The sequence below is a fragment of the Pipistrellus kuhlii genome, unplaced genomic scaffold (assembly GCF_014108245.1).
Source record: "Pipistrellus kuhlii isolate mPipKuh1 unplaced genomic scaffold, mPipKuh1.p scaffold_m20_p_61, whole genome shotgun sequence".
Lineage (NCBI taxonomy): Eukaryota > Metazoa > Chordata > Mammalia > Chiroptera > Vespertilionidae > Pipistrellus > Pipistrellus kuhlii.
In genome coordinates this window covers 1,010,944-1,265,570 of record NW_023425564.1, presented here as the reverse complement: position 1 = coordinate 1,265,570, position 254,627 = coordinate 1,010,944, and the positions used below count along the sequence as shown (strand labels likewise).

The 254,627-nt window shown below is 53.7% G+C and overlaps 3 protein-coding genes across 26 annotated transcripts; 2 read left to right on the top strand and 1 right to left on the bottom strand.

The window, feature by feature from the left end:
• Positions 1-68,574: 68,574 nt before the first annotated feature.
• On the top strand, positions 68,575-74,365 carry CKS2 (CDC28 protein kinase regulatory subunit 2). Its single transcript, XM_036420097.2, has 3 exons — positions 68,575-68,771; positions 72,362-72,489; positions 74,034-74,365. Exons 1-3 carry the CDS (start codon positions 68,713-68,715, stop codon positions 74,084-74,086), a joined length of 240 nt encoding a protein of 79 aa, XP_036275990.1. The 5' UTR covers positions 68,575-68,712; the 3' UTR covers positions 74,087-74,365.
• A 2,575-nt stretch (positions 74,366-76,940) lies between these two features.
• Positions 76,941-120,516, top strand: SECISBP2 (SECIS binding protein 2). Of its 23 annotated transcripts, none has more exons than XM_045575015.1 (17): positions 76,941-77,077; positions 78,136-78,272; positions 83,071-83,317; positions 84,074-84,203; positions 85,356-85,585; positions 89,451-89,532; positions 91,043-91,251; positions 93,221-93,343; positions 94,517-94,612; positions 95,846-95,975; positions 100,394-100,560; positions 101,205-101,340; positions 102,523-102,715; positions 103,473-103,693; positions 111,084-111,238; positions 111,502-111,655; positions 120,356-120,516. In XM_045575015.1, exons 1-17 carry the CDS (start codon positions 77,042-77,044, stop codon positions 120,412-120,414), a joined length of 2,505 nt encoding a protein of 834 aa, XP_045430971.1. In that variant the 5' UTR covers positions 76,941-77,041; the 3' UTR covers positions 120,415-120,516. The 23 variants fall into 23 exon arrangements, with proteins under 23 accessions (XP_045430971.1, XP_045430976.1, XP_045430975.1 ...); XM_045575020.1 differs by lacking the exon at positions 120,356-120,516 and adding an exon at positions 112,173-112,998 and having other exon boundaries at positions 84,074-84,197; positions 91,160-91,251; XM_045575019.1 differs by lacking the exon at positions 120,356-120,516 and adding an exon at positions 112,173-112,998 and having other exon boundaries at positions 84,074-84,197; positions 91,157-91,251.
• Positions 120,517-124,954: 4,438 nt separating this feature from the next.
• SEMA4D (semaphorin 4D) lies at positions 124,955-208,935 on the bottom strand. Of its 2 annotated transcripts, XM_036420073.2 has the most exons (19): positions 208,872-208,935; positions 157,531-157,593; positions 150,928-151,264; positions 149,576-149,721; positions 147,115-147,177; positions 145,648-145,746; positions 145,265-145,358; positions 144,770-144,883; positions 143,714-143,865; positions 142,912-143,087; positions 142,685-142,841; positions 140,972-141,194; positions 140,233-140,348; positions 137,861-138,033; positions 137,746-137,789; positions 134,735-134,941; positions 127,687-127,896; positions 125,855-125,952; positions 124,955-125,286 (listed from the first exon to the last, which is right to left on the bottom strand). In XM_036420073.2, exons 3-19 carry the CDS (start codon positions 151,025-151,027, stop codon positions 125,260-125,262), a joined length of 2,199 nt encoding a protein of 732 aa, XP_036275966.1. In that variant the 5' UTR covers positions 151,028-151,264; positions 157,531-157,593; positions 208,872-208,935; the 3' UTR covers positions 124,955-125,259. The 2 variants fall into 2 exon arrangements, with proteins under 2 accessions (XP_036275966.1, XP_036275965.1); XM_036420072.2 differs by lacking the exons at positions 124,955-125,286; positions 125,855-125,952; positions 127,687-127,896; positions 134,735-134,941 and adding an exon at positions 135,377-137,161 and having other exon boundaries at positions 208,872-208,929.
• Positions 208,936-254,627: the final 45,692 nt, after the last annotated feature.

Below are 254,627 nucleotides of genomic sequence, written 5' to 3'. Positions count from 1 at the left end.
GAGGGCATGCAGCTGCTCCCACAGATCACCGGAAAAGGCCTCTTCTCAGGACCACCCTGCACAGGCCTCCTTCCTCTCAGGGAGCAGGGAGTGGGGAGCCCCGGAGGAGCTGCGGGCTCACACCCTCCACGCTGTCCCCACGGGCCCCGCCCTCCTCCCCAGGCATCCACAGCGCGCCCGGCACAGTGCTGCCCGCTCCCTGGCCAGGCTCCCAGGGCCTCGGTGCAGGCACATGAATTCACCTCTCACACTACCAGGTCACTCTGAGTCCTCTCATCCCACGACTAGACAAGTGACACAGGATGCCCGAGGCTGCAGAGATCCGTGGGCAGCTGTCACCAGTGCCCCGGGTGGGCGCTGCGGGCGCGGGAGCGCAGGGAGCAGGCCGCCGGGCGCAGGCCCAGAGGACGGCTCTCATCTTTCCCTTCCCCTGGCTGCATAGCAACAGCCAGTGCACACCCCACAGATGGCTGGGAAGGCCATCACAGCCCCCCGAAAATCTACAGCGGAAATGCTCTGTCATCCCCAAACCCTGATCTTTAGACAAAAACAGCAAACTGTGAATGAAATGCTGTTTGTGTGAATGAAGGGCCAGCGAAGGAGCCAGCGTTTCTGTGAATGGAGCCGGCCTTGCAGCCCAGCCAGGCAATCCCTGGCTCCGGGGCCTCCGCCAATGAGCGGCCGCCGCGGTGACTCATTCAGCAAAGGCTGCTCAATGGTGGAAGGTTCCATTTCAATCAAAGGCGGGATCTTTCATCCAAACGCAGCGTGGGGAGGGAAAGAGAAAAAGACAGCCAGCCTGGTCACAAAGGTGCAGGGAAGAAGTGCCTCTGTCACACGGAGAGGAAAAACTGGTCTTTCAAGGAAAATAAAACCCCCCGGGGGGGGGGGGGCGGTAGCTACAACCAGGACTGCCCTCCTGGAGGTGAGCGGTGCCCCCAGACTTGCATTCAGCCATTCATTACCGTCGCGAGCAGCCGTGAATGTGCCATCCAGTTCGGCGTTTATTATGAATGCACAGAGCGGGCACATTCAGAGCCTCGGCGCCTCGCCTGGATCCTTTTTGTGAAAGGAATATAGAGCGCGCCTGCACGTCAGACTCCGAGAAGAAAGAAACCCAAAGCTAGACATTAACCCTTCAGCCAACCGGAGCCCTTCCTTTTATTGTGGTGAGGCAGATGGAAGGAATTGGCCATTTTTAAATATATATAGCAATGTAAATGTACTAAATGTAAAAAGAGCCCTCCCCCCACAGGTAAGATATGTACACATATAATACCTTAATGGAAAAAATGGAAAAAAATAAATGGAAAAAGGTATGTCATCCAAGAGGGTGATTAATAGTCCAAGAGCACATAGCACAGTGAAACCCCACTTCTCAGGAAGAACCCCCAAAGGCAGCTCAGCACCAAAATCGTCCCCACCAGCCCAGCCAGGAGCCGGCCCCTCCCTCCCGGGACAGCCCGGGGCCTCCCTGAGCTGTGCCTGCTTGTTTAGACACCGTCCCCAAGCCTGTCTGTCTGCTCCTGTCAGCCTGAGAGTGCAGATGGAGCATAGGTGAACACGCCCAGGCGACACAAAGAAAACATAAAAAGGAAACCATTATTGTCAGCCTTGAGGCTCAAGAAAGCCAGGCTGCCTGGGTCAGTTACACAGCCTTCCAGACCGTTGCAGTTTCTCTCTCTTTTTTTTTTTTAAATATATTTTATTGATATTTTACAGAGAGGAAGAGAGAGGGATAGAGAGTTAGAATCATCGATGAGAGAGAATCATCGATCAGCTGCCTCTTGCACACCCCCAACTGGGGATGTGCCCACAACCAAGGTACATGCCCTTGACCGGAATCAAACCCGGCACCTTTCAGTCTGCAAACCGAAGCTCTATCCACTGAGCCAAACGGGTTTCGGCCAGTTTCTCCTTTTAAATCTATTAATTTAAAAGCATATTAATGCCTGCCCAGCATGGCCCAGTGGTTGAGTGTTGACCTATGAACCAGGAGGTCACGGTTTGATTCCCAATCAGGGCACATGCCCGGTTGTGGACTTTATCCCCAGTGTGGGGCAGGCAGGAGGCAGCCCATCAATAATTCTCATCATTGCCGAGACCGATTTGGCTCAGTGGATAGCGTGTCAGCCTGTGGACTGAAGGGTCCCGGGTTCGATTCCGGTCAAGGGCATGTACCTTGGTTGCAGGCACATCCCCAGTAGAGGGTGTGCAAGAGGCAGCTGATCGATGATTCTGTCTCATCGATGTTTCTAACTCTCTATCCCTCTCTCTTCCTCTCTGTAAAAAATTAATAAAATATATATATTAAAAAAAATTCTCATCATTAATGTTTCTCTCCCTTTTCCTCTCTGAAATCAACAATAAAAATTTTTAAAGACATTTAAAAAGTATATTGGTTTTTTATTTCTACCTTAACCACACAGTTAGTGTTTAAAATGCTTTAGGTCAGAGGTCCCGATGAGTCCCCCAGGTAGGTCAATGGTAGGTAGGGCTGCTTTCCTCTGGAGGCCCTGGGGGAATCCCGAGCTTGGCTTTTTCCCCCTTCCGGAGGCCACCGATGCTTGCCTGATGGATCATGAGCCAGACCCTGGGGAAGATGCTTTACCCCCAGAGGACTTCATTCTAGCAAGACAGGTGGAAAGTCTAAAATCAGCACCATAACACAGTGCAGTGCTGTGGGGACGTCTTAGTGTGAGACACAGCACTGCCCAGAGCGGAGTGTGCTGAGCCGGGCCTAGGGCCGTCGGGGTGGCTGCAGTGGAGTTCTGAGGAATTGCTAGGGACTCCCCACAGAGGAGGGGCGACCCAGGAGGAGAAGCTGTGTGGGGAACAACTCAAGGCTGGGCCAGCTCAGTGTTTCCAGGAACCCCGTGTGGGTTGTTGATTTGAGGAGATATTAGGAAGCCAGCCACTAGAAGACCCAGCTAGGAGGGCCCAAGATTAACACATAACTAACTCCCTTGAGATGCCTGTGGAGGCCCGCAAGGGCTGGAGAGTGTTTGCATTTTATGTTAGATGCCTTGACGGTGATCGGGGCAGCTGTGGGGAGCTGAGAGGGCAGTACATAATAGTACAGTGGAAAATGACGAGCTCTAGAAAGAAGGCACAGGTGGAGGGACGAGAGCGAGGGGATGGGATCAAGATGCAGCGAGAAGGCAAAATGATCTGAATGACAGGGATGGAGGAGGGACTGTGGGCAGGCTGGCTTGTCTGGAGATAGAGCTGGGATAGAGTTTAGGGTGTAAGATGTTTTTTAGGGACCAACCTCCATGGAAGGTGGGAGGAGGCCATGGGACAGGGGTAAGGAGAAGTGGGGCTGTATGAAGCCGCCTGTGCCTCAGCCTGGTGAGGAGACTCCCACATGCCCTGGGACCTGAAGGGCCCCCTTTCTCTTTTGCTCCTCTCTCCTCATTCATTCAGCTGCCCGAGGAGCAGAGCCTCCAGCCAAGTGGCATCTGCCTGAGCTCCCAAGGAGTGAACAGTGGAAACCACCGGCACATCACACCCTGGCAGGTGGCCTGCTGTGGGGTCTGGGCAGGGCCCTCTTCATGTCCTGGGAGAGGAATGAAGAGCAAAGGCCAGGCGTCTGACTTGGACAGTGAGCTGAGTGAGGCTCTCCCCTGAGGGTGAAAGCACAGGCAGCCAGAGGGAAGGTGAAGGTGAGGGTGAGGCTGAAAGCCTCTGAGTGCTGGGCGCTGTCATGATGACGTGTGTGCTGAGGAGCATCAGGGCCAGAGGTTGAAATTTGAAGGCCCTGGGTGTGCAGGTGAAGTTGAGCTCTTTGGTAACCAGTGTAAACTTAGGAAGGAAGATCAATAAGAAGGAATTTGAGGAAACTTCCCAGATGGGAGCTCAGGAATAGTTAGGATTAGGAGAATACATACAGAAACCGGTTTGGTGGATGTCATGTTTTCAATCTGCTCGTGCTGCCATAACAAAAACACCACAGGCTGGGGCAGCGTTAGCAGCATTTATTTCTCACATTTCAGGAGGCTAGAAGGTCATGGTCAAGGTTAGTCTGTTGTGAACCCACTTCCTGGTCCTCAGATGCTGTCCTCAACCTTGTTCTCACACTGCAGAGGATGAGGAAGATCTCTGTCCTCGTGACTACTCACCTCCCAAAGGCCCATCTCCGAAGGGGCTGGGTTTCAGCGTATGAACTTCAGAGATACAAACACGGGTTTCAAGAGAGAATCGGTGATGGTTAGCAAGAGCAGCAGGGGCCATTGTAACTCTCTGTTTGATTACACTTAGGCGCCACACAATGTCATCTTCTTTATATCCCATGACCTATGAGATACAGTTTATATCCTACTCTGCGCAGAGAGAAACCGAAGGTCAGAAGGTTTACAAAACATGCCAGGACCATCCAACATCAGGTGCTGGCCAGGCCACGTGATTCACATCCTCACCCATTCAGAGAGCTTGAGGAAGTGCGTGCTGAGAGTCACTGCTGGATGTGGTGGTTACCCATCATTGGGCATTTCACAGGAATAATAAAGAGGTCAGAGGATGGTGCCAACTGAACAACAACAGCAAAAACTCACAAGTAAATGAATGAAAAATGTCATACTTTTTAGAAGATTGAATAAAACAAAAGGGAAGACGGAGAGCAATGGCTGGAAGTGCAGCAGAAAATAGAGCAGGTGATGGAAGTTAGGGGTGTGTTTAGAGCAAGGGAGTAGAACAACGTGGGAGAATTGGAGACGCAGGAAGAAGGGAGTGAGGGTCAAGTGTGGGTGGAGCTCTGCCCTAGAGCGATGTTGGGGAGAGAGAGGAATTAAGGAGGAGATCATTTGGGATTGAGTAGGAGACAGGTGGTTCTAAGGAAGAGACCTTAATGAGATGGAGTTAAGGGAGTCCGAAGGACGGTGACACACCAAGCATTCCTTAGAACCATTGACCGTTCCACACTTAGGGCTGAAAGAACAGGCAAGCAGTTGAGTCTCTGAAGCTGTGGAATTGCAGCTGGGATTTTAGGGGGGGGGGGGGGGGACCTACCAGGGGAGCTGTAGTTTTGGAGAAATAAAGTTACAGACTGAGGTGGAGGCAATGATGGAGAGGGAACAAGGAAGAAACACTCAATCTCTCTCTGTCCCCACTCCCAGAGGCCCAGGATTCTATGATGAGGAGAAGGGGGCAGCCGCCCAGACACACCACAGGCTAGGCAGGCCTGGGGGTAGGGCTGGGGGTGGAAGAGGGAAGGGGGCGAGGAGTGTCAGACCAAGGCTGCAATAGTGAGTATGCCTGATTTTCTCTGTAAAATAAGAACAAAGGCTGTACTTAAAAAGTGAGAGGTGTCTATTGTGACAGAAAAGACCACATGCTAACCTGACAAGCTCAGGGAAGGCCTGCGTGTAGGCTTGCAACCCCAGAGACCTAACATAACCACAAAAGGTGGTTTGAAAATTAAATATCTAACAGGTTATAGTAGATAGTCATGTCCCAGATATTTCACCTGACAAAGATCACTTTGATCTTTTTACTGAGCCCATTTGCCTTCCTGTATCTAAGATAACATATCTGTGAGATGCCTGGGTAACTTGTAACTGCCTTTTTAACCCCGGCCCCTCAGGGCACAACAAATGGCCTTGAAACATTCCCTCATTGTTATTGTTATCAAGTTAATTATCAACTGTTAATCATGTTAGAGTACACGTGTCAAACACAAGGCCCTCGGGCCAAATCCCCCGCCAGGCCTTGCAATGTGGCCCGCACCGCGCTGTCATCACTGCACTCCGCTGCGTTTCCATCACAATGACAGTTTATGACTGTTCAGTAAACCATTCGGCCTGCGATTTAGGCTGGATTTTAGATTTTGGCCCCTTCTCTGATTGAGTTCGACACCCCTATGTTAGAGTATCCTGTATCTATCTTTTTTTAAAATAAATCTTTATTGTTTATATTATTACAAAAGTTCATTTTTGCCTCTCCACCAGGTTCCCACCCCACCCTCTGCCCTTTCCCCACCCCCCTCATTGTCCTCATCCATAGGTGCACAGTTTATGTTCAGTCTCTTCCTATACCCCACTCTCCCCTTTTCCCCAAGAATCGTCAGTCCACTCCCCTTCTATGCCTCTGATTCTATTATATTCACCAGTTAATATTGTTCATAAGATTTTTTTTTAATTCCCTTGGTTTTTAGATTCACGTGTTGATAGTTACATATTTGTTGTTCATAGTTTTTATCTTTATTTAATTTCTCTTCTAAAAGAACCCCTTTCAGCAATTCATATAATTCTGGTTTGGTGGTGATAAATTCCTTTAGCTTTTTTTTATTAGTGAAGCTCTTTATCTGGCCTTCAATTCTGAGAGATAGCTTTGCTGGGTAGATTATTTTTGGCTGTAGGTTCTTGCTATTCATTAACTTGAATATTTCTTGCCATTCTTGTCTGGCCTGTATGGTTTCTGTTGAGAAATCAGCTGACAATCGTATGGGTGCTCCTTTATAGGTAACTACCTGCTTTGCTCTTGCTGCTTTTAATATTCTCTCTTTGTCTTTTGCTCTTGGAATTTTAATAATGATGTGTCTCGGTGTGGTCCTCTTTGGATTCCTTTTGTTTGGAGTTCTGTGTGCTTCCTGGACTTGTAAGTCTAATTCTTTCACCAGGTGGGGGAAGTTTTCTGTCACTATTTCTTTCAGTATGTTTTTGATATCTTGCTCTCTCTCATCTTCTGGGACCCCCATAATTCTGATGTTGGTTCGCTTGAAGTTATCCCAGAGGTTTCTTAAATCATCTTCAACTTTCTGGATTCTCTTGACTTCTTGCTTCTGTGGAGGAGTATCTTCTGGCTCTTTATGTTCCAAATCTTTGACTTGATTCTTGCAATCTTCCATTTTGTTTTTAGGACTCTGTATAATATTTTTTAATTCAGACAATGTATTCTTTATTTCTTGTTGATCCCTTATTAGTTCTTGTTGATCCCTTATTAGTTCTTGTTGATCCCTTATTAGTTCTTGTTGATCCCTTTTCATCTCCTCATAGGTCTTATCGACCTTTTCTAGGAAATTCTTAAAAAACCTTATAAGCGTGGTTTTGAACTCTATATCCAGTCTCTTCTTTTCCTCCATTTCTTTTGTTTGTGATCTAATTCCTTGTCTTGGGATTTTCACAGCTTCTCTGAGTTGGTAGGGTGACTTTGTGTGCTAAGGTGTCCTATATGGTTCAGTGAGTCAGCCTCCCAGTTACCTGAGGTGGGCAGTCTTGGTGTAGCCCTTTGTGGGATGGGTGGGCAGTCTTGTTGTTAAGCCTTGCTTGTTGTTGGTATCACTGGGAAGTGTTGATCTCCAAGCCAATTGGCTATGAGGATCAGAAGTGTCTCAGCTAGGAGGGTTTCTGTATTCTGCTTGGATGGGCGGAGTCTCGGGGTGGCACAGACAAGCTTTGTTGAATCCCGCACAATTGGTTGTAGGCTCGCGAACCTCTTTGGTATAGGCACAGACAAGCTTTAGATTCCTGTCTGCCCCTCCCTAGGAGAGTCCTATTGGCAGTGAACGAGGAAGCTAGCCACTGGAAGGGCCTCTATGCTCTGCTTGGATGGGGCGTAGTCTCAGGTGGTGCAGACAAGCTTTATTCAGCCCCTCCCTATGAGGGCCTGGTTTCTGAGTCCCGCAGTAATGGCCGCTGGCTTCACACACCTCCAAGAGATCTCTGCCCACTGCCTGACAGACTGGCCTTTGTCAGCTCAATAGGGTGGTTTTGTTTTCCTCCGGAACAAGAAAGCCAGCTGTGCATTAGCTGTCTGCCCTCTCTGCGCGCAGGGAGTAAGCCGGTAGTGAACTCAGCCCGCCCTCTCCACACTCCGCAAGCCAGCCAGCAGCGAACTCTGCGGCCGCTTTTTCGCGCGCGCGCACAGTTTTCCATACCTTCACAGTTCCTGAGGTTCAGCGTGCCTTCTCTCTCCTTCCCAGATGCTAGAGCCTCCCTTCAGCCAGCCGTCCGGCGCTTCAGGGTTATGTTTCCCCCATTTTTCAGTTCTAAATTCAAACTTGTTGTGGTAGGCTGCATTCGGGTGTCTGCCCTATGCCGCCATCTTGGTTGTCCCCAACCTTTCCCTGTATTTATCTCTGTAAAAGAAGCTCATGTCCATTATTTCACCTTTTACCCTATCCCAGAGGTTTCCCCACTTCACTCTGTCCCACCTCCCTAATCTATCACCAATGACTTTCATGTAACTCACTTACGTCCCTTTCCTTTGATTGCAATGTATAAATATAGAAACGTAGCCTGCCATTCTCCAGAGCATTATCTCAGTCCGTTGAGGTTCTGCTTCCCGGCATATGTCGACAGTTTGGCTCAAATAAACTCACAAAAATCCTTTCAGTTTTCAATGGTTTTTTTTTTCATTAACATTATGAAAGGAAGGAACTCAAGTTGAAGGTGTACATTTAGAATGACTGCCGAGGGGAACAGAGAATACTGCTAACAAGTGAGGAACAGTGAAAGCATCACTGCAGAGTGTTGTGAAGGCATTTTGTGATTCCTTCTAAAAGTGCCTGTCTGCCTATGTACTAGCTGGAAGAAAGCAAATTGTTAGGTGGAAGGTTCTTTCAAGGATGCAAACAGGAGAGAGGGAGAAGAGAGGGCAGGCTAATAGGAGTGGGTAGAGGAAGGACAGAGATGGAAGTGGCTCCTGAAGAAAGATCAAGAGAGACACTGTGGTCTTGAGGTCCTAGGGAGGTGGCAGCAGGAATCCTCAGGGATGCACATCTGAGGGAAGTGGATTGAGCACCTGGTCCCTGTAGTGCCACAGACACACAGAAGGCTGGGAAAGATTGGGGTCATCCTGGGAAGAGGCTGGGAATAAAACGGAGCTAATTTTGCAAGACAGTGTTGGAAGAGGTAGGATGACTGAACACTGGGGGCAGAGAGAATGAGGGCACAGGAGGTTTGGAAGGAAGAAGCATGAACCACTCATAGAACATCTGGGAGGAGTTGGGGCCAGACCTAGAAAGGGTCCCAAGACCAGGGTGACAGATTTTCTTCTGCAGAGAATCCCAGGTGTTTATCACCCAGCCTCCACCCCCAGGTGTAGAAATGTCTGTGGTATAAGAAGACCCTGTAAAAGGCCACCCAGTGGTAGGAAACCTGGGGACCGAAACCTGCATGGCCCAGGGCTTCAGCACCAAGGACAGCTCTTGTTGACTGATTCCTCAGAGGCCAGCCTCAAGAAAAGCTCCTCTCCACAGAGCTGTATTTGTAAGACTCAAATGTTGTCACTCCATCCAGACAACTCAACTTGCCATGCCCACGTGGGCCCACTCATTCTTGGTAATTGCTTGGCAGGCAATGCCTGTGCTGAGCTCTTCCTGTGGCCCAAGCCAATCCTCAGGACCGTACCCTGCAGGTCCTATAGTTATGGCACTTTACAGATCAGCACACCGGGCTGTGAGAGGCTTTGTGCCTTTCCAAGGTGACCCAACTAGCAGGTGGCAGAGCAGGGACACACCACAGCCAGCCTGACTCCAGAACCCCACCAAAAACAGCCACACAAAGGGGAACCGGATTCCAGCCCTGCCTCTCAGAACACCATTGCCATGACTGCCAGTGGCAGGCTCAGCACAGGAAAGACCCACAGCACATCACCTGTTGCACACATATAAAGGGACAAAGTGACCGCGGGGGCAGCCATTGGCTTGTTGGCCTTGGTGGGAAAGGGTGTGATGTCAGTCCACTCTGACAACAGACACACTGGGAGCAGAGTGCTAGGAAAACAGTTCCCCTTTCAAAAGAAGACTTTTCAAGGACAAACCTCAGAAACAGGTGGAGAACCACAAGGATTTACACTCTAAGAACTCACATGGGAAGCTATGCACACTGAAATAGTTACTCGGGGAAAGTATGTGAGAACCTTGTTTCCTCTGTAAAATACATGACTGTTTTTCCTGAAGAACTAACTCATTTAGGAAACATTAGTGAATTCTGCATTCCTGTCAATTCCTTGACCATACGCATGTCTAGTTTTATGTAGGAACAATTTTATGTTCCTTGTTTTCCTCTAAAGGACCTATTTTTAGACATTTATTTTATTTTATTTTATTTTATTGGTTCATTAAATATTTTATTGGTTTATTAAATGCTTTCTATATACATGACCCTGTTTTTTTTAATAAATCTTTATTGTTTATATTATTACAAAAGTTCCTCATCTTTTTCCCCTCTATTGCTCCCCTCTACCAGGTTCCCACCCCACCCTCTGTCCTTTCCCCACCCCCCATTGTTTTCATCCATAGGTGCATGGTTTATGTTCAGTCTCTTCCCGCACCCCCCACTCCTCTTTTCCCTGAGAATCATCAGTCCACTCCCCTTCCATACCTCTGATTCTATTATATTCAACAGTTAATATTATTCATCAGGTTTTTTAATTCCCTTGGTTTTTAGATTCACTTGTTGATAGTTACATATTTGTTGTTCATAATTTTTATCTTTATTTTCTTCCTCTTCCTAAAGAACCCCCTTCAGCAATTCATATAATTCTGGTTTGGCAGTGATGAACTCCTTTAGTTTTTTTTATTTGTGAATCTCTTTATCTGGCCTTTGATTCTGAGTGATAACTTTGCTGGGTAGAGTATTTTGGGCTGTAGGTTCTTGTTAGTCATCACCTTGAATATTTCTTGCCATTCCCGTCTGGCCTGCATGGTTTCTGTTGAGAAATCAGCTGACAATCGTATGGGTGCTCCTTTATAGGTAACTACCTGCTTTGCTCTTGCTGCTTTTAATATTCTCTCTTTGTCTTTTGCTCTTGGAATTTTAATAATGATGTGTCTTGGTGTGGTCCTCTTTGGGTTCCTTTTGTTTGGGGTTCTGTGTGCTTCCTGGACTTGTAAGTTTATTTCTTTCACCAGGTGGGGGAAGTTTTCTTTCACTATTTCTTTCAATATGTTTTTGGTATCTTGCTCTCTCTCATCTTCTGGGACCCCCATAATTCTGATGTTAGTTCGCTTGAATTTGTCCCAGAGGTTTCTTACACTATCTTCAACTTTCTGGATTCTGTTCTCTTCTTGCCTCTGTGGAGGAGTGTCCTATGGCTCTTTGTGTTCCAAATCTTTGACTTGATTCTTGCGATCTTCCATTCTGTTTTTAGGATTCTGTATAATATTTTTTATTTCAGACAATGTATTCTTTATTTCTAGTTGATCCCTTTTCATATCCTCATAGGTCTCATTTATTTTATCGGCCTTTTCTAGGAAATTCTTGAAAAACCTTATAATCGTGGTTTTAACTCTATATCCAGTCCCTTTTTGTCCTCCATTTCTTTCGTTTGTGATCTGTTTCCTTGTCTCGGCATTTTTGCTGCTTCTCTGAGTTGGTAGGGTGGCTTTGTGTGTTAAGGTGTCCTATATGGTTCAGTGGGTCAGCCTCCCAATTACCTGAGGTGGACACTCTTGGTGCACCCCTTTGTGGACTGTGTGTACAGTCTTTTGTAGTTAAGTCTTAATTGTTGTTGGTATCACTGGGAGGAACTGACCTCCAGGCCAATTGGCTGTGAGGATCAGCTGTGTCTATGCTGGAAGACATCCTTATTTAAAAGCTTCTGTGCTCAGCTTGGATGGGGCAGAGTTTCAGGGTGGAGCCTACAGCCTTGGCTTCCTGTCAGCTCCGCCCTATGAGGTTCCTGAGTCTCAGTGTTCCTTAGTGTCCTTTGGTACTCGCTTCAAGCACCTCTGAGAGAAAGGTCCGGAGCTTTTGTCTCCTTCCCGCTAGGGCAATCCAGCAGCACAGTCAACAGTCAGTCCTCTTCACGCAATGTGTGAGACTCCGGGGCTCTGTCTTTCGCTGCTCCCCTGAGTTTCCACGTTACAGCCTAGAATCCCTCTGTATGAGCCTGGGACCCCAGGGTCTTGACAGAACTGGGGTTCAGTGCAGTCGGAACTGGGGTTCAGCACAGCCTGGAGCTTTTATCTCCTTCCTACTAGGGAACGCCAACCAGGCACTCAGCTACCCCTCCTCTCAGGCTCCGTCCTCTCTCCACGTGTGCATCGTGTCTCTGTACCTTAGGCTTTTACAGCTCCTCTGATTTTTCTTCTGGTTTTCTCTTTCCTTCTAGTTGTAGAATTTCCAGTCAGTCAACTTTCCTGTAGTTCTGAATAATGTCCACTTTATATTTTAGTTATATTTTTTGAAATTGTTGTGTGAGGCTGCAGTTAAGTGTTTACCTATGCCGCCATCTTGGTTTCCTCCGCATCTTTGTCTTCTGACTGGGAGTTTTTACTCCAGTTTTAAAATGCATAGAGCAAGTAGAGGAATGCATTGCAGAGAGAGGGAGGTCCGTGTGACAGAGTTGTCGCCTCTGGAAGGAGCTGTTCAGGCAGCCTGGAGGTCGCTCCCCCAAGCCAGCCTTTCTTACCTGGCATGTGCTGCAGTGCAGGTGTGGGTCCCGCTACCTCCCCAGCAGGATTGTATTGGAAGGTGGGAAGTAGTTGGGGTTAGACAAGGTCACAGGCTGCTCCATCAGCAGGTTAGTGCCCTGGTGTAATTCCTCTCTCTTCATGTGAGGACACAGCCTCCAGCCACCTCAAGCCTGGGAGAGCCCTGGCCAGTCCCCCGTATGCTGGCCTCTGGAATGGGAATAAGAAAGGAATGTCTGATGAAGCAGGCTGCTGTCAGAGCTGAGACAGTCCTGGGAAGGAGTTGGGGTGGAGCAGAAGGGGGGGGGGTGAGGGGTACCCTCTGCCCCGCAGGCTGGCCCCGCATCATGGCTGCCCATGTCCTCATCACCCAGCCTCTTGGCTTGTACCATATGCTCAGCACAGGCCTCCTGGGCAGACTTTGCAGTGAGTGTTGTGTGTAGAGGGGATTAGAGCAGCTGGCTGCCACCTGGTCCCTCCTGCCCAAGCATCTTTGTCTTCTGACTGGGGCAGTTTGGAGGCTGGGACTCAGCAGAATGGCTCCAGCTCCTTCGTGGGCTGGGCCAGCGGTGCATAGGTTTTCTTTTTTAAAAATTCTCTCCTGAGGATATGTTTTCCATTGATTTTCAGAGTGAAGAGAGAGAGAAAAAACAACAACGTGAGACAGACACATCAACTGGTTGCTTCCCACACACACCCCGGCTATGTGTGGAAACAACCAAGGTCTGTGCCCTTGATCAAAGACTGTGCCCTTGACCAAGAATAAACTCGGGAGCCTCTGGTCTGAAGGCCAAGGCTCTAACCACTGAGCAACCAGCCATGGTGGTGCCTAGGGATTTGATCCTCATTTTGGCCTAGGACAGTCACCATGCTGCCAGTGAGGAGGTCCTCCATCCTGCAGACCAGGATCTGAAAAAGGAATCAGGAAACTTGGGCCACCTTGAGGAATTGCTACTTACAATAATAAGACTAATCTCAAACAAACGGAACATTCAATAACAATAGGGTTGATGGAAGATTCTGGATTCCAATCAGGATTCTGATGAAATGTTACAATCTGTTTGCCAGAATATGATTTTGGGGACATTCAAAGGGAAACCTTAAAAATATTTTGATTTACTTCCTTTGGGATTTTCTAAATATTTAATGTTTGAAGCCTTTCATATTATTGATTCAAAATGATGTTTATTTCCAACAACTTACATTTGGTTGTGTTTGCCATTTATAAACATCCACAGAACCAGCCCCACGTGCCATTCAGAATGTTGGTATGTGCTAGTATTGTTTTTTTCTTATATTTCTAGCATTTAAGTCACAGGAGGATGGTGAGGAGGCCCTAAGAGGAAGGCTGCTGTAGCCAAAGGGCATGAAATCTCAGAGGCGAGACTGATCCAAGATGGCTGCACCCAGGTGAACACCTAGCCGCAGCCGCACACAACGATTTCAATAAAATACAACTAAAATATAAAACGGACATTGCCCAGAACTACAGGAAGGTTGACTGACTGGAAATTCTACAGTGAGAAGCAAGGAGAAAACCAGAAGGAGGTGCGGAGGAGCTGGAAAAGCCAAGGTACGGAGACGCAGAGCGTGGAGAGGACGGAGCCGGAGAGGAGGGAGGCCGAGTGCCTGGTGGGCGTTCCCTAGCGGAAAGGAGATAAAACTCCAACTGTGTTGGGCCCCCGACTGCTCTGATCCCCAGTTTTAAGCCAGACCCCGGGGACCCAGGCTCATCCATAGGGAGCCAGGCTGTAAAGCGGAACCCCGGGGAAGTGGCGAAAGGAGGTCCCGGCGGTGTGCACACTGCGCGCAGAGAAGGGACGGTCAGCTGTGCCGTGGGATTGCCCTGACGGGAAGGAGACTGGGGCTCCAGACTGCTCTGAATGCCACCTCCAACTCCACTTCCAACTGAACTGAACCCCAATACCAGGCTCATTGTGGGAGAGCATAGACTGTTTGGCAGCAGGCGAAAATCGAGGGCACCTTTCTCTCAGAGTTGCTGGCAGCGAGCACTGAAGGACCCGCATAGGGCGGGGCTGACGGAAGCCAAAGCTGCAGGCTCCACCCTGAAACCCCATCCCATCTGTAACTGCGAAATTCGACAACAAAATAGATCACAAACAAAAGAAGTGGAGGACAAAAAGCATCTGGATATAGAGTTCAAATCTACGCTTATAAGGTTTTTCAAGAATTTCCTAGAAAAGATGGATAAGGCCTATGAGGATATGAAAAGAGATCAACTAGAATTAATAAGGAGTCATCGAGAAATGATAAGGAATCAACAAGAAATAAAGAATACATTGTCTGAAATAAAAAATATTTTACAAAGTCCTAAAAACAGAAGGGAAGATCACAAGAATCAAGTCAAAGATTTGGAACATAAAAAGCCAGAAGACACTCCTCCACAGAAGCTAGAAGGCAAGAGAATCCAGAAAATTGAAGATAATGTAAGAAACCTCTGGGATAACTTCAAGCGAACCAACATCAGAATTATTGGGGTTCCAGAAGATGAGAGAGAGCAAGATACTGAAAACATACTGAAAGAAATAGTGACAGAAAACTTCCCCCACCTGGTGAAAGAATTAGACTTACAAGTCCAGGAAGTGCACAGAACTCCAAACAAAAGGAATCCAAAGAGGACCACACCGAGACACATCATTATTAAAATTCCAAGAGCAAAAGACAAAGAGAGAATATTAAAAGAAGCAAAAGCAAAGAAGGTAGTAATCTATAAAGGAGCACCTATACGATTGTCAGCTGACTTCTCAACAGAAACCATGCAGGCCAGAAGGGAATGGCAAGAAATATTCAAGGTGATGAATAGCAAGAACCTACAGCCAAAAATAATCTACCCAGCAAAGCTATCACTCAGAATCAAAGGCCAGATAAAGAGCTTCACTAATAAAAAAAAGCTAAAGAAGTTCATCACTGCCAAACCAGAATTATATGAATTGCTGAAGGGGGTTCTTTCAGAAGAGAAAGTAAACAAAGATAAAAATTATGAACAACAAATATGTAACTATCAACACGTGAATCTAAAAACCAAGGAAATTAAAAAAAATCTGATGAACAATATTAACTATTGAATATAATAGAATCAGAGGTATGGAAGGGGAGTGGACTGACGATTCTTGGGGAAAAGGGGAGAGGGGGGCGTTGGAAGAGACTGAACATAAACTGTGCACCTATGGATGAGGACAATGGGGAGAGGGGAAAGGGCAGAGGGTGGGGTGGGAACCTGGTGGAGGAGAGCAATGGTGCGGGGGGAAAAAGGAACATTTGTAATAACATGAACAATAAAAACTTATTTAAAAAAAAAAAAAAAGAAAAGAAAAAAAAGAAATCTCAGAGGCGATCCCAGGAAGTAGCTACACTTCTCCTCCTACCGGCCGGCCGCTGACAGTTTCTACCGAAGCCCCCGTGAGGATGTGGAGAAAAGCGGCCCTAAATTAAATCTCAATGTCCCAGCCAGCCCGGCCGCTCAGGCTAACAGCATCTCAAAGTGCAGATAACATGCCAATGCTCCTGGGTCCCCCTTAGCAACAGGGTTGTCATGGGAACACATTGTAACTGGTTGAGAGGAAGCAAGCAAGAGCAGAGTTTGCAGGAATTTCTCATTGAAATAATTACAGTAGTTCTCAGTATGCTTAAGAAATGAATGCTCCATGACTGTTTTTTCTTAATTTCCCTTTTCAAAGCATGTTTTTGACAGTCTTGCATCCAAAGAGCATAGCTCAAATGCTTACTATTTTAAATCTAGACCTTATTGCCATTTTACAAAGCCATTTTTGGGAAACGCTTGGTGACCCATTATTCCTTCTGGAACCCAGAGTGTCGCATGCATTTAAGTGTTTGTCCTGATAGGAAAGTCCCTAAGGGCCTGGTGCTGTGCAGGAGGGGCAGGAGGGATGTGTGTGCATTAAAGATTTGACATGATTTCGTGTTAACTTAATGACCATGCGCCATTCATGCTTTTGTTCAAAATTATGAATGCTAAACAGTCCCTTTCCGGCCCTATCAGTCCTGTAGTTAGTCCTGAGCCTCCCGAATGTCTGGCCACGTGGGCAGCTCCGGAGCTGGAGGATCGACTCGGTTTCCAGTTGGGAAGCATCAGTGCGGCTCTGACTCAGAGTGGAAAGAACACTGACAGGGGAGTGAGCAGGTGCTCCCGGAGGTGCTTGGTGGGGAGGACCTCCCTCCATAAGAAGTAGCCTTCGTCTGGAATGGGTGCTCCTCGGTGATTCTATAAAAGCACAAAGACAAATACAAGGTTCCCGGAACTCTCCCTCCGAGAGCAGTGGTCCTGCGCTCCGCCTGTATTCGTCTGTATTCTCAGCGCGCCTTGTGCTCAGTGATCCCAGTCAGGGCAGGATCTGGGGACGCGCATCCAACATACAAAGCAGAAGAGCGTTCTGCGCAAAGAGGACCGAAGCCCGACCAGCAGCCCCTCGGGTCCTGCTGGGAGGCCCCCCCTCACTCGTGAAGGATGGTGCTCGTGGGAAGGAAACCGAGGTGCTCCCCGGGAACCGCCGCGTTGAAGTCCACGCGGCTGTCCACTGCAGGCAATTTCCCTCCGGCTCTGAGTGGAGAGCCCACACATGCCATTCTAGTTCACTGTCATCTTTTCATCTACTTTGATGTAAAAACGTCCAGGTCCTCTCGGGCACAGGACTTTAGAATCAATACATTATGTGAAGACAGTGATGAGTAAAACATCTAGAACTGTGACTCCAATTACAGCATCCTTTTCCCGCCATGCCTGGCGTGGAGCTCTGTTCACTGCAGGGACCCAGCCCGCGCAGCGGGTGACAAACAGTGTGTGCTAAGTGATGCCAGGATCCTTCTTGCCATGTGATTCCAAAGAACTTTCCAATTACATTTTTGTGTGTATGGGTTCTTTTTTGATTTTTTTTTTAATCCTCACCCGAGGATATGTTTTTATTGACTTTTTTAGAGAGAGGGTAAGGGAAAGAGAAAGAGAGAAACAGCGATGAGAGGGAGAAACATCGATTGGTTGCTTCCTGTATGCACCCTGACCAGGGATCAAACCCTCAACCTAGGTGCGTACCCTGACTAGGAATCCTGCAGCCTTTCGGTGTATTAAATGCGACTCTCCAACCAACTGAGCCACCTGGCCAGGGCTGTGCTCTACGTTTTTTTGGGTTTGTTTTTTTTTCTTTTCTTGTGTGTTCTTATTTTTTAAATTTATTTACTTTTTAACCATTTTTTACGGAGAGAACATTTAACAAACTTAACAAATAGATCCTCTTAACAAACTTCAAGTGTATAAGATTGTTAGCTATGGTCACAAGGATGTGCAATAGATCTCAGAAGTTGCTTGTCCTGCAAAACTGAAACTCTGTGCTTTCGCCAACATCACTCCCAGCCCTCGGCAACCACCTTTCCTGTTTTTATTTCCAATTCCATGGAGAAGTGCGGCTGTCCTTCTGTGCCCGCCTTATTTCACTTAGCGTGATGTCCTCCTGCCTCCTCCATGCTGTCATATGGTAGGCTCTCCTCCCTTTCAAAGGCTGAGTCATGTGTGTATGGGGAAGCCTGTGTGGCTTGGAATCGCCACCATTAGTGTCTGTCTCAGCCCTGGGCCACACGCAGGAGGAACTCGAGGAACTGGGCAAGCTTGCAGAGGCTGAGGTTCACACAGCAGCACCCGCCGTGAGGAAGGAGGAGTGAGGCCATGCTGCCAGCACTTGCAGAGGGGGCTAGGTCAGGGCCATCGGCCTCAACACGTCCTCTAGGCACACAGCCTCCATGTTCTGGAAAGTGACAGGTAGTCCACACTTCAGAAAGGAGAGCAAGAGTGAAACGTTTTTAAGGGACTACTCTCTTTGATGAAAATCATCTCTCGGAAGCCCTAGCCAGTTTGGCTCAGGGGATAGAGCATCGGCCTGTGGACTGAAGGGTCCCAGGTTCAATTCCAGTCAAGGGCACATGCCCAGGTTGCAGGCTTGATCCCCAGCAAGGGGCGTGCAGGAGGCAGTCAATCAATAGTTCTCTCTCACCATTGATGTTTCTACCTCTCTCTCCCTCTCCCTTCCTCTCTGAAATCAATAAAAATATATTTTAAGAAAAAGAAAAATCATCTCATGGAAGTAACTTGGGACTTGTGAGCAAATGGAGGTCTAACCTCCCCGGAGCAAGAGGAGAGAGGCCGCATGGAGAAGACTCGGTTCCCTTCCCAGAGGGCCATGTTGCAGTGGCCTGGGCCCCGGGCGGCCAGCCGCCCCTGGTTCTGCTCAGCGACCCCAGGGCGCTCAGCCCACGTTGGCAAAGAACCGGAAATGGAAGAGGGCTTCTCTCTCCTTACCGCAGGCTCTTCATGAAGGAAAGAGCAGCAGTCCTACCGTCCTCAGTTTACATCTAAAACCGGGGCCAGGAGCAGTTAAAAGGGAAGAGGAAGGTAGGGATGAGATGCCTGGTCTCCGGGAGGCCCAGGGAAGCAGGCCGTCCTGCCTGTGTTAGGGGCGTGGGCGTGGGCGTGGGGTGAAGACAGATGCCGGTTTGTGTGTTTGCCATTGCTTGGCAGTTTACAAGGCACTTCCTAATCATTGCTCTCACTTATAAAAAGGGTTTGTAGCCGAAACCGGTTTGGCTCAGTGGACAGAGCGTCGGCTTGGGGACTGAAGTGTCCCGGGTTCGATTGCGGTCAAGGGCATGTACCTCGGTTGTGGGTATATCCCCAATAGGGGGTGTGCAAGAGGCAGCTGATCGATGACTCTCTCTCATCGATGTTTCTAACTCTCTATCTCTCTTCCTTCCTCTCTGTACAAAAATCAATAAAATATATATTTTTTAAAAAGGGTTTGCAGGACAGGAATTACAATTCCTGTTTTATGACGAGAGAACCAACGTTTGGGATGGGGAGGGGACTGTGAGGAGTCCCCCTGGGAGTGGTGGGTGGGCCCTCGGAGGCAGTCAATGTTTAACCATCAGCTTCCAGGAAAACAAACCAACCGGGTCGACAGCGTATGTGGTTTCTGTGTTGTCAATGCTCTGCAGGGCCAATGTCAAGCTAATTCACATGAGGCTCACAAAAACCACTGGCCATTTGACACTCGGCTCTTGTGAGCTGGTAGCAGCGAACTCCAGCGGACACCCCAGGTCTCTCTCTCTTTAGCCTGAATGCCTCCTCACTGCCTGGGGAAGTTAGAGGTAAGGACTGGCCCCTGATGAGCAGTGGGCAGAGCGTGCAGCATGCAGGCAATGCTGCGTTAAACAGTGCAGCCTGGGCTGCTGTCTGCGGCCTTTGGATGCTGACTCCCACTTCCACTCTGAGGTCAGAGCTGATTCATCTCAGAAGGGTGCTTCAGCCAGGGCTGCCCACCACAGTTTGGCATGCAACTGGCTCTTGTTGGAGACTGCTGGCTTCCGTTGGCCCAGCTGTATTTTTCACATTTCTGCAGCCTCGGGGGTGAGGGAGCAGGCCTGGTGCGGATTTCCTGACTGCATTGAGCGTCTGTCCCTTAGTGCTCAGGGCTGCGGGGGAGCATGTTGCCAGGGCGACGCTGACTCACAGGAGGCAGTGGGAGTCCTGCAGCACCTGAGCTGGACTGGCTGCCTGTCCTGGGTGGTCCTTTGTGAGGATAGGTGAAGTCACCCAGTCAGCCTTGTTAGGGGTTTGAAAGCAGAGCAAAGACCAGGGGACAGACTTTAACGGGGACAGACTTTAGTGGGGACAGAGGAGAGAGGAACTGAGTCCTGAGGGGAAGGATGCTGTGTTGAGGGGGCCCTCTCAGCCTCTATGTCATCCACCTTGAAAAGAAAACTGGAATTAGCCACTATGGGCTATGCCACCTCACAGAATCCTCACAACCCACACAACCGCCATGACCCAAGGCCCTGAGTAAACATATTACTGAGGCCAAGGAGCTGGGTAAATGAGGGACGGCTGGTGAGTGGGGTCACGCTGTGAAGTTAGGCCTCTCTGGGCTGACTGATGCCCCCACAGGGACACCTCTCAGTCCTCCATCTCTCAGAGAGGCCAGCGTTCGTAACGGACTGGAAGCTCCAGGTCTGGCCCCACCACACATGTGCCAGATCCACCCCGTTCTGTATGTATGTGGTGTATTTGGTTATGGTGTGTGGTATGTGTGGGGCTAATGCGGAGCAGTGTGCACGTTCCCAGCTGCCCATGTTCGACAACTCAGCCACCGCCCACAGATGGCTGGGGTCCCAGCACCCTGTGTCCAGAGATCATGTCACTAGGCCATACATGCACCCAGCACTCACCATACACATATAGACACACACAAATACCAGCCATACACCCCACAACACACACCACATACCACACACATGCACACCACATACCACACATACCCCCACACATACCACACACCATAACCAAATACACCACATACATACAGATACACATTACACATACATACAACACACAACACACATATATACCACACAGAAACACACTCAGACCACACACAAGCCATAAGGTATGGAAGCAAGATGCCTCCCACTTTGGCTCTGACTCCTCCAGAAGTAGTGAGGGGCTTTCCCAGCTACATACCCAGAGAAGATGGTGATTGGTCTGGTGTGGGTGACAGCCAGACCCCAAGCCAATCACTGTGGCCCAGGGCGGACAGTCTATTACCTGGGGCTGGGCCAGTGCACACAAACCCCATAGCTGCAATGGGGTGATTACACACTGGCCAAGGACTCCCTCAAAGTGACACTGAGCATGTTACTGCTCAGCCTTCTCTAGGACAGTCTTCCTGATGCGTAGATCCCTATTCTCACATTCACTGGATGCTCTTACTAGGTTTGTTTCCAGGAGCTTACTTCTATAAGTTCATTGGCTCACCATATTTTCAGCACAGAAAATAGAACTTTTTTTTATTTCCCCCCCAAAAGACCATTTAATGGAAGAAACTGTTTCAGGCATGAATACTGGGATCATCTACTGTTTGTCCTTTCTGTTTAAGGATGCAAGTCTCTTTAAAGAGTTAACCCTTGCCTGCCGGTGTGGCTTAATGATTGAGCATCAACGTATAGACCAGGCAGTCACAGTTGGAATCCTGGTTAGGGCATATGCCTGGGTTAAAGGCTCCATGCCCAGTCAGGGGAGTGCAGGAGGCAGTCAATTTACGATTCTCTCTCATCAATGATGTTCTATCTCTCTCTCCCTCTCCCTTCCTCTCTGAAATCAATATATATGTGTGTGTATATATCCTATATAATAAAAGCCTAATATGATAAGTGGCTGGTCATTCCGTCATCCTTTCAACCAATCGAAGCATAATATGCTAATGGTATGCTAAGGTTGCTCAAACACTCACTATGATGTTCACTGACCACCAGGGGGCAGATGCAGAGGGTAGGTTAGCTTGTTTCTGGGGTCCAGCCAATCAGGACTGAGTGAGATGGGCTGGACATACCCTAGAGTAGGGGTGTTGAACTCAATCAGAGAAGGGGCCAAAATCTAAAATCCAGCCTAAATCGCGGGCCGAATGGTTTACTGAACAGTCAGAAACTGTCATTGTGATGGAAACGCAGCAGAGTGCAATGATGACAGCGCGGTGCGGGCCACATTGCAAGGCCTGGCGGGACGGATTTGGCCCGCGGGCCTTGTGTTTGACACATGTGCCCTAGAGCCTTCCTGCAGTCCCTCCCTGGCTGGCCAACCTCCTATGTCCCTCCCCAGCCCCAATCATGCACTGATGGGGTCCCTCAGCCTGTCCTGTGCCCTCTGGCAATCCAGGACCTCTTGGGGGATGTTGGAGAGTGGGTTTCAGCCATATCCCACAGGAGAGGTCGAGGGACCCCTCTGGTGCATGAATTCATGCACCAGGCCCCTCTAGTGTGTGTGTGTGTGTGTGTGTGTGTGTGTGTGTATGTGTATAAATTAAAAAGTTAACCTTCAACTGAGCCTGTTTTTTGCATCTAAGATAACATGCTTTTGGAATGTCAGAGCAACCCCCTCCAGACCCCTCAGGGCACAAGTTCCCACCAGAGTGTCCCTCATTGTTCTCTTATTCCCAGCATACCATCTCTAAGTGCTGTAAATGTTAACTATTAACTACCCCAATGTAAAAGAAGTGTTTGTCTCTTAATTTTACTCTTTATCCAATCTCAGAAATTTCCTCACTTTGCTTTCTCCTGCCTCCCTAATCTACCACTAATGAATTTCAGTAACCCTCCTTATGCCTCCTCCTCTGATTGTAAATCCTATCTAATAAGAGTAATATGTAGGGAGGGTAAGGAATGGTGGGGGTATGGGGGAGAGATCAACCAAAGAATCTTATATGCATGCATATAATCCTAATCAATGGACACAGACAACAGGGGGATGGGGCATGAATGGAAGGTAGGGGGTAATAAGGACACATATGTAATGCCTTAATCAATAAAGAAATTTTAAAAAAGGAGTAATATGCAAATTGACCACCACTTCAACACACAAGATGGCATGGGACACAAGATGGCTGCCACAAGATGGCCAGCAACAGAGGGCAGTTATAGGCAATAAGGCCAGCAGGGGAGAGCAGTTGGGAGGGAACAGGCCTGCAGGGGAGAATAGTTAGGGGATTCCAAGCCGACAGGGGCGGGCAGTTTGGAGGGACCAGGCCTGCAGTGGAGGGCAGTTGGGGGGGGGGGGGGGAGGCAGGCCTACAGGGGAGGGCAGTTGGAGGAAACAAGGCCGACAGGGGAGAGCAGTTAAGGGAGTCTAGGCCACAGGGGAGGGCAATTAGGGATGACTGGACCAGCAGGGGAGGGCAGTTGGGAAGGACCAGACCTGCAGAGAAGGGCAGTTGAGAGCAACCAGGCCTGCAGGGAAGACAGGGGCAACCAGGCTGGCAGGGGAGGGCAGTTAGGGGCAATCGGGTCAGGAGGGGAGCAGTTTAGGCATCAATTAGGCTGGCAGGGGAGTGGTTAGGGGGTGATCAGGCTGGCAGGAAGAAGCAGTTAGGGGCAATCAGGCAGGCAGGCAGTCGAGCAGTTGGGAGCCAGGAGTCCTGGATTGTGAGAGGGATGTCCGACTTCCCATTTAAACGGGCAGTCGGACATCCCTTGAGGGGTCCCAGATTGGAGAGGGTACAGGCTGGGCTGAGGGACACCCCCACCCCATGCACAAATTTTAAGCACCTGGCCTCTAGTATAAAATAAGGTGCAAAACTTCAATTCTCTGGAGCATTTTCTCAATCTGATTCGGCCAGGTCTCTGATGACGAATCTATGCCACTTGCCCACACACCCAGCTCTCCAGACGCGCTCTGACTGGTTGTTATGGAAATGGAGCCATCCAGGTCAGTTACATGTGGAGCGGACAGACAACCTGTGAACAGTCCCTAGGGCAGATCTGTGCCCAGGTGCTCCGAGGGTGGGTGCATGTGGCTGCAGGGATTGCTCTGACGGTTGTCCTAGGAAACGCTGGCACCATACCGTTCCTGCGTTGTACACTGCGTGGATTCTTGGCATGTGAACAGTCGACGCGTAAAGAAATGAGGAGATTGCGTTACAGAACGGCCTTTGTGCTGAGCTCATCTCGTGCGGGGATACTAAGAAGCGTCATCTTTCCCTCGGGATTTTGAACCACAAAGGGGGAGGTTGGTGGGAGAGGAGAAGAGTAAGCCGGGATGGGGCCCGGAGAGAAAGAAGGGGGGCCGCCCTGCCACGCGGGGCCTTGGTCTGACCCTTGCCTCCCGATCCCGCTGGGGTTCTGGTCCCCACCACACCTCAGCCCTGGGGACCTGTGCTGGCTTGTTCGCCTGGGGCTCTCAGAAGGAATGTGTCAGGAAACAGGGAGCACATCACCCACCAGCCCAGCCCGACAGACAGCCGCACCCGTCCATGTTCCTTTGCGTGTGCAATGCTAGGGACCCTTTGAAAATGCACGTCCTGCCCATGTTTATAAAAGACACATGGCAGCCACAACAGGTTTGATATAAAACAAACGCAACTTTATTTTGCTTTCCTGTTGCATCCTCTAAAATATGCTCAGTGGGGGAGGCCTGAAATATGCTCAAGGAGGCCTGAAACTTGCCCAGATTAAAAAAAAAAAAAAGCCCTGGCTGGTGTGGCTCAGTGGATAGAGCATGGGCCTGTGGACTGAAGGGTCCCAGGTTCGATTCTGGTCCAGGGCACATGCCTGAATTGCAGGCTCAATCCCCCATAGTAATGGGGGTGCATGAGACAGCCAATCAGTGACTCTCTCTCATCGTTGATGTTTCTATCTCTCCCTCTCCCTTCCTCTCTCAAATCAATATAAATATAAAGAAATCTACATCATTCAAAGGGATGATTCTCACATGGTAGCTCCATGGTCTCCGGAGCTGGCTGGGGAAACTCCACCAGGCCTCCTCTTTCTTGATCACCCCCTTACCCACACTGCTTGGGCTCAGGGACAGGAAGGAAAGGAATACCCAGCGTCCTCACCTGACAGGATCTCACAGAAAGATCTGCCCTCTCTGGGATGGGCAGACAGATGCAGCTCTTCTCTCACAAGCATCTTCGCAGTTCCTTCTGCTGCAGGTCCCACACCGCTGCCCACAGCAGCCTCCCGCGTCAGCTGCCCCTTCACCTGGGCAGGCTGTTCCAGTTACTATTGCTGCATGACAAAGTGACATAAAATAACAACCACCTTTTTCTTTTTCTTTTCTTATATTTTATTAATTTTTTACAGAGAGGAAAAGAGAGGGACAGAGAGTTAGAAACATCGATGAGAGAGAATCATCGATCAGCTGCCTCTTGCACACCCCCCAGTGGGGATGTGCCTGCAACAGAGGTACATGCCCTTGACCGGAATCGAACCTGGGACCTTTCAGTCCACAGGCCAACATTCTATCCACTGAGCCAAACCAGTTTCGGCAACAGCCACCTTTTTCTTATATGATTTTGTAAAATGAGCAAAATATTAAAACTGATACTTCTCCAAAGAAAATATGGCAGTGGAGGGGCCCAAGTCCTTCTGATGGAGGCCCAAGGGGAAAAAATTAACGTGGCAAATAAGCATGTAATTAGATGTTCAGTGTTATTTACCATTAGGGCCATACCTGGTCCCATTCCATCCCAGCTCCATTTGGGGCGCATGCGGGAGGCAGCCAATCAATGTGTCCCTCTCATCTCTCTCTCTCTCCCTCTCATCTCTCTCTCTCTCTCTCTCTCTCTCTCTCTCTCTCTCTCCTACTCTATCTCGATCCTCCTCTCTCTCGATCTCTCTCTCTTTCTCTCTCTCTCTCTCTACCTCAATCTCTCCTCTCTCCTCTCTCATCTCCTCTCTCTCTCCTCTCCCTCCCTCTCTCTCTCTCCTCTCCACATCGCCCTCCCTCTCTCTCTCCGCCATTCCATACTCTCTCCTCCCGCTCTCTCGCCTCCCTCCCCTCAGTCATCCCTCTCTCTCTCTCCTTCGCTCTCCCTCATCCCACACTCCTCTCCTCTCCTCCTCTGACCCTCTCTCATCCATACCTCGTCTCGCTCCCAAATCACTCTCTCTCTCTCCATCCTCTCCTCCTCTCTCTCTCATCTATCCCGTCTCTCTCATCCCTCTCTTTCTCTCTCTCTCTCTCTCTCTCTCTCTCTCTCTCTCCCTCTCATCTCTCTCTCTCTCTCTCTCTCTCTCTCTCTCTCTCTCTCTCTCTCCCTCTCTCTCTCCCCTCTCCCCCCCTCCCTTCCACTCTCTAAAAATCAATGAAAAAAAATCTTCAGGTGAGGATTAACAAAAAAAATAAAAAAATAAAAACACCTACAGTGAGGTGTGTGTACACACCTATTTGAAACCCCACAGTTTAAGAGTGAGCACACAGTGTGGGGAGGGGTGGAGAGGGGCATTCACACGCTGCTGGAGTGAGGACAGCTACCACCTCTGGGATGAGCTGGGCACACAGGATGCAGACATTCCACCGCAGGTACTCAGGTGAGAGAAACGAGAGCAGATGAGTGTCCCCTGACCTGCCATGCCGTGGTCAAGAAGCAGGTGTTGTAAGGCCATCCCTGGGCCTGGCATGTGCTCAGTTTTCATAACTCTTCTCCATGTGCTAGCAATGGCACAGCTGCAATAGAACTTAGCGCGGAAGTTGGACAGCCGTAGGCCCGGGGCAGGCACCGGCCTGTTTTTTGTAAGTAAAAGCCATTGGAAAACAGCCCTGTCCCTCACTTCTGTGTTGTCTGTTTCGTGCTACAAGAGCAGAGTTGTGTGGTCAGCACTGAGATTGCATGGCCCACAGAACCCGCAATACTTACTGTCTGGCCCTTGTTGGGGAGGAACAAACTTTCCTCTGCCCTCAGGTTCCTCTGGCTGGCCCAGTAATCAAACAGGCATGAGCCCGTTTAGCAAGGAAAATTAACCAGATTTAATAGGTACATGTGTATGGGAACCCTGCATACATGAGGGAGTCAGACCCCACATGTGGGAGAGGTTCAGAGATAGGGAGGGAACATGGGGGTATAAGATGTCCTGAGCCACAGAGGAGGTGAGGGGCCTTGGGGTTTCAAAGGTTCCTTGCAGGATGATAAGAAGAGCAAATGTTTCATAAAAATAAATTTTGATCAGAAGAAATTATCTGATAATCTCTTAAAGACAAGGCCTCTCATTCAAATTAAATAGTTAAATTGGGGGGGGGGCGGTTAGCTCAAAACAATCTGCATACCATCCAGGCACATCTTGGGTAAGGTGACCAGATTTTAACATTGGTAAAGCGGGACACCATTGACGGCGAAAGGGGGACGGGGAGGGGGATGTGGGGGTCTTAATTAAAAATTTGGTCTATATGGAGCAACAAAAATTTTCATAGAATGCAAAAATAGTATTGTAATATATTTTTTTAAATTTCAACATAAGTACAATTTACAAATATAATAAATAAATAAAAATTATGCATAGTATTATTTTATTTGGCATATTTCTCATTTGAGTGAATTCTAACAATTGATCAACAATGCGAACTTTGATAAGCAGTTCTCAATAATCAGTTCTCAACAATTATTTGTTATTATTAAAGTTTAACATTATAAAATTAACAAAAATAATATAAAACTCATATCCTGGCTAAATAGCCACATGGCCACCGAAAACCGTATATTCCCTTCCCGTTCTCGCGCTGTTCCCTAGCTTGTCGTGCATTCCTTCCAAAAATTGGGACTTTTTAAAAACGCCGCAGGACAAATTGTTAAAAATCGGGACTGTCCTGCTAAAAGTGGGACGTCTGGTCACCTTAATCTTGGGGTGACTCATTCTAAACCCCACACCCTCTATTGAAGTTTGCAAACTCCTTGGCCAAGCAGAAAACAGCATGGGCTCTGACATCCAAAAAGCTCAGATCCAGCTCTGCCTCTTGTAAGCTGAGTAGTCCTCAGCCGAGTATTCAATTCCTCTCAGCCTCAGTTTCCTCATGTTCTGAATTAGCAGGAGTCTGTCATGTAAAGCATTTAGAATGCTGCTTAATACACAGTAAGCATTCCACAGATGTCAGGAGTGTTAAAAAACAAAAACTCAACTGGATAAATTTAAATATCCATTATGGAAGAGTTTTATAGGCAGAAGAAGGTAGAACTAGCCAGTTATTAGCAAAGAGTGGATTGTCCCAGGCAAAACACCTTCTTATGGAGGTGCAGTGGGGGTATCAGGTGCATTGCCTCCCTAGTGCTGCCCTGGTAATTCTATTGTAGATCGACTGGTCAAGGTTTACATCCCTGGGAGAGGCCGAAGCTGCAACTAGGTTAGGTATGAAGTCTTAGTTTGATGTGGGGCTAAACACAAGTGACTCCATCCACTTTGAACCTGTTGTTTCTTTTCTAACAGTAGTTATTAGTTTGCATTGGATCCTAAGAATGTACCTTATTTCCTGCTTTTAATTTCCTTCTTCAAATATTTCACATCTTTACTAAATATTTTCTGACCAATCTATTCATTTCTAGAAGAGATGAGTAGGTTTCTATTTGCATACATTGAAGAAGAGTTCTTAGGTCACACTATTTTAAGATTGCTATATCTTTATCAAGTAACTAGAGGCCCAGTGCACTAAATTCGTGCACTCATGGGTGGTGGGGGGTAGAGGGAAGCCTCAGCCCATCCTGGGCCCTCTCACAGTCCAGGAGCCCTCGGGGGATGTTTGACTGACGGCTTAGGCTCGGAGGGAGCAGGCCTAAGCTGGCAGTTGGACATCCTTAATGCTGCTATGGAGTTGGAAGGGGTTCCTGATGCTGTGGCAGCTGCGCTCTCCAGCCATGAGCCCAGCTTCTGGCTGAGCTAGGCTCCCACTATGGGAGCGCACTGACTACCAGGGGGCAGCTCCTGTGCTGAGCGTCTGCCCTCTGGTGGTCAGTGCGCATCATAGCGACAGGTCATTCTGCTGTCTGGTCAATTTGCATATTAGCCTTTTAGAATCTTATTATCAGAAATGTATACTCCTATATCATCTTAATTTTAGTTACTATTAGTTAAGCTGTGTACCACACCTCTGTCAACATGTCTTAGTTATCATGTTGTAGGTGTCTCTCCTTTCTTAAAACTTTATTGTTTTTCTTATTCTCAATGAAAATTTGTCTTTTATTAGATGTATTTAATGTTTTCCTATTTATTGTGATTACTGATCTATTTGGTTATTGTGAGAGTGAAACAGTGATCTTTTCTGTCAAAGAAAGGAGCTTGCCACCTTCTTAGGTCCTGACATTTTGCTCTGACCTCCGAACTCTCAGGGGCTGCTCTTCTGTTCCTCCTCCTTATTATATTCCCCTTTGTGAGTGTGAGGACAAGAACCACTTATTTTTCCTTCCACAATGTATGAGAAGCACCTGGTAATCAAATCCTAAGACTGTTAGCTGCTCTGATTCAAACAGCCCCTCTGTTCAAGCTTCAAGACAAGATAAGCTGCCGGTACTTTCCAGGCTACATACCTCTCCTCCCTGAGGATTTAATGTGGGGGAATCAGGGCAGGAAAGTTTCCAGTTCCCTTTCAAACCCGAGCTGTCGCCCTTTTGAATTCTTTGCAACTTTTGCCCTAAGAATGTTTTACAGGCTCTGGAAAAACACTGATAAGACACCTCCCTAAGACATCTGCTGGACTGTCTCCTAAGGAAACCTTTGGCGCGGCAGTCGCCAGCCGGTGGCCTGAGAACCACTGGTGGTCCATGAGGTCCAAAAGGTTGGCAGCCATCTCCTAAAGAACTGACAAAGACAACCACTCTGATGTCTGCTTACTTTCTATCCCAAAATCCTCCTCCCTTCCTTGTCACCTAGCAACAGCAGCCAAGGCTTTAAAAGGGGGAGCTATTTTTGTTTCTTAACCTTGCATTGATTAGCAATGCATTGGCCCTTTCCCTTTGGGGAAAATGAAATAAACTCCCTCTCTGCATCTCTTCTTTTAGTTGTGAATTCTTTCACAGCCGGTGTCACTGGCCAAAACCCTAAACCCTTTATCCATCATTCTTCCATTCTTCCAGTCTTAGCTGGAGAAAAGCAGAGAGAGACAATAGCAGAGAACAGAATTGGAAGTAGAGGGAACAAGAACAGAAAAGTTGTCAGAGAAACTTAAGGCTTAGAAAGTGATAGATTAAATAGAGAAGGTAGACTGGAGACTGGGTGGCAGGACACACACAGGTTTTATTGGAGGGAAGAGTCCCCTGCCGGCTGCTTCCACGGAGAGGAGCGGAAGAGAACTAGCGCCAGTGTACAAGCACCTTTAAGGATAGGGGGCGGGGCTTAGGGCACTCAGCACACACTAATTGGTGATTAGGGACCTAAGGTCTTATGAATCATGGGCTTAGGGTACTTGGCAGGTGCTGATTAGTGGTTCAGAGCTCAGGAATGTCTGGCCACAAATGGGGTTTACATCTGTCCATCAACTGGAGAAAGGGAGGATCTATCATAAAGAAACTTTAAAATGACCATTCCAAGCAGAGTTCTTGTGGTGTAATGAAAATATGTATTTGGCCTTTGTCTCTGGTTTCTGGCAGAACTCCTAAAACTTTTGTTATTCCTGAGGCAGAGCAGTAACCTTTGTTATTCATAAGGGGCTCCTTTTGAGCATTCCTGAGTTTATGTTAATAAGGTGACAGGGTGGAGTCTCAGGCCAGCTTCAAAATAGAGCCGGTGACCCCAAAACTAACCATGTGATTAGAAAGTGGGACCTTCCCCAGACCTCCTGAGATGGGGGCGGGGTGGGGGGCAGCTGGAGATTGGGTTGTAAAAACTCTTGAAGATTGCTGAGCTTCTGGGGTAGTGAACACATCGGTGTAAGGGGAGGGTGGTGTCCCAGAAGAGGACACAGAAGCTCCATACACCCCACCCAGCCTGGCCCCGAGTGGCTCTTCCATTTGCTGTTTCGAGTTGTATGCTTTACAATAAGTCAAGATCTGTAAGTAAAGAGTTCTCCTGAAGTCTATGAATCATACTAGTGAATCATCAAACCTGAGGACAGGATATGGGAATCTCTGATTATAGCTGCTTGGTCAGAATGTAACTGGACAACCAAGGGGTCTGTGCTGCCCGGCACCACTTGAGCCAGTTAAGCAGAGACAGGGTTGTATCATATCAGTATATGAGCGTTTATTCCAATAATGTCAGCAGTTTGGGAGAGCAGCAGATCATCCACAAAAATCTGCTCTGCAGCCCCCCATAAGCCACCTGCTTAAATCAGATAGGACAAGGATTACATGGGGAATATGGATCACTGGCATGGGAAGTATGCAATGCAGGCTGGGGAGGGACTCCATTGATTGGGCAACAAGGTTGTTAATCTTTCCATATTTGGCAGCTCTTGAATGAGAATGAACTGCATTCAAGGCTGATTGCCAGGTCCCGGGGGTGTACAACTCCCAGCCAAGCCAGAATGTTCTTTCTTTAATCAGAACAAGGCAATCACAGTAGAGCATGATTAATATCTATCTCTCTATCTATCTATATCTACAGTATATCTATCTATATCTATCTATCTAAAAGGCTAAGTGACCAATCGTACTCCATCTTACTGGTAAACCAGCCGACTGGCCAGTACATATGACACACACTGGCATTTTAAAAATAAATGTTGATGCTTGCATGTGTGATACATATAAAGCTCTCGCTGGCATGAATCACAAGCAACACCAGAATGTATCTGAAGACCAACTATTGGCACAACATACCTGATAGATCCTCGCTTCCCCCAACTGATGGACGGAGAATGACATAAACTCCACCTGCAGTCTGAACATTCCTGAGCACCTAACCAGGCACCTTATCTGGACTGACATTGAATCACCAATCAGCACCTGTCAAATACCCTAAGCCCCCGATTCCTAAGTCCCTAGGTCCCTAATCATGTTTCTTACATAAAACCACCAATCAGCGTGTGCTGAGTGCCCTCAAAAGGTGTGTTCACTCCGGCATGAGTGCTCTTTCCCCTCTGGAAGGCAGCCGGCAGGTCCTTCTCCTCCAGTAAAGCCTGTGTCCTAATCCCGGTCTCCTGCCTCTGTCTCATCTTTCAATACCTCTGAAGCCAAAAGAAAGCAATATCATCAACAGAATATTATTTATTTATTAATCAACTTATATATCATTTTCATATATATTTTACTATTTTCTTTCATCTCTAACACTTTTATTATAGAGGAAGGGCAAATAGTGATATTAAAATATTTTGTATTTTAATTTTATAATACTATAATATATATACTATTTTAACATGTAATTTTTTGCATTAATGTAATTACTGCATGAATCTTTGTTCTACTTAATTTCCTTTCAATGTGCACAAATTTGTGCACCAGGCCACTAGTTTGTTATGATTATAGCTCATCCCCAGTATTCTATTTTTGTCCCTAACAAGAACATAGGTGACAACCTGGGACATGGAACAGATATTGTTACTGGGAAACCCCCGGTTGGGCTTGGGCTGCCTGTCTCTGTACATTAACAAAGGCAGGGTTGAATCTTATTGGGCGTTTATTGAGAAAGGCAGCCAACCAAGAAGACAGGACGCTTACAAGCATTCAAATCCTGCCTTCCAGCAAGAGTCTGGGGACAGGTTTATCAAGGGGAAGGGGTGAGGAATGCAGCTACGTGCAGGCGGTGGGGGGTCGGGGGAGTCTGCAGATGTCAGCTATTATAATTACTCATCAGGAAATGAGATGATGTTTTGACTCCTGGTGGGTCAGCCTGACCCTGCCTGTGGGTTCTGCTTGCTGGATTCACAGCTGAGTCACCTCCCCGATCATTTCGCACAGACCTTTGAAAAGAAAACTAAGAAAAACTTAACTCCCTATCCATACCTATACAACTTAACCCCCTATTCATATAAGTATGTGTTCTAAGATTTAAAATAATATGATTACTTTTCTGATTAATTCGGGTACCCATCTATTAGGTTATAAGTCCCCCCATCAGTGTCTGAAGTGGGGACAGTCGAGTGCTGGCCTCACTTCTGATACTGGTGGTCCCTGAGGTCCGAAAGGTTGGCGACCATTGGCCTGGGACTGAGCCCTTAGCCTACGGGGTCTACATTATCTCCAATCCAGTGTCAGAATTGAATTAAATTGCAGGACACCCAGCTGGTGTTGGAGAACTGGTTAGTGTCCCCAAAAAAATCCATATTTGGTGTCAGAAAAAAAATCATTGCTTCCGGAGAGGAAAATGGGAGCGACAGACCTGCAGAACTGTCTGTATGGCTTCACCACACCTCAGAGGACCAGAGGACCGAGCTGCCTGAGCCACCCCAAGGCAAGGAGAGGCCGGAGCAGAGAGCTGAGCGCTCCGAGCAGCCTCTTGTTGTAGGTGGAAGGAATGCACAGGTGTTAGATAAGGCGACCAGACATCCCGCTTTTGGCGGGACAGTCCCGATTTTTAACAATTTGTCCCTCGTCCCATGGCGTTTTAAAAAAGTCCTGATGTTTGGAAAGAATGCACGATAGGCTAGGGAATGGCAGGAGAAAGGGAAGGGAATATACGGTTTTCGGCGGCCATGTGGCTATTTAGCCAGGATATGAGTTTTATATTATTTTTGTTAATTTTATAATGTTAAACTTTAATAATAACAAATAATTGTTGAGAACTGCTTATCAAAGTTCGCATTGTTGATTAGTTGTTAGAATTCGACCACCATTGTTTGGACTTATTGAACAATGGCATTTTTTGGGATTGGCAATGACAAAAACATTTTGTAACTGTCTCTCAGACGATACACACATTGTACTGTGTTCTAGTAAGCTAGTTAAACAAGTGATGTCATTACCAATCAGCTATTCAGATAATTTAGGTAAGTAATTTATTTATTTATTTCATAAATACATAAATTTTCTTGAATTTAGCAGACAGCACTCGTATTGTTTATAGTTTATAGTGGTGGCAAAAAGTCTAACACCAGCCTTGAAAGTGACACTTATGACTATACATAATTTTTATTTATTTATTATATTTGTAAATTGTACTTATGTTGAAATTTTTAAAAATATATTACTATACTATTTTTGCATTCTATGAATATTTTTGTTGCTCCATATAGATCAAATTTTTTTAAATCAAGAGCCCTCTCTCTCCCCTCCAGGCCCCCCACTCCCGTCAATGGGGGGTTAAAATCTGGTCACCTTAGTGTTAGACCCCAAGTATCAGCAACTTTAGTATTTGGGTTCTGGTTAGGAAAGAATTCAGAGGAAGATCCAAACTATAAGAGAACATTTATTCAAAAATCAGATGTGGAAAAAGTAATTTCTAGAAGAAAAGGGCTTAGGAAACAAGTTACAGAGGTAAAGGAAGAGCCCTTGGAGCTTGGGAGGAAGTTAATGATAAGGTGTCTGGGGCAAGGACGGGAGAGGGAAGGAAAGGCCGGTGTGCTCCTGGGGGAGAGAGTGCAGCTGGGTGCTCAGTCCTCAGGGTTTAAGGGTGATTTTAGTGGAGGCACTGGAGAAGGTCTCAGTGGAATAGTCAGCAGCTTCCCAGGTGTGTCCTTTCAGGGCTGTGGTCTCCACTGATTGGTTGGTGGGCAGCACCTGGGCCAGGGGTCATTAGTCAGAGCAGCTGGTCCTGAGGGCAGCCATGGAGTCACTGGTTGGGTTTGGCTGCTTTTCTGGGCCTGGAGCTGAGACTCAACTGAGGCCTAGATGCTGTCTCTGTGGAGGAAAGGTCAGGGGTGACACTGGGTGACCAGCCATATGCCAGGGGAGGAAAGACCGCCCTACAATGTCCCTTGCTGGGCACCGGGGCTTTACACCCTGGTGACCTTCTGTAACGGCCCAACGTCCTTGCTCTGCTATGTCTAACTGCCTACCACACGACCAGCATGTGTGACCAATGCTGTCCACTTCCTCACAAGCACCTGATGGTACAGAAGTCTCTGTGCAGAACAGACACTAGTGATGTGCAGGGTTTCTCCTATTTGTTGATGAGGTTTTCCTTCTGAGAAAGATCTTTCACCAGGATTTTAAAATCAGATGATCTAACTCTGGCTGGTTTGGCTCAGTGGAAAGAGCATCAACTTGTGGTCTGAAGGGTCCCAGATTCGATTCTGGCCTGGATTGTGGCCTCGGTCCCCAGAGGGGTGTGTGCAGGAGGCAGCCGATCAATGATTCTCTCTCATCATTGATGTTTCTATCTCTCTCTCCCTCTCCCTTCCTCTCTAAAAATCAATAAACTATTTTTTTAAAAATCAGATCATCTAAACTTTGATTGACTTAGTTATAAGAATATCTTTCAGTTATATAAAATTTATCTATTAAATAGGATAGGTTTTCCATTAATAAACACATAAAAAACAGACAAAATATAATACATTCATAAACATATATGTATTTTAAGTTACTCACATTACACAACTACTTACAAGCAAAGAGAGTATATTTTTCTGTTGCAAGTGACAGGAAAGAATTCAAAACTAGTTAAAAATCAAAGATCCCTGAAACAAAAGATAGATATAGAGACAGTAAAGCAACAAGCAGACTGTCAAATTACAGTGGGGAGGGGAGGGAGATCTGGGGGAGATAATAGATCAACCGAAAGACTTGTATACATACATATAAGTACAACCAATGGACATAAAACTCTGGGGAGGGAGGGTATTCATGGGAGGGACGGGGGCAAAAAAAATCAATAAAATATATTAAAATAAATAAATAAAAATAAAATTTTAAAAAATTTAAAAAATTTAAAAAATAGAGAATAAAATTCATGGACTAAAAGAAAAAAAAAATCAAAGATTCCACTAAATGGGGACATGCCATGTTAATGGGCTGGAAGGTTCTTTGTGGGGGAGGGAAATACTTTACCCTCAAGGCTCTTTCAGCTGGCCTAATCAAATAGATGTGAGACAGATTGGCAAGAGAAATTAACCAAATTAATTCATGTGTGGAAATCCCACATACATGAGAGAATCAGACTCCATATGCGTGAAAGGTTCAGGTAAAATCTATACCAATAAAAGGATAATATGCTAATTAGACCAGATGTCTTCCGATGATCTTCCAGACATCCTCCTGACAAAGCTGGGCCTGGGCTAAGCTGCCCGCCCATGGTTCCAGACGCCAGCGGCTTGGGCCACGGCCTGGGGGAGGAGAAGTCGCCCGCCCACGGTTCCAGGGATCGGGACTACACCTGCAGTTGGATATCCTGAGTGGTCCTGGATTAGAAGGGGTGTAGGCCGGGCTGAGGGACGCCCCCCATTCCATGCATCGGGCCTCTAGTGGGTACATAAGACGCTCTGAGCTAGAGATGAGGTAATATTCAGGGAGAGCACATATTCAGTAGTTGTTCGTCCTTCCATATAAGGAGGCCAAAAAAGGTTATCTTTGATAACATCTATGTGGGCAAGGCTCCTAACTCTAGTTCTTCCTTGTAGTTAAGGTGTAACCAATGGGTCTGTGCTGCCTGTCACTACTTGAGCCAATTAAGCAGAGAGGACGGAATCATATATGAGCGTTTATTACAAAGATGCGACAGTATGAGAGAGCAGCAGGTCCTCCACAAATTCTGCTCTGCAGCCCCCATAAGCCAGCTGCTTCCATAGGGTAGGACAAGGATCACTTGGGGAAGTAGGGATTACAGGCCTAGGGAAGTAGGAGGCTGGGGTGGGACTCCGTTGTTGGGGCAACAAGGCCATTAATCTTTCTTTTCATGAGGATAGGCAGTTCCTGAATGAGAATGCTTCCAGGCTGACTCCCTGGGCCTGCGGGCATCCAACTCCCAGCCGGGTCAGATAGTCCTTTCTTTAACCAACATGAGGCAGTCCTGGTTAACAGAGCCTGGTTAATATTCTCCACAACCAGAGCTAGTCCCTGAAAGGGCAGGGCGGGGCGAGGATGAGCTCCCAACTCCGCCCCGTAGGGCGGAGTTATCCCTAGCCCTCAAAACCCCTGGACCGGGAGAAATTCGCTCTCTTCCGCCATGCTGCCGGCATGAGTGGGGGAGCACATGCTAGCATGGTGAAGGCTCTCTTGCTTATTGCATCGGACTTGGCTCCCTGGTGGTCCTTGGGGATCACGAAGTCTGGGCATAACAGATGGGGGCTCGTCCGGGATCCCCGGGACCATTAGGGAAAACCCGATCCGGAGAGTCTGACTGGCCGCGGTAGGTGTGTGCGCGCTCTGGAGGGACATAAAACCCCTCATGGAATTGGTGCCCGAAGACGCCTGGTGGACGCACCGTGAAGGCTACGGGCAGGAGGATCAGAAGACGTTCTGACCTCCCGGGAGGGCCCGAGAGGGACCCTCATATGGGGAGAGGAATGGCGTGAGCCGTTGCCTCACCTGCGGAAAGTGAGCCTTTCCCAGGTCTGAGTTTGGTATCTGTGGGCGACATGGTGCCCCAGGATGGAGCCGGCGAAGTGTGGCCGGCGTGGTGGTGCGGGGCCCCCTGGCGGCGTTGGGTCGGAGGGGGGGCTCCCGCGGGGCTCAGTCTGCGCGTTGGAGCGCGGCTGGGCAGTGGTGGCCTCGCTCGGGGAGCAGGCACCTGGGTTAATTTGCTGGCTGCCTGGGAAGTGGAGCCGGGAAGCCGCTGGGGCGACCCGCGCTTTCTCCTCGGGGGCTGCCTGAGTAGTGTGGCTGGGGTGGCCAAAGCAGCCTCGCCCCAGGGGCCTGGGCCATAGGGGCCTGGGCCAGCGTAGAGACATTGGTCCCTGGAGACATCAGGTACCGGAGAAGAGCTCAAGGGCAAATCTCTGTGCTCAGTAAAGAGAAAAGGCCAGTTCAAAACGAGTGCGCATAGTTTTGGGCTGTGCTTAAAAACACTTTTCTGGGTACAGAATAAGTTTTAAAAGTGGTGGAGATAAATTAAAACTGGTTTCCCAAGTCATTGTAAGCAGCTCTTGAAATTCCCCGCCATGAGGCGGAAATTAGATGGTAATGGCTGAGAGTCTTCAGGTAAAGAATGTGTTCATTTGCATTTGTATGCTGCTCCAGCTTCAGGGAGTGGCAGGTAATTGGTGGTGAAGCAGCCCACAATGGTTAGTCTTCCTTGTCATTGGTATCAGCTAAGCAGAGTCATATAGCTACTTAAGTATGAATTGTGATTGACCTATGATTTTCTGACATTGTCTTAAATCCTAGTAAACTGCCTCTGGTGTGGAGAGGTCTAGGGGAGGCCGGAGAGCGCAAGACTATTAGCTCTCCTACAAAGAGATTATTCAGTGCTTTGTTTGAACTTCAGAAAAAAATTTTGAGATCTGAAAAAACTGTATGATTAGATCTGTTGCTGAAACTTTACCCTAAATAAGCAGAATGTATTAGAAATGTAATGTTATTAATCTAAGAAATGCCAAATTTATTTGACTTGCCAGCTTTAAAAGTTCAAAGTATAAGTTGAATTAGGAAAAGTTAATTGCAGTAACTAGATGCCTAGAATATGGCAGGCTAAACTGTATTATATATGTTAAGAATAAGCAGTAATGATCAAAGATCTCAAGGATTGATTTATTCTCATTTGTCAGATGAAAAAGTATGTAATGCTTACACTTAAAAAAATTATTTTAAGTCAGTGATGCAGTATTTTTTTTAAAGTCAGTTTTTCTAAAGTAATGTTTAATGTAACATATGAAACTTTTATATTTGATTTGTTTTGTTTTGCTTTTCTCATATGCCATTGTTGTTGAATTTGGGCTTGTACCTGCATCTTGTATTTTGTTTAAACTTTGGGAATAATTTTTGGTTTCAGTCATGTGTATCTACTTTATAGATTTAAGTAGACTTCATCACAAAGGTTTATAATTTATTTAGAATTGTGTTAAAACAATGTGAAAACAATTATTTGTATGATTAACCCCCCGAGACTGCTTGGACAATTTTCACCGATGTTCTGCAGTGGGGAGTAGAGGGGCTTAGAAATGTAGATAAATCTATATCTGTAGGGAAAATGTGGCATTTTACATTTCAGGTGGCTGTTAGAGGCCTGGGAACCTGCTCCCTCCTCCCTTGCCTTTTAAAATTTGAGGCATGGTTATGTATTTTTGGAAGATAAGATTTTTATAGAAATTATAAAGAGTATGTCCTGACAGGTTAGCTAGGAGAGGCAAGCCTTTTAGTTTCCTGATGGGCATGGGGGCACCCTATTTAGTCTTGAGAGAGCCAATAGGACCCGTACATCAGCCCAGGAAGCCACCGGACAAACTGCCTGTTTTCCTTGGACATCAAGAAGGACTGTGGTCCTCGGAAGGAACACGTACTGGGGGAATGCAGCTGTTGAACTGGTCCAAAGTGGAACAACGGATCTTTGAGGAGCTAAAGAAGGCTCTCATCTCAGCAGCTGCCCTAGCCTTGCCGGACGACGCGGAGCCCTTCCACCTCTACGTGAGTGAGGTAAGAGACATTGCCAAAGGGGTTCTCACTCAGACTCTAGGTCCCTGGAAGAGACCTGTTGCCTATCTGTCTAAGAGACTGGACCCTGTGGCAGCCACAGCATTGTTGGTGAAGGAGGCAGATAAGTGGACTCTGGACCAGGAGCTAACCTGGATGGGCCAGGCTTTTCTCCTGGACCAGCCCTGTGTCCAGATTCAGAAAACTCTGGCCATCAACCCTGCCAGCCTGCTTCCAGATGATGATGATGGAACCCATTCATGACTGCACAGAGGTAACAGACGACAAGGTACTGTTCACGGATGGGAGCAGTTATGTTCAGGATGGGACCTGATATGCAGGGGCAGTGGTAGTCACCTTGGACCACACCATTTGGGCACAGTTCCAGAACTTTTGGCCTTAATCCAGGCCCTTTGATAGAGACACTGTGCCATCCACAAAGAAAAGAGGGGTACCAACTGCAGCCAGAAGGAATTGGCTGACCAGAAGCAAGCCACTGAAGGACCAGATGGTTGATGGACCCTCCAGATGACAAGACTGTTGGTCCCAGAGGCTCTAGATCAGAGTTGCCCGGTGACACCAGGTTAAGTGTCACCAAGACTTCTGAACTTCTGTGAGGCAGAGTTGCTAGAAGTACTGTCTGTGCACAGGTAAATGCTAAGCAAGGTAAGGGGATCTCCCCTGGGAATTCAGGTCCCAGGGAACCTCCCCAGGAGAGCATTGGTAGGTGGATTTCAGAGATTAAACCACCAGCATTAAGGTCTAGTTTTTATAGACACTTCAGATTAGGTTGAGGTATACCCCACTATCAGATAACAGCCCTCCCCTTGGTAGCTAAGGTATCTCATAGCTCTAGCCTTAGGACAGGCGAGACTCTTGAAAAGGGGGTTTAACTAAATGTGTCTTAGATTCGGTGAAAATTGGACCAACCCCCTGTCCTTTGCCCTCTTGAGGGCCAGGTGTACCCCTTATTGGGACAAGTTTCCCCTTTTTGGGAGGGGATCGTGTATGGTAACCATTTCCTTGCTCAAGTCCTTACAGGCTCTGCAGTTTGCTTGTTCCAGATGCACTGCCAGTGCCCACCGCAGATCCTGTAGCCCGGGAACTCAATGTGGATAAAGAAATTTGCTGCCCAAGGACTCAAAGGGATGCTGCACTGTTATCCTGAGCACGCCCACTGCTGTTGAAGTAGATGGCACCCAGACCTGACTACATGACTCCCAGCTCCTGCATGGCCTGGATCCTGGCAACTACAGGCCAGGAGGAGAACTGATGCCTGCAGGAGGGGAACTGGGCTTCAGTGAGGACAATACTGATGGGAACTGTAGTACTAAGGGTCTTGATAACTGTATTTGTTGTTTATGCTGAAAGGAAGTAGGCTGCTGAGTCAATGATTTGACTAGGCACATTAGACAAGGGGGGAATGAAAGGGCAGGGCGGGGCGAGGATGAGCTCCCAACTCCTCCCCGAGTTATCCCTAGCCCTCAAAACGCCTGGACCGGGAGAAATTCGCTCTCTTCCGCCATGCTGCCGGCATGAGTGGGGGAGCACATGCTAGCATGGTGAAGGCTCTCTTGCTTATTGCATCGGACTTGGCTCCCTGGTGGTCCTTGGGGATCACGAAGTCTGGGCATAACAGTCCCCAATATTCTATTTTTGCCCCTAACATAACTGCTAACTCATATGCTTGGATTTATACTTGTAACCCTAAAATTACTTACTTAGATCCAGATTAGTCTTTTGTGTTGCAGAGCGAACACAAGTACAGACCACTGGAGTCCAGACCGAATTAAAATGTAGGGAGCCTTTTCATAACCGGCCACTGAGAGCTCTCTCCACCCAGCACTGAGAGCAGCCCCGATCCTTTGGGGCCGACAGTACTTATACCCATTCACTACCTCCAGTTTTTGTAGAGCAAACAATTTAAAACAATTTAAACAAGTTTTTCTTAGATAAAGTCGATATGTCATTTATATGGGGTCCTGGCGCCTGGTGGAGTAAGTAACTGCATCCTGTTATCAGGAAAGTTGACAATTGTTAGGTTAAGGCTGGGGGGAAGCCCAGAGCCTATACAAGCATCTGCAAGGTGGATGGTGACAAAGATAGCTGGCTAGCTGGCACCTTCCTAGGGGCTTCCTAGACCCCTGGCCCAAGGCAGGAATTCCACACCTCTCATGCCCTCCGCCCTCCCCTCCGTAAACAGCTGTATGAAAGAAGTACCTATGGCCCCTTTTGGCACGACCTTCCCTGGCCCACCCTCAGACCAGCGAGCTTCGCCCGGGAGCACAGATTAAAACCTCCCCCCCTTTATAATGGCCTGGACTCCGTGTCTTGCTTCTGTGTCGCAAACCTCTCAGATGGAACCTTACATCTTGGTGCCAAAACCTGGGAATGGGGCGAGTGCCCTGTGGGACCTTTCAGGGCCTGGGGTGCCCCTGTGCCTCAGGAACCCTCAGGTTTCTCTCCAGCTCGGCAGCATCAGAGTCAGTGGGTGAGTCTCAGTCCCTATTGATTCCTCGGGTCATCCTTCCGGCATCTCTGTCCATAAACCGCGTCAGAGATAGCCTCCGGGCACAGACCCTCGGTCTCCCAGGGAGACTGAGTCAGGGGTGGAGGTGAAGATGCTCTTACCTGTGACAGTCGGCCAGTCTGCCCAAGAGATAAGGACTCTGGAGACAGACCAGGCCAGGGGGGGAAAGTTAAAAAAAATAAAGTCAGTGGTAACTCAGTGCCGGGAATTCCTTTGTATTATAGTAAGATATGCAGACCTCCCTCCAGACCTGGCTAGGAGACTGGCGTCATCAAAACAGCAGCATCCCGCACTCCTGTTTGGAGTCAGAACAGACATTCTGCTTGAGGCAAAACAGGCCACGTTGTGTAAACTACCTGAGAAATAGCTCAGGACAGCCAGGTCTTTGTCCTGAGGGCCAGTCTGGGAGTGACAGACCAACAGTGGGAGGGGTGGGGAAAAAGAGGTATAAGAGGAGGGACTGCCCCTCCGTCGGGGCTCTCACCTGGGTGTTTGCCTGCTGCTGCATCAGCCAAGGTTTGAGCCCGGATTCGAATCTGTAATAAACTCTAGCATGCTTAATCAAATTGGCTCCAGTGGTCCATCTCTTGGGGACTCGCTTCGTAACATTAGCCACCTTGGCTCTCCGGCCTTTTGGCCTAATTCCGGACTCCCTGCTGTCCCTCGGGTTTCCAGTCCGTGGCCTTGCCTCAAAGATTGGGACGCCAATCCTTGGGCCTCTGCTACTGACCCTACGTGTCAAAATGGGCAACCAAAAGACCCAATTAGGTCCAAAGACCCCACTGGGGTGTCTCGTCACCAACCTGACTAAGCTAGGCCTGTCCCAGGATCTGCGTCCTAAACGCCTCATTTACTTCTGTAACGTGGCATGGCCTCAGTATGAATTGGACAGCGGGTCAAAATGGCCTGAACCTGGGACTTTTGATTTTAACATTCTGACTGACCTCAACAATTTCTCCTGAGCTGGGAAGTGGCTGGAGGTTCCATATGTCCAGGCCTTTTTATATCTGTGCTCCTGTCCCTCCCTCTGCTCCTCCTGTTCCACTGCCCAGGTTTTCTTAGCTCATGAGAAACTCCCCTGCCTACCGACATCCCTTCACTTTCTGCCTTATCTGAACCCCCTGAGAATCTTTCCTCCCATCAGACTCGCCTGCCTCCTTGCGCGCCCCCCCCCCGCCCCCCCGCCTCCTTGCCCGCCTCCCTACTGCTCCTTCTGCCCTGTCTCATTCTACCCCACAGTCAGTTCCCTCCCTTCCCGCATCCTCACTCCCAGACCTCACTCTGCCGCCCCCTCCCCCAGAGCCTTCTTCTTTACCTGCCGACCTTCCCCTTCCCCCACCCCTGCCTGCTTCCCCAGTCAGCAGGCACACCCGCTATTTGAAATTTTTCTTGCTTCTTGAGATAGGTCTGTATGCTATAAACTTCCTCTCAGGACTGCTTTTGCTGTGTACCATTGATTGTGGGTTGTTCTGTGTTCATTTTCATTTGTTTCCAGGTAATTTTTTTTTATTTCTTCCTTGATCTTATTGTTAATCCATTCATTGTTTAATAACATGCTATCTAGCCTCCATGTGTTTGAATGTTTTCTAGTTTGTTTTTATTGTAGTTGATATCTAGTTTCATACCATTATGTTCAGAGAAAATGTCTGATATAATTTCAGTCCTTTTGAATTTTTAAGACTTATTTTTTGTTTTAACATGTGGTCTATCTTTAATAATTTTCCATATGCAATACATTAAGGTCATACACCATGACCAAGTGGGATTTATTCTGGGGATGCAAGGCTGGTACAAATTAATCAATGCGATACATCATATAAAAAAAGAAGGAGAAAAATCACAAGATCTCATCAATAGATCCAGAAAAAGTATTAAACAAAATCTAGCATCCATTTATGAGAAAAACTCTCAGCAGAGTGGGATTAGAGAAATCATATCTAAACATAATATAGAATTTCAGAAGAATGTACATTCTGCTGTTTGGGGATGAAATGTTCTATAAATATCAATTAAATTCATCTGAAATAATGTGTCATTTAAGGTCACTGTATCCTTAGTGATTTTTTGTCTGGAGGATCCATCCATTGATGACTCTAAGATATTAAAATCCCGTACTATGACTACATTGCTGTCAATCTCTCCCTTAATTTTCACCAAGATTTTCTTTATATTGTTAGGTGCTCCTATGTTTTTCTGTATCTGCGGAAGATGGTGAAATAGTCTTAACTATGTGGTGATATAGTCATGTGATTACATGTAGCTGCAAGGGACACTGGGAAATGTAGTTTTTCTTTTGAGCTGCATAAGTCTACTTAAACTTATACTATCAGGGGAGAACAGATTGTGAATAATAACAAACCCAGACTTTGTATTCCACCTTGTAACTTCCCAATGTTTAAGATACAAAGATAACAGATTTTAAATACTGGTAATGATTTAGATGATCTCTCTTGATTCATTTCAACATTTTCAAAATGTTTCTATACTTTATGTCATCAAGAGTAAATTCTAAATAAGTTCCTGTATTTCATTTATCTCTATTTAACATCCTCCAAGATTAAAAATGTTATTTATAAAATAAATAATATTATAAACTAAATGCTGTTGCTGAATTTACTAATTTTCAAGATATATATATATATATATAAATTAAGAATGTTTAATACAATACTTAATACAGCATCATACTGTTGGCAGTAATTCATGATAATTCTAAATGGTAGGCTTTTTGAAATGTGTTTATTTTAGCCTTAATTCTGCTCCAAATTTCTACACCATTAAGATGCTTTCCTCTCAGTAGCTCCATCTGCTAATTGAAATTTAGTTTTAAGAAACCATAGTAACACAGGTTTTATCATAACACAGAAGGGAGGAATTAAGTCCAGATTCGTTGGGCCAAATCAAGCCTTCTGTAAAACACAAAGGCAGTGTAATTATTGGGAGAGATATTTCTCAGAGCCCCGTTCAGACATGTTCTGATTGGTGGACTACCACTGAAAAACAATAACAAGGTAGCTTATACGATGCGTTTTTTAACTTGAGTAAAGTGGATTAAGTTAATCCTACTCTTTTATTTGATATGTAATTAGCATCAGTCTGTGGGAGAAACTGTTCATTTTATCCTCCTCACCTCTTCAGAATCCCTCGCCTCTTCATTTCCTGCTGCCTTCCCCAAACTGGTGCCCTCTCCCCCCGTGAGCGTGTCCTGTGGTGGTGCTGGTTTCTGTGTGGGTGTTTCAGGTCACATAAGTTGTTCTGTACTTTTGAAACAGGACACAATGGGTCTGAGGCCATCTGTCACTACTTGAGCCAAATTAAGCAGAGGCAGGGTGGAATCATATGAGCGTTTATTCCAAAGTCCCGGCAGTGTGGGAGAGCAGCGGGTCACCCTGGAAACTGCTCTGACCCCTCGCCAGTGGGCTGTTATATCACAGGAGGGAGCAGATAGCTGTGTGCAGCTGTGAGCTGCAAGTGTCACAGGGAAAGGGGAGGGAGGGTCTGCCGTCCTGCCTCTGGAGCTCAAGTCCAATAACGAGGTGGCTAATCCATGATGCCACACACAGCCCAGCCTGTTCCCGGGAGCGGAGAATGGTCAGCGTCCTGAGGCAAACTCCAGGAGGAGGTCAGGGTCCCGGCACAGCCACCAAATCAAAGAATGTCCTGTCCTTGGTCTGCTCTCAGAATGCATTTCTTTTCTGAGTCATGGACCCACCAAGGCATCTTATCTTTCCACAGCCTTGTTCCTCCCTCAGGGTCCCAGGGTCTGTGGGGAAACCTCTCCTCCGTAGTCAGTGAGTGAGCATCATTAGGCAGCTGTGGCTCTGTTCTCCTTTCCTCCGTTTTCCCACCGTGCTTTAACCCTATCAGTGTGTTTCTGAGCACGCACCTGCCGCTTTAGTCATCTTCCCCAAGATCAACATGTTAGCTGCGCCTGCTCCCTGCCCCAGCCCATCACAACGGGCACCGAGGAATCGTGTTCCCGGCCAGACCATGGGAGTCCCGGGCACACATCTGAAGTGGGTCTCAGGGAAAAGCCAACCACATCCTTCCTCCCAGTGCCATCCATCGGCATCCCAGCAGGAAGCAGGCAAAGTTTTCCTCTCAGGCCATTGGGAACAGACTGTGGGAAGATGCAGGCGACCACACACACTAATGACGGTGGTGCTGTGACCACCCGGGGCCCATGGTTCCAGGGGAGGGAGTCTTGTGGAGGGGGGGCCACCTTCACAGGAGCCTGGCCCCCAGCAGAGAGACAGCGGCCTGAAGACCGCCTCCCACCCGCATAGCTCCCCATTGGGGAGCCCACCCCAGGGCAGAGGCAGAGGGCAGGTCCCTGATGCACCTGTGGGCACACACATAGAGGGCAGTGCCCCTGGGGAGCCGGTGAGAGGTGAGGGCACGGTGAGCTCCAGGCTGTCACAGACCCTGTCTCTCTAGTTCATTCACCAAAGACCAGAGGCACGCCAGTGGGCAGTGGGAGCTGCGCCCCAAACGGAGATGTGTGTGCTGTGGGTCCCCATCGGGCACGGGCAGCCCCACGGCCGGGAGACGCTCAGTGTGATTCTGAGGAACATTTGTGAACTGTGTAAAACGTTGTCTGATGTCTGGGTGTGATGGGTGTCTGCCACAGATCTGTGTCCATAGTTCCGAAGGGTTGTGTGTTTGTGTTTAAAATAATAATAATAATAATAATAATAGTGGGGCTCCACTTTATGTGAAATCAGAATCTCTGAGGCGAGGCCTGGCATGGGTGCATGTGAGTGGGTTGTGTGTGTACACAGGTGCATATGTTTGCTTGTGTGTGTGTGTTCATTTTTATTTTATTTTAATTTGTGTGTGTTCATTTATAAATCTCAAAAATAAAATTATGCTATTTCTGGAAGTGCTCAGTGGTACCGAATCGTCAGAGGTCACCTGCAGAACAACAGGGATGGAGGACGGAGGCCTGGCAGCCCAGTGCCAGGAGCTCTCTGCCCTCCCCAGCCTCTCCACCCAGCGCCCAATGAAGAGGGAGGTGCGGCCGCACGGTGAAGTCCAGCCCCTCTGCGGCCAGCTGCCACTCCCCAGAGGAGCCCGGGGAGCCCCCGCAGGGACGCTGTTCACCAACATGTCCCCAGAGGCCCCCCTGCAGGGCACTGTCCCCGCTCCCCCGCCAGCGCCCCCGCCGTGGAGCCAACAGTCCAGATGCAACACTGAAATGTGTTACTTACACGGTCTTAATGAGTTTTCTATTGGACTCACTGAATTACAGCTAAACCAAACTGCATTTAAAACAAACTTCCTTTTAAAACCCCTGAGTCAAGGTTCTTCCCTGCAAGCGGGGCCTGTTCAAGTCCATCAGGTGTCCAGTTCCCGGTCCCGAACCTGGGGCTGACCTCCACGCAGTGTGATAAGGCACGGACCTGCATTGCCCGGTGAGGCCGTTCGAGCCTGGAGTCCCTAGGAGAGCCTCCCCCAGGGGCTCCAGGAGGAAGGGATGCTGTGGCCTGGGCAGAGCCCGCACCTGGCTCTGGAGGGAGGAAGAGGGGAGTCACAGAAGGCGGGCGGTCTCTGGGAGCCGAGGAGGCCAGGAAACGGGTCTCCGGAGAGCTCCGGCAGGGCTGCAGCCGCTCACGCGCTGTTTAGCCTGTGGGACGCAGGCAGGATTCTGACATGCGTGGTAAGAGAAGTTGGTATTTGTTAAGCCACGCCGCTTGCAGTGCTTGTCACAGCAGCCACAGGAACTACACAGCATGGGGCCAGCGCCTGCACGGGCTCTCACGGCCCTAACCTCAGGAACAGCTAAATGTTATTTTTTCCGAGAACAGGCACGAGAAAGAGGTGACGAGGGCAGTGCCGGAGAGCATGCTGGTGGCGGTGGAGTGCTGCGGCACACAGACTGAGTCACCAAGTCCCCCCACACACCACCTCCTCAGGGACCTTGGGTGGCTCTGGGTGAGCCCATTGCTGGGTCCTCTCTCCTAAGTTCCAATGACCAGTCAATACACCTCCAATCCTGCCATTCCTTTGGCCTCTTCCTGGGGCCTAGAAAGCCCTTCCAGAAGAGCCTCCCTCCCCCTCCAAGGGTGAGCCCGTTAACCCCACACTGCTGTCTCCTGCAGGACCCTCTGCTCTGATAACCTAGAGAGCGAGGACCGTTCCACCAGCCGCTCTGTCCTGCTCCCGGGGCCTCTGAGAGGTCCAAGCTGGGGATGAGCCCCAGCCCCCGGGTCCCCCATCCTCAGCCCCAACCTCAGGAAGCTGAGATGTCCCTCCCACCCTGGATGGTGGGAGTGGAGGGGCTGACTCAACATTAGCACTCCAAAAAAAGGATTGTCTTCACAAACTCCCCTGTCCTGCTCCTCGTCCACCTGCATGTCTTTGATTTGTCTGAGGGGTCCAAGAGGGAGTTCTCACATCCATGTGCTTCATCAATTCTAAACACAGGGGTCTGCCATCTATTGTGTCTAGGTGTCTGCTTTCACATCCTTGTAGATGAGTGGCCTGATCAAAAATATATCAATACAACGTCATTTAAAATACTCCCCAAAGATAAGAGATCAACCAAAGGACTTGTATGCATGCATATAAGCATAACCAATGGATGAAAAACTCTGGGGAGGGAGGGTATGTATGGGGGGAAGGGGCAATGGTAAGATATGTACACATATAATACCTTAATAAAAAAAATCAATGGGAAAAATAAAAAATAAAAATAAAATACTCCCCAATCCTGCAGCAGAAGCTGTACTGCCTCCACAGAAGGCTCTAGTTTGAGCCAGTTCAATGTGCGCTTCGTGCACCTAGTCCTGCAGATCACATCATCGTCCTGCAAGAATTCAAAATCCTGCCTATAAAATGGTGTCTTTTACCTCAGAGATGGTAGGTCATCTGGGGTTCAGCCATATTTCTGGAAGCTGTTCCCAAGACCCCACACCTAATTTTCCCTTCCCTCTGTGCTACATGGTTTATTGCAAAACAGGAAGTGGTAAAATTAAGATCAACAAGATGAGGACATAAACTCTTGCTATTTCTATTTAACAATACCGCAGGTCTCAGCCGGAACAGTAGGGCAAATAAAGAAGGCAACCCAACTGGAAAGAAAGAAGCAAAATTATGTCTCGTTCCAGATGACATGATCTTCTAATGGAAAATACTAAGAAATCCACACACTCAAAAGAAGCATTAACGTTCAGCAAGGTTGCAGGATACAAGATAAATATAACAACTAGGCTACATGCTTTACACTAGAAATGAAAAGGTCAACAATAAAATGAAGAAACCTGTTACAGCCTTAGCCAGTTTGGCTAAGTGGATAGAGTGTTGGCCTGCGGACTGAAGGGTCCCGGGTTCCATTCCGGTCAAGGGCACATACTTCAGTTGCAGGCTCCAGGGCAAGTGTAGGAGGCAACCAATCAATGTTTCTCTTACATCAATATTTCTGTCTTTCCCTCTCTCTTCCACTCCCTCTAAAAATCAATGGAAAAATACCCTCAGGAGAGGATTTAAAAAAAAAAAAAAAGGAAAAGAAATTTGTTATTTGTTATATAATGATAGCATAAGAAGAATAAATACTTAGAAGTAAGTTAAACAAAAGAATATAAGACTTGTATACTAAACTACAAAACACCAGAAGACAACAACCAGAAAGTGAGAACAAACCAAATATCAATAAATTGATGAATGGATACATACAAGGGGTATATCTCCACAGCCATAAAAAGGAAGAAGCAGGCCACATATTTTATGATTTCATTTATGTAAAGGGTTCAGAAAAGGCAAATTCACATAGACAGAAAGTAGTTTATTCTATGAAAGAATCATGAATATGCTTAAAAATTAAATTCAAGAATATTTAGAGACTTCCCCCCCCAAAATGATGATAATATTGAAAAATGGAGTGCTGGTTAAATTGTGGTTTATTCATATTACTGAAATTTTTTGTATCCATTAAAAATGATACAAAAGAATATTTAATACAGAAGAATATTTAACATCCTGAAAGTTTTTAAGTGTAAACACACAGATTATAAAATAATAGGTTTGATATAAGTGGTATGTGTGTGTGTATGTGTGTATGTGTGGTTGGACAAATGTAAACCAACACTGAAATACAGGTAATGTTTATTTTCTATTTTTGCTTATTTTTACTTTCTATGTCTTACAATGAGACTAGAGGCCTAGTGCACAGCCTGCACCCTCTCACAATCTGGGAGATCCCTCTCGCAATCCAGGACCACTGGCTCCTAACTGCTCACCTGCCTGCCTCATCGCCCCTAACCACTCTGCCTGCTTGCCTGATGCCCCTAACTGCTTGCCTGCCTGACTGCTCACCCTTAACCGCCTCTGCCTAGGCCCCCACTGCTATGGCTTCCTCCGGAATGATGTCCCGAAGGTCGTTTTGCTGTCTGGTCTAATTAGCATATTATGCTTTTATTGCTATAGAGTAGTGGTTCTCAACCTTTCTAATGCCACGACCCGTTAATACAGTTCCTCATGTTGTGGTGATCCCCAACCATAAAATTATTTTTGTTGCTACTTTATATCTGTAATTTTGCTACTGTTAATAAATTGTAATGTAAAATCTTTTTCCCGATGGTCTTAGGCTCTACAGCAGCAGTTCTCAGCCTGTGGGTCCGATAGGAGGCTGATTGGGAGCAGTGCTGGGTGGGAAAGAGCCTGTGGGCAGTCGGCTGGCCAGCCCCTTTCAGGGAAGGGGGGGGCCAGTCAAGGGCAGGGCCATCCAGGGGGAGGGGCTGCGGGTGGCTTGTGGGGGGCAATCGGGACCTTGCCCTGGCTGGTTGGCTACTGCAGTGCATGTCATAGCTACCGGTCATTCTGGTCGCTTTGCTTTTATATATATAGATAAATAAACCAGTCACAAAAGTTCAAATATTGTAAGATTCCATTTATATGAGGTACTTAGAGTAGTCATATTTATAGAGACTGAGAGTGGAAGAGTGGTTCCCAGGGGCTGGGGAGGAGGAAATAGGGAACTATTGTTTAATGGACACAAAATTTCAGTTTGGGAAGCTGAAAAAGTTCTGGAAGTGGAGGATGGTGATGGTTACACAGCACTGCAAATGTCCTTAAAGCACACAACTGTGTATGACATCAAATTTACCATTTTAACCATTTTTAAGTCATGTTAAAATGGTAAATTTGATGTCAGGAACAAAAGGACCACAGGAAACAGGAGCAGACAGAGCTCGGAAGCGTTCACTCCTGGTGCCAGTGGGACTCGCCCCTCCTCTGTCCCCCTGCAGACACTGAGCCAGGGAAAACGTATCAGCACATCTGCAAGTTGGCACTACCTGGACCCTTCTCGGTAACCATGGTAACTCCTGATGTGTGGGCAAAAATGAAACAAAGAGGCATTAACTTTTAATGCCGGTATCGCTAGTTTAATCAATCTTTGCTTGAGCACCAGACATTTTTACGAGAGAGAGAGAGAGAGAGAGAGAGAGAGAGAGAGAGAGAGAGAGAGAGAGAGAGAGAGAGAGGGGCAGGGAGCGAGGGGCCACTCCTGACTTCTCCTTTCAAAGCGGTATGTTGTTTTGTGATCAATGAGATTAATTCCTTTTTTCCTTTTGCTTCAACACTCTTACCTTCATTTTCATTCTTTTGTTTTAAGTTTTATACGCACCCAGTTAACAGGAACATACAAATGAAAAGACTTTTCCTTTCACCAAGCATGCAGTTGTATTTGCACTATACTGCCAAATATATGTAATATTCCAAAATTAGGCATTCCTTCTCTTGGGTTCTTTGGTGGGTGCAGCCACCCGTGAAGCACTGACACAGGTGACAGTTACAAAGTGCAGCGTTCCCGCAGTCGGTGTGACGTGAGACTCCGGGCCAGGATGGACTGACTCCCAGGAAGGATGCGTCCGAGTCCCTCGCAGGTGGATTAGGGAAGGTGTCTTATGTCCTACTTTCCGGCCGTAAGCTGTCTATTTCATCTGCTGGTTAAAAAGGTGAGAAGAGCCTACATTTCTGGGCAGCACTTTTCGTGGCCCACCCCCTGGCTGCTCTGCCTCTGAGCTTCCAGTCTGCTCCCGCTGGCCCGGCCCTCCCACCCGCTGCCAGGAAGCCTGCGGTTCTCTCGCTGAGCAGCTGGGGCTGGCAATGGGCGCCGGAGTATTTACACCAGGAGGTGGGCCACGACGCGGTGGCTTCCCCGCCCAGAGCCCAGAGCCGGTAGGTCGGTAGGTCTGTCGCCAGCATTTCCTGGGCACGCCGCCTGCAAACCCTCAGCCACAGGCAAAGGCGCTCTGAAGGCTCCGCTGCACGGAAGGGGCAGCACGCCCCCTCGTGGCCGTTGCCAGGATTGCAGAGGTAAAGAGGCTTCACCCCGAAACACATTGAAGATTGAGCAGGTGAGTGTTGATGGCTTAGCTCAGGCCCCTGCCCCTGAGCACACGTTCCTCAACCCACCCAAGGGCGCTACTTCACTGTCTGCTCAAGAGCCGGAAATACCTCCTCAGGAGGAGCAGGCTTTTGTTTTGTGTCAGTGTCCAAGGCCTGCATTCTTTCTTTAGAAGAACATGCCTTTTCTGTGGATTGCTATAGGCCTGTCTCAGGCAAAGTGTGGTCTCAAAAGTTGTCTGTGTCCCTTGGCCGTCCCATGAACCCAGGTGAGAAATGGAACTGGTCGAGGCTGCCTAGTAAAACATAAATCCCGCCAGGTCACCCGTAGTTCCCCATAGTTTGGAAAATAAACCCAAACTTCCCAAATCCCACAGCCCTGGCTTCCAAGGTCCCCGTTCTCTGCTCTGCCCTCCTGGCTGCCCCAGTCCGTGATGCGGGGGTCAGCCCAAGGCGGCTGTCAGTGGAGCCTTCTCTGGTCCTGCTCTAACCCTCCCGTCCACCTCTGGTTTTCCTCTGGCCGCCTCTCTCTCTCCCCGAAGCACCCACTGTTTCTGTTCCCCATCTCACTGCCCAGGAGGCGGAATCTGGACCGAGGCCCTGGTCTGTCTCACTTCCGGCCCCCACGCAGGACCCTGACCTGAATCACTGGGAGAGGTGATAGATGTCCACAGACTCGGCTTTCCACGGGGTGTGGGGACCACCCTGGCACAGCTGGCCAGAGGCCGGCTATGATTTATCGCTGAAAGGCCCTGTCCCGGGGGCTCTCAGCTCTAGCCACCCTATAACTGAGTTATATACTTAGCTAGAATTGTCTTCTGGAATAATTATGAAAAGTAACTTAAATATGACACTAAAATATTTTTATAAAAAAGCTTCCTTTAAAAATAAACTTGCAGATTATCCTTCAACATTCTGTGAAACGCTATTTGAATTAGAATGAGCCTTATTTTAGCTTAACACTTAAAATATACATATAACTTTTTTAAAATATATATTTTATTGATTTTTTACAGAGAGAAGGGAGAGGGATAGAGAGCTAGAAACATTGATGAGAAGAAACATCAACTAGCTGCCTCCTGCACACCTCCTACTGGGGATGTGCCCGCAACCAATGTACATGCCCTTGACTGGAATCGAGCCCAGGACCCTTCAGTCTGCAGACTGATGCTCTATCCACTGAGCCAAAGCAATTTTGGCTATACATATAACTTTCATAAAAAATAAAAAGGATCACATTGCACTTTGTGGGGAGTGCTTTTAATTCTTAGTCATTGTAGGACCATGTGTTACAAACACTGCACATATGACTCATTAGCAGGGTTAGAAAGTCCTGCTTGAAGCCACTCTGATTCCTACATTACATCTTCCTGTAAGAGCACAAACCATTGACTTTTCATTTCTTTTTTATTTTTGTGTATTTGACTTATCATGAACTTATTTTTTTACTTTTTTATTGACTTCATTGGTGTGCCATTGGTTAATAAAATTATATAGGTTTCAAGTATATAATTCTATAATACATCATCTGAATATTGTATTGTGTGTTCACCACCCCAAGTTATATACATACCATATTTTCCGGCGTATAAGACGACACCCTAATTTTACAGTTAAAACATAGGTTTAGGCCTATATTCGCTGTATAAGACTACCCCCCCACTTCCGAGGCAACACCAGTTCTTTTTTAATTAAATTTTTAATGAATGATATTTTTCGGACATACTGTAATATACCGTACATTGGTACGAAAATGGAAGGTCTCTTCACAAATGGCAATGCCATGAACTTGACCGAGAAACAAGAAATCCAAAAGAGAACATTAACAATGATGGCAGCATCTGGAAAGAAAATTACATGAAAAACTTGCAGAAAAAGCTTGTTTGTGACTGACTGGGATGATAAGAGGTTTTTCTAGGCAGAGGAGCATTGTGAGCTTAAAATCCTTCAAAATCCTCATCATGTTCTTCTGACATCATAAGTTCATCAATGACCTCTTGTGGTACATTTGTAAGACAGTCATCATATGGATCAAATTCCGAATCAGATGGTGTGGCTTCAGCTTCGGCTTCCCCTTCATTTTGCCACAAGAAGTCATCCTCCATACCGTCCAAAGAATTTGATATGCCACACTTCTTGAAAGACCTGATTACTGTTTCTTCGGTAATATCATTCCAGGCTTTTATGACAAAGTTACACAAAACATCCAATTGTGGCGCACGCATGTTTCCTCCTTTTGTGAATAACTTTTCGCTGCTAACCATCCACTCATTCCACTGTTCTCTAATGCGACCTTTAAATGGCTTGTTTAGGCACACATCCAGTGGCTGTACCGATGATGTCAATCCTCCAGGAATAACTGCCGCATCTGTGTTTATTCTTGCCAGCCTGTTCTTTGTGATGGTAGTTAAAGGAGCCCTGAACATATCCCACACCAGTAGGCTACGTTCTTGATAAAGTCCACCTGGTCGCCTACTCCATACATTATCAAGCCATAGCTTTACCCCTTCTTCATCCATCCATCCTTTTTCATTCACATGTACAAAAATTCCAACAGGGAACTTGATTTTCGGCATTGTTTTTCTTTTAAAAATAATCATTGGTCTTAGTTTGGCACCATCAGCTGTACATGCTAGTTCCACTGTAAAACTGGACTTCTCATGTCCTGTTGTTTTAATTAACACTGTTTTTGCACCTTTTGGATTAACAGGTTTATTTCCAACCATATCGAAATTCATAGGAGTTTCATCCATATTTCCGATCTGACTTAATGCATAGCCATGTTTCTTGCGCTGTTGTATTACATATTGATGGAAAAGACTTATTTTGCCGTCAAGATCTGAAGGTAATTTTTGTGCAATTTTGGTCTTTTGCCTCAGTACCAGATTGTGCCTTTCCAAGAACCTAGTACTCCAGGACACAGTGGCCTTAAATCCTTTGCTGTTATCTGGGTTAGATTTGGCCCACTGAAGTGCAAACATACGTATTTTGTTTCGTGTCACTACATAACCATCTTGACGATGCTCAAGAACTATATCTGCTACATGCTTTTTGAGTTCTGACCAATAAGGGGTGCCTCTTCTTAATGCACACTTACTCCTTGGCATACTCTTTAATGCATCTTCATTTGCTTTCCAGTCTCGGACCATCTTTTCTGTTACTCCATATTGTCTTGCCGCAGCACAGTTATTGTGTTCCTTGGCAAAGTTTACAAGTTTCAGTTTGAAACTGGCTTCAAATTTCCTTCTTCTTGCTGGAGCCATGATGGGTTCTTTTCTACCAGCCATTTGTTGTACACCCACTAATCTTTTAGGCCGGGGTTATACAGTACTGTAGCTTCAGCTACACACAGAATGTTCTATTACGGTACCTTTTAACTCACTGTATGTGTCCTGATACAGCAGCTTTGGCTACACAGAACGTTCCTGTGCTGCAACTGTATGTACCACGGTGAGCCAATCACAACAAGCAAAGGTTCAAAGGTTATAATAGACCGCCTCTCTGACTCTGGCCAATCTGAGCAGGCTTTTTACTAGAACACAGTGTAGCTTCGGGTACAGAACATGCATAATTTGCATGCATAAAAAGCCTGCTTGGATTGGCTGAGTTAGAGAGGTGGTCCGAGCAGCCTTGCAGTGATTGGTGGGGGATCGAGTTGGAAAATTCGTTTAGCAGCATATCCAGACGTTTTTCGGGATATACTCAGCGAATAAGACGACCCCCGATTTTCGGTTGACTTTTTTTCGTTTCAAAAGTCGTCTTATACGCCAGAAAATATGGTAAACACACTGAGCGGCCAGATTATTATGACTATGTAGGCAAACTAGCCATACACTGCATCATATGGGATATGGAAGCCAAAGGCCTGTTCAAACACCTTTGCTGTCTGCAGTTACCAAGATAAAACATCTCCAGTTCGCACAGGAACACAAGGATTGGACAGCTGAGCATTGGAAAAAAGTCATGTGGTCCAATGAATCACGTTTCCAGTTGCATCATGCAGATGGCAGAGTGAGAATTTCGCGGAAAAAGCATGAAAGCATGCATCCCACATGCATGAGTACAACCCTTCAAGCTGGTAGGGACAGTGTTATGGTTTGAGACATGTTTTCTTGGCATGATTTGGGCCCTTTAATTCGTGTGGAACAACGTCTGAATAGCACAACACACCTAAGTATCGTTGCTGATTAAGTTCATCCTATTATGTTGATGGCGTATCCCAATGGAGATGGCTTCTTCCAACAAAACAATGCTCCATGCCTCGGTGCTCGTACTGTGCAGGAGTGGTTTCAAGAACATGAGGGAGACTTTCCCTTGCTTAGGTGGCCCCACAATCACCAGATCTCTATCCAATGGAGCATTTGTGGGACTAAGTTAAAAGAGCCATCAGACAGCAGGTTCCACAACCATCACATCTCACAGAACTGGCATCAGATTCCTCGCATCACCTTTCAGCATCTCGTGGAGTCAGTGCCAAGAAGAATCGCCACAGTACTGAAGGCAAAAGGTGGCCCAACGAAGTACTGGCCACTCAGTGTGTGTGTGTGTGTGTGTGTGTTTGTGTGTCCACACAAACATACATATATCCACCCATCCCTCAGAGACCTATCCCCTGGATAATCTGCAAACACCTCTTCCCCGCCCCAAGCAGAAGGGAGTAGGGACCTGACTAATGGGCACAAGGTCAGGACCTCTGGTGGAGAAAGATAACATCTCAACCTCAGGTAAGTTTCAGCTCTGAGCCCTGAGAGGAAGGCCCTCCTGGTTACTTTCCCATGAAACCAGAGAGACACCAGAACAGGGACAGAGCCCAGAGCTGTCCTCAGACCTGAAGAAATGACCTCTTAGCCTCCCCTGGCCTCTGATTAACCGCTACTGGTGTGACCTCAAACCCCTGACCCACGGTGTCTTGTGATTTTGCCCTGTGTACTGTGTAACCTACATGTCATCAGGGAGTTCAGGCTTTTGAGCATTAGCTTCCCCTTCTCCTGGGTGGTGCCATTCATAATAGAAAAATATTTACGATGTTTCACACTGGAATTCTGAGTGCTATTTGGTTCTAGTAGTGTGGGAGGACGAACTGTTCAGTAACTACCTCCTGTCTGTCAATTCCAAGACCAGCCTGAGGCTTGCTAGGAAGTCTTGAGTGTAAGTCTGTGGAGTCAGCGGGGCATTTCTCACAGACCCCGAAACCGGAAGGCGCTTAAGAATGCTAGCTCCTGCCGAAACCCGTGTGGCTCAGCGGGAGAGCGTCCGTCTGCGGACTGAAAGGTCCCCGGTTTGATTCCGGTCAAGGGCATGTACATTGGTTGCGGGCACATCCCCGGTGGGGGGTTTGCAAGAGGCAGCTGGTCAGTGTTTCTCTCTCATTGATGTTTCTAGCTCTCCCTCTCTCCTCCTCTCTAAAAAAATCAATAAAATATATTAAAAAAAAAAAAAAAAGAAAAAAAAAGAGAAAAGAAAAGAAAAGAATGCTTGCTCCTGGGCTCTGCTGGCTCAGACCCCAGTGGGCCTGGGAACCTGCGTCTGGAACAATCCTCTGTTGCCTCGGGCACACACTAGCGTAACTCATTCTCAGTCCCTCCCCCCAAAGACATTTTCCCAGGCAAACTGCCCTCCTGGGCATGCCCCTGGGAGGCCTCTGCCTCGTTCTTCTCTGTGGAAGATTGGGAATAAAGTGCCTCCCAGGCCTCATCTCCTGAAAAGCAGTTTTAAGCAGCAGAGCCTGGGTCCTTCCTGTCCTCGGTGGCTTCTCCCGCACAGCCGCTGGGGAGCCCTGGGCAGGGGTGGTGACCCAAGAACCAAGTGTGAATTGCCCTCCAGGCGACAGTCAGGCCCAAAGCCCCCAGCGTCCCTCCCACCAGTTTCCGGGTACACGTGTTTTAGGAATAAAGCTTCCCTGGCACTCAGAGAGTAAAGCATTAAAACACAACCAAGCTAGCAATTACAAATTCATTATGTGTAACTACAGCACAGCATAACACATTATGTAACAATGGACTTTAAAACACAGAAATGGATAAAAGCACTGCTATGCACCAATACATTTTAAAGCACTGTACTTTAAGATACTACACAATGATTAAAAATAGGACTTTAGGCATTGTCTTCATAACTAGTTTGTGATTTCTTTTTTTTCTGGTCACGAGAACTGTGGTTTTTGGCTAGCTCATTTTAGAATGCTTCTAAAGCTACAGATACCACCTGAAAAGCACAAACAACTGTAACCATAAAATAACCAGTGTGACCTGGGATGGAAATGGCGTAGGCCAAACTCAATGGCTGCCCACCTGTCCCCTCAAAGCTGATTTTCCCTGACCCTGCCTGCGAGCAGGCTGTGCCTCTGAGGGTGCTGCTGGGTGGCTGCCCTCCCCACAGGCACCCCTCCCGCCTGGCTGCTCTGCAGAGCGCCTTCAGGCCCAAACCAGCCGGCTCCACTCTAGAGGAGCCGCAGCAATAATCCAAACTGCAGGAAGGTCCTCATATTGCAAACCCAGCTAGCTAACCAGCACGCTGGTAGAAACTCAGCGTAAAAGGTACCTGGACAGTGAGAAATAGCACAAAATTGTTACACTTGACCTCATCAGTCCCTCAAAATTTTCCTCTAAGCACTCTGACTCTTCCATTTGGTTTTCAGGAGTCCTTGCTGATCAAAAGTGGCACCGAAGATAAAGTACAGAGGCCCTTAACTAACAGGCAAATGAACTTGCCCGTGATCAGGCAAAGAAAAAGCAGGAGCTACTCAGGACAGCTTTGTGTTGGCCCTGGAGAGACAAACTGTGTAAGACTATGACCTTGCCCTCTTTTTGTACACTCTATACACACTAACATATAGTGGTTAACTCACCCAACACTCAAGGGGCCAAAGAGCCACATGTGGCTCGCAAGCCACAGTTTGCCGACCATGGCCCCAAAGCTACTCCAGCTTTGCTGGAGGCGCCTCCACTAACTTATATTTCTAAAACCATGCTTAATTTATTATTCAGACTTATTTTTAAAATGCTTTACTTTGCAATAATTCAAATTCATAGAAAAGTTACAAGGATGATAGAAAGATTCTAAGGAGAAAAAAATGGAGTATGATTTAAAAAAAAAAAAAAAAAAAAGAGCCGAAACCAGTTTGGCTCAGTGGTAGTGTTGGTCTGCAGACTGAAAGGTCCCAGGTTCAATTCCGGTCAAGGGCATGTACCTTGGTTGCAGGCACATCCCCAGTAGGAGGCGTGCAAGAGGCAGCTGATTGATGTTTCTCTCTCATCGACGTTTCTAGCTCTCTCTCTCTCTCCCTTCCTCTCTGTAAAAAATCAATAAAATATATATTAAAAAAAAAAGATACAAAGAAGTCCTGGTACCCTTTCCCCCAGATTCACCTTTTTAGTTTTTGGGGGTTTTTTTGTTTTTTTTTTTACATTCTGCATTTGTTTAGTTTTTTTTCTCTTTCTCTATACTTACAGATACATATAAGAGAATATCCTCATTATGAGGAAATATACTGTTTGTGTACATACACATATAGTGTTTTATAGAAAAAGTATATACATAATATGTAAGATTTACAGATTTATAGTGTAACTAGAGGCCCAGTGCACGAAATTTGTGCATGGGTAGGGTCCCTCGTGGCTGCTGACCAGGACCTCCTTTCCCCCAGCTACCTGCTGCCACCGCCAGCTAGGGTAGGACTGGCCTGGGGGAGGGGCTGCGGGTGGTTGGCCTGGTGGAAGGGACAATTTGTATGTTAGGCTTTTATTATATAGGATATGTGCACATTTTTAAACCATTTGAGAGGAGGTTGTGCTCCCTTACCCTTAATACTGGTGTGTGTTTCTTAATAAGGACATTCTTTCCCCTCACCACACAGCACGCCTATCAAATTTAGATGATTCACCATTGCCACTTTATAGAATTTATCAGGCTTAAACGTCTCAAAGCCTTCCTTACAGCTACTCCTTTTCCTGGTTCGGGACTGATTGCTGCATTGCATTGCTGTGTCCCTCTGGCCTCTAACCTGGAACTGCTCTTTCAACCTTTGTCTTTCATACTGTGGACATTTCTTAGTACCACCATTGTCCATTTGTTTTATAGACTACCCTCTGTTTCTGTCTGTGGCTCCCTCACTGTTGGATTTATGTCAGGCCATTTTGGCTCCAGTGGTGGGGTGACCCATGGGTAGCAGGTCAAAGGCACAGATTTTTGTCTGTTCTACATGACCTCTGTGCATTGGATCACTTGGTTAAGCACTGTCCAGTGTCTCTGCTTTATAATTATGATTTTCCCACTTTGTAATTAATAAGTCATTTGTGTGGGAAATTATTATACATTTCACCAAACTGTCAGAACAAAATAAAGAAAAATTGTCTGCATGACTTCCTAGGAAAATTACCCCCCTAAGTAAGTATTTAACAGGGTCTGAAAGGGAGAGTCCCTGTGTTCAAGCCATGGGTTCCCCGAGGCCCACCCGCAGCACCTTGCAAAGCTCCATAAGCTGCCAGTCACCCTGCCCCCCTTAAAGAGCTTCCCCAAACCCTCGTTAGCCTGCTGCTCAGGGCCCAGGGTCACTACATCTCTCTGAGTTTTTTAAGAGAATTCCCATCCCGATGCAAAGTCCCTCTTTCCCTCTGGAAGCTCCAAATATGCTCCCTTTCTGCACAAGTTTATTTGGAAGTCCTCCCTCTCCCCCCAGGTGGCAGTAATTCCCTTCCCCCTCTCCCCCTCCGCACCCTCCCCTGCAAATCAAAGCCTCTTCCCCAGTGTTTCATGGGAGGCCTGCTAGAAAAATTGTCTAATGAAACGGAGTCAGCTGCTCAACCCTCGAGAGCTTGCATTCTTCTAAACTTTACTCTTTCACCAAATAAAGCTGATTGTTAGAACTTCAGGTGAAATTTTTCCCTCTTGGGAAAAGATGTGCAAGACAACATAGGAGGCAGCCAGTGCCTGAGCCCACGACCCTGCTGGGTCCCTGGCCAAGACACCCAGGGGAGCCGACAGCACCAGCACCCAGAAGCGCCCTCACACTCCAGGGGGTAGTTTCAAATACCACAAAGGAACAGATCACTTTTCAAGGGAAATGAATCTCTTTGATCCAGGGGTTTACTTTACATCTATGATCCTGAAAGGAAACCCCCACATTTTTACTATAATTTTACATATATATATATATATATATATATATATATATATATATATATATATATAGAGAGAGAGAGAGAGAGAGAGAGAGAGAGAGAGAGAGAGTAAGGAAATGATCTTGAGGGGGACGGGAACATTGATAAGATGCAGTTTGACCACGTGCAGGCTTAACAAGCCTATGAAGTTAACCCAGACTGCGTCATTCTCTCACACAGCGGAGGACTTATTTCTTAGACAGACCTTTGATATCCAGGCAGTTTTTGCCCCCCAACCCCCCCCCGGTGGGGGGGCAGTTCCCCACCCTGTTAGAAGGCCTCTTGTGGTTAACAGACTGAGACTAATCAAGCCTGACTGCAATCAGACTACAGGCAGAGGCTCTGACTCTGCCAGATCTCTGGACCCGGGGCCAGGAAAAGCAGACCATGGTGCATATCTTGGTCCTTTCCAAAGAGCCCAAGCCCCAGCAGAGGGAGCCACAAGCTAGGGTTGCTATCTCCAAACAGGGTATGCAGGGCCAGTCATAAAACAGTATCTGACATTGTTCTGCACTAGAGACTGGGACTCATAGCAGGTCTACCTAACACACAGACACAAACCCAAACAGGTAGGCAAAATGGGGAGACAACCGCCCCAAATGAAATAACAAGAGTATTCTTCAGAAGAAGAGCTAAACATTAGAAGAGATAAGACATTTATCAGACATAGAGTTCAGAATAATGATGGCAAAGATGCTCAACAGCATCTTTTTCATGCAGTAACTATGAAAAAGTCAGAAATAAAGAATGACATAGCACTAATAAAGAACACATTGGAAGGAATAAACAGCAGGTTAGGGAAAGTCAAGGATCGGATCAGTGAATTTGAAGACGGTAAGAAAACAGCACTCAATCAGAGAACCAAAAAAAAACAAACAGAAAACAATTAAAAAACAGGACAGCTTGAGGGAACTATAGGACAGCATGAACTGTAGCAATACTCACATACTAGAGGCCCGGTGCACAAAAATTCCTCAGCCTGGCCTGCGCCCTCTTACAATCTGGGACCTCTTGGGGGATTGTCCACCTGCCAACTTAGGCCTGCTCCCCGGGAATGGGGCCTAAATTGGCAGTCAGACATCCCTCTGGCAGCTCAGGAGCCCTCAGGGCATGTCCACCTGCCAGCAGTCGGACATCCTTAGCACTGCTGAGGAGGCAGGATAGGCTCACACCACTGCCCCTGAGCTTGCAGTCAACAAAGAATCCAACTTAAGAATGGGCAAGGGACCTAAATAGACTCTTCTACAAAGTGGACATACAGATGGCCAAGAGACATGAAAAAATCTTCAAAGTCACTAATCATCGGAGAGATGCAAATTAAAACAATGAAATACAAACATAGAACAGGCTCAAGAAACTCAGAGGGAACATGAGGGAGGGTGGGAAGATATCAACCAAAGAACTTGTATGCACTTGTAGGCAGCATATACGCATAACCCATGGACACAGACAATAGGGTGGTATAGGTCTGGGGCGGGGAAAGGGAGCAGGCTAGAAGGTGTCAGTGAGGGAAAAAGGGGACATATATACATTCAACAATAAAGATTTAATTTAAAAATCATTTTTTAAAGACAATAGAGGGGCTCAGTTAAGGTAAAGATTGACCTGTCAGGGAAGATAGCATCCTAGGGCAGGACTCCTGGCATGGCTTGCTTTTGTTAGGACATTTAATTCCAGACCATCCTATGGGGTCACTTTAGGTCTCTGAGTTTGTAAGGCCACCATGCAGGCCTGCCCTGAGCTTGTCAGGTTTCGTCCACAAGTCTGTTCATGTTCATGGACCCATAACAATTACTAACAATTAAATGAGGACTAGTAGGAAGTAAAAACAAGCTTGGGCTCTGCAACTAAGAAGTGATATAGCCTTGGCTGTTGTGCCTTAGTTCATTGGAGCGAGCATCATCCTATACACCAAAAGGTGGCGGGTTCAATGACCAGCAGGGAGGCAACTGATAGATGTTTCTCTCTCTTTTTAAATATGTATTTTATTGATTTTTTACAGAGAGGAAGGAAGAGGGATAGAGAGAACATCTATCAGCTGCTTCCTGCACACTCCCCACTGGGGATGTGCCCGACACCAAGGTACATGCCCTTACCAGAATAGAACCTGGGACTCTTGTGTCTGCAGACTGACACTCTATCCACTGAGCCAAACCGGCTAGGGCTAGATGTTTCTCTTTCTTCCTCTCTATAAAATCAGTCAATTTTTAAAAAGTCATACAGATGGCCCTGGCCAGTGTAGTTCAGTTGGTTGGCACACTGTCCCATACAACAAAAGTTGGCAGGTTCCATCCCAGGTCAGGGCATATACCTGGGTTGCAGGTTCGATCCTTAGTTGGGACAAGTGTTGAAGGCAACCAATTAATATTTCTCTCACATGGATGTTTCTCTCTCTTAAGTCTGGCAGAGAATTTGAGGGCCCTGCGGGTCTATGGAACCGAACTTAAGAAACAGTGCTCTTATAGGTGATTTTCTTTCCCAGCTTCTCTTCTTCCATTCCCATCTCTTGTAATTTTGTAAGAACCATTCCACAGTCATATAAATAATTAAAACATTTAGTCAAATCCAATTTTTCACTTATGAAAAAGTAACAGAAGACATTTCAATAAGAATAGTTAAAATTTGATCAAGTAAACTTATGGTAGGCAGTTAGAAGACAGGAGCAGAGCAAGGAGGATGGGCCAGGTACAGAAGAGCACCAGGGAATAGAGCCCATGGGTGCCTACCAACAGGCAAATCTGGGAAAACAAGGACCTGCCATAAGGGGAACCTTTCCTCCCCTAGCTAGTCGCTGGGTCCCACCGTCCCCTGACCTTTCCCTCCCTAGCATGTCCTAATCATGTGGTAGACCAACTTACAGGAGGAACAAGGGGCCCAAAGGGTGGCCCTCTGGGACTCCCATGCAGGTCCTCCCCGGTCCACTCCCTTATGCATTAACCCTTTGCACTCCGCTGTCCCCTCTCAGGGGACATCAGAATTCTAGCATATCACTCGGATGTCCCCTCTCAGGGGGGACATTGCAGTTTATTAGTGATTACGGGGAATTGAGTTAATTCAACGCACGTGTCCGCCGCAAAGTAGCGTCAAGTAGCTGGTAGCCAATGTCCAGAATGGTTCGGAGTGCAAAGGGTTAATCCTTATGGATAACACCTAGGCCTCAGTTGGTTTCAACTTCAAGCCAGAGAAGCAGCAGAAGCAGACTAACGATGTTATGGCTGACATCAGAACCAGCGGTATTGGCTAGAGGCCCTCTGCCCTGGCACCACTGACCTTTGTCACTGCACAGTGTGCTAGTGGGGTAGAGAAGTTCCAGGTGTATGTTGGAGATTTGTAATAATTGGAGCATGTTCCAGCCTTCCAATTGCCTTTTTATCATGTTTACATCAATCAAAAATTAAACTCCCATTTCAAAGTAAAAACAAGGCCCATGTGAAAGGCCCACTTTATTAAAAAAAAGAAAAGAAAAGAAATCCCATTCTCTTGGTTCTAGCTTCAAATTTTCAGATTTGTCCCTTCCTACTCATACTCATCCTATCAACTGAAATAACTCTTTTAAATGTTATTTATTTTAGAGAGAGGGAGAGAGAGAAAAGAAACATCAATTGGTTGCCTCCCACACCCATTCCTACCAGGGATTGACTCCACAACCTTGACCTTTGGGCGCACAGATGGCACTCAACCAAGCAACACTGGAAGAGCCTGCAATAACTTTTTTTCCCCCAATAACTTTCTAATAGGGGTTCCTTGTAAAGGCAATTCTTTCTACTCCCATCCTCCACATTCCTCTCATGACCCTTGTCACATCTAACCTGATTATGCCACTTCCTTGCTGAGAACATTAGCTAGCCCTCCAGTAATCAAAATGACCACCTGTCTTAGCCAGGAGTCCAACAATCCTTCCCAGTCTAGTCCAATCCTCTCTATTACTTCCCCATGGCTGTTTTAACAAATTACCACAAACTTATTGGCTTAAAGCAGCACAAATCCTTCAAGAGTTCCAGATGTCAGAAGTCCAAAATAGGTTTTACTAGCCTAGAATCAGGGTGTCAGCAGTGGTAACTCTCGTTTAGAGGATACCCCACTCTTGCCTTTTCCAGCTTCTAGAGCAGGGGTCCTCAAACTTTTTAAAGTGGGGGCCAGATCACGGTCCCTCAGAGAGCTGGATGAACTACTAATTCCTACTGTAACACCTCGGCTGCGCTCACTGCCCAAAAAACCTGGCGGGCCGGATCAGACTCCTCTGCGGGCCGCATGTAGTTTGAAGACGCCTGTTAGAGGCTGCCTCTATTCCTGGGCCACTGGTCACTGTGAGCCTTGTGATGCCAATTAGGTCCATTCCTATAATCCAGGATAATCTCCGTCACAAAATCCTTAATTTAACCACATCTGCAAAATTCCTTTGGCCATGTAAGGTGATATTCCAGGGGTTAGGGCATGGACATTTTTAGGGGGCCATTCTTCTGTTTGCCACGTGTATCCTCCGAGATTTGCTTCCTCCTTTTCTTTCCATGACTACACTCTAAACCAAATCCATTCAGCATTCTCTGTACATAGCATGTTTCCTCTTGCCTTCACAGTACCAATCTCTCTACTGAAGACAAGAGACAGTATACAATAGGTTAAGAGGCCTATCGCTGGAGCAGGGATTGTTTGGGCTCAAATCTGAGTCTGTCACTTACTTCCCTAAATGGATTTGGACAAATTCTTGTTTTATTAACTAGATCTAAATACCACATTATAGGAAAAACAAAGTAAATTGCTTCTCAAGAAAGCAACTACTCAAATACAGCTTGTGGAATGTCCCACAGGCAAAAATGACTTGGTTTCTCTGATAAATCCGTACTTGAAAAGGTGGTGTAGGGGGAATGTTTGGACTAAGACAAAAGTCAAATTCAATATGTTGGCCCAAGTTTAGATATAGATCTACACCAATCCTCCATAAAAAGGCATGCGATTGGGGAATCAACCTAAAGGAGGTGTCAGAGAATAAGGAGGAATTGTAAGTGTAATGACATGATGCTAAACATTTTTTAAAAATTGAGATGTACACTTAAGAACAGAGACAGACACAAAGTACTACCTCAGAGTAAATGGGCATTATAGTTGAGATCTTTCAAAGATATTCTATCAAAAAAGAGGGAAATAGATGAAACAAGATGGGCAAAATGTTTATTGCTGAACTGAGTAATTGGTACACAGGATTTGATTATACTTTTCTGTTTGAAATATTCCACAATACATCTCTGTAAAAATACACCTCCTTGGAAGCTTTTCTTTCCCAGATTCTGCCAGAAAGTTAGGGATTTCCTTAATCAACTCCCTTAATAGCTTATTCACATGTTTACTATTACAGAACATAATCACGCCCAATTATTTAGGCATACACTATTACTATATTACTTAAAGTTTAGTGCTCATCATGTGCAAGGAACTCTGCTGTTCTGGATACAGGGTTGTGAGCAAGAGACATGCCCTCTTCACCTGTTTATGGTAAGTAGGCAATAGCCCATGTGGGGGCCAGACAAAAGCCCAGCAAGCCTGCAACAAAGTCAGCAAAGGGGCTGGAAGCGGGGAGAGGAATGGGGAAAGCAGGGACCTCCTGAGCACAGGCTATGAGAAAGTCTGCTAGAAGCTGAATAAGGCCCACCTGGTGTTGGGGGGCTGCAGGGCCCATCTGTGCTCTCACCTGTGCAACTAAAGCTGCATCACACTCAAGTTATTAGGTCTAGTAATAATTAATGTCGTTTTCTAATACTTTTTTAGAACAAACACGATACTACAGAAGCAGCACATGCTCATTTTGGGAAACGAGAAAAATACTAAAACGTTCCCTTTTGTTACCTGAGAACCACTATACATCTCGGCTTAATTTTCTTCTTCCAGCAACTTTATTTAGGGTTCAATACTAAGAGCCAAGAAGTTTAAAAACAAACATTTTTAATCCCATTGTACAGTAGTGTTAAAGACTTGTGCGTTTATTTGAGCCAAACTGTCCACAATTGCAGGGAAGCAGACTCTCAAGGATTGGGATAATGCTCCAGAGGATGGCAGTTTTTCAGCTTGTTTTACACATTACAATCATAGGAGACATAGTTGGGTTAAATGACACCCATTGGTGATAGATTAGGGAGGTGACAGATTAGGGAGGGGGGAGACACCTCTGGGACTGGATGAAAATGACAGACACAAGCTTTTTACTTAGGTGGTGCAGGACAGTTAACAGTCTTTAAGGTGGTAACAATAACAGTGAAGGAATTTGTGGACTAGGTTCCAGGTCCCCAGGCACATTTGGTTGTGCCCTGGGGGGTCTGGAAAAAGAGGATTTACAAATTACCCTGACATTTCACAGGTATGCTATCTTAGACCAAAAAGACAATTGGCTCAGTTAAGGTAAAGATATGAACCTTTGTCTGGGAAGATCCCGGCTTAGGTTAGGACCACCCTACAAACTGCTTTTGGTTAAGTTTTAATGTCAGACCCTCCTTTGTGGTGACTTTAGGTCTGAGTTTGCAGACCGCCAAGCAGGCGCCCCTGAGCTGTCAGGTCAGCATGTGCCCTTTCCGTCCACAGCAGTAAGCTTTACTATTTTGGAATCTACACTAGAAAAGCACCCGTATAGCCGGGACCGGTTTGGCTCAGTGGATAGAGCGTCCGCGGCATCCCGGGCCGGGGCATGTACCGCACATCCCTGGTGGAGGGTGTGCAGGAGGCAGCTGATCGATGGTTCTCTCTCATCGATGTTTCTAACTCTCTATCCCTTCCCTCTCTTCCTCTCTGTGGAAAAATCAATTAAAAAATAAAGCACCCGTATACACGGTACCTACAGGCTGCCATACGAGGGTGCGCACCAAGCGTGGTGGGAACACTTTCCACACCTCAGGCCTCGGGGCCTGGCGGCCTCCACGTCCACGTCCCAGCGGGCCGCTGCGGGGACGTTCCCCGCGGCACGACCGCGGCTTCCCGCGTCCCGACTCCCATCCCACTCCGTCCCCTCTCTCCCCACACCCGGCCAGTCCTCGGCCTAGCGGGCCGTTCTGCCTGCCCACCTCCCACCGGGGCGACCACCCCGGCCAGCCATCCGGATATGGCACCAGCCCCTCCCCGCTCCGCCTCGATCTCGCCAAACCTCGCGACAACTCATCAGTTCCGCAGGTTCGCCAGCCTAACGGCACTGCGGACCTGGAAGGTTCTAACCCCCTCCGCACGCGTTCGGCGGCCCTCAACGTCCCCGTCTCCGCCCTTCCATTCACGCCGGTTACGTAAGGGAGCTCCCGCCCCCAGACCATGCCAATCATCTCCTTCTTCCCTGGGGTAACCTCGCAACAGGCTTCTGAGTGGCTGGTCCTGGGAATCGACGTCGCGGAGTGGCGATGCTGATAGGTTGTCAGCAGGCTCCGCCTTCCGCATTTTTCACAAAAGGTGATTGGTCGGCGTCGCCTCCAATCAGCGGCGGGCTGTCGGATTCAAACCGGGATCGTTCCTCTTGTGGTCGGTTGATTGCAGTCGAGTCGTTTCCTCGGCCGGACGCGGACGGTTGGTTCGCTGCGCCCGTTCCTCCCGCTCCTCCCGCCCCGTGGCCGCCCTCCGCGCCGCTCCGCCGCTGGCAGGATGGCCCACAAGCAGATCTACTACTCAGACAAGTACTTCGACGAGCACTACGAGTACCGGTGAGCGCCGGCCGCCGGCCCCCTCAGCCAGGGCGGCAGCCGGCTCGGGCGAGGCCGGAAGTCGGGGCTGGGGGCCGGGGGTGGGAGTGGGGCCCGGCCGGGCCGAGCGCCCCTCCGCCTGCGCAGGCCGGGCCGCCGCCGCTTTGCTCCGTGGTGAGACGGCGGGGACGGGGCGGCTTACCGGCAGACCGTCCTCGGCCGCAGCCGCGTCGGCCTCTGGGCTCCGCGGGGAGGAGGGTGGAGGGTGATTTTGGTTTACCATAGAAAGTACTTTTTTTTTTTTTTTTTGCTTTTGAAGTTAATGATACTAAAAATGACCTTGAGGGGGAACCCCGGACACTTGGCTGTTGGTTGGGATGTGGAAGTGTTTGTTGGGTTGTGAGCGCTAACACGGTGACCGAGGGGTTCCTCCAGACCAAGCAGCTCAGTGACGTGGGCGCCCTCCTGCCGGTGTGTCCGCCGGGCTCGGCTTTGGGCCTGGCCGCTCCGGAGTCTGTGAACCGGCCCCGGCCGTGGGAGGAAGAGGCGCGTCTCATTGGCCGCCCGGGTCCCCCGGGGCGTGGCCTCCGGGCCCGGCGACCGGCCTCCCGGCCCGGCGACCTTCTGTGCCTTCCTGAGAAGGCTGTTTGGGGAGAAAGAACATTGTGTTTGGCGCAGCCCTCTCTCCTTGGAAATCTATATTCTTAGAAGAAAAAAGGAGTTTAGAGATTAGTAATCCTGCACTGTTTCATATTCTTCAACCAGAAAAAGTTGCTTTTCTGGATATAAATTCGAAGTGGGTTATCTTATTTTTACATAGTAACTGCTTACTGCACAGTTCCCTGCAATAGGATGGCATAATGTTCAGTACCCATCTAAAGCTGGAAAAAATATTAATTCTGAAACATGGCTCCAAATAAATAACATTTTTGGGGGTCTTCTGGCAGTAGTTCATTTTTTAGTTTCAATAAACCAACAATCCTTGATGAGCACTCAATAAGCCGAATTTATTTAGTGGCTTGTGTGTATTAATGTATAGAAGAAAATCCTGTCATATTTGAAGTGATATATTCTAAAACATTAAAGATGATGATCTTTATTTTTAAAATATATTTTATTGATTTTTTTATAGAGAGGAGTGGGAAAGAGAGAGCCAGAAACATCGATGAGAGAGAAACATCAACCAGCTGCCTCCTGCACACCCTCCTCCCGGGATGTGCTTACAACCAACATACATGCCTTTGACCGGAATTGAACCCGGGACCTTTCAGTCTGCAGACCGATGCTCTACCACTGAGCCAAACCGGTTTCGGCTGATGATCTTTCTTGACCAAGCCACTTGCCTTTATAGGAACAGAACCACGATTAATCTTCAGAGATACTTCTAAAGGCAAATCGATAATTAGTAATAAAATCAGAGGTGTGATTCTAGGGAAGCTTGTATATGGTGGTGCAGCATGCAATGTGGATTTCAAGTGTTTATTTTTGCCAATATGCAATTATCTAAATCTTTTATTTTTTTTGTAAATGCAAACTTAATTGTCTATTTTTTCTCAATTTAACAAAATTCGTTAATCCTCACTCAAGAATAGAGATGGGGTAGAGACAGAAATCGATGTGAGAGACACACATCAATTAGTTGCCTCCTGCAGCACCCAACCTGGGCCAGGGATAGAGTCTGCAACCCAGGTACGTGCCCTTGACTAGAATTGAACCCGGGACCCTTTTAGTCTGTGGGTCAACGTTCAGTTCACTGAGCCAACCGGCTAGGGCAATTTCCTATTCCTTTTACTTAAGCTAAGCTTCTTTTGTAAATGAACTTCAAGGCTTTGTTCTGTTAAGTGACATTTGGAACAAGTATTACAAGATTGTGTGGATTTAAATTTATAAACGCTATATATTAGTATTTTAAAAATCCTATCCACGACGACTCTCGAATTGCATTTTGTTTGTAGCACCTTTGTTTATATCTGTCTTTACTTCCCTCCATGAAAAGCCCATAATACTGAAGTAAACATTGAGTTTTGGAAGTAATTTTTCACAAACATAGTTAGAAAACTATTTCCATGAAGTGAACTACAGGTAGAATTTTCTTATAAGTTTGAAACTACTTATAAATTGTTTCTTTATAATCAAACATCTTGATGGTGAGCCCGTTTCCATGGTATCTGGAGAAGGTAGGGGTTATAAATTTTTCTAAATAATATCTTGGTATATTTATGTAGGTATACATAAAAAGTACAAATCTAGTTAGTGCAAAATTTTCTTTGAGACTACTCAACAATGTGATAGAAATAAGATAACAGATTATTTGCAAAAACTTAAAAGTAGATGTTAAAGCAGCATTTTAAGAATGAATGGAGGTAGCTGGTATTAATCACCATGTAATTCTCAGGAATTGGTGAAATTTTAACAAACTATGATAGTAAGCATAATTTGACTTCGTGACAATCTAACAACATAATACAACTGTATCAGGCTCACGTCTGTTCTGTAAATAATATGAAGTTGGCACTTAACAAACCAGCCACAGACTAGGTTGATGGCAGATTAATCTTATGGATGGCTTTACTTTGCCTATGTGCCAGAAAGTATCAGATTGCCCCTTTCTCACTCCCTGGCAATGATTCACATTTTTATAGGCAATGATCCTATAAAAATCATTTTATTACAATGAAGAGAGAGTAAAGGTTTGTGTTTAAGAATTTAGCAAAGATGTATTGGTATGTTTTGACACAGAAGAATATTGGATGCCTTCCTAAAAAAAACAAACAAAAAAAGAACAACAGAAAAACAAAATAAGTTTTGGGTGTAAGTAGGTAACTTAATGGAAAACTGAAGTGTTTTTTGCTTTTGATTGTGAACTAAGTACAAAGCACTTTCTAGAGTATACAAGGATTTGTGTCTACTACAAATCTACAATGTTGAGTAATAAATTAACTGTTAACAAATGAGGCAATTTTTTTCTCCTTATGTAAAAGGCTACATGAGGTTAGGTGACAGTTCTAATCAGGGACCATCTTCAATTTGCAATCCTTTCTGTGGTCTTAGATGGCTTCTGTAGCTCATCCCTCATCAGGTCAGTCTGCTTTATAATCAACAAGAAAAAGAATTGGGCATGTTCTTTCCTTTCAAGGACATTTTCCATAAATTGTCTATTTTCTGCTTATATCCTATTGCCCAGGACTTAGTCACATGACCAAAAATAGCTGCAAAAGAGATACTTATTTTGTTTTTTTTGTTTTTAATTTTTCATGAATATGTGTCCAACTTAGTTTTGGGGTCCTATTCCTGAAGAACATTGAGACAACTAGCAAACCTCTGTTGGGGAAAAAAAATTAATCCCAAATAAAATGCCTTCTGGTTTTGGACTGCATATTCTTACCTTCCTAATTTTGAACATAGGACATTAACATCAGAATTAAAGGTAGTGGAGACCATAGTACTCAAAACTGACACCAATTCATGTAATATGCTTTCAAGAACATTGGGGACAAAATTTCAAATTTTAAGTATTCTAAAGATGCATGTGTAAAGTGATTGTAAATATAGAAAAGGCATATTTACAAACAGCACTAATACGTGGTTATATTGGTTATGTCCTTCAACAGGCATGTCATGTTACCCAGAGAACTTTCCAAACAAGTACCCAAAACCCATCTGATGTCAGAAGAGGAGTGGAGGAGACTTGGTGTCCAACAGAGTCTTGGCTGGGTTCATTACATGATTCATGAGCCAGGTAAGTTTTGTTCCTTGGGAAAGCATTAACTGAATAGTAGCAGTTGTGATTGTTGACTTTTTAGTAATATTGGTATTCAATGATATCCTAAAGTTAACTATTTTTGAATGATTTCTTTTCCTCCAGAGGGTTCCAATTTTGTAAATGCCAAAATGAAAATAATGCATTTTTCTCTCCTGCAAAATATAACTTGAGTTAAAATATGTTATTCTGTTTTAAACTAGAGGCTGGTACATGAATTTGTGCACGGGTGGGGTCCTACAGGCCTGGCCCTAATTGGGGTGGATTGGGGCCTAGCCTGTATGCACGAGGAGACAGCTGACCAGGTGGCCTACCCCCATCCCAAATGTGGTAGGTTCAGCAGCTGGGGAAGGGGCCTCAGTTGGTTGGCTGGCTCTGCCCCCTATTGATGTAGAGCACATGTGTCAAACACAAGGTCCGCGGGCCAAATCCGTCCCGCCAGGCCTTGCAATGTGGCCCGCACCGCGCTGTCATCACTGCACTCTGCTGCGTTTCCATCACAATGACAGTTTATGACTGTTCAGCCCTCGATTTAGGCTGGATTTTAGATTTTGGCCCCTTCTCTGATTGAGTTCGACACCCCTAATGTAGAGGGATGATTAGGGGTGGGGCTGGCTGGCAGGAGGTTGGCCACCCATTGGCAGTTCACTGGCTGCAGTGGGCTTTATAGCAATCAATGTTCCGGTTGCTGACTTTTTATATAGATTTGTGTCATTGTTAATATTATTTTAAGATTCAATGAGATAACAAAGCCAGTGAACTCAAATTTATGAATGCTTGTCACAGGGGAAGGGTGGGGGGGAAATCAGGATTTTAGACATGCTTAGGTGGGGCATGACCAAAAAAGATTGGGAACCACTGTACTAAACTAAACCTTTGTGGGGTTATATCCTATTTATGGGTTATCAATAAATCTTCAAGAATTTATAATGCTTTGAACAGAATATGAAGGCATGCTGCAGAACTGCAATTAAGGCTATCTTGTTTTCCACTCTTATTAAAGCAGCAGCAGCGGCACAAACTTTAAACACATAAAACTTTTTTTAAAGATACACAACTCCAACTCTCTTGGTATTAGGGCATGTAATCATATTAGAGTTCAAAAGGTGTTTCTCCAGGTAATGAAAAAGCAATTGAGGGACTTAATGGGATCCCTGGGACCTGCAGATTTATAAGCTGGTGGCTTTTGAATGAGGTGTTAGGCGTCTTTGCCCCACAGATAACTTTTCTCTTTATTTTTCACTGTGATTGAGATTCCAAAGGTAGAAATTTATCTCAAAGTAGTTTCTCTATTTACCATCCCTCTTCTCCAAGGTGAGTCAACACTGGGGAAATACCTCATTGTCAGGTTTTATTATGTTTACTGTTGACAGTGACTTTGAAGCAAAATTCATTTCAGCTACCTCAATAAGTAACATTGACCATAGATTTATTTTACTTTATTTTTGGTTCAGTTGAGAATTCTTTTGAGTGAAAATTAACCATTTATATTAAAATTATATAAAACATTTCTCTTTCCACAGAACCACATATTCTTCTCTTTCGACGACCTCTTCCAAAAGATCAACAAAAATGAAGATATTGGGGATCGTTAATTAAATCTTTTTCAAATTTAATGTATATGTGTATATAAGTAGTATTCAGTGAATACTTGAAAATGTACAAATCATTCATCCATACCTGTGCATGAGCTGTATTCTTCACAGCAACAGAGCTCAGTTAAATGCAACTACAAGTAGGTTACTGTAGGGTGTTTTAAGATAAAATTTCTCCTAGTTACTTTTTCTCTTAAATATAAGTGCCTGTTTGACTTTACCTGTTACTTTTGTTTAATAAAGTTTGTATGTTGCATTTATCACTGAAGTTATTGAACTTTATTTTAAGATTAATTCATGAGTAGAGGTTGATGGTTTCAGTTTTACAATTTTAGTCCTGAGCAAATAAATTTACTTTAAATGGGTTTAAAATAGCTTGGTGATGGAGGGGGGTACCATGTAGTTTACGAGTGAAGAAACCAAGAACTAGGGATAAACTTACTAGACATAAAGTAGATTTTATAGCTCTATTATTCTAGTTCACAGAGAATTGTCTAGAATCTCCACTTGAACAGAAAGAATTCCAACTTAATACTATGGGCTGCTTCCACTTATGTAAGAACTGCCACATCTAGTGGCCAAATGTCACAGCATTTTTAAAAATTAAAAGCACCCTTTAAAAAAAAATACAGCCTCCATTACATATGTATTCTATGACTGTAAATTGCTTTTTAGCTGCTTGGGAAATAAAGTTAATGCAGTCTCTCTTCATTGGTATGCTGAAGAATCCCTTTAAATGAGCCATGGTAAATATAAGCTTCAGAAACAGCCAGAGCTCTGGGTCCCCGAGTCCATTCTAAATTCTTCCCAAATACACCAGGTAGGTCCCTTCTCAAACCCTATTCACTGCACTAACTGTTAGGAACTCTAGTCCAAGTTCCTCCTTTATCTTCTGCTCACTAGTTACAGGTGTCAGTTTTGAGCCCCTCTGCTGGGTCTTAGAAGCCATGAGAAGTTGTAGGTATAAAAGAGAGTGTATTGTAGGAGCTAGTGGCCATATAGCCATCAGACAAAACAGTTATTTCTATTAAGTCCTGTACAGGTAGCTGCAGACCAGCTAATAAATACAGATTTCCCACAAAACGGTGGCACCTCTAACAGCCTCTGTACCTACAGCTATTAGAGGAGCAGCCACATGCCATCTCTAGACTCGCCGCCTCTGAGCTGCCTGCCTTGGCAGCTTCAGCCTCTGGACCAGCAGCTTTTCTCTGGTAGCTACATTCCCTATGCCTACTGTTTCTAGCACACTGGCTGGTCAGTGACGTGTTAAACTCTTTAGAGGAAGGCCAGTTGCCAACAATGACACTGTTAACGGGAGAAAAAAAAACAGTGAAACCTGTGAAGAATTTTTTTGTGAGTTTATTTGAGCCTTACTGTCACATATGCCGGGAAGCAGAACCTCAACGGACTGAGATAATGCTCCGAAGAATGGCGGGTTACATTTCTCTATTTATACACTGAAATCAAAGGAGGGACATAAGTGGGTTACATGAAATTCATTGGTGATGGAGTAAGGAGGCGGGAGAAAGCAAAGTGTTGGGAAACTCCTGGGATTGGATAAAAAGTAAAATGATGGTGTACTCCGGTGAGTGCAGGAGCAATTAACATGATAAAGAAGGAATTTGAGGCATCTGTCCTGGCGCCCACCACATTTGGTTGTTCCCCAGGGGCTCCGGAAAAAGGGAAGTTACAAGTTACCCAGACATCTTAGAGGCAAAAAGGCAAATGGGCTCAGTAAAAAGATCAAAGTTGATCTTTGGGAAAATATCTGGGACATGACTACCTACTATAACCTGCTAGATATTTAATTTTCAAACCATCCTTTGTGGTTATCTTAGGCCTCTGGGTTTGCAAGACTGCCACACAGGCCTTCCCTGAGCTTGTCAGGTTAGCATGTGGCTCTTTCACAACATCAATCACGTGGGTTATATAAGTGCAGTGATCCTGAGCTGTACTTGCTTGGACCTGGGTATGGTATCTCAGCCTTGAACATTCTGATTATGGGTCCCAGGCTCAGAATGGCCTTGATCATCCGATGCACTTCTAAACAGGGTCTCGAGAGCAAGCCAACGGAAAGATGCCTGAATTGCTAAGCAAGCACTGCGTTTAGGACAGACCAAAGAACACAGGGAGGGAGAAGTTCCCAGCCTCCGCCATTGATTACTATGGCCAAATCCCAGGCCTCTCCAGACGCTGGAGTTCTGGGTGTGTGTAACCTGGGGGCCCACGCAGAAGAAAACCTTAAGAATGAGCTACCTGCATTTTTCCTGCTTGAAACACTTGGTAGTCACTCAACTCTTCTCACTGCAAGGCACAGGTTTCCTAGAATTAACCTCCAGCCTATGATTTTGAACCTAATCAACCCCTATGGGTGAAATAGCCTGCACTGTCAGCAAGCCTTAAATCTAATGCATTTAATGCAGCTTCCTCCGCGTGCTCCAGGCCCGGCGGCCATTTCTCACTCCACCTGCGTCCCTCTGGTGGCAAGGTTCTCCCACAGAAACCAGATGACTCCTCCCCCTCCCCCTCCCCAGCACCTTTCGTAACAGCCAGTACCTAGCTGTTGGGAAGAACGGCGCAGCTTTTAAATTCTGTGGTTACCACCCTAGTGCGTTACCTTCCTGGGGCTGGGACATAGGGCAGCGGGAAGGCACTTCCCCGAGTCCCCAGCCTCACACCCGCCCGCTCCCGGCGCCCCCTCCCCGCGTGGGCTCCTCGCTGCTCTCGCCCCAGCGCGCCCCGCGTTTCCCCTGCCCGCGGGGACAAGTCACCTCCGCCGAGAGCAGAGCCGCCGGAAGCGGGCTTGCGCGTTTCTGTGACGCACTTCCCGGCGTCCGCCCGGAAGTGGGAGAGGGTGGGCGAGCCGCAGCGTTTGTCCGGCTAGCCGACGGGGCGGCTGCTGGCCTCCGGGGCCGGGCCGCCTCCGAGCCGGGGCCATGGCGTCGGAGGGGCCGCGGGAGCCCGCGGGCGAGGTGAGGACGGCGGCCGGGCGGCCCGGAGAGGTGGGGCCGCGGGACGCAGGGCGGCGGCCAGCCCCGGCCCCCAGCCCACGCCGCCGCGCTGACCGGCGCCGAGGGCGCCGCGGAGTTCCGGGCGCGGCCGCGGAGGGAGGCCCGCCGGCCGCCGCGGCGGGAGGGGCTGTGAAGCTCTCGCTGCGGCGTCGGAAGCGGAGTCTCCGCTCGGGGTCGCAGCGGGCCGCTCGCTGGAGCCGTCGTGGATCGGCTCAGACCGATCGCACCCCGCGCTTAGGAGTTGTCCGTGGAAGTGAACCTCCTAATACGTGTCTGAACCCAAAGCTCATGTGTCTTATCTCATGTTCCACTGCTGATCGGTTTTCTAGCAGAATTCCCTTTGCTTTTCAACAAAACAAAACAAATGGTTTTGAGAGATTCCATTTGAGAAATTCAATGGAAATAAATTCGCAATATGTTTTGGGTGCTCCAGGTAAGCACTCCGTGGGTGTGTTACCTACAGTACTGCGACCTGGCTCAGCCCTAGCGACAGCTGAAAGAGGTACAATGCCCTGTTCCGAGTTTAAGCTAAGGAAACATCCGTTGGGGTCCTACTATAGAATCTGGGTTGAATTTTACTTCCACTTTAATTGGTGTCCTTATTTTTCACTTTTAATACTTGCTAGACTGACTGACTTTTCCAGTTAAAAGCAGCGGGGCTCTGGCTGGGAGTATCACCCTGTACACCGAAGGGTTGCAGGTTTGGTCCCCTGTGGTTGGGGGAGAGGGGGTGGTGCAGCTGATCCACGTTCTCTTTCCCTCTCATCTTCCCTGCCTTCTTTCCCCTCTAAAATCAATAAGCATATCCTTGGGTGAGGATTTAAACAATAAGTATTCTCTTTTAAAAAAAGCATTGTTAGCAAATGCTTACCTTTCGTATAGGCAGAGTTATTTGAACAGCTCTGAGATTAGCACTTATTCCAGGAGCTGCCAGAAAGGAGCCAGTCTGGGTTTTCTGTTTGTTTACATTTGGTTGATCTCATAATATATGTAGCTATAACCTCCTTTTTCCCCCTCAGGGCATCAAGTTGTCAGCAGATGTCAAACCATTTGTCCCTAAATTTGCTGTGGCATGGTTAGAGTCTTCAGAAGCATCCATGTTCCCTAGCTGTGCAGCCACGTACTATCCTTGTGTTCAGGAACTGCCAGTGCCTGAGTATGTATTCTCATACACACCGTCCCTCACCTGAGGACTTCGTTTCTAGGCTTTAATGGTGAATAGCTTTAAAAACATGCTATAGCTAACACAGAGAAGATACTCCTTCACCAAGAAGGGTCTGAGCCGGTAGCACAACTTAAGTGTGTCCTGCAGCAGAAACTGAAGTTTTGACTCTCCTTTTCTTTCTTTTTACTCAGATATTTTGGGTAAATTTTTAAATGCATTTTTATTGATTTTAGAGGAAGGGAGGGGGGGGGGGAGAGAGAAATATCAATGAGTAGAGAGAATCATTGATCAGCTGCCTCCTGTACACCCCCTACTGGGAATCTAGCCTGAAACCAGGCATGTGCTCTGACCAGGAATCTTGAACCATGACTTCTGGTTCATAGGTCGATGCTCAACCACTGAGCCACACCTGCTGGCGAAAGGTGTGGGTGGTTTTTTTGACAAAAGTTGAAGACCTGCCTGTATGTGATGAAGGTCTGTAGTAGGAATGCCCACGTTTTCCACTGGAATCACACTGTTTGTCAAAGGGATGTGGCACGGGCCTCTTTTGAGTTGTTCCCTACCTTGGGTGCTTCACATAATAACATACAAAGTGCCTCTCAATGACGAGGCCTCTAAGCCATCTGCTGGGTGGGATTTTAGTAACTCAAAATAAAGGTGGAAAACATCTAAAGCAACGTCTTGTCCTGACAACTTGAACGTGACCAATCAGAGGCTTAAGGTTGCACAGTACTTAATTTAAAAATTATGTTTCTTAACCCCTTATCCTTTTAAGCTTTGATTTTGTTTTTTAATTGTTTATAACCAAGGAAAAGATTGACTGACAATATTCCTGACTTGCAAGAAAATGGACAGTGGAGTCATGAAGTCAAAGGGGCACGGTTAGAAAAAAGATGTTACAGTGTGGTGAGAGGGAAGACTCGAAGCATTTGAGCAGGGATTATCTAGTCAGTTCTGTTGTCCATTAAGAAGTGCAGAGTCTAGTCAGATTTTGTTTAAATGGAGACACCTTGTGGCCATGAAAAGGAGTACAAGCCTTTTCCATAACAGACATTCCTATGAGTTCCACTATTACCATCTAAGTCTGTCCGTCCCCCTAAAGGAGGGCAGTGACCTTTCACAGACTTTGTCTACTCCCGTGTCTAACTGTGCACTCCAAGGGACTTCATTTATTCACTTAGAGTTAATTATTGCAAGGCTATTAAATGGAAAATGCTAGCTGCTAAAAGGGGAAGGACTACCTCATGAGCTGTACTCTGTCCATTTTTTTTATAGACTTGAACTGGTAGAGATGAAAGAAAATGTACTAATATTCTCTAAATTTATATTATAGACTAGACAAATATCAGTAGAAGTATTCTGGTATATAGAATCCCATTTGGAAAGTACTAAGTATTTATGGCGTAATGAACAAATAGAGGTTATGCAGACAAAATAAGTTCTCTGTTGTATTTGTTTGAGTATTGTAAGTGTGTGTGTGTCATGCTTGTCACATCCGTGAGGCTGACAGGGAGGTGTGTTACTTTTACATGGGAGACTGAGGCTAGAATTGCTTGTCCCAGGTTTTCCAGGGAGGGCGCCCCAGAATCAGAGTCAGCACTGTGCTCAGTTGTATTCTTCAAGGCTGCTGTTGCTGTTGGCAAGATGTTTTTGAGCATTTCCAGCATCTTGCAATACACTGTGCAGGGTCACAATGCACAAGTGGAAGCTTCTAAGTTAAACCTGCCAGCTTTGAGAGCTAGCAGTGCTGACAGTGTGGCGCAGATCCGTTTGGTAGCTGGCTGGGGGAGTGGCTGGATCCCTGACAGGTGCTGGCCTGACTGAAGGGACCAGGTGAAAGATGTACTGGGAAGACAGTAGAGGAGTGTGTTCTTTTGTTAAGAGTGCACCATTAGGCAATTAGTGCCTTGGCCAGTGTGGCTCAGTTGGTGGAGCATTGTCCTGTGCACCAAAAGGTTGTCAGATGGATTCCTGGTCAGGGCACATGCCCAGGTTGTGGGCTCGATTCCTAGTTGGGGTGCATGCAGGAGGCATCCAATTGATGTTTCTCTCACTCACTCTCCCTTTCTTTAAAAAAAAAAAAAAAGAATAAAACATTTTAAAATAAATAAAAGCCTTCATAGTACAGCTAAAGTTTAGGTTTGGTGAGTATGAAATGGGGAGCTTTGGGGTTCACTCCTGGATTCTGGTTTGACTTTAAAGCAGAGGGGCTTGCAGACTGACTGGGTTCTAGGCACCAGAAACAGAAAATTCACGGAGACCGCTGGGAGAAGGGAGAGTTCCATGGCTGTCCGTAGGGGCTGCTGGGAGGTGGATGGCAGTGTCCAGTGGATACCAGAAAAGACTCGTGGGATCGGTCATGAGAACACAAGTTGGAAGTGGGGCTGGTTCGGGGACCAGTTAAGTTTGGGTTTATATGTGCCAGATGGGGGGAAGTGAACTAGTAAGTGGAAAGGATGCAAATCCTGAGCAGAATGATGGGAGGTTTGGACTCAGTGAGTCTGGCAGACTAGGGAGAGTGCAGGCGAAGCCATGCCATAGAGGAGCCTTAGGAGGTGGGGGGCACGAAGAGGGCAGGATTTGCCAGGCGGGGCCAGAGGAGCTTTTCTAGCCCATGTCATGCAGAAGCAGTGGCAGCGTGGCAGGAAGTAAGTCCCGGAGACTCAGGATCGTTGGTAGGGATGGGGCAAGGAGAAGTGGAGCTGAGGATCGGCAGGTATTGCACAAACACAAGGGCTGCTGATATCTAGGGGGTGCAGAATGAGAAGGTGGGTGTACAGGAGATGGCATCATTATAGTTAAGGCTCATCTGGGCCGTTTGTGGCAACTGGAATTTTACAGGAAGCATGTAAATTTTATTTGAAATCCCAACAGTTGCTATGAGTTGTCTCTGAGATTTTGTGTTTGGTATTGTTCTCTGCAATAACTATTTACCTTGGATGGAAAGAAAAATATCATCTTTCCAGAGGAAGAAGGACCAGTGATCAGATGTTCTAAGTAGAAAACTAGGTTGTGATAGAGCCGGGACACAAACCAAGGCCTACAAACTCGAAGGTGAAAACTTTCTGTATGACAACAGCCTTCAAAACCAGCCCTGGGACTCTGGCCAAGCAGACCATTGTTCTGATAAGCCAGCGTCATCGCGGGTTTGATCCCCGGTCCAGGCACATATGAGAATCAACCAATGAATGCATGAAGAAGTGGAACAATAAGTTGATGTTTCTGTCTTTCTTAAACAAATCCACCATTGGATCTACCCACCTTTTCTTCTTGACCTAAATTTCATTGATCTGTTCATTTGTCCAGATTTTGGGCTTGGGATAGTCTTTGTTACTTTTTCCCTATCAACTCAACTTCTTTGCCCACCTTCTTCTGACCCTCATTAGATTTTCTGAGCATCAAACAAAATAAAATGGGAGTCATATCTACGGGCAGTGTCTGAGGAATGGGACACAGCTTTTGGTCTCCCTCTTCAAGGGGGATCACCAGCCAGTGGTCTGGGGGCAGACAAAGGCCAGTTGTGTTTGGTTTTTATTTAGGAATGCTTCATTACTAGAATAAATTGGCAATGAGTAAAATACAAGATCTAACCTAAAAATATGAATTAACTAGAGGCCCAATGCACGAAATTCGTGCAAGGGGCTCAGCCCTCGCAGTGCCAGCTTCGTCATCTGGAAGGTTGTCCGGATGGTCATTCTGCTGCTTGGTCTAATTAGCATATTAGCTCTTTATTATGTAGGAAGGAGGATGGCAGTGATACCAGGCAGCCGGTGATTAAGGACTGCATGGAACGAGAGCAGTGCCCATCCTCACTGTGTCTTCCAGTCCCATGTAGACTGGCTCCCTTTCTGCTTCTGTGCAGGGCCTGAGCCCGCAGCAGAGTAGAACGAGGACTTCTAATAAGGGTGTCGGTACTGGGCCCACGTGTTCTGACCATCACACAGTTGGAAGATCATGTAGAGTGTCCCATTACTAGCTTTGGGTTCTCATGCCCTTCATTGGACCAGCACACTTTGGATTTCATTGATTTACTACAAGAAACATCCAGTGCTTATTTGTGAGAATGGAAAGGATATGATGTGTGTTTTAACTCAGCTCTTTAGCATTTTGTCAGTGTATCAGCTTTCTTCAAAATGGTTGAATCCTCTGGCCATATTTGCTAAAAAATAAATAAATAAAAAATAAGAAATAAAAATAATCACTGTTCCATTGTATTTTGGTTTAGTTGAGCACCTCAAGCAAATTGAAGTCCTGGCAGTGTTCACAGATGGTGTCCATCTGGTCAGCAGGGGCTGTGATTCCCACAGAGTCCCTCTTGCAGGCCTGGCTCTGCAGGCCAGGAGCAGGTGGTGGGCTTGGAGCCACAGACGCTGCAGCGGGACGTCTGCAGCACCTGGAGGCCCGGGAGGAGGCCCTACAGGCGCCGGGTGGAGGTTAGATTTGGTCCGCGGGAGCCTTGTAGTGAGGACAATCTGGATGGCCTTTGGCCAGGGTCACAGAGTCTTTCCCAAATATTTGACATCTTGAGAATGAAAAGCTACTGGGCATCTTCAGGCTCCTATTGAGGATGTTCCAGCTCAGTAGGAAAAACTAAAACTAGGTCAGCCTCTGTCTTTGCAGGTTAAGAAAGAAAGGCTCAGAGGTTTCATTTAGCTTTCAGTTAGAGTCATGTCAACATAGAGTGAATGGACTCAAAAGTAAGAAAAGTTGAAACCATTTTATTATAAAATATTAAACTCCCTGATATGTGGTATGAAATCTGTAACTAAAATTTACCCTTTTTATTTAGGCAGACACTCTATCCTGAAAATATGGCCTTTAGAGCTTCAACATTTCCACATCAGTATTTACCTTCCGAGATGGCTCTTCACCCATACACCCCTTCTCCTTACACCCTGGAGTCTGCACACAATATTTGCCCGGTGCCTGGCTCCCAGTATGATTACAGCCAACCCAGTCGTTACCAAGGCTTCCAGAAGAAGCCACGGTGTGAGCATGTGAGCCCTCTCCCACAAGACACGAAAGCTCTGTTTAAGGTCAGTAAGTGTGTGGTTTTGGTCACTTTAGCATTTAAAATGAAAAGAATTGGTCAATTTTTGCATTAACTTAAGCATTGTTTACCTTTTTTTGTGGTATTTAAAAATTTATTTGATCTAACCTTTTAAAAAATGGTTGAGTTGTGAATATTTTCAAATATTTGCAATGTTAAACCTGTTTTAGTTTTTATTTTTTAAATATATTTTTATTGATTTCAGAGAGGAAGGGAGAGGGAGAGATAGAAACATCAGTGATGAGAAAGAACATTGACTGACTGTCTCCTGCACGCCCCACACTGCAGATCGAGTCTGCAATCTGACCGGAATGGAACCGTGACCTCCTGGTTCACAGGTTGACTCTTAACCACTGAGCCACGCTGGCTGGGCCAAACTGTTTTATAGCGATACACTTACTCCTTGAACACTGATATGTGGGTTTTTTTCAGTAAATGTATTAGAAAATTCTTAGGAGATTTGTGACCCTTTGAAAAAACATGCAGGCAAACCCTATTATTTTCTTAACATATTTTTTTCTTTAGCACACTTAATTATAGGAATATAGGACATAATAGATGTGAAATACAACATATGTGTTAATTGACTGTTTATATTATCAGAAAAGCTTCTGGTCAACAGTAGACTGTTAAGTTTGGAGGATCAGAAGTTATACACAGATTATCTATTGTTTGGAGGGTGGTCATTCCAGGGCCAACTGTAGTTTTTCTAATTCATGTTACTTTTTTATGTTTCCTGCAGAAGAAAACATATGATGAGCAAAAGTTTGCCGGTAAAAAGGCTGATGGAACTGTATCATCTGATGTAAAGTCAGTGAGAGGCCCACACTATTTGTCCTTTCGTGCTGACTCTAATTTGAAATCAGGTAAAAGTAACGAACTCTGTGTTTTGTGATAGGTCAACCTACTGTACCCACTCCAGGGGCATTGCTATGGCTGTTCTTTGGGCTTATTGTGAAAAGCTGGGCCATCAGACTTCCTGTAGGATCCTGGAGCCTTTCCGCCTGGGATGGGGACCTGTTGCATGTGGGCTCTGACGTGCCCTTAACGTGTTATTACCTTGTTTTACACAAGAACTTGTCTAAGGTTACATAACAAGTAGGTAACGTGCACACACCTCAAACCACGTCCTTAAAAGCAGATCACAGTGACATCCCTTGACCTAGGTTCGGCCCCGTTCATTTCTAACACAGCTCTGGTGTCTGTGGGAGGAGTTCTCAGGAGATGGGACAGTTGGTCTGGATTGCTGATCTGTCTTGAAAACTACCGTTCTGGTCTGTGGCTGAAAAAGTTAGTGATTCGACCTGGTGTTTTTCCCCTGAAATTTAATTCCAAATGTAGTTTGATTACAGCCATCCCGTTTATATAAGGACTTAGCCCTTCCTACTGGTGTACTCACTGGGAAAGGTCTGTCGTTTATGCACAGGTGCCACTTAGGTTACTTGGTGTATACATTTTTCTCTTCGCATTGATTTTACTTATAAACTGTCTGGTACATGGAAAAGTGAAAGGAAAGTTGAGCAGTTAACTATATGAGTCTGGCCTTATAATTTAACATAGAGATATTATGGCATTGCAACCTGCATTGTCATTTATTTGCATTTGTAGGAGAAAGATAGGACAGAGGTTATAAGTTTAATTCTACTTCTCTCCAGTTTGTTCTAGCAAATTAAAATAGGGCCATTTATTACTTAAAGGAAATTTGTTAGTGTTTCTTTAAATTTGCAAAACTCTAAAATGTGTATTAAGATTTATCAAAATGCCTAGATCTCATCAACCTTAGAATTACTCCTAAAATTTGCAGTGTTTTGATTTTTCTGCTTGGTGGCCCAACCAGAGCAATTGTCCTGATGGCCATGTGTGTTTATACTATAACACAGAAGGTTAACAGCACTAGCAAAAGTTAGGCTGTTTGGATAATAACAAGCTGCATCAATAGCAATAGATTTTCTGTTCTGCAATTTAAGCCTGAGTACAGGTCATCAAACATCTAAAATTTCCCTACTTTTAATTTGTAAATACAGATGGTTATCATAAACGAACAGACAGGAAATCCAGAATCATTGAAAAGTGTGGACCTGCCTCCAAACCGGAGTTTGAATTTACCGGGTTGGATTTTCCTAAACTGCAGGGGGCAGAGAACAGGGAGAAACTAGAGACACCAAAACAGCCCAAGTGGGGGCCTCTGCGCTCCGCCTCCACAGACACCCCCCTGGGGGGAGAAGTGGCGAAACCCGCTCCCGGGCTAGCAGAGGTGAGTGCAGCTCCTTTATTTTGCTTCCACCTTTCCCTTTTGTGTGTGGCCTGTTTGTGGTGACGCTGGGACACCTCATGCCGCCATTCTTTACCAAGAAGCACCTACTACACTTAATTTCACCTGGTAGGTAAGAGGTCCAGGAGAAGATTCTAGCATGAGTCCTGCTGGTTGCACAGCCCCCTTCTAGCATTCACTTGTAGCATTGTGTGCTGACAGCACCTTTTCAGTACAGACAAAAAGACTTTATTTACCCACTTAGTGGTATTTAAAACTACATAGTGTAATTTCTGGTTTTCTGGGCTTTTTATCTGTACCTCTTTTGTTAATGGTACAGCGAATTCAGTGATAGTAACTGCAGTGAAGAACATTCACTTTGCCACTTAATAATTTTAAATTACACATACTCACCCTCTGATCTCAAAGTGTTAGAGACTTTCAGGAAAAACATTATGGGGTTACTATCCCCTAAAATTACTCTGACCGATTTCTGATCAAGGAAGGATGGGGGCACTTCCCAGTGTGAGGGCAAGGAGAAAGACGAAAGTCCCAAGAAAACAGCTTACCCGATGGCTTACCTCCTGGATAGAGGATTTCCACTGTCTGTCCTCGTCCTGGGTATTTGGACACGAAAGCCCTAAAGCTGGGTGATGCTGCTGACCGTGCAGAGGTATGCCTTCCCAGGGACTTGCCTGTCAGCTGGTAAGGCTGAGTGAAGTGGAAGAGCCAGTCTCACGTGGCCGGTGTGTGACCTCTGGGCGCCAGTGGAGTGTGTGGAATGGCTGAGCAGTTGGGTCCACATAGGCCAGGGCTGCAGTGGGTAATTCCCAGCCCGAGAGTGCTGTGCAAAGTAGAACAGGCCAGGAGCGTGACTGACCCTGTATGGCACAGTCACCTGTTAGAGGTGAGTGCTGCACGTGTGGACATGAAGTGTGTGAGATTTGCATGCTTGTTACCTTATTATCTACTCACACTCGTGAGTTTAGTGTGCTATTTTTTTTTTTTCCCCAAAAAATTAAACCACATGTTATTTTCAAAACTTGAATGTCAAGAGCAAAACTCTGGCTATTTAATACCGTATTTTTCGGACCATAAGACGCACTTTTTTCCCCCCAGAAGTGGGGGGGGGAAGTCCCTGCGTCTTATGGTCCAAATATAGCCTACACATATACTTTTAAAAAAAAGTTTTTTTACTTGCCCGGCTCTGTGTGGTCTCTGTGTGCTTGCCCGACTCTAAAATGGTTCTAAATGCTGCTGTTTACTTTACAGTTGATTACATGTGTTTATGACTGTGATGTTGGGTTTTAATGCACATAAAATATTTTAGGACACTATTTGTTTCAGAATCTTTTTTTCTTCATTTACCTTCTCTAAAAACTGGTGCGTCTTATGGTCCGGAGCGTCTTATGGTCCGAAAAATACGATAATAACAATGCCAATGCAAAACAAAATGAGAAATCAGAATTATGGACATATTAATAGTTTTAGCTACTAAATAAGTCTTTTTTGTTGCTGGTGTAGATTTACTCAGAGTCCTTGGACTTGCTGCACAAGACTTTGCAGAAGACTGGAAGCTAACAGATGCTAGCATGAGCAGGAGTATGATTAAAGAAGTAGCTTCCACTTCAGTCTTTAATTTCTTCAGATGACTCCATGTTGGCACCTCAGTCCCTTGCGTAGCTTTCAGTTTTCTTCTCCCACTTTGTTGTCATCTGGGCAACTCTCAGTCCTTTTGGGTGAAGGGACACAGGAGCTTCTCTCAGTCCATTGTGATGACGGATATAACACTCTGGTACCCGAATTGGCTGCATTGCTCCTTTTTCCTTTCATTTTGAACCCAGAGTTTGACCCCACGACACTCCTGGCCTGGCTGCTCCGGGCCTGGCTGCTCTGGGCCTGGCTGGTCTGGGCCTGGCTGCTGCTGCTCCGGGCCTGGCTGCTCTGGGCCATTTTTTAATTTTTTTTATTTGTTATTATTTTTAAACTGTATTGTTATTGATTTCAGAGAGGAGGGGAGAGGGAAAGAGCAATAGAAACATAAAAAATGAGAGAGAATGATTGATTGGCTGCCTCCTGCATGTCCCCCACTGGGGATCAAGCCCGCAACTCAGGCATGTGCTCTTGACTGGAATCAAATCTGGGACCCTTCAGTCCACAGGCTCTATCCGCTGAGCTAAACCAGCTAGGGCTGCAGTTGTTTTTTTAATTTCCCTTTAAGAAACCTTTTTCCTGATTATACTGGTAGTATCTTCAAACACCAAAAAAATATGAAGAATAAAAAAACGTAATTGTCTAAAGTTGTATAGCCAAAAGAAAGGCATGTTTAGCACTTAATCTTTTGTTAATGGCACATTGTGAAAATTGTACATTCAGGGATCATACATATGCATGGGCTTGTGCTAGAAATTTTTAAAACCTTTTGGCATTTTTTCCATATCTTTACTCTTTGCAAACATAACTGCTGTACCGGATCTTTGATATTGATATATATGATTGACCTAACCATTTTGTTTAAATGTTAATTATTACTAATATGATCACAATCATGAATAAGCTAAATTCTGGAATTGCTAATATATGAACTATAGGACCCAATAGCTTCTTTTTTTGTTTTATTTTGTTTTTTAAATTGTCTTTATTGTTGAAAGTAATCCTCACCGGAGGATAGTTTTCCGTTGATTTTAAATAGGGTGGAAAGAAAGGAGAGAGACATTCAAACAGACAGAGACATCTATGGGAGAATGACTCATCGATTGGTTGCCTCTTGCTGACTGGGGCCAGGGATAGAACCTGCAACACAGGTACATGCCCTTGACCATGAATCAAACCCATGACCCTTTGGTGCGTGGGCCGGTGCTCTAACCCAGAGGTGGGGAACCTTTTTTCTGTCAGGGGCTGTTTGGATATAACATCGTTTGAAGGCCATATAAAATTATCAACTTAAAAATAAGCCTGCTATATTTGGTTAAACATTTTATTTAACTCACCCTAAAGCCTTGACAGGGCCAGACCAAATGATTTCTTGGGCCTTATAGAGCCTGAGGGGCCGGACATTCCCCATCCCCACTCAAACCATTGAGTCACACCGGCCAGGATGATCTAACCACTTTTGAATAGGGGAGGCACTACTAGTGTTTCATTGGCCTTGGTGAGTATAAAGTTACATTTATTAAAAGAACATACTGTGTTTTCATTATTTTTATTACTGAATTCAGGTATAATGAAATAGCAAAATGATTAAGTTTATGAAGCGTATCAGCTTTAGAATTTATTTTCAAACTATTCAAATTTGAATTTATCAGTTTCCTCTTACCTTCTTGATGTACTCACCGCCCTCTCCCCAGTGTTTTTGGGGCCTCATGTTCCATGTGTGTGGCAGCTTTCTATCTTTATAAAAGTGGGCACTTATTGCCACATGTACTTGTCTTTGTGGGTGTTTGGAGGGACTTTGGAACTTGGGTGTGTAGCTCGGTACATGATACTTTACATTCCTGTGGGGCACTCGAGTTTTAAGAATGATATTGGCATGTCTGCACCGATGCAAAAGCTGTGTGTGATACGTTGATCTTTTAAAGGTTGCATAAGATGTGTGATGTGATCCCATTATTAGGGTCTATATAAAATTATCTCCTAGGCCAAGAAGTGGAGAGATGCGAGCTAAGCAGTGGGTGGTTTTTCTGCTAGGGAGAGATTTGGCAGAAGGAAACAATTTTAACTTTTCACTTTATATATTTAGGTATTTGGAATTTTTAATGAGCATATATTTTGGAGATTTTAAGAATGACAAGGAAGCTGTATTTAAAAATTAAATGATTACTTTCCCATTTGAAATATTGTAATAAGAAAATACTCACTTGCTTTTTAGGGTGAAATAGTGGTGAAAAATAATAAGGCGACTGACTCTGTAGGTGATAATGCTGCTACCAATTCCGCTCCATGTACAGGAGGTAAGAGTGGCTACCAAATACCATTTTCAAAAACCAGTTGTCTATTTTTAAGTTCATTTTTAGCCTAGTGCAACTTAAATGCTTTTGTCTTAAAGCCTTCTTTAAGGCAGGTGAAAGGTTGTTGATAGACTGACAATATTTTTAGAAGATTGAAGTAGATGAGATCTCCATGAATGTGTAAGGAGTGTAAGATAGCAAAGAATTCTAAATGAAATGTTTACTCAGCTCAGTGAAAAAATTTATCAACTCAAAAACGGTAGCTTCCTTAAGGGTTACCTACACCAGAGGTGTTTGGGGTCAGGATCCTTAATACCCGTTACCAGCCCCACGGAGCTTCTTTTCAGACCAGCGGTCGCCAGCCTGGAGTCCTCGGACCACGGGTGGCCTGTGAGGTCCAGAAGGCTGGTGACTGCTGGTTTAGACAGCTGTCAGTATTAGCAGTATTTGAAGTTAAACAGAGAAACTTCAAAAATACTTACTAATTCACTTAAAAGTAACATAGCATTTTTATGAAAAATAACTTTTCCACGAGAGTAAGATAGTGAGAGCAGACGTGTTTTACATTTTTACAACTCTCTGTAGATGTGCCTGCCATTTGGCTTTTTCACTGTCCTACCTTTGCAATCTTTGTAAAAGAGAGGCGGGAGGGGAGAGGAGGAGAGGAGGGGAAGGGGAGAGAGGCAGATAACACATTCCTGCCAGGAGAACAGTTCTGACTTCAAGGGTCCAGGAGCCTGAAGCCACACTTGGAGAGCTGCCGGTATGTCCTGTCCTGGCCAGAAGGCATATTCAGAGAGAGTCAGTACAGTCTGCTCTTGAAATCTATAAGTAGCTTGTCCTAACCGAAGACATTTTTACAAAGTTATTCCTGATTTACCCGCAGGCATGTTGTCTTTTGCATTCTATGTTTGGTACAAAGATGGTCCCTTAGAGACTGCTTGCTCTGAGGGTATGTAGCTCTGTGGTGACAAGAACAGTCTGTCTTATTGTCCGGGGTAGCCACAGGCTGCCGACATGACTTGCCCATGTCCTGATGGCTGTCCTTTTGTTTTGTCTGTATATAGAGTTTCATGAGCACCTAAGGAGTAGTGTGGCTATGCTTAAGCCTCTGCTCTAAAAAGAAATAAATTTCCAGTTATTGTGATAGCTGAAGTCTAGTGACCTTTGACTTCTGCTGTTAAAGATACACATCAAGGTTAGTAGGGCGAATATTTGATCTTTAGCTTGTTAATTCCGTGTGTTTGCCACGTGGACGTAATTGAGGATTGCTGTTATTTAACTGAACAACCCCAAGTGAAAACCAGTTTCTAGGAAGATCAGTTAACCTAACAAGTAAATTCAGCATGCATGTTCCAAGGAAAACACATTTAGTGAATATTATTGTTCCCAAGAGAATGCTTTGAACAGCCTAAATTTAATTATGCTCTGAGTAATGATGCATGTTTGGAATCTCTAAGGAGTCTGTGTTTGCTGTTGAGACTGTTCCCCAATTGTGGTTATCTCTGAGCAGAGTTATCCTGGACGCCAATGGGTTATGTTGTCCGTCAGACGTTACCTACAGAATCACCACCAGCCCCTAGAATTGTTACTTCTGTGATAAACCTAAAGACGGTTGTTTCATCAGCAGATCCTAAAAATGGTAGCAAATCATCTTCTCAAGTTTTATCTCCGGACCCTTCCTACAACAGAGAGAACCCCATTGTCCACTCAGCTAAAAAGGTATGTATCCCTTTCAGATACTGTGGGTCTCCGTGCCGCCGCTGGACTTTGTTTTGTTTCTCAAATTCTGACTGAAAGTGTTTCATTCTGCACTGCGGGTGTCACCAAGTTGGTTGCTTGGACCTTGAAAAGGAATAGGCCCTCAGCAAGGAATACAAGTGGCAGCTTTGTGTATGAGCCAGGACACCTGAGGCCAGTGGGCTAACATATCTGTGGACCATTCGGCGTTGTTTAAAGGAGAGAAGCTGGCAGAAATGTAAGCTCTGGTGCTGCATTCTTTCTCCAGGCTCTGTTTATTGGATTTAAATCAAATTCCTTTTGCCTGCTAGGGGACTGAGAGCACAGTATTCAAGTCCACATTTTTACATTCACTTGGTTGATTCCAGCTTATATACTCTAAGGTAGCATTTTAGAATCATTTTTTTCCTTTTAGTTCTGGTCAGTTAGTCTAGATTTTGTTCCTGATTTTCAGGGTGTTGATAGATTCTTGTAGGTTGACGTTGGTTGTGTTTCTTAGTGTGGGGGATTCCAGTTTTGGGGTATGAGGCTACTTTTTTATGTCCAAAGTGTCGCAAACATCCTGCCCGAGGGCACTGTGTGCGGGTGCCTGGTTGATTGAGGAAATGTGTGCAGGTGACCGTGAGGGCGAGACAGACCTGTGTGCTGTCCCGCACAGCTTTGTGGGCTCATCTGAGAACAGGTGCAGGTAGGACCCTCTGATGCACCACCAGCTCCCAGGCCCCCCAGCCTCTGGGCACTGGCTGCTCAGGCCCCTCTGGCTGCAGCTGCCAAGTTGCTGTCGGAAGTGGTTTACCTGATAGGTAGTTAGCAAACTTTTTTAAATTCTAAGTATCATTTTTAAAGATCATAAAATGACGATCCCCTGTAATCTTAGAGCCTAGATTGCTTCCCATGATACACAGCAGGGATGATAGGGGTCACAATGGCTTTTCCCTGTAAAACTCTCGGGGTTGTAAGTTTTTATTACCAAAATAACAAGTGTAATGCTAAAAGGATCTAGTTATGGAACGGTCATCTTTCCCATACCTCTTTGTGCCCCCAAACCCCGGGAAGCCTGCATTACCGACCTGTATGTGCGCCCCCCCCCCCTCAGGTCCTGAAAACAAATAGGTTTGTTTGTTTTTTAACTAATTCCCCTTAACAAAAATGTGGTCATTCTATCCATATTGAAAGTTGCCTTTTCCACTTTCCAAAACAGCGGAGACAGCCCCCTCTCCCCCTCCCACCCAGTCAGTAGATAAGCACTTTAATGGCTCTGAGGCTCTTCCTGTGAAGGTGAGTTCCCAGTGAGGATCAAACAGAGTCCCTAGAAACCTTGACGCCCCGTTCAAAGGCACAGGGATAGTGCTGTGCAGACGGTGCGGAGCTGTCAGGGAGCAGGGACGGGGGAGAAGGGAGGCCACATAGAGGAGGGAGCCTGGAACTGAAATGGGGCACAGTCCTAGCCTCAGCCCGTGTGAGAGAGTGAAAGCCCCAAGGCCACAGCTCAGTCCAGACTGGGAAAGGCCAGCCTGAGGCTCAGTCACATTGGGGATGTCCGGCCTGGGCCAGGCGTTCTGAGGTGGGGGCTGTACCAGTGATTGTCAGTGCAGTCAGTTATAGGAACCCCTGGCCCTGGTAATGGAAATGGCACCCCTGCATCTGTGAAGAGACTGCGAGTCGGAATTAGTCCAATTATTAACATGGCCTCCTTGGGCTGAAACTGGGTTCTGTCTAAATCTACCAGTTTCAAAACATTGAACACAACTATTTTCACAGATTTTTTTTCCCCTTCTGAATTGTTCTCCAGAATGCTAGCTCTTTGGAAAATAGAGAATGAAGAGGCAAACTATGAATAAAATTGCCATGTGATTTTACAACTTGATAACTTAATTTTGCTCTAATACATGGAATCAAACATTCAATTGAATGTCCTAAAAACCCATGATTTTGTTGTTGTTGTTTCTAGTCCAAAGCATCACAAGGTGGTGATTCTGAGCAAAATGAAGCCTCAAGAAAGACTAAGAAAAAGAAAGAAAAGTTTAACTCAAAATATGAAGCCCACACAGCACAAGAGCCGCCACGGATTGAAGTACATGTTTGTTCCCCTTCTGTGATGTATGGGTCCATCTTAATAGAAATGTGGGTTCATACTGGTTTCCTAAGTGAAAATCTTCAATGTTTTGTTTTTTGTTTTTTGTTTTTTTTTCAGTAATAGCTCTCTAGTGCTGAAAAAGAGCCATTACCCATTTTCCTCACATCTTCATTTTGGCCAGTGAAGAAAGTCTCCTAGCAGGCACTCAATAAACATTGCGGTCTAGGGACAAAACTGCTTATGTTGAAATTTAGTAGTTTATACACCATAGTACGAATATGTATCTCTCATATCTTCTTTACATATTTTTCTTCACTTTGGCATGCTGGCTTTGGAAGGCCTCCTTTTCTATCCAGAAATCTTACTATAATGTGCTTCACTAAAGAGAGAAATTTAAAATACCAGGAAGCCATCCTGAGCCCTGGTCACAAGAATGTCATGGCCTTGCAAAAGCACTCTTTACATTGTACTCCAAGAATGTCCCTGTCCTCCAGGCGTCCTGGGCTTGAACCCTGTTTCTCACAGGTCCGCGCTAGTAGACCAACAGCGTGGCTCCTGGGGCCTGCAGAGGCCAACGGTGCCGCCTGGGTGTCCAGCTGAGGGTCACGCTGAGGCTTTCCCTCCACTTGGGGGTTCCCAAAGCTCTGGGGACATTCACTTGGGAGTAGTGAGGTTGTGTTTGAAGAACTGTGATCATGGCACAGCATTGTGGTTTGGCCAATAAATTTCTGCCCTCACATCACTTCTCCAAGGCACCTAAAATGTTGACGAAGCACACAGACATGTTCAATGTGGTTTAGAGGCCTGTTGCCCCTCTGTTTTCCAGCCTGGGAGCAGCACACAGGAGAGGACACTGACATGCCCTGAGTCTGGTGATGCAAAGTGTAATGGAAGGATGGCGGCTGAGCACTCACCATGTCGTTAGGGGCAGTCTGTGGACTCCTCGGGTCCCCACTCTTGCTCTGTGGAGCAGGAGATTAGAACCATGGTCTTTAAATTGGTTCCAAATTAAGCTGAAGCCCTTAGATACGGGTTTGGGGCTGTTTGGGCTCACCTTTGAGCCCTTCTGTGGGAGCTTATTGTAGAACATGTGAGCAAGGAGAAGGTCTCACTTGGGTGTGTTTGGGTCTCACGATTCATGAAGCGCTAAAGGGTGTGTGGTTTACTTAGGATGCTGAAGAGTTCCCCATTCTGGCAGTTGCATCTGAAAGAAGAGACAGAGACAGAGTAGAGTCACGGAAATGTCAATCTAAGCAGCAGCCACAGGTAAATTCTAGATTGAAAGCCACAATTGCTTTAGGCTTACCCTCTCTTGCTAAACTCACTCTTGAGACAAAACTGCTTTCCAGACTTCTTTGTGGAGGCCGGTTTTGTTTTTATTTCTTATTCGTTGGAGGCATTCAGTATGTTGAAGCAGAACTGCTTTTCAGCTAAAACACTTTGTCACTTTTGTAATGAGAGTTGGTAATTACCACTGCAATATCAGAAAGGAGGCAAATACGTACTGCCTGTGAGACTGATTTAAAGAAATAATGGTGATTCTGTGTATTCAGGAACCAAGACTTCCTTTGTGAGGCAGTAGTGTCCGACAGAAGGAAATAGCAGAGCCATCCAGTTTCTGAATACTCTTAAGTAGTCAGGCAGGCGGTAGAGATGCTGCTCCTTGTTTCCTGGCCCGCTGTGGGATCAGGAATGAGCTCAGGACTCATGATCTAAGTGAGGAACTTCTGCACTTTGGGCATGTTCATTGTCATTTTGCCTTTCAAATTGGGATAACTTTTCACATTTGTTGAAGGAAAAATGGCACACCTTGTGTGAATTAACTTTGCATTACCATGTTATGATTTACACCTGTACTGCACTGAGTGCTGGCGTTGTGACGTGAGCCCTCAGCCAGTGGGGTATGGTGGTGTCAGGGAAGAGAACAGTGGGCAGGAGAGCAGGAGTGAAGGTGCTAAAGCACGAGCCACAACCTGCCTGCACAGCCTTTATTACTGTCTCCAACCCAGAGCCCAGCTGTGTCAGAAAGCACATTTCCTGAGAGTACATCCAACCTGCTGGGTGTGACTGGCCTGGTAAATTAGTTCCATGGCAGCTGATTGACTCACTTGGGCAATTGAAGAATGAATGGAGCTAACAAGGCACTAATACTGACCAATCAGCCTCCCATACAGCAACTTTTATAGCCAAAGACTTTATACAGGTGTTGGCTTCTTGTCTGTAGATGTACACTGTTACGGGGGGATGCAGACATAATTGTAGGTGGTTTAATATAAACCCAGTGTTATGAGAAAAGAGGGAGAAAATACTAGTAAATAACTCCGGTGGTAATATTAGCAGAGAATGTGGGGATTGCTTGGGTTTTTCTCTTTATTTAAGATTTTTATAGTCTCTAAGTCTATTTCATTTTATCTTTTATTATATGATCTTTTTGTCATGAGATGAAAGCACAGCTTGTAAAATGTATTATTATAAACTTACGATTTTTTAACTTTTTAGAGTAATTTTAAAAGTGGAAAGAAGAGCCAAACTCCAGTACAGTTGGATTTAGGGGGAATGCTGACAGCACTGGAAAAGAAGCAGCACTCCCAGAATGCAAAGCAGTCTTCCAAACCAGTGGTGTTTTCAGGTAAAAGGGTCTTTTAATCTCAAATGATTGGAAGTTTTTTTTCAGATAGACTATTTTGTGACTGCTTTCTTTTGTAACCAAAAGTCATTTATAAACAAAACATATGGTACTGGAATAAGGATAGGCAAACCACTGGGATGGAAATGATAGTCCAGAAGTACACTCACATATGTATGGCCGGTGGATCGTTGACAGGGGTGCTGAGTTCATTAAAAGGACAAAGAGCCGGGACCAGTTTGGCTCAATGGACAGAGCGTCGGCTTGGAGACTGAAAGGTCCCGGGTTCGATTCCGGTCAAGGGCATGTACCTTGGTTGTGGGCATATCCCCAGTAGGGGGTGTGCAAGAGGCAGCTGATCAGTGACTCTATCTCATTGATGTTTCTAACTCTCTATCTCTCTCCCTTCCTTTCTGTACAAAAATCAATAAAATATATATTTAAAAATAAATAAATAAATAAATGGACAAAGAATGTTAAAAACTGGTTCTGGGACAACTGGATTTCCATCTGCATAAGAATAGAGTTGGACCTTCATATAAACAGAAATGAACTCAAAATGGATCAGTGACCTAATTATGAGCTAAAATTGTGACACTCCTAGAAGAAAACAGGTAAATTTTCAAGCTCTTGGATTAGACAAGGAATTTTAGTTCGGACACCAAAAGGACAGGCAGCAAAGCACCAGTCTGCATTCCCACCAGCAGAGCACAGGGTTCCTTTCTCTCTGCATCCTCATCAGCACTTGTCCTTTGTTGACTTGTTGATGGTAGCCAGTCTGACAAGTGGGAGATGGTACCTCACTGTTGTTTTGATTTGCATTTCTCGGATGATTAGTGATGTTGAGCATGTTTTCATATGTCTCTGGACCATCTTTATGTCTTCTTTTGAAAAGTGTCTATTTAGGTCTGTTGCCCATTTTTTTATTGGATTGTTTATCTTCCTTTTGTTAAGTTGTATGAGTTCTCTGTAAATTTTGGAGATTAAACCCTTATTGTTGATAACATTGGCAAATACATTCTCCTATGCAGTGGGCTTTCTTGTTTTGTTGATGGTTTCTTTTGCTGTGCAGAAGCTTTTTATTTTGATGTAGTCCTTTTGTTTATTTTCTCCTTGTTTATTTTCTCCTTAATTTCCTTTGCCCTAGGAGCTGTTTTGGTAAAGATATTACTTGACCTGTGCCTGATATTTTGCTACCTGTGAAGTCTTCTAATATTTTTATGGTTTCTCATCTTACATTTAAGTCCTTTAGCCATTTTTGAGTTTATTTTTGTGTAGGGTGTAAATTAGCGATCATCCTGAGGTATTTTAAAATAACTCATAGACATCTTGTCATTTTGCCTGTAAATACCCAAGTCATCATCTCTGATAGTGGTTTTATTTTTAACTGAACCACCCTGCTATCCTTTCATCTAATATTAATGATTATTTCTTGTTAGCATCTTGTATCCAGTCTGTGTTTGAGTTTCCTTCATTGTCTCAACAGATTTGGAAATTTTATTCCTATCAGGATGCACATTTTCATGCATTGCATGTCTGAGTAATTCTTATGTATGGTAGCTCCCTTTATCCATGGAGACACATTCCATGGCCCTCCCCTCAGCAGATGCCTGGAACCAGTCAGTACTGAACCCTGAGCACCCTCTGCTTTTCCCCGTGTTGTGCATGCTGATGGATAAGTTTAAACCGCTCTTGTACCTCAGGGCCATTGAGCAAAATACAGGTTGCTTGAACACAAGCACTGCAGTACCGCCATAGTTGATCTGAGACAGTGACTAAGTGACAGCGGACACGTAGTATATACAGAGTGCATACACTGGGCCAAGGGAAGATTCACATCCCAGGACAGAGCCACAGTGCAAGATGTCATTACACTGCTCAGAATGGCATGCAGTTTAAAACTTACAAATTGTTTATTTCTGGAATTTTCCATTTAACATTTTTGGACCACAGTTGACCACAGGTAACTGAAACTGCAAAAAGCAACATTGCTTTTAACAGAGGACTGCTGTATACCGAAGCTTGAGACCACTGCCCCGTTAGCCTTTCCTCAACCTGCTTTCCTCGGCTATCTTCTGTTAGTGAAGGCTGCAGTGCGGTCCCGGCGTGTTCTTTGGTGGGAGTTGAGCCATCTTCTTGTCCCTGGAATGAGGCCTTCTGTTTCTCAGTATCTGTGACCATGTGACTCGTTTTTGGCTGAGGACATTTCTGGTGTCTGGACTTAGGATGGCCCTTTGAGAAAGTCTCTCTGCACACTGCCAGGTGACACCACCTTTGCAGAAGTCAGCTCTTGGTTTCCATGTGCCTGTCTTCTATCTTGTAAGAGTAACATTTCTAGTTGATTCTCTCGCATTTCTTACACACAGACACGTTTTCCCAGATCCCCTCATGTGCGGTAGGCAACAGTCCTGAGAGGACTCATCACTGCCCAGGACTTGTGTTGCATTCTGGTTCTGCTCTACGTCCTACACCTGCTTCCTGCTCCCATGGGCAGGCAGCTCTTGCTTGCCACTTAGCTTTAGAGTTACTATTTTTTTTTTTAAATACGTTTTTATTGATGTTAGAGAGAGAGGAAAGAAGAGGGATAGAGAGATAGAAACATCGATGAGAGAAACATCCATTGGCTGCCTCCTGCACTCTCCCTAATGGGGATCCAGCCTGCAACCCTGACATGTGCCTGACCAGGATTCGATTTGGTGACTTCTTGGTTCATGGGTCGATGCTCAACCAGTGAGCCACACTGGCTGGGCTGAACCAGTGTAAGTTTTAGAAGCAAGAAAGATTCCTTACTGGAGTCTTGTGCATTTAATCACAGTCTTTTTTTTTCTTCTTTTAAATCCGCACCCCAGGTTATATTTTCTCTTAATTTTTTTAGAGAGTGGAGGGGAGTGAGGAGGGAGGGGAAGGAGAGAAATAGAGAGGGAGAGGGAGAGGGAGAGGGAGAGGGAGAGGGGAAGAGAGGAGAGGGAGAGAGACATTCTGCATGCACCCCGACTTGGGGCTGGGGATGGAGCCTGCAACCAAAGTACGTGCCCTTGATTCTTTGGGCCAACCCCTGGACCTAACCACTAAGCAAAACCAGCCGAGGCTTGATGTGTTTTTTGATGATATGGTTAGTCACAGAAGGAAAACGGGAGAAGCTCAAGAAAAAAGCAAAGCTTATCCTACTCCCAGGTCCTGGAGCCAGGAGACACAGTGTGCAGGCCAGAGCCTTTATTGGGTTTCCACTGGGACGGGCCCTCCTTGCCCAGGTCCCTGTTAACACCATGGCAAGTCGCATGGCACAGGGTGCAGACAGGAGGAGGGGCAGGGCTGGAGAGCTGCAGTTGGCAGTGTAGGGGCCCGGGGGGTGGGGAGGGTGGGGAAGGGATGTCCTGAACTAACAGTTAGCACTGGCATGGACAGCATGCCTACGTGAGCAGGGTTGGTATGACTCATTTTCTTTTTTTTTAAATATATTTTTATTGATTTTTTACAGAGAGGAAGGGAGAGGGATAGAGAATTAGAAACATTGATGAGAGAGAAACATCAATCAGCTGCCTCCTGCACACTCCCCACTGGGGATGTGCCCGCAACCAAGGTACATGCCCTTGACCAGAATCGAACCTGGGACCTTTTAGTCCGCAGGCCGACACTCTGTTCACTGAGCCAACCTGGTTTTGGCGGTATGGACTCATTTTCAAGAAAAGCCGATGACAGGAACCAAGCCAGTTACACATACATTTCAAACATAATGCTGGGAGCAAGTTTCCACAGATACACAGCAGCTGTGCCAGGGCCAGGGCTGGAGATGGCACAGAGCAGGGGCCCCGTGGACTCGTTCCGCACTGTAGCAGGGAGCCCAGCAGCCGGGACATCCTGGACATGCCCGGTTACCACGGCGTAGTAACTGACATTCCACGCTGATGAGTGTGGGCACATAACGTTGGGGAGGTTTTTTTTTTATTGTTGTTTTTTTGGTGCCGTGACTCGGATTCGACATTGGAGAGTCTTGATGGCTGTTGGAGCTGGGCAGTGGGAACATGGGTATTGTAGTTACTCTGTCCTCCTCTTTGCTGTGTGCTGGAAATTTTCCTAGTTATAAAGTGCAGGGAAGCATACACAGATGAGCTATTTCGTGGGAGGAGGAATGAGGGGTAGAAAGTAGAGGCATCGTATGTACAGAATACCGGAAATGCCCGCAGTCAGAATGTGAGGCCACACATTAATACTTCACTGAGAAACAAGAGACTTCCTAGAGGAATAGGAAGACGGTTCTTCCTAAGTTCATGGACACTTTCCTTGGAGGCCGCCCAAAGGGACTGTCACACTGTCTCACTGGCGGTTGTTGCCAGAGCCATCCCTGGGGCCACTTGCTGCAGGGACGCCGGGCCGGGGGGGGGGGGGGGGTACCCTGAGGCACGCACCCTCCTGTGTTGCAGTCGGGGCCGTTCCCGTCCTCTCCAAAGAGGCCCCGTCGGGGAAGAAGGGCCACCGCGCCAGCCAGGTGAAGACCCCGCACAACCCCTTGGACTCCAGCGCGCCCCTGACGAAGAAGGGGAAGCAGAGGGAGGTGCCCAGAGCCAAGAAGCCCACCTCCCTGAAGAAGGTGGGTGATGCTGCCTTGAGCCCGGCCCGAGCGGTGGCACCAACCGGTGGTCCGGGAGGTCCGGGAGGTGGGCGGCCACTGCCCCAGTTGACCCAGCAGCCTTCCGGTGATCAGGACAACACTCAACCATCTGAGCTTCTGGTGCCTCCTCTTTGGGGTCTGTGTGGTCGGGCAGAGGGAAGCGTGTTTTAAATACTTCGCAGTGACATGGACAGAAAATGAGAACTGGGGAGAGTTACATTCTCCTTATTTGATACCCTCATCCCACATGAGGCAAATCTGCTGTTGGGTTTCGGTGAATGTTGGACACTTCCTGGCAGATGCTCAGTCAGGGCTGCCACACTGGTTTCTCCATTTGATTCTCAGCAGCCTAGGGGTGTGGCCATCTCCGGGGGGCAGTGTCTTGCTGAGGCCGGGTGCTGTCCGCTGCAGCGCTGCGTCAGAGCCCAGGTTCACAGCCTGCGGGTGCACCTGCGGAGGGGCCGTGCCGCTCCTGGCCAGCCCCTGGCCGGGCGGGGCGTGTGGCCGCTGTGAGGGCACGCTGGGCACACTGCCCGTAAGCCGACCCTGGGTGTTTATTTTGCAAAAGAGCTTTTTGTAAGTACAAGTATTTGGGTGCTTTAATCGTTTATTCAATTTTAAAGATCATTTTGAAAGAACGGGAGGAGAGAAAGCAGCAGCGTCTCCAGGAAAACGCTGTGAGCCCAGCTCTCGCCGGTGACGAAGCACAAGAGACAGAGAGTGGTGATGACCTGGCCCTGGAGCAGGGGGAGCCCGCAGGTACCAGTCCTGTTGGTTGCGTCTTCATTTGGGGCAGACCCCCCAGCCTCCGCCACTTAGAACGCAGGAGTTTTTAGATGCCCAGCTGGACAGTGAGAGGCTGTCCCCGTGGACAGTGGGCTTCTGGGCTTCTGGGGTCTGTGCGGGCAGGGCATGAGGCTTCGAGTTCGATCTGTGTGGCACTGGATGGTCCTGGCGACTTGAAGTAGCTTTGAGGATTAGCCCCATTCACTGCAAAGCCGTTTTCCCCTGAGTGTGCGAGACATAGTGCCATGCAGACAGCGTGTTTAGTAACTTTTTTATTACATGACACCTGGGCCTGCCCAACCACAGCCCCGGTGAGCGGTTGTGCTCCTTCCCAGGGAGCCTTGCAGTGGTGTCCCTCTGGCTGCCAGTATGTCTGATTGTCACTGCTGTGCAGCGTCCGGGTGTCGGGTGGGCCACGGTGCCATTGGACGCAGCCCGAGCAGTGTGGGGGGAGAGTGAGAGGGCGTGAGCACTCCTTCCCGCGGCCTTCCCCAGGCAGGTGGCAGGTGGGCCGGGGCCGGCCGGCCGCGGAGGCTTCTGCCAGGCAGGCTGCCAGGTGCTACCGGTCCCGCCCACCGGGGAGCGGCCACTGCAGGGCTTTGCATTTGTTGCGTCTGCCAACCTGGCTGGTGCGATGTGTGCTCCCAGTTTCCTTCTCTGGTGAGCTGGAGCCTCCCGTGCACGCTGGAAATTACTAGAAGGAACATTTGGGGGACCTTGGCCATTATGGAATCCGGTCTGATGTGTTCAAACACACCCCTTGAGGCTCTCATAGATATTTGAGTTGAGCTCTGATTTAAGGATTATTTGATGACGGAATAGTCTCAAGCATTTAAGTGCAAAAACTTCAGAACTAAAAACCTGCTTTTTAAATTTCCCGATAGGAACTTCAAGTTAAAATTTAAAATTAAAATGTAAATTTGGCCACTGCACACTTAAAATGGTTAAAACGGTACATTTTATAAATATTTTACTGCAGTAAAAATAACTAAGTTGGTGTCAGGAAGACACCTGCAGGAGCAACAGAAAGTTGCCAGGTACTTCTGTTTTCCCACGCCGTTCCCATCGCTGCGGCGGCGGGCGGCGCTCAGCTGCCTGTTTGCATCGGCGGATGCGGGTGCCTCTGGCTGCCCTGGTGACACTGCCCTGCCCCAGCCCCACAGGTGCTGTGCTGCGACCTGCTTTTCTGTGACGCTCCGGGGGGAGCAGAAGCCTCCATGTGGTCCTCTCCTGCGGGAGAGAGCCAGTCAGAAGAGCCGCTGGGAGCGGAGATCCATAAGGAGGCGGAGACCTCCCTGGCTCCCGAGGGTGCCAGCTGCCCCAAGATCCACAGCCGGAGGTTCAGGGAGTGAGTAAACCTGTGGGGACTGGGGCACGGAGTTCTCCCGCCCTGACGTGCTCAAACTGGAAAGCTGAGAGCTGGGCCAGCGTGCTGATCCCTCCGGTGAAGGTGGCCAGGGCTACTGAATCTGCTCCTACGAGGGCTCTTGTCCTGCGGGTGTGATGGCAGAGGAGCCCGTGAATCCAGGTTTTCTGTTGGGGCAGCGGTTCCTTGAGAGAGTGCGTGACATTTGGGTTCCCTTTTTTAAAAAGGACATATTTTTATTTATTTTAGAGAGAAAGGGAGAGGGAGAGATGGAAAAATCAATGATGAGATTCATTGATCAGCTGCTTGTAGCATGCCCCTCACTGGGGATTGAGCCCATCGCCCAGGCATGTACCCTGGCCAGGAACAGAACCATGACCTGGTTCCTGGGATAATGTTCAACTACTGAGCAGCACTGTCCGGGATTGGGTTCCCTTTTGTCGTTTGGTTTCTCTGCATAATTTTTTAGGGAGCTCTGCTCTCCACCCCACTTTTTCCCAGGACAGACTGTCCAGGTGTTTGAGGAGAGGCGCACAGGGAATGGCCAGTGAGGGGTGCCCTGCATGCTGTGGTGTGGGAAGGTGCAGAGGTTCTTCCCTGTGAGGGGGGGGAGGGGGGGCGATGCTTGATGAAACCCAGTCAGTCAGGAACCCGCGTTCAGTCGCTTGTCTGAGGGACCTGCCAGGGGCGTTCTCCGGAGGCGGACGGGGCAAGCTGGGGGCACGGCTGTTTCTTCCAGTTATTGCAGCCAGGTTCTCAGCAAGGAGGTGGATGCCTGTGTCGCGGAGCTGCTGAAAGAGCTGGTCCGTTTCCAAGACCGGATGTACCAGAAAGATCCCGTCAAGGCCAAGACCAAACGCCGGCTTGTGCTGGGGCTGAGGGAGGTGCTCAAACACCTGAAGCTCAGAAAGCTGAAGTGCGTCATCATCTCTCCCAACTGCGAGAAGATCCAGTCGAAAGGTAGGGTGCCCTGAGCACGGGCAGTGTGTGGGCCTCCTGTAGCGGGGCTTATTGCCCCTGCCGGCCTTACCCTACTGCAGCCAGGCCCGCGGTTCCTCCTGGCTGGACGGCCGCCTGCAGGCCTCCGGAAGCAGGAAAGGCTTGCTCTGGAGCTGGGGGTCACTGGCCCTCACAGCAGTCTGGTGGCTGCCCGCCGGGCGGCGGCTCTCGTCTGTTTTAGATTCATGGTTTGGCCCGTGACTTCCCCTGTGCCTGTGCTCATTAATGACTGACCCCTGTGCCTGTGCTCATTAATGACTGACCCCTGTGCCTGTGCTCATTAATGCCGACCCCTGTGCCTGTGCTCATTAATGCCTGACCCCTGTGCCTGTGCTCATTAACGACGACCCCTGTGCCTGTGCTCATTAATGCCTGACCCCTGTGCCTGTGCTCTTTAATGCCGACCCCTGTGCCTGTGCTCATTAATGCCGACCCCTGTGCCTGTGCTCATTAATGCCGACCCCTGTGCCTGTGCTCATTAATGCCTGACCCCTGTGCCTGTGCTCATTAATGACGACCCCTGTGCCTGTGCTCATTAATGCCTGACCCCTGTGCCTGTGCTCATTAATGCCTGACCCCTGTGCCTGTGCTCATTAATGCCGACCCCTGTGCCTGTGCTCATTAATGCCTGACCCCTGTGCCTGTGCTCATTAATGCCGACCCCTGTGCCTGTGCTCATTAATGCCTGACCCCTGTGCCTGTGCTCATTAATGCCGACCCCTGTGCCTGTGCTCATTAATGCCGACCCCTGTGCCTGTGCTCATTAATGCCTGACCCCTGTGCCTGTGCTCATTAATGACGACTCCTGTGCCTGTGCTCATTAATGACAACCCCTGTGCCTGTGCTCATTAATGCCTGACCCCTGTGCCTGTGCTCATTAATGCCTGACCCCTGTGCCTGTGCTCATTAATGCCTGACCCCTGTGCCTGTGCTCATTAATGCCTGACCCCTGTGCCTGTGCTCATTAATGCCTGACCCCTGTGCCTGTGCTCATTAATGCCGACCCCTGTGCCTGTGCTCATTAATGCCTGACCCCTGTGCCTGTGCTCATTAATGCCGACCCCTGTGCCTGTGCTCATTAATGCCTGACCCCTGTGCCTGTGCTCATTAATGCCGACCCCTGTGCCTGTGCTCATTAATGCCTGACCCCTGTGCCTGTGCTCATTAATGCCGACCCCTGTGCCTGTGCTCATTAATGCCTGACCCCTGTGCCTGTGCTCATTAATGACGACCCCTGTGCCTGTGCTCATTAATGACGACCCCTGTGCCTGTGCTCATTAATGCCTGACCCCTGTGCCTGTGCTCATTAATGACGACCCCTGTGCCTGTGCTCATTAATGCCTGACCCCTGTGCCTGTGCTCATTAATGCCTGACCCCTGTGCCTGTGCTCATTAATGCCTGACCCCTGTGCCTGTGCTCATTAATGCCGACCCCTGTGCCTGTGCTCATTAATGCCTGACCCCTGTGCCTGTGCTCATTAATGACGACCCCTGTGCCTGTGCTCATTAATGACAACCCCTGTGCCTGTGCTCATTAATGCCTGACCCCTGTGCCTGTGCTCATTAATGCCGACCCCTGTGCCTGTGCTCATTAATGCCTGACCCCTGTGCCTGTGCTCATTAATGCCGACCCCTGTGCCTGTGCTCATTAATGCCTGACCCCTGTGCCTGTGCTCATTAATGCCGACCCCTGTGCCTGTGCTCATTAATGCCTGACCCCTGTGCCTGTGCTCATTAATGCCGACCCCTGTGACCCCTGTGCCTGTGCTCATTAATGCCTGACCCCTGTGCCTGTGCTCATTAATGCCGACCCCTGTGCCTTGCTCATTAATGCCGACCCCTGTGCCTGTGCTCATTAATGCCGACCCCTGTGCCTGTGTTCATTAATGACGACCCCTGTGCCTGTGCTCATTAATGCCTGACCCCTGTGCCTGTGCTCATTAACGACGACCCCTGTGCCTGTGCTCATTAATGCCTGACCCCTGTGCCTGTGCTCTTTAATGCCGACCCCTGTGCCTGTGCTCATTAATGCCGACCCCTGTGCCTGTGCTCATTAATGCCTGACCCCTGTGCCTGTGCTCATTAATGCCTGACCCCTGTGCCTGTGCTCATTAATGCCGACCCCTGTGCCTGTGCTCATTAATGCCTGACCCCTGTGCCTGTGCTCTTTAATGCCGACCCCTGTGCCTGTGCTCATTAAAAGTCTGGGTTTTCCGGGCTGGGGTGGCTCAAGGATTGGGCGCTGACTAATGAGCTAGGAGGTCAGGCTCGATCCCTAGTATGGGGTGGGTTGCAGGAGGCAGCCAATCATTGATTCTCTCTCATCATTGATGTTTCCAAAACTCTCTCCCCCTCCCTCTCTTCCTCTCTGAAATTAAAAAAATAAAAAGAGGCTTGAGTTTGTCCAAGCACTTGGCCATCTTTCTGACATCGGAAGCTTGGTTCCATTGAATGGGATGGGAAATGCTGGGTGAGGTGATTGACAGTGGCCTCCCACATGTGGCCTCTCTCCAGTGGCCCTCAGTGTGTCCGTTCTGTGTCCTCGGACTTTGCAGTAGAGCAGTGTTTCCCAAACTTTTGACATATGTGTACCCCTTCTATAATTTTCGTAACACTGAGTACCCCTCGTACTCATGAGACCGTAGAATTAAGCACAGCTAAGCACAGTGCAGTGCATATCCCACCAAACTCTTCCCGTACCCCTGGGAGTATGCGCACCACACTTTGGGAAACACTGCAGTAGAGGGATGGTGGTCAGGAGCAGAACGCCAGCAGACGTGCCCCATGAGGGCCGTGCCTACACTTGGACGTCATGCTCTTTCCCAGCCGTCCCGTCCCACCGTGACACATTCCGCTCGGTGGCGCCCTGGCGAGGCGGGCCAGATCCTACACTGAGCTTTCCAGTTGCCATTTTACATCGGGAGGAATGTGGTTCCTGACTTGTATGCGGCCCCGGGCCCAGCCTGGCAGTGTCCACCCACCCACGCTCGGCAGGGTCCAGGCTTCGCTGGGTGGAATAGGACAGCAGGGGTGTCAGGGGCCTGCCCACTTGAGTGCTGCAAACTTGGCTGGCGGTGGGCCTCCTCAGACAGTCGCACAGGGGGCATTCTGTGGCTTCCTTTTCTAAAATTGTTCTGAGCTCTGTGCCACCTGTGTCAGTCGTTGTGGGGACCCCCCCCCCCCCCAATTTGTGTGGTATTTATTTCAATTTAAATATCTGAATTGATTTTGGAGAGAGAGGACGGGAGAGGGAGAGAGAAAATCATGAGTTTGAGAAACAGATCAGTTGCCTCCCACATGTCCTGACTGGGAATCAAACCTTCTAGTGCACAGGATGGTGCTCAGGCCAGAGCTGTGTGGTGTGTATTGACTCCTGCTGGCTCCTTTGCCTCACGTGTGCCGCCTGTGCCGTGTGGGCCTGCGGGCATCTCCCTGCAGGGCGCTCACCCCTCGCCCTGTGCATGTCTTCCGTGGCTGATGTGGAGAGGGTGTATGGGTGCGTCTGGGAGACGGGCTTTCTGCTTCTTGCCCTGTGTTCCCGGTTCCTCTCCTCTCTGATGGAGCACTTCCTGTCCAGGGTTTGGGAGGCGAGGCCGTGTGCCTGGTGCCCCAGGTCTGGCGCTGTGGGCTTTGCACTCTGAATGCCCCTCCCCTGTCCTCTGCCAGCGCCTGGAGCCGGGGGCTCAGATGCTGGGCGCCTGCACTGGACCTGCTGTTACTTCTTCTCACATCTGTTGGTTCTCTCCTAAACATCCTGAAGGAGCTCTCATTCCTGCCATGTTACACCCGGGCTGTGCTTGTTGTTCGGGTGGTTTGTGCCTCGCGGGTGCGAAGCTTTCCTCTCCCCGCGGAGGGGTGGTTTGCCCTTCGATCTCACCGGAGGTCTCCTTGGCTGTCCGCTGTGTCTGCTGCTGCTCAGAAGCAGACCGGTCTGGGCTTGGCTGGGCTGGGGGTTAAGGCTGTGAACCGGAAGCTGGTTTCTGCCTACGTCGGCCTAGAGGGTCCCAGAATTTGCAATTCTCGAGAATTCTCGGAGATGCTGCTGCTTCAGGACCCAGTGTAATCTCCGCCACAGGACGACTGACTGGCAGGGCGGCCGCTGGGGGGGAAGGCCCCTGGGCAGGAAGACCCCGCCGCCTGCCTCCTGGAGGGAGGTTCCGCCTGTCCTCACGCCCTGGGTGGGGTGGCCTGCGGGCCTGCCTCCTGTCCTCCTCTCGGCAGCGGTTCGGAAGGTGCCCACGCAGCGGACGGTGCCCAGCTGGTTGTAGCCAAGGCTTCCCCGCCTGCTGTTGGGTTAGGTAGGCGGGCTCAGCTGTGCGTTTGTGATTCAGCTTCCAAATATTTTTTTGCTCTTGTCTCGCATTCTTCTGTGGATTTACATCTTTAAAAAACTAAACAAAAAAAAAAAAGGCATGTGTGTAGCCCAGAGGACCGAGCTCAGCTTGGCCTGACACAGTAGTAGTTCCTCTATTTTTTGTGTGGAGGCATAAGGAATTTGATTTTACCTCCTATAAATGCTTTTTCTTGGAAATGACAGCTTGTGGTCATTTTAGAGGTAAGCTCAGTATTGCAGCTGTGGAGTGTGTAGAAGGACTGCTTTTTTCAGTATAAAAAAGCTCAGGGCGGCCTTTAGCCCAGTAGTCAATCCTGCGGGAATGGTTCGCAGGATGGAGCGTTGTGCCGGTCTGAGGCTGTCCCATGTGGAACCCGGAGAGCGGGCACATGGCGTGTTTCAGCTCTCACTCACTGGTTAGGTCAGTTGAGTCAAGCTGTCAATTGGCTGCTGTGTCGGGTCCCCAAGCCCACGTGCTCAGTGACGTGCAGAGGACGCCCAGGACGTGAGGGCATGGCGCTGTCTTTGGGCTGCGATGTGTTGCAGTGGAAGGAGGCAGTGGTCAGACGGGAGGGGTGTGGGGGAAGCCAGGGATCCAGGCACAGCCCTCAGGCTGCCTCTGGGTGGGCACACAGAAGTGTTGTCTCCGGGAGGCTGGGAGAAACTCGGCGCCCTGGGTATGTACTGGGGTCTGGGCGCGTGGGCACCCTCTGCCCAGCATGTGCCAGCTCGGGAAGCTCGCTGAGCCCGTAAAGCTCGGTTCCTCAAGCAGCAGAGGCCCAGCAGGCACTCTGGTCAGCTCGGTACCCTCCAGACCCAGCTCTGTTGCCTGCTGACGTGCAGCCGCACAGCCGGCTTCCTGAGGACAGCACCTGGGCAACCGGACAGGGCCTGCCCGGCCTGGGTGCTCAGGAGGCAGAGACCCCGGAGGGAGAGGCGACTCGGCCATACTCGGGTCAGTGTGAGGTGATGAGGCGTAATCATATCTCAGGAACATCCCCTCACTCCACCCCTGCCCCCTCCCTCTCCCAGGCCTGCCGGCACGGGGGTGTTTCTTGAACGTGTATGTCCTCAGAGGCTGTTTCCTCCTCAGCCTCATGCTCTCCTGGTGGATCGGAGTGGAGGCGGGCGGATATAGCTGTGGGGCAGAATGCGTTTCCAGTTCCCACCGAGTGGGGTGTGCACGAGAGGAAATTCAGAAATCAGGTACTTAGTTCCCGGGACAGGAGGTGCGGGAACCTTGTCCCTGTCTGGGAGTGGGTCTGTCAGAGCCAAGAGCAGTGTGACCCTTCCAGGCGCTGGCTTAGAGCCGCTCGGCTTGCTAATGGGGTGGGGGTGGGGCTCATCATCTCATTTCTTTTGAGGAGCAAACGTCCAGATCCCTCCAGCTCCTCAGTCAGTCACCACTGCCATGTTTACATGTATGGTTAATAGTCCACAGGTGTGTATGAGCACTGTGTGTGTGTGTGTGTGTGTGTGTGTGTGTGTATGTGAGAGAGAGGTGTGAATGAGAGAGAGAGGGGGGGGGGGGTGGCCACCTGTCAGTGCCTCGCACAGTGCTGTGCTGTGCGCCCGGAAGGGCATGGGCACCTGTGGGTGGCTCATAGCCTGTGGCGGTTGCTCTGTGGGTCTGCCGTTGCTGCCTGTGCTCCCCTCTGGCTGCTGTCTGGAGGGGCATCGTTTCTCCCCTGTGCATCCTTGCTGGCCGTGGGGTGCAGCCTGCACGTGTAACCATGGCCCCACCGCTGGGCCTGCCCCTCCTGGCCCCCCACCTGGGGCGGCGGCGTATCCTCATTGCTTAAGAGCAGGGCACTTCTGTGAACTGCTGCTCATATTCTTTTGGGATGTGGATCAGTTTTGTACAGATACTGCCTTTCTGTGTAACAAGAAAGTTGGCTAAAGTGGTATATGTTTTTCTGGTTTGTCAGCAGCCTGATTTCTCCCCACCTTTTCCTGACCAGGCAGGCAGTGGGTTTGTGTATCAGTAGTTTTTATTCTTACCTTTTATCACATCGATATTTTATGTCAGTCCTCGGCCTTTGCCTCCAAGGAAATGAAGTTTTACACTGTTTCTCCCTGTTCTCCATGTTGGTTTGGTCTGTGCAGCACATATGCCAGTCTCAGGTGGCTCTTTCCGAGGTGGACCGCACGGCTCGATCCTGCGTCTCCGGGCCATTTCTGGGCCCTCTCCTGCCTCTGCACCCGTTCCCGCCCCTGCAGCCTCAGAGCGTGCTTTCAGTGCCTGGTGATGCTTTTCCAAAATGTATTTTCCTTTTTCAAAATGCTATTTTGTTTGTATATATGTTTCATACTTTTCATTTTAAAAAATCCTATTTGTAGTAGGTGCTGGCGTTTCAGAGCTTTAGGCTAATGGGGAGTGGCCATGGGCACTTGGGGGTCACCCTGCCCAGCAGCAGAGACGCCGCACTTACGGTTTTCGAGGTGTCTCATAGCTGTGGAGGTGGCTCTGTGGGCCTGCCGTTCCCCGAGGCATCGCTCCTGCCTGCGCCCCCTCCGGCTGCTGCCTGGAGGGGCGTTTCTCCCCTGTGCGCCCGGCTGGCCGCGGGTGCAGCCTGCACGCTCCCTGTGCAGCTCTGGGTGGCGGGAACTGCTGCGGGTTCCAGCCTGGCGGGCACACCCGCTTGGAGCTCCTCGTCCTCCTCGGAAGCTCGCGCTGCTCCTCCCCGCTCCGCCGTGCTCCGGCCTGGCTGGGAGCAGGCCCCGTGTTCTCCGGTCAGAGGTGCCCAGGAACCTCTCCTTCGGTGTTTTTGTGAGGATACAGGCGCTCCCCCAGGGGAGGCAGTCGGAGCAGTGGCCCAGCCTTGGTGAGGGTCCGTGACGTTTGCTAAGACGATTAGATGTAACGCAGCTGTTGACTCAGCATGGACACATCCATTCCTCAGAGGGTGGTCTTTGGAGAGTGGCGGGTCCCAGGGGGCTGGCAGTGTTGCTGAGTGTAGCAAAAGCCCTGGCAGGCCCGGTGACGCCTCCCCTGTATTCCCGCGCCCCCTCCGACAGGTGGATTGGACGACACGCTGCACACCATCATCGATTCCGCCTGCGAGCAGAACATCCCCTTTGTGTTTGCTCTCAACCGCAAGGCCCTGGGTCGCAGTCTGAACAAAGCCGTTCCTGTCAGCGTGGTGGGCATCTTCAGCTACGATGGGGCCCAGGTGAGCGAGCAGGCTGCTCGGGGGGGGGAGGGGGTGGCCAGGCACGTGCTCCCGGACAGCCCAGCGGCCCACAGCCTCAGGGGCCTCGGCTCCTTTCGGGCACGGACGGCAGTGTGATTCCAAGTCAGCTCCGGGCTCATTGCTGCCACGCAGTGCCTCAGCGCCCTGTCCCTCGGGGTGGCACCCTTCTCTGTGGAAGGTTTGCAGGAGACCCATCTCTTCTGTGGTCAGGGGCATCATCTGTGCCCTCACTTCTGCCCCAGGACCAGTTCCACAAGATGGTTGAGCTGACAATGGCGGCGCGGGAGGCATACAAGGCGATGCTGGAGACCACGCGTCAGGAGCCTGCGCAGAGCCCCAGCGGCGCCACAGAGGGCGGCCCCCCTGCTTCTCCCACGACAGAAGAGCCACACTACAGTGAGTGCTGGGAGGGTCCGAGCCCGGGCCAAGTGTCCGGGTCTTCCAGGACTTTAATTAAAAAGTCCCGGTGCTGGCACTGGCTGAGGAAGGCCATTGTCCGAGAGGTGTTCTCAGACCTGGGGGTTTGCAAGGACTTGTCAGGGAGTGTCTGTCTCAGACAGCCCTCTGTCACACAGCCCTCCGGTCAGATGGCCTGGACAGGGAGGGTCTCAGACAGCCCTCCGGTCAGATGGCCTGGACAGGGAGGGTCTCAAGACAGCCCTCCGGTCAGACAGCCCTCTGGTCAGACAGCCTGGACAGGGTGGCTGCAAGGAGAGTGTCCCCTTGGCAGGCGGTTGTCAAGGCCAGCCACAGCCAGGCTGGCGGATGCGGCTCCCTCGGGGCGGGTGTGTTGGAGATGGGTTGAGCCCACGCTGGCCCGTGCAGGGGACTGAGCCGCTGAGCGGCGTGCTTTCTAGTAGAGACTTTGCCGACTGCCCTGCTGTTCCTCAGCGGTGCCCCTCTCTCCTTCCAGTGGAAATCTGGAGAAAACACCTGGAATCGTACAGTCAGTGTGCCCAGCAGCAACTGGAAGAATCGCTGGAGGCTTCAACCTCGCAGATGATGAACCTGAATTTATAAGAAGGGTTCTTTTTTGTGTTTGTATTTGGGGTAAGGAGGGGAGGTTTGAACAACTTTGTGGCCCTTTTCTTAGCTTTTCACTGGCCTAACACTTTCCACAGTATCTGTAACGCTGTTTAACCGGGACAGTGGCAGCACAGAGGGCGTGGGAAGCAGCCTTTGTAGTATTCAAGGCTGCAAGTCCCGTGGTGGGCATGAGGCTTGCTGACGGAGACCTTTCTGGAAGCCCTCTGAGCACACAGAATCCCGAAGAGCCTGGAGGAGGCACTGAGCCCTCTGCTGCTCCAGAGCAACCGCTGAGCCAGGTAGTTCGGCTGTGGAAACGGGCGCTTGTGACTGCTGTCCTCTGACGGCGAGGCCCAGCCCGCGGAGCAGCGTCACGGCAGGAGGGCAGGGAGGCCCTTCTCAGACTGGCCTTTCAGGGGGAAGATTTGGGGAGATCGGGAGGGTTTGCTAAAATGAGCCTCAAGAAAAATCGATTTTCTAACCTGTGACCTTTGACATGAATGATTTCTTTTAGTTGTAATTTTTCAGAGAAACAATGTATATTGAAATTCCTAAATTTCAGTTTTGATAATCTACAAATCTTTCTTTTGTAAATAAACATGCTCTGAATGTGGTTTCTGTCTCAGAGGCCAGGAGGCAAAAAGTTTACTTTCCTATTTTCCTGTAAGTAAGAGGGCTTATTTATTTTCAATAAAGAGTGATTATTTAATTTCCCTGGAGACTGGTCATTGGTTTATCCTCGGTCTCTCTCTTACTAGTTCTTCCTTTGTCTTGCCTGTGCCTCTCAGCCGTGGGATGGAGGGTGGGGCTGAGCAGGGAGAGGCCTGAATTGCCCGGCCTCCTGGGGCTGGAGCAGCAGCTCAGAGGTCTCAGACCCTCAGAGACCGGTGTCCCCAGGGTCTTGGCTGCTTGTCACAGAGGAAATGGCAGGTTTGCAGTTTCGCTGGTTCGTGCTTGTCAGGCAGACAGTGTGTGGGGTCGGCTTTGAGAATACTGTTAGTTGAATTCAGTCGTGCTAGGTTCTGTATCTCGGAAAGGTAAGGGGCCTCTGGTGAGCAAACAGAGTGGAGTAATAAGTCAGAAATGGACACCACGTGGCCTCTTTTGTCCTCTGCGTTATTCCCACTGCGTGCCCTGCCTCTCCAAACACATTCTCGGCTGTCGGGCCAGCTCCTCACTGCAAGCCCTTTTTCACAGCCTCTCAGGGCAGCCACGAGCAGCAGCACCGGGAGGCCTTTTCTCTCCACCTGTCGACAGGTAGCAAGTCAACTGGACAAGGTTTGAAAACGAGATTATTTGAGAATAAAGGTGCAAAAATTATTTTGTGAGAAAATGAGATAGCATTTTAGCTGCACTGAGCAGCCTAGAATTGTGAACCTGCTGATAAATTAAATAAGAAGTAGACTTCTGGTCAAGATGGCAGAGTAGGCAAACTCTGAGATTGCCTCCTCCTATGATCAAAATTACAACTAAATTATAGAACTGTCATTACTAACAACCACTTGAAGACTAGCTGAACAGAAGTCTTATAATTGAGGATATCAAGAAGAACCACGTTGAGACTGGTAATGGCTTGGCAATGTGGACTGGGGAGTTCCCACACACATTGCGCTGACTGAGAAACAGGCGGAGTGCCTCTGCTGCAGGGGCTCCCTCGGAGGAGCCAGGGGCCCACTCCCGTACCAGTTAGCCCTGCACAGCACCACAGCCTGAAAGAAGTCCCCATAATTTCTGGCTGTGAAAACCACAAAAAAAAGCTGCTAGAGAATGAGGTGCTGCTCTTAAAGTGTACACGCATAGACTCATGCTCACAGACTCACTTCCCCTAAGCACCGGTGCAGGGGCAGCGGCTTGAAAAGTGCCAGGGACCTATGGGGAGAAATTAAATTGACATACTCCAAGACAGTGGCCGGAGGCGGGGATTGGGAACCTCTGAGGTTAGAAGTACTGGCAGGTGCTATTCCTTTGTTGAGCTCTTCCCACCCAGCTGGCCAGGTACAGGTGGGCACCAAATCTGAGCTCTCCACTAACCTGGTTCATACTGTTCATCCTTCACTAGTGATTCCCTGAGATCTTCTCCCCAACCTGCTTGCCTTGCCCAAGCCTTTTCCGCCACAAAAGCAGCTCACTCTAGCTTGTACTGCGGACTTTCCCCAAATTGGCAAACCACACAGTGCTCTGGTCTTGTGCTGTAGCTTTTCTCAAATGTCTACAAGCCCCACACATGTGGCAGATGCCCTACTAGACTTGTGCGAGACTTTGCCAAAGATCCACAGACCCTGTACAAGCAGCGGCCAACCTCAGTGTGCACTGTGCCTCCTGGCAAGGGGCCCCAAGCCCAGCACAAGTGGTGACCAGTCTCAACTTGCACAGTAACTCCTAACAGTTGACCTGAAACCTGACATAAGTGGTAGCCAGTCTTTGCCTGTAACATATCTCCAACTAAGCAACCAAAAGCCAAGTGGCAGCTGGCCTCACCTCACATCACAATGCCCACCAAAGAATCCGAAGCCTGGCACAAATGGCACCTGGCCTTGGTTCTTAGCATAGCCTCTCTCAAGCATCTCCAAGCCTAAAATAAGTGGAAATCAATACAGATCACTGTGTTGCTTATACCAAGCAACCCCCAAGTCTGGTATAAGTGGTAGCCGACTTTGCCCTCCCAAGATCCAGGCTGTACCAGAGCCCCATCCAACCAGTTCCACAGCTGACACGCTGGAAGGCAGCTTTGGCTGGCGTCAGAAGCTCCAATAAAAGGAATCCTCCTCCATGGGGTCACCCCGCACAAGAGCTGGCCCCCTATAGTCATAGCCAGCCTCCACAGCCAGTCTGCCTGAGACTCAGCTCTACCCACCGATGTGCCAGCAGCAGCAGTCAAGGCCCAAACACAAGAGGAGGCCCAACACAACCTACACAAGACACCCCTGAAGTATCTGGTCAGGTGACCAGGAAGACTGCCCCTGAGCCCTGCAGAACACATCCATAAGGTTACCCTGTCAAGACTGAGGGATGTAGAAGATTTACCTAATATAAAGAAACAAACACAGGAAGTCAGCCAAAATGAGGGAAAAAACGTGTCCCAAAGGACAAAACTCTAGGAACCTCATCCCTCCCCCACCACACTCACAAAATAATATTAAAATGGAGGTAAGATAAAGAGTTCAAAACACTGGTTAAAAGAATGCTCCTTGACCTATGGGAGAATAGATGAATTCTGAGAACCTCAACAAAGAGAAAACAAAATGAGATAGAAAACATAAAAAAGAACAGAAGAATATAATTACTGAAATGAAGAATACAGTAGATCAGAGGTTGGCAAACTCAGCCAAAAGAGCCAAATATCAATAGTTCAACAATTGAAATTTCTGAGAGCCGAAAACCGATTTCTATACATGGGCCACAAAGTTTCAGTTGCACTGTACGTGTCCACCCGCACATGGCATTTTGTGGAAGGGGCTCCCGAGCTGCAGTTTGCGGACACTGCACTAGATGAGGCAGAGTAAGGTAAGGTAGCAGAACACATTCAATTGGACAGCAAAAAGAAAAAAACAATTTTTAAAATGAGATAGTTTAAGGGAACTTTGGGACATCAGGTGTAACAATAGTCACATAATAGGGGTCCCAGAAGAAGAAGAGGAAAAAGGATTGAAATCCTATTTGAAGAGATAATGACTGAAAACATCTCACTTGACAAAGAAAACATACAAGTGCAGGAAATACAGAGTCCCAAGCAAGATGAACTACCGTATTTTTCGGACCATAAGACGCTCCGGACCATAAGACGCACCAGTTTTTAGAGAAGGGAAATGAAGAAAAAAAGATTCTGAAACAAATAGTGTCCTAAAATATTTTATGTGCATTAAAACCCAACATCACAGTCATAAACACATGTAATCAACCCTGTAAAGTAAACAGCAGCATTTAGAACCATTTTAGAGCCGGGCAAGCACACAGAGACCACACGGAGCCGGGCAAGTAAAAAAATTTTTTTTAAAGTATATGTGTAGGCTATATTTGGACCATAAGACGCAGGGACTTTTCCCCCCACTTCTGGGGGGAAAAAAGTGCGTCTTATGGTCCGAAAAATACGGTAAAAAAGGCCCACTCTAAGACACATGATTAAAATGCCAAAAGTTAAAGACAAAGAATCTTAAAAGCAGCAAGAGAAAAGCAAACAGTTACTGACAAGGGAGCTCCCATAAGATAATCAGCTGATTTTCCAACAGAAATTGAAGGCCAGAAGGGAATGGCATGAAATATTCAAAGTGATAAAAGGTAAAACTTACAACGAAGATTGCTCTACCCAGTAAGGCTAAAATTAGAATCAAAGGAGTTTCCCAGGCAAGAAAGAAATAGCAGGAGTTTATAATCACTAAATCAATACTACAAGAATGTTAAAGGGATTTTAAGTAGAAAAGTAAAGATTAAAAATATGAATAAAAATATAAAAAATATTTTTTTCACCAACAAAGGCAAACAATAAAAGCAGTGATAGAAAGGTTGAAGACAAAAGTAGGGGAAAATCATGTATACTTACAATAGATTAAGGGATTCACACAAAAGAGATAAAAGAAAGTGACAAAAACATGAATGTGTGTTGATGAGTAAAAATTGGTGATTTTAGCCGAAACCGGTTTGGCTCAGTGGTAGAGCGTCGGTCTGCAGACTGAAAGGTCCCAGGTTCGATTCCGGTCAGGGGCATGTACATTGGTTTTGGGCACATTCCCGGTGGGGTGTGTGCAGGAGGCAGCTGGTCGATGTTTCTCTCTCATCGACGTTTCTAGCTCTCTATCTCTCTCTTCCTCTCTGTAAAAAAAATCAATAAAATATATTTTAAAAAATTGATGATTTAGACTGTGTTCAATCTTAAGAGAAAATCAACTTAAATAGACTGCTATAAATATAACTTGGTATGTATATAGTACATGCTAACCAGAAATCTCTGAGAGACAAAAGAAATTTAAAAAGGAATCTAAACATAATATAGTAAGTCATCAACATACAAGAGAAAAGAGCAAGAGAATATAAAAGAAATAGAAGAAATACAAAAACAAATAGAAAACAAGTATGATCAATACAGATCACTGTGTTGCTTATACCTATGCTTATAACTGCATACCTATAAATAATTACTTTAAATGTAAAGGGATTAAGTGCTCCAATCAAAAGATATAGGGTGACTGACTCAATCAAACACAAAATAAAAATTGACTTGAACATATGCTGCCTAAAAGAGACCTACTCCAGATAGACACACAAACTGAAAATAAGGGATGAGCAAAGATATTTCATGCAAATGGAAACAAAAGTTGGAGTACCAATACTTATATCAGACAAAATAGACTTGAAAATAGAGGCTATAGTAAACAAAATAGCATGGTACTGGCATAAAAACAGACACATAGATTATTGGACTAGAATAAGAATCCCAGAAATAAACCCTACACGGAGTGGCCAGAGTATTATGACCACTCCATCGGCACTTCGTTGGGCCACCTTTTGCCTTCAGTACTGTGGCGATTCTTCTTGGCACTGACTCCACGAGATGCTGAAAGGTGATGCGAGGAATCTGACGCCAGTTCTGTGAGATGTGATGGTTGTGGAACCTGCTGCCTGATGGCTCTTTAACTTCGTCCCACAAATGCTCCATTGGATTGAGATCTGGTGATTGTGGGGCCACCTAAGCAAGGGAAAGTCTCCCTCATGTTCTTGAAACCACTCCTGCACAGTACGAGCACCGCGGCATGGAGCATTGTTTTGTTGGAAGAAGCCATCTCCATTGGGATACGCCATCAACATGATAGGATGAACTTGATCAGCAACAATACTTAGGTGTGTTGTGCTATTCAGACGTTGTTCCACACGAATTAAAGGGCCCAAATCATGCCAGAAAAACATGCCCCAAACCATAACACTGCCCCACCAACTTGAAGGGTTGTACTCATGCATGTGGGATGCATGCTTTCATGCTTTTTCCGATAAATTCTCACTCTGCCATCTGCATGATGCAACTGGAAACGTGATTCATTGGACCACATGCCCTTTTCCCAATGCTCGACTGTCCAATCCTTGTGTTCCTGTGCGAATTTGAGATGTTTTATCTTGGTAACTGCAGACAACAAAGGTGTTCGAACAGGCCTTTGGCCTCCATATCCCATATGATGCAGTGTACGTCTAATTTACCTACAAACGTCAGGTGGTCATAATAATATAGCCACTCAGTGTATATGGTCAATTAATCTATGAAAAAGAAGAATATAAAATGGGACAAATACAGTCTTCAAAAATTGTGCGGGGGCTGAAACCGATTTGGCTCAGTGGATAGAACGTCAGCCTGTGGACTGAAGGGTCCCAGGTTCGATTCCGGTCAGGGGCGTGTACCTTGGTTGCAGGCACATCCACAGTGGGAGGTGTGCAGGAGGCAGCTGATCAATGATTCTCTCTCATCGATGTTTCTAGCTCTATCACTCTCTCTTCCTCTCTGTAAAAAAATCAATAAAATATATATATTTTTAAATTGTGCTGGGTAAACTGGACAGATAAATGCAAAAAAATGAGATTACGCCCTTTCTTACATTATATACAAAAATAAACTCAATAGATTAGAGACTTAAATATAAGGACTGAAACCACTAAGCTCCTAGAAGAAAACATAGACAATAAACTCTGACATTTACCTTAGCAATACTTTTTTTGGATATTTCTCCTAGGTCAAAGACAACAAGAGCAAACAAACAAATGGGACTTCCATCAAACTAAAAAGCTTTGCACAGCAAAGGAAACCATCAACAAAGCTAAAAGGTAACCTACTGGATGGGAGAAGATATTTACAAATGATATTTGATAAGATATTTATATTCAAAATATATAAAGAACTCATATAGCTCACATTATAAAAATAATCTGATTTAAAAATGGGCAAAGGGAAGTTAAGGGAGTAAGAGTGGGGGATATTTGCATTACCGGCAACCATGAAAATTAAATGTATATTAAAAGCTAAAAATGAAAATGTGCAGAGGACCTGAATAGACCTTTTTCCAAAGAAAACATAATGATGGCCAATAGACAGAAAATGATGCTCAATACCAATAATCACCAGGAAAATGCAAATCAAAATCTAATGAGAGACCCGAGCCCGGAGGCACTCCCAGTGGGAGGTGGACAGGAGGCTTTGGCTGGAGCAGACAGAATGAGGCATTTTCTCAAAGCTCCGCTAAGAGTTTGGAAATGTCCAGAGCCCGGTCTTGAGACGCGGGGAAGGTAGTTCCAATAGTTGAGTCGTGCAGCAACCAGAGCGTCGGGCCAGGGGCCTCTGGGCCCATCCCTAGGCCGTGGTGACCGTTTCCCTTTGTGACAACACAGGAAGACGATCTTTAAGGTCCATGTCCAGTGGAAGGCACAACACTAATCAGATCTCCAGGCCCAAGCCCTGGGGACTGAGCACCTTGCATGGAGGGGATGGCACCTATGCAAACCCCACGGCCAAGTGAGGTCATGACACTACTGCCCTGCGCCTCGGAGGTGGCACCGCCCCCACTCTCCCTCCCTCCCCGACAGTGTCCCGATCTATTAAATTATCAGAAAAAACAAACAAACAAAAAAAACAAGCTAATGAGATATCACCTCACACCTGTCAGGATGGGTATCCTATGAAATAAAGATGGAATAGGCAAATTGACCGTAACTGCAACAAAGATGGAGGCACCCACAGCCAATAAGGAGGAAATATGCAAATTGATGCAACAAGGCGAGAGGCAGAAGGCTGCTCTGGCCCAGGCTGAAGGCGGAAAGGCAGCCAGGGGAAGGAAGGCCTATTCTTGCACGAATCTTCATGCATCCAGCCTCTAGTTATCAATAAACCAACAAAAAGCAAGTATTGTTGAGGAGGTTAAGAAAAGGCCCTTGGGATTTGGGGAATTGTAAATTGGTGCAGAAATGGAATGAATACACTCTATCTATATAAAGCTACCTATAATGATCTCAGTATATGTTAAACCCAGCTTGTTACTCTAACAGGTTTTTCTCTCAAGAGCTTGCATGTTAAAATTTTTGTGTTTTACATTCAGGAGTTTCGGTTTCTGTGTGAACCTAAGGAGCAACCTGACCTTCAAGGCCATTGTTATTGCTGACTGCCCAGACACAAATGACCAACTCAAGGATGCTGACCTTGAGAATCCATATTGGGGATAGCCAGGACTCTGCCTTCATGTCCAAAGCCCCTCCCCCTGCTTTCCCATCTTTTCTTAAGATGGATTTTTGAGGATGGGGAAAAGTCTCCCATCTTCTTGAGATGTGGACACTCAAACCCCTTTCCTCTCCATCGTCACCTGCCTCGGGGTGTGCTGCTTTCTTTGCAGCAGGAAGCCGAACCTGGGATCCTTTGGTTTCAGTGCAGCCACTATGGAGTGTCCTCCAAGAATTAAAAAGAGAACTATCCTATGACCCAGCAATTCTACTTCTGGTTATTCTAAGAAAAAAACAATAATTGGAAAAGATATATACACACCTCGTTCATGTCAGCATTATTTACAACTAGAGACCTGGTGCATGAAATTTGTGCACAGGTAGGGTTCCTAGGCCTAGGCCAGAAATCAGGACCGATCTGTGGGGATGATTAGGGGGCCCCACTAGCACCAGCCTTGGCTGGCCTGGGGCCTGAGGGCAGCTCCTGCATTGAGCATCTGCTCCCTGGTGATTAGTGCGTATCATAGCAACCAGTTGTTCTGCTGGTTGTTTGGTTGATTTGCACATTAGGCTTTTACTATATAGGATAGCCAAGATGTGGAAGCAGCCTAAGAATCCATTGATGGACGAATGGATAGAAATGACGTGGTGCTATATACCATGGGATTTTACTCAGCTGCTGTTACTCTGCTCATTCTGATCCTTTGACTCCTAGGTCAGCTCCACCTCCTCCTCCCTTCACCTCTATCCGCATTGCATCACTGTGACTCCACCACCATGTTTGAAGTGTGCCCCTGGTCCAGGGCTCCCTCTGGAAAAGGGGCTAGAGCTGCTGAAGGGCCTCGTCGAGAGGCATCCTGGTGGCAGGCTCAAACCCCAGCCCCAGCAATCAATTATGTGTCTCTCACATCAGTGTTTCTCTCTCTCTGTCTCTCCCCCTCCCTCCTTTCCCTAAAAATCAATGGGAAAATATCCTTATGTGAGGATTAACAACAACAACAAAAGTCTCTTCTGTCACCAAATGTTTACTCTGAATACATCCTATATAATAAAAGGCTAATATGCAAATAGACGGAACAGCAGAACAACTGGTCGCTATGACATGCATTGACCACCAGGAGGCAGACGTTCAATGCAGAAGCTGCCCCCTGGTAGTCAGTGCACTCCTACAAGTGGAGTGCTGCTCAGCCAGAAGCCTGAGCCAGACTCATCGCTGGTGAGACCCTCTCCTGCCTCTGTGGCAGCGCCAAGGGTGTCTGACTGCCAGCTACTAATACAGTTCTAAGATTTGTGTTTATAATTTAAATAAAAGTTATTTAAATTTCAAACATCACAGGACAGTGCTTTCACCTGAACCACGACTGTTGTACCCCAGGGAATTCACACCTAATGCTACCTTTTTGTGTAGATGTGTTTTATTCTTCAGTCTAGAGCAGCCAGACATAGATACACTAGATAGAGCCATAAAAAGTGCTCCAAGTAGCTGAGAAGATATTTTAGGGGATTCATTTGCCAAACGTATTTTTAATGATTTTTTTTATTATTTAAAATGAAAAAAATAAATTTATTGGTTTTATAGAGAAGAAGAGAGAAATGGATTTGTTGCTTCACTTTATGCATTCACTGGCTGACTCTTGCACGTGCCCTGACTGGGTGTGGGAGAGCATGGGACTTGGCTGGAAAGCCTGTGAGGAGGAATCTCAGAAAGGTCAGAGGCCTCTGGGGGGCTTTGCCGAAGGCGGCAGCCCCTGCCTTGGCTTTTCCAAACAAGCACGAGCCCCTGGTGTGCTCCGCTAGAATTTTGTTTAGATTTGGAAATGTCCTTGCTTAAAGGACACATGTGTCTTCTCAAGGACGCTTACCCTGCTGATCGTATCCCATAGATAATTCAAGCTGTTGTACAATGAAAGCCTAAGGAGGCAGGCTATCGAGGCACCTTTGTTCTGAAAGCAAAACAGCCCCTTAGCCTTCTCTTTCACAGAGTGATCTGTTCGTCCGTCGCTCAAGGTCTGCTAGTCAGTCCGGGCAACTGGGGATTGAACTGTGGCCTTGGCATATCATAATGATGCTCTAACCTGAGCTACCTGGCCAGGGCTGTATTATTTTAACTCAAGAAATGAATAGAGGAGAACAGAACATATTCTGTATATTTCATTATTTTGTCATTTTTGTTAGCAAAACTAACACTTTTTCAGAAGCTTAAAGTACTCAAAGTGTGTGGGCTTTACAAGACTAGCATTGTCACAGGGCAGTGTTTCTTTAGCCTAGGGCAGTTGTCGGCAAACTCATTAGTCTGCAGAGCCAAATATCAACAGGACAACGATTGAAATTTCTCGTGAGAGCCAAATTTTTTAAACTTAAAAGTCTTCTAAAGCCACTTCCTCCAAATAGACTCGCCCAGGCTGTGGTATTTTGTGGAAGAGCCACACTCAAGGGGCCAAAGAGCCGTATGTGGCTCGCGAGCCAGTTTGCTGACCAAGAGCCTAGGAAATCATTTATAAGAATCAGACATTTACTAGACTTGTGATAGGAGTATGTTTGTGCAAATTTTTTTTTTCCCTCCATATAAACAGCCTTATTTGGAACTTATTCCCTTAAAGGATGAAATGGCTTAAATCCCATGGATATTGGATTCAACCAAGAAAGTGAAAAGCAGCAGCTGGGAAACGGGCCCTTTAAACTCTCCCAGGACCTGGCCACCGGTCCCCGTTCCTGCTGCATCTGTTTGCTGGGTTAGAGGGCTGAGCCCGGTCCCGGGCTGGGGCTGTGCCGGGCTGGGGGCTGCTGTGCCGGGCTGGGGGCTGTGCCGGGCTGGGGGCTGTGCCGGGCTGGGGGCTGCTGTGCCGGGCTGGGGGCTGCTGTGCCGGGCTGGGGGCTGTGCCGGGCTGGGGGCTGTGCCGGGCTGGGGCTGTGCCGGGCTGGGGGCTGTGCCGGGCTGGGGCTGTGCCGGGCTGGGGGCTGCTGTGCCGGGCTGGGGGCTGTGCCGGGCTGGGGGCGGCTGTGCCGGGCTGGGGGCTGTGCCGGGCTGGGGGCTGCTGTGCCGGGCTGGGGGCTGTGCCGGGCTGGGGGCTGTGCCGGGCTGGGGGCTGCTGTGCCGGGCTGGGGGCTGGGCCAGGCTGGGGGCTGTGCCGGGCTGGGGCTGTGCCGGGCTGGGGGCTGCTGTGCCAGGCTGGGGGCTGTGCCGGGCTGGGGGCTGTGCCGGGCTGGGGGCTGTGCCGGCTGGGGGCTGGGCCAGGCTGTGGCTGCGCCGGGCTGAGGGCTGCTGGGCCAGGCTGGGGGCTGCTGCGCCGGGCTGGGGGCTGTGCCGGGCTGAGGGCTGCTGTGCCGGGCTGGGGGCTGTGCCAGGCTGGGGGCTGGGCCAGGCTGTGGCTGTGCCGGGCTGGGGGCTGTGCCGGCTGGGGGCTGTGCCAGGCTGGGGGCTGCGCCAGGCTGAGGGCTGCTGTGCCGGGCTGGGGGCTGTGCCGGGCTGGGGGCGGCTGTGCCTGGAGGGAGCCTGCCAGTGAGTGGCCTGATGGGCCTTGGAGTGATGGAGTATTTTATCCAGTCTGGTGATGGCTGAACACCGTGCATTTGTTAAAACTCCTCCAGTTGTACTTTACTGTGTGTAAATTATACCTTAATAAATCTGACGTTTAAAGAAAAGAATGAAATCTTGCCATTTTCAACAACATGGACAGACCTACAGGTTATTGTGCTAAGTGAAATAAGTCAGACAAAGACAGATACCATATGATTTCATTTCTATGTGGAATCTAAAATAAAAATAAATGAACAAACCAAACAAACGCATAGTTACAGAGAGCAAACGGATGGCTGCCAGGTGGGCTGGGGGTGGTGGCGAGGCGGGTTAGGAAATGCAGATCACCTGCACCCTGGCGGGGAGCCGTTTCCGGGGGAGCCGCCGCCACGGGGGCGAGGGCTGGCTCTCTCAGGCGGCACTGCCCTCCTCCCCGAGCCCGCGGCTGCAGGCCGAGCGGCCTGAGCCTCACCTCTGCACGGGGGTCCCAGCTCCCGCTCCGGCAGCACCGTTCCGCCGTGCAGGAAGCACACGCCCGGAGACGCCATACAGGCCTCTGCACTGGCACGCGGAGCCTCGTGGAAACCTCCCCGAGCTCAGGGAGGACGGGCACCGCCGTCCCAGGCGGCCTCGGGGCCTCGGCGACACTGAGGTCAAGGCGTTTGGTCGGCCGCCTTCCCCTGGCGAGGGGCTGGCGGGAGGGGGACGCGGCCTGTGCAGGCAGGAGGGGCTGTGCTGCCCCAGCCTCCTTGAGGGCCACCTGCATCGGGTGAGTGACTCAGGTCACGAAGGAGGGAGAGCTGGGAGAGCCGTCACATGCTGCTGCCGCTGTCTTTGTTTTAAACATATATTTTTATGGGTTTCAGAGAGGAAGGGAGAGGGAGAGAGAGAAACACCAATGATGAGAGGCATGTATCGGCTGCCACCTGCAGACTCCACACTGGGGATCAAGCCTGTAACCTGGGCCTGTGCCCTGACCGGGAATTGAACCGTGGCCTCCTGGTTCATAGGTCAACCGCTGAGCCACGCCGGCCGGGCCACATGCTGCTCTTCGCCAGCTTCTCTTGGCAGCCGTTCCGCCCGGTCTCCTGCTTCTGCCATAGCCCTCTGTCCAGGTGAGCACCCGAGTAAAAAGGAATCCGGCTGCGCACACTCCTCCCGTCGGGCTCTTCCGCTCCGGTGCTCCTGCAGGGAGCAGGCAAGGTGACAGCCGCGGCCCAGGGCCTCTCCACGGGCCAGGCGGGTGGCACCGGGCGGCACTGCCCCCTGGTGGCTAAAAGGTGTCCTTGTTACAGCTCTCCTGGAAGAAGAACATCTTTGAATTCCTGGCAGAACAGCAGCCTCACATCCCTCACTCCCTTCCCCACAGATGGCCTCAGTCTCCTGTCCTGTGTGCTCCCCCTGGGCTAGGAGGGACCCTGCGGGGAAGCAGCCTGCGGGCAGCAAGGAGGAACTGGGCAGCTTTAACCCAGGGCACCGTGAGAGCTGGGATTTGAACTCACAGTTGACGGCTCTGCTCTGGGATCCATCAGGTCTGGCCCTGAGGTGGGGCCAGGAAGGGCCAGGCCGCCACTGGGGTCTTGCAGGGCCAGCCTCGAAATGCCTGTCTGCCGTCCGGGCACTGGGAGGGGTCCGCCCAGCAGACTCCAGCCTCCTACACACGCCTACCCACCTTCTGCACACCCAGGAGCATCCCGCACACGCCTGCCTGCCTGCTCTGGCCAGCACCCGATGTCCCCCCTGCCCGGGAGGTGGGGGTGGCACGGGGTAGGGCCAACCAGAGGCCTCTGCACCACATCCTCCGGTCCGTCTGACTTCAGTCTCCTGTGAGGGCCCCACCCCAGGCAGAGCGGGCCCGAACCACGTACCCACGCCTTCCTCCAGCTCTGCATCAGGCGGCCGTGCTCCCCGGCCACAGCCCTCCAGGTGGCCAGCTCTCTGGTCCACTTCTCCTGGGGGGTCACCTCTGCAAGAGAGAAGGGGCTCCAGGGCTCGGCTGGGCAGGCCCCGCTGCTGACGGAGCAGCCTGAAGCCAGTGGCCTGGGTAGGCCTTCACCCCCGAGGAAACCTTCCTGCCCTGGAAGCTTCTTCAGCCAGTATCCCCGCCTTCCCAGGCCACCAGCCCCACGCACGGCCTGCCCCCCTCACGGGCACTGCACAGGCAGCGCGGCTCACCGCCCACTCCCCTTGGGACGAGGAGAGACCTGGGCCCGGGGCGGTGGGGCCGGGGAGGAGGGTTCGGCCAGAAGCCAGCTCAGCTGAGCCGCGTGGCCCCGCAGGAGGGGAAGGACGGACATCGCCGGGCGGCTGCGCGGCAGCCAGGGCTGGGCCTGAGGGTGCAGCAGAGACAGCGGCTGGCAGACGAACACGGACTGTGCCGCTGCTTTGGACAACACGCCGCCGGTTTCAGAAACGGCCCGAGAACCCGAGCCTCTGGCAGGAGCGGAGCTCGCCCCCGAGCAGACTGGAGGGCCGGGCGCGCCCTACGCCCTGGACTCCGAGCTGCAGGCCGCCTCCCGCACGGCAGGAGGGACACACCGCACACGGAGCTGTCCCTCACCCACCCGCACACGCCTGCCCACCTCCCGCACACCCAGGAGCCTCCCGCACACGCCTACCCGCCTCCCGCACATGCAGGAGCCTCCTGCACACGCCTGCCCGCCTCCCGCACACCCAGGAGCCTCCCGCACACGCCTACCCGCCTCCCGCACATGCAGGAGCCTCCAGCACACGCCTGCCCGCCTCCCGCACACGCAGGAGCCTCCTGCACACACCTACCCGCCTCCCACACATGCAGGAGCCTCCAGCACACGCCTGCCCGCCTCCCGCACATGCAGGAGCCTCCAGCACACACCTACCCGCCTCCCACACATGCAGGAGCCTCCAGCACACGCCTGCCCGCCTCCCGCACATGCAGGAGCCTCCAGCACACGCCTGCCCGCCTCCCGCACATGCAGGAGCCTCCAGCACACGCCTGCCCGCCTCCCGCACACCCAGGAGCCTCCCGCACACGCCTGCCCGCCTCCCGCACACCCAGGAGCCTCCCACACACGCCTGTCCGCCTCCCGCACACCCAGGAGCCTCCCGCACACGCCTGCCCGCCTCCCGCACACCCAGGAGCCTCCCGCACACGCCTGCCCGCCTCCCGCACATGCAGGAGCCTCCCGCACACGCCTGCCCGCCTCCCGCACACGCAGGAAGGCGCAGGGAGACCGCCAGCTCCTCGGGCTGTGCCTGTGAGCTCTCCCACGCGTGTCTTAGACAGAATGCCTGAAAACTCGGCGTGGCCATGGGACAGCACGGGCCCTGCAGACACGCTCCCGGTGGCTGAGGGCAGCCGGAGCCCGCAGTGCCCGGGCCGGACAGGGCCTCAGGGGGGAGCCCAGTTGCCCTGGGCCCCGGAGCAGTGCGGGAGGCGGAGGACGGCCCCGTGTGACTGCGGCGCAGGGACTGCAGACACCGCAGAGCCCGGTGTGGAAGTGACGGTCAGGCCCGCGCTGGCGGAGCTCAGCACTGTCCGCGCGGGAAGCCAAAGTACAGGAAGGGCCGCCGGCCAGACCTGGGCTTGGCCTCCGGGAAGGCCACACTCCGAGGGGCTGGGGGCGCCGTGAAAACGGACCCTCATCGTTCCTGGGAAAGCCGGGCTGGAAGGCACCGTGAGGGAGGCACCGCCCGGGAGAGCCGCGGGGCAGGGGCTTACCGGGCTCCAGCACCGTGACCCGCACGCCGGAGGCCTGGCTCCCGGCCGAGGAGCGGACGGAGCAGCGGTACTCGGTGCTCTCCCGCACGGCGTCCTGCAGCCAGCTGAGCACGTGGGCCCCACCGCCCGGCAGCGCGAGGGTCTGCACGGGCACACACGCCTCCAGCTCCCGCCCGTTCTTCTCCCAGACAACGTGCGCGTCCGCGGGACCTGGGGGCACACAGCCAGCTCCGTGTCCGGGACCCAGGGCCCAGGGCCGGCCTGCCCAGGCCGGGCTCTGCGGTCCCAGCCGCACTGAGTGAGGACAGCGGGCCGCTCAGCCCCAGCCTGGCCTGGAGCAGGGTGCAGGGCAGGCCCTGTGGTCCCCGTGACCCCGAAGGAACAGGCCGTGTCCTCTGCCCATGGGCCCTGCTGCTCAGCCCCCAGACGTCCTTCTCAGATGCACCTGCACAGCGTGTCCCCAGAGCACGGCCTCGGCCATCAGGGCCGCCCCTTCTCCCGGCTGTGAGCTCCGTGCAGCACGGGGTGTGGCACAGGGCGGCATCTGTTCCAAACGGGGTTCTGGGCCTGGGAACTTTCACCCTGCGCTCCCCCTCCCCCCAGCCCTGCTGCCAAAGGGGCCTCCTCAGGCCACACCCTGTCCCCGCCACAAAGCCCAGAGCCTGCCCTCCCAGGGCCTGGCTGGGCCTGAGGGAGTGGGAGCAGCTGCCCAGGAGCTCCTGGGGCGCCGGGCGGGGCTGAGCCACCAAGGGCCTGGAGGACTCGAGGGCAGTGGAGAACGGGCCTTTCCCCCACCCTGGCCCTCGCTGCTGGTCAGGGACTTCGCTCCCGGTCTCCCTGCCTCGGGCGGGACCAGGGGCAGGTGTCCAGCGGTGCTGAGGGAGGATGGTGGGCGGGAAGGCAGGGGCAGAGAGCCTGAAGCAGGACCGGTTCTGCCCGGCGCCGGAGCAGCCCGGCCACCTCCTCTCCCCAAAGAGCAGGAGGCAGGACCCTGCTCCCTGCCGTAGGCCACTGGGCCAGGACCCCAGGGACTGTGCCAGGGAAAGAGCCAGCACAGCACTGCCGCGGTGCAGGCCTGGAGCAGGCGGCACAGCGAGGGGAGCGACGGGCCGGACCACTGCGGCCTGTCCCTGCCGCTCCCGTCACGGCACCAGGGCCAGGCCAGGCTGTGCCGTGCACCCTGCTGCTCCCTCACTCTGCCTGGGCCCCAGGCACCCGAAGCATGAACCAGGGACACCCTGCAGGTGGGTGGGCTGCGGGACCCGTGGGGCCACCCCACTACCTGAGACTCTGCTTTCAAAGGCCAGGTTCTTCCCACCTGGACATGGTGGAATAAACCGCTTCATGCAGGGCGGCCAGTAGAGGGAGGGCCACGCCTGCCTGCGGTGGCCAGAGAGCCCTGGGCAGACACATCCGAGCTGAGGACCAACCTGCCAGCAGACGGCAGCAGGCGTGTGAGTGCGCGGGCGTGAGTGTGCGGGCGTATGTGTGCGTGGGCGTGTGAGTGCGTGGGCGTGTGAGTGCGCGGACGTGAGAGTGTGCGGGCATGTGAGTGTGCGGGCGTATGGGAGCGTCCCCGCCAGACACGGGCCAGGGGCGAGCACTGTCTCGGGAGGGTGGGGTGGGGGGCAGAGACCAGCAGGTGCTGGGCCGTTAGAAAGAGGGGAACTTCTACTCTAACCGAGATTCCTTCCGATGGCTCCCCAGCCCCACAGGCCCGTCCCTTCCTCAGCAATCCTCCAGGGACAGGCTCAGACTTCCTCCCGGGCAGGCAGAGCCGGCCAGGCACTCCTGGGAGCGATTCTGAGACGATGCTGGACCGCGGGGAGGAAGGCGTGTGCCTGTGAGCGGGACGCTGGGAAGCCAGGGGTCCGTCCGTGCCGAGGAATCACACGTAAGAAATCGATTTAGCAACAGAGGAAAACTGACAAGATGTTCAATGAAAGAATACATGTGCTTGTGTGTGTGCATGCATGTACATGAAAGGGTAAATGTGTGCATGCACATGTGTGTAGACACAGTCACACACATGCACAGAGAAAAGGCCTAAAAGTGCTCTAATGCTGCCTGTGGCCACCTCTGGATGGTTTAATTTTAGGTCATTTAGATTTTGCTCTTTATGCTTTCCCAGAGTTTCTAAATTCACAGTAAAAAAAAAAAATGCTTTTATAATAAAAATAAAATGTGATAGAGGAAAAAGAAATGTGCTGACTCAGAGGGAAATTCTGGATGCAACCAAGTCCTATGCGTGGCCCTGGCCGTCGCCATGGGCGGCCCCGGGGCGTATGCTCTGTGCTGGACCCTCAAGGATTGACTCTGTCCCTATAACTGTGTGTGGTTTGTTCTCTGCCTACAGGCAGCTCTCTCCGCACACGCACATGGTGCACACGCACGGGTGGACCGCATGTACTTGTGCCCCCGCACACGCTCATGCTCACGCGGGACACCACAGCCCCGTCCCACGGCGGCGGCCTCCCAGCCCGCTGCCGGCCCCCCGGCCGCCGGGCTCCGTGGGGGCTAACTTCAGGGACTGATTCTCGTGAGGTGCTACGGTTGAGAGACTACGGACACTGGAGTCAGTTCTAAAGGCCCGTCTCCTTCCTCACTCCCAGCACTGCCTGCTGATAGGATGGGGCAGCAGCTTCCGGAAGGCTCCGCGGACCAGCTGGAGGCAGTGGTGGCTGAGCGGACTCAGCGCCCAGCCACACGGGCGAGGCGCAGACTCCCAGCCCCGCCCTGGGTGTGGACAGTGCGAGCCCCCTGAGCACCACTGGACAGTCTGTAAATGTGGTAATCGCAGCAAGACATCGACAAGTTAGCGAAGTACTTACGTTCCACTTATTCTTTAAAAACTATCCAACTCAATCTGAATGCAGAGGAAATCAGAGAGAGAGGGAAAGTGAGGTTAGAACGGTCAGCAGGCCCCACCCTGGGACACCGGTGGGGACCCAGGCGCCCAAACCACGTGGCCACAGGGCCGCTCCCTGGAAGCTCAGCGTGCGGGGCTCCCAGCTCCGGAGCGGCCGCTGGGGTGGAGCTGGCAGTCTCCAGCCCTCGCCTCCCTCAGGGCCAGGGCCTTCCTGCCCCGTCTCCCCCGCTCTCCCATTGTCTGAGGAGAGCAGTGGGTCAGAGCTGATTCTTTTATGTATTTATTTATTTATTTATTTTTAAATATATTTTATTGATTTTTTACAGAGAAGAAGGGAGAGAGATAGCTAGAAACGTCGATGAGAGAGAAACATCGACCAGCTGTCTCTTGCACACCCCCTACCAGGGATGTGCCCACAACCGATGTACATGCCCCTGACCGGAATTGAACCTGGGACCCTTCAGTCCGCAGACGGACGCTCTACCACTGAGCCAAACCAGTCTCGGCAGAGCTGATTCTTTTATATTTTTTTATATTTTATTGACGTTTCACAGAGAGAAAGAGAGAGGGATAGAGAATTAGGGATAGAGAGAAACATTGACCAGCTGCCTCCTGCACACCCCCCACCGGGTATGTGCCCGAAACCAATGTACATGCGCTTGACCGGAATCGAACCTGGGACCCTTCAGTCCGCAGACCGACGCTCTACCACTGAGCCAAACCGGTTACGGCTGGAGCTGATTCTTTTTGACAAAACCAGAGCCTGGGAGCCATGGTCTCTCCCTGAGGAGGCGACACCATCCTGGAGGTTGGGGGCCCGAGAGCCTGAATGGAGGGGATGTGATGAGAGCCACTCAGTGCTTGGCCATCCCCCAGGGGCCGCCCGGCAGCAAGTCCTCAGGGGCCTGTGCACATGGTCCACTCTGACCCCGAGGCCAGTGGCCAGCGAGCTAGCCACCTCCCATTCCTGTGCCCAGGGCCCTGCCAGCACCCCCTGGAGGGCACTCAGAGCACAGGGCTGCGTGCACCCTGGACCCCCATGTGGACCCCACACACTCCCTGCAGGCCCCGGAGCCCAGAGGCCAGAGGTCGCAGCCCCGCAGGAAGGGAAGGCTCTCGGGTCTCCAGTGCCCTGGCTGCACTGCTCACCGCCTCGGAGTGTCTTGAGCCCGTCACCAAGCTGCCTGGGACCCGCTGAGAGCACACCTAGGTCCGAGCTCCTGGGCCTGAGCCCACCTGTGAGGGTGCGGCGGGGGACCTCCTGGGGGTGACGCTGCTATGGCAGGAGGCCTCTAGGGACCGGGTCACCCCTCTGCCATTAGGAATGTGGATCATCACTCCGGAGACGAGAGCGCTTCTGGGAGAGCCACCCCATCAGGCTCGCTCAGCACCAAGGCCAGCAAGGTGGTGGGACACCCACCCACCCAGCCAGCAAGGTGGTGGGACACCCTACCCTGTGGACGGCTGACTCGCCAACTCATGAGCCAACTACCCCCACAGCTCAGCCTGGGCCTTCCAGGAGCCCCAGCACACACACCACCTCCACCAGAGCTTGGGGACCAGGAAGTCCCCTCATGAGCCCCGCCCTCCTGCTGCCTCTGACTGTGTGGCTAAAGGCTCCGATGCTGACACCGTGGTCAATACATAGAGGGCCTCCACACCTGCATGTAAAATGCTACCTAACGTGTGTGTGTGAGATGTACATAGTGTGTGTAGTGTATGTATGCATGGCATGCACACATGTACACAACACACGTGTATGTGGGATGAAACAATGTATGTGATGTGTGCAGTGTGTGTGTGATATGTGAGTGTATTGTATATTTGTGTGGCATGTGTGAAAGTCTATGGTGCATGTTTGTGGTATATGTGTGACGTGTGTAGTATGTGTGGTGTGTGTGGCATATGCAGTGTTTATGGCATGTGTGGGTTGTGTGCAGTATCTGTGGCATGTGTATGTGTATGGGGTGTGTGTGAGAGATGTGTGCAGTGTTTATGGCGTGTGTATGATGTGTGTAGTATGCGTGGCGTGTATATGTGTGGAATATGCATAAGAGATGTGTGCAGTGTTTATGGCGCACACGTGTGTGGTGTGTGCAGCATGTGTGGCTTGTGTATATGAGATGCGTACAATGTTTATTGCATGCGTGTGTATGGTGTGTAGGGTGTGTGTGTGTGTGTGTGTGTGTGTGAGAGAGATGTGTGGTTTGATCCTGAATGAACCTAATGAGCACCCCCTCCAGGTGGACAGGACGTGGCCAGCTCCCGGGTAGGCGGTCTATCCAGGATGCCGTGCCTCAGGTGTGGCGCCTCTGAGCGAACAGTGCTCCACTGGAGCACAGGGAGCGGGGCCTCGGCTCCTGGTCATGGTGCCCGGTGCCACCCCTCAGCTCCTACCGCTGTGCACCACGGCCCCCAGGTCCTGCCCAGGAGGGGCTGGCAGGGTGGGAGCTGCTCCCAGACCCCTCGACAGCCCGAGCCCAGTGCGGGACGGCCCGCGGGAGCGAGGGCTGCCTGGGTGAGCCTCACTCTCCGCGTCGGCTGTCTGGGGGCCATTCCCTCCCTCGGCCCCAGCCCTTCCCTAGCTCTGCACTAAGCTCCCAACACGCACGTCTGAAACACCAGAGGGCTTCTGTTCCGAGCTGTCTCGCAATCTGCGCTCCCAGGCCCCCTCCCCTCCTCGCCCAGAGGCTGTGCACGACCACGTGTGTGCACACCAGCAAACAGGTGACACGCCGAGTGCTCGCCCGTGGAAGTGCGCGGCTCCATGCTCACCTGTGTCTGTCCTCCCAGGTCACCGTCTTCCCCTTCCCCCTGCGCCTGTGGGGACGGGCCGAGGGCGGGAGCGGTTCCCGCAGCCTCCAGGGAGTCGCTGCGGGAGCGGCCGGGGCAGCTCGCAGGCCTGGCCTCTCACGGGGCAGACGGGGTCACGTGGACCCCCCGTGGTCTGGCTCCACCACCTCTGGCTCTCAGGCGACTTCCCCTGCCCACCTCCTGGCCTGCGCAGAGCGCCAGCGGCCATGGGCTGGCCCCGAGCAGAGGGAGGGTACGCCAAGGCTTGGGTGCCCACCCAGCGGGACACAGGCGGCAGCCTGACATTCTTAGTGGCTTCATGTTTATTTACAATCTCACAAACTGAATGGCCGGCCGGTGTGGCTCAATGGACTAAGAGTCCACCTAAGCACCATGAGGGCCCGGTTCGATTCCCAGTCAGGGCCCATGCTCGTGGTGGGCTCGATCCCAACCAGGGGGCGTGGAGGCAGCTGACTGATGCTCCTCTCATATCGATGTTTCTCTCTCCCTTTCTCGCTCTATAAAACCAATAAAAACATATTTTTTTTTAATCTAAAAACTAAACAAACCAGGCTTTGTTTCATCCCTCCTCTCAGCCTGTGACAACTCTTCTCTGTGGCTATTCAGACGCCCACACATGGGAGACCGGGCTGCTAGGCACTACCCAGACCTGGGACCTGCTCCAGGGTGGCGAGCTGTGCCCACCCAATGCTGCCTGTGAGCCTCCCGGTTCGAGGGCGCCCGCTGGGCCGTCTTTCCCACCTGTGAACATCATCAAGCAAGTCGCTGACACAATCCCCACTCCAGAGGCCCGGAGCTTAATTCCTAAAATACCTGCATGCTTCACACTCACATGCCTTCAGACACAGAAGCGACCCCCAGACCAGATGTCAGCCGACATGCCGAGGAAGTCTGGCAGCGAGCGGCACTGACTAGTCAGGGCACCGATCGCCGCTCTCTCAGATTTTGTCAGACAGAAAATGACAACCATCGGTGGGAATGATCACAATCACACCTGTCTTTTTCTTTTTTTTGTCCAAGTGGGAAAAGTATTTTATAGTGGCACAGAACTTCAGTCATTAGTTTTACGTATGAGATGGAAAAGGCTGACCATCGCTGCCACAGACCAGTTTGGCTGATGCACAGCCACCCCCTCTCCGGGCGGCTCCCGGGCCAGCGGGCAGAGCGAGCCGGGGTGGCAGAACCCTGGCGCGGGCCTCGCGCAGCTGACCCGCCGTCTCTGTGGAGAAGCCGGCTGGCCGCCCGGCTGTCCAGAGGCACAGCTACATGCTGACCGTGAGGCTCACCGAGGCTGCTCGCCGGGGCTGCTGGGAGGTGCAGCTGGAGGGCCCCTCCCCCCCTCCCCCCTGGCGGGCACCCGCTCACCTGTGGCCTGGCAGAAGAGGTGGAAGGTGCCCATGGCGGGCACGCGCTGGGCCTGGTCGCTGAGGAGGGGCGGCAGCAAGGTGACCCGCGGGCGGCCGTCGGGCCCAGAGCCCGAGGCCGGCCAGGGGCTTCGGGGGGAGGAAGATGAGCCGGGGCCCAGACAGGACAGGGAGGACCCCGGAGGAGGGGAGGGCATAGGAGACGAGGCTGCGAGACAGAGGACAGAAAAGAGAGGGCGCTGAGGCAGGCGTCGTCACGAGCAGCACCGCATGCAGAGACGGGAAACACGGTTAGAAAAGACGCGCCCACGGGGTCCTGCCCGCCAGGCTGCTCCAGGAGGGGCCGGGAGACCCACCCTGCGCCCGCACGGCCTCAGCAAATCACGTGCCCACAGCAGGTATAAGCTTCTCATTTATTCGGTTACTTTTCAAGTGTACACAATTCAAAGTAGAAAAATAAAAACAAAGTAAATCTTATAAAACACAAATGTTTACACCAACACAGTGGAACCCTATCGCACTGTCCGCACGGGACACGGACATCCAGTTACTGCTCTCGGCCACAGAAACATCGCCTCTCGTGGGCGTGTGGACGGCATGACCACGAGGTCCGTGCTGTTAAACCGCCCGCCCGCCCGCCCGCCCAGCACGTGGACGCGCCCGCCCTCCCCGCTCTCTCAGGCCGTGGATGCTCAGGTCGGCCACGTGGAAAGGCTGGTGCGAGGGGGGTGTGGAATGGAAGCCAAAGGAAATGCCGTTCGGATGATCGGACTCCACGGGACAGGAGGCTGTGGCCAGGGGCCGTGAAACACTCGGCCCCGTGCTGCGGGCCAGCCCGGCTCTCCCGGGGGCCACCGCCCTCGCTCAAAACCCTGCGGGGGCCACGGGGCAATCCTCCGCGCCTGCTCCCCTTCAAGACTTAAAACGAGAAAAACGGAACAGAAAGAAACTCCGCCAAAGGACGCCCCCCGTGAGGAATGTTTAAAAAGTCACTGTGCTCAGGAGGCGGCCTTGTCTGCGTTTCAAAAAGCAGCGAGAACGCTTTTAGCAAAAGTAAGTTTATCCCTGAGAATCTCCAGCAACGGAAGCCACAGCCTACCCTAACATACAACAAAACCAGAAGATGCGCATCCTCTAAATATTGAGACATCTGCTTTAGCGACTTAAAAAGTAAATGACCCAACACTTCAACTCAAAGCAAAACCCAACAACAGTCACGTCGAAGAAGAGCTTCGTGCCGACCCGGACAACAGGCGACCCCGGCCCCTCGCCAACCACACCCTTCCCCCCCTCCGGACGGCCGCTCAGGGCTGCTTTCCCAGGTGACGCTGGGTGCGGCCCGGCCCCGCCCCGCCCGCGGGCACGTCTCAGGCCCCCCAACTGACCAGGAGGCCCCGGGACGCCCGCCGCTTTCCGAAAGCACAGAGAGAAACCAGGTCACGAGTTCACCCCACGAGAAAAGACACAAGACCGAGGGTGGCCGAGGACGGCTGCCGGCGGCGCCGGACACAGGACCCCGCGGCAGCTCAGTCCGCGTCCGCGTCCGAGTCGGCGAACTTCAGCTCGCACTTGACGTCGAAGGGCTTGTCCCTGCCCGGGAGCTCGTCGATCCTCTGCGAGTCCTCCCTGTCGGTGGGCGCCCTGCTGGCCGTGGTGTCCTGCTCGGTCTCGTAGCCGGTGTCGGGCGCCGGCCGGGGCTGCCCCCCGTTCTGCTGGGAGAAGCTGCCCGGCTCCACCAGCGTCTCCTTCACGCTCTGCTCGCAGTCGGCGAAGTCGGGGGCCGGCTGCTTCTTGCCCAGCAGCGCGGAGCGCACCCCGAGGCAGCGGCCCGGCAGGAAGCCGTTGTAGCAGTTGTAGGCGAGGAGGCCGAGGCAGAGCAGGAAGCAGAGCAGGAAGAGGGACAGGAGGAGGCGGTCGTTGCCGGCCTGGAGGTACAGGGTCTTCTCCGACTGCACCTGGGGCACAGTGTGGATGACGACCTTCGGCTCGCAGGACGTGCCGGTGGGCGCCGGGCCGGAGGGCGTGGCGAGCCGCCCGGCCGGGGTCTGGGGAGAGGAGCCTCGGACGGACCCCACGGACTCGTCAGGGGGGATCCCGGCACCTTCCGTGCTGGGGGCCGGCGAGGAGGAGGCCCCCGGAGCCCGGGGCACCGTCCTGACCTCCAGCACGTGCCTGGCCGTCACCCGCGAGACCGTCTTGTTCCTGACCCTCTCCTCCGACAGGCACTGGTACGCCCCGCTGTCCCCTTCCGACAGGTTGAAGATGAGCAGGGTCCCGCCCACCAGGCCGTACTTGGGGCCCTCGGCCCTGAGCACGTCGCTCCGGAACCTCCACACCACCCGCGCCAGGTTGGACTTCGGGGAGCATGTGAGCTCTGCGGTGCCGCCAGGCTGGGAAAAATGCTGCCGGGAGCTTTCCTTACTTTTATCTGGAACATCAAAATAAACGTGCACCGCGTCAGCAACCCGCTCCCACGGCTCCTCTTCCAAACAGCCAGCACGCACAGAGGACACGAGAGTCCCACCCACAGGAGGACGTGGACGCTTCCAGACGGAGGAGATGAAGACATGCATGAGCAGAAAGCAAAGGGCAGCCCCGGGGCAGCCCCGGCGGAGGCAGAGGCTCCTCTGGCAGCAGAGACCCTCTCGCACCCTGGCTTCCCGGGAGGACGCGGGCGGGTGGGGGGAGGCGAGGGGGCGCCTGAGCGCGGGCCGGCCACCGCACACCGCAGCCTGGCACGCCTCCTCCCAACCTGCCTTCCGGGCCGCAGCCGGGCTGCCCACGGGAACGCCCCCGCCTGGCCATGGCGGCTGGAGGACCCATCCTCCCCCTGTGCAGACAGCGCCTCCGGGACTCACACCCTCTGGGCCGCACCCACCCTCCCCCAACAGGAGGTCCAGAGACGGCCACGGGTCTGCCAGAAAAGGAGGATGCACAGACGCCACAGCCCAAAGCACCGTGAGATGGTTACGAGAAGCCATTCCCGAGGAGCAGAGAGAACGAGCAACTCACCGGGGCACGCGGACACCTCGCCGCCCATGTCCTGGATCAGGGCCCTGCAAGACAAGGGCGGAGTGGGCGCGGGCCCCGGCGGTGGGCGCCCTGCACGCGCCTCCCCTCGCCGTACCTGCCCGGGCTCTCGGTCTGGTGCAGGGCCACGCAGGCCGCCGGGGCTGGGCTCCAGGCGCAGTAGGGGTCCCGGGCCAGCACGCAGTCCTCACAGGTGCTGTGCTTCCCGCAGAAGGCCACGGGGGCCTGCACCACGCCCGAGTTGGAGCCGGCGTAGATGAAGCGTCTGCCCTGTGGGTGCAAACGGATGAGGACGGCGGGCCGGAGCCAGCGCCCGGGGGGCCACGGCACCTCCTCCAGCCTCAGGGACCCGCGACCAGTGCTTCCTGGAGGAGGAGCCCCTCGCCCAGTGACCTGCGTGCAGGCGTGACAGCGCAAGCAAGCGCCCGGTTCGAGCAGAACCTGCCAACGCAGAGCACACGCCTCAGCCGAGAGCCCCCCTCACATCCAGGTACCACTGTCACCCCACCACCAGCAGGGCGCATCTCTCGCCCGTCAGCGCCCCCGGGAGAGCCCAGCCGGCCACATCAGGCTCCCTACAGGCCCGAGACCACGGGGCACAACCTCAGACCCATGAGCACAGGACTGACCCGTAGCCACCCACATCTGCCCCGCCCTTCCCCCAGCTACGGATCAGCGTCCCAGCGCCCGGAGGCCTTGGTTTCAGACACAGGCCTGGGCCCCTGAACAACACTGAGGAGCAGAGCAGAGCCAGTTCCCACGCCTGTGTGCACTGGGTGACTACAGACGCTCACCACATGGAGGTCCCCCGGGGGCCAGCCCTGCCTGAGCAGCATGTGGCTGCCAGGATGGCTTCTGGGTCTCCTTTCACCAAGGCCAGCGGCCCCGTTTGGAGCGGAAGGGGAGTGGGCGCAGTGGCCTGGCCACGAGCTGGCCGGAGACTCCCACCAGGTGCCAGGCAGAGCGAATCACAGAGGGCTGGACAGGGAGGGCCGCTGGGGGGGTGCTGGGGTGCAGTCACACCGAGTGCTGGCCACAGAGCAGGAAGGAGACGGCACAAGTGAGCATGTACCTGCAGCCAGGGGGACAGGACACACGGCTGCCCCGTTTCCAGCATTAACCCTGGGGTCACCGTGTGGGGATACCCACAGAAGTGAGGTCCTCGGCCAGAGGCACAGTGTGGGGCTAGGCCAGGCTGCTCTACATACGTCTGCTGTCCCCATTGTGCACACGAGGGAACCGAGGCAGGACGGGCCGGCTCAGGCTCACAGTCAGGCGCCTGGGGCTGGGGCTGGGCTTGGACCGGGCGACCGGGGGCTTGGCCCCCTCTGTGCTGCCCACAGCTGCCCACAGCCCCACTCCAGCCATGAGGTGGGCACACCGCCCGCCACTGCGGGGGACACCAGAGCAAGCCCTGCCCCGGCTGCTACTGCTCAGCCTGACTGCTCATAACTGGCTTTGCTTTTGTAATTGGCTGAAGGAAACTCAAAGGAAAGGGAAATGCCACGACCTGCAAGCTCCGTGCCCAGCACCGGGCTCTGCAGGAGCTCACGCCGGCTCGCGATGGCCACATGCCGGGCACGGCAGGACGGAGCCGCGCCCGGAGCCGCACAGCCCTGACCCTCTCCGGGAGAGGCCTGCTGACCGGACGCAGGGTCCGTGCCGTGGGGGCGGGGCGGTACTGCGGGTCTCCCGCACGCTCCCACACGGAAGTGTTTTTGCTGCAGCCAGCAAGCACCGCATACGCATCCTGTGGTGCCCCAACCACCCAGCAAGGCTCTGCCAGCTTTCAGGAGAAGTTAATCTCCCCAGACTGCCCGCTCTGTCCCGACCCTACGGAGCAGAGGACTGTGAGGGCCCAAGGTGGCTCCTCTGGGCGAGGTGGACAAAGGGCCTCTGGCCCAGTCCAGGGACCCGAGACGCGAGGTCACTGCCCCCCAACAGCCCGGGGACCCCGAGACACATGGTCACTGCCCCCCAACAGCCCGGGACCCCGAGACGCGAGGTCACTGCCCCCCAACAGCCCGGGGACCCCGAGACACGAGGTCACTGCCCCCCAACAGCCCAGGGACCCCAAGATGCGAGGTCACTGCCCCCCAATAGCCCAGGGACCCCGAGACACGTGGTCACTGCCCCCCAACAGCCGAGGACCCCGAGAGACGAGGTCACTGCCCCCCAACAGCCCAGGGACCCCGAGACGCGAGGTCACTGCCCCCCAACAGCCCAGGGACCCCGAGAGACGAGGTCACTGCCCCCCAACAGCCCGGGGACCCCGAGAGACGAGGTCACTGCCCCCCAACAGCCCAGGGACCCCGAGATGCGAGGTCACTGCCCTCCAACAGCCCAGGGACCCTGAGACACGAGGTCACTGCCCCCCAACAGCCGAGGACCCCGAGACGCGAGGTCACTGCCCCCCAATAGCCGAGGACCCCGAGACGCGAGGCTGCCCCCGCCCCGCAGTCCCGTCACCTTCAGGGCGGACAGCAGCAGGGTCTGCACTGGCTCTCGGTCTGGGAAGAGCTGAGTCTCCTCGATGATATGGACGTCGCCCTCCAGGCTGATGGCCTTGTGCAGGGCGCCCCGGTCTGCAAGGTCGGAGCCCCGGTCAGTGACAACACCCCCTCCGCCTCTCTGCTCCTCCCTTAGCCAGGCCGGCGCCTTTGCATTAGAAACGGAGAAGGAAAAGCCACGGCAGGATGAACCACAGGAACCAGTGGGACCGCTTAGTCCCAGTGTTTTATGAATAAACTAGGGGCTCATTGTTGATGCCAGCACCCTTACCAGCACGGCCCTCACGGTGCCATCCGACCAGCCTGCCGCGGTTTCCAGGCCCGCCCACCCTCTGGGCGCCGTCCTGCACGGCGGCCCCTTCCCGCTGCTCAGAGGCATGACGGGAAGCACCCAGGCCGCAGCACCTGCCTCCCAGTCCGACACCGTTTCCCAGGCCCGGCCTCGGGAGCAGTGCCCCTGCGGGTCAGGACAGGCGGGGGGAGATGCCCGCTCTCACCCCGCTCCGTGGCTCCAGCCCAGACTTACTTACCAGCCCTGATTTCCAGGTCCGGGCCAGGACCTGCGTTTCTCACCGGGGCCCAGGGGGTCTGAGGTCAGGGACCTGAAGCCCCGGTGGCAACTTCTCAGAGGGGCACACTGCCCAGGGCACCTGGGCACAGGGCAGCGGGACTCACCCGGCGTGACGGGCCCCACCCACCTGTGCTGACGAACATGACGTCGTAGGCAGTCCCGTCCAGGGCCCGGGTCCTGTCCACCACGATCTGGGTGTAGTTCACCCCGCTTTTGACCAGCCTGGGCCCGCTGCCCGTCGGGGTCACAGAGTCGTCCATCAGAGGGTGGTCTTTGACGAACTGCAGCGTCTTGTCGGGCAGGCTGAGCGAGCTGGAGAAGTTGGCGGCCCGCGCCTCGCGGTCGATGCACTGCGGGGAGCAGACCGGCGTCACCGCGGCGCACAGGCCGGCCCGGGAGGTGCAGAACTAGGACCTCCTCAGCGAGTTCTTAAAAAGGGAACCAAGGTGGCCCGTGCCTGAATCTGAACTCAGCTGTGGCGTGCAGAGTGCAACTCTTTTTACCCACAAGACACAATTACGTTTCACGATACATAACCAGGGAGGCAATCTACCTATTTGTCAAGGAAAGAAGGACCAAGGTTTTGAAGTTAGAAGAGAAACACTTGTTATGTGACAGCTCTCCCGTCAGAAGAGCAGACTGGTGAGAGACGTGCTAACATGGTCCACGACAGGCGTGTCCAGCCCCTGGTGTGCACAGGCCAAGACCGGGGCCCCCAGTGAGCGTGCTTTACCGAACAAGGTGCTGAGGACACAGCATCTGGTGTCAGGGGGAAGGCAGTCCTCGGGGCCACAGCTCAGGCACCCCCACGCCGGGCACCCCCACGTCTGGCAGCCCCACGCCCGGGCACCCCCATTCCCGGCACCCCCACGCCCGGGCACCTCCACGCCCGGGCACCCCCATGCCCGGCAGCCCCACGCCCGGGCACCCCCACGCCCGGGCACCCCCACGCCCGGGCACCCCCACGCCCGGGCACCCCCACGCCCGGGCACCCCCACGCCCGGCAGCCCCACGCCCGGGCACCCCCACGCCCGGCAGCCCCACGCCCGGGCAGCTTCACGCCCGGGCAGCTCCACTCCGGGACACAGGACAGACGGACACTACTGAATCCACCTAGAAACTGGTTTCTACATAAAATGCACCACTTTTAAGAGACAACACATGATTCATATTAGTGAATGGATTGCACAGCTCCTCTCTCTGCCAAGAAATTGTGTGTTTCTGTACAGGAAACAGAAAGTGAGACAGACATGACTACAGTTCGCACAGCGAATGCCACAGAACACCCCTGCAGCCGGAGGAGACTCCCGTGTGGGCAGCAACAGCGGGCACACGTGTGCTGAGGACGGGACACAGGAAGAGGACAGCGTGCCCGTGGCCCTGCCCAGTCCCAGGGGGATGCCTGCTCCCACGGAGACACACTCAAACCCCACGGGGACACACTCGAACCCCGCGGGGACACACTCGAACCCCGCGGAGACACACTCGAACCCCGCGGGGATACACTCAAACCCCACGGGGACACACTCGAACCCCAGGGAGACACACTCGAACCCCACGGGGACACACTCGAACCCCGCGGGGACACACTCGAACCCCGCGGAGACACACTCGAACCCCAGGGAGACACACTCGAACCCCGCGGGGACACACTCGAACCCCACGGGGACACACTCGAACCCCGCGGGGACACACTCGAACCCCGCGGGGACACACTCGAACCCCGCGGGGACACACTCGAACCCCGCGGGGACACACTCGAACCCCACGGGGACACACTCGAACCCCGCGAGGCCCGGCCGGCTGCCCCACCCCAGCGCCACGGCCAGCCCGCACTCACCGCCCCGGGCCTGGGCGAGGGCACGGGCCCGCTGTAGCGCACCCACTTGGTGTGGGACTGCTCCACGGTGGCGCTCTGCATGTACTTCCCCCGGGCGAAGACCTCCTCGGCCGCGGACAGGCTGTAGGCGCACACGGCTGACAGCCCCACGTTGTTCCTGGGGAGAGGGCGGTCACCGCCTGCGGGGGGGGGGGCGCGCGCAGGGCCCGCCCCTCGCCGGCACTCACAGCTGCGGGGTGAAGACCCCGTAGAGCACAGGCTCCTGCAGGTCCGGGGCCCGGAGCACGAACACGGAGCGCAGCACGTTGAAGAAGAGGCTGCCGTCGGGCCGGCCGCAGAGCAGCCGGGCCTTCAGGAAGGTCGTCCACTTCTTCTGCAGGGTCCGCAGGCCGCCCTGGTCCCCCTGCAACCAGACGCATGGCAGACGCGCAGACCCACCGCGGCGGGCGCCCGGCCGCCGGCCCGGGCTGTGCCCGAAGGAGCCTCTGCACACAGCCCGCGAGCCCAGGTCGAGGGTCCCCCAACCACAGGACCCACCCGCTGGGGAAAGCCGCGGCCGCCACACGGTGCTGGAGCTGCGCACGCTCGGCGGCCGTGGCCCCGCGCACGGCCCGCCCGCCCGCCCGTGGCCGCCCGCGAGGGGCCTGAGCCAGGAGCAGCCACGCACTGGCACCCAGTCGCCCGAGGCCAGTGGGTGATGGTCTGGTCTTCCCCAAATGCTCCTCACGGGAGGGCAGGTCTGCACTCCCTCCCGACCCCCAAGTTTCCGCTCAGGGCTTTGGGCCCGCCAGGCTCTCCATAAACACGTCAGGGACCATCGCGCATCGCACCTGCGGCCACGGCCCGGACAGCGGTGCGGAGGGAGTGACGCGACGGGCCCTCACCTGTGTGGACGCAGGGACTCGGCCCGCCCGTCACCCGAGGGAAGCCCCGGCCCCCAGCCCGTGCCGCGCTGACACCACCTTCCGCTCCCGGGGGGCGGGGAGGGCGGGCAGACCCTCTGAGCCAGGAGAAACGGGAGCGGCTCACCTTGCACACCCGCGCCACCCGGGGGATCAGCAGCTTGGAGAGGAACTCGAACTCCACGGACACCTCCGTGAAGAAGAAGTACACCCGGTCGTCCCCGCCCTCCACGCCGTCCGCGCTCCCGCCCAGCACCTCGGCGTGCACGAAGCTGGGCTCTGCGGGGAGAGACCGCCCGGTTATTCCCCAACACAGGGGAGCCGGCCCCGCACACACACAGGTCCCCGCACACACACAGGTCCCGGCACGGCCCCGCACACACACAGAGGGACCTGGCACGTCCCCCCACACACACAGGTCCCCGCACACACAGAGGGACCCGGACATGTCCCTGCACATGTGTCCCTACAAGACATGGAGGTGCATGTCTTGCCCAAGCACTCGCAGGGTCTGGAGCGATGGGGTGCCCGTCTCGCCCTTCTCGGCCTCGAGTGCCCTGGCTGTGGTTCTGAAGCATCTCGCCGGACCCACCCAGAACACAGGCTGGGCCTTCCGCCTGGCAGGCAGCCCGGGCCGGCAGCCAGACCGCGTCCCACGTGCGGAGACCCCTGAGCAGAGGTGCATTTGCTGGTTAAACAGCTCGAGCCTCAGACTAACTCCCGCTCCGCTGCCCTGCCGCCCGCAGAGCCGCGCTGCGAGTCCGGCTGAGGGTCCAGGAGGCTCAGGGCCCCGGCTGCTGGCTGGCGCCCACCAGAAAGGCCTCGTGAGTGGCCTGAGCTATCTGCTCCACGAAGGTGACGTGGACACGTGCTGCCCGAGGTGACATGTTCCCATCCCATCCCAGGCCGATCGCCGCCTGAGCTCCCTGCCCTCAGAGCCCGCTCCACGGAAGCCGCTGCAGGCCGGGGGAAGGGGAGGCGGCGGCCTTATGTGGACGCCATGGAAACCCAAACCCCGGAGCTGGCTGCGCAGCCCGAGCAGGCCCAGGGCGCCCGCGCACCAGTGACGAGAGCGCGGGGCCCACGTGAGGTGGAGCGGCAAGAAGGTTCTAGAGATGCAGCGCGCAGGGCAGTCCTGGCGAGGCGGCTGCCGAGTGGACGCGCGTGCGGACCCGCCGCTTACCGTTGAGCCAAGGTATAGCGTACTCCGTCCTCAGAGGACTGTGGGAGGAGTTCCGGGAGATGATGGGCTCGCTGCCCAGGAAGTTGTAGGACGTCCCGGAGTACAGCTCCCCGTCTGGGCCCAGAGAGAGGCGGCGTCAGCGCGGTGTGGGCGCTCAGCACCTCGCTCCCCTCTGCCCTCCCCGCACCGAGTCTCCGGCTCCTGGTCCAACTGCGCTTTATGACCGGGATTCCCGGGGCAGGAAGCAGCTCAGGGACGGGCGCACGGGGGCCAGGGCCTCCCCCTCTGTGCGTCCCACCGGCTCAGCCACAGCCCTCTCCCCTCAGAGCGCACACAGCAGGAACAGCCGGGCTCTCAGCAATACGTTCAGGCGCCGAGCAGGGGCCCTCCAGAGACGTGGCGCCCTCTGAGCTCAGGCTCTGGAGGGGACGCAGAGGCGCCGCGTCCTGTGAGCCTGCTGCCGGCACAGCCCTGCCTGCGACGGGCACGACTCACCAACCATCACCGACGTGTAGCTCTGCGCCGGGTCGAAGGGACACCTTCCTTTGCCGTCTTCGTGTCTCCCCAGGAACTGAAAGGACGCCAGGTCCTGCAGGCGAATGGAAGGAAGTGTCACCGGACGTCTGCACCGTCACCGAGGCCGCTCTGCCGGCACTGCTTCCAGACCCGCCGTCCAGGCCCCGAGGGAGCGCACGCCAGCAGGACGGCGCCCGCTCCCGGCTCCCACACCCTCAGGGCCAGTCAGGGCCCTGCCCGCACCCCCGCCATGACGGTGTGCAGACAGAGGAGGCAGAGCCTGGAGGCAGAGCCGCCGGCTGGAAGGCAGCCCCTCGGCTGCCGGAGCCCCGCTCTTGGTGACGCTGCCGGGCCGGGCTCACCAGGTGGTCACAGGCCGGCTGGAAGGCATTGGTCCCACACACGTAAAGGGCAGTGGTGCCAAGCGGCTGGAGCACTCGGATGTAGTTGAGACATTCGGTCTACAAGAAAGAAAAACGCCCCGTTAACTGCCACCAGCTCCCTCCGGACGCCCCCGCATCGCACTGGTGGCATCGTGCACTCCCAAGCTCGGCACCCAGAGGTGCCGCCCCGGGCTCCCCGACACGCAGCTCTGCCCGTGCGCTGGCTGTGCCCTCGCACCGGCCCCGCCCTGCAGCGGAGGCAGAGCAGGCAGAGACCCGCCCCCCGGAGAGCCTCCTGCCGCTGGGCCGAGTGCTTCTCTGCAGGCCCGCAGCCGCGGCCGCGGCCAGGGGGCGGCCCTGCAGCCGCTGATTTGTATCCAGAGGAGAGAGCTGGCACAAAGCAGTGGAGCTGACCCTGCAGAACAGCGGTATGCCCACTGAGCAGACCACGCCCGGTGCCAGGCCCGCAGGGCATGCTGAGCAGGTCCTCCGCCCTCCTCTCTGGGGCCCCACCCTCCCGCCCCAGCCCGTGAAGCTGGAACCGGTGCTTAGGGTTGGGCTGTGTCCGGCTGCCCGGCCCGCAGGGCTCCGAGCCTGGCCCACACCAGAAAGGCCGCAGGGAAGCCGGGGCCACGTAGGAACCCACTCGCTATTTCAGTGCCATATGCTGGGGCTGTGTGTGCTCCCGGCTGAAATTATGCCCCTGGGGGAAGCTGCTCTGCGGCGACGGCCTTAGATCTGGTTGGAGTAATTCGTGCCTCCGGCCTGCGCGGGAGTGACCTGGCCGGCGGCCGGTGGGCAGGCTCCGCGGCAATTCAGCCTGAAGACAACGCCCAGGGACGGCCGGTGTCACCACGGGGCCCGCACTGCCCCTCGTTTCCCAAAGCAGCTCTAGTCACGGCGACTTTACTGACAGCACCCAGCATTTGCTAAAAATGTTTATGAAAAAATACTGGTCTTTTTACTTAAAAAGTTTCATTTTGAAAATAGCCAACAACTGCTGAAATTTACCATAACGGCTCACCAACTACCACAGCAGATGGGGCTCTGAGACCCCGAGACTGACACCTGCCCAGCTCCGGTGGGCGGGTAACCAGAGCGACGGGCACAGAGCACGCCCGAGCTCCCGCACGGCCAGCACACGGAGGTGCAGTGCCCCTGGAGAGGGCAGATCCCCAGGGGTGAGAGGTGCCCCAATCCAGGAATCCTATGGCAACCAACCCCTGGCACCAGAAATCCTTCCCACAGCCCAAGTCTCAGGCCCCAAGAGTAACTTCAATCAGTTAAACTCAAACCCCACTCTGTTTGCTTCTGAGGAACAGAGGGGTGGGTGAGCCGTGAGAGACCTGACTCAAGGCCCAGGCTGCATTCCAGAGCAGCAGTGTCAGCGGCCAGAACTCACCTGGGCTTCTGCAGCAAAAAAAAAAAAAAAAAAAAAAAAGGTACCTGTCTGGACTTCCCCTTTTCTGCGCATCTGGCTTGCTTGTCTTCCGAGACCTTCCAGTACGCCTGTGGGGGAAGGGGAGTCACTGAGGGCACAGCCGTCCGGAAGCCGACGCTGACACAGAATGCCGTTTATGAAGCCGCACGGCAGGGCCGATACCTCCAACACGGAAATCCGAGATGGCACGCGAGGCAGGAGCAGAGGCCGGGGAGGGCTCTGACCGGGACCCTCGGCTCCCAGTCCGCAGGGCCTGGAGGCCCTCCCAGGCCCGTTACTCACTGCCAGCAGCAGCAGGCCCTGCGCCACTGGACGTGGTGATTACACTTATCAACAAGGCAGACTGGAGGCGCTTCCAAGGAGGTTTCTCTTCTCCGCTACAGCGACTCCTGCGCTGCCTCCCTGTCCGCTCGGCAGATCGGTCGGCACGGCTCACAGGCCGGCAGCCGCGCCGGGCCGGCTCCTACCTCTCTCACCAGGCGGCCGGCGAGCGGGGTCCCTGGCCCTCCAGATGCAGAGCCAGGACCGAGGGCTCCCACCCGCCTCTCCTTTCCCGAGTGGCCCCACCTCCCCGAGTGCTATTCCAGGATTGATGCCAAATGCATGTATTTTCCCAGGGAATCAGAGCTGCGGTCCCGGCCAGGAAGCAGGCGGGCGTCCCGGCCCTGGGCGGCGCTAATAGCCGTGGGTCCCCGCAGAAACGGAGCCGCTCGGACACAGGGAAGCAGGACCCAGTCCATTTCCAACAGCAGCTTCCTTCAGCATGAGGACGCAGGTAACTTCATCACTGTCTACGGTAGGGGTGTCGAACTCAATCAGAGAAGGGGCCAAAATCTAAAATCCAGCCTAAATCGCGGGCCGAATGGTTTACTGAACAGTCATAAACTGTCATTGTGATGGAAACGCAGCGGAGTGCAGTGATGACAGCGCGGTGCGGGCCACATTGCAAGGCCTGGCGGGACGGATTTGGCCCGCGGGCCCTGTGTTTGACACATGTGGTCTACGGGAACGCAGGAAGGTGGGATGTGACCTCGCTCATGAGTGTGGCTTCTGCTTTTTCCTCTTTTGCGGAGAGGAGGCCCGGAGACCTGGAGGCCCAGAGGCCTCTCCCTCGCTCCGGGGCCACGGCGAAGCCACGCAGAGCGAGGCTGCTCGGCCCGGCACCGTGGGCACACTGCACCTCACTTGCGAAGGGCAGTGGCCAGAAGCTCCACTGGGTGTCTAACAGAGACTGGGCCAGGCTAGATGTGGAGATTAGGACAAAACAAAACAGAACGTACAGGGAGAGCTGTGGAGCAGGAAGTACACACACGGGACCTGGCCCCTTGGTGTCTGAGCCTGAGAAAGGTACCTCTCAGGCCAGGGGCTGCCCTGGTCAGGAGGGGGCTGTCTGGGCCTCAGGTGAGGTCCCGAAGGAATGCCGACGATCAAGGGCTTCAAACACGTTAGGGTTACCCTAAAACAACAACAAAAACTTACGGTCTTCCTGTAGAAAGACAGGACTAGCTGGCGACAGGCATGTCCTCTTTATTTATTAATTCTTTTTTTAGAGAGAGGGTACGGGAGAGGGACAGAGAGACAGAATCCTCGATGAGAGAGGAATATCATCGATCGGCTGCCTCCGGCATGCTCCCCTGCGGGGTGGAGCTCCCGGGTTGATGCTCACCCTCAGAGCCCCATGGGCCGGGCCATTTCCCCTTCAGAGGCCATTCCTGGCACAAACGGAGAGGGGGCCGGAAAGGCCCGTTTCTCAATCCCGGGTGCCCAGGAGCTGTGGCTGCAGTGGTGGAGGCCGCAGGGGCGCCTGCGGGGGCTCTGCCAGCCAGGGGCCCCGGGCGGCCGGGAACGGGCCGAGGACAGAGTGCCGGGCACGGCAGCCTGGTCACCACTGGCTCAAACCGAACAAACGTCACCATGAGCGCGTCTGTGGAGCTGAACAGGCTATGCGACAGCACTGCTGTTTGGCTGTGATCGTGGTATTTCGGTTATTTTGGGGAAAAAGGAGTCCTTCCTGTAGGTCCTAGGAGATGCCCAGGAGACACTTAGAAGATGAAGACTCTGTGTCTGGGTTTTGCTTCAAAGCCTCATGGAGCGAGTGGCGGGTGGGAATGTGGGGAGGACGGGCCAGCCCTGCCCCGGAGCGGGGTGGGGGGCTGGGGTGGGGTCCATCTCAGCTCTCCCTCTGCTCCTGTGCAGCGTGACGACGGTGCCTATAAGACCTTCAGACACCCCGCTGAAGGGGTGGTTCCTGGTGAGGATGTGGGGGACCCGAGCCGTGGCTGTGTGGACACAGCAGGAAGGAAGCTTCCGGATGGCAGGGCCCGCGGCCCACGGACGGGAGTCTGTGAGGCGCGCAGGGGCGGGCGGCACGGCCGGAGAGGGCCTGTGCCCGGGGGAGCTGTGTGCGACTGGAGGCAACAGCAGGAGGGTCTGCGGCCTGGACCGCAGGGCAGGTGCCGGGCCTACCTCGTGCCGCTTCTGGGAGACGTTGAGAGTGTCCACGGCGAACACAGCCTCCCGGGCGCCCACGTACAGGGTGTCCGCGTCCGCGCTCAGCAGCAGGGCCGAGTAGTTGAAGATGCCCGGCTGGTGGAACCGTGCCAGCTGCACCTCTGGGGAGAGCGGGCGTGTTAGGCGTTTCTGAGCACCTTCTCACTCAGGTGTGCCGCCTGGAGGGCCCAGGCACCGCTGGGCGGAGCAGACCGCGGGGGCGGCCACAGGAGCATGGACCCCGGAGAGGCCCGAGCCAGGCGCTGAGCCGGGCGGGTCTGGCTCCCTGAAGCCCGCGGTGTGAGTCCCAAACCGCGCCCCCGAGCCTCAGGCAGCGTCACCCCCAGGAGCACGCCCTCGACGTGGGCGCGTTCTGGGGGAGTGACCGCCACGGCGCAGCCTGGCGCCATGGCCGGCCACCTCGGGGACGACAGGCCAGGCCCCTCACGCTGACCGCGCAGCTCCCTCCCCCGCCAAACGCTAACCTCTGGTTAGATGCATACAGAATTTAACTGTTTAGGATTTTCTTTTTCTTAAAACCAAAAAGATCTACCTTTAATAAAATCCACTTCAATGAACATATCCCTAACCACGCATTGGCCAGGGACAACAGCACAAACTGCTAACTCCGGGAGGACCGGCACTCGCGCCTGCGAGGCCCGCTGAGCAGAGGCTGTGTGGAGCGGGAGGAAGGCAGGCTGGCCACCAGGTAACACTGTTTCCTCAGGGGCGGCTTCTCACCCACCCCAGCGCCAATGTGAGTGCTCTCAGCGTGGCTGTCTGCGTCATCATGCTCGGGTGTCACTCCTGAGCTAGGAGTTCACGCCTCCTGCTCTCTGAGACCGTGTGGAGACCGCGCACACGGATGGAGGCCCCCCACACCTGCTGCCCGGAGCCCTGGGGCTCCCCTCACTCAGCCGTGTGCCTGGAAAGCTGGGGTCCCGGTCCCCAGACACAGCTCCCAAGAGGAAATAAATGCGAAAGAACCCAGTAAACAGCAAATGGGAACCACTGGCCAGAGCTCAGCTGCACGCAGTTAACATCCCCCAAACAGGACCCAGTGTGGCTGGTGCCCGGGCCTTGGGCACTGACTGCCAGCAGGCACAAGGCGGGCTTCCTTCAGGCCCTGACTTAGAGACCAGATCAGCCGGCCCTGCAAGGCCATGAGCATTTCCAACTGCCGAAGCATCTCCCACCACGGCGTGCAGGCCGCCTGCTCACACACCAGGGCCAGAGCGCAGGGCCAGCGGCCAGCGGTGTGCACATGTGGGCACACACGTGGGCACCATGACAGACGCCGTCGGCACCTGCTGCACTTCTGCCCTCACCTGTGTGCTCCCAGGTGATCCTAGGTATGGGTGCAAACGCCACCGCTGCCCCAAACACCACGGCGAGGGCGGTGAGCGGCCCCCCGGTGCGGGCACACATCCTCCTGGCGGGGCGACAGGGCTTCCGCAGCGATGCCTGTGGGGGCGAGGCCACGGCGAGTGTCCGGGGGTCACTCACAGCCCCGGGGCCCTGACCCGCAGCCCTGCCTGGAGCTGACGGGCACCGTGACCTCTGAGGACCCACATTTCTCAGCACGCTTGGGGGTCAGGTGGCTCTCGTCTCTGCAAACGTCACGAGCCTCCTGTCACAGGCTTCTTTCCGACCTTCCGGAGAAATCTGGAAGAGAACAAAAGGGCTGCAGTCAGGACGCGGGGCCATGGTGCCTGATGTCTGTGCTCAGTGTCTCCCACCCCCGCCTGCGGGCTCCTCTGCGGGGTCTCAGGGAGCTCCGAGGGGGATGGGCACCGCACCCCAGGTGCCCTGGAGCAAAGCCGAGCTGCAGGAGTCAGCGCTTCCCGCCCTGAGCTGCCAGGAGGGCAGGACAGACAGGGGTGCAGACGGACAGATGCCGCCTGGCTGCCCAGCTCACGCGATGGGAGGAACAGAGTTTCTGTTTCCTCAGAGACTCTGGCCTCCCAGGTCCCGTGTGCTTCCAGAACGACAGCGGTGTGGAGAGTGAGGGGCAGTGGAGGCTGCAGTGTGGGCTGCACACACGGCTGCTGTGACCTCGCCCTCGGGGTGGGGTCCATCCCTCAGCCCTGCAGCAGGGGTCCTGGGCTGCCCTCACTGAGAAGCACCTCCCTGAGAGCACGGCCTGTGGGGCTGGGGTCCCCGCCTCCTCCACCCACACGCCACCTGCCCCCCAGCTGTCCGCGAGGTTCCCTGCAGTGAGCCGCAGGCCAGCGAGAAGGCCGTCCGGCGGGGTTTGCCCCAGGCCCTCCGGGACCCCAGTGGCACTCAGAGAGGGACCCCTGGCTTCTCAGGAAGGAGCTCCAACCCCACAGCGCCGAGCAGAGGCGGCCCCTTGCCCGGCACCGCGGGAAGCACGTTCAGTCACCGCAGAGCCACCCTCACTCATAGACACACTGCCCGGGTCTTCACGGCCCACCCTGCTCCCCTCCTCACCACGCCCCTCTCCCCAGATGGAGGGGCAGCCCCCCTCCCCTGGCGAGGCCCGGGAGCTGGCCCTCACCTCCCCCTTCTCTTCCTCCCACCCCAAGCCAACCCACGCCGGTCTGTCCCCTCACCCAGCATCACCGCCGGGCTCTGGACTTGGCCACGCCTCAGCGACAACCACGGGGCAGCCGGCTTCCTCACTCGCTCCCCACGGAGGCCCCACACCATCCACACACAGCACTAGTCCAGGCTGACCACCCCCCCACACACACACGCACACACACACACACACACACACACACCAGGCCAACCCAAACGTCCAGAGCGTCTGGGAGAAATTTTGGCTTCTGTTCACCCATTCAAGCCACTGCCTCCAGGAAGTCCTCCAGGGCCCTTCCCTCCTCCCACCGGAAGTGACCTTTCTGCTCCCCTACGCCCTCAGCGTCCCTGTCTGGCCCGAAAAGCCCAGCAGCGGGCTTACTAGGTCTTTCTTCTCTTTATTTTTACACGTGGACACGGGGATCAGCTCTGCTTCACGAGGGAAGCACTCATGGGGACTTACGCTGCCGGTGCTTGCCACTGGGGAGCCGGGGTCACCCCACGCCTCCTCTGCTCCCGCTGGCCTCGCCAGCCCCCTCTGCACTTCCTCCTCCCGGCCTGGAGGCCCCCGCCAGGCCCCGGCTTCTTTCCCCATCCTGACCACTCTCCACAGCAACTGGCACATACTGGGGGCGGCACCCCTTCCCCACAAAGGGCCAGAAGCATTCCGGCAGCTTTTCAAGTCCTGCAGTGCCGCCCGGCTCCTGGGCTGTGCACCAACACAACTACCACAGCCAGGGCCTGTGCACCCCACACCTCAGCCAGGCGTGCCCGCCCTCAGACGCCGCGCAGGAGAGGCGGGACGTGGCCGAGGCTGTCCTCTGCAGAGGGGCTCTCCCGGCCTCGGGCGGGGACCTGCCGTCCTGCGCTTTGCAGGGGAGTGCGGCACCAGGGGCTCCAGAAGCCGCCCGGTGAGTCTCCCGCACCGTGCTGCGCTTCCAATGTGAGGGCTCGTTAGCGACCCGTGTCCGAGGGCGGAATGCCCGCAGGAACCCCACACACGGCGCACAGACTCCGCACACACGGCGCACAGACTCCGCACACTGGGCGCACAGACTCCGCACACACGGCGCACAGACTCCGCGGAACCCGCACACACGGCGCACAGACTCGGCGGGACCCGCACACGCGGCGCACAGACTCTGCACACACGGCGCACAGACGCTGCACACGCGGCGCACACTCTGCACACACGGTGCACAGACTCCGCGGAACCCGCACACACGGCGCACAGACTCGGCGGGACCCGCACACGCGGCGCACAGACTCCGCGGAACCCGCACACACAGCGCACAGACTCCGCGGGACCCGCACACACGGCGCACAGACTCCGCGGAACCCGCACACACGGCGCACAGACTCCGCGGGACCCGCACACACGGCGCACAGACTCCGCGGAACCCGCACACACGGCGCACAGACTCCGCGGAACCCGCACACACGGCGCACAGACTCTGCGGGACCCGCACACACGGCGCTGTGAAAGAAAAGAGCCACATGCTAACCTGACAGGCTCAGGGAAGGCCTGTGTGGCAGTCTTGCAAACCCAGAGACCTAACATAACCACAAAGGATGGTTTGAAAATTAAATATCTAACGGGTTATAGTAGGTAGTCATGTCCCAGATATTTTCCCAAAGATCAACTTTGATCTTTTTACTGAGCCCATTTGCCTTTTGCCTCTAAGATAACACATCTGTGAGATGTCTGGGTAACTTGTAACTTCCCTTTTTCCGGAGCCCCTGGGGAACAACCAAATGTGGTGGGCGCCAGGACAGATGCCTCGAATTCCTTCTTTATCATGTTAATTGTTCCTGCACTCACCTGAGTACACGTCCATCATTTTACTTTTTATCCAATCCCAGGACTTTCCCACCGCTTTGCTTTCTCCCGCCTCCTTACTCCATCACCAATGAATTTCATGTAACCCACCTATGTCCCTCCTTTGATTTCAGTGTATAAATAGAGAAATGTAACCCGCCATTCTTCGGAGCATTATCTCAATCTGTTGAGGTTCTGCTTCCCAGCATATGTCGACAGTTTTGGCTCAAATAAACTCATAAAAAAAAATTCTTTACAGGTTTCAGTGGTTTTTTCGTTAACAGTGCAGACACAGGCCCCGCGGCGGCCTGAGCAGAGACGCCTGGAGCTCGGGCAGCGGTGGTGCCGCCTCGGCCATCCCAGGCCCTGCCAGCACCACCACGCCATCTAAGCAGTGCCCACCTCCGCCCGACCCCACCCTGCTCCCGTTCTCGCTGCCAGGGGCACCGATGGCGTTCTGTGCCCGCGCCAGGCCGCCATCTTCACTGTCAGTCTGCGGGGCCTGGGTGGGCGTGGCCAGCTAAGGAACCCTGGGCGCTGGCAGCTCTGAGCAATCACCTGTGGAGAAGTGCCGAGGCAGGAAGTGCAGGGACAAAGGAACTAGACGGGAGGAGGCGCTCTTCTCTCACGAACGGTGTAAACTTCTTCACTTTACATGACGTGCTTGGCGGCCGGGTGGCCCAGGGGCTGAGTGTCGACCCTGAACCAGGAGGTCACGGTTCGACTCCCGGTCCGGGCACATGTCCAGGTTGTGGGCTCCATCTCCAGGGTGGGGCATGCAGGAGGCAGGCGATCAATGATTCTCTCTTCTCATTGATGTTCTATCTCTTTCTTCCTCTCCCTTCCTCTCAGAAATCGATAAAGATAAAACCAATTAAAAATTTTCCATGAAAAAATCACGTGTCCTGATGGGGCCGGTAAAAATGAACTGAACTGTTAGGAGAAACACACGCTCAGGCTCTGTGCAGCGGGGGAGGCAGAGGCTCCCGGGACGAAAGCGCCGTCCGCACGGCCTGCGGGCCCCACGCTCCCAGGAACCGGATGACTGGCCGACCACAGCTTCCGGCTGCACAGCAGCCCTGACCAAAGCCCCAGGTGCTGGTGGAGGCAGGGTCTGCCGCCCCATGGCTGCCCACATGGTTGAGGAGAGAGAACATGTTTTCCTCAGTCGCCTTTCCCTGGGTGCTCCCACCCAGAGGCAGAGTTCTCTCTGCGCCCCGTCCCGCTCTGGCCACACGCCTCATCAGCGGGTGCCGGACTCCTGGTGGCCTCCATCAGACCCACCTCTCCTCCCCAGGCTTTAAACACCACCCCGGCAGGAGGGCCGGCCTGGGGCTGCTCGGCGGCTTATGACTTAGGAAGGGCTGATGTCTTCTATTTTCAGCCAAGAACGATGGTTTTGTATAATCTGAAACTCTGAGCAGAGCACAGCCCACACCTCCACGCACACGCCCCCACCTCGGAGGCAAGCACCGCGGCACAGACCTCGTATCCGTGGGCACAGCGGGAGAAGTCTGGGAGCTGCGTCAGCTCTAGCACTCCGCCTTCCCGTGTGCTGTCCTGCCTTTCACACGAGACGGGCCCACCAGGAGGCCAGGGTCACACGTCACCCCACTGCCCACCCCGAACGGTACTGGCTCAGGAGGAGGGCACGATCCACCTTCGATGCCAGGAACGCAGGCCCGAGGGGCTCTGAGCCATCTCTGCCGGTCACAGGGCAGCTTCCCACCAAATGGCCGTGGAGCACGCCAGGGGCGGTGGCGGGGGAAACATGCACCCAGCAAACAGCGAGCAGCAAGGGAAAGGGCTAATTCACCAGATGGCATACACACATGTCTGTGCACACACATGCATGTATACATGTATATATGCATCTATGCACACACGAGTTTCTGTGTTTATTTCCTTTTGAATAGGTATGACGTGTGTATTTGAGCACCTGCGCTTGTGTGTACTCGTGTACATTCATGCATGGGTTCATCTGTGCACACATGCACACATGTCTACATACATGTGTGGTATGCATGCACTCTGTTCTGATCAGCATACAAATTATGATCTGGTGTGATTAGATGTGACCGTGGACTGCAGGTGCTGTCTGGGGTCTGTCACCCCCGCCTTGGGCGTGCCTTCCCTTCCTGGACCAGCTGCCCGGGACAGGGGGGGTCACAGAGAGGACCACCCGGGACCACACAGGAGCGTCAGTGCTCCTGTGAGCAGCAGGATGCCAGCCAGTGCTGACGGCACCCTCACCAGATTCCCAGGGACCGTGAGAGGGGATCTGGGTGGCAGCGTGGGCACTGCGTGGGCAGCCGCAACGGCTGCTTGTCCGTGGCTTTCACACAAACCGGACGCTGAGCCCTCCTCCCCCGGCCACGAGGTGGGATGCGGAGGGCACCCGGCCACTCTTCCCCTCCCAGCTGGGAGCAGAGTGACGCAGCCGCCAGGCCCTCCTGATGCCACCCAGCCTGTCCCCACACGGTTCCCCCCCGCCCGGCCCAGGCTAAGGTGCTGATGTCACCGCCGCCAGAACCAGGATGGGTGTCAGGGGCTGGGTCAGAGGCCCCACCACGAGCTTGCTGTCCCAGCTGCCGTCTCCGCAGAACCGCGCAGACCCCGGAGCAGCACGCCAGCGGCCCGGGACGTGCCCTGCCCTGGAGGGGCCGGACTCACTCTGCAGAAAAGCCCGGACTCTGTCCCGGACACCTGCTCCCTCCAGCCACACCTCAACCAGACCCTCACCCGACCTGGCACACGTGTGCGTGAGTGCTGAGCGGAGCCGGGAAGGGTCAGAGGGCAGCAGGTGAGGGACGGACACACACTGACCGCTCGGCCATGAATCGACCAGCAGCGATGACGGGCAGGTGCTGAGAAGGGCATTCCCGGGGCAGCGGGACCCTCCCGGCCTGTAAGCTAACAGGCGTGGCACGCAAGATCCAGAGACAAATGATCGGGGAGAAAACAGGAAAAAGCCCTGGGATCACAAATGTCAGGCTGGGAACTCCTAGCTAATGCAGCGACCAGCACACCAGGCGGTAACAGAAGGCGGGTGTCTGTGACCGGCCACCTGACAGTGCCACGTTCCGGAAGTAAAGTGCATCTCGCCCGCCCGCCCGCCCGCCCACCGAACGGGCACGGCCCCGTGTGGCTTTCCTCCCGCTTTTACAAATTAAACTGGCATTTCTCTTCCCTCCAAAACCGCACACACATGGCTGACCAGGTATCACCTGACCAGAATGAAAACCAGTCACAAACGACCCCCGTCCGGGTGACCCTGAACCCTCCTCCTGCCCTGGCCTCACAGACGACCCCTGTGCCCCGAAGAGAAGGTGCCCATCAGGGTGACCCGGGGCTCCGGCTCAAGAGCAGGGGCACAGGCGGGGGCGCGGTCGGAGGGAGAAAAGCAGGCGATGCCGAGGCCCAGTGCCGGCATCCGCTGCCCTCGGGGCTCCCCCTCCGCCCCAGAGCGCGCTGTGACCAACAGCCAACGTGCTGCTGACCCTCAGCGAGACTTCCCCCGATGCCACCTCTGACTCACTGGACACAGACTGAGAAAAAGTGACTGTACCTGTGTCTGGGGTCTCGAAACTTCCCAGTCGTCTCTAGGAGGAAGTCTTCAGAAAGCTCTGCTCTGGAAAAAATGGGAAACAAGAACATTAAACACTCAAATTGTCTGTCACATAAATTCAGCACCCGTTCTGAAACGCCACGGAAAGGAAACCTGTGGTTCTTTCCAACTGCTGGGCCCCTGGCAGCCGACTCGGACCCAGGATCAGGGTGGCATTCGTGCGAACAGGAGGGCGTGAGTGTGCAATCACCCTCGGACACACACGCGAGTCGCTGCTCACCGGGTAGAGGAGCTGGTCCCCCATGGCTGATGGCCGCCACTCAGCGCTGAGCCGCGGTCCCAGTCATCATCAGAAAAGGAAGCCCTGACCTTCCACAGGCTGCAGGGCCAGTGGCTGCGGAGCCAGCCGCAGCACTCACCCTCCCCGGCACCGAAAGGCGGAGGCGAAGCAGGAGGAAGCAGGACACGCACACAATGTTGAGGAGGAGGGGACTTCCTGAGCCTGCTAGTCCCACCTCCTGCTGCGCTGCCGCCTGGACCGGAGGGTCTCACACTGAGCAGCGAGTTTCCTGGTGTTTGTTGGTGGTCCCCGCGCCCCTGCAGGGTCAGACGCCTGGAGGCCGGGACACTGTCTGTGGCAGCAAACGATCCTACAGATTTTTAAACTTCAGAATCAAACTCCAGAGTTTTTTGTAGTTGGAGCATCACCTTCTTTTCCTTAAGACAGTGGTTCTCAACCTTCCTAATGCCGAGACCCTTTAATCCAGCTCCTCGTGTGGTGGTGACCCCCAACCATAACATTATTTTCGTTGCTTCTTCATGACTGTAACTTTGCTGCTGTTATGAATCGTAATGTAAATATCTGTTTTCCGATGGGATTAGGCTCTACAGCAGCGGTTGAGAACGGCTAGCAGGGTCGCCTAAGACCATCGGAAAACACAGATATTTGTATTACGATTCATAACAGCAGCAAAGTTACAGTCATGAAGAAGCAACGAAAATAACGTGGTTGGGGTCACCACCACATGCGGAGCTGGATTCAAGGGCATCAGGAAGGTGAACCACTGGTTTAAGAGCTTCTGCAATCCTTGCCATTTCCCTGAAGACAACCGAGAAGTAGGGGGTCCCCACTCTCACACACCCACCCACAGCACACAATTTCCTGGGTCACCGGGGCCTGACATGCTCCCCGAATCCTGAGCAAACACCTCAGGTCAGCAAATGAGACCCCAAAGAGGCAGGTGGGAATGGTTAGGACTCGCCAGGACTTGCCTGGCACCCTGCAGGAGGCTGCTTCTGAGCCACGTGTCAGCAAAGCGGCCTCCCGCCCGGGTAAGCAGGGCTGTCTGGATGAGGCCCTGTCACACAGCACAAGGAGCACATGGAGCACATGGAGCACACACAGCACATGGAGCACACACACAGCACACGGAGCACACATAGCACACTAAGCACACAGCACCCGGAGCACATGGAGCACACGGAGCACACACAGCACATGCAGCACACACAGCACCCGGAGCACATGGAGCACACACAGCACACGCAGCACACACAGCACACGGAGCACACGGAGCACATGGAGCACATGCAGCACACACAGCACACACAGCACACGGAGCACCCGGAGCACATGGAGCACATGGAGCACATGGAGCACACGCAGCACACACAGCACACGGAGCACACACAGCACACGGAGCACACGGAGCACAGGAAGCCCGTCTCCTGTTTCTCCGCTGTGGAGGCGCTGGCTTAGCGGGTGGACACGTGGGAACCTGAGAAACCATGGTTTCCTGTCCCCCGGGGGGGGGGGGGGGGGAGGCGGCCGGAAACGCTGTGGGAAGAAGGGTGGTTCACGCCAGAGAAGAGGTGAAGGTAGACAACACCAAAACCAAGAATCACAGAGGAACCGTCTCTTGGGAAGGTCAGCGAGCCTGGGCTGCTCTCACAGGAAAAGCCCAGCTGCTGGCTGTGCGGCTGGACAAGCACGCACCCACGGCGGCAGGTTAGCCTCACTCAGCACCGGCCCCGCACCCCGTTCCTCCTCCGACAAGTCCCCAGGCCCCCCCCCCCCCCCCCCCCCGCCAAGCAGCCCTGGCCCCGTGGTTCGGGGTGCAAATACACACTTCCGGCTTCAACCGACCACAGAGGCCTCGGCCCACTGTCTGCAGCCTTCATCAGCACAATCTTCTTCCTCCTCAAGGTAACCACGAGCTATAATTAGTTTTCTCTCCACTAAAGACTGCAAAGTACGCATTTCTCACACAACTAACACCACGTAGCTTTCACCAGGCTGTTCCTAATTTAGCCTGGTGTCTACTACAGAATGCAAGGTCCATTTGCAAAACAAAGGAATGAAATTAAACCAGGAAATAAGTGTTTCCCTCTCCAGGTTGAGAAACATGCCTCTGTCAGCAGGGAGCGTGGGAGCCTCAACGCCCACACTGGCGGCCACTCCGGGCAGCACAGCCAGGTGAGCGGGCCTTTGCCTTCTGGGCATCTTTCCCGAGCTCTGCAGGGGCCTCCCCTCTGAAGGCCCCTTACCCGCAGCAGCCAGGTCTTCGCTTTCGCAGGCAGAGAAGGCCCAGGTGGGAATGACCTGGGGTATGGGCCTGGCTTCCCCTGACCAGCTGTGTGTCCTTGGGGAAGTTCACGGGCCTCTCTGTGCCAATTTCCTCATCCAGAAAGTGGGCATGATAACAGTGGCCATGACACCTGCTGTTCTGAGCACCGGAGGGCCTGTGAGGAGCTCACAGCAGCCTCTGGCCTGCAGCCCTGCCAGGCACCTGCCCGCCCTTGCTAAGCCGGCTCCGCAGGGTATAAAGCAGGATTGGCTGCCACACCTTAACCCCTCTTGGGGCTCCACCAGGTCCCCGCCCACGGTAGCTCGAGCTCAGTGCCCAGAGCCCCCAAGCCCACGGGCACACTGCATTATGGACCGGGAGGCCTCAGGCCCCTTCTGTCCAACCTCCCAGCCCAGACCACCCACAGGGGCCCCGTCAGGGACACGGAGATCCTCAGAGCCAGCTGACACTCCACCCCGCTGGCCTGTGTGGCCGAGCTGGACCTTCCCGCAGATGCCACCCCACCTCGAAGGCAGCACGAGACAGCCGCCATCGGTGCGCAGAGAGAGGCTCCCTGCCCGGGCACATCCTGGCGGCCTGGGCAACGCCAGCAGGAGCCTCTGCCCCAGCCATTCTCTGTCAGGGACCAGGGTGGACATACTCCACACGTGTGTAAGATACCCAAGTTCACGGAAAACTGGAACAACTAGAGGCCATTTCTGTGTGTGAGGATGTGTATGTGTGTAGATATACACACACACACACACATACACACACTCACACGTATAATCCTATTAGTAAAAGGTTAGTATGCAAATTGTCCCCTCAACCGGGAGTTCGACCAGCAGGCGGGGCCAGCTGGCCAACCGCCTTTGGCCCCTCCCCTCCAGGGGTGTCGAACTCAATCAGAGAAGGGGCCAAAATCTAAAATCCAGCCTAAATCGCGGGCCGAATGGTTTACTGAACAGTCATAAACTGTCATTGTGATGGAAACGCAGTGGAGTGCAGTGATGACAGCGCTGTGCGGGCCACACTGCAAGGCCTGGCGGGACGGATTTGGCCCGAGGGCCTTGTGTTTGACACATGTGCCTCAACCCACCCGGCCTGATGGGCCCAATTGGGATGGGGCGGGCCGGCCGGACCCCACCCATGCACAAATTCATGCACGGGGCTTCTCACAGATAAGCACATTTTTTATGTATGAATTGTGGCACATCCTAGGTTAGAATACCATGTACTGTTAAAAAGAATAAAGCAGCTCCTGAGATGGAAGGATGTCCAGTAAAAATCCATGCTCTCAGCGGTGCCACAGTGTGTTCCATTTGCACAGGCACGTGGCGTGACCTTCTGTGCAAGCCCACACTTCAAAGGCACCAAGTGACAAGGTCGCAATCTAACCTGGGCCTGCTGCCGCTGACAGTGGCTCTGGTCTGGAGTTGGAGTGTGCTTCATTTTTTACTGTTCGCATGTTTTAGTACTACCGTGTTTCCCCGAAAATAAGATATCCTTCGAAAATAAGACCTAGCGCAACTTTGGGATAAAAAATTAATGTAAGACAGTCTTATTTTCAGGGAGACAGGGTATCTGAACTCTTGCCTTAAGCACACGGTTTCCTAATTAAGTTATTTTCAACCTGATATTAAAAGTAAGTTACTTTAAGTGAAAAAAAAAAACTTGGAAAATACAGAGAACACATTTCTGACAATTTCAAAAAAAAAAAGGGCTTTTATAACTTTATTATTAATGAGAGGCCTGGTACAAGGATTCATGCACATTGAAAGGAAATTAATGAGAAGAACTATTTTAGAGGCTGGGGAGGGACTGCGGGAGATTGGCCGGCCGAGAAGGGACCGCAGGAGGGTTCCAGGGCATGTCCGTCCCATCTCGCCCAGTCCCAACTGGCCAGACCCCAGCAGCAAGCTAACCCTGGTGGTCAGTGCATGTCATAACGAATGGTCAAATGGTTGAATAGTTGGACAAACGGTCGGGCAGTTAGCATATTAGGCTTTTATTATATAGGATATTTATAAATTTAATTGTCATTTTTAAGTTTATGACATGAATTTCATCACAATGGAAGTGTTGTTTTTTTCCCTATTCTTTTTTTAAAATTTTATTTTATTGATTTTTTACAGAGAGGAAGAGAGAGGGATAGAGAGCCAGAAACATCAATGAGAGAGAATCATTGATAAGCTGTCTCCTACACACCCCCCACTGGGGATGTGCCCGCAACCAAGGTACATGCCCTTGACGGGAATTGAACCCAGGACCCTTCAGTCCCCAGGCCGACGCTCTATCCACTGAGCCAAACCGGTCCCGGCCACAATGGAAGTTTTAACAGCAGACAGACAACACCATCTCTGGCCCTTCTGCGGTTCTGTTGGGACTTCTCCTTCTAAATAACTGGAACAGTGTGTTCACTCACGACCACCTCCAGGGGGCGGGGACAACGTGTGGTGCACAGGACAGGCCCTGGGGAGGCAGGCAGCACACAGGGAGCAGAACAGACACCTGAGCCCAGGACGGAAGCCGGCACTCACTGCCGACGGAGGCGGGACCTGCGTGAACTGTGCGGAGCTCCAGCCCGTCTGCGTGCGACACCATCCACTGCCCAGGCTCCCACGCACGGTTTCATGGCTGCGTGATGTCCGATGAAACCTGACAACGCTAGAGTTCAGATCATCGCCCATTTACAATGTAGGATTCATTTTAAGACGGATTTTAGCCACCGCAGAACAGCCACGAAGCTTTTCCGTCCAGATGCAGAGCCTAACGCGGAGACTGGGGTCACCAGGGTCGCCGGGGGCGGTGGCGAGGCTCGGTCCCCGGGGACAGGCTCCGAACCCAGACTGGTCAGCGACCGCTCCGCTTCCTGCTCCTGGGGTTTGTCCTACAACTTCCCGGACGACGTTCACGCAACCTCCTCTCAGCTTTCCCAGTCAGTGGGGCTGTTTTTGAAAAGGCATACACACAGGCTGTCTGCTATGTAGCACGAACACATTCTGTACTTATTTCAAGTCAATTCAATGCTCTAATTCAGTCTGTGTTTATTCTCCCTAACAGGGGAGGCAGCCTAGGGTCCTGGCCAGAGGGGGGCTCTGAGGCCAGCCTGCCCGGTTTAGGTCCGGGTCTGCCCCTTCCCAGCTGTGTGACCTAAAACAGGTCACTGCCTCTCCACCGCCCCCAGATACTCCCCCAGATCATCCACCGCCCCCAGCTACTCCCTCAGCCTTCATCCTCCTCCAACTATTCCCTCTGCCCCTCTACCTCTCAGCCCCTTATTCCCTCAGCCACTCCACCTCTCCAGCTCTTCCCCAGGTATTCCACCTCCTGAACCACTCCCTTAACCCCCACCACCTTTCTAAGCTATCCACCTCCCCCAGCCCCCCATCTCTGAGAGAAATTCCCGGGGAGAGAGCTGTGCGGCTGAGCCCACGTGCTGCAGAAGGGGGCTCGCTGCGGTGGTGTGGGGTAACGCAGCCACACCACGGCCCGGGCCCTCTGACACACGCGACACTCCCCAGTGCAGAAAGAGGTCTGACCGGAATCTCACGGCCACACCACCTCCCAACAGGGACCAGTGGAGGAGGGGAGAGCGGCTTTCTCAGCACCTGGGCCCCGCAGCCCGATGAGACCGGTGAGGGGCTGCTGTCCAGTGGAGACCCCGGGACCGTGAGAGCCACTTCCGGCTGGGCTCTGGGGCGGGGCCTGGGGGCAGGGCAGGCACCCTCCCTGTGCACCTGTCTCCACGCGCTTCCCGCTGGTGGGCCTGGAGCCCGGCAGCCCCACCTCCTTCCCCGGGGCTCACGGCAGAGAGGAGGAGGTGCGGCCCCAGGCAGGCGCTTCGGAAACGGAGGCTCCTCCCTCCTCCTGTTTGCCAGGTGGTGACGGCGTCCGTCTGCCCAGAGCCATCTGGAAGCCGGGCCGTGCGGGACTGCACTGCGGCCGCCTGTGGCAGCACCTGCGCCCCAGGTGACCTCGCCCCTGCGGTGGCCACGGCGGGGGCCGCGGGGCCGGCCTCCTCCTGCTGCTCGGCCCCAGCCCCAGCCCGGCAGCGGACGGACGAGGAAGTCCCCCCTGCGGAGCCTCGACAAGCCCGGCCGGAGGCAGGCTTTTTAGTCGCAAAACCACAAAACACCACTCTCTGTGCCTTCATGTCCGGTAATTCCTTACAACTGCTCAGCAGGGTGCAGCTCCGCCAGCTCAGCTGCAGGCCGGCATCCGCCCCGAGCCAGCAGGGCCTGGGCCAGCACCAGCCTCGCCCTCCATCCAGCCTCCCTGGGACAGTGGCCAGAACCCACAGGCCAGGCCCCCGGTCACTCCCTCCCTGCAAGACAAAGGGTCCCAGCTCAGACGATGTCAGACGCGGGCCGCTCCTGTCTGGTGCACAGGCTATCGGCACACACCTGTATCGGACGCCACGGCCACCTCCGGGCACCGGCGCGGCCCCTGGTGCCGCTGGGCCCCTCGTAGCCGAGACTGCTGCTCTGAACCACGGTCAGGCCGCAGCAGCCCACACCGTCCACGGAGGATGTTCCCAGGGACCGTGAGGCAGGACGAGGCCGAGACGGAACCGGGGGCGCTACTTCCTGCAAGGGCACTTCCTTATGCTGCTCGCCGTCACCGGCTCAGGATGGGGCCGCCCACTGTCTCGCTTCCCTCAGGGCCCCGCACTCAGTGCCAACCAAGGCCGCCAGTCGCGTCCCTGCTGAGGCCCGAGCCCCGCACGCACAGGCACGGCGTGGCCGGTCTGCGGGGTGGGCAGGCAGTGCCGGGCCGCCCAGGTGGGCGCCGACTGCAGGGACAGCGAGTCCTCGGCCAGGTACAGGCGCTCGTGTCGCTCAGCGATCCTCGAACCCTCAGCCCTGCCTTTGTTTCAGACAGGAAGACACTGAGGCAAAGAGCTCTCAGCCCTGTCTGCCCTCCACCTTCACCCTCCAGGATGCACTGCTCCAGCTCTGAGACCCAGCCTGCACTGGGACCTGACAGCACGCACACCAGCCTGATGTCCAGGAGGGGGTGGTGGACACCCTGGAGAGGAAGTGCCACCCAGAATGGGATGGGACCGGGCCCACTGGGGGTGGCCAGGAAAGCAGGATGCTCGTCCTTACGTCTGGCCTTGCCAGCGGTCAGTGCCTCTCCCCGCTACTTCCCTCCCTCCATGCCCCTACCTGACCGCCAGGAGCTCCGGGCCGGGGAGCCGATCTGCAGCCGGGAGGGTCGGCAGGAGGACATGCAGGGACCTGGGTGCACGTCTCCCTGTCTCAGCCCAGGAAGCACCCACAGCCAGGGCACAGCCAGTGCCTTCCGAGACAACGACCAGGCACCTGGCCACCTGACCGGGACGCAGGAAGTGCCTCCACCCAAAAGGAGCCACTCCCCCACCCAACCCCTGCCTCTCTGCTTCCTGTAGGCCTGGCCTCACTCAGCCCTGTGAGCTCCAGAGATAATCCAGGCAGCACGGTCTCCCCATCACTGGGCCATCTAGGGAGCATGGACCTGCCGTCACCGGACACATGCAGGGAGCACGGACCTGCCATCATGGACACATGCAGGGAGCACGGACCTGCCGTCACCGGACACATGCAGGGAGCACGGACCTGCCATCACGGACACATGCAGGGAGCACGGACCTGCCATCATGGACACATGCAGGGAGCATGGACCTGCTGTCACCGGACACATGCAGGGAGCACGGCCCTGCCGTCACGGACACACGCAGGGAGCACGGACCTGCTGTCACCGGACACATGCAGGGAGCATGGCCCTGCCGTCACGGACACACGCAGGGAGCACGGACCTGCCGTCACGGACACATGCAGGGAGCACGGACCTGCCGTCACCGGACACATGCAGGGAGCACGGACCTCCCGTCACTGCAGCAGAGCCTCCTGGGCGGGAAGAGTGAGTCAGGTCACCCAGCGGCACGGGGATTGCTGACTCCTCTCAGAGGCTCTTGTAGCAACTTGATGATCCAGGAACCACTCATCATCATCCCCGCTTCCCAGACACGAACACCAGGCTTAGGAACTGCCAGAAGTCACACCCGCAGAGGAGTCAGTGTCCAAACCCACTGCCTGGCCAGGGCCTGCTCCCAGCTCCTGGGGGCCGGGAGCTGTCCCAGTGCTTGCCTTCCTGTGTGGGGGACCTGACGTCGGGACCACCAGGCAGGTAACATGTGGGTCTCACTAAGCTCAGTTTCCGGTTTCTTACCAGATTTTCCAGCCTGCTCCGGGGAGCCCAGGGACTGTGTGGTTGGGACGTGCTCCGGGAAGCCAGGCAAGCCTGCACACCACTCACTTCCCTGCGGCGTGCACAGAGCTCCCAGAGGGGAGAATCCACAGGAGCGCGGCGCAAACAGAGGAGGCACGGCCCAGGCCTCCCGGCCTCCACTGCCAGCGGGCTCCTCGGACGGACGGCAAACGCAAACCGTAAATGACGGCGAGACCTCACCAAACACCGATGGCGGCGCCTGCCGGGACGTTTCCGAAGGTGCTGCTGCCCTCTGGCCTGCGTGTGAGGGGACTGCTCACCCAGCGGCCCAGGACAGGCCCCGCAAATGGCAGCCCCGGGGAGGGGGACTACTCAGAAGCAAGGGCATGCCCCACAAAACCTCAGAGCTGGCATGCTTCTGTGGAACTCTGTGCTTGCAAACCCGGACTCGAAGCACCTGCACCAGCTGCCGGCCTGCCCGCCGGCCCCTCCCACAGAGCCCGCACCGTCACCCGCCTCCTCCAGGTCCTCCGTCTCCAGGGGCACAGTGACTGCCCCGCAGCACAGCCCCCGGCCAGCCGCACGGCCGGGACCACAGACTCCCGGACGGGGGCAAGGCCGCGGAAGCGGGCGGTGAGGGAGCAGGGCCGGAGGGCGGGGCCGGGCGGGGACCAGCGGGCCTCCGGAAGAGCCTGCCCGGCCGGCTGCGGTGTGCAGGCTCAGCAGAGGGTTCACGGGGAAGTCAGCCGAACGTCCGCGGGCAGCTGCCCGGCCGCTCACATAGCGCCGCCGGGAGCCGCCGGGAGCCGCCCGGGGAAGGGCTGCGAGCACAGCCACCGGGAGGACGGAGGGCACAGCGTGCTTCCAGCGCCGGGAGCCGGGCAGGGAGCGAAGCTCACTCAGGCACACCGTCAGGACCACTGACCCGAAGGGCTGCCCGGGCGGCACACGCTCCGAGCACCCAGCACCCGCCCTCGTCCTGCCCCCGGGGAGCACCGGAGGCCCCGTCAGAGGCGGGAGAGGGCGCCGGGCGCAGTGCTCAGCCGGGCGGGGCTTCGGGGCATCCTCAAACACCCTCTCGGACACTCCACGTCCTATTTCTTCCCATTAGAAAATGCATTTTCAGCTTTTTCTCTTTTCTTCCCTCTCCCAGTATTCCCCTTACAAAACAACCATGTTGTCCCCAGATACCAGCAGTTTCCCCAGATTCTCCCTTGGGCCTTCCTGATCCCCAGGCCACCCCACAAGGAGGGAAGGCAGCCCGAGGCCCCCGAGGCCCACAGGCCCGCACTCCCAGGTCTCCAGCAGGCTCTGGCCCCGCAGGACACCTTCGCCCGCGCCCGTGCGCCTGCGGCCAGGGTCCGCCCCAGACACCGGTCAGAGGGGACCAGGCCAGCTCCTCAGCCTCTGCCCCGGCATCTGCGCCGAGCGACGGAGCCGGCCCGGAGCGTGGGCTGCTCCTAGCCCGCTCGCGATGCCCGAGTGAGCAGCGCCTGGCCTCCCCAGAGCAGCCGCCGCAGAGCCCCAACTAGCCGTCACACACCTCCGGGCCCACCGTGCTTTTCCACAGGACTTTCCCCGAAGAAACGACAGAGAGGGACGCCGGCCAGGGCACCTGCCCCGTGGGCCTCGCCCCCCCCCCCACACTCTGGTCCTGAACGCCGGCCCCCGCCCCCGGCACTGAGCACAGCATCTGAGCACGGCACCCAGGTGCACACAGGGCTGTGCGCAGACAACACAGAACCAGGTGGCACCGGCAGACAGCAGTCCGTGCCGCGCCGGGAGAGCGGGCGGGACCCCTGGCGGCCCTGGACCCCGCAGCCCGGGGGGACCCCGCAGCCGAGGGAGGGGACCCCGCAGCTGGAGGGAGGGAGGGAGGGGACCCCGCAGCCGGAGGGAGGGAGGGAGGGAGGGAGGGGACCCCGCAGCCGGAGGGAGGGGACCCCGCAGCCGGAGGGAGGGAGGGGGGGAGGGAGGAAACCCCGCAGCCGGAGGGAGGGAGGGAGGGGACCCCGCAGCCGGAGGGAGGGAGGGAGGGAGGGGACCCCGCAGCCGGAGGGAGGGAGGGAGGGAGGGAGGGAGGGGACCCCGCAGCTGGAGGGAGGGGACCCCGCAGCCGGAGGGAGGGACCCGCAGCCCGAGGGAGGGAGGGAGGGGACCCCGCAGCCGGAGGGAGGGAGGGGGGGAGGGAGGGGCCCCCGCAGCCGGAGGGAGGGAGGGGGGGAGGGAGGGGACCCCGCAGCCGGAGGGAGGGAGGGGGGGAGGGAGGGGACCCCGCAGCCGGAGGGAGGGAGGGAGGGAGGGGACCCCGCAGCCAGAGGGAGGGGGCACCGCAGCCGGAGGGAGGGAGGGAGGGAGGGGACCCCGCAGCCGGAGGGAGGGGGCACCGCAGCCGGAGGGAGGGAGGGAGGGAGGGGACCCCGCAGCCGAGGGAGGGAGGGAGGGAGGGAGGGGACCCCGCAGCCGGAGGGAGGGGGGGAGGGAGGGGACCCCGCAGCCAGAGGGAGGGGCACCGCAGCCGGAGGGAGGGAGGGAGGGAGGGGACCCCGCAGCCAGAGGGAGGGGGCACCGCAGCCGGAGGGAGGGAGGGAGGGAGGGGACCCCGCAGCCAGAGGGAGGGAGGGAGGGGACCCCGCAGCCGGAGGGAGGGAGGGAGGGGACCCCGCAGCCGGAGGGAGGGAGGGAGGGGACCCCGCAGCTGGAGGGAGGGAGGGAGGGGACCCCGCAGCCGGAGGGAGGGAGGGAGGGGACCCCGCAGCCGGAGGGAGGGAGGGAGGGGACCCCGCAGCCGGAGGGAGGGAGGGGGGGAGGGGACCCCGCAGCCGGAGGGAGGGAGGGGGGAGGGAACCCCGCAGCCGGAGGGAGGGGACCCCGCAGCCGGAGGGGACACCAGACCTTAGTGAGGCTGAGGCATGAGGACGGCGGGAGTGGCTGCCCTCCAGCACTCCTTCCTGATGACAACAGTAAGAGGAACAGACGAGAGACGGGTGAACCCGGAAGCGCAAAGCCTGCAAATGTCACCCCAAACCTGAGCAACTGCACCCAACCATGGTGTGTCCTGTCCCACCAGGCTCGGCTCTACCCCCGCACCCCCCCCTCCGCCAGGCTGAGCAGGAAGAGGGCCGGCTGGGCTCTGCGCCCCCCAGCACCCCGCCTGAGCACAGCGAGGGTCCTCCCTGCTCCCTCTTCTGCTGTGAGCTCCCCTGGGCTCCCCCCCCCCCCCCCCCCCCCCCGCAGCTCAGCCTCCTCCAGGTCTCGGCTCCGGGGACAGTCCTTCCCGCAGGAGCACGGTGCTGGGGTGACGAGGGGGTTCACTTCCTGCTCGGACGAGGGAAGGACCCAGGGAACTGGGCTGGTCCACCTCGGACCTCCCTGCAGCTGCCAGCCGAGCCCCTGGGCGCCCCGAGCCGCCCCGGGCCGGAGCTGGGAAGAAGCACCCCCCCCGGGGGCCGTGACACGCGCCGGCAGCTGCAGACACAGAGGGCTTCACACACGTGTGCACACACAACCACCCACAAACCCACACACATGTGCATCACACATGCATATGAACACAACGCATGCGCCCACGACAGCATGCACACAAACATAGCATGTGCACACACACATCACATGTGCACAAACACACTGCACACATGCACAACAAAACACATCACACAATGCACACATACACCACAATGCATATATCACACACACCACACACACATGCACACGCACACATCACTGTACTCACACACCCACACATGCACACGCATGCACAGAGGCCAGGGGGCCGGTCAGCGTGGAGCAGGCGTGGCCGGGCCCGGCGCCTGCACGCTCCTCACGCAGGGACCGTGACGGCAGCGCTGGGCAGCAGGCCGAGGTCCCGGAGAGCACACGGGGGGGGGGGGCACCCATCCAGCCCGGACTCTCATCCTGAAGGTCCTGGGGGACCAGCACCCTGACCCTCCTTCAGCCACGTCCTGAAGCAGTGGCCACACCAGGCGGCGGCCAGGCCGGGCCCAGTGGGTGAGGTCACAGGCCAAGGTCACTCTGGCCTCACCCGCTGGCCGTGGCCGGGCATCGGGCTGAGACTTCCACGTGCTTCCCCTCAGTGCTGGCCACCGACCAGCGAGAGACGCCCCTGGGACGCGCAGCGCTCAGAGGATGGTGAGCAGCCACACGGACGTGAGTGTTTCCAAACGGAGGCTCAGACACAGACAACCACCCACCCGCCCCACGGGGGCGGGGTAAATGGTGCAGCCGCCGCCGTGGGCACAGCCCAGCGGCTCCTCCACGTGGTGAGTGCTGAGCGGCCACAGGATCCACGGACCCCACCTCCAGGCAGCTGCCCCCAGGAACCGCAGCCTCAGACCTCACACCCACGTTCACAGCAGCAGCATCCGCAGCATCAAAGGTGGGAGCCACAGCGTCACCCAGTGGGCGAAGGAGGGATAACCAGAAGGCGGTCTGGACACACCGCGCAGTGCCACCCCGGCCGCCGCCCTGCCAGCCACCCGCCACGGCGGCCCACAGCCTCACCACCGGCCCGGCGCTGCAGCGGCACCCCCCCGGGGCCCCTCAGGGTGCCCAGAGCTGCCGCACCAGGAAAGCACCCGCTGCCAGGAGCGCCATAGGCCCGTGCACACGGAGCAGGCAGCCGCAGGGTGTCTGAGGCAGCACTGGGGTGACAGCAGCTTGCTCCCCTTCTAGGACCTCCATGGACCTCAGCGTGCTGGGAGCTCTGTCCTCAGCACAGGGTCCAGGACGGTCTGTACCCGAAAAGTACCCTCCAGGCCAGTGGTAGCAGCTCCTCCTGAGAGCGGGCCACCTCCCGTGGCTGAGAGCTCACGGCCACGCCCGCCACAGGACCAGGCTGAGCCCCGAGGGTGTGACACAGGCTCCTCCAGACCTGCCGGGGGCAGCAGGCGGCCCTGTGCGGGCACACGCCGCCCCGCCCACGCTGACTGGCACACAGCTAAGCCTGAGCGCCTGCAGCTGCGGGTCCCCCTCCATCTGCACCCCCTGCCCGGGGCCGCACTGTGTGTCTCTCTAAGCCGTCCTGAAGCTCCCTGAGCATAAGACCGCAGCTTAAGGGTCCTTGCGAGTTTCCGCCGGCTGCCGTACAAAGCAGCACAAACTCGGTGGCTTAAAACAACACACACTTATTATCTGAACTCTGGAGGCCAGCCGTGGGGCTCCAGCCCCAGAGATGGCGGAGCTCCCGCGGGAGGCCTGGGGGGACCTGGCTCTCGCTTCTCCGCGGCCTGCATTCCTCCTCCTGCAAAGCCCCGCACAGCACAGGCCACACTGCAGAGGGTCTTCTGAGCTGCAGGCAACCAGACAGAAAGCTCCCTGCCCCGCCATGTGCAGGCTGCCCGCTGGCTTTGTGAAGGTGAGACACGCACACACACGCACACACACGCGCGCGAGGGGTCCACACATAAACCCTCCCCACCACGTCTCCCGGCCAGCTGCCCAGGTGACTGCCCGGCCCAAGCCCCGCCCCCGTCACAACAACACATCGCAGCAGCCTTTCCACTGTCTCCTGGGCGGCCCGAGCAGGGACACCGTTACACAGGCACGGCGGCCCTCTCTCTCGTGTGGGTTTCCGGTACAGGCCCGCTGACCACCTGTGGGAGGGGCGGGAAAGCGCCTCCCACACCAGCAGCACTGCCCCCCGCTGCCCGCCCCCTCCCGCCTCACCCGCAGTGCGGAGGCAGAGAGGGCTGGGTGGTCAGGGATGGCGGCCAGGGGTGGAGAAAAACTAGCCCAGGAACCCAACTAGGCAGAGTTATTAAGACACCCCAACAGGGCGGGAAGAGGGTGTGTGTGAGAGGCATGAGATTTAAAATGTATGAATGTTGCTAAGACAGGCAGCTTGCAGATAATCAATCACAGGGCTGTAAGGCATATAAACCAATCCCAAGGATGTCACTAAGGCAACATTCTTTGAAAGGACCAACAGGAACTAACAAGCATATATAGATACATGTATATATATATATATATATATATATTATGTAATATGCAAAGTGTCCCCTCAGGAGTTCGACCTGGAGACCAGGAGTTCGATCTCACGCTATGACGTGTGCTGACCACCAGGAGGCGGCACAGAACAAAGGAAGGCCCCACCCGGCCCTGATGGCCGCCCAAGCCTAGGGACCCACCTGGGCATGAATGTCGTGCCTCTAGTATACCGGCATATATAAAGCACACCCCCTTCCCTGCCCTCTCCCGGCGCTGGGTTCTCGGCTGGTGGCAGAAGATGCACTTCCCCCGCCCACGTGGCTATGGCCGCGGGCTCCACACGGGCTCACAGCCTGTTGGCTGGGCTCGGAACGGCTCCGCTGTCATGGGAGGGAGCCTGGCCTGGCTGCTCCGGGAACCCCGCTGCCCTGTTCCAGGTCTGGCTTCTCCCAACCAAGGTCGGGTCCACTGACGGTGTGTGTCTGTGACTTCACTCTTCAGTTTCACGGGACAGTGAGCTCGGGCCCAGACCCGGCCGTTCTGGTTCCAGGCCCACAGGCAATCCTCCCCGCCTCCCGCGAGACCCGGGACCGCCTGCCCCGGCCTCTGCCAGGGAGAGAGCCGCTCCCGGAGGCTCCGGGACGGGTGTCGCTGCTCGGCCTCCTGCAGGCCCCTCGCTGGCCCTGCTGCGTTCAGGGACGCGGCTCGGTGTGGGCCGGTGCTGATTCATTTTCTTACAACAGACAGATTGTCAGGCGGCTCCCGACGCCCCGATGCTGAGCAGTAACTGATGTAGCATGATGTCTCGTCCAGGGAAGTCCAAACAAAACTGCTGCTCCTGCGGGCGTGAGCTGGAGGAGCTCCGAGCCCCGTGCGGGGAGGGCCGGCAGGAGCCGGGCACAGGGAGAAACCGTGCTGGGAGTGGGGGTGAAGGCAACCTGAGTAGCAGTGACTTCAAAATGCTGGCTGGATAAAATGCAAATCACCGTGAACAGAGACGGGAGACAACAAGGAAACCAGAACATTCCATGGCACTTGATTAGATTGCTCATTCAGATGCAAATTTTACCCCAATTTGGGAAGGATCACAAGCACCCCTGTTCAGAGCCCGGCCCACGGCTCTGCTCTTTCTTTCAGGAGCCCCTCCCGGCGGCAGCCCTGAGGCGGGCTGCACGTTTCCGTGCGGTTTCTTCCTCACTCACTGGCCTTTCCCGAGGAACCGCGCACAGCACCACCCGCTCCCACGGTCACGCACGGGGCTGCCCCGGACACGTCCCGGCACACACCTCACTGCGAACCACGGCTCAGAGGGACCGCGGCGAGCACACCTGCCTCTAAACGAAGCCGTCGGTCCCACAACCCCACCCCACCCGCCTCGCCAGAGGGTGCACCCCACCGCCCCCACCTGCTTCCTCCCGGAGTGCAGGGCACGGAGAAACCAGCGATGGGAGCAATCCAGACAAGAAGGAGGCTGCCCACGCGGCAGCCGCCACGTCGCTGGGCTGCCGTCGCTGCCCAGGAAAGGCCCGAGCAGCCCAGGCCAGGGCAGCCCGGCCTCAGCCCCGCTGCCCCCGCCAGCCACTGCCCACAGACAGCTCCCGGACACGCCCTGGTCCTGGGGCCGGGGCCGGGGACAGAAGGACGCCTGCTTGCTTCCTCACTCAGCCTGTGCACTGAGCCCGGAGAACTGGGAGAGAAAAGCTGTCGTGTGAACAGTAAGGAAACACTTATTACTCCGGAACAACGCGCTGGTGCGGGGTGCTGGCCAGTGACGGCGATTCCCTCACTGGAGGGTGATGAGGTCCCCACATCAAGGACAGAACTCACACCGACTTCTCCAGCAGGGCCCGCTGGTCTGTAGGTTCCCCTGGATTTTTCTAGTAAAAACAACACATGATGCCACCTGCAAAGAGAACAAGCAACGCTGGGCCTCTGGCCACAGCCCTGCGGCCGGCCCGGGCCTCACCTCCCTGCTGGCCACGGGGACGACGGTGCGCAGGCAGCCGGCCTGCCCCGCCGACCCTCCTCGTGGGCCCTCGCTGCCCCATGCCTATCCTACACCTGGGACTCCGGCACGGCCTGGCGGGCCCTGCAGCCAGGCCCGGGCAGTGGGGCCATCGGCCGGACAAGGCTCTGTTCAGAGAGGACAAGGCCCCACAGTGGGCCTCCCTGGGCTCGGGACAGGCTGGCCCCATTCTGTCCCTTTCAGTGGCAGGCTGTGCCAGACGTGGCTGCCGGTCCTCCTGTGTGGCGCATTCAGGGCAGCAGGGCAGGGCCAGCCGGGCAGGGCCAGGGGCGGGGGGTGGGGAAGGCAGGGGAGGGGGAGGAGGAGGGTGCTGCTGTGCCTCAGAAAGGGGCTCGGAGCCGGCAGGCCTCAGGGCTCCAGGGAGAAAGCGGTGAGCTGCCCCGCTCCCCAGGGCTCGGCTGCAGGCCTGAGCAGCCACGGGCCCTGGGAGCGGCAGTGCAGCCTGAAGACGGAGGAGTGCAGTGCCCCGTCGCCCTTGGCAGAGGGTGCGGAGTGCTTCCCGCCGAGCTCCCAGCACAGATGGCGCAGGGAAACCAAAACGGGAAGTCTTGCTGGCTAAGGCGCCTCTTCTCTCCGCTGCCCGCTGGCACATATGTCCTCCCTAAGTGGGCCGAGCCCAGGGACCATCACACAGGGTTCAGTCCACGGTCACCGGCAGGGCCTGAGGGGAGGCACAGCAAGGAGATGGCAGCACCCACACACGGCGGGAACCACCTGGGGGGACGGCAGGGCAGGGGTGTCACACGGGTGTCGGTGAGACAGGTGAACAGGTGAGCCTGCTCTGCCAAGTGCCTCCTGGACCCACCCGTCCATCACTGCCGCCTGCACAGGCGGGGCCACCTGCTGGGGACAGATGACGGACAGCCCGGGCTGGCAGGGCCCGCCCACCCCGCCCCGCCCCGCCCCCTGAGGCTGTTAGCTGTCAGTCCCGGGTGTGGCTGAGTGTGTGAGCCTCCAGGGACACGCCCCTCCCCCCCCCCCCCCCCTGCAGCGCGGGCAGGGCAAGGCCAGAGGGGAACCTGACCTCACTGGCTCTCAGCGTGGGTGGGGCCCGTCCAGCTTGGGCAGCACAGTGGGAGCTTGGGCAAAGAGGGCATTTGGGGGACACATTGGCCTTTGAGGGACACAGAGGACACTAGCAGACAAGGGGGCTGCCACCCAGGGAGCCTGAGTCAGTGTTCAGGTGTGAGCTCCTGAGGGCAGCCACGGGCACCTGCAACAGCAACACCTGCACACGCCAAGGCTACATGCACCCGCCACGTCTGCACGCCCACCATGGGCGGAGCAAGGGCACCCTGTCCGAGCGGCCCACGGTGCCCGCCGCCGCTGATGGGGGAGCTGTCACACACCGGCCACCGTGTGCCCCCCATCCTTCTCTGCCGGGAGCCTGAAACACGTGCAGGAGGCTCGGTAACTTCCTGCAGCCAGAGACCGGCCCCTTCCCGGCCGCCCTCCGGCTGCGGCAGCTGCGGCGAGAAGCCCGAGGGCCGGCGCCCCGAGACACGTCCTCCCAGAGCGGCTCCGAGCACAGGGCCGGCCCAGGAGACCACACCGGGCCTCCCTCCCTCAGGTCTACTCCACACGACGCAGCATTCTAGGCGAGCTCAAGGCTCAAGAGAGCATCCATTTCCTAACGGACGGCCGCTGGCATGGTGAGTGGAGACATTCTGAGAGAAGCAGTCCGAGAACACGCAGGCGAGCCACAGACGAGGAACGCAAACCTCGAGGGACCTTGCAGCGAAGACCGGACGCCCAGGACGCCGGAGACGCACGCCGGTGAGAGGGTGCCTCCCAGGGCGTGCTGGGAGCAGGATCCACGTAGGGAAAGGCCAGCGGTCAGATCTTTCCGGAACCGTTCTGGCAGCGCCTGTAAACAGGTGCCCCCGGCCACAGTCAGGTGCACGGAAGAGCGGCCTCATGCCGCGGCCGGCGCTGCGGAGGCTGTGGCCGCGCTGAGGAGTGACCACCAGGGGGGCGGGAACAGCGGCCACCCCTCCAGGCCGGGCCGGCGGTCGCAGCGCCCGGAACGCCCTCCGGAGGCCAATTCCAGCTGCGGGGCGGCGCCACTCCTGTTTGGAACAGAGTCGGGGGTGTGGGTACGGAGGTCAGGGCAGAAACAGAATCCGGGGACCAGCTATAACGTAAGACACATTCGTCCTGCTCTGTTAACCGTGACTGTCTGGTTCTGCTCGCAGGCACACGCTGACCTGCTGGGAGTGGCACGTGGACCCGGGAGCTCACCTGGACGTGCGGCCATCCGCCACGCCGGGAAGCTGCCTATGGTCACGGAGAGACTGACAACCTTGTGGCAAAACCAGAGGCGCCAGTCCTTTGAAGACCCTCAGCCCTCTGCACACCCACAGCCCTTTGCAAACCCCCCGCCTGCACTGCCTGTAAGCTGCCCCTTGCACACCCCTTCTGACCCCTTTTGCCTACGTCCCTATGCAATCGTCACCCTTCTGCCCACTACAAGCAGCGGCTGACACAGGGTGTGGAGCAGGCGTACGTGGCCGGGATCACCGGAATAAAGGCTATCACAGTAAAGGCTCTGCTGAATGGGCTGAAGTAGTGGCAGGCAGCCTGGATCCACTGATGGTCCGTTAAATAGAAAGATTTACTCTAATGAATCAGATCATGTGATCACGGAGGCCGGCAAGCCTTGGCATCTGCAGTGAGCAAACTGCAGACTCGGGGCAGCTAATGGTGCAAATCCCGGCTGGAGCCCAGGTCTGAGGAGGAGGACCCACGGGCCAGCTCACAGGCAGCAGGACAGACGGAGCAACGCTCCCCTCCTCGGCCCTCCTGCTCGTCCGGCCGTCCACTGATGGGATGCGGCCCCCCACAGGAGGGAGGACATCTGCTTACTCCGCCCACAGACTCCAAAGCTGACCTCCTCCAGAAGCACCCTCACAGACACACCAGATCGTGTCTGACCGGGTGTCTGGGCACCTGTGCCCAGTCAAGCCGACACAGAAAACCAACCTCCTGGCCCACACCACTCTAACCTCTACTTCCGTCTTCCCATCAGCTTCTCCTCATCTCACTCTCCGCCTGCTCCCTCTCCAGGGGCACCTGTGGTGGCATTTGGGGCCCATCCCGTAACTCCCCATCACCTCCCCGTCTCAAGATCCCTCACCGAGTCCCTTGCCCAATGTGGCCAAGAAGGTGACACACGTGGTCCTGTCTCTGTAGTGAACACACGGGGTCTCTCGGTGGGAGAGAGGACGGGGGTAACCTTTGCTGTTCACAGCATTTTCCTCCAAAAACGAGTGTCCCCCTTGACACCAAGGTGGGGGCATCCTGACCCTGGGCCTCCATGCCTTTCCGAGAGGCAGCGGGAGGGCGCGGCGAAGGCGGGCAGTGTCCTTCTGAGGCGGGCATGGGCGGAGGGCGGTGCCCCCTTCCCAAACCCACTCCCGCTCCCCACACCATGTGTGTGAGTCCGCCGGCATGGGGGGCTCTGCCGCGCCCACACTCTGTCCCCTGCCTCCAGCTGCCTGAGCGCCTGCTACTCAGAGTTGGTGTGTGTGCTCCATCGGCCGGGCAGGAGGGAAGGGGCCCAGGGCAGGAGGGAAGGGGCCCAGGGCAGGAGGGAAGGGGCCCAGGGCTGGAGGGAAGGGGCCCAGGGCTGGGGGGAAGGGGCCCAGGGCAGGAGGGAAGGGGCCCAGGGCTGGAGGGAAGGGGCCCAGGGCAGGAGGGAAGGGGCCCAGGGCTGGGGGGAAGGGGCCCAGGGCCGGGCAGGAGGGAAGGGGCCCAGGGCAGGAGGGAAGGGGCCCAGGGCAGGAGGGAAGGGGCCCAGGGCTGGAGGGAAGGGGCCCAGGGCCGGGCAGGAGGGAAGGGGCCCAGGGCCGGGCAGGAGGGAAGGGGCCCAGGGCTGGAGGGAAGGGGCCCAGGGCTGGGGGGAAGGGGCCCAGGGCTGGGGGAAGGGGCCCAGGGCTGGGGGGAAGGGGCCCAGGGCTGGGGGGAAGGGGCCCAGGGCTGGGGGAAGGGGCCCAGGGCTGGGGGGAAGGGGCCCAGGGCCAGGCAGGAGGGAAGGGGCCCAGGGCCGGGCAGGAGGGAAGGGGCCCAGGGCTGGGGGAAGGGGCCCAGGGCTGGGGGAAGGGGCCCAGGGCTGGGGGAAGGGGCCCAGGGCCAGGCAGGAGGGAAGGGGCCCAGGGCCGGGCAGGAGGGAAGGGGCCCAGGGCTGGGGGAAGGGGCCCAGGGCTGGGGGGAAGGGGCCCAGGGCTGGAGGGAAGGGGCCCAGGGCTGGGGGGAAGGGGCCCAGGGCTGGGGGGAAGGGGCCCAGGGCTGGGGGAAGGGGCCCAGGGCTGGGGGGAAGGGGCCCAGGGCCAGGCAGGAGGGAAGGGGCCCAGGGCCGGGCAGGAGGGAAGGGACCCAGGGCTGGGGGGAAGGGGCCCAGGGCCGGGCAGGAGGGAAGGGGCCCAGGGCAGGAGGGAAGGGGCCCAGGGCAGGAGGGAAGGGGCCCAGGGCCGGGCAGGAGGGAAGGGGCCCAGGGCCGGGCAGGAGGGAAGGGGCCCAGGGCTGGAGGGAAGGGGCCCAGGGCTGGGGGGAAGGGGCGATCAGGCAGAGAGCTCGGAGGACCGCCTGCTTTCGCTCCCAGCAGAAGCACCTGCGGAGCCGCACATGCGAGTCCCAGGTGAGATTTCAGTTCTTCCTAGAAGCCAGTCGAGAGTAAAAACAAAGGTGAAGTCAAAACATATTGTGTTTAGCCCAACACGAAGCCACAGCGCTCTTTGCCACACGTGAGGATCAAGCACGAAGGGCGCCGGTCCCGGGGCCGCCTGCCGCCTCGTGCTCCCCCTCGCAGTGCCACCCGGCGGCCCCGCCAGGACGGCGGCAGCCTCAGCCGTGGGCAGCGCACACCACCGGCGTCACCCGCTGCGGCAATGCCAGAGGCTCGGACGCGGGAGCCGGGGCAGGTCCAGCTGTGGCAGCTCCCGTCATGGCAAATGGGCCCAACCAGCCCAGCTGCCAACTGTAGGGACCGCGGTCCCAGACGGCAGCCCTGCCTCCTGCGTCCAGGATCCTCCGCGCCCGGCTCCCGCCGGGGCCTGCCCACACCCACAGCGGGAACCTGGTGCCGACTCACCGCCGGGCGAGCTCACGGCCACACGCCCTGCCAGGGCCCCTCCACAGGGCCCCTCCCCACAGGGCCTTCTGATACGCAGCCCTGTCTGTCTTCATTTGACAAGTGGTCGCACACGACTTCAAGCCCCAACACCAACCAGGAAGGCCCGATGGACAGGTGATCTGTGACTCCCGCCTCCTGCAGGTCTCACCAGATCAGGGTCGGTACAAACAGGGACGGGTTCGAGGTGTAGCGCAGAGCATCCCTGTCACAGCTGCTCCTGGGCCACACACCGACTCGTGTCCTGAGCCCACGGCCCCAGAGACGCTCTCCCTCCGGGGGTGGGCAGGGCTGTGCAGGACCGTGTGCCCCGGACCCTGCCCAGGCCTCAGGCCCGCGCCTTCCCGCTGCCCCCCGCTGCAGAGGCGCTGCCTGCCCGCTGAGGCGGACAGCCTCCTCTGCAGGAGCAGCGGCCGGGGTGTTCTCACGGGACCCGAACAGCAGGCGGAGCAGGAGGCGCTTCCCCTGACCCAGGAAAGGTAAGGCAGACGCGACTGTGCAAGGCTGTCCATGTGCCGCCCTCAGAGCTCCGGAGGCTCTAACCTCCGCTGGAAGCCGCTCACTCCAAATCCCGGAGGGAGGGGCGAGGGGGTGCTCCGAGACTCAGGAGGAAGGGCTCGGTGCCCGCTGAGAGCACGTGCTCCGTCCGCAGGGGCACGCTCGGGAAACACCTCCCAGGGCCCAGGTCAGTCACGTGGGCACAGCTCCTCGGCCAGCCCGGCCGCACCCCTCGCTGCGGTCAGTGTGACTGACCAGGCCCACACGCTCGGCCCTCCGCGGTCCACGGCCCCCACCGTCAGCGTGGTCAGCTGAGCTGCTTCCGTGTGAGGGAGGGGGCTGTGACCGCCCGGCCACGGGGTCCTCACTCGGTTCACATGACAATGACACTTGTGAGCTCCAATCTGTGAGCTCCTACAAGGACGCCTCACCCTCCCGCTCCTGCTGCCTCTGGTTACTCTGTGACTGCCAGGCTGGAAGCCGGGAGCTCCTCTGGTTTCTCTGTGACTGCCAGGCTGGAAGCCGGGAGCTCCTCTGGTTACTCTGTGACTGCCAGGCTGGAAGCCGGGAGCTCCTCTGGTTACTCTGTGACTGCCAGGCTGTAAGCCAGGAGCTCCGGAGAGTTTGTTATCCTTCTACAAGTGATCAGAACAGAAACCAAAAAGTCACCCATCTCCTTCCAGGGAACTGCATGATGGCACTGCAGGCTGTCACGGCTGGCAGCCCTCCGAGATGGGCACGGCGCTGGGTCCCGAGGCCTCTCCTCGCCCGCCTCCTGGTCTTCCTGGGTGAGCTGCTCCAGGCCCTCCCGGCCCCCAGCCTGGCTGCCGGCTCCGGAGGCCCCAGAACCAGTGACCTGCGGTCCCAGGCAGCACTCACCCCAGAACCGGGCCCGCAGGAGACGCGGGCGGCGAGGCCTGGGAGGACGGACCCCAAACTCGCTCACTGGAGGGCGGGCTGAATTTCCCTTCTTTCTGGACCTAGGAAGGTCACGAGTCTTATCCATTGCTGCAAGGATGTCACCGTAGGGAGCACAGCCCTCAGCCCATGGATAGAATCAACCTCACCACTTGAGCTGTCCGCACCTGGCACCTCCCCTGAGCTGTCCCACCAGCCACGCCGCACAGCCTGGCCTGCGGCGGACGAGCAGGGCGGACAGACTGAGCCGCGCAGGACAGTGAGATGGCAGCAGTCACACCGCGATCACTGCTCCGAAGGCTGTGTCCAAACCCGCCGATCCTTCCCCGCCCGTCCGGTGCCAGGCTGCCATCCGGTGCCTCATCGCCTGGACACCACGCGCACACGGCCAGGGCTCACACAGGACACGCTCCCCCTCCTGTTGGAAAACCTGCTCTCCGTCCATTGCTCACACCCCTCTCCGTTCCAAAGCCCGGTGACACGCTTTTCTAACAGGGGAAGCCACGCGCTTACTGAGAACGGCTGCACAGCGTGACCTCGCTCAGACAGGAAGGTGCTCCGCGCCGGTGCGGCCCCCGGAGGCCGGTGACAGCGGCCAGAGCCCGTCCCGCCACCTCCCAGGACGGAGCTCGGCGTCCGGCCACCACACGGCGGCACGTGTGCTGGTATGAGCCAGGCCGGTGCTGTTACCACACCCGCCGCCCCCACACGCCTCCGACAGGCAACACGCTGACCTCGTCCACCCTCCGCGCGCCAGGCGAACGCCCACCCACCTCGGCTTACCCAGCCCGGGAGGCGGGCAGCGTGTGGCCTGATGGGCACCGGACGGAGCGCACCGGTGCTGCCGCCGCCGCCGGGAACACTGGGGACACGGCCCTCAGACAGCACGGACGGGCGGCCCTCTCCCGCCTCAGGGAGTCTCCTGCGCGGGACGGTCCCGGCGCAGCCCGGTGCTTCCTTCCGGCAGGCACCGGCTGCTCGGATCAGCTTCCCTCGCTGGGCACCGAACGCTGCCCTGGCGGCTGAGTGCCCTGATGCTGCTCTAACACGTCTCATCTGTGCTCCCCGGGGACCCCCGAGAGCCCGGGAATCCGGCCTCAGGCCGTGCCCTTGGCGGTGCCGGTCACCGTGCCAGAGGCTGCCTTCAAACCGGGGCTGCCCATTCCCACTCCCCGTTTGGGGAGGGCGCCCACCGCAGACCGCAGACGCCTGCCACCACGGAGTGCAGCCGAAACCTCAGAGGGAACGCCCGGGTTCCCCAACTCCCGCCCGCCCCCAGGAGGAAACCGATAGCCTGAGCAACCTCTGATTAAAGACACCCAGTTCACCGCCAAAGACCTTCTGGGAAGGAGATCCCAGGCCAGGCGGCTCTGCCAGCAAACTCTGCCGAACACAGAAATGACAATTCTACACAGAAAACATGAGGGAAATGTTTCCCAGCTTACGGTGGCCTGCACCGCCCTGACAGCAAAGCCACGGAGCCCGCACCAGACCTACACGCCTCTGAACAGACGCAAAATCCTCAACAGCACACCCACACAGCGGCCGGTGACTGATATATACATATATGCACACTAGAGGCCCGGTGCACGATTCATGCACTGGAGGTCCCTCGGCCTGGCCTGCGGGGATCAGTGGCCCCCTGAACTGCCACAGCCCGGCCTTGCTTGTCAGGCTCCAGACTGCTGTCCACGCTGATCGGCACAGGACAAAGTAGTGCACAAAGCTGCATGCCGCCAGGGGGAGCCCGAGCCCAGACTGGGCGCCGTACCAATCCTGCTCATCCCAGCCCCACTGCGCCTGCCTCCACCACCCTCAGGTGTGCAGGGGAAGTGTCCGCAGGAGAGGCCTACGCCGCCTCAGCTGTGCTCGCCAGCCATCTGGCACCCATCTGTCAGCTGAGAGGCGCTCCTGCTGTGGGAGTGCACTACCAGCTCCTGTGTTGAGCATCTGCCCCCTGGTGGTCAGTGTATGTCATAGAGACTGGTCGCACTGCGGTTCAGTTGATTTGCATGTTTGACTTTTTTTTTTATATAGGATGTTATCCCACAACCAAAGGGGTTTATCCCAGAATGCAAGGCAAATGTGCAACCTGCAACAATCAATACATACAGTCCACATATCAATAGTTTAAAGCAGTGGCTCTAAACCTTCCTAATGCTGAAACCCTTTAATACAGCTGCTCATGTGGTGGTGACCCCCAAACATAAAATTATTCTCGTTGCTACTTCATACTGTAATTTTGCTACTGTTAATGAACCGTAATGTAAATATCTGTGTTTTCCGATGGTCTTAGGCGACCCTGCTAGCGGTTCTCAACCTGTGGTTGGAGAAAACGGCTGCTGTAGAGCCTGAGACCATCGGAAAACACAGATATCACAACATGAGGAGCTGTGTTAGAGGGCCGCAGCATTAGAAAGGTGGAGCACACTGGTTTAAAGACTAAAAACACACAGGAGCCTATCAATTTATGAAGAAAAAGCATTTGAAAACCATTGGCATCCACTTACGTATGATAAAAACTCTCAGCGAACTAGGAACAGAGGAGCCCACGTCCATGGAAACCCCACAGCCGACGGGGCCTCAGTGGTGGGGGACTGGGGGCCTTCCCGGAGACCAGACCCCTCCCTGCCACTGCACCGAAGGCCTGCTACTGAGTGAAGAAAGAAGAAGGTATCAACAGCATACAGGTTAGCAAGGAGCGATAAAGCAGCCTTTCCCAGACAACACGATTGCCTGTGTAAAAAACGCCCCCTAAGGCCGTGCTGAGGAACCCGCCGAAGGAGAAAGCTCTTCTCAGGGGCGTGCCCTGGGCGAGGCACCGAGCAGCTCCCACCAGACCTGCGCTCCGTGAGAGCCCGCTGTGAGAAGGAAGCCAGCCACAGGCAGAGAGAACGTCTGCAAACCACAAGCCTGACGAAGAACTTGCACTCAACGTACAAAAAATGCGAGAGACTCAACAGGAAGGAAATAAACCACCAACTAAAATACGAGGAAAAGGCCTGGGCAGATGTTTTACCAACGTGGATAAATGGTGGCAAATAAGCACATGAGAAGACATTTAACGTGATTAGCCACCAGGAAATGCAAATTAAACTCTCAACGAGACACTGTACACACATTAAATAGCTAAAAGTAAAACCCTCACTAATGTGACGTGTAGCTGACGTCGTTGGTGATGATGTGACACAGGACAGCCAATCCAGGAACATGGTGGACTTGTGGCGTTTTCTTATAAGGTTAAACATGCACCCACATACCGTGCGGCCCAGCAAGCCCACCTGGGGTGTTTACGGCAGCTTTACTGTGTAGACTAGAGTGACACACTACTCAGGTCAAAAGAACCAACTGCTTGAGCCCTGAAAGCATGATGCTAAGTGAAAGGCCACCTGGAAAGACGCCATCTACAGGACTGTCTTGAAAAGGTAACCTTGGGGACAGAGGGGCAGAAGCAGGTGTACGGCGGTGAGTGTGCCAAACACGGAGGGCATTCTTGTCTTACCGCTCATTCCTACTAGAGGCCTGGTGCACGGAATTCACACACGGGCAGGCCTCCCTCCCCCTGCGGCCGGCACGGCTTCCCTCTGGCACCGGGACCCGGGCTTCCCTCGCAGCCTGGCTTCGTCCAGAGGACGTCCAGTCTAACTAGCATGTTACGCTTTATCATTACAGACTGTAATCTTTGCCACACGCCACTGTGCACCTGCTCTGCCCTCCCCGTGTGGCAGGGGACATACAGCCGCGCAGCACTCTGGGGGACGGAATGTCCTGACCGTGCAGGTGGCTCCCAGATCTATGCCTGCGTTACACTCAAGGACCTGCGCCCCAACACAGGCATTTCTCTGTGTGCACATTTAAATCGAAGGAAAAGAGTAAGAGGACTACACCAACTAGATTGAAATGTTTAAAAAAAATCTTTACTTTTAGCTAAGGTGACCAGATGTCCCACTTTTGGTGGGACAGTCCCGATTTTTAACAATTTGTCCCTCGTCCTGCAGCATTTTTAAAAAGTCCCAATTTTTGGAAAGAAATTGTTAAAAATCGGGACTGTCCCGCCAAAAGCGGGATGTCTAGTCACCTTACTTTTAGCCAATCACAAAAGGACCGATTCTGTGTGATTCACTGGGGGAGGGGTGTGTGTGTGTGTGTGTGTGTGTGTGTGTGGCTCCCCTCAGGGCTGGCTCAGTCTGGATGAAGACCAGCTCCGGAGAGGGCGGGCGGACGGGCGGGCGGGCGGGCGCACAGCAGTGTGAGTGGCTCAATGCCCTGAGCTATGTGCTGGTTTTACGTTATGCATATCTTACCACAACCAAAGCCTTTATTCCTCATCAGAAAAGTAGTGTACAAACTGTATTTGTATAAAAAAAAAAAAAACCAACAAAGGGGAGTTCTGAAAGCGAGAAACCAAAGCCCTGGGCTGCGGCTCGCACTGGCTGAGCCAGGCTGGCCCGCGTGTCCCAGAGCGGACGTCCGGACACCCGGCCATGCCGCAGGGCGGCCGCCCGTCCCCGATCAGCGTGGAGTGGCGCCGGGGGCGCAGCCGTCCGCCCCGGGCTTTCCAAGAAGCACGCGTCTCTCCCCCGGAGAGGGACCACGGTGTAAGGTGCATCCAGGGCTGGGGCACAGCTTGCAGACGGAGCCGTCCCCGAGCAGCCAGAGCCTCAGACCACAGGCTCAGAGGGCCACGGGGTGGCTGGGCCAGACGATCAGTGCCGGGGGTGTGGGCCCTCCTCCTCCTCCCTCCCTGAGGGCTCCCCAGAGAAGGAAGTAACCTCCAGCCGTGTTTGTGGGTCAGGTGCTGCACTGTCCACTCCCAATTCAGAGGCGTTTCAGCCACTCTGAGGACAGATGGGCACCAGCTCCTGGGCACACAACCTCCCACCTCCTGCCCCCAGCTGCCCACAGCCCCAGCCCCAGGGATGTCCAAATGCAGACTCAGTCTAGACAGCTGGCATCCACAGACTCCAAAGACAAACACATCCCTCCCTCGCCAGCCCTGCCACCCCACGCATCTTGGCAGCAATTAACCTTCGTTTAAACTTCGTGTTGCTGGTTGAGTCAAGCAATCACTGGCATTTTAATCCAAATAAGAACATCACAAAGATTATGCTATTCAAATCCTATATAATAAAGATGTAATATGCAAATGGTTCTTACGCTGACCGCGTAAGACTGGATCACAGACCGTGGGAGGGTGGGGCAGCAATCTACAAGCTGAAGGCAGAGAGCTCCAGGAGAGGGCAGGGCAGTAGCTATGGGAGGGGGTGGGGGTGGAGGGAGCTCCAGGAGGGCGAGGCGGCAAGCTATGAGGGAGGCCGGGGGGAGGCGGGCCGGGGGAGCTACGGGGGAGCGGCAGTGAGCTGCTGGCACGGATCCCCGCGCAGGGCGACTAGTAAGATATAAACCCACCAGTATGTCTCCCTGTCCTGAACTCCTAGCAACATGCCCCGTGTGCACAGGTGAGGAACCGAGTAAGCGAGCTGTAAACATTGAAACTCGCTGCCCTTTCTCCCCTGTGCGTAGGCCTCAAACTGCCGGACTTTCCAGGTGCCGTTTTTTAAAAACTATGTGGACTTTGTAATCTCCAGTTTTGTGGCTCCAAGGCCACCCTGGCTGAAGACCGGGTCCCTGACAGGCCCGTGTCCCTCCGGGACGGAGTCAGAGGATGCGTGCTTCACCTGCGTGCTCCTCTTGGCCACGCCTTCCCGCTGTGAGCCAGACACCCCGGCCCCGGGCCTGTGCCTGGGCGCAGGGCTCGGCCTGGGGGCCTGGCCGCCCGCAGCGCAGCCTGGGCCGTGGCACTCCTGAGAGCAGCGGGCCTGGCGCTGCCACCCTGCCCTGGCACGCCTTGTCAGCGGGCCCGCCTCCAGCGACAGGCCACCAGCAAAGCAGCTCTGGATGCCAACGGCGCCTAGGCTTCAGGCGCGGGTGCCGCAGAGCCTCGCGGGAGGACCGGACCGGACGGAGGGCGAACACCAGGCAGCCCAGGCCTCGCTCTCCTCAGAAACCGGAGGCCCCGCCGGCCGGGCAGGGCGAGGGCGGCCGGGTCAGGCCCGCGGACAGGTGCCCTCTGCGCTCAGCCAGCAGGGAGGCTCGAGCTGCTTCAGGCCCAGAAACCGACGTTCTCCGAGTCACAGCCTCAACGCATGTCCCCCCACCCGCCCGCACTCACCTCCCAGCCCCTGGGACTGCTCCACGCCCCGTCCATGCGGCATCACCCGTGCACTCAGCCGCTCGGCCACGCGTCGCTGCCCTCAGACACGCTGCTGGGAGGCCTCCCCGCTTCGGCACTGACCCTCGAGACCCACTCCCCCGGCCGAGCGCAGCGCCAGGCGCACAGGACGCCAGCGGCTCACAAGGCAGACCCGGTGCAAGACCAGGGCGGAAAGACAGGGAGACGGACACAGCTTTCTGCTCACGAACACCTCTGGCGCGTGGAGCAAGGAGAGGGATCTCTGGAGGGAGGACCGGGCTCGCCCAGAGGCCCAGCCTACCGGGGTGGGGCGACGGGAACACAGTCCCAGCGTGGGGGCCGGGGGCACGGCCGGCCCGCGGCCGCCGGGACCAGCCAGAGCCCTCCCTCTCGGGGAGCGGCCACTCCCACCGTCACGCCACGCGCCCTCGCCTGCGGCCAGGGTCAGGCACTGGCGTGGTGATCGGCACGCTGGCTAATTCCCCGTCATCTCATGCCAGAGGCTTCTGGGAGTGACATTAACGTTTACACCACAGACGGTAAGTCTGCAGGTGCCTCCCGCCACGTGACTCATACAACCGGGGACGCAGCTTCCGAGAGGAGAGGCCACGGCCTCGCTGCAGAGAAGCCCGCCCTCAGAGCACGGGCACCCAGGAGGGTCCCAGGGAAGGCCAGGCAGGCGGTACTGCGACACGCCACTCCCGGGAAACGTTCTGGAATCACACCCGGTCACCACACCAGACCAGTGAGCGGCGGAGGGAGTGGACCAAGTTTTACCGTTCAGCTAAAAACCGGTGAAGACTTAAGGAGGATAGTTCTGGAAGCCTCCTCACGGCAAACTTCTCAGTCCACGGAAGCCTTTGATAATGCAGACCTGGAGCTGTGAGTGCACACACATGCAGTGCACACACGTGTATACACACACACACACACAGTCGGCTGCCAATCTCACCAGTCCCTTCTCCAGCCCTCCACTCCCAGGGGCCACCGCGGGCTGAGCAGGGCCGGCTGGCCGTCTGAGCGCCGGTCACTGAAGGGCTGCCCCTCAGGAGACCCCCAGCCCTACCCCCGCCCCAGCCCCTGGTCTTCAGTCAGAGGTCCCTCATGCCATTTAAAAACTCACAGATAATTTTAAAAACCCTAAAATGAGTGTTCTAAAAAAGGAAAGCCTATTTTTAGAACATTCTAAAATGCAAGAAATTCTTCAAATCAATAAAATTAGTGAAAGAGGGCTTGGTTTATAGTAACTATGGAGGGCAAAGCCAAGGACAAGTGCTTCGGGAGAAATACGAGCAACAATGCACACAAACAAGTGATGGGACCCCAGGACCGGCCTGTGCCCTCCCGCTCCTGATCACACGGTGAGGGCCACTCACCGGCGCCGTGCAGCGGCACCTGCCGCCCTCCACAGCCCAGCCAGCGGGGCAAACTGAACACGCACACACCTCAACTCCAACGTTCCAACCTCCAAACGCCGTTTTATAGAAACATTCCCGGAGGCACACCAAGGAAACGGTCAGGGCTGTGACAGGCTGGGGAGACGCCTGTCTGTGCCACAGTGCCCAGCGAGGAAAGCAAGCTGCAAGCCCTCCAGGGTGGCACCACGCCTTGGGGAAAGCAGCATCCACATGAACATGTCCTGTCACGTACACACGTGTCCGGACTGCACGGAGAACACCCGAGAAACACGGCAATCAGAGCACAGACATACCTCGGACCCAGGCTTCTACTCTGTTCTGTTTATTCTCTAAACAATGAAAACGCCATTAAAAATAGAGGAAGGGTGAGTCAGCACGTCTGACTTCCTGTTCACACTGAAGATTCCAGAGTATTGTTGCAGAAATGTGATTGAAAGGCCCCACCCGCAGAGATAAAACTCCCAGAGACAGAGACCCTTCCTGCCTCCCCGAGTCAGTGCAGAACTATCAAACTGCAGCGAGTTCCCACCATGGCCCCTCTGACTCCCTCCACAGGGCAGCGCTGGCTCCATTTTCCTGCTGGTAAAGCCCCGCAGGGGGAATACATCCTGGCCACGGCGAGGCCTGCCAGCCCTGCCCGCCACCAGCCTCCCCCAGGCGGCTCTGCTGCCGCCCAGGTGCCACGGCTGGCTGCCACGTGCCCGCCTGCGGGGGGGGGGGGGGCCTGGGCCACGGCCCGGGGGGCTGGCGCCCCATGGCTGGGCTCCGCTGGTGAACAGAGCCAGACTCTGTGCGTGTCTCTGCAGCGTGTGCGAACATCTCGCTGAGGGTGGAGGTCACGGAAGACATGGAGGAGTGGGGCCGGGCAGGCCGTCGGGTGGGGTGACCTCCCCCAGCGTCTCCAAATGGAACAGGAAACACAGGGGGCTGCCAGTGGGCGAAGCGGTGGCGGCGGGCAGCGTGGGAGGAGGGCAGCGGGAGCCGGCGGCGCGCGGAGCTGGGCCCTGCCCCTCAGGTGCACGCTCCCTGCGGCTCCCTTAGCGTGGTTGGCCCGGGTGTTGTATCCATAGCCGTGCTGCCACGCGATGGCTGAGGCTGCTGCCTGTGGCTTCTCCCAGGGCTTTTATGGTTTCACGGCTGACATGTAAGTCTCTTAGCCGTTCTGAGTTTATTCTTGTGTATGGGGTAAGAAGGGAGTTTCATTATTTTGCATGTATCTAGTTTTCCACCACTTACTCAATAAACACCTTTTACTGAAGAGACTATTGACTCCACCGTGGGCTCTTGCCTCCTCTGTCAAATATAAATAGAGCATGATAGCGGGGTCGATTTCTGGGCTCTCTGTGTTCCACTGGGCTCATGTCTGTTCTTGTGCCAATACCAGGCTGTTTTGATTATGGTATAACTTGATATCTGGTATTATGATCCCTCCCACTTTATTCTTTTTTCTCAAGATTGCTGAGGCTATTTGGAGGTCATTTTTTTGTTCCATGTAAATTTTTGGATTATTTGTTCTAGATCTGTGAAGTATGCTGTTGGTATTTAAACAGGAATTGCACTGAATCTATAGATTGCTTTGGATAGTATGGACATTTTAATGATATTGATTCTACTAATCCATGAACACAGTATATTCTTCCACTTGTTTATATCTTCCTCTATCTCTTTTTCCAACATCCTGTAGTTTGTCCAATACAAGGCTTTTATCTCCTGGGTTAAGTTTATTGGTAGGTATCTTAATTTTTTTTTGTTACAATGGTAAATGGGATTGTTTTCTTAGTTTCTCGTTCTCAGAATTCATTACTGGTGTATAAAAAAGGCACTGATTTTTTTGGCTGTTGATTTTGTATCCTGCTACATTGTGAAATGCATTTATTAAATCTAGTAGTTTTTTGGTGGAGTTTTTAGAATGTTCTAGGTACAATATCATGTCATCTGTGAATAATGAGTTTCACTTCCTCCTTCCCACTCTGGATGTCTTTATTTCTTCTTCTGTCTGATTGCTATGGCTAGGACTTCCAGTGTTACGTAGAACAGGAGTTGTAAAAGCGGACGTCCCGTCTTGTTCCTGTTCTTAGGGGAAATGGTTTTAATTTTTGCCTTGCCCATAGTATGATGTTGGCTATGGGTTTGTCATATATGGCCATTATTATGTTGAAGTATGCTCCCTCTATTCCCACTTTGCTGAAAGTTTTTATAAAAAAAACTAGAGGCCAAGTGCATGAAATTCGTACACAGGGGTGTGTCCCTCAGCCCAGTCTGTACCCTCTCCAATCTGGGACCCCTCGAGGGATGTCTGACTGCCTGTTTAGGCCCGATTCAGGACTGCTGGCTCTCAACTGCTCATCTGCCTGCCACTAACCGTTTCTGCCTGCCAGCCTGGTCACCCCCTAACCACTCCCCTGCCAGCTTGATTGATGCCTAACTGCTCTCCTGCTGGCCTGGTTCCCCCAACTGCCCTCCCCTGCTGGCCTGCCCCCCCCCCCCCCCCGCCCTCCCCTGCCAGCCTGGCCACCCCTAACTGCTCTCCTCTGTCAACCTGGTTCCCCCAAAATGCCCTCCCCTGCTGACCTGGTCACTCCTAACTGCCTGTCAGCCTGGTCACCCCTAATTTCCCTCTCCTTCTGGCCTGGTACCCCCCAACTTCTCTCCCCTGCCAATCTGGTCACCTTTAACTGCCCTCCCCTGCCAGCCTCATCACCCCTAACTGCTCTCCCCTGCTGGTCTGGTCTCCCCAAACTGCCCTCCCTTGAAGGTCTGGTTTCCCCCAATTTCCCTCCTCTGCCAGCCTTGTCTAACTGCCTTCCCCTGCAGGCTTGATTGCCCCCAAATGCCTCTCCTGCAGGCCTGGTCACCCCCAACTTCCTTCTCCTACAGGCCTGGTCCCTTCCAATTGTCCTCCCCTGCAGATCATCTTGTGACAGCCATCTTGGGTCCACATGGGGGCAGCCATTTTGTGTGTTGGAGTGATGGTCAATTTGCATATTACTCTTTTATTATATAGGATGGGTATTGGATTTTGTCAAATGCTTTTTCTGCATCCATTGATACGATCATGTGATTTTTGTCTTCCAATTTGTTTATGTGATGTATCACGTTTATTAATTTGCAAATATTGTACCAGGCTTGCATCCTTGGTCATAGTGTATGGTCATTTTAATATGACCATACACTATGACCCGATTTGCTAAAAATTTGTTGATTTTAGTATTTTCATCAGGGATATTGGCCTGTAATTCTCTTTCTTTGTAGTGTCTTTATTTGGTTTTGGAATCAGGACAATGCTAGCCTCATATAAAGAGCCTGAAGTGTTCCTTCCTCTTAGATTTTATGGAATAGTTTGAGGAGGATGGGTGTTAGTTATTCTTTGAATGTTTGGCAAAATTCCCGTGAAGACATCCGGACCAGGGCTTTTATGCTGGGAGTTTTATTACTGCTTCTACTTCATCAGTTGTCAGTGGCCTATTCAGGTTTTCTGATTCTTCCTGGTTCAGTTTTGGGAGACTGTATTTTTCTAGGAATTTGTTCATTTTATCATCGTTGTCCAGCTTATTGGCATATAGTTGTTCATAGTATTTTCTTACGATCTTTTGTACTTCTGTGGAGTCAATGGTTACTTCTCCCTTTTGTTTCTGACGTTATTTATTTTAGTGCTCTGTTTCTTGATGAGTCTGGCTAACGGTTCATCAATCTTGTTTATCTTTTCAAAGAACCAGCTCTTGGTTTCATCGATTTTTTGTACTGTATTTTTGTCTCTATGTCATTTATTTCTGCTCTAATCCTCACTGAGTGGTCAGATTATTATGATCTCTGAATGCATAATAATGCATTGGCCACTCAGTGTACAGTGGTGCCTCACACAACGAACTTAATTCGTTCCAGGAGCAAGCTTGTTATGCGAAAAGTTCGTTATGTGAAACGCGTTTTCCCATAACAATACATGTTAAAAAAAATAATTCGTTCTGTAGCATAAAATATGCTAAGATGACATAAAAAAAGATTTTTTTTGTTATTATTTTTATTTAGATACATCTAAAAACATAATTAAAAAAAAACAAACACATTTTTTTAATTTTAAGACAGACTAAGTAGAGTCTACCGAATCTTGCACATCTTCATCCATTTTCTGCTTTTTGGCCGATGGTTTCATGAAAAACCTGTCCAAAGTCGTTTGTTTTTCTCTTTTCTCCAACATCTGCCAGAAATAACGGACAAGAGTATCAGAGTAAAGATCGTTGATCCTGTTTGCTTCAGCTGAATCCGGATAGTGGGCATTGGTAAACTCCTGAACTGCTTTCCATTTGACCAGGATGTTCTTGATGTCAGCAGTTGGGATTGGTTGATTGTTTGATTGTTGCTCCTCGTTATCAGATGACGCTTCCCTTTGAGCATTGTCCTGTTGCTGGACCAGAAGTGCTTGGAGCTCTTCAGTTGTCAGCTCTTCTTCGTGTTCCTCAATAAGCTCCTCTACATCCTCTTCCTCTACCTCTAATTCCAACCTTTGGGCCACTGTGATGATGTCCTTCACCACTTCTGTGTCATCAACTACTGCTTCTTCCTGGGTCCACGAAGGCACAAGCATCTTCCAAGCAGAAATGAGGGTCGAAGCAGTCGTGGAAGCTTGGGCAAAGCGGTCGTGGAAGCTCGGGCGACTTTGTTGTGTGAAACGAAGTTCGTTGTATGAATCATGAAATGAAGTTCGTTGTGTGCAGCGTTCGCTGTGCGAGGCATTCTTTATGCGAGGCACCACTGTATATCCTATATAATATTGGGTCGGCAGCTAAGTAATTGCGGGTTTCACACACATATGGCTTCAGTTGAATTTTTAGGTTTGCAGACGTAGTACAAATGTAAAACACATTTTGTTATTTGGTAGTTGGCTATTCAGCTGTTAATCAGTGAAAAAAGTTTTTTGATCTGTTTTGTAGTTTTCGTTTGGCGTTCGTTGAAAAATGGAAAATCAAAAGGAACATTTTCGTCATATTTTGCTTTTTTATTTCCACAAGGGAAAAACACATTGCAAGCTCATAAAAAGTTATGTGCTGTTTATGGCGACGAAGCCTTAAAAGAATGGCAGTGTCAAAATTGGTTTGCCAAATTTCGTTCTGGTGATTTTTCACTCAAAGATGAAAAACGCTCTGGTCGTCCAGTTGAAGTTGATGACGCCCTAATCAAAGCAATAATCAATTCGGACTGTCACAGTACAACACGTGAGATTGCAGAGAAGCTTCATGTATCACATACATGCATTGAAAATCACTTAAAACAACTTGGCTATGTTCAAAAACTCGATACATGGGTTCCTCACGAACTGAAAGAATCACAGTTAACACAACGCATTAGCAGCTGCGATTTGCTAAAGAAACGCAATGAAAATGATCCATTTTTAAAACGACTGATAACTGGCGATGAAAAATGGGTTGTTTACAACAATATCAAGTGGAAAAGATCGTGGAGCAGGCCAGGCGAACCAACTCAAACAACATCAAAAGCTGATATTCATCAAAAGGAGGTTTTGTTATCAGTTTGGTGGGATTACAAAGGAATTGTCTACTTTGAACTCTTACCACCCAACCGAACGATCAATTCTGATGTCTACATTGAACAACTAACGAAATTAAACAATGCAGTTGAAGAAAAGCGGCCCGAATTGACAAATCGAAAAGGTGTTGTATTCCATCATGACAATGCAAGGCCACACACATCTTTGGTCACTCGGCAAAAATTAATGGAGCTTGGTTGGGATGTTTTGCCACATCCACCATATAGTCCTGACCTTGCACCATCTGATTACTTTTTGTTTCGATCTTTACAAAACTCCTTGAATGGTAAAAATTTCAATAATGATGATGATGTCAAATCGTACCTGATTCAGTTTTTTGCTAATAAAAACCAGAAGTTTTTTGAACGTGGGATTATGATGCTGCCTGAAAGATGGTAAAAGGTCATTGATCAAAATGGGCAATACATTACAGAATAAAGTTATTTAGTTCCATGAAAAAATTGTCTTTGATTTTCTTTAAAAAATCCGCAAGTACTTAGTTGCCGACCCAATAAAAGGCTAATATGCAAATTGTCTCCTCGAACAGTAGTTTGACCAGCAGGCAGGCTGGCCAAACGTCCATGTCCCCTCTCCCTGGCCAAGCAGGTTGACCCCACCCATGCATAAATTCATGCATACACACACACACACACTCACACACACATGAACTGAGTGCCCAGATTATTATGCATTCAGAGATCATAATAATCTGGCCACTCAGTGTATAATATTTCATTCCTTCTACTTACTCTGGGCTTTTCTTATCACTCTCTTTCTAATTCTTTAGGTTGTAGGGTTAAATAGTTTATTGTTGATTTTTCTTATTTTTTTTAGGTAGGCCTGTTGTGCTATGAACTTCCCTCTCAGGACTGCTTTTGCTGTGTCCCAAAGATTTTGGGTTGTTGTGTGTTCATTTTCATTTGTTTCCAGGAAGTTTCTGATTTCTTTCTTACTCTCATTGGTAACCATTCATTCTTTAATAACATGCTATTTAGCTGCCACATGTATGAATGTTTTGAGGTGTTTTTACTGTAGTTGATTTCTAATTTCATTCCATTATGACCTGAGAAGATGCTTGATATGATTTCCATCTTCCTGAACTTGTGTCCTAACATGTGGTCTACCTTTGTGAATGACTCATGAGCAGTTGATAGGGATGTATATTCTGCAACTTGGGGGTGAAATGTTCTATAAATGTCAATTAAATCCATCTGATCCAGTGTGTCCTCTAGAGTCACTATTTCCTTAATTTTTTGTCTAGAATATCTATCCGCTGAGGTCAGCGGGGTGTTCAAGTCCTCTACGATGACTGTATTGTTGTCGATCTCTTCCTTCAAGTCCTCTATAAGTTTTTTTTTTTTTTTTTAAATATTTAGGTGCTCCTATAATGGGTGAATATATGTTTACCAGGGTTATATTCCCTTGCTGGATTGATCCCTTTAGTATTATGTAGTGACCTTTGCTATTTCTTGTGATGGTCATCCTTTTGAAGTCTATTTTGTCAGATACTAGTATGAGTATTGATACCCCAGCTTTTTTTGTGTGTTTCCATTTGCATGGAAATTTTCCCCTCCATCCTTTTACTCTCATCTTCCATGAGTCTTTTGTCCTGAGGTAGGTCTCTTATAGACAGCACATATATTATCCATTTAGCTATCCTATGCCTTTTGTAATTACATTTTAGGTTATTATTGATAGGTACTTATTTATTGCCATTTTAATTCTGTATGTCTATGTTTCTCTATTTCTTCTTTGCTGTTATAGCAGTCCTTTCAGTATTCTTTGCAGTGCTGGTTTGGTGGTGATAAACTCCTTTATCCTTTTTTTGTGTGTCTGGAAATCTCTTTATTTCACTAAATATTTTTGAATGACAGTCTTTCTACAATAGATACAGTAATCTTGGTTTCAGATCTTTGTTTTCCATTACCTTGAGTACTTCATGCCATTCCCTTCTGGCCTGTAGTTTCTGATGAGAAATCATTTGACAGCCTTATAGGAGCTGCTTTGTAGGTAACAAATTGCTTTTCTCTTGCTGCCTTTAAGAGACTCTCCTTTAGCTTAATTTTTTTGACATTTTAATTATGATGTGTCTGGTTGTGGGCCTGTTTGGGTTCTTCTTACTTAGGACTCTCTGTGCCTCCTGAACTTGTGTGATTTTTTCCCTTCACCAGGTTAGGGAAGTTTTCAACCATTACTTTTTCAAACACATTCTCTATCCCTTGCTCACTTTCTTCCCCTTCTGGCACATATACTGTATTATGCGAATACTGTTACATTTCACGTTGTCCCTTAAGCTGTCCTCCTGTTCAATTGTTTTTCTTTTTTTTTTTCTTTTTTGGTTCTTTGATTGCATGAATTTTTCTACCCTTCTTCTAACTCACCGATCTGATCCTCAGCTTCCCCTAATCTGCTTTGTATTCCTTCCAATGTGTTCTTTATTAGTGCTATTCATTCTTTATTTCCAACTGTTCTTTTCTTATAGTTGCTATATCTTCATGCTGTTGAGCATCTTTACCATCACCATTCTGAACTCTATATCAGATAAATTTCATTTCTCTATTTCATTTATCTCTTCTGGAGAATTTTCTTCATCTTTCATTTGGTTTTTTTGTCTCCCCATTTTGGCTGCCTATTTGAGTTTGTGACTATGTATTATGTAGTTCTACTGTGCCTCTCAATCTTTAGTGAAGGACAGTGTCCAACGCTGATTCTGACGAATTAGATCAGCAAAAACACAAAGCCTCCAGAGACCAGCCTCTGCCTGCAGATTGTCTGGGTTCAGTCTGAGTAGCCCTCAGGCAATCGTCCACAAGTGTGGTGAGAGGTTTTCCAAAAAGATGGGCAATTGCTCCTGCCTGGAGGCTAATTGTTATTCTGTTTCTTAATGGGCCTCAGAAACTCTAGACCAGTGGTCGGCAAACTCATCAGTCAACAGAGCCAAATATCAACAGTACAACGATTGAAATTTCTCGTGAGAGCCAAATGTTTTTAACTTGATCTTCTTCTAAAGCCACTTCTTCAAAATAGACTCGCCCAGGCTGTGGTATTTTGTGGAAGAGCCACACTCAAGGGGCCAAAGAGCTGCATGTGGTTTGTGAGCCACAGTTTGCCAACTACGACTCTAGACCATGGGGCAAAGTGTCTCCCAAGAGGGTGGGTGAACTATCTGCCCTTCCAGGTGAAACTACCTGGAAAACAAAGGTCTTCCTGAGAAAGATGGAAACCAGAGTGTCTGCCTTCTGAGCTCTAACCCCACAGCCACCAGCCCTGGCTTCTGCTCACATAGCTCCAGTCCACTCTGCCCTCCCTTTGCTGGAACCCAAGGTGAGTGGCTGCACAGGCAATTTTGTGCATTGGCCCTTTAAGAGGGTGCCTGCATTCTCAGCCGTGTCTCCCTGGCAGACAGCAACACTGCTGCTTTTCAGAGCCAGAGAGGTTTAGTGGGCACCTTTGTCAGTTCTGGTGCTCTCTGCTGGGGGCCCAGCTTGGGGATTAGACCGGGGTTCTCAGTGGCAACCCCCCCAGCTGAGATCTCTCTCCAGTACTTCAGCTGCTGTCTGTGACCAGCCTTTCGTACTTCCATAGTTCCTACCAGTCTCTATTGGATGCTCCTTTACATCCATGATTCCTCAGGGCAAAATTCTAGATGTTGATCCCAAAATGGCCAATGGTCCACACATGTTTAAAATATTTAAAATGCCCTGGCCTGTGGCCACGCTCAGTGTGCCTGCCAGATGCTGTGAGCTGGAAAGCGTGCCTTCCTGCAGGCTTCAAGCCACAGCCCTGGGCTCACAGCATGCCTGGCCCTCCTCACCAGGAGAAATGACAAGGTTATGGTTAGGACTCCAGAAAAGGCATCTCACACACCACTTACAACGAGGGCACCATGCCCTTCGCCATCATCCTTTCCTATAATAGCCCCCGGCTCCATCCCTGCAGTCCAACTCCAGAGGCACCGTCACGTCTGAGCAGGGCCTGACCAGGCTGGTTACCATTCAGACTCTTGGGCAGTAAGGCTGGCTGAAGAAGTGGGCTCAGAGCCGTGGCCTAGGGGTTGGGGAAAGGGTCTGGCTCTGGAGGGGCACACAGGAATGTGCAGATTTCCCGTATCTTGATTTGGTGGTGGTTACGTGACTAGAACGGGCCATTTAAAAGGGTGAATTGCGCTTTATACAAATTATACCTCATTACATCTGACTTGAAAACAAACAATCCTGCACGAAGGAAGTCTACGTGGTATGATGTGGCGTCCTAGGATTGGTCACCAGCCCACCTGCTGCCCTTCCCGTCTCGAGCTCACTCCACGTCCATGTAAGCATTAAGTCAACACCCTCTATAGGCACAAGTCCACCCACAGCCTGTGTGAGTGCCACCACCAGCCGGCCTTCTCCAGACAGAGCCTGCGTTCAGCCTGAGGGCCCACAGCCTCCTCCACCTCTTTCCTCTGCTTCTCCCCTTGGGGAGACCTGCCTGGACCACCAGGAACGGGGTATTTCCCTCCTGCTCCACCTCAAAGGCTCTCAACTCTGGCCCAAGCTGCTTGTCAGAACCACTGATGCACTTCCCGGGAGGTGCATTGGTAACGGGGCGAGTGTGGGGAGAAACCGGGGATTTGTTTTGCTGTTTTTAAAGGACCCTAGGCTCAAAAACGAGAGAGGGAAGTGTGATCACAGTCCCTACAGACATTAAAAGGATAATAAAGAAATATTATGAACAACTTCATGCCAACAAGTTTGATAACAGATGAAATGGACAGATTCCTTACTTAAAGCACACAAATCATGAGGACTGACTCAAGAAACAGTAAATCTTAGCAGTCCTATGTCAAGAAAAGGAATTCCTAAGTAAAAGCCTCCCCATAGAAGACCCCACACGGCTTCACGAGTGAATTCTAGCCAACATTTAAGGAAGAATCAATACCAGACTACACAAACTCTTTAAAAATAAATAAATAAACGGAGAGGGAACACTTCCTAAATCATTGTGGGGGCCAACATTACCCTCGTACCAAAAGCAGAAAGAAATGTCACAAGAAGAGAATCCAAGGCTGGCCGGTAGCTCAGCTGGTGAGAGCTTCGCTCCGATGCACCCGGCTGTAGTTCAGTGGCCAGGCGGGCACACACAGGACTCACCGCTGAATGCGTGAATAAGTGGCACAACAAAGCGATGTGTGTGTCTCTGTCTCACTGTCTCTCTCTCTCTCCTAAGGGTGGCTGTGCCAGGAACACAAGGTTGTCTAACATTCAAAAATCAATCAATATTTATGAAAAACCATATGAACATCTCAATAGTTAAAGAAAAAGTGTATGACAAGATTCAATGTCCATTAATAATAAGAACTTTCAGAAAACTTCCTCAACCCCATCAAAGGCATCTGTATAAAACATTCACCTAACATCTTATTTAATGAAAAAAACATTAGGATTTTTCTTCCTAAGGCCGGAAACAGGTAAGAATGTCGATTACCACTTCTGTTAAACAGCATACAGAAAATCCTGGACAATGAGATAAAAAAAGAAAAAGAAATAAAAAGCATTGGAATTGGAAAGAAATTAGTAAAACAGTCCCTATTCATAACTGTCTCACACAAATAAATGAATTTAGAAAGTCACATAAGCAACAATATTTAAAAATCGATTATAGCCGAAACCGGTTTGGCTCAGTGGTAGAGCATCAGTCTGCGGACTGAAAGGTCCCAGGTTCGATTCCAGTCAAGGGCATGTACGTTGGTTGCGGGCACATCCCTGGTAGGGGGTGTGCAAGAGGCAGCTGGTCGATGTTTCTCTCTCATTGATGTTTCTAGCTCTCTATCTCCCTTCCTCTCTGTAAAAAATCAATAAAATATATTTTAAAAGAATAAAATAAATAAAGTTTAAAAAAAATAAAAATCGATATTTCTATACAGTAGCAATATAAATTGGAAAACAAACATACATTATATCCATTTATAATAACATTCAAAACATAAAATACGTATGAGTAAATGTGATAAGACTGTGTGCGACCTGTACGCCGCCCACTGCACACGCCAGGAGGCGTGACGGGAACGGCGGACAGCCCGCTCACTGCTGAGACTCCGCTGCTGGCAGCCAGCGCTCTCCACACCGAGCTAAGGAGTGAACGCCAGGCCGGTCAGAACCAGCGGGCTCTCCTGCAGAAGCCGACCAGCTGGTATTAAATGTATAAGGAAATGCAAAGGATCTAGAACAGACAGAATAACTAAAAATGAGGCAGAGCTGCAAGCTCACACGTCCCGACTCCAAGTTATGATAAAGCAACCGCCCTGAAGAGGCGTGGTGTGGGGCTGACGGGGAGTAAGCGTGTGGACCAGACCGAGTCCCCAAACAACGCCACAGACACTCCCTTACTTCCAAACACGAGAGAGGGGTCAACGGGGAAGGAGTCTCCTTCATAAAGGTGCCCGTAGGCAAAACACGAACCTGAATCCTTAGCTCCGCAGTAAACATCAATCACAGTGGATGTCAGATCTAAATGTGAAAGCAAACATTTTCAGGAGGAAACAGGAAACTCTCTATGACTATGTGTTAGGCCAGGATTTCTTAAATGGGCACAAAACGCACCATCTACTGAAAACAGTTGATAAAACTGGATTCAGTCAGAATTAGTCTATCCTTAAAAGATAGCGTTAATGCCGAAACCGGTTTGGCTCAGTGGATAGAGCGTCAGCCTGCGGACTGAAGGGTCCCAGGTTCGATTCTGGTCAAGGGCATGTACCTTGGTTGCGGGCACATCCCCAGTAGGGGGTGTGCAAGAGGCAGCTGATCGATGATTCTCTCTCATCGATGTTTCTAACTCTATCCCTCTCTCTTCTTCTCTGTAAAAAAATCAATAAAATATTGATATATATATATATATTGATATATATATATATATATATATATAAAAAAAAAAGATAGCGTTAATAAAACTAAAAAGGCAAGCCAGAGACTCAGAGAATATGCCTGCCACAAAAATATCTGGCAAAAGATTTGAATTCAGACTGTGAACACTTACAACTCAAACATAAGAAGACAGCCCAATTTAAAGACGGGGGAAGATTTATCAGATACTTAAAGGGATATATACAAACAGCTAATAAACACAGGAAAAGACCCTCCACTAGACCTCAGCGATACAGCAGCACAGCATGTCCACTAGAACAACTAAAATTAACGGCTGACGACAGGAGTGCTGGCGAGGAGGTGAGCAGCTGCCCTCACACATGAGCAGCGGGGAAATGGATACGTCGGCTGTGGAAACCAGTTCGCAGTTTCTTGGGCATTACATAGGCAGCTCCCCCACAACCCGCCTCCTGGGGGGGCTGGCGAGAAAAGGAAACGCATGTCCACCTAAGCTTTGCACACAGGTGCACAGGTCATTTCTATTGTGATGAGAAGCACGTAAGATTGACCATCTCAACCATTTAAGTGTATAATCCGTGACTCTGAGTACATCCCCAATGTTACACAACCACCACCACGGTCTATTTCTAGAACATTTTCATCACCTTGAAAGGAAACCCTGTGCCTAGTAAGCAGCCTCCCAATATCCCTCCTCCTAACGCTGGCAGCCTGCTTTCAGTCTCTATGAATTTGCCTGTTCTGGACATTTCATACAAATTAAATCGTAGCTATGTGTTCTTGTATGTGTTTTCGCCTGGCACGTGTTCAGGGCCACCGGCTGTAGCGTGTGCCAGTGCCCCATGCCTGTTTGGCCAAGTGGTGTTCACTGCCTGACGGACCACGTTGGGGTGTCCAGGCGCCCAGTGAGGGACATGAGGCAGTTGTCACGTCCTTCCAGCTTCTGGCTGGTGTTAATGGTGCTGCTGTGCCTGGTTGTGCGAAGGGTTTATCTGAATATCTGTCTTCAGTTCTTTGGTGCAGATGCCCATGAGTGGGGCTGCTGGGGCACAGGGCCACAGGCTGCACTTCTGGAGGAGCCTCTCAGTGGTTTCCAAAGTCGCTGGACCATTTATGTTCGCACCAGCAGTGCAGGAGGCTCCGACTTCCCCATGTGCTCACCAACACTTAGTTCCTTTTTTTTTTTTTTTTTTTTTTTTAAATAAGCGTCATTCTGGGAAGTGGTCTCTCACCGTGTTTTTGAGTTACATGTTCCCAGTGACTAACGATGTGAAGCATCCTTTCTCAGTTAGCTGGCTATTTGTCCTTCCCAGTTGGCTTGTAGCTCACAGCACTTACACTCACAACACTGAACAGGAAGCAATCCAAACACCCACCAACAGGTGAACGAATCAAAAAGCCATCGCACACCCAGAAACAATACAGGCGTCAGCAATGAAAGGACACGGAGGCCCTGGCCAGTTTGGCTCAGTGGCTAGAGTGTCGGCCTGTGGTTCAGTTCTGAGCAAGGGCACGTGCCCGGGGTGCGGGCTCAATCCGCTTAGGGGATGTGCAGGAGGCAGCCAATCCATGATTCTCTCTCTCCCTCTCCCTTCCTCTCTGAAATAAAAAATAAAAAATAAAAAAATAAAAAGAAATACAGTTTATCGACAAGATATATTGAACAACAGGGAAGAGTGTAAGAACACTGTGTGAGTGAAAGAAGCTGGACGCAGGAAACTGCTGAAGAAACAAATCTCACCTACAATAACCTAATCTCCGCAGATCAGTGGCCCTGGGGAGGTGAGTGCGGGGCAGAGGGAATTCTGGGAGGGCTCACAGGACGGACAATCTGTCTCCAAGGCTCAGCGCTGGTGCACTAGAATCGAAGTGGCCAGCCCGAAAAATGGCTGGGTGAGCCGCGGCGCAGCTGACCTGCAGCCGGCATTTGTCACCGCCTCTCTCACGATTACGGCGGCAGGTGCACAGCTGTAGCATTCCTCAAAACTCACTGAACAGAACACGTAAAACAAGTCCCTGTATTGTATGCAAATTACAGCTCAATAAAAGTGGCTGATGAAACATTGCTTCTACAGACCAGCATCACAGTCTAATTATTAGGGGAACCCAGAGTGAGGCCCCGCCCTGCCTCGCCCCCCTGTCCGCCGAGGGGTGCACGGAGGGCTGCATGCTCAGCCCCGGGATCTTACCTGCCTGGTGCACTGGAATCCCTGGAATCCCGGGGCTGGAAGTTCTGGGTTCGGATCGGATCAGGAAGGGCGCTGGGGTGGAGCCACTGGGGAGGAGCGAGGACCTGCTCCTCCTGCGGTGCGCTGGCAGGGACCCCACCCGGAGTGCTCCCTCCCCTCGGTTCAGTGGGTGTGGGATGAAGTCGGAGTCGCAGATAAAGCCTGGCCCTTGCTGAGGGCTGCAGCCTCACGCAGGAAATGACTGGCTCGTGAAGAAGGGGTGTTCACAGCCCCACTGGCAGCAGGCCAAGGCCTCACTTCAGCCCGCTTCCCCCCCCTCCCCACCGGCCTGCCCCTCTCCTCCCACACGCTGTGCTCTCCTTAGGGAGGGCACCTCCCCTGCCGGGGCCTGGCACACTGGGTCCTCCAGGACCCCTGAGCCCACCCCTGAGTGCCCACCACTGTGCCCAGGGCTCCCCACCTCCCCTGCCGGGGGCCTGGCACACTGGGTCTTCCAGGACCCCTGAGCCCACCCCTGAGTGCCCATCACTGTGCTCAGGACTCCCATAACCATTCGCAGCCACCCTGGCCCGCCCCTGCCTCCAGACCCCGGGGCCCAGAGAAACAGCCTGACACTTCAGCCAATCAGCTCGCGGGGGACAGCAGGCCTGACCCAGACACCCCTCCCATCCGCCTATTCCTCTCCTAGGTGGGAGGACCCTGGCCAGGCCCTCCTCCCACCGCCTTCTTCCCTTTGCCCATCAGGCCCTCCCCTTCTCATAAAGTCTTGGTCCACCCCACCCCCGACCACTCCACAGGTCCCCAGTGCCCTCCAAGCACAGGCCACCAGTTCTCAGTCCCCCCTCACTGGGCCCCTGGCCCGCAGTCCTCCCCCAGCACCTTCCACGGTGCTCACACACATGCCCTGGCTTTCTCCTGCTCCCTGGCCATGCCTTCCTGGCCCACCAGCCTGGGACCCCTTTTCCTCCTTGACTCACCCACCTCCCTGGCGTCTGAAGCACAGCTTTGAAAACACCCCTCCGTCCGGCTTCACCCGCCCAGGCCGCTTTCCCAGCTCCTTTCCCTTGTGGGTGAGCCCCACACTGCCTCCTCCTGGTCGGTGACGGAGCTTACCGGCGCTGCCTGAGAGCCGGCCATCCTCTGGAACTCTCTGCCTGGGGATGTCTGAGCCAAGAACCTCAGGGTCACCTGCTCCCCTACTGCTCCCGCCACCCAGGCGGCTCCGCTCGCATGTCACACCCAGTGGCCACTGCACCCTCGGGGCCCGCCCCCTGCACCACCCGATCTCAAATCCCAAACACCCCCAACTCTTGGCTCCCTTGGTCTGGACCCCACACTTTCTCTCTCCAGACACCAAGACTTCGCAGGTGACACAATCTAGTACATTTCTCTCTGGAGTCGTCCGTCTCCTCAACTTGACCGTGAGCTCCCACAGGGCAGCCTTCTGTCTCCTGGTTTCTTGCTGTCATTGGTGCTCAGTGAACATTAATGGAAAGGCAGGGAGGCCCCCGAAGGGCACAAAGCTACATCCCCTACAAGGTCAGAGCCTGCCAAGTCCCCTGGCTGCCTGGGTGGCTCTGCTTCTGCCCGACCCCCAAGCCCCTCAGAGCTGGTTCAGGCCGAGCCGGAGGAGCAGGGGAGCGCAGTGCGCCCACCTCCTCCAGCGGCGGCTCCCGGCCTTCGTTGTTGTTGCTGAGCACTGTCTTCCGTGGCCGGGAGGCACAGCTGGGCTAGTCCCTGCGCCCGGTTTTAAACGGCATTCCTCTTCCAACTCCCCTCAGTGAGCGACGCGCTCACAGGAGCACACAGGGGGCAGTACTGAGCCCTGACCACACAGCTCCGCCATCCTGCCCTCCGAAGGTGGCAGGCCCCGGCCCCGGAGTCCTACAGCGGCGTGCAGGCGCAGGGCCTGGCCCAGCGGTGCCTCCCCGGCCCCGGAGACAGTGCTCCACAACACTGAGAACTCCCGGGGACGAGAGAGTGGAGGCCGCTGCAGCCCTGACTCCGGGCGGCCGAGTCCTGACAAAACCCAGCGGCACGTCCAGCCCCCCCACCACCAGACAAGCGCCCTGTGCTCTGAGGGGAAAGCCAGGCGCACTCCCGGCTAGAAAACACTCACTGGAACTCCAGGCACCTGCTTCTTTGCGGCCTTACCATGTTCATGCTTTTCCTGTTGGTGCGGATTGAGGTTCCGTGACCCCCCTCTACGGCAGGGAAGGAGGGAGCAGGCTCCCGGCAGTGGAGCCCGCAGCTCCGGCCTCTCGCTCCGGCTGCGGGCGGCACCCGCTGCAGGACTCCGGGGCCTGGCCTGCCACCTTCGGAGGGCAGGATGGCGGAGCTGTGTGGTCAGGGCTCCCGGAGCCACTCGCAGGGCCGATGACGCTGCCCCTGCGTGCTCCTGTGGGCGCGTCACCTCTCACCGAGGGGAGTCGGAAGAGGAATGCCTACAAATCCAAAGCCGTTTAAAACAAGTTTAAATTCAGCTACAGAAATTTAGAATTTTAAAACAGGATATTATATTACCCTTCTAACAAAAGTAATTCCATTTATAAGAAACAAAACAAACAGAAGTGCATATAAGGGAAAAGGTATAGGTTTCTCCCCTCCCCCCGCCCACTCCCTGCCCCTCTCCCAACACACTGGCACACACCCCACACCCGTCCCTCCCCCCGTTTCTAACGGGCACCTCTGCTCCGAGCTGTGTCCCTAGGGCTGGAGCAGTGCCCGCCCCACAGTCTGCAGCGGGCACTCCACAGTTCTCTATTCCATTAGTGTGTCACCTTCCAGGCCAGCTTCTGTGCGAAGGACCCACACAAGGACCTGGGGTCCCTTCGCGCCGGTGAGAGGAGGGCGTCTGCGCGTGGTTTGGGAAAACCTCTGGGCTCTCCCGTGGAGTGAAGGCCCTACAGCCTGCTTCTGGGCGGAAAGTGGGTCCTTAGGTTATTAGTAACGTTTCATTACGGAGAATTTGAGAAACATATGGAAGTGGACAGAACGGCATAACCAGTCCTCAGCACCCTCACCAGACCCAACAGCGTCCTCACGTGGATGGATCCCAAACAAAACATCATTTCCTCTGCAAACACTCCGGTACCCACAGCTGAAAGGTAAAGATCTTTCACAACCACAGTGCTGTCATTGAGGAATGTGAGTGTCCTTTAAAATCATCGTTTGCCCAGCAGGTGCCCACTGTCTCTTCACTACCATAATCTTTGAAAGGAGTGATTCTGGGGCCAATCGCTCAGTCAGAGCGGCGGGGCCAGCGTGCTGTGAGGAAGTGATCAGAGAGGCTCGGCCTCTGCTTTCATGGCAGCACCTGAGATTTTAAGCCAAATAATGGAGCCCGTCCCACCAGAGGGAGACTCACCCCGGCACCTGGCCGCTGGGGGAGCCGGCAGGCCTGCAGGAGGAGGGCCAGGCCTGGAAGGGACCAGTTGGAGGAATGGTCCCACGGAGGCCTGGGCGCAGCCCCAGCAGGCAGGCTGGGAACGACTGAGTCTGCCACCCTGCGTGCAGGGCAACCACCCGCCTGCCTGCTCTCGCCCGGACTCGCTCCAGACAGCCAGGAGACGGGAGAGGACCTTCCCCCACGCCTGTCACTTCTGGGCCTGTCCCTCTCCCCGATCCTCCCTCCGGATGGTGGATGGTCAGGGAGGACCAGCCGTCCCAGCTGAGGATTTCAAGGACCAAAGCTTTCTCTCAGGGACAGCCCTCCACAGCCACGGCGATGGATTCATTTGCACATCCTGACACAGCGCCACCACCCTGCTCGCCTGGGCAGGGAGCAGCCACCATGCTGCTCCCAGAAACACCGGGGGCAGAGCACGGAGCCCTGCCTGCACCTCACCTTCCTGGGACGCCTTCTCACCAAGCATCCTGAGCAGGACGGAGAGTCGCTGTGAATCATGAACAGCAGGAGGCTAACTCCCTTGTGCAGCCGCAGGGCCGAGTCCCGGGACACCGGGACGCCCCATACAGGTCCATGAGCTCCGGGCCAGGAGGCTCAGGCCAGGAGGCGGCTCTGCAGGCCTCTCCCGCCACCTCCCAGCCTGCCCACCCCTCCCCTGTCACCCACCCCTCCCCTACTGCCCACCCCTCCCCTATCACCGAATGGGACACAGAGGGAGGGTGGGGGCCTGGCCTGTCACACCCTGGGTGTAGGGGGTGGACTCCCTCCGGAGGCAGGGACAGCCAGTGATCTGTGCGATGCATTATTGATTGCGCTGTGTGCGCCCTGCCCTCCACCCCTCCCCTCGGAGCTGGCCATTAGTGTGCACCCCCAGCACCAGCCTGGGTCCCTGCCCGGTGTGGAGATGGCACCTGAGCAGAACTAGCCTCAGTCTGCCCACACAGTGGGGGCTGCTCTCTTCCCCAGGCACACTGTGTGCTGGCCTTGCACCCACACCTCAGCCCAGGGCTCCGGCCAGGCCACCAGACCCCGTCCCCCGAGGAGAGATCTCTGCAAGGTTCCATCTTCCCACAGGCCAGGAGGCTGGGCAGGGGCACTCATTTTGGAGGGCACAGGACGGTGGCAGAGCCCATCACAGGGATCGGTCCCCTCCCACAACAGCTCCGCTCGGTGCTGCCACACCCTGCCAGGGAGGGCCCCGGGGGAGGGGCCCGCAGAGCGGCCTCCGTTCAGCCGGCGGTCTTATTTCTTGATTTGATTCACCTGCTGGGTGTGCTACAGGCACGTCAGCCGAGGCACGTGGCCCCAGGGGGCAGTTCTTGCCCCAGAAATGCCCGTGAGCCCCTCCCTCCTGCCCTTGCTGCCGGCAGCACAGGGAGCGGTCCTCAGAGCAGGCCGCGCACAGACCCCAGCAGTCCCAGTGACAATCGGGCATTGTCTCCTCCGGCGCTGGCCCCATGCTGCCCTGCAGACCTGTTTCTGGGACACAGACACCGTCGCCCACAGCAGCCGCCAGCCCGCAGCCTGCCGGGCCGGGCAGACAGGAGTGCCCCATGTCACCTCGCCCCGGGGGACTCCCGCTCAGCGGCACCCGGTGGGTGCGCAGGCTCAGCAGGAGGCTGCTGGCCCTGGTGCGATCTGCCCGCAGGGCCCACGGGTGCTGGGTGCCCAGGAGGTTACACCCCGGGAGCAGAGCCCTTCCGGGCGGCACCCCCTCCAGGCAGCAGGCCCGCCTGCGCCGGCAACCGCAGGCCTGGTGGGTGAGCCACCTGCTGGGGCTCCCAGCACCCACCACAACACTGCACCCAGCACCCACCCCACACTGCACCCAGCACCCACCCCGCACTGCACCCAGCACCCACCCCGCACTGCACCCAGCACCCACCACACACTGCACCCAGCACCCACCACACACTGCACCCAGCACCCACCCCGCACTGCACCCAGCACCCACCCCGCACTGCACCCAGCACCCACCCCGCACTGCATCCAGCACCCACCCCGCACTGCACCCAGCACCCACCCCGCACTGCATCCAGCACCCACCCCGCACTGCACCCAGCGAGGCACGGGGCGGGCCGCTCTGCTCCACGTCTGCACCCCCCAACACACTCAGCCGGGGGTGCTCACCGGGCGGCAACAGGTGCGGCCTCAAGGCTGGGGTCCGGGCGGCTGTGGAACCGCCCGACCCGAACCCAAACCCACCGGGCCGGAGCCCCGAACCGCTCAGCCCGAACCCCAGGCCGGAGCCCGGGAGGCGCCCCGGGCCGGCCCGCCGCGGGGCCGAGCGGCCGGGCAGCGGCCTCCGGAGCCCGGAGCGCGGAGCCCGGAGCGCGGCCCGGTCCGCCCGCCGCCACCTGCGCCCCCGCCCGGAGGGACCGGGACCGGGACCGGGGCCGCCGCCCGCCCCGCCGCCCCGCCGCCCCCTTACCTGGCACCTGCCGGCCGGGAGCGCAGGAATGGCGGCCGCGGAGGCGGAGGCGCCGGTGCCGGGCGCGGGCGGCGGGAGAGGAGGGGCGGGGAGAGCCAGAGAGCGCGCAGGCTCCGCCCCGCCCCGCCTTCCTGCCGCCGCCCCTTCCTCCCATCCGCGGCTCCCCCCTCCTCCTCCCTCCCCTCCCCTCCTCCCTGCACCTTCCTCCCCTCCTCCTCCCACCCCTCCCTCCCTTCCTCCCTGCACCTCCCTCCCCTCCCCTCCTCCCTCCCCTCCCTCCCTCCCTGCACCTCCCTCCCCTCCCCTCCTCCCACCCCTCCCCTCCCTCTCTGCACCTTCCTCCCCTCCTCCCACCCCTCCCCTCCCTTCACCTTAACTTCCCCCCAAACCCCTCTCCTCGCCCCCCCCCCCCCAGGCCTCTGCTGGTCCAGCACTAACTCTCATGAAGTGCCTACTTGCCTCCCTGCCCCTGCTGATGGAAGCTTGCCCCTCCTGGAACCGGGAACCCATCTGTACCCACCCTCTCCAGCCCCGCCCCCCAGTCCCCGAGGTGGGACACCCCCGGCCTGGGAGGCTCTGCGGGAACCTCCAGCACAGCATGAGCAGAGCGCGGGGCAGCCAGGACACTGCGTTTGCTTCCAATCAGATGTGACTGGGTGAGAGCATTTCACACACACACACCCCGCACTTTCTCTGGTGAGCACAGCAGGCCCTTCTCCTGTTAGGTTTCCCGAGGCCCCTGCGCCCTCTGCCAGCTGTTCACACGCTCACCACCTTTTACACGTGTGTGCGAACCCCTGGGTGTGGGAGGCCGCGACGCTGGGCCACGCTGCCTGTGGCAGCCTGAGGGACACGCCTGAGTCAGGGTCAGGGGTCGTGCTATCGGCCCGCCACTTTCCTGAAGGCCACGGGTCAGTGATGGCCCGGAGCCTCGTTCTCTCCGGGGGCCTCCTGCCTGTCGGTGCTGCCCCCCCACCCCCTGCCGCAGAGCCAGGGCTTAGGGCTGTAGGGCCAGGGAACCACAGGCCAGAAAAGCCCCGAAGGTTAAGCTAGTGCACAGGCGCAGACAGGCATGGAAACACCTCCTCCCTCTGGCGGGTCCTCCTGGGAGCTGACTGCCCCTGGCCTTGGCTCTGCTGCTTCCAGGTGAGCCCGGGACCCACCCCCTCAGCTCCGGGAAGGGGGTGTCGCCTCCAGGTCAGCCACATGCCCGAGTCCACGGCGCCCGCCGAGCGGGAAGTGGTGCTGTTCTCCCCAAGCGTCCGTCCAGCTGGAGGAGCCCGTGGGCCTGTCCCCCCAGTGGGTTAAATGCCGCGGCAAGGATGGGGCAGAGCTGTTTGAATGCACCCGTTCCCCAGCGAGGGGCCCGCTGTCAGAGGGGCGAAGGCTGGGCGGGCGGCACCCTCCCGTGTGGAACGCGGTCCGTGCTCGGTGTGTGAGGACCGCCACCGCAGGCCGTGGCGGGTCATTGGCCCCTGCAGCCTTCCCCGGAAACGGCGTTTGCAGGTCCGTCTGGGAGAAGGATCGCCTGAGAGGCAGGAGGCAGACGGAGGCCGGCTGGCTGGGAGTCAGATGAGAGCTCCGCCCACTGGGAGCCCTTCTGGCACGTCTGTCTGCGTCCTCAGAGAAGTGTGTCCTTCAGGGCCAGCGTCTGGGCAGGCCTGGCTGCCCCGCGGGGGCTGGCGGCTGGGCCCTCCGGCTCGGAGACCGGGCCTGCTTTCTCAGAACCCGCCGCGGCAGCCCCGGCCCGCCCCGCTCAGAGCAGGCGGCCTGGCGAGGAGGGGCTGGCCGTGCCCTCCTGCCGTGTCCTCCTGCAGGGGCCGGGAGGGCTCCGGGAGGCCCTGCGCCCCCCCGCCGGGCACAGGGGCCCGTGCCTTCTCACTGTCACGTTCTCCCCTCCACTGCGGGGCATTCAAACTCGTGCCTGGACTCCGCTCCCCACGCACTCACGGGCGGCGGTCTGGTGTCCCCTCCGCTCCCCCAGGGAGAGTTTGAAACACCAAGGACCGGGAGGAACCCGTTAGTCTCCAGCTTCCCTGGGCCGCTGGGGCCGCTCCCATTCCTGTGACGGGAACACGCGTGGCGGCGGGGCCTGCACGGGCGGCGCAGCTTCCACCATCGCCCCGGTGGACTGGGGTGGGGGCGGGGAGCACCCTGGTTCTGGCCTCCGCTCCTCCGTGTGCAGAGAGCGTGTGGTGTGCGTGGCCGTTCCGGGTTGTCCACAGCGGGCATCTGAGCAAAGGGAGGACAGGGCTTACTTAGCAGGCTGCACGGCGACGGGAAGCAGCCCCGGGAGAAACGGGCTCCGGGGTGAGGCAGGGCCTGGGGGCCCGTGTGCTCCCAGATCTGGGGAATGTCTTTCAAAGGTGACCACAAAGTGCTCTGAACACGTGGGACCAGGCCCGCTGCGAGTGCTGCTGTGGCTGCATCCCCCTTCCCATCGCAGAAAAGGCCTGCCTCCAGCAACGCCCAACCCCTCCCTCACCCTCACCCTCACCTCCCCAGAAAAGGCCCTCCTCCCGCAGCCCTCAGCCCCTCCCTCACCCTCACCCTCACCTCCCCAGAAAAGGCCCACCTCCGGCAACGCTCAGCCCCTCCCTCACCCTCACCCCCGCCCCCCAGAAAAGGCCCTCCTCCGGAAACCCCCAGCCCCTCCCTCACCCTCCCTCACCCCCCCAGAAAAGGCCCGCCTCCAGCAACCCCCAACCCCTCCCTCACCCTCACCCCCCCAGAAAAGGCCCTCCTCCCGCAGCCCCCAGCCCCTCCCTCACCCCCCCCCCCGAAAAGGCCCGCCTCCCGCAGCCCCCAGCCCCCCTCCCCCCCCCACAAAAGGCCCGCCTCCCGCAGCCCCCAGCCCCCCTCCCCCCCCACAAAAGGCCTGCCTCCCGCAGCCCTCTCCCCCAGGCCGGGCAGAGCAGTCTCTCCAGCTGGAGGGAGGCGCCGGGGCTCTCTGCTTGCGAGCCCGCTCTGGCAGGCAGGCGCAGTGGGAGCTGGCCTGTTGTCCGGCTCCTGCTGGTATTCCCGCTGGGGCCTGTCTCCGCACACTCTCCTAGGCGTCCCTGTGGCAGAGCGCACAGCGCACTCACCGAGCCCCTCGCTTACTGGGGAGCCGGCTGCAGGCAGAGGCTGCAGAGGGCTGAGCAGCGCCCCGGCTGGAGCCGAGCTGGAGCTATGGGGGAGGCAGAGCGGATGCTGGCATGCTGCCCAGCTGCCTGTTAGCTTAAGCGGAGCGGGCATCCCCAGAGGCCACCCGTGCCGCCTGCTCCAGAGCTGCCGCACTTCCCGTGCCCCTGCCTTTGCCAAGGCCTCAGGCCTTGCAGACCCTGCTCATCCCTGGCCTCACTTCTCCAGCCCAGCCCAGCCCAGCCCAGCCCAGCGGCCCGCCCTCCCGCTGTGGGGCCTCACAGGGCCCCTGCTCTCCTCTCTCCCGCTACCTCTGGTCGGCATGGCCTTCATTGTGAGCTTCTAGGCCCGGTGAAGTCTACTGACCTCTTTTCAGAGTCATGCTTTTACATGCATAATATAAGATACAGAATTAGGAAGGAAACCGATTATGCTGAAATCCCATTATCAAAATATCTTAAACTGTCACATGTTTGCTTTATTTACATATTGAACAACATGCGCTAGCAGGTCTGGTGGCTAGTAAATCTGAAGTCAGGACAAGCTGTCTGGTGTCTGAAGACAAGCTGTGAAAACATCTGTGACTTCTGCTGGGGCAGGGGCATGTCCGGCTCACATGACCGGCTCATCCTGTCACCTGCATCGGTGCTGGAAGGAAAAGCTTAATGGTAGTTAGAGGTCACTCGGGGGACATGTAATTCTCCCATCCACCTGGGTGGAGTGTCCAAATGCATCCTGGGTAAGAATCAGATTTGGAAGGGAAGGGACTTTGGGTGCCAGCACCCAGCACTCGGCTGTATGCAGTGGCCCAACAAGCTTATTGCTCTAATGAAGGAGACAGAACTCAGGCGTCTGTGACAGAGTTCGCTCCCACCTTGGCTCCTCCCACCTGGAGGTGCAGGCACAGTTGGATCAGGGCACTGAATTGCTGTTGTTAGGTCTTCCTCTTGCTGATTTCTCTGCTCCTTCCTCGCTGATTGGCTTAGTTCTGCATGGCTAGGATTTCACTCACTTGTCCCTCAAGGCTGGGCAGTCTGAATCCAAAACCATGACAGGGGCCCCTCCCCGCACTGCGGGCCCTGTGGAAGGCCCCTCCCCGCACTGCGGGTCCTGTGGAAGGCCCCTCCCCGCACTGCGGGTCCTGTGGAAGGCCCCTCCCCGCACTGCGGGTCCTGTGGAAGGCCCCTCCCCGCACTGCGGGTCCTGTGGAAGGCCCCTCCCCGCACTGCGGGTCCTGTGGAAGGCCCCTCCCCCCCGCACTGCGGGCCCTGTGGAAGGCCCCTCCTCCCCGCACTGCGGGTCCTGTGGAAGGCCCCTCCTCCCCGCACTGCGGGTCCTGTGGAAGGCCCCTCCCCCCCACTGCGGGCCCTGTGGAAGGCCCCTCCTCCCCGCACTGCGGGCCCTGTGGAAGGCCCCTCCTCCCCGCACTGCGGGCCCTGTGGAAGGCCCCTCCTCCCCGCACTGCGGGCCCTGTGGAAGGCCCCTCCCCCCCCCACTGCGGGCCCTGTGGAAGGCCCCTCCCCGCACTGCGGGCCCTGTGGAAGGCCCCTCCTCCCCGCACTGCGGGCCCTGTGGAAGACCCCTCCTCCCCGCACTGCGGGCCCTGTGGAAGGCCCCTCCTCCCCGCACTGCGGGCCCTGTGGAAGGCTCCTCCTCCCCGCACTGCGGGTCCTGTGGAAGGCCCCTCCCCCCCGCACTGCGGGCCCTGTGGAAGGCCCCTCCTCCCCGCACTGCGGGTCCTGTGGAAGGCCCCTCCTCCCCGCACTGCGGGCCCTGTGGAAGGCTCCTCCTCCCCGCACTGCGGGCCCTGTGGAAGGCCCCTCCCCCCCCACTGCGGGCCCTGTGGAAGGCCCCCCCTCCCCGCACTGCGGGCCCTGTGGAAGGCCCCTCCCCCCCCCCTGCGGGCCCTGTGGAAGGCCCCTCCCCCCCGCACTGCGGGCCCTGTGGAAGGCCCCTCCCCCCCGCACTGCGGGCCCTGTGGAAGGCCCCTCCTCCCCGCACTGCGGGCCCTGTGGAAGGCCCCTCCTCCCCGCACTGCGGGTCCTGTGGAAGGCCCCTCCCCCCCCACTGCGGGCCCTGTGGAAGGCCCCTCCTCCCCACACTGCGGGTCCTGTGGAAGGCTCCTCCCCCCCCACTGCGGGCCCTGTGGAAGGCCCCTCCTCCCCGCACTGCGGGTCCTGTGGAAGGCCCCTCCCCCCCCACTGCGGGCCCTGTGGAAGGCCCCTCCTCCCCGCACTGCGGGTCCTGTGGAAGGCCCCTCCCCGCACTGCGGGCCCTGTGGAAGGCCCCTCCCCCCCACCGCGGGCCCTGTGGAAGGCCCCTCCTCCCCGCACTGCGGGCCCTGTGGAAGGCCCCTCCCCCCCCCCACTGCGGGCCCTGTGGAAGGCCCCTCCCCGCACTGCGGGCCCTGTGGAAGGCCCCTCCCCCCCGCACTGCGGGCCCTGTGGAAGGCCCCTCCTCCCCGCACTGCGGGTCCTGTGGAAGGCCCCTCCTCCCCGCACTGCGGGCCCTGTGGAAGGCCCCTCCTCCCCGCACTGCGGGTCCTGTGGAAGGCCCCTCCCCCCCCACTGCGGGCCCTGTGGAAGGCCCCTCCTCCCCGCACTGCGGGCCCTGTGGAAGGCTCCTCCTCCCCGCACTGCGGGTCCTGTGGAAGGCCCCTCCTCCCCGCACTGCGGGTCCTGTGGAAGGCCCCTCCTCCCCGCACTGCGGGCCCTGTGGAAGGCCCCTCCTCCCCGCACTGCGGGTCCTGTGGAAGGCCCCTCCTCCCCGCACTGCGGGTCCTGTGGAAGGCCCCTCCCCCCCCCCTGCGGGCCCTGTGGAAGGCCCCTCCTCCCCGCACTGCGGGCCCTGTGGAAGGCCCCTCCTCCCCGCACTGCGGGCCCTGTGGAAGGCCCCTCCCCCCCCACTGCGGGCCCTGTGGAAGGCCCCTCCTCCCCGCACTGCGGGCCCTGTGGAAGGCCCCTCCCCCCCCACTGCGGGCCCTGTGGAAGGCCCCTCCCCCCCGCACTGCGGGCCCTGTGGAAGGCCCCTCCCCCCCCCACTGCGGGCCCTGTGGAAGGCCCCTCCTCCCCGCACTGCGGGCCCTGTGGAAGGCCCCTCCTCCCCGCACTGCGGGTCCTGTGGAAGGCCCCTCCCCTCCCACTGCGGGCCCTGTGGAAGGCCCCTCCTCCCCACACTGCGGGTCCTGTGGAAGGCTCCTCCCCCCCCACTGCGGGCCCTGTGGAAGGCCCCTCCTCCCCGCACTGCGGGTCCTGTGGAAGGCCCCTCCCCCCCCACTGCGGGCCCTGTGGAAGGCCCCTCCTCCCCGCACTGCGGGTCCTGTGGAAGGCCCCTCCCCGCACTGCGGGCCCTGTGGAAGGCCCCTCCCCCCCACTGCGGGCCCTGTGGAAGGCCCCTCCTCCCCGCACTGCGGGCCCTGTGGAAGACCCCTCCTCCCCGCACTGCGGGCCCTGTGGAAGACCCCTCCTCCCCGCACTGCGGGCCCTGTGGAAGGCCCCTCCCCCCCGCACTGCGGGTCCTGTGGAAGGCCCCTCCTCCCCGCACTGCGGGTCCTGTGGAAGGCCCCTCCCCCCCGCACTGCGGGTCCTGTGGAAGGCCCCTCCCCGCACTGCGGGCCCTGTGGAAGGCCCCTCCCCGCACTGCGGGCCCTGTGGAAGGCCCCTCCCCGCACTGGGGGCCTCAGTCGGTTCTCTTGGACAGGGATTGGGAGTCATGACCAGCAGATCTGGGACGCAGGCCAGGCTGTGGTGGGGTCCTTGCTCCCTCGCAGGACCCTGGGCTGGGTGAGGGTGCCCCTGTGCACAGGTGGTGTTGAGCAGACAAAACAACCCCACAGAGTGGAACTGAGCCAGCGGGTGAGTGATGACAGAGCCTTCTCTGTAAGGAGGCCGCACACAGTGGTTAACCAAGGTGCAGCTCCTTTGTGTCCGTGTAAGATCGCCAGACACAGGAGGCCAGCACTGGGACAGCTGTGTGTCCTCCACCGGACGTTACCCCCAGCCCCTGCCGGACAGAAGGACATGCTCACGGGATCCAGGGCAAGACCAGCATGCGTCACCCTCCACCCTGTCACGTCCCTCTGACTAGGGCCCACTCAGGGCTGCAGGGAATTCCCAGGGAGGCCTGGGCGTGGCTGCTCGCTGAGAGTCTGCTCATCCAGAAAGGGGAAGCGGATCTGGGTGGCCTGTCGGGACGGCCGTGCACCTGCCATGGAAATAGCGCCGCAGTCAGTTGAGGGGGACAATGCTCCCCCACTGGACCGTCTCGGGTGGAAATACCGGGTGTGGGTGCGGAGGTGCAGCCATGGAGTGCTCAGACACGCTGGCCCGAGTGGGACATGGTGCGCCCGCGTTGGAAACTAGCAGCCCGTGAAAGTTGAAACACGTGCCCTGTGACCTGGCGGTCCCTCTTCTAGGCGTGTATCTGACCAGTGAAGTGCGCTTGTTTGCCAGGAAACATGTACAGTCTCTCCCAGGCGCCTTCTCAGTATTACCCAAACCAGGGACAAGCCAAGGGGCGCCAGGGAATAGAGCAGGGACTCCGGTGTGCTCAGAGAGAAGGACTTCTTGGCAACGGGAGAGGGAGCGCCCCACGCAGCAGATGGGTTTGTCCTTCGGCATCGGGCTGAGCACAGGACGCGGACACAGCCCCACTGCACGCCCACGTGACGCGGCCGGAGCCGGCGGCTGTGCGAGTGGCCAGCTGCTCCTTCACGGGCAGGTTCTGCGGAGAGAAGGTGCAGAGGCGCCATCCGCCTGGCTGTGGCTGCATGGTGGTTAGCTGAGTGGGCCGCATGCCTGCATTCATTCAGGGTGAAATCTAGAACCCGCCCGCACCGAGGATGGCTGTGCTTCTGTGCGAGTTAACGTTCGGTCAGAAAAGACAAATATGCCCCAAAGGAAAGTGTTACATCGATAAAAACCATGGTGTGCTCAGCTCCCGGGTGTGTGTGTGTGTGTGTGTGTGTAACCTCCCCACAGCGAGCACTCCCGGGGGTGGGGGCAGAGGCTGCCAGCAGGGGGAGCTGGGTCCCTGGCACCACAGGACCCGAGTGTCCCAACACCTGTGTGCAGGCAGGGCGTGCTGGCCTGGCTCTCCAGGTCAGAAGCTGGGTCAGGGTGGCCATGTTTGCACTCCCTGCTCGTGTCCTTCTGCAGCGGGATCTGACCGGTGTGGGGACCCAGGGGTGCTCTCCACACGCAGCCAGGCGAAGGTTTGTGCAAGCTCAGGCAGCGATCAGACAGCGTGAGGGCAAGCCAGCTGCCCAGGGACCACAGGCCCCTCACCCTCACCGCCTCAGCTGCCAGTTCATCTGTTGGCTGGACGTGGGATGGGGAACCCAGTGGTCCAGACTCCCTTCCGGTTAGCCAAGGCCGTGGGGACCACCAAGAGCTGGATTCTTCACAGAGGCCAGTGGAAGGCCCCACCCCGCTGACCACTTCCTTCCCGGCCTCTGGCGACGGACAGCTTCCTCCCCGCAGCGCCGCGAGGGTCCTGAGCCTGCCTCTCGCTCCGTTGCAGACCCTTTGTCACAGGTGGTGGAGGCACTAACCGCCCCCGGAGGACTGTGTTGTTAGTTTCCGGTGGGAGAGAGCTAGCGGTCGGCATTGAATGCAAGCATCGCATCCCCGCAAGTGCCTGTAGCCCACGCTTACGGTCCAGTTTTGGAAGATTTTATGAAGAAGCCTACTGAGAGGTTCTTCCCTGAGCACTCTGAGTGGCTGGCTTCAGACGTGTTTTCCAATCAGGCCTTTGTCTCACATCATAAACCCGAGCCGCCTCCCGCTGGCCCCAGCACGCCGTCCCATCCCTAGGAGACAGACGACCTCCCCAGTGCCAACGCTAACGTGCCATGCTTGCTTGTCAAGCCCTGAGCTGGTATTTATTCAAAAGAACCAAACCCAGTTGGAAAGAGAGTATGTTTGCAAAGATTGAGTTTTAATAAAAAACTAAGGTGAAATTTTCTATCATTGAAGCAAAATACAAGAGTAAATCAGACACTTAGAAGGAGATACTATCTGAACCTCGGTTTGAGCAGAAAGCACTTCGTGATGTAGAACTACATCTGTTGTGCTATAAATGACTCTGCAGGAAAACCAAAAGCAGCCATTAAAAAGGCTGCAGCTCTTTGTCTGAACCTGACCCCTTGTTGTTGGTCATTGTGCCACATAGTTAGTTAGTTTCCACAGCTCAGAGCCCACGTGGTGTCCCCGCCTCCTCCCCTCCTTATCTAGCTGGTGGAGTCACTGTGACTTATCTTCCAGCTCTTCCAGCTGTGTTAGCAGAGAGACCCTACCTATGGCTCTCCCAGCTACTCAGGTCAGGGCTACTTTAAAGGCCTAACGTATGGTCACTTTAATTGTTCAGGCCAAGACACCTTTTGGTTTATGGCTTTCTTTAATTGCACGGGCCAAATATATTTCTGCTAGTGACCCAGTGCACGGATTCATGCATGTTGAAAAGAAATTAATTAAAAGGTGGCTGGCAGGGCAGGACTGGGCGAGATGGGCTGGACACACCCTGGAGCCAACCTCCTGCCATCCATCCCTGGCCAGCGCACCTGGGGTGGCACCATGTTTGAAGGGTGTCTGCAGTGAGTGGGGTCCCTCCAGCAGGTGGGGCCCCTCAGCCTGGCCTGTGGCGATCAGGCCGAAACTGACTTTCTGACAGATTGCGAGAGGGAGGTTCTCTGGTGACACACACAGGAATCGGGCTCCCTCCTCTCTGGTTCCGGGTGTGTCATCTGAGAACCGCCACTGCCAAGTCCCGCAGCTCAGCAGCTCCTCCCTGGTGGTCAGTGCACATAATAGCTACCATTTGGACAGTCGGACAGTGGGACGGTCGCTTAGCCTTCTATATATAGATTTGCCTATCCCATTTCTCTGCTCTCTGTACAAGTAAGATAAACACTCTGGCATCTTCAAGTCTCCATTGTGTATTCCTTCCCCCATACACCCCTTTATATTCCTAACCTAAACCTGTCTAATTAAGCTAGCTAGCTAGCTAGCACTTTCAGCCCCCCTCCAATTAGGAAACCCCAACTGCTGTTGGGGACAAGTGATGGGGGTTGTTCTGGCTACTTCCTGCTGACAAGTGGGCGTCGTTTGGGGCAGCAGTCAGGGTCCCTTCGGAGGTGGGTGGTCTGGGGGCCATGGAAGAAGGGATCAGCTCCCTCCACCTGCGGTTCCATTTGCAGGACCACCTGTAGCTTCAGGGTAGGGGTGTCGAACTCAATCAGAGAAGGGGCCAAAATCTAAAATCCAGCCTAAATCGCGGGCCGAATCGTTTACTGAACAGTCATAAACTGTCATTGTGATGGAAACGCAGCGGAGTGCAGTGATGACAGCGCGGTGCGGGCCACATTGCAAGGCCTGGCGGGACGGATTTGGCCTGCGGGCCTTGTGTTTGACACATGTGCTTCAGGGCTTCTGAACTGGAGGGTGTGAGACATCCCAAAAGGTTAGGCAGGCAAGGGCCAACGATGAGGAATGAAAAATAGTGTGCACAGAGGGCCAAGGACAGGCCAAGCCAGCCTCAGGGATGCGTCATTACCCCACTCTGTCCCCTAGTTTCTGGGGCGAGCGATTGTGAGGCCTCTTCTTTCAGTCAGGCCACTTGGGGGAGGTCTGAGTTGTCCTGCCTCTCCCTCCTTAGAGCGTTTTATGTAGCTGCAGCAAGAAGTGTTCATCATGGCACACCCCTGCCCTGTGCAGCTGGCAGACAATCAGGCGTCTCTGCGATAAGGACCATGTGTGCTGGGGAGTCTACAGACCTTTGAATGTCCCTAAAGTTTCTGGCCGTATTCTCAGAGGCTTGGAGACAGCCTTGGCTCGGCTGGTGGTAGTGACAGTGCCATAGAGAGTTTTACTGGAAGATTTCCATCCTGTTCCTTTGCTGAACAGGAGGTGAAGGATGGGGCTGTCAGTAGGAGTATTTGATGGTGTTTCTGTGCTCGGCAAGGACAGACAAGGTCTTCTCCAGGTACCAGCCTGGGGTTCTGGTGACACTCATAAAAAGACTATTAGAAGCTATTCCTTATTTTTAATAAGAACTATTAGAAAAATGAATATAGTGATCAGCCATACATACCAGAGGATGTTACTTAGTGGTACTTTCTAGGACCTTTCCAAAGCGAAGTCTCAGGTCCTCCAGAGGCTCGCACAGGCAGGAGTCCGTGACTCAGTTGATGGCAATACAGCTTCGTCCTCCTCCTCTGCTGGCGTCCGAGGCTGGAGACAGACGGACCCAGGAGGTGACGGTGCTGACCTGTTGGCAGACTTAAAGCTGGGGCCTGTAAAAGGGCCCTTTCCAGTTGTTTGAAAGTTTGCTCAGTCTCAGGTTCCTTGGGCCTCCATGGTTAGCTGGTAAAGGACCGCTGTTTCTCCACAGCTGACAACGGGGTGAATGGGAATTACTGCTTCATTTACTAGTTGTAAGCCCTGAACTAGTTCTCAGTCCCTATTACGTTTCTGTACCCTGAGATGGGAGCACTGTGAGGACTTTACCATGGCTTCCATAAGCCCCGGGCTTCTAAAGTAGGTTGTCGATGATAACCGTGAGTCCTTCTTGAGCCCCAGGCTGGAGAGGATACTGCCTCTGCTGGGCTAGGAGGCTTTCTGCATGACCAGGAAGGCATGGGACGGAACAACCCGCACCCCTGCACCCCAAAGGCTGAGACAAAATACCTCTCTACCAGCTCCCCAGACGCCTGTGCCGGCCACAGCCTCTGAGGATCTCCCAGGGTTAGAGGAGCACAGAGAAGGTGGCTTTAGTTCCGAGGAGGAAAGTGAAGTCCTTCTCCTCCACTGCCAGGCTTCCCGGGCCCTGTGAGGAGCCAGGTGGGAGACCCGGGGCCTCCGTCTCCGGGCAGTCTGACTTCAGTGGTTTCCTCAACAAACAGCACAGGGCTTCGGGGGTCCACTGCCCCTTGGAGCAGTTCCGTGCGTATGTCCAACCGGCCTGCGGTTGTAGCAGGTGCCGGAGCTGACTGCCTAGGCCTGCCTGGAGGCTCGTAGCCGCCTCCCGGAGCGTGGCTACCATGGTCTTTACTTCTGCAGCCTTGGTCTGGCCTCCTGTTCCTCCTCTTTTCCTCCCCCTGGTCTCTTACAGAACACAGAGGCGGCAACTTCCAGGAGATTCCCTAAACGCACTCTGGAGACCAATAGCAATCCGTGCAGCCTTCTGATGTCGGCGCAGTCTGCGTGATAAGTCTGCCCTTCAAAGTTAGTTGATCCCAGTCCTGCATCTGGGTTACGTTGGTGTGCTGAGCCAGTGCCTCCCGAGCCGCCCTTAGAAAGCCCCTGATGGGTGGCTGTCAGTTTGGAGTGATTGGCAGGCGTTGTTTCACCAGGCCTGGGCCTTCTATGCCATAGAACTGGCAGTGCTCTCTCTCAGCCTCTCCGTCAGGGTCCATTGGGGTCTACAGGAGGGACTGCCTCCTGTCCTATTGAGAAATTCCTTTTCTCTCCTCAGAGTCTTCTATTCCCTCAGCATAAGTAGTAAAATGGTCATTTCCAAATTCTCTTGCTTTTTCTAATACAACTTGCTTTTCAGTGGCTGAGAGGGTCAGGGTTAATGAGAGATTAAACATTTGAATGAGGTTTTAGAAGGTCAATATATTTGTCAGGGCCATCCAAGAACTTCTCTAACTCACTTTTGATTTGTCTCATGTTCCAGGTCAGAAGGCGATCTGGGCTAAAGTATGGCCAGACCCTCCATCTGTCCTGGGGCAGGTTGAGGTCAGCCAGCCTGGTGGGGCGTGGGTGGAGTGGGGCCGTTATTGCAGGAGTGAGGGGTCAGACTGACAGTTCCCGGAGCTCTGGCTTGTCCCTCAGAGCAGGGAGCGCCTGGACATCTGGGACTTTAACCGCTTCCTATCTTCCTCCAGGAAAGCTCTCACTGCAGGATGGTGTTATAAGCAAGACCCCCATCTGAGGGCCAGCTTCTCCATTAGCTGGTGGTGCTGGGGCCAAGCCTGGTACAAAAGTAAATCGGGTGTTTTTTCTTTATTACTTGTGGGTAGAAGATATGCTTCCCATTTGTAAGCAAAAGCTAAAAAATGAAAGCACACGTGCCAGGATGTGTAATATCTAGCATTCTTGTAACTCACAAAAGGACGTTCAGTGTCCTCTGTGATTCTCCCTGGCTGGTGGGGGCGTCCCCATTCTAGCCAAGGGTACAGGGCGCTCTCACCCGCAAACCAGGAGCGAGGGCTGCCTGCACTCGCCAGCAGGCAGTGAGAGGTGCCTGACTGCGCAGGGCACAGATGAGGGTGCCCTGCAGGTTTGAGCCTGGTCAAGGGCACACACCTCAGTTGCAAGCCCGGTCCCCGGCCTGGTCAGGGTGCCTTTTGTGTGCGGACGACGCCCCAACCAACGGGCCGCAGCCAGGCTGTGCCGGCTCTTTTAAAGCTGTCACTGCGTCTTCAAGGCTCCACCGTGTACTTCTTCCCCTCAGGCCCCTTTTCACTCTGAACCCAGACCTGCTAATCAACTAGCCAGCCAGCCCTCCTCCGTGCTGAAGAAGAGCACACAGATTACCCACCGAAGCCAAAGCGGCTGCCGCACAGCGAGGCCTGGCGTGACCTCTCCCCCATGTCCCGCTTCCTGACATGGCCCAGATCTCGCGTGTCAGTGTCTCCCCGCGAGATATCCTCCCTCGGGTGGCTGTGTGCACGCCTCGCACTCTGCATTCTTCAGAGGCTTTTCTGTTTGTTTGTTTTTTGGTGAATCCTCACCTGAGGATTTTCCATTGACTTTTCAGAGAGAGTGGAAAGGAGGGGGGGAGGGGAGAGAGAGACAGAAGAGAGAGAAAAAAATCAATGTGAGAGCGACACATCATTGGTTGCCTCTGATCAGGACTGGGGATCGAGTCTGCAGCCCAGGCACCTTCCTTGTTGGGGAGGTTACAGGTGACGGGAACACACACAGGAGCCGGAGGCACAGGAAAAACCCTTTATTTCCAGATGTTTCTCGAGTACCAGCACCGTGACTCAGGGAGACTGTTTCTCTCCAAATCCCGAGCCCCAATGTGGAGGAAGCTCTTCCTTTATCCCCTTTGGTTTCTTTGTCCCCAAATAAGGTCAGACTTCCGGGCCTCGTGGGGACTTTGTGAAAAGCCCCTTGTGCGGGCTGGGGCCCGTGAGACCACACCCAAAGGCCTGGCCTGGCGCCAGCTCTGATGACCCCCCAGGGGGTTGTGCATGGTTTAGGTCTCTGTAAAATGGAGTATTTAAATAAAACGATCTTGCAAGACCAGGTTGTGGAGAAAGAGGCAGTGACTTAAGTATTTGCCTAATGCACATTAGGTTGCTGACACAGATTCAGATTGCTGGTCCCCCCAAATGCCTTATTTTCTCCATCACCCTCATCCAGGCATCAAACCTGAGACCCTTTGGTGCATGGGCCAACGTTTTAACCACTGAGCAACACAGGCCAGGGCCGGTGGGTTTAAACTTTATGGAAATGGTTAAGAGGCCCAGCCCAGACTCTTTGGGAGACTTAAGTGACACCAGGATGTACAAGGCGCTCCTTAGCACACAGTCTCCTAGGAAGGCAGCAAGCCCCGAAATCACTCCTTTTTCTATTTGGAATTTATGTCCCAGGCCCTTCACGGCTCCCCTGCCTCACCCCGACCATTCTGTGTTTTAGCCTCTTTCAACCTCCAGGAACCTGCTTCTGCAATTACTATCCATCAATGCCATTTCTCACGTCAGGCCAGAATCAGATGGTGCTCTTCCCATCTGCTGCCACAATCTGTCCCCACTGTGGCTCTCTGAGGCCGCAGGGACTCACACAGCCCGAAGGAGGAGGAGAGTGCCTCTGCCCGGAGGAGGGCCAGGCTCGGTGTGCAGGCTGAGGGAGTCTTTATTAATAACCACATTAGAGACACTGCGTTTTCTCTGTACCTGCAGCAGCACCAAGCGATTGGGGAGCCAGAGCAGGTTACCTTCCAAACCCTCTCACACGGTAATACTTCACAGAGAACCTTCCCACCCAGCCCTCACCTCCCAAACACAGATGCTCTTGGCTCAGAGAACATGGAAGCCGCACGTGACCTTCAAAGGCGACCAAGCTGGGCGCGGAGTGGAAGGGAATCCTCACCTGAGAGCTCCTGAGACAAGGCTGCGGCTGGTGGCAGGGCGCTGGCTCCTCCTTTGTGGTTTGCCAGGCGGCCTGTGGGTGCTGGAGGGTTAGGCCAGGGGCTGGTGAAGGGGCTGCTGCGTCCGCGGGAGGCCCTGGGAGGAGGCTGCGCAGCAAGGGCTGTGGCGAGAGTCCAAGAGGCCCAGGTCTTTCCTGAGGGAGCAGGGCACCCACACTCACAGCGAACACAGGCCCAGGGAGCAGCGGACACAGGCCCAGGGAGCAGGGCACCCACACTCACAGCGGACACAGGCCGAGGGAGCAGGGCACCCACACTCACAGCGGACACAGGCCCAGGGAGCAGGGCACCACGTTCACAGTAGACACAGGCTGAGGCCCAGGGAGCAGGGGCACCCACATGCACAGCGGACACAGGCTGACGCCATGGCTGCCTGGAGCAAACCCAGCTCTGAGAGACAGAACAGGCATGGCCATGTGCTTCCTGAGAAGGTGGTGGGCTCCCTCGTGGGCCCGTCTGGGCTCCCATTCCGTGGCGGAGGGTGACTGGCACCCCACTTGTCCTGGACTCGGAGGAGACCCGGTGGTGCAGCAGGGCGGCACGCTGCCATGTGGAGGGCGATGCTGGGCCGGGGTGAAAGCAGCCTGTGGGGCTCACGCGTTTGTCCGCGTGAACAGGAGAGAAATGCTCACCATCCACACTCAGGTAACGGGCTTGGAGACAGACGTGTGGCGAACCTGAGATTCTGATGGTGTTCGAGAGCAGGAGTGGTCCTGGCACGGGCACAGCGGGCAGCACGGTCGCTGCTGCAGTCCCTCCTCCGCGCCTCGCCTCCCCTCACGGCCAGCTGAGGCGGCGCCTCGTGGTTCCACATGGTGCTGGCCCACGTGCAGCTCTTGGCTCCTATATCCTCACCCTCCTCGGTACATTCGGTTTGCCCGGGGACATTCAGCAATGCCATCAGAAGCGGCCACACTGGAGATGGGTCACAGAGCCTGCTCCTACAGGAGCTGCGTGTAATGAAGGCAGGGAGCGAACGGGTCAGACATGGGAAGCTGATACGCTGAATCCACGTTGGGCCTGCTTCGCTGCGAAGTTACAGCTCACACACTCCCTGCGGACCCACGCGTCCGTTCCCCGAAGATGCCTGGGGTCGGGGGATGGGGGTGGGGGCTAGAACAACGTGGGAAACCTCTGCTGGCACATGTGCAGTAGGAGCCAACATGGCAACCACAGGGGCCTGTCAGCCGTGGCGGGAAAGGACCGGGCTGGCTGAGGGCAGGCGACCCCAGAAGACCGAGGAAAGGCACTGGTGGGGGACGAACCCAATGCCAGCCACGGAAGACTGGGCAATTGGCCAGTCGGAGCAAACATCTACCGGTAGTCCTTTCCAAACCTAAGGTAATAAACCAGCCTAACCAAGAGCCCTCTCCTCTCCCCTCCCCTCCCCTCTCCTCCCCTCCCTTCTCTCCCCTTCCCTCCTCTCATCTCTCTTCTCTCTCTCTCTCTCTCTCTCTCTCTCTCTCTCTCTCTCTCTCTCTCTCTCCCCCTCTTTTGACATTCGCTTGCTCCATTGGTTTGTGTATTCTCTCTCTGTAGCAGCCTGCTGGGATCCTCGGCAGGCCCCTCGGCCTGGTACAGTGCCAGCCAGAGCATAGCTGGGCACAGACTCGCTAGCCAGTCAAGTCGTGGACTGCCGGACTGAGCTCCAACATGGCACAGAACGCTTGGCCCCATTGCCGGGCCTGCCGAGGACAGGCTGGGTTTTCCACGGAGGCCGGTTGGAGTGAGACCTCTTCACGGGAGCAGCCTCTATTTCCACCCAACAGATCAGCCCCCGAGTGGGTCTCGGAAATGTTTTCCTTTATCTTTTAATTTTTTCAGAGATACTTTTCTCACAGCTCCATGAAAGGCTAGTTTCCACTGGCAACAACGGGAATGTTTTACGTGTTTGCTCTCCTTGTGCAATCACCAACTCTTGCTTTCATTGGATCTGTGACACCGAAGCCAGCCTGAGTTAGAATTGTGCCGCCCGCCCTTCCCTCTCTGCCCCACCCATCCTCACAGCCAAGGCACCTGCTGCTGGTGAACCGGGGCACTGAGGGGCAGCATGGTGGGAGCCCGAGGCTGGTGGCTTCTGGGACTCGCTCTTTCTGGTTTTATCCGCTCTTCCAAGCTTCCCTTGTCTGGAATATTCCTCTTTGTCCTCCCTCACTCAGCGTGATGTGGCCTGACGGGGTGGACAAGGGTCCCTGTGTGGCATGCCCTGTCCCATCGCTGGGACTGGAATTCTCCCGGGCCTGGGCTGCCGTCCGCCTGCCGCTGGCTCCTGGGACAGTGCCCTCCGAGGTTTTCCCTCTTGGGGGTGGAAGGGAGCGTGGGGGAAGGCCATGAGTGGTGGTGCAGCAGGGGGAGGGGTCCTTTGGGATCCCCTGAGCCGGCATTCAGGGGAGTACTGTCTGAAGGAAGTGCAGCCATGAGGCCAGGAGGCGCGAGGTAAGGAGGCGGCGAGGTCAGGACTTGGCTCCAGGACAGTCCTTCATCTGTCATCTGTCCCCACAGTGTCTCCCTCACAAGTTCTGCCTGTGAAAGGAACAAAGTTCTGCCACCCCTGAAGGTGCCTTTGGGATATTGGTTTTAAGCTGGTTGTTGGGAAACAAAGGCTCAGAGAGACTCTGACCCTCCCCCTTCTGCCCGAGAGATCCCCACATTCGCCTCAAAGGTCTCAGCAGAGCCTCATGCCGTGTGGGCAGGGGCACCAAGCAGGCCGCTGTACCAGCCACCTGTGTCCCATGCTCCTGGGTTGCCTAGGAATTTGTTCTCCATTAAAAAGGAGAGATAGCCCTAGCTGGACTGAAGGGTCCCAGGTTCGATTCTGGTCAAGGGTTGCAGGCTCAATCCCCACTGTGGGGCATGTAGGAGGCAGCCGATCAATGATTCTCTTTTATCATCTATGTTTCTATCTCTCTCTCCCTCTCTCTTTTTCTCTGAAATCAGTAAAAATATATGTTAAAAAAGGAGAAAGACACACACACATAGAAAGAGAGAGTCAGACAAAGAATGAGAGAGAGAGAGAGAGAGAGAGAGAGAGAGAGAGAGAGAGAGACAAAGAGATAAGAGCCAGAGAGAGATAGTCAGAGATAGAGGGACAGAGACACGGAGACAGAGACACAGAGAGCACACCAGGGGATGCCCACCAGGACTGGCAGGGGATGAGAGGTCACTGATTGTCACGCTCAGGCACAGCCTGTGGGGGTGTCTCAGAGCTCTCCCAGCCCCCACCCTCGACCTGGCTCCACGGCGCCTCCCAGCTTTCCTGTGCAGGCGTGGTCTCGCGTGGGCCGCCTCTATCAGTGCAGGTGTCAGAGGCCAGCTCATGTTGGGGAGGACTCGGGGCCCCCAGCTTGAGATAGCGTGTGTAGCATGTTTGGTCCACCAGAGGCCGATTTCCTGGATGGTGTGAGTTGTCCTGGTCCTACCTGAGGCCCCCACCTGAGGCCCAGTGTGCGGCAGCACCTCTAAGAGATAAGGAGCCTAGCTCTTCTGTCTACCTACATCTGCCTAGTGGCCTGGGGTCCTGGAAGGGCAGGTGATAGCATCGTCTGTGCAGGTTTAACCTCTGGCACATCTTGGGCATGGAAGTGTAACACGGGAGTTTCCTGAGCTTCACATTTGGACTTTGCACGATGCCCCTGAGTGTTAGAGGTAAAGCCAGAGGCCGTCTTTTCAACGTAAGGCAGTAAGCCGGGATGGAAGATTACTGCATGGCGGCCTGGGGACTGACAGCGCTCAGGCACCCCGGGAAACAGGATGTTAGGAAGAGCGCACCCCCGGGGGACGTGGGGGGTCACAATAAAACGAGGAAGCGGGTAAAGACTGTTCGCCTCAGAGAGCACACACCCCAGGAAGGCCTTCCCCCAACAGAGAAAAGGGAGGTGGAGACAACTGAACCCCCACAGCCCGCTTTGTGAAGAGCCCAATAGGACGCTTAGGCTACAGCTGGGCAGAGCACACACCCCATAGCGCTCAGCCAGTGAGGAACCTCGGGAGGGGCTCACGCACCCGGGATAAATTGCTTGTTGTAAAACACCCCTGGTGTGCCTGCCCACCAGACACCCCACCTTGCAAGACGGCCATTAGGTTTCACTTTCGCTGTACTTCCTGTCTCTGAGTCCATTATTTGAGTGGACAGGTGAGTGTGCTTCTCACCATGAGCTTCTCTCATTTTTTTTATAATTTAAAAATGAAAAACTTTTAAAATAAAAATTGGGTATACTTAATGATACAACTGTTAATGAAAAAACCATTGAAACCTGTAAAAAAATTTTGTGAGTTTATTTGAGCCAAACTGTCGGCATATACTGGGAAGCACAACTTCAATGGATTGAGATAATGCTCCAAAGAATGGCGGGTTACGTTTCTGTATTTATACATTGCAATCAAAGGAAAAGGGAGGTAAGTGAGTTACATGAAATTGATTGGTGATAGATTAGGGAGGTGGGACAGAGCGAAGCAGGGAAACCTCTGGGATAGGGTAAAAGGTGAAATGATGGACATGAGCTTCTTTTACAGAGATGGATACAGGATACTCTAACGTAATTAACAGTTGACAATTAACTTGATAACAATAACAATGAGGGAATGTCTCCAGGCCATTTGTTGTGCCCTGAGGGGCCCGGGCTAAAAAGGAAGTTACAAGTTACCCAGACATCTTAGAGGCAGGAAGGCAGATGGGCTCAGGAAAGAAGATTTAAGTTGATCTTTGTCAGATGAAATATCTGGGACATGACTACCCACTATAACCTGTTTGTAGTTAGATATTTAATTTTCAAACCATCTTTTGTGGTTATTTTAGGTCTCTGAGTTTACGAGACTGCCACGTAGGCCTTCCCTGAGCCTGTCAGGTTAGCATGTGGTCTTTTCTTTCACACAAAATGTTGGGAGCCATCAGAGTTGAGACAAGCAACTCTGTCTTAAGAAAATACAACTTCATCTTAGAATTAAGTTCCTTCTAGCAGAAGTTATGAGGTGCCCTGTAGGTTTGGCCAGAAGCTAAAGATAACCTATCTTGCTTCGGAGGATCTCTGTAACTCCCCTTCCTGATCCTCCCCCATAGCTAGCCCAGCCTTGGAATGTTACACCTTGGAATGTTACACCGCCCTGGCAGTTAGCCAATCCTGTGTTGCCAGATACCTTACCACCTTGCCACTCAGTGCCTAAACCAATTATACACTGTCAAAGACCCCGCTGCATAGGCAACCCTGCCCCCCTTTGTTCCTGCTGTATATCCTGCTGTATAATATATACTGCCATTCCAAAAATAAAGTTTGAGGCTTGATCAGAACCCTGTCTTGCCTCCGTTCTTCGAGTTCCTTGTTTGCTTCATTCTCTTAGGTGATTTCCACGTGCCCTCGTTGTTGCCCCGGCCCGCGGGGCAACAACATAATGATTTGATGTGCATATACACATGAAATGATGACTACAATCAAGCTAATTAGCACATTTTCTCACATGGGTCCTTTTCTGTGAATGTGAATAGAGCACCTGAAACTTAGCAAATGTCAGCGTTCGATGAAGAATTACCAGCGAGTCTTCATGCCGCGCATCGGAGCGCTAGCCTTCGCCCCACAGAACTGCGGCTGGGCCCTTGGACCGTGGCCTCCCGGGCTCCCACCGCCCGGCCTGGCAACCTCTGCTCTGCTCGTGCTCCAGAACTCAACTTTTTTACATCCAATGGAGCTGAGGTCCTCCTTTTCCTTCTGTGTCTGCACTGATGTCCTCTGGGTCTATCCATGTTGTCGCAAATGGCACAATCTCCTTTTTTATGGCGAAGTAATCTTCTGTTGTATGTCATCACATCTTTGGTGGACACTTAGCTTGTGAACAGTGCTGCAGTGAACATGGGGTGCAGAAGTCTCCTCCCGATAACGGTTTGTTTACTCCGCTGAGCACCCAGAGTGGAACGGCTGGATGATAGGCAGCTTTATTGTTAACCGAGGAGGCCCCTCCGTGGTGGAGCAGCACCACACAGTCCCACCCGCAGCACACAGCTCCCGCTTCTCCACATCCCGGCACTTGTCACTTCAAACAGTGAAGGTTTCCACAGTCCCCTCATGTCAGCTGGGTCCAGGGAGCGAGCTCATCGCCTGCCTGCGGGGAAAGGCCTTACTTTCCGAAGTTCAGTGGATGTGATGGCCTCTCTTCTCTTCAGCCTGCCCCAGGAATATGAAGGGAAAAAAAGTTAAGGACACAGGAAAGTGAAGGGAGGGAGAAGGAATGATTGGCACCGAGGAGTGCTAAGATTGCAGGATTGTCGGGTTGTGACGAGAGGAGACACGCTGCGGAGCACTCGCCGAGTCAGCATGGTCTACAACCTGGTTTGTACACGCTGCCCAGCTGAGCCAGCTGCTGCCGCCTGGGCCGAAGACCTTTCCTGTGTGTCGGGTGAGTGGGGCCTCCCAGCTGTGGGAACAGGGGTGGACCGGGGGGCCATTGGCCATGCTGGCTAGTTTCGGGGACCCAGCTCCAGGTCCTGAAACTGCAGACACTGTGATTATTATTGATGATTCATGCCAGCAGCCTCGTTAGTCTTATATGGGCCTGTCCTTTCACCAACACATTTACATTAATGATTTATTAGATGTAATTTCTGAGACTGAGACGTAAGTGGAAGGAAAGGTTTAACCATTTCTGCCATTTCTCAGCTTCCAGCATTTCACACATATCAGGAGAGGGGAGAGGAAGCGGAGGAGGAGCAGTGACATCGGTCAGGCCCGCAGGGAGGAGTGGGGGCGGGACGGGCAGAGCGGCCTGCTTCTGAATCCATCTGTCCTGCATTCCAGTCGCCAGCCGCCCCCTCTGTAACCTCTGAAAGAGCCGACCAAGAAGAGAGGCTGGGATTCTGTGGCTCCACAGCCTTGCCTGAAACTTCTGGAAATATCTGTGTGGATAGACAGCCCAGGAGGTAGGGGTACCACCTCCTGCGCAGTCTGTGTGACTCTGACTCCAAAACTTAACTGCTGTTGATGTCTTTATTGATAACGTAGACAATCTATTAACACATACCATATTTTGTATGTTATGTGTATTATATACTATCTTCTTTTAAAAAATACTTTTATTGATTTCAGAAAGAAAGGGAGAGAGCCGGGACCGGTTTGGCTCAATGGATAGAGCGTCGGCTTGGGGACTGAAGGGCCCCGGGTTCGATTCCGGTCAAGGGCATGTACCTTGGTTTCGGGCATATCCCCAGTAGGGGGTGTGCAAGAGGCAGCTGATCGATGACTCTCTCTCATCGATGTTTCTAACTCTCTATCTCTCTCCCTTCCTCTCTGTACAAAAATCAACAAAATATATTAAAAAAAAAAAAAAAAAAAAAAAAAAGAAAGAAAGGGAGAGAGTTAGAAACATCAATGGTGAGAGAGAATCATGGATCGGCTGCATCCTGCACACCCCCCACTGGGGATGGAACCTGCAACTCGGCATGTGTCCTGACCAGGAATCGAATTGTCGTGGCTCCTAGTTCATAGGTTGATACTCAACCACTGAGCCATGCGGCCGGGCTATATATTATATTCTTGCAATATAGTAAGCTAGAGAAAATAAAATGTATTAAGGAAGTGGTGAGGGAGAGAAAATACATTTATGGTATTTATTGAAACAAGTGCTATGGATAAGTGGGCCCATATAGCTTAAAGCGCTGCTGCTCTCAGATGTCAACTGTGCTGAAATGTCATGTAAACTTCCACCCAATACTGTCTTCACCTTCATCCACACCATCGCTCCAGCAAGCTGGCGGAAACCGGCCTCTTCCATCACCTGGAGGACAGCGGCCGCTGCCTGTCCGGCTCCTCCCAGAGCACTGACCATGGCCTTCCATCCCCACCGACACTGGCGGAGGGTGGCCGGGTGCCCAGGGCACCAGGCTCGCCCAAGGGGTGACCCCCTGGCACCGGGACCCCGGAGACAGCTGTCCCCCACGGCTCCTGCCTGCTCCTCTCTGCGAGGATGGGGTGGCGAGTGGCCCTGGACCATGCTCCCTGCTGGGGAGGGACTTCTGCTCTGAGCAAAGGAGCCAGGGATCCTGCGCCAGCCCGCCCCCAGCCCGGGCCTCTCTGCGGGTTTGGGTTTCTGGCAGGAGCCATTCTCGGCTCAAGTGTCCCGGCTTCCACGTCAAATTGTGAAAGGTGAGAATGGACCCACACAGCCGGGCTCAGTCCAGCTCGTGTCAGGGGCTGTGCTTTCTGCCGGACGCAGCAGCTTAGGTGTCTGCACAGCTGTGTGGGCGCTGGCCTGAGTCACCCTGGGCCTGCGGTGCCCACAGCCCCCAGGGACTGGGGCATGGGTGCCAGGCCCCGGCAGGGGCTGCTCCTGGGGCAGGCTCAGGCCTCTGTCCTGGAGTTTGGCCGGTTCTCCAGGGTGGGGCCAGTGCGGGACTTCTGGTCTCCATGTCCTGCCCAACCACACGGACACCCTGGCCACCTCCTTTACATGTGGGGCGACCTCAGTGACAATGGGGTGCCTGACAGCAATATGTGGGCTCTACGTACACTGTAGTTTGTTGTTTGTCTTAAATTTGAATCTATTGTAACTGGGTCTATATATTTTTAAAATATGTTTTTATTGGTTTCAGAGAAGAAGGGAGAGGGAGAGAGAAACATCAGTGAGGAGAGAGAATCATTGATCAGCTGCTTCTTACACACCCCACAATGGGGATCAAGCCCACAACCTGGGAATCAAACCATGACCTCCTGGTGCATAGGTCCATGCTCAAGCATTGAGCCACGCCAGCCGAGCTGAGTGGGTCTACATTTTACCCACCCGCCCTCATTACAAGCCTTTGAATTCGGGCTCTGCCCCCAAGGCCCCGGAGCTCCTGACCTCCGGAGACTCAGTGTGTTGCTAGGAAATGGGAGCTGTGGAGGCGATGCCTCCTGCCCTGCTCTCCCGGCAGGGGGGGCCGTCTCAGGGACGGGAGGGCTGGGGTGGCGCAGGTGGCTTGTGATCCCTGCACAGGATGCCATAGTGCAGGGCGTTCACTTCCTCCTCCCTCCGGGGTCCGGGGGCATGAAAGGGCCGGGGAGCACCAGGCACCAAAGCTTGTTGCACCGCAGGCCAGGCTTGCTCAGGGGAGAGAGCGTCTGCCTGTGGACAGAAGGGTCTCAGGTTTGATCCCGATTAAGGGCACGAACTTTGTACTTCGGTTGCAGGCTTGATTCCGGACACTGGTCGGGTGCGTTCAGGAGGTAACCAATGGTTGTGTCTCTTTCACATTGAAGTTTCTCTGTCTTTCCCCCTCCCTTCACTCTGTCTAAATATCAATGGGAAATACCCTTGGGTGAGGATTAACAACACAAAGCAGTTGTCATCCTGTCGGAGCTGCCCCTCCCCGGGGAGGTAGCCCAGACTCAGCACGCTGGAGGGGGCGGAGGGGGCCCCCTGGGCTGGACACCCAGTGCCCGTGCCCAGCAGCCCGGGGTGATGGCCTGCTGCTTATTGGAGCCAGCCACAGCCAGGCACCCTCTTTGCTCACGGGACAGGTCTAATCGACATCACAGGGGCCCACCGGCCAGGGAACTTGCTGGGACTCCATGGCCACCTGGTTAGCGTGGATCTTCTCCCCCCCTCTCCCCTCCCCCCCGCCCCCCCATACACACACTGCCTGGAAGGTGGAGTGTTTATACAGACAGAACAGTGGTGACACTTCAGCTGGTTACAAGCCGTGGTGTCTGCCGCCATCACAGGCCCAACACCCTCAAGGCTCATGTCCTCACCTAGTGATTGTCTGTGGCTTGGGGCTCGGAAGGTCGGGGTGGGAAGGGGTCCTGTGGTCTGGGCTGCAGCTGAGGCTATCACTGCACGTCAGAGGTCACACAGCAACAGCAGCTATTGTTTAACGAACAGTCCGCTCAGCCGACAGCGATGTGACAGAGGAGCGGGCTCGGCCGGCAGAGCGGCCTTTGCGATGGCTCAGCCCCGTGACTGTGGCTGCCTCCAGCTCCCGTGCTTTACCCTGGGAGCTACGCACAGACATGCTTCCTACCAGGCCGCCGCCCCCTGCCCCCTTGTATTTGGGCCATAGCAGCACTGGTTTTGTTTTAGCTCTGTCTCGTTCTCTCTCTCTCTCTCTCTCTCTCTCTCTCTCTCTCTCTCTCTCTCTCTCTCTCTCTCTCTCTCTCGGCCTGCCTGTGGAACTGAGCCCTGAGGTGGGAGGTGGGAGGTGGGCTCAGGGTGCTGAAGGGTGGGCAGGGTTTGGAGAGGGAGCCGGGAGGCAGGGACTGCTGCTGTCTGCAGGTCACAGGAGAGGGAGGGACTTAGCAGCAGCCCAGCCTCTGTCTCCAGGGGAAACGGGGGCTGGGGAGGGCGGAGGACTCAGTCAGATGCTGCAGCGGTCTCCGCTCAGGGATTTTTCCATCTCTGTGCACTTAGAGGGCCTTTCCCCTCATCAGAACGAGTTACTTAGTAACTGCTTTCCATGTAATGGCTGTTATGGTTTGGCTAATATAAGACTAGGTTCATTTTGGTGTGTGCACTATAGTCAGAATTCAATTTGATTTCTTTCCTCTCAATATTTAGCCAACATCTGCACACTATTTGTTGACTAATCCATTCATATATCTACCTAATAAAAAAGTAGCATGCTAACCGACCGTGCCTTTGTGATGCCCACCAGCCAATCATGAGTGAGTATGCAAATTAACCCAACAAAAATGTAGGGTTAATTTGCATACACAGGAGCTGAGGTCTGGGGGCGTTCTGCACCACCCCAGCTGCTCCAGGCCTTTGGGCAGCATGGGAAGGTGGAAAGGCGGCTCTGGCCAGAGTGAAGGCAGTGCCAGCAGCCGGGGGAAGGAAGGCCCATTCTTGCACTAATTTTTGTGCATCGGGCCTCTAGTTTATATATATATGTGTGTGTGTGTGTGTGTGTGTGTGTGTGTGTGTAATTGATTTCAGAGAGGAAGGGAGAGGGAGAGAGAGATAGAGAAACATCAATGATGACAGAGAATCATTGATTGGCTGCCTCTTGCATGCCTCCCACTGGGGATCAAGCCTACAACCTGGGCATGTGCCCTGACCAGGAATAGAATCATGACCTGATTCATAGGTCAAAACTCAACCACTGAGCCATGCCAGCCGGGAAACTAATCCATTCCTTCTTCATTGACTTCCTCTGCTTCTTCTTTTATCCAAACATCCCTCTGTCCATCTGCTTAAGCCTTGCTGTCGCCTGCACCGAGGCAACCGCTGATCGGCTGGTGTCTGGATTTCCCAGCAGGGGTCTTCCACACCTGCCTCTCACCTGGCATGGTGTTAGGGTCGTCTGTGTTGTAGTGAGTCAGCAGTGTGCTCTCTGTAATTGTGGGATCCTTTCCCATTGTGTGGGTTTACCAGGTTTTACTTATTTATTCATCAGTGGGTGGGCATTTGGATCACTTCCACCCTTTGGCTGTTTTGAATTAAGCTGCTGTGAACATTCACAGACAAATCTTAGTGTGAACAAATGTTTTTATATCTCTGGCATATGCTCCTAGGGCTGCAATTCCCCAGTCAGATGATAAGCTTATGTTTAACCTCTTAAAGAAACAGCCAGCCTATTTTCCAAGTGCCTGCACAGTTCCATCCCCACCGGCAGCATGCGAGGGTCCAGGTGCCCCCATCCTCACCTGCACTTGTACTGTATGCCTTTCACAACACTTACATCTGTTCTCTTTTTATATTTAAAAAATATTTTATATTGATTTTCAGAGAGGGAGAGGGAGACAGAGAGACAGAGAGAGAGAGAGAAACATCCATGTGAGAATAAAACACTGATGGGCTGCCTCCTGCACAAGCCCTGGGGACTGAGCCCGCAACCAGGGCATGTGAATCGCACCGGCAACCTTTTGGCGCATGGGACAGCGTCCAACCAACAGCCACACCGGCCAGGGCCATTTTAGATTTTAATGGTATAGGTGCCAGGCTTTTCCAGGCTATGCTTTAGAACAGTGTTTCCCAAACTTCTCTCATGATGAGAATCACCAGGTGGAGTTGTCAAAATACAGATTCCTGAATCTCAACTAAGAAGTGCTAAACTAGAAATTTTGGGAATATATAGGTAAAATTGTATAGTTAACTAGTGCTCTAAGCTTAATTGGGATTCAGGAATCTGTATTTTAACAACTCCACCCGGTGATTCTCATCATGAGAGAGTTTGGGAAACACTGCTCTAGAAGGAACCATGCTTTCAATTCCTCCCAGAGCACGGAACGCAAAGAGCCGCTTCCCTACTTAATGGATTCTTACTGCAGGTCATGGTAACTCCCACAATAGTGTATTTCCCCTAAAATATAAGGAAAAATAAATATCTTCTTTTCATCCTCTGCCCAACATACCTGAAATAATAATTTGAATTCAGAACCACGTAGGTTTTCCCCTTTGACCTGGAGATGAAACGTGAGTGAACCCAGTCCCCTAGCCATCAGGGCCCGAGGCCTTTCTCCTCGCCATCACTCAGGGGCCGTCCGCACCTGCTCGGGGACCCCAGCTTGGGAGCCAGTGTGGGACATCGGCTGTTCCAGACAGGACCAGGGTGGCTGGTGCCCATGCGGTGATCAGGCCTCCTGCCTGCTGACCGCCACACGCTGCCTCTGCATCGGACATGCCGTTCCCATGCCCCGTGACGGTGCCCTAGAGAACACCGGGGTTTTCCAGTGAGAATGGAACCTTTTGTTACGCATTGTTCCTCCTCCACAGACAGCGTGCCACCTGACTGGCAGAATTAGGCGTGAGCCAGGCTCTCCTGCTCAGTGACTGTCCCTCGGCCACGGTTTCTTGCTGAGGCTGTCGGGCACCGAGCCTCTCGCCATAGCCTGGCAGAGTGCGGGGCGGAGCACGTGTCTAGCCAGCCTCCCAAGCTGATCTCTGTTTCTGCAGGGTCCCGTGGAGACCAGCCAACGGACACAAATGGGCAGAGCCGGGCCGCGGTGCTCAGTGTGCACTGGCCTGTGTGCGGGGCCCGGCGGCCGGGGCTGCAGGGTGCAGCTCCTCTTCCCAGAGCTCTGCAGGGACTCAGTGCGGCCAAGAGGCTCTTTAAAGACTGTGCAGAACCTTCGCTTCTTTTAAAGATACAGCGTGCATCTGAGGCCATCCATTCCAACAGTAAGCACTTCATCCATCCGAGAGGAATCCTATATAACACTAGTAAAAGCCTAATGTGCTAAGTGTCTGGTCGTCTGTTCAACTAATCAAAGTGTAATATGTTAATGATATGCTACGGCTGCTCAACCACTCACTATGATGTGCATGGACCACCAGGGGGCAGATGCTCTGACCTGTAGGTTAGCTTGCTGCTGAGGTCTGGTCGATCGGGACTGAGAGAGCCGAGCCATGGGAAGTGGGCCTAAGCTGTCATTTGGGCTTAAGCTGTGCCCTTCCAGACTGTGAGAGAGTACAGGCTGGGCTGAGGGGCCTCCCCACTCCCCTCACACCCAGTGCACACATTCCATGCACTGGGCCTCTATTTGAAAAATAATGATGTACTATATAAATTCTTTCACATTTTTCTGTTGTGAAACATGACACATTCAGAAAAGTTCAGAAAACTCATGAGCCCAGCCTTCCTTAACTATTATAAACCCAATCCCACGTACCTCCACTCAGGTCATTAGACTGCAGGCTGCCCACCTTGAGCCCTGCCTGCCCTGAGCCCTGCTCACGCCAGCCCCGCCCAGACCATCCCTACCCTCCTAGTCCCCCGTGGCTGCTCATGATCCTGCCTTATTTTCCTTAAGGCTGTTCCACTCTCAGCACAGCATCCACACTGCCATTTAGTGTCTTCCTTCTTTGCTGTCTTTTAAAAAAATATATTTGATTGATTTTTTTACAGAGAGGACAGAAGAGAGATAGTTAGAAACATCAATGAGAGAAACAATGATCAGCTACCTTCTGCACACCTCCTACTGGGGATGTGCCCACAACCAAGGTACATGCCATTGACCAGATTAGAACATGAGACTTTTCAGTCTGCAGGCTGATGCTCTCTCTATCCACTGAGCCAAATTGGTCAGGGCTCTTTGTATGAACAGAAATTCTAAATTTCAGTGCAGTCAGGGTTTTCCAGTATTTTCTTTGACGGTTAGTGCTTTTCATGTGTAGTTTCAGAATCCTCTCTGACCAGAAGGCTTGAAGGTCATCCGTATTAGTTCCAACAACTCCAGCACTTGGCTCTACACATTAACTTTCTGTGCCCCCCCCATGCCCCCAGGCAGAGAACAAGGCTCACAGTTAATCCCAATTCCATGCTCTGTCTGCAGACACCAGCGCCCCCTCCTGGACCTCAGCAGTCCTGTTGTGTGATGTCATTCTGAGTGCCCTGTCTTCCCCAGCTCTGGGTGCTGGTCCCTGTGCTCATTTAACCTAAAAACCATTGAAACCTGTAAAGAATTTTTGTGTTTATTTGAGCCAAACTGTCGACGTGTGAGGAAGCAGAAGCTCAACGAATTGAGATACTGCTCCGGAGAATGGCGGGTTACATCTGTGTTTATACAATGCCATCAAAGGAGGGATGGAGGTGGGTCACATGAAATCCATTGGTGATGGACTAGAGAGGCGGGAGAAAGCAAAGCGGAGGAAACCCCTGGGATTGGATAAAAAGTGAAATGATGGACACATACTTAGGTGGGTGCTGGAACAATTAACATGATTATAATGAAGGAATTTGTGGTCTCTGTCTTGGCGCCCAGCACATTAGGTTTGCCCCAAGGAGTCCAGAGAAAGGGAAGTTACAAGTTACCCAGACATTTCAAGGGTGTGTTATCACAGATGCAAAAAGACAGATGGGTTCAGTTAAGGTAAAGGTTGGCTTTGTCAGTGAAGATACGGGCCTAGGACGTAACTGCCCCATCACTGCTTTTAGTTAAAGTTTAATTTCAGACCCTCTTTGTGGTTCCTTTAGGTCTCTGAGTTTACAAGACCGCCACGCAGTCCCTGAGCTTGTCAGGTCAGCGTGTGGCCCCTTTCGTCCACACTAATACCTCTGGTCTAATTCCGAACCTTTATAACAGAACTGGTTTCACCCAGGCGTCTCTGCTTTTCCTTTTCCACGGATTTCAGAACCAGCTTGTTAAGCTCCACATACAAGCCAATGTTGGAAATTTGATTGGGACCACACTGAATTATAGATCAATTTTTAGAGAATTGACATCTTTATAATATTGAAAACTTCAATCCATAAACATGGCATATCCCTCCAGGAGTCAGACCTCTTTCACATTTTTTAGTTAAAAAGTATTCCACTCTGGAGTGCTGCAGGCCTGGCCGGGAGCTGGTGACCGGACACCCGTGCAGGCCCCCCTGCGGTCGCTCCTCCCTTTGTGAGGGAGCAGCCTGAGGCGCCACCTCTCCGAGCCGCCTCAGCTCCCCCTGTGAGAGGAGGCCCTGACGCCCCGCCCGGGGCAGACACCGGAGTGAGAAAACACACGGGAAGCTTTTGGCTCAGAGTCGGGCCAGGAGCCTCAGTTACCGTCAGATGAAGCGAGACAAAACAGAGGCAGGAGACAAACCACGCAGGATGGGCACGCCGTGGACGAGCCCCCAGGGCAGCCTGGGCATCCTTCCTGGAGGAGGTGGTCCTGGAGGGCGAAGAGACTTGCGTGTGGGACCATGGGCCACAGATTCACATCTGCACCTCCCCCTCTCCCACCCCTCCCTCCACCCAGGAAGCCTGCAGCTGAGGGAGGCAGCCGAGGCTGGGGGCTCATCCGGGGAGGGCAGGGCAGCAGTGCTGCTGGGCTGTGACCCTCACGGGGGTGAGGGATCACCCAGCTCCCACCCTCTGGTGAGGGCAGGTCAGGGCATAGTCAGCGCTGGCAGAGTAGCAGGAAATGGCACTGTGGCTGCTCTGGCCGGACTGAGGTGACAGCTGGTGCAGAGGAGGCACAGAGACTCTCAGGGGACTGGGGTGGAGGGAGGTACAGGGACTCTGAGGGGCTGGGGTGGAGGCAGAGGGACTCTGAGGGGCTGGGGTGGAGGCAGAGGGACTCTGAGGGGCTGGGGTGGAGGCACAGGGACTCTGAGGGGCTGGGGTGGAGGCACAGGGACTCTGAGGGGCTGGGGTGGAGGCACAGGGACTCTGAGGGGCTGGGGTGGAGGGAGGTTCAGGGACTCTGAGGGGCTGGGGTGGAGGGAGGTACAGGGACTCTGAGGGGCTGGGGTGGAGGGAGGTTCAGGGACTCTGAGGGGCTGGGGTGGAGGTACAGGGACTCTGAGGGGACGGGGTGGAGGGAGGTACAGGGACTCTGAGGGGATGGGGTGGAGGTACAGGGACTCTGAGGGGATGGGGTGGAGGGAGGTACAGGGACTCTGAGGGGATGGGGTGGAGGGAGGTTCAGGGACTCTGAGGGGATGGGGTGGAGGGAGGTACAGGGACTCTGAGGGGATGGGGTGGAGGGAGGTTCAGGGACTCTGAGGGGATGGGGTGGAGGGAGGCACAGGGACTCTGAGGGGATGGGGTGGAGGGAGGTACAGGGACTCTGAGGGTACGGGGTGGAGGGAGGCACAGGGACTCTGAGGGGCTGGAGTGAAGGCACAGGGACTCTGAGGGGCTGGGGTGGTGGTACAGGGACTCTGAGGGGATGGGGTGGAGGTACAGGGACTCTGAGGGGATGGGGTGGAGGCACAGGGACTCTGAGGGGACGGGGTGGAGGCACAGGGACTCTGAGGGGCTGGGGTGGAGGCACAGGGACTCTGAGGGGATGGGGTGGAGGCACAGGGACTCTGAGGGGATGAGGTGGTGGGAGGTTCAGGGACTCTGAGGGGATGGGGTGGAGGTACAGGGACTCTGAGGGGTTGGGGTGGAGGGAGGTTCAGGGACTCTGAGGGGATGAGGTGGTGGGAGGTTCAGGGACTCTGAGGGGCTGGGGTGGAGGCACAGGGACTCTGAGGGGCTGGGGTGGAGGGAGGTTCAGGGACTCTGAGGGGATGGGGTGGAGGGAGGTTCAGGGACTCTGAGGGGCTGGGGTGGAGGCACAGGGACTCTGAGGGCTGGGGTGGAGGGAGGTTCAGGGACTCTGAGGGGACGGGGTGACGCTGGCAGCAGAGGCGGGTCCGGAGACTGGCTTGGCCTCGCAGCTGCCCTGCCACGCCAGAGGTTGCAGAAGCAGCTCCTTACCATCGGAGTCACAGTGATGCTTCTGAAACAGCAGCGGGCACGGCCAGCAGGGAAGGCAGCAGGGAAGCGCGGGGAGCTGACCTGGAGGCCCTGACGCTGGGTTCTGATCCTGCTGAGTGTCCTGTCTGCATGAGGAGAGCCGGCCCAGCAGGTCCCCTCTCCCGCGGACACCAGGCAGCAGCAGCCCAGACCAGAAGGGAGGGTCCTGCACAGGCTCTGTCCTAACTGGCCTCCTGCCTGTGCCCAGCCCTGACAGCCCCTTCCTCTGGCGTCTTGCACAGAACATGCTAGAACTTCCCAGGACTCACAGGGGCCGGGTCCACAGCGTGTGCTCTGTGGGAGTTTCACCGAGTGGAAGCCGCTTTGTGTGGGGACAGGCGCCCGGGGCTCTGGCGCAGCTGCTTTGGCCCCTGATGAAACGAGACTCAGCTGTGACCCACCTGAGAGCGAGGCCCCGTGTCCAGGGAGCCCAGGGCCCTCTGCGCTGGAGGAGGGTGTGTGTGTCCTAAGAGGACCTCCCTGTGGGCGGAGGAGGGCGGGGGCGAGTCCACTGCCCAGGCTGAGGATGGAGAAGCTGCCTCGTGTACAGAACGCCTTGCCTGTGCGGCTGCCCGCGGAGCCCTCCGTGTGGCAGGGACAGAGCGAGCCCTCCTGTGCCAGGCAAGCTGGGGCGCGGGGACACCGCGTGACCAGCCAGGCAGGTGGCGGCCCTGCCGGGCCTGCATTCGCTCAGCAGCCACGGGGACAGTTCCCAAAATAGACAGTGACAGAAGGGCAGTGACAGGAGGGAGCCCGCAAGGAGGGCGTGCAGCCACTTCCAAAGCCTGCAACGGGTCAGCTCGGTCAGGTGCACATTCACACCCGGCTCAGCCCTGGCGGTCAGGGTGCACACTCACACCCGCACAGCCCAGGCGGTCAGGGTGCACACTCACACCCACACAGCCCAGGCGGTCAGGGTGCACACTCACACCCACACAGCCCGGGCGGTCAGGGTGCACACTCACACCGGCACAGCCCGGACCGTCAGGGTGCACACTCACACCCGCACAGCCCGGGCGGTCAGGGTGCACACTCACACCCACACAGCCCAGGCGGTCAGGGTGCACACTCACACCCACACAGCCCGGGCGGTCAGGGTGCACACTCACACCCCCGGGCGGTCAGGGTGCACACTCACACCCGCACAGCCCGGGCGGTCAGGGTGCACACTCACACCCACACAGCCCGGGCGGTCAGGGTGCACACTCACACCTGGCTCAGCCCCGGGCGGTCAGGGTGCACACTCACACCCCCGGGCGGTCAGGGTGCACACTCACACCCGCACAGTCCTGGGCGTGGCCTTTCTCCCTGGTGAGCGCTGGATCCCGGATGCTGTGTCGGGGTTGGGGGTGAGCACCGGTGCCTGCCATAGCTAGCATTCTGCGTGGCCGGTCCATGCGCCTTGGAGACCTCTCCCCTTTGACACATTTAGGAAGGAAACTCGGAGGCTGCTGTCCTGTGTTGACTTTGGGGAAGTTGGAGAAGCAATTTCATTCCGAAACATGCTGATTTGGTCTGAGGAATGGAGCCCAGGCAGAGGAGCAGATGGCTTCCCAGGTCCGTGGGCACCTGGGATGCAGAGAAGGTGGCAGAGGTCCTGAGCAGTCTACCACCCCCCACCTGCTCCTTGGCTGTGACCCCTGATGGCCTTCCCTGCAGCCACTGCTGACCCACCTCTCACCCCTGCTGCAATCTTCTGGCACTAAGTCTCCTCATGTTTAATTCTCCAGGTGGGTGACCCTTAGGCCAACTGAGGCCCAGCCCCCGCACAGGGCAGCGGTGCAATCAGCCCACTTCCACTCAGTTACCTGCTAAAGGTCGAAGGTCAGAGCCCTTTCCTGGGGAAATGGCACGTCATACAGGCTCTGGAAGGTTCGCAAACCTGTAAGAATCAAAGTTTGTAGGCGATTTGATTTGGAAAATTGTAAACATACACAGAAACAGGCCACACAGTACAGGAATGCCACTGAAACTCACCCGCAATCAACACATTGCCGTCTTGTTTCATCTCCGCCTTACACGTCATCACCCATCTACTATTCTCCGCCCACAGATTCACACCTGAACTGTGTAAATCTCAAGTGAACCCTTCGGTGAATTTGACAAATGCACACACTGTGTGACCCCAACCGCTACCAAGACGTGGACCATCTCCTCTTCCAGAACATTCCTGTCCCTTCCAGGCAGCCCCTCCCCCGGGAGGAAACATGGCTGCGGTTTTACCATTGCAAACGGCTTCTGCCTCTCCTAGAGTTCCAGGTAGCGGGAACTGCACCTGTGTTTTCTTTTGGGGAAGACTCACTCGCCATGGTTTTGGGTTTTGGGATTCACTTGTGTGTTTTTTGGCATCACTGAGTGGTATTCCATTTGGGGGAATTTCCTTTACCTGCTGGTGGGCACACAGGCTGTTTCTGGCTTCGGGCTGCTGACAGTAAAGCCGCTCGGAGCTGTGTGTGTACACGTGTGCTTTCGTTGCTCTTGGGTCAATACCTAGGAGTGGGGTTGCTCCATCAGAGGAAGGTAAAGTTTAGGCATAAGAAACTGCCAGAACTGCTTCAGTAGGACAGCTCAGTAGGAACGCTTCCATAAACAGAGCCGAGAGTTCTCGTGCCCCGTTGGGAGCTGGTGGGTGGGCGCAGGGTGGTGAGTGTGCGTGGGCCGGTGACTGATGGTGCCGGGCACTGTGCTCGTTGGCAAGTGGGCCTTCCCTCAAACGAATTTGGTCCACATCGCTTGCCTGTCGAATGCTGGAGGCTGCTTGTCTTTCATGACTGAGTTTAGAGGCTCGTTACACACTCCCGATGGCAGCCCTTTGTCAGAGAGCACTCTCCCTCACGTGTGAGTCCGTGTTTGAGATCCACCGCTCACTGCAGGGCACTGTAACCCAGCACTGAGCACTGTAACTCACTGCCCGGCATTCCCGTGGTCATCGAGTCGGGGATGGGGTGGGAATTTGGGTCACGGACACCGAGTCCCGGCGAGTGACATTCCGCCAAATGGTTTCCGCTCTAAAAAGGCCCTTTGTCCATCTCTTTAGAGCCGTGGTTTTCCTTTTTGGTACTTTAAAAAAAAATTTTCAGAATGTATAATGGCCCAAGCGTAGTGTGAGTGCTTTGATGCCCCTTGAGTAGCTGTGAGATCGCCCCCCTCCGTGCAGGCGGAGGCAGCGCTGAACGCACCCACACTGTCAATCAGAGAGGGGTCTTCACTCAGACACACAAGAGGCTGCGGCTCAGGACTGACGAGAAGGCGGTGACCAGAGGCCCTCAGGAACCGGGCACCTCCCCGGACAGACTCCCGGCTCCCTGACCCCGTGCTCAGGCTGAGGCCCACAGCCCACCACAAGCAACGAGATGGGCCTCACATGTTTGTGAACATTTCTCCTGGCATCTCACTTGCCTATCATTTTGTGACTGATGTCTTCCTCTTTTTTAAAAAAAACATGTTTTTTATTGATGAGAGAGAGAGAGAAATATCTATTAGTGATCAAGCCTGCAACTCAAGAGTAAGCCCTGACCGGAATTGAACCAGCAACCTTTGGTGCCTGGGACGGCTCTCCAACCAGCAGAGCCACACTGGCCAGGCCCCTGTTGAGGTCTCTTGGTGCACAGTTGTTTTGCACTTTGTTGGAGGGCAATTCACCAATTTTTTCTTTCATGGTTTTGCTTTGTGTGTCCTGTCTAAGGAAACTGTCTACACCCAACCCATGAAGACATTCTATATTAACTTCTAGAAGCTTATAGGTTTAGTTTTTAATTTGGGTCTACAATCTATCCCATACTTATTATTGTGTAACTAGAGGCCCATTGCACAAATTTATGCACCAGTGGGTTCCTCAGTCTGGTCTGCAGGATTGGGCTAAAACCGGCTCTCTGACATCCACTGAGGATTACCAGAGGGTGCAGGCCAGGCTAAGGGACCCCACTGGTGCATGATCGGGGCTGGGGAGGGATGCGGGAGATTGGTAGCTGGGGAGAGACCAAGGGAGGGCTCTAGGATGTGTCCAGCACATCTCACTCAGTCCCGATCAGCTGGACCTCAGTAGCAAACTAACCCACCAGTTGGAGCATCTGGCCCCTGGTAGTCAGTGCAGGCAGTTGAGTGGCCTTAGCAGATCATTAGCATATTACAATTTGATTGGTTGAATGGACAATTGGGCACTTAGAATATTAGGCTTTTATTATATAGGATGTGAGGCAGGGGTCAAAGTCCACTTTTCTCCATGATTATCCATTCACATGAAAGCAGACGCCAGCCATCTCGCCATTCTACCTGGTCACACTTCACTACGCACCTCTAACACAGAAGGACACAGGGCTCAGTTGTATGCAATGCCTGCTAACGGACTTCCTTGACCAGGTCTGCCCTGGGCTCTGGAGATAACAGTCTGATGTCACGCACCATGCAGGCTTGGGGAAAGAGTTGGGCTGTGGCCTTTCAGTCCCCCAGTGCTGATGAGTGCTCCTTCTAGTTCATGCCCAGCCCCTCCCGTCCTTGCAGTAAGTGCCACATGAGGTGGGCACCAATGGTCCAGGCATCTCATTGCCAGCTTCAGATCCATGAGTACCCCCTTTGCCAGCGGCTAATACTCTTCTGATATTTCCCACGTTTGAATCAGGCTTTAAACTGCTTTATTCACTCAACAAATACTTATTGGTCTCTTCCCAATGCCAGGTAGTGCACTGGTTCTGGGCATCACCCAAGACGGGTATCAACCTGGGACCATCCCGGACCTTCCGTGCATGGGGGAAAGAGACAACAGGAACGAGCCATCGGTTCATTGTTTACCTTAGAAGGCGATGTTTGACAGAGTCCAGGGACTCCTGAGCTTGTCCTGCAAGGTGATTCGACCTCCTCCGGGAAGACGGAGACTCTCGGAGCCCGTGACACCAAACAGAACTCTAAAGGGAGGGAGGAAAGCTGGCGCTGGGCAGAGATGTGCAGGGACGCGGTACTGAGGTGGCGGACGGAAGGTGGTGCCCGCGGGGAAACGCCAGGCCGCTGAGGGTGGCGAGGTGAGGGCCCGCAGGCCGGGAAGGTTCTGCTCTGTCCGTAGGAGCAGCGCTGGCCAGCAGGACCTCTGGGACCAGGAGCGCTCTCAGTGCAGGCTGCCTCGTGGTAGCCGTCAGCCCAGGCAGCTATCGCGTCCCTGAATCGGCTGGAGTGACTGAGGAGCTGGGTTTCCATTTGAATTAAACAGAACCAATGGGCTCGGCGGCACCGCCTGTGGAGGCGCTCTCTGCAGGTGCTCCCGTGCGCTCCTCACTGCTGTCCCGGTGGGTGTGACCGGCCGGACAGGGCTTCTGGGCGACTCGGCCCTCAGGCCTCCGAGCAGCCAGCGGACGGTGAGGTGCGGCTGTGGTCTGTGTGCCACTGGCGGCCATGCTGGCAGCGTGGCACCGGCGGGAATGTCCCCACAGCTGCCAAGGCGCGCTCAGGAAAGCCCAGACCTCCCCTCCGTGCCGGTTCCTGCCAGAGGCTGGCCGGTGTCCACGCCGCCCTCAGGCACAGCCAGTCCGTGAGGAGGCCCAGCTGATGCTCTCTGAACAGAACGAAGCAGGACCTTGACTGCTAGTGGCACCTTCTCTCCTATTGAAGAGTCCCGCGGGCTCCTCCCTGGCTCCCCAGAGCCCGGCCGTGGCCCGCCAGCGTTCGTGGGGCATGCCACGTGCTCAGCGTGGCCGGGCAGCCGCCAGCCTGCTGCCCAGAGCCAGGGAGTCAGCCCAGTTTGGACCCAGTGACACGGAGCCGGGGAGTTGTCCCCAGGAAACAACGGGAGGAAGTAAGTGCGGAAGACTCATCGTGGCTGTCTGCAGCGGGAGAGCCGCCGTGGCACAGCCCGGGCCCCGCAGGGCGGCAGAGACGGCCATTGTGGAGCCATGCAGTCACAGGGCCAGGCCTCAGCGGCCAAGGGCACAGATAAGCACATTGTGGCCCAGAGGAAAACGGCATTAGAGCACCAGGGAAACGCAGCTGGTGCCAAAGGGGATGCCAGGGTTTGTTCTGTGTGAAAGTGATTTCAATGCTAGTTAGCCGGCTGCTATAGCACGTAGAAGTCAGGAAAATGGTACAAACAACATCTGTAGATGGCCTTATGGGCACAGCTTCCTAATCTTCCCAGCAAAGCCAGGGACACACGCCCTCGCCTCCTCCTCGGCGCCGCCCTTGGCACCCGGGGACTGCCCAGTGCCCGGGCTCTCCTGGTTCCAGACGCTTCCTCAGGAACGCTCCAACGTGTAACCACACCTCCCTCCGAGCTCCGCCCCCAGGGAAGCCCCCGGAAGCCCCCTCTCCATGGTGGGGGGAGGCTGCAGCACCAGCACTCCGGGGTTCGAGACCCAGCCCGGCCAGCCCGGCCAGACCTGCCTCCCGCCGAGGCTCCTGAGCTGTCCCCCATGGCAGGGCCGCGGCTCCTGCCTTCCTGGTGAAGCTCCTGGAGCTCCGGGTCCGAGGCCTGTGCCCAGCAGCTCCCCGCCGCCCCGGACACGCGGCCCCTCGGAGCAGGGAGCCCCGAGCATGTGTAACGGCCCGAGGGCCGCCCCGCAGGACGCGAGGCTGCAGTACGGAATTCCCGAGGTCAGAGCCATTCCTTCCGCAGACCGTCTCCCACGTCCCCGAGCGCTGGTTTGTTCCCGGACAGGAGAGCTGACCACTCACCACAAGTCCACGCTGACGCCCTCCGCTGCTCCGGCCCCAGGACCAGCTCTCCTCACTGACGCTGCGTGTTGGCAATGTTCATGCAGAGTTAGAACATTAATGATCCATGTGGACAGAACAACCAGAGCATCTGCCCCCTCTCCAATCACAGCCGATCACTTATTTCCTTTTTTTTGTATTACTCTTTTTTTAAAACAAAAATATTTTATTGATTTTTTAGAGAGGAAGGGAGAGGGATAGAAAGTCAGAAACATCTTGCACACCCTCCACTGGGGATGTGCCCGCAACCAAGGTACATGCCCTTGACCGGAATAAAACCTGGACCCTTCAGTCTGCAGGCCGACACTCTATCCACTGAGCCAAACCGGTTTCGACTGCCTTTCTTTTAAAAGCTTTTTTAGATATTAAATTTATTGGGGTGATATTAATAAAACTTGTAGGGTTCAAGTGTACAATTCTATATACATCATCTGCATATTGCATTATGCACCTTCCTGTAATGGGTGTAATTAGGTTATTTCTACCAAAAAGGGGTAGTTTCATTATTAGCCGGATCATTTGCCCGAGGCTGGTTTCCTCTGCTCTCTCTCCTGATTGGCTGGTCATGAAGATCCATCTCCAGGCAGAAGGTGGTGCTAGGGCACAGCGAAAAGGACTATGGACTACACCCACGCCCCAACCCTCACACACCTGTGCTCTGTCATTCTTGCTCATGCACACATGTGCGCGTACACACTTGCACGTACATGAGCCCCAAGTGAGCTGTTCTCCTGGTGTTGTCCCCGGCCTGAGAACTGAAGGGGACACAGGATTCCCACCATGAATGCTGGACGCAAAATCAGGCCACTGCATGCACCACTCGTGCTGCAGGCTGCGCATGGCCGAGCCCATGGTCAGGGCGTGGGCTGGCGTGGCTTGGAGTTGGTGTTTATCACTGAACACGCAGAGGGCACGGGAGGGCTTAGCATGTAATATTAGACACGAAATTCCCAACATCTGCAAAGCATGTCTTTGGACACAGAATAATCCTTCTGTCCCCTCCCCCCCAGCACCCCACATTTCTTGACCCTGGAGGAGAGGGGTGAGCACATTGGCTTTGACCTCGGGCTGTAAGCCCAGCCTGGAAGTGCACCTTCTCTGCGGTTTGCATTTCTTTTCTTAAAAAAAAAAAATATATATATTTTATTGATTTTTTACAGAGAGGAAGGGAGAGAGATAGAGAACTAGAAACGTCAATGAGAGAGAAACATCGACCAGCTGCCTATTGCACACCCCCTACCGGGGATGTGCCCGCAACCAATGTACATGCCTCTGACTGGAATCGAACCCGGAACCTTTCAGTCCGCAGACCGACGCTCTACCACTAAGCCAAACCGGTTTTGGCCGGTTTGCATTTCTGATGCGGTGGGCCGGCCAGGCTGGAGAGCTCCCAGGAGGGCGGGCAGCGGGGACAGCACCCGCCCCCGGCCCCCTGGGCAGGGTGCCCCAGCCTCGTACCCTTGGCAAGTGCCAGGCTCTGTCCCAGGCTTCCCTGGGGTTGACTGCCCGGGGCAGGGGTGGCCTGAGGTGACCCTGGGCAGCTGCTCACTGAACCGGGAGACTCTGGCCGTCCCTTCGTGCCAGGGCCAGAGGGAGCTCAGGGTGGCAGGGCCGCGCCCGCCGGCCCCGGTGGGTGACAGCGAGTGGGTGGGTCTGAGGCCCCCACCTCGGCTGAGCTCCCAGGATCCTCTCCAGCGGTGTCGGCACCGGCACTGGGACAAGCCCGCGGCCTGGAGCGGCCTGACGGCGGGCAAACAGCCAACAGGAGCACAGCCCTCCCGGGAGCACCCACAGCCCCTGGGTGGCGGCCTGGGCTGGGGAAGGGCGCCCACTGCTGGGGCCGGGCTTCACCCTCCCGTTTCCCCCAGACCCGCGCGCCGTGCTGCTGTGAGGCGGGCCGGGCCCTGCAGAGGCTCCGTGCCTCCTGCTGCAATGCCCCAGCTCGTCTCTACTCCTCCCTGCAGAATTCTGAAAAGTCAGTGTGTTTTGCATATTGACAAACTAGTAACAAAGCATTTTCATCAGAATGTGATTTCCAGAATACAGTAAATGTTAACATCTTACCATCTGACCTTCCACATGGTCTACTTGGAAATTCACAAACTTCATAGTCAGACATTCTGTGTCACGGACACTCAGAGGAACAGACCCCTCATGACAGGGGAAGCCCCCGGTGATCAGGGGGCTGGGTGAGCCTGCAGCCGCCAGGAGCCTCGGAAGGAGGGCGCCCTGCTGGCGCCCAGTCCAGATACTGACCTCCAGACCTGCATAGAGAACCTTCTGTAGATAAAATTCCAAGTTAAAATAATAAATGTCTTGCCCAGCTGGCCTGGCTCAGTGGTTGAGCACTGAACTATGAAATGAACAGGTGGTCACGGTTCAATTCCAAGTTGGGGCACAGGCCCAGGTGGCAGGCTCAGTCCCCAGCGGGGAGCGAACAGGAGGAGCCGAGCCATGAGTCTCTCTCATCCTTGATGTTTCCATCTCTCCCCCTCTCCCTTCCTCTCTGAAACCAATAAAAATAAGTTAAAAAAAGAACTTTTGGTTCCATGTCTTTTTACTTCTGTCACCACACAGCACCACCCGCCGTTTCCGTTGCTTTGCGGGGCGGGCCTGCCACGGCCCCTCAGCGCACTGCTGGGTTCGGCTCGGTTTTCACGATTATATTCTGGTTTACTGTTTCCTTCTCGTCAGTGACCCTCAGAGTCACCCATCAGCAGTAACAATCGGAATATTCTTCGGCAAAGGCTCCTGGCCCGCCGGCCACGCCAGTGTCCACCTACGGCCCCTCGCCGCCTGTGCAGGGTCAGCCCATGGCCCCAGTACTATTTTCCATTTTTTGCTGTTTAGTTCCCTTGTCCACTGTCACATGGAGCCCTGGCTGAGGTGAGGGCCGTGGGGCCCTGGCTGAGGTGAGGGCCGTGGGGCCCTGGCTGAGGTGAGGGCCGTGGGGCCCTGGCTGAGGTGAGGGCTGTGGGGCCCTGGCTGAGGTGGCGCCGTGGGGCCCTGGCTGAGGTGAGGGCCGTGGAGCCCTGGCTGAGGTGAGGGCCGTGGGGCCCTGGCTGAGGTGGCGCCGTGGGGCCCTGGCTGAGGTGAGGGCCGTGGGGCCCTGGCTGAGGTGAGGGCTGTGGGGCCCTGGCTGAGGTGACGCCGTGGGGCCCTGGCTGAGGTGACGCCGTGGGGCCTGGCTGAGGTGACGCCGTGGGGCCTGGCTGAGGTGGCGCCGTGGGGCCCTGGCTGAGGTGAGGGCCATGGGCCCTGGCTGAGATGAGGGCCGTGGGGCCCTGGCTGAGGTGAGGGCCGTGGGGCCCTGGCTGAGGTGAGGGCCGTGGGGCCTGGCTGAGGTGACGCCGTGGGGCCTGGCTGAGGTGAGGGCCATGGAGCCCTGGCTGAGGTGAGGGCCGTGGGGCCCTGGCTGAGGTGGCGCCGTGGGGCCCTGGCTGAGATGAGGGCCGTGGGGCCCTGGCTGAGATGAGGGCCGTGGGGCCCTGGCTGAGGTGCCAGCCGGGGCGTGGGACGCTGACGGGGAAGACAGGGAGAAGTCCCTGTTCGAGGGGGAGGCGTGCGGCGGGTCTGGTGGCCATCTCTGCCCTCGCGCTGAGCCCCTTTCCTGGACCAAACAGGCGGGACGAGTGCCCTGAGCCTCGTCGTATGAACACCAGCAAGCGGGTCTGATATGATTTCAGGAACTTAGAGCCCCGCCTTTAACTCACCACAGCCATCTTGAACTTTCTGGTTTACGTTACTTATTACAATAACTTCTATGTCCTAGACCACATGTGTCAAGCACAAGGCCCTCGGGCCAAATCCGTCCCGCCAGGCCTTGCAATGTGGCCCGCACCGCGCTGTCATCACTGCACTCCGCTGCGTTTCCATCACAATGACAGTTTATGACTGTTCAGTAAACCATTCGGCCCGCGATTTAGGCTGGATTTTAGATTTTGGCCCCTTCTCTGATTGAGTTCGACACCCCTACCCTAGACGGTTTGGCTCAGTGGATGGAGCATCAGACTGAAGGGTCCTGGGTTCCATTCCTGGTCAGGCACCTGCCCGAGTGCAGGAGGCAGCCGATCAATGATGTTTCTCTCTCTCTCCCCCTCCCTTCCTCTCTGAAATCAATAAAAATATATTAAAATCATTTTTTTGACAAAATGTTAAAGTTCAATTAATTAAGATTAAGATTTTACTGCCTCAATTTATATATGTCCCCCAAATGTTTTATTTCACTGAGACTGTGCTTTGGGGAAAAATGATCACATGCATTCAGATTGCCGTGATCCAGCCACAGCATCACTTCTCAATTCTGATAAATGCATTGCGTCTGAAGAGGCCAAATTATTTTTAATCACACAGCAAAACTTTTAAATTGTGATGGTGTTTCTAAAAGCTGTTTACTTTATTCGTGTTATTTGATGAGCTTTCCTCCAAATGCTTTATTGTATGATGCTTATCATAGAGTCATTGCCTGTTTTCTCACTGATGGTCTTCATGGGAGTCGGGACCTTTCTCTCCGCCGTTCTGACAGCTGCTGATCCCTGCCCGCCTCTGATGCTGCAGCCTGCGTGTGACAATCGCATCCCACCGCTGTCACTGACGTCCAAAGTAAGCCACTGGCCTTGCTTGAAAGTAGCAAGCTGTATCTTTCCATTACCTTGGAAGAGCAGTCATTCCAGGGAAGGCCTTTGGATGTACTGCAAGTTGTCCGAAGTCTGAGAACAAAAGGATGGACTGACTTTGCCTGTTTTCTCCCCGAGGGCCAGAAGGACGGGGACAGGATGCACGGACGGAAGGCGCCGCCAGGACCAGAGGAAGCGGGAATGGAGCTCTGCCCTGGATGGATGCGGGTGAGACAGGAGGGAGAGCCACGTGCAGCGGGGCAGTCCCCGCAGCGGGACCCTGCCAGGAGCAGCCTTTCTCCACCTGCTGCCGGGGCTAGGATTGCAGGACATCGCCCGGCAGGCGGACACGGTCAGCAGGAAGCAGGGGTGCTCACGGTGTGTGGGGAGCCACTGACTCCCTCACCTGCCCCGCCCCGCCAGCCGCCCCTCACTCTCCGACTCCCCTCTTTGGCCTGGAATACCTGGAGGGTAGCTCCTTGCAGAGGGTGGGCAGGGTCTGGTCTGAGGGACGCAGGCATTGCTGAGGGGCTGATGCTGAAGGTTCCCGGCACCTTTACTCCAGCAACTCCGAGGGCTCGCAGCCAGGACACCGCCTCCAGGCAGGAGGCCTGAGGGCTTCTCCAGAGAAACCGGCAGCCCAGGGTGAAAGCGTGCAGGCGACCAAGTCACCTGCTCAGAAGCCACGGCCAAGTCCCACGCCCCCACATCCCCGGAGAGGTGTAGCCTGTCCTCAGGTCAGACGGCCACAATGCAGACATTTGAAGAAAGCTTCCAGCTTCTCATGAGAGAAGCAGAAACCACAGAAATTGGGGTGGAAAAAATTGGGAGGAAAGAGAAACCATGTTCAAATTTTTTCCCTAGGAACTGTGATTTGTATTCTCCAAGGAATGAAGAGATTGCCCTAAGAACTAAAAGCAGGGAGAAGCAAAAGAAGAAAGAAATAGTCATAGAATGGAGATGGGTCTGGGGAATGATAGAATCCTATTTAATAAAAGGCTAATATGTAAATTAGGCAATAACTGTGGAACAACTGGTTGCTATGATGTGCACTGACCACCAGGGGTAGACGCTCAATGCAGGAGCTGCCCCCTGGTGGTCAGTGCGCTCCCGCAGGGGTGTGCTGCTCAGCCGGAAGCCCTGAGTTGGGCTCATGGCTGATGAGTGCAGCAGGGGTGGCGGGAGCCTCCTCCGCCTCCGTGGCAGCGCTAAGATGTCTGACTGCCCTCGCCCAGGGAGCAGGCCTAAGCCGGCAGTCAGACATCCTCCGAGGGCTCCTGGGCTTGGGACCCCCACTCCAGTGCATGAATTTACGCACTGGGCCTCTAGTAAGAAGGGAAAAGGCTCAGTGAGACATGGAAGGAGAGGAGGGGGTACTTCCGAGAAGAGAGACTGAAAGGAAAATGGGAGGGAAAAGTGAACATTCCAGAGGCCCCACTGGCAAGATGAGAGAAATCGGAAACCATCACAGAAACGATTTAGAAATTCCAGGACAGAAGGCCCGGGTCTCCAGTTTGCGAGGACCCACTGTGTGCCCTGCAGCACCGAGAGCAGAGACCTTCCCAAAGCAAGGACCCCGCACCGGCAGCCACCTGGGCTCAGGCTGGCGAGGGGGCCTCCCGAGAGGCAGGAGGCACATCCCCTGAGGCCCCAGAGCTGAGGGCGAGCCACGGGGGAGGCGAAAGGGGCATTTCATCCTGCGAGTTCTCCAGGCGCTGCCCAGGCAGACGGCCTCGCCAGGATGTGGCTGTGGGGCACGCCCCGGCAGACAGGGCAAATGGAGAACCAGGGGCCGGAGACCGGGAAGGGGGAGAGCTGAGAGAAGGCCCGGGGGGGGGGGGGGGGCAGGCTCCCAGCCTGCAGAGGGCGCTCCCGGGAGCGGCAGAGGGGGCCCCAGGAGGACTGACTCTCCGGGGAGAAGAGGAGCTGACGATGGCTGTTCCTGGTGCACCCAGAAGAGGCGTCTATTTCTGGCGAAGATTCTGGAATGGATTTATAACCGGCACCAAAAACCGGACAACCCGCACTACCTCACGG

Bases quoted from the DNA above. Each gene is read 5' to 3' on its own strand.
- CKS2 (XM_036420097.2), top strand. From the start codon at position 68,713: ATGGCCCACAAGCAGATCTACTACTCAGACAAGTACTTCGACGAGCAC. The intron at 68,772-72,361 runs GTGAGCGCCGGC...GTCCTTCAACAG, and splicing joins GACGAGCACTACGAGTACCG to GCATGTCATGTTACCCAGAG. The intron at 72,490-74,033 runs GTAAGTTTTGTT...CTCTTTCCACAG, and splicing joins TTACATGATTCATGAGCCAG to AACCACATATTCTTCTCTTT.
- SECISBP2 (XM_045575012.1), top strand. From the start codon at position 77,042: ATGGCGTCGGAGGGGCCGCGGGAGCCCGCGGGCGAG. The intron at 77,078-78,135 runs GTGAGGACGGCG...TTTCCCCCTCAG, and splicing joins CGCGGGAGCCCGCGGGCGAG to GGCATCAAGTTGTCAGCAGA. The intron at 84,204-85,355 runs GTAACGAACTCT...TTGTAAATACAG, and splicing joins TAATTTGAAATCAGGTAAAA to ATGGTTATCATAAACGAACA.
- SEMA4D (XM_036420072.2), bottom strand. From the start codon at position 151,027: ATGTGTGCCCGCACCGGGGGGCCGCTCACCGCCCTCGCCGTGGTGTTT. The intron at 145,747-147,114 runs GTACCTTTTTTT...TCTTTCTTGTAG, and splicing joins AAAAGGGGAAGTCCAGACAG to ACCGAATGTCTCAACTACAT. The intron at 138,034-140,232 runs GTGACGGGACTG...TTGCACCCACAG, and splicing joins TGCTGCTGTCCGCCCTGAAG to GGCAGACGCTTCATCTACGC.